Source organism: Python bivittatus, unplaced genomic scaffold (assembly GCF_059951505.1).
Source record: "Python bivittatus isolate LINGU-HERP-01145 unplaced genomic scaffold, Pbiv_v1 ctg000340_np1212, whole genome shotgun sequence".
Taxonomy (NCBI): Eukaryota; Metazoa; Chordata; class Lepidosauria; order Squamata; family Pythonidae; genus Python; species Python bivittatus.
Genome location: NW_028277056.1, coordinates 17134339 through 17422696, shown reverse-complemented (window position 1 = coordinate 17422696; position 288358 = coordinate 17134339). Strand labels below are relative to the sequence as shown.

The window sequence follows — 288358 nt, the reverse complement described above, 5'->3', positions numbered from 1 at the left end:
ATAGCTCAGACATCCTAATTCAGGAGATGTGGAAAGAAATTAAAAGAATCCTAATGGGAATCAGATTTCAATAGAACCTTTATAGTCTCAATCATGAAGGCCATGGGAAATGACTCTGATTCCTTTCCAAGGAATAATTACCGGCAATGGATAAACTCCTTCTAATTTAATGTCTGGGTTTGCAACTGATTGATTGATTGATTGATTGATTGATTGATTGATTATGTGCCATCAAGTTGTTTTTAACTCCTAGCGACCACATAGATAGATTTTCTCCGAGATGATCTATCCCTAACCTGGTCTTTCAGGGCTTCCAACGGTGCACCCATCGCCACTGTAACCGAATCCGTCCACTTTGCTGCTAGCTGGTCTCTTCTTCTCTTTCCTTCCACTTTTCCCAGCATTAGAGCCTTTTCCAGATAGCTGGATCTTCCCACGAAGTAGAAAATTTCAGCCTGGTCACTTGTGCCTCAAATGAGAACTCTGGGTTGATTTGTTCAATGATCCATCAGTTCAAAGGCATCAATATGCTTCCTATCCTGCTTCTTCAAACTCCAACTTTTGCTTCCATAAAGTGTCACAGGGAATACCATGGCTTGCATGATTCTGGTCTTTGTAGGTATAGACATATGCTTAATCAGGTTAGTGAAAGATCTAGCAGTTATATTTACACAACAGGCCAAGTTTGGTTAGCTTTAATCTTGGTAAATGTTTGTAGCTTAGTGCAAAGCTAGCCTGGGTTAGTTTATGGTTCAATGTATTATGCAACCTCCACCCCCACCCTGGGATGTTTCAATGTCCTATTAAACAAGTTGTGCAAACTGAGTTTCTGTGTAGGACTGAAATGGAAAATTTTGGATATTAAATTTGAGTGTAAGCCTGAGTCCATGAACTAAAGTAGTATTTCTCAACCTCGGCAACTTTAAGAAGTTTGGACTTAAACTCCCAGAATTCCCCAGCCAGCAAGTCCCTGGCTGAGAATTCTGGAAGTTGAAGTCCACACATCTTAAAGTTGCCAAATTTGAGAATCACTGAACTAGAGAAACCAATAAAGCATGAATAAATTAAGGAAGCAATTACATAAATGCCAGTGTGATAGCATTGCCATTGTAGCTAAATTAACTTCTCTTTTTAATGCATTTGAAAGGGCAAGAAGGCCCAAGGAATAATGAAAAAAGCATATGTAGTAATATGAGAGAAAGGGTACAGCCTGGCAGTACAATGCAGGCTCTCTGCCCACAAAATTTCCCTGGCTGAATTCCCAACATCTTCCAAGAGGGTTTATAAAACCTCAGAAAGTCTTTATCAGTCAAACAGAACTAGTTAAATAAATGGTTTGACTTGGAATATGGCAGTTTTGGCGTGTTCAGTTACCTTGTGCCTGAGGGCTTATAGCAACTACATATGGCTTTATGAAAGGTGATTCTGAAAGAATAAACTTGTATGAAGAAGATGTCTTAACTTGTTATTTAGAGAACTAGTCCCATCTAACACACCAACATTTCACTGTTATTATAGCACTGATTTCATTATTTCCCCTCTAAACAACCCAAACCATTCCTTGGAGAGGACTCACTGTTATGTCCTTTTAAGTAAAGAAAATGTCTTCTTCAAGTCAAGCTCAACTTCTTGGTAACTTCATGGATACATCCATGTAGTCTTCATGGCAACAATACAACAGTGCCTTCTTCTACACTGTTTTTAAACTTCGTAATTTAGCATACAGCCCTAAGGTTTCCAGTGGTCTGCCATTAAACTACTATATCTGACCTTTGTTTTTTTCTTTCAGGATCAGCCCAGGATTGCTAGGTGCTTCCACCTGCTGTAGAATGTATGCATTTTAGAACAGCAATATGCCCTTCCACTGACTCCAATATGTATTTATCCAAAAAAGCCCCAAACCTAAGAAATCATTTGGGTTTAGAAGATGCACTAAGGAAAAAACATATTTGCCTGACCACATTTCACAATCAGCTTCACCATCTGTAGCATGAGGAACAATATGTGCTTATAAACATGTGCATTAGAGATCTCATTCATCTTCCTTCCACTACTGCTCTGCTAGAGGCCATCAGAAAGCAACTGAAGCTTGCAAACAGGTCTAACGGTTCATGATAACGAAGCCCAGCACCAGCAGGCAGCACAGTTAGGAAAATGGCAAAATTCCAGCAGGGCCCAACATGGCATGCTAGTAATGAGATACCCTCGGTGCCAGTCAATCACTTTCTATTTAAGCAGAGAAATCAAAACAAATTATCTCTGTGGAATTGCAAAGACAGATGCTCAGCCCTCTGTTTTTGGCTTATTATGCTAATGGTCAGCATGAGAAGGTAATATCTGCCAATGGTACCCAGGTAATTTGTAACTTGTCTTCCAATCAGGTGGATCCAAGATCAGAATTAAACCTCATTTGTAGGATAGAATCAGCAAGTGATGCAAGAGGTGAGCTAACCTTTTCCTTATTCTTCCTGCTGATATTCTGCTAAAGAGGCCTCATGCAGAAGCTTTGCAAGACTGCAGAAAAGGTGTGTTTATCAGAGTAACATGTAGCTGTGTGCAGAGCCATGGAAACAGTTACTAATTTTCAGCCACACAGAGATTCTTCTTGGTTCTTATTAATGATTTCAATTAACTTTATTTCTTTATTCTCCCCAAAAGGGGAGGCCAGGATAATGCCCACAAAGAGTAGGTATGGTCATGGCTTTTTGTTGTTTGTTTTATTCAACTTAGTCACCACCCAATTCCAAGTGACTCTGGATGGTTCACAGCATAAATAGAAAAAAATATATGCAAAAAGCATATAACAATAAAACAAGATGGCAGAACCAGTCAACAAGACAAACACCATATACCTACAGGGGGATCCAACCACCCTAGTCCAATGTCTGGGAGAAGAGCCAGGTCTTTAAGGCCTTCTGATATGCCGTCAAGGTGGCAGCCACATAGATCTCAGGGGGATCTCTCTTCAGAGGGCAGATGCTGCAACAGAGAATGCATGCTTTCCAAGTGCTGATAGATACACTGTTTAATCAAAGGCACCCAGAGTGCAACGACCCCATCAGATTGAACTGACACCATGGGAGATAGGTGGTCCCTCAGATAACCAAGCTCTAGCCCATGTAGGGCGTTGTAGGTCATAACCAGCACCTTGAATCACACCCAGAAGTAAACTGGCAACCAGTGCAGCTTGTTGTCAGGCCCAGCCCAAGAACAATGGTGAAGCAGTCCAGTTGAGTTCAGTTCCTTTATTTGCTTGTACCCTATAGAGGGAATCTTGCCAGTCTAAATCTATACTACTGCAAGTAGTGGATATACCCTGGGAGATTCTAGGGAGTGGCAATCCTGATCCTCATATGCTTCCCACGCTCCCCCTGCAGACTGCGTTGTCTTTTGTCTCCTTTCCCTTCCTGGAATGCACCCCCTCCTTCCTGATAGCGTTGCTCACTGCTGCAGTCCACCACACTCGTGAAGCACAGGTGTTACATTGGCAGACCACTGCATTCTGGACCAGTTAGAGCTTTTGAATGCTTTTCAAGGGCAGCTCCATGTGGAGTGCGTTGTAGCAGTCAAGCTATGAGGTGACTAAGGCATGAGTAACTGTCTGAAGAGCCTCCCGATCTAGGAAAGGGTGTAACTTGCTACCAGAAGTTTTGCTTTCCTGTGAGTCTAGGAAGAGCCCCAAGTTGTGCATCACTTTTGCATGGAGAATTTCTACCCCATCCAAAGTTAAAGCTGGAATATTCCCAGGCTAGGTCGACCTAACATCCACAGCCATCTGGTCTTGGTAGAATATATATTATTCTTTGCTATAAAAGATGAAAAAAACTCATCATCTTTGTATTATACATGCATATTATACATTCTATAAAAGATGATAGACACTCAATAAAATCATATAAAATGCTTTACTTGGTAAATGCATTCACTGTTTTTGTCTTTTACTGTTTTCATCCTATGTCGGGTTTTGTCTTGATGCTAAAGCCAACCAACAGCAACATCGAGACCCCTGTCTGCAGCTTGCTCAGAGTTTTGATGGGCAGGCTAAAGCTCCTGATAAGCAACTGCTCCTGGCAAGTGAAGGGGGTAGGTACACAGGTCAACGTGGAACCTGGTTCCATCTACCTCTATGCTTGCTTTGCCTGCTGTTTTAAAAACTCCCTTGAAAATTAGTGCAGTTCTTCATTGCAAGAGGCTGCTAATCTTAAATCAAACAAAGAAAGGGAAGGGAGAGATTTAGGCACAGAAACCACAGCTCCAGGCCCAGGATCACTGACAGCCTTCCAGAGTGTTCAGAATCCATTCAAAATTTGATGATGGATTATAATTTTTAATGCAAAGGGGGAGGGATAATTAAATATTTATATTTATTTATTTATATTTATGTTTCAAATTTGGTCACCACCCATCTCACTAAGGAGTGACTCTGGAATGCTTACAGTAAAAACAAGAATAAATATTAATTAAAATACAATTAAAATACAACAAAAACCATATTCATACATAAATAATAATATCTTCCAAGATACGGATGGTATATAAGGTTATTAACCTACAGGAACATCTTCAAGGTGCTAGACACTCCCAGAGTTGGTTGCCCCTCTTCTTGCCCCACGTGAGTTGGCAGAGCCAGGTCTTCACCCCTTTTCAAGAGAGTAGGGGCCTGTCTCACTTCTGGGGGGAGGGTATTCCATAGGGCAGGGGCCACAGCAGAGAAGGCTCTCCTTCTGGGCCCCACCAATTGAGGGGATCCAAAGCATAGTATCTCTGCTTGACTGAGTGGGACAGCTTGATATAATGGGGGTAAGACAGTCCCATTTAAAGGTGATAACCAACATCTTGAATTGGACCTGGAAGCAGACTGGAACCCAATACAGCTCGCGCAGCAAAGGGCACCCAGTATTGCCCATGTGGCCACATTTGGAACCAGTTGTAGCTTTCAGATACTCTTCAGATACTCCCCATGTGGAGCACATTACAATAGTCTCTACAGGAGATGATTAGAGCAGGAGCGACTGACTGGAGGGCCTCTCGATCCAGGAAAGGGCATAACTGGCATACAACACAATAGTTGAGCAAATTTATTGGGAGCAATCTCGTGTTCTATATTAATTGATTTGGTATTGATGAACGATCCACTTCCTTGTCCCACTCTCTGGAGTGCAGCTCCCACATCTGTCAAAGGCCAAGTTCAGAAACTGTCCCATAGAAAGGTTGGGTGCCCGAAGAAAAGAGAAGAGGTGCAGTTCACAGGGTGTAAGTGTAACATCCAGGCTGCATTCAGCCAGCAGACTCAGCCGTGACATTGAATGGTCTGGTAGTTCTATTTGCACAACATGCTAAGCCTGTATCTAGTATTTATCTTGGTTAGGGGTTTTTATGACTCAGCATTCTGCATGAACTGAGTCTGTTTGCCTATTGTATGAATACCATTTAATTTAGTAAGTAGGTTAAGAAAGTTGTTTGAAAAAAGTGATAAGTCTGGAAATGAACTGGGTCAGAATGCAGTAAAATAAGTTGGTTTTAGTTATCATAACTAAATCCTGCCCCACAGATTTCAATGGATCTACTTAAAGTATGACTAAGCCTGAATTTAACCCAGATTGATGTGGACAACAAACACTATTTCATTAAAGTCAAGTCTCCTTTGAGTTACAGTTACATTGATACATCATATTGTACTTTGGGGTAGTAGTTCAGAAATGTCTCACCATTACTGTGAATCAGGAACATTTTTTTCAACTATTCAGTCTAATCTACTGGGCATTTCCTGGTGGTCTCCAATCTAAATACTAACCATGTCTGACCCTGATAAGCCTTTTCTGAGGTAAGCCAAGGTCTGAGGTCAACCAAGATCAGCCAAGCCTTTTCTGAGGTCAACCAAGCTTGGCAATAATGATAAATTTTTTAGAATAATAAGCTGCTGCCAAGAAAAAATTTACAAATTGTCTTGGTGCCATCTAAGGTATTGGGCCATGGACCATGCTGGATGGAAAATTTTGGAAATGCCATCTCAACCTATCTGGGAGGTTCAGTACCTAATTGGGGAACGTTGGTGTAGAGACATTTAAGATGTTCACAATTACTTGCTGGACACTATCCTATTGATTGGTGGTGGTCTATACATTTAAAACAGTTCTGGCTGAAAGTTTACAATCCCAAGGAATAAGAGACCCAGATTTTTCTGAAAACAGACAGTGCTCAATTCCAGAAGCTAAGATGTATTTTCAGAGTCTCACAGATTTTATTAGTTTAGCTTATTGTTTCAGTTCAAGCCAATATGGATTGTGTCTGCTACAAACTTTCACTTCAGTGATTTGAAATATTTTCTTGTTCTACAAGAGGGTATAGAAAGAATCAATTTTCAGCTGTAGAATGAAATTAAAACTAACTTTTGCAGGTGGGGCTGTTTGTTGAAGGTGAAGGGGAGAGAAACTTCATTAGAGAGACAAGAGCTCTGCATGGTTTTCATTCTCCTTCTCTTTTATTATAAAATCATTGCGGTTATTTATCTAAGTTATGTCCCTACTTTCCACACACAAGACTCATGGTGCCTAATAGCACACAAAAAATGCATAACAACCTTATTGAGATTTATGATGGAGTTTTAAATGAAAGTCTCATTAGAAAATGGATTGAAGTTATTCATTTTCAAGTAGACGCTGAATTGGTTTAAAAGTACTCTATAATTGAATCAACAATCCACTGGGGGGGAAAATATATTGATTTCGCTATACCACTCTTATCTTTTTCTGGCCTAGTACCCTCCAGATATGTCAGGACTACAATTCCCCAGATTCTCAATCAGGATGCTAGAATTCCAGGAATCATAGTTCTAAACTCATCTGGAAGGTACCAAGCCAGGTAAGGCTGGCAGCTGAAAAGCAAATATATACATTTGTTTATATATTCAATACAAAATAATAGCAAACAACTTCATAGTAAGAATAGAACCTAAATTATTTTACTAGAACAGGTAGATCCATCAATGGTACATGCTTAAAATAATGTTGGCTACTTTCCTGAAAAAAATCATCTTTATGTTACCATTATTCTTTTCATTGTATGGACTCACTGGTAGGTACCCTCTGTGAAGGATGAGGTACACTGAATGTTTGAAGAATGCTATTCTATACCAAAAATGCCCCAGTAAATTCACTGGGGGAACCGGTTTTTAAATAAGTCTCCATTTTATGGTCAAAGAAAATGGCTTGCAAAAAAAACCCAAACTCAAGATAAATAGTGGATCTGAGCCCAAGTTTGCCTTTAATCTCACTTGATCAATGTGTCCTTTGCATGAACATCTCTATGGCTTGTCCAAAGCTTTTTGAGACTTATTTAGTACATCGGATCGTTAGAGCTCGGTGAATGCACCAGAAGCATCATTTTCAAGCTGTTTGACTGTGATAACCAAATAAAAGGATTATTAATTAAATGCTTTGTTTTCGAAAGGGGATTTAATATTAAAGAGGGCAAATGAGCTGCTGTTGGGCATTCACACTACAAAGTTACGACTATTGAATTACTGCAACAAAGCTGTGGAATGCCCTGATGAATCAACATCTGTGTGACATGATTCAGTTAAGCGTTTTCTCAGTCCTTTCACAGTCACTGCCAGCACCAAATGCTTCAGAAGCTCTGAGAATACAAAGCACTCACAGAATCTTCTATCAATCCAAGAGAGCTCTCCACCAGCATTCCCTGCCCCCCCCCCCAAGAAAAGCCTGGGACAGAGGCACATACTCTGTACTGAACATGGCGTATTGAATAAATCACTATTGTCTGGATTTGCATAATGTTCTTAGCCAAGAGAAAACAAATTGTTCCATGGCCTAGTGAAATAGGTAAATAAAATGACTGTGTTTGCAGATTGCACAAAGTCACAGTTTGTTTAGTCATGTTTTACTGAATATCCCATAACTGACTTGTGTAATGTGCTAACTGGAATCCATGGTTTACCTGCCACGAAGGCTGAGTTCACGCAACTCACTAAGCCAAGGTAATACAAATCACATCGTGTGTCATGTGAAACCAGCCAATATGCAAGGCCTCCTCTTTGACACAGATGGGAAGATGACTTCACCTTTTCCTCCTCTGCCTCTCAGCATCATGCTCTACTGTTTGCTCATCCTTGATAATTTCTTTCAGGGAAGAAAGCTGCTTGACAGTGATAGGTGGTGGGGGTCTCAGGGCCTCATTCTGCTGAATGCATCATCCCCATCCGCCAAATTGTTTCCTTCATGATGCAGAACTGAGGAGAGGTCACCTGATCTCCTACTTTCAATCTCTGTTCTGCTACTGCTATGTACATCAAGGGCTCTCCCTTTGAGACTGCCCAAGCTAATTTCTCATAGTATTGTTTCCAGTAGCTCCGAAAAATTTGGTGCCATTGATTGACAGGTAATGGAGATCGTTGTTATTAACTCTCTGCTCTTTTAACTCTTGCTTGTTGTTGTTCACATCTCTCTCTCCCTGCTTTGCCCACTTTTCGTCCCATTTTTGCCAGTTAACTGTTTTTGATGTTTGCTAAATAAACATCAAGCTATGTTTTTGCTAACGGAACTAAGCGGTGTGCATGTTTGCTTGACCTGGATTTAAAGACTGACTGGAAGCGTGCAAACTAAACTGGAAATCACCCTTAGTAATTCCCCAATGCAGGAAGTGGGAGTTTTCTGCCTATTGGCAAAGAAGAGAGAAACAGTGATTTTCCAGGCTTCCTGGCACAGAGAGCTATGCAGAGCAGTGGATGAATCCATTTTAATCTTTTAATTTTTATAACACAGGCTTTGGCCCACCTCAACCCAGAGCTGAAGCACCTGCAGAGTCAAAACAGCAGCTTTGATTGCTTAACTGTGACCATCTTGACTTTTTTTTTAACTACCCTTCCCCACCCGCCCCAGTGATGACCCTGCTTGGGAGACACTGATCTGCCCCCTCACTTGGGGCTTCCAACCAAGGCCTGGAATAATTCTGTCCAGGGGCTCCTCCAGCCACTGAATTCCCTCCCCTGCCACTGGGTCCTAATGTTTGTTTTCCAACTTTTCATTTGCTGCTTCTAAACATTTAAGTGGAAAAGATGAAATCTCCCGCTGCTGACTCCCTCCTTCAGCTTTTGCAGGAATCACATCATTTTGGTTACAAGAGGACTGACTCAGAATATGAAGAACAAGCCTAGCAATGGTTGTCAACCTTGCCTCTTTTTCAGTGATTAGCAGTACATTAGCTGCTGACCAAGACTCATTGAATGCAAAGGGACTATCATTGCAGGGGTACCTGGACTTCCACATAGGCTACAGACAGTCTTGCAGGTGCTTGGTTTCTCCCCACTCAATGGCACAAGTCCTTTTGCACCAATAGGAATCTCAGGTATCATATCCTGCTCATGAACTCTCCATACGTATTAGAATACAGGTAGTCCTCATTTAGTGACTGCCTCGTTTAGCGATCATTTGCAGTTGTGATGGTGATGAAAAAGTAACTTTACAACCAACCCTCGCATTTATGACGTTTGTAGACCTGTAAAGCAAAGGAAAGCTGAAGTAAGATCATAAGCACAGTTGCAGTTTCACTAAGAGACCGCTTTGCTTAATGACCGAATTGCAGGTCCCAATTGTGATCGATAAATGAGGACTACCTGTACCATTCCCATAACCCAGGGCTGGCACTCCCCTGGCACCCATGAAGGTATGGCCTAACACTTTGTTTCCCAAACTGTAATCCAATGCAGAGTAACAAAACCACGCATCTTTAAAGAATAGATCAATCATGGCTGACTTTCCCCTCTAGCTGGAGTGCTGCAGCTGCAATCTCACCTTGTGTTTTGGTCAGAGGGGAAAAGAGGTGAACTTTCCTCTGAAACTGACAAACAAGGGGCTGGCAATTATATGGTGGCAGTCTGCCATTTGGGATTGGCATCAAGTGACCCCCTCCCCGCAAAAATGGTTGCAAAAAAAAAAAAGGTATTGAAAAAGCCAGTTCCCAGCTTTTTAAAGTTTGGGAAACTCTCTATATTATGAAAGAAGTGGGGGGAGAGGCGGCCTAATGATATTTCACAAGGAATAATGAATTGGCACACTGAATGTTAGACAACGAACCCTTCTATTTGCTTTTTAACCTTCCTGGGCTTATCTGCCCTCTCAGCTAGAGAGTGGAACAGTTCCAATAATTACAGTGAGAGACTGGATTTTGTTTCTTTACAGGGTGGAATAGAACAGAATGTCATATTACAAATCTGGGACACTGGTTTTCCATTAGCTTTTATTTTATCTTTGCAGTTATCTCAAGGCCAAATTATGGCAATTATTTTCTTTTTCTTTTCAATGAATACTGACCAACTGAGGAATGAAAGTTTGTTTCCCAAAGTTGCCAAACAGCACTGTACGCTGTTTTAAATGTCTGCAGAAATCGTCAGTGCAAAGTCCTTTGGAGGAAAGAAAGAGTGTCATAAGTGTCATATTTAAGATGGACATTTATATTTAATTTAATTTAATTTAATTTAATTTAATTTAATTTAATTTAATTTAATTTAATTTAATTTAATTTAAAAACTTGAACAGGCCTACCTGCATCGCATAAGTAGTTATAGTGAGACAGTTATGTATGCAGGATCTATAATACAGGTAGTCGTCAGTTAATGACTGTAATTGGGATTGGGAACTCTGTCGCTAAGTGATGCGGTCATAAAGCATGGCATCATGTGACCATGCTGACTTACGACAGCAGTTCTGGTTGCAGTCATTAAGCAAATCACGTGTGGTTGTTAAGCTCAATATCATGTGACCATGACCTGCAACTTCCTGCTGACTTCCCCATTGACTTTGCTTGTTGAAAGCTGGCTGGGAAGGTCACAAATGGCAGTCACATGATCATGTGATCACGGGACACTGTAACTGTTGTAATTGTGTGCTGGTTGCCAAATGCCTGAATGGTGATCATGTGACTGCTGCTTCATGGTGGTAAGTCTCCTCAATCAGCACCGTAGTAACTTCAAAGAGTTGCTGAATAAGTGGCCACTAAGCAAGGACTACCTATAACATTCTGTAGTGTAGAGGGCAGTATATCAGCCAGCTATGGCCTCATCCATGATCTTCCATTACATTTCTTTGGTCCTACCTCATAGTTTACCTCTCCAACCCAAAGGACCCTGTCAGGATTCTGGCATCACTGCATATGCTCAAAATTCACTGAGTGGTTTTGGTGGTTCTTATCTGTTTACAGGATTCTTTCTTTCCAAATGTTGGGAAGCTGTTTTGAAATAGAAATTAACAAAGGTGGCCTTCACTTTTAACTGGGTAAGGATACAGATAGTCCTTGACTAATGATCACAATTGGGACCAGAACTTCCATCACTCAGCGATACAGTCATTAAATGAGTTACACCCATTTTTACAACCTTTTTTGCCCTGGTTGTTAAGCGAATCATATGGTTGTTAAGCAAATCTGTCTTACCCCATTGAGTTTGTGGAAAGCCTCCTGGGAAGGTCACAAATGGTGATCACGTGACCCCCGGTCACTGTAAGCATCGTAAATACATGCCAGTTGTCAAGTACCCGAATTTTGATCATGTGACCGCAGGGATGCTGCGATGGTTGTAAGTGTGAGACTGGTCATAAGTCACTTTTCAGTGCCATCGTAACTTCAAACTGTCATTAAACAAATGGTTGTAAGTTGAGGACTACCTGTATATAGCAGCATTTAAAGCAACTAGCAAAGGAAGTTCAGTCTAAATGCTTTAAAGACCACATTGTGCATTTCAAGTGTAGTACGCTGTGCAATTTGGAAGGGAAGAAGCAACTTCCATAAGTGGGAAGACTGAATGTGCCATATCAGTGATGTGTACAGTGACCATATTTTCTTGGAAAAATTAAAGGTCAGGCCTGAAAAAGGGGCAAATCTGCAAGAGGATAAAGGATAAAAAATTGTAATTGTTTATAACTTTGGTTTACAAAGGAAAATGTAAGAGCAAAACCAAGAAAAACTTTACAAAAATGCATATCCCAATAAAAAATATCTAAAATCAAACTGTATATGTAAATTTACTTAAAAAAGACAATTCAATTCCCATATGAATTCCATGAACTAGGTGGTACCATTTGTACAGTAAAAGTTAAATGACCAAAATAAAGGCCAAAAGTGAGTTTTTGAAAAATAAATAAATCTAAAGGACAGCTTTCTGAAATAAAGGGCTGTCCTTTATAATAAAGGATGTATGGTCACTGTAGTGATGCATGTAAAAAAAAAGGGGTAGAGCTTTGATTGTGTAGTTTTGGCTACTCCCTTTACTTTTTTCACACATGTACACAACTCAGGGCACTCCTGTGCACAGTACAGGAGAGAAAATAGTGGGGTATGGCCAGATGGGAAAACATCTCTACCTATTGCTTCTCTAGTCCCAGTTGATCCTCCCAAAGGTCAGAATTAACTACTATGAAGTGGATGTATTATGTATGTGCATATCATGTACAGTAACAGTATAAATCATGCAGAATGAAGACTAGTGATGAAGAAGACTATGAAAATGTCAAATTATTTTTCAGGATCAGTAAAAAAAAATGTACGAGTTTTGCCAAAAGCTAACAAAATATCAAGCCAGGATCTTTAGGTTATTTGGTGAGATTATCAGGACATGTATCCTCTTATAGATCCATACAGCACTGTGCAGGATCATGTGCTAAATAAATATGGCCTTTTCTGCTGGGAATTAATCATTGCGGGCCAAATTAAGTTCTGTGTGTTTGGAATTCTCAATACCTGCACTATAATAATTATGATAAGCTCCCTCTACTACTTTCCAATAGCAAATTAAGTTTATCATAAAGATTAATTTATGTAATAAGCACTCAATCAATGGCTAATTATAACACATTCATTGGATTTTCCTAATGATGCTTGTTGAATATGGTTCAACAATGGTTAGTGCAATGGTTCCCCTCCCCATTGCACCAATCTTTTATATACAGTATAGTTCACAAAACCAAAATGGCTGGATTCACACAAACAAGGTGTGACAGCCTCTAAATTGACTCCATTCTTAGAGGCATAAATAAATGGAATTTACCTTTTGTTTCAAAAAAGCCTCTCCCATTTAATCTCGTTTATGCAACAGTGAAGCTAATAAAAACTAGACTGCTCCTTTATAATTCCACCAAGTTAATTAGGAAGGTTTAGCCTTTAGATAATTTCAAATTTTCTTGCTAGGCCAAAATGAAGAGGGAAAATTTTCTTTGACTGGTCAAACAACAGTTCCCCAAAAGGCCAGTTTTCACTTATCCTCCATATTCTCTAACATCGTATAGCACTTAAAAGAAAAGGATTGGCTGATTTCTATTTATTTAATGTTTGCATCCTGTAAGGTATAACAATATGCATTTATTGGTTATTTATCAGTTACACAATAAAAACAATCGATTAAGTGACATCAAGTCAATGTTAGCTCTTAGTGGCCACATAGATAGACTTTTTCTGGGATGACTTCTAGGTTTCTCAGTGGTACATGCATTGCTGTTGTAATTTAATCCATCCACCTCCCATCCTCCTCCTCTCTTTTCTTCCATTTTTCCCAGCATTCTCAAGGGAGCTGAGTCTCTGCATAATGGGTCCAAAATATGACAGTTTCATATTTCAGTGTTTTTACAGAAAGTTCCTTTCTGAGATTTTTGTCATTCTTGGCTTTGGCTTTTCTTCTCTTCTTGGCAATTTCCACAGTTTGTTCTCACATCCAGTTTGCCTTCTTTATTTTTGGCAGTCTGTTTTTACATTCATACTTAATGACTTCTTTAAGTTCATTCCATAATTCCCCTGGTTCTCTATCAGTGAGACTTAGGACTTCAAAACAATTCCTGATGTTCTCCTTAAAAATGGTGGGTATATGTTCAATATCATATCATGGAAGCTTTCTTCTTCTTCTTCAGCTTAGCTTCCAACTTGCACATGAGCAGTTTGTGATCTGTGCCAGAGTCAGCTCCTGGCCATGTCATTGATGCTATGATTGAGCTTCTCTACCTCCTTTTAGCCATAATATAGTCAATTTGCCCCTTCATGGATCACTGCCTTGTCGTGGTGAAGGGGCTTCCATAACTCAGTGAAGCCATGAGCTATACCGTGCAGGGCCACGCAAGACGGACAGGTCATGACAGAGAGTTCTGACAAAATGTGGTCCACTGGAGAAGGAAATGGCAACCCACTCCAATATCCTTGCCAAGAAAACCCCATGGACAATGTTAAAAGGCTAAAAGATATGACGCCGGAAGATGAGCCCCTCAGGTCGGAAGGTGTCCAATATGCTACTGGGGAAGAGCAGAGGGCAATTCCAAGTAGCTCCAGAAAGAGTGAAGTGGCTGGGCCAAAGCCGAAAGGACGTTCAGCTGTGGATGTATCTGGAAATGAAAAGAAGGTCCGATGCTGTAAAGAACAATATTGTATAGGTACCTGGAATGTAAGATCTATGAACCAAGGCAAGCTGGATGTGGTCAAACATGAGATGACAAGATTGAACATCGACATCTTGGGAATCAGCGAACTGAAATGGACGGGAATGGGTGAATTTAATTTGGGTGACCATTATATCTACTACTGTGGGCAAGAAACCCTTAGAAGAAATGGAGTTGCACTCATAGTCAATAAGAGAGTGGGAAAGGGGTACAAAGGGAGTAATGGGGTACAACCTCAAAAATGACCGAATGATCTCAGTGCGTATCCAAGACAAACCATTCAATATCACAGTCATCCAAGTCTATGCCCCAACCACTGATGCTGAAGAAGCTGAAGTTGACCGCTTCTATGAAGACCTACAACACCTTCTAGAACTAGCACCAAAAAAAGATGTCCTTTTCATCATAGGGGATTGGAATGCTAAAGTAGGAAGTCAAGGAGTAATCGGAATAACAGGCAAGTTTGGCCTTGGAGTACAAAATGAAGCAGGGCAAAGGCTAATAGAGTTCTGTCAAGAGAACAAGCTAGTCATAGCAAACACTCTTTTCCAACAACACAAGAGACGACTCTACACATGGACATCACCAGATGGTCAATACCGAAACCAGATTGATTATATACTTTGCAGCCAAAGATGGAGAAGCTCTATACAGACAGCAAAAACAAGACCAGGAGCTGACTGTGGCTCAGATCATGAGCCGCTTACTGCAAAATTTAGGCTTAAATTGAAGAATGTAGGGAAAACCACTAGACCACTCAGGTATGACTTAGATCATATTCCTTGTGAGTACACAGTGAAGGTGATGAATAGATTTAGAGGATTAGATTTGATAGACAGAGTGCCTGAAGAACTATGGATGGAGGTCCGTAACATTGTACAGGAGGCAGCAACTAAAACCATCCCAAAGAAAAAGAAATGCAAGAAAGCAAAATGGCTGTCTGATGAGGCTTTACAAATAGCTGTGGAAAGAAGGAATGCGAAAAGCAAGGGTGAAAGGGAAAGATATAAGCAACTGAATGCAGATTTCCAGAGAATAGCAAGGAGAGATAAGAAGGCCTTCTTAAATGAACAATGCAAAGAAATCGAGGAAAACAATAGAATGGGGAAGACTAGAGATCTCTACAAGAAAATTGGAGATATGAAAGGAACGTTTAGTGCAAAGATGGGCATGATAAAGGACAAAAAAGGCAGGGACCTAACAGAAGCAGAAGAGATTAAGAAGAGGTGGCAAGAATACACAGAAGAACTATACAAGAAAGATCTTAATGTCCCTGATGTCCACGCTGGTGTGATCACTGACCTTGAGCCAGACATCCTAGAGAGTGAAGTCAAGTGGGCCTTAGGAAGCATTGCTAACAACAAAGCTAGTGGAGATGACAGTATTCCAGCTGAGTTATTTAAAATACTAAAAGATGATGGTGTTAAAGTGCTGCACTCAATATGCCAGCAAATTTGGAAAACAAAACAGTGGCCACGGGATTGGAAAAGGTCAGTTTATGTTCCAAGGAAGGGCAATGCCAAAGAATGCTCAAACTATCGCACAGTTGCACTCATTTCACATGCTAGCAAGGTTATGCTCAAAATCCTACAAGCTAGGCTTCAGCAATACATGAACCGAGAACTACCAGATGTACAAGCTGGGTTTCGAAGAGGCAGAGGAACTAGAGATCAAATCGCCAACATTCGCTGGATCATGGAGAAAGCACGAGAGTTCCAGAAAAATATCTACTTCTGCTTCATTGACTATGCAAAAGCCTTTGATTGTGTGGATCACAACAAACTGTGGCAAATTCTTAAAGAGATGGGAGTACCAGACCACCTTACCTGTCTCCTGAGAAATCTGTATGCGGGCCAAGAAGCAACAGTTAGAACCGGCAATGGAACAACCAATTGGTTCAAAATAGGGAAAGGTGTACGACAAGGCTGTATACTGTCACCCTGCTTATTTAACCTATATGCAGAGTACATCATGAGAAATGCCAGGCTGGAAGAATCACAAGCCGGAATTAAGATCGCAGGGAGAATCATCAACAACCTCAGATATGCAGACGATACCACCCTAATGGCAGAAAGTGAAGAAGAACTAAAGAGCCTCTTGATGAGGGTGAAAGAGGAGAGTGCAAAAGCTGGCTTGAAACTCAACATTAAAAAAACTAAGATCATGGCATCTGGACCCATCAATTCCTGGCAAATAGAAGGGGTAGAAATGGAAGCAGTAACAGACTTCATTTATTTGGGCTCCAAGATCACTGCAGATGGAGACTGCAGCCATGAAATTAAAAGACGCTTGCTCCTTGGGAGGAAAGCTATGGCAAGCCTAGATAGCATATTAAAAAGCAGAGACGTCACCTTGCCGACAAAGATCCGCATAGTCAAAGCTATGGTTTTTCCAGTAGTAATGTATGGCTGTGAGAGCTGGACCATAAAGAAGGCTGAGCGCCGAAGAATTGATGCCTTTGAACTGTGGTGCTGGAGAAGACTCTTGAGAGTCCCCTGGACTGCTAGGAGGTCAAACCAGTCAATCTTAAAGGAAATCAACCCTGATTGCTCATTGGAAGGATCGATAATGAAGCTCAAGCTCAGATACTTTGGTCACCTAATGCAAAGAGAGGACTCTTTGGAAAAGACCCTGATGCTGGGAAAGATTGAAGGCAAAAGGAGAAGGGGACGGCAGAGGATGAGATGGTTAGATAGCATCACTGAAGCAATGAGCCTGAAACTGAGCAAACTCAGGGAGGCAGTGAAGGACAGGAAGGCCTGGCGCAATATGGTTCATGGGGTCACAAAGAGTCGGACACGACTTAACAACTAAACAACAACATAGTCAATTTGATTTATATATACCCATCTGGTGATGTCCATGTATAGAGTTGTCATTTTGGTCACTTGAACACAATTTAGCTATGAAGAAATCATTAGAGTGGCAGAAATTGATGTCAGTCTCCTGCTTCATTTCAGTTTCCTAAGCCATACAACCCAACTACAATTTCCTCTTCCATGTTTCCAACTTTGGCATTCCAGTCTCCAATAACAAGCAGCACATCTTGTTTGCATGTTCTGTCGATGTCAAATTGAACTTGATCATAAAACTCATCAACCTCCTCTTTTTCTGCATAGGTGGTAGGAGCATAAACTTGAATGATGATCATATTAAAGGGTGTCCACAAAGTCTAATCAATATTGTTTATTCATTGACTGCATTTTAGTCAAGTACTGCTCTTGTTATACCTTTCCTAACTATAAAAGCAACACTGTTCCTGCTTTGTTTTTCATGTCCTAAGTAATAAACAGTGTAATCTTCTGACTAAAAGTGTCCAATTCCCATCCATCTCAATTTGCTGATGCATAAGATGTCAATTTGTAGCTATTTCATTTCATCTTTTACCGTGTGGAGCTTTCCCTTGTTTATGTTTCTTACGTTCCATGTTCCTACTGTAATTCTGTCTTTGCATCTTCAGATTTTCTTTTCCTGCGTGGCAACATCAGCAACTAGACGTCCCAAAGGCTTTAATTTAGCCACATTATAAACACCATTAGTACTCCAAAAAATCCTGATTTCTTCCTTAGTAGTGTGTTGAGTGCCATCTGACCTGAAGGGCCCATCACTGGCACTATATTGTCAATCATGTTATATTTTCTTTCCATGTTGTTTTCTTGGTAAAAATACAGGAATGATTTACCATTCCCTTCTCCTGCACAGTATGAATTGATGCCTTTGCCATTGTCACGAAAGTGATCATCTGCCTCCGGCATTTTCCTATGTTGCTGCTGCTCAATATAGGTGTCTGCTTGCTTTAGCTGGGCAGCTGGGATGACCTTCACACCTTGGGTGAGCCTGCTGGGAATATATATTCTGGGCATACACTCCCAATATTCTTTGCTTCTCTCTCCCAGGAACACCACCATCGCCCCCACCACAATGAGGACTTAGCCTATCTCTTTTGGACTCAGAAGCTAAACTGTGCTTGACTTGGGTTGGATGGGTAACCATCAGGGTAGACTGAGAAACTGAAGCTGAAAAATATCCCAGAAGATGGTAATGGTAAATCAATTCCATTGTATTTACTAAGAAAATTGCATGGTTATATCCACTCATGAGACACTGGGCTACCTGATGCATCTTTGTCTCTATATTATCATTGATAACCCAGAATTAGCCTGACTGGCAAACCAGCATTGCTCACTGATTGAATGCAAGTTACCACATGGTTCTTCTTAATAGTTGAATTCACATTTAGTCACTTTAAAGATTATTTTGTTTAATATATAAAAAGCTAGCCTTTGGCTTAATGCAATGTGTAAATCTAGCAACTATCCAGTTTACATACCATGTCACAGAACCAGTCGTTCTGCTTTATTGAACAAGTCCAAGTTTAGCCCAATGTTCAAACAAGCCAGCTGCATATCTCAGCTCTGAATAAGCCCATGTAAAGTGGAGGATTATAATGAAATCCCATTGCCTTCTTATGAAGAAGACACAACTCCCAAGCTTGATACAGACACAGGTGACAGGTCTACAAAATTCTGTCTTATTCAACAAGTCTCATTCCTATATTGTAACATTTTCATAGATTGTCCTCCCCCTCCCCCATCTCTCCAATAGCATGCAGGCATGACAGAAGGACTGACAATTTAAAAAGCACAAACCTGGCAAGCATTTTTTTCTCTAAGGATCCCCAGATAGTTTTCTTCACGGTGTGCAGCATTTCTGCTGTTGATGGAATGCAAAAAGGCTTGCAATTACCTTTATCTACTCATTGTCTCTCAACTGAGCATACTAAAATGACAATGATATCAAATGCTAGTATTTCTGAGTTTTCTTTGGTCATATTCCAGGGAAGATGTGCATACACAGACTCTTTGAAACAAATGGCCAGATCAAGGCAGGATATTAGTTATATTTAGAGAAAGAGAAGATGAATCTGTTATCTACTGAGTGGAAGAAAATCCTTGTGATCTTTGGAGCATAGCCTGATGTTCTCTCTTCCTTTGAAAGACTGTTTATCTATCTATCTATCTATCTATCTATCTATCTATCTATCTATCTATCTATCTATCTATCTATCTATCTATCATCCATTCATGCAAATTAACAAATCAACAAATCAACATTGAGCTTTGGATATATACCTGGTAAGATCCTGACATATACAGAAACAAATGTACAGATTTAAAAGAAAAAGCTGGCATATTTCTTGTAACACCCTTGGATCCCTAAATCCAAGCTTTCATCCTCACTTTCTGAAGTCATAGTTAATCCTCAGGCTGTCCTGCCCTGAGACCAGGAACTTTCGGCAATAGATTTTGGATGCAATCAAAAAGTGACAAGATGTCATTTCTTATTATTTTTCTGTTAATATCCAGGGAGATTGCCCTCTCTATTCTCTGATTCATGTGTCAAAAATATATGAGGATAATTCTGCATATGAGCTAGTTTATAAAAAATGGTATCGACACTGACAACACTCAGTTTATTCATTAAAACAACTTTTCAATGTATTGGTGGCAAGCAGAACTTAGGGCAATAAATTCTGCTTCAAAATCATAAATCACTGATACTTTCATATTTATATGTAATAATGCTTCATGCACTATTTCATGTATTAAACTATATAATTTTGCAGGTAAATACCCTTAAAACTAGATCCTATACCTCTATATTGTGCCTTCAAGTCATTATTGACTCCTGGTGACTGCCTGGACATGTCCCTGTGGTTTTCTTGACAGGATTTTGGAAGTGGCTTGCCATTGCCTCCTACTTTCTAGGGCTGAGAGAGAGTGACTGGCCCAAGGTCATTCAGCTGGCTTCGTGCCTAAAGCAGAACTAGAACTCATGGTCTCTAGCCTGGTGCCTTAACCACTGTACCAAACTGGCTCTCTAACTTCCCATGTAGCATTAAAAAAAATCAGTGATGGAATTTAATGGGTGCCAAGGTAGGTGTTATGTTTGACATACCGGCACACATGTATGCTACTCAAGTTTAACACAAAGGATGAATTCAGCCCCTGCAATCCTGTGTCCACTGCTCAGAAAACATTTCAAAATATCAAATCAAAAACATTACAATATCTTTGTAGCAACGTTCAGGGTTGCAGGCAAAATAACTCACTGTCCAGGACTAGGAAAAGTCCCCTTGGAGTCTTATCCTGAGCAGTGGCTACTGGTAATCTGGGGTCTAAAGCAGTTCTCTCTACTTCAACTAAGCAGTCTCCATGTCATGCTTACATATTTTTACCATTCTGTTGATTCTAGTTGTGAGGGTCTTACTGGGGGAATGAGAGCAGAAGGAAAGTTTGTTCCTGAAAAGCATATAATGGAAATAATGAACTAGCTAGTGGGATGTCCCCTTATTTTTCTTGCCTTCCCATTTGGCTATGATTCTACTTTATTCCAAATCCAGCATTTTGTGAATGATCATTCCATCTGCAGAATGGGACAGGATGTTTGGAAGAAAGCTCTTCTTTTAAAATGTATATTTATTGAGGATTTTACATAAAGTAAAAGACAAATCTAAAGAAAAAGATAGAAAAGAAAGAAAAAAGAAGAAGGAAAGAAGTGCAATAAAAGAAAAAAAGAAAAAACCCCCCTAAAGTTATGAAATATAAAGTCTTCCAATCTTCTCTTCCACAGATATTAACAAACCTATTGTCTCCCCTCCCTCTTAACTCTTCCAGAAACTCTTTTCTTCAACCCCTTATTTATTCCCAACTGTTTCAGTCATTAAATCCATAAAGCATAATTTTACTTTGCCTGGAAGAAAGTTCTAATGCCAGTTAAATGTTGGCCAGAGGAAAACTCCAGTATTTCTCCCATTTCCAGAGCTAAGGTAAGGAACACATTTCTATACTAGTGCAGTAGGGATTTCAACCAACTCTTCTTTTGCTCCAGAGCCTGAAGGTAAGAGTTTGACTGAGACACATGGACACGTTCACTGTACCAGGAAATAGCATACCACTAGAGGGAACGCAAATCAGAAGAAATGTCACACTTCTCAAAGAAGAGCAGAGGCATTAAGACAAGTCAAATCCTTGGCTGCTTAAATTCCCTTTCCCCCATCAGAACAAGCAGCATTGGAGCAGAAAGTATAAAAAGGCCAGAGGACCTTCTGCATAACAGGAGCCTATGGAGAAATGGGAAAGAATGGGGTATCTCCAGCAAACCTAATCATCATTATTACTTTTAATAATGTACCTAGACAAAGTGGTAAATGTGACATGGGGAAATAAGTGATTCTATTGTAACATAAGTTTGTAGATATGTTTTTAAAAAAACAAAAACAAAAAACATCCACAGCAGCTAAAAAGTGGCACTGGTAAATATTTCAAGATTACAGTCTTTAATCCACTTTCTAAGAATTAAGTCTTATTGAGTCTGGTAGGGTTTATATACAAACACATTGTGAGTAGTGCATTAAAGAGGGAAAAAAGAACAAAAGGAAGTCCAAGGTACAGCTATCAGTTAAAAATATGCTGATGTTATGACTTGAAAATTCATTTTCTGGCCTGTAGTTGCCTGATCTAGTAAATTAAAATAAACCCCAGGTCCCTTCTCTGTCTGGTCCCATTTCTGATGATGAACAGATATCTATTAGAGCCGTGTTTCTCAAGCTTGGCAATTTTAAGGTGTGTGGACTTCAACTCCCAGAATAGCTGGCTGGGGAATTCTGGGAATTGAAGTCCACACATCTTAAAGTTGCCAAGTTTGAGAAACGCTACTTTAGAGGGATACTTTGTGAAAATGATGTCCAAATGATGCTAACCTGGTATTTTCACTGCTATTTTTTTTTAGACAGGAGACAAAATGCTCTTGTCCCTTTAATAGGGCTGGTTTTGACAGACTTAGAGGGTTTCTATCCATTTCCTTGTCATTTTGTTTCTTTTTATAATGTCCCACTGTGTTATTATGTTTATAGCTTTGCTTGGTAAAATGTGGATATAAATCGTTATGTTCTGGACAAAGTAAAAGAAGTGGAAAGAAAAGGAGAAAATAGAACCACTAGAAATGAGCCAACACTTAAAGCAAGCTCACCACTATTCCTGGGAGAGATATTTGGGATTACTCACAGCAAAAGCTCTTGAATATTGATATTCCAAATTAACATAATGAAGTTGGGAGAGAGGTTATTCACTGCATACCTCAGTAGCAGCTTGCCAAAGATATGCAGGGTTGAAGGGTTTCTTTTTCTTTTTGTTTAAATGGAATCTCAAAATCCACCAACTAGAAGCAAATTAAAGGCAAATATTTACAGTTGAAGAATTGTAAATTCAGGAGTTTGCTTTAAGAATGAGAACGAACAGAACTTATGGTCCTTCTGTACAAATATCTTCTCCTAGATGCTTAAGCATGCTCATTGCAACAGTATTATTTAGGGGAAGGACTTCATTTTGTTGTGCTATTGTTTAAGAACTGGAAATCTGAAAAACTTGCCCATTTAGTGCAAATTGGCCTGCCACAGTCAGGGCACACTGAAAGCAAGCAGCCAGTAATTAGATTAGAACTGCAAATAGGAATGCACAGAAGGAGTCCAGAACTGGGCCAAAATTCATACATGACATTCAACAATGAACACACAACTAAATTAGAATCCAAAAGGCAGCGCAAGGGCTAGGGATTCTTCCATACAGAGAGAGAAATCAGCAACATGGCTATTTCAGAAGCTGATAGTAGTAGGAACTGTTGATATATAAAATCAAAGTTCCTGGGATTCCCAGCCATTCCTGGTTTCTGAAGAACATCTTATTTACTGTATGAATAGGTTATCCCTCTTGTGGAGGAAACTGACTTTTCTTAAAATGCAGACTATGTCTTTGTCCCTGAGTGTGCAGAGTAAGAGAGTGCTCTAAGGACAGGAAAGATTTCACCCCTTTCTCAGATTCAGTTGAGGAATTTGGGATGGTCTTAGCATCTCTATTTTCTGATTTCCTGCAATCTGTTTCTATTGTGGCAGGGCTCATAACACATTCAGCTGATCATCCTTCACATCATGAGGGTTCCTTCAGCAAAGACTTGAAACACGTGTACCTCCAATGAAGTGGATCTTCTGCCTGACCTTCTAGTTTTGACTTTTTTCCTATAAATCAGAGATGACTAATCTTGAGGCCCCTGGGCTACGTATGGCCCTCTAGAGCTTTTGATGTGGCCCCCAGAGCTCTTTCAAATTACCAAATTAAACCTATGGGGAGTAATTCTGTTAACTGTATTTAATTAATTAAATTTAAGATTTAATTTGGTTTTTATTCTGGTGTGACCCTCAATGTGCTACTTAAAGGTAAAAAAAACCTGATTATATTTCAGAGCAACCATCACACTGATTCTACTCATAAAGCATGATTCACTTCAGCACAAAGTCTACCGATCTCTTACAAGTACCACTGAACTTTATGAGCATTGCAATCAAACATGTGATCAGACTTTTATGGAAGAAGCTGCCTGATGCAAACATTGCCATTTCAGTGTTCCTATTACATTAGGAGTTTGATGGGGAATTGAATGTGGAAATGGCCGCAGAGGGAATCTGAAACTACCAAAGGGATTCAGAAGTTCTACAGAAAACACACAAACACACAACAAGGTAAAGGGCAGGATTACAAAACCATAGAACCAAGAACCAAGAATCTTTAATTCTCAATGCATTTCAAAAGCCTACCTTTCTCAAGTGAACATTTGCTTAACAAATTAGGGCAATACCCGAATCACATTTTCCTTTGGATAATCCTGTGTGATACGCATCAGAGTTTTGCAGAGTTAGCATTACAGTATTGCATATCTCACCAAGGACTGTATCGCTAGGATATATTCCTGCAGAGACTTGTAACAGCTCAATCTTAAACATCAGGGGTGGGGGCTTTGTGATCTTGCAAACATTGCCAAACTAGCTCCCAGCAGACCCAGACAACTGGCCAGTGTGGGAATCTGATTTCCAACGACACATAGAGACCATGAGTTTTCCAATCTGGTAATAGATAGCATAACTACCAGAATACATAATGGAGGTTATTGTGGTGATGACTAGTTCAGGAAGCAATTTGTCTTTTGCTAAAGACTGATGTTCAGGATACATTCCAGGTATTTAAGCTTAGTGTGTTAAGGTGACCCCATCCTATGTGTTTAGTTTAGGTTCAGAGTGTTCTACAAGCCTCAACACTGAGTTAGTTTGTAATGCAAGTAGTGTCCTTGTGTGTGCTTCCAGTTCAAGATTCTTATTAGAAAAATCAGTCAAATAGTTTTAATTGCTTTGGAAAAATATTTATAGTAGAAGAACAGCAGTCTAATTTCAATTTATTGCTAACAGCCTAAGGGCAAAAGAAGCACGAGGATGAGCAATTTAGAGACCCAACTTGCTGCTGCTGCTAAATTTCAGCAGTAATGTCCAAAATCTTTTCCACCATGTCAGAATGGGAAACATATAAAAAAATGTATTGTAATCAATACACAGACTTGCTCAGTTTGCACAGGTTCATCCATGGTTCACTTTACCATGGTTTACTCAAATAATCCAATTTTTTTTTGGGGGGGGGGAATCACACAAGGAATAAACTGACTACAAAACATGGGTTCACACAACTTGCCAAGTTGCAATGTGATTGGCAAGTCTGAAGTTTAATGAATCATGAATCTAAACCCCTGAGGTTTAGTGAACACAATCACTGACTTAGAACTAGCCAATCCTATTTTAATTTGTGAATTGTTAAGCCCATGTGATTACTTTGAAGTACAATCAGTCATGAGAATCCAGACTATTGGCTAAATCTTAGCTAAAATGTAGTTTCAATTCAGTATGAGAACCCAGACAATGTGGTGAAGCTTGTAGTTTTTTGTGTTGGGCAAATCCAGGCAACTGAGTTAATTCAGTGAAAACTGTTTCAGTTAATCACGGGCAGCTACTCTTATGCAGTTATGCCCACTTTGCACAATTCCCTGTACTTGACCATATTTATCCCCTCAAAAATATTAAGTGTGGTCAGAAAAGTTGGCTGTAATGGGCTGTGAGAATAACCTTGGGAGACAGGAGGAAGAGCTGCAGATTAGACAATGATCAGATAAGAGAGATTTGAGTCCAAAGGAGGGATGGGGTTACAGAAAGTGACTCAGAAGGGAACTTCCCTAGTTCTCCAAAAGTAAAGGCAGGGGAGGGGACAAGTGCTTTCAGACTTGCAAGATTCTGTTACTGTAACCTTACAATGAAGATAGCATTAGTACTCATGGTTTTGGTTTCCTGTCTGGACTACCTCAAAGGGCTGGCACTATCTTTTTGTTTCAGGGAATAGTTGCATCCTACATTTTTTTCTCAGTGCCAAGTACCTTCTCCAGAAGAGTCATTTACTTCACTACGTTAGCAGGGAAGGGAAGAATAAACTCCCTTTATACCTGCTGCAACCCTTGATAATTATAGCTACACTAACCACCCCTTAGCAGATGCTCTTTTACAAATCTGTTCTTTAAATGCAAAGAAATATTTAATATCAAACATAGTTTGGCCTTGGACAAGAAGAATCACTCTTACTGATAGTAAAAATACAACAGTGGACTAAAAAAATGGACAAGTGGAACTTCAGCATCAGTAAGAGAGTGATAACTCATAGAAAGCAGGGCAAGATTGGCTAATAATATTTATTCTGCCTTTCTATTCATTTAATGAGTTGGAGATACAGACAAAATACAGCTGAAGAAAAAGGCTTCAGTGCATGACCAGTGAGTTACACATTTGCTATGTGTGCAGTGAAAGAGCGGGCGGGTGAACTGGCGGTTACATTCGATGCAATGGAGTTGATTCCCCTATACAAAGTCACTAGTCCTTGAAATGAAATGCATTTGTTCCACAGGTAAGGGGTCAGGGATGGGAGAAATGCATTCTTCTTAGCAAATGCCTTATTCTAAATGGTTTGTGCCATTTATATTTATATAACTTTATTAAAAATATTTATAAAGAAAGATAAAAACTAACAGAAACTAATATATAGAAGAAAGAAAGAAGAAAAGAAAGGAAAAAAGGGAACAAAGCCAAAAGTGCAGAAAAGAGAAAAATAAATACAGTATAAAGAAGTAGCTTCTGATTTTCTTTACAGAAGTTGTAAGTATAAATATCAATTTACCTCTTACTCTATGGTTACATAATTATTTTCATTTTTTTCTGTAATCTATTTCTTTTAATCATCAAAACCATAAGGCATAAGTTCATCTTTTTCTGTTTCATGCAAAAACACTATAAAGGATTTCAGTTAACTATAAACTTAGATAATATCTTTTCCCTAATTAAAGATGTCAATTTGGCCATTTCTATTTAGACTGCAATTGTATAATCATGTTTTCTAGGCTAAAGGAGACTCATAGACTTCATTGGGAGTTACTCCTAGGAAACTGTTCCCAGTAGAGGTCTATGGAATTACATTATGAGTAGTATACATTTAATTATCAATGTAATAAGTTTCCCTGGAACCTTCTGAGCAAGATTCATACTGGAGATACCTACCTGTAGATACCTACCTGCACACAATATTTATTGCCACTGACTCTGTAAGGTATCTTAGAGGTTTACAAATCTGAATGTAAAATCTATAAAAATAATTTAGAATCCAGAAATACACAATATATGGGAATATTCTGTGGGAATATAAATCACATAAATGAATTGGTCTTACTTGTTATAGTTCTGAACCACCCACACAAAGAAAGCTTCGGTGGGATATCTGAGTAAAGCTGGTTCTGTGAAGTAAACTCACAGTATTTGTACTATGGAACTTACTTGTAAGTAGACAAATATAGGACAGTATTGTTAGATTCTACTCCATCAGTAACCAACTTATATATGGATGGTATTTCTTCAAGAACACCTGCAAGGAATCGTATGACACCAATGATGGGGACAGAACTCAACTCCATTGCTAAAATTACATCTCTCAGATCTCAACTATCTTTTCCTTTAAGGACACAAATTAACAATTTTGTTTCCCTTTCACGAAACACCAAATCAATTGCCAAAAGAAGCCACCTCATTCTGCTTAATGTTAGGGCTGGTCCAGGTCCCCATGCATAAAGCAGAATAGGGTTTATGATTGCTGTCTGGTTATGAAACCAATGCTTACTTGCTGTTCTGTGATATACATACTCTGCTTGTTGATTATATTTTAAAGTCATGCTATAAAGTCCTCTGAGCAACATACCAATTAAAAACAATTATACATGTGTCGTTTTGCTTTTATTACATTGTAAGATTTAGTTCCTGACCTGACTTGCCCTGGACCACCCCTGGTGTGGAGAGCTTAGTCCTAACATCTTTATTCAGGTGGTGAATATCTTTAGGAAGACAGTAGATTTGCACTCAGTTGATGAATGTGTACTGCTTGCTGGCTGTTGAGCGTGCTTGTTAAAAAAGTATTCCTTGTTTGTCAGAGCACCAGAAGGCAGTCCATTATGCACTGCTCCCATGTGCCAATGCTCAACTGGACTGAGGATTAATGTGGAAGGTGTGCACAAGGAACAGTGAGGCACAAGGCTTCAGATAAATTAAAGGTGGTCAAGAGAAGGCCTCTAACCTCCATGCTCCTAGGTGAGGGGTGGCCTCAGCAGAAGGCTGTCCCTCAAGCAGTGCCAAATGGTCTTTCTAATTTCAGCCTTCCATCTCTCGCCCCAAAATACCGCTTTGAAAATATGCCATCATCTATAGTTTCATTGAAAGATTGAAGGCAAAAGGAGAAGGGGATGGCAGAGGATGAGATGGTTAGATAGAATCACTGAAGCAATGAGCATGAAACTGAGCAAACTCAGGGAGGCAGTGAAGGACAGGAAGGTCTGGCATGATATGGTTCATGGGGTCACAGAGAGTTGGACATGACTTAATGACTGAACAACAACAATTGTTTTATCTCCTTCCTGGATTGTAGTTTGTTTCGATAACAAGACTCTGGGCTAAAAATTTCTGCAGCATTTTCATCACTTTTCTTGTTCAGAGGAGAAGAATATTTGACATTTAAAGTTCATATTTTGAAGAGTGACAAACTGGGTTCTTGTACTAACCATAGTCAGAATTTGGCCAATAACAAAAGTAAGTCTCTTATTTCATACTGGAATAAATTTCCCAGCAGTCTGCACCTTCTTTGGTATCCCATATGTCAATTAGATCAGGGTTCCTCAACCTCAGCAACTTTAAGATGGGTGGACTTCAACTCCCAGAGTTCCCATGCTGGCTGGAGAATTCTGGGAGTTGAACTCCACTCATCTTAAAGTTGCTGAGGTTGAGGAACCCTGAATTAGATCTTGAGAGAAGGCAGCCAAGGGTTTCATGGGGCCATTTCAGATGGAGAAGCCAGGGCAACCAGAATGATGAAAAGCTTGAGGAACAAAAAGCAAGCCCCAAACCCCAATATCTTCTACTGCTTTGCAACAATAAAATAAACACATCTCATTTTTCTTTGAAATGTGGTGAAACCACTACTGAAATATATATATGCACACACCATGTTGAAAAAGGCAGTCCTTCATGAGTTGAAGCTGTTCTGAGCAGCAGTGCAAAAGCCATTTGTAGTTTTTTTTACCCATTAAAGCTTACAGCTGTCACTGCTGGAAGTGTTTCACAGTGCATGCTCACCTGCCTTCTGGTGTTTGCAGAGGGAGACACCAAGTGGATTGTCTGTGCAATTCCTGTTCCTTCAATAATGGTACTATGGTAGTATCTATGATCACAGAGTTGCACGTGTGAGGTTCCGGAAGCATTTCCCACAAATGAGACTGCCAGTGAGTTGCTTACACTAAGTTTTCAAAGACTTACCAAAGAAAGGCCAGGTCAGGGCCATCTAGATCTTGGGGGAACACTCTTCCGTAGGGCAAGCACGGTGATAGAGAAGCATGTTTCCTGGGTCCCATAAAGTGACATTGTTTAAGGGACAGAGTCCTGTCAGATTCTGTCCATCTGTCTATAAGATAACTCTCCAAAAATTGAATAAAATGTGACCAAAGGTGATGTGGGGGATGGAGCCAGCAAAAGCAAGACAGTTTGAAAATGAGTATATGCCGTGTTTATCACATATCTACATTACCCTTTAGAATAGGTGTAATAGGACTTAGAGTCCACAGGCAGTCTCATTTGTGAACCCAGCACCACATGGACATTTGGGAGTGAAATGACCAAACTTAGGTGGTATCACATTCTTGCTCCTATTCCTACGCTTAAATCTCACAAAACATCACAACTGCTGTTCTCTGGTTCAATCTGGGACAGACAGGCATTTACTGGGAATGGAATTGGAGGACTCTGGAAGGCAAACTTCTCTAATTCCTATCATTCAAATTTCCCAAAATGTTCCAAAAAAAAAAAAAGCAGTCCCAGATTGAACCAGAGAAACAGCAGTTGTGAGGTTTGTAAAAATATTCAGGCCTCCCCTTCATGATGTCACCAAATCATTGGATAGCTTTCTGTGCTCTTTGAAAGGGTAGGAGGATGAATTGTGGCCTCCAACTCTCAACTCTCAAATACTGCCAACTTCTGCTTTAAGTCAACACTTTAAAAAAATGGAACTAATGTAGCTGCTCTAGACACTACGTGCCACACAAGAAAGCAAGAATCACTGTAAGAAATGATATAGTCCAGAGGTTGGCATTGTGCCTGGAGGTGTCATATTGTTCGTAAGATCCTGTAAGGAACTTTGAAATTACACTTTAAAAATTGACAGAAGATGTCAATGTACTTGCCTTAAATCCAAAAAGATTTCAGGCAAGGACCTCAAAATCTTGCAGGACATCAGGTGAGAACCCCAAAATCTCATGAGCTTTGGACATGACAATGTCAAATTTTTTTCTGAGATTTCAGAGAAAAAACACAGATCTTGAAGATTTCAGCCACTTGAAATTATTATTTTGGGTGCTTGAACTGTTACACAAAATCACACAATAGCATTTGGCACTGGAAAAGGTTGCAGCTACTATTATAGCTTATACCATAATTAAGCGCTCAGAAATGAGACCAGATGGATCTACAGTAAGCACAACGTAGCCCATGTTAAGCACTATTTTTTCATCAGTTTCCTTAAGAAAATACGATGAAACTGTAATATATTCAACTTTGGCTTGATCATGTTTAATATTCATTAACTAGAGGGAATGAGAGTGAGTGAGTAGTTGATTGATGTGCTAAACAGCTAAGATAATGTTTAACTAATTTTGAATTGCAGCTTTGGACATCGTAAGTTTCTTTTTTTTTTTTGTCCACTAGGTTACTGAGACATCTCAGAAGTTAAACTCAGCAGATGTTTCAACTCTTTTCAGTCCACGTTCATTGTTCTGCACAGTTTCAACATGTGCATACCAAATGGTTTATGCATATTAATCTGCCCATCCAGGCATAAATCTCCACAGTCTTGTTTTTATTATGCAATGTGAATATTTTGGCAAGTTTCACTCATGGCAGCTTCCAAGACTCTTTTCCTTACTAGCTAGTCCATGTATCTAAATAAAGGACAGATCAAAATTTACATGGATCGATTTCTGACTCTTCTTTCCTTGATTATTTAATAAATGTACTGAATTGTAAATTGGAGCTGTCTTATTCATGTGCCAGACCACAAGATATGCATGATTATTTGATTCTTCAGATGATTAAATAACAACTCTGTGAAAAGGTATAGAGGTGCAACCCTTAAGTCTCAATTTTCATGTATTCGGACTGGGAAGTATTAACTTTTATCACTTGCAAGTGGAACATATTTTACTTTACAAGAGCACAAGGGATCTGGCAGTTTGCCCCTCTTTAAAGAACTGCAGAAACACGTGTGCTGGTTGCCATACAGACAGATGCCACACAACCAGGGCCATGTGCACATAATGAAACCAGGAGTGAAGAATGAAAAGTGGATGCTCATTGATTAAAGGAATCCACACAGTCTCAGCCATGGAGGCATAACAGAGTTTCATGGGAGAATGGGATAGAACCTGAAGGGAGATATGTAGATAGTGCATCTGGAATCCCATCTGTCACCTAGGATGAAAATCTTTGGAAGCAGAAAGGAAAGAAGCAACAATTTACATGAAGACTGGAGCACGGGGTTGTTTTTGAATGGTTTTCTATGTATTCCATTCATGTAATACACTACAACATCTGGGAAGGGATTATTATAAACTATTCTCCCTAATCGGTCATCTCAGTATATGTTGATTTTGCTATAACCTGACAAAAATGTGTCCTCTAAGGAGGCAGAGTTCAGATTTTTGCTCCAGCCACCTGTTATCTAATTTGGCATAACTTATATATATAATTTTTTTATTAAAGATTTTCATTACAGTAATAAAAACTAATACAAACTAAACCCAGAGAAAGAAAGTAACAATAAAATAAAAAGTGCAAAGAAAGAAAAATTTTAAAAAGAAGAAAGAAAAGAGGGAAGAGTGAAATAATGAAAAAGAAAAGAAATATATAAAGAAGTGACTTCCAATCTTCATCGCAGCAAGTATAAACACATTTGGTAGCTCTTCACCCTCTATAAGGTTATATACAGTTATCTCTTCTTCCCATAATCCATCCCTTATCTGTAAGCAAATCCATAAGACATCAATTTTTCAATACTGGTGTCAGCAAAAAATCTGTAAAGGTTGCCATAATTTCATAAAAACATGTCTTATCTGTTTTTATGAAACACCTTGATCAAATAAGCCAACTTTATTCACCTTGACCACTCTCCACCTTGATCAAATAAACCAACTTTATATTCCTTCCTTTTACCTCTGAAAACCTTAATCTTTAGTTCATTAAAATATTGTCGTGGGATTTGATTTCTCTTCAATTCATCTTTGTCCCATCACATAGGCCTCTGTAAATCCAATAAAAAGACATTATCCAGGTCATTCTCTTGGTTTATCATTTGCATTTCCCCTTTAATTTTTAAAACTTCAGCCAGCTTCTTTTGAATATCCCTTAAAGAGTCCTTAACCAGGTCATTCTCTTGGCCTGCCACTTGTATTTCCACTTTGAATACCTTCTCTATCTTGTAATCCATACTTCTTTTCTTATCCAATATTTCTGATTTCACTATTTCTGCATCAAGCAAGATTTCTTTCACATCGGTCATTCCTTCATTAACATCCTTTCGTCTATCTATAGAAGCAGACATCATTACTGATATTGAGGCTACTAATTTCTGGCCTCATTCTTTGAAGACCTCTTTAATATTTCAAATGTTATAGTGTTTTGTGCCATTTTGTAAATCCCAATCAAAACCAAAGGCTTTTTGTCTTTTTCCCTGGAATCATTAGTTCCCTCTAGTTCTTATAGTTAATTTTTCTTTTGTTCAGAAATGAAGATAGATTCACCAGGTAGCTCTTCAAACTTGCCATTCTGAATATCTCTAATAGCTTTAAGATGGTTAGATAAGCAATTTCCAAAAGTAATTAGAAGTGAGGTTAGTGAACTTAGTGTCCTTTAAAAAGTTCCACCAAGGCTGTGAGCTTGATGATTGATCCATTTGTCTTCTGGCACTTAAACCTGTAAGGGACCACTGTCCTGTGGTCTCGTCACAAGGAACAGCCATCTGGAGCACATGTGGGTAATTTCCTGTCCTCTCCTTGTCTAGAGAGGTTCTAAAGAGCCAGTCTACTCACTTGTTCCTTGGTCTTTGATGTGGTTGTTGTCTCTGCTTTCCATGGATACATGTTCAGTTTACCATGCCTCCACTGGAAGTCTCTAATATGGCATAACTTGAAGAATGGCTTGTATATGAAAGAAGCAACAAGCTGGGGTTCTTGATCACTGACACAGGAAGATTTTGTTCAGTCCATCTAAGAGATGGTTCTCAGACTAAGAAAGACTCAGGAGCCTCTTATGTAAACAGCTACCTGCATGCTTCTCCATTATTAGTGAAAAGGCCTACTTCCTTGGCAGATCACAAAAAGGCTCTTAGAAAGGAAATAAAAAAGCCCCCACCCTAATGTATATAAAAATAAGTTGGTTCTCAAAGGGAAATAGTTTCGTTGCTGGAATTCTTGTAACCCCATCCTTTTCTTCCCAATAACTCCTGCTAAAGAGACACGGTGAGAATTGTGCTTAGAAAGAATCACTTTCCATTTCTGGCAGCTGTCAAAAAGCCTGACAACTTCTAGATGTTTTTCTTTGGGCAAGAAACTACATCACCCAATTTTACTTGCAATGTATGATCAGCAAAGAATGAAAGTGAATACCACATCCATTTAGATGCTAGATACCTCTCTAAGCAGCAACAGCAGTTACAACTATCCTTCCTTGTACCCCCCACTCTCCATCATAACTATCACTCTGCTTTATTACTTACATTCATCTCGCTGAGTGTGGGATGAAAATGTGCCCTTGAGACTATAAACATGCACCGAAGTTTAACAGCCACCTGCTGACAGAACTATAGAGCTTTTGGTTGAGCTTTTCAAACAGGGCTTGCTTAATAAAGCATTTAACAGCTAGCTCATATCTACCATAGGCTTCCAGTTGAGCGTCACACTTTTACTGTGTTGCCAGGGAATTGCAGGCTGGCAATGTAGAATGGGTGTTAAAAATCAACATAAACAACCTCATAAATGTTAGCTGCCCTCTTGCAAATAACTTTTCCCAAGCAAAGATGGAAATTCTAAGGATGTCTACACAAGAACAAATCTAACTGACATGAAATCTATGAGATGTATACATCAATTAGGATCCCAAGGAGCTGTGCCGTATATTTGTGATATGGACAATGCATTGAATTTGAAATGTTTTGAGTTTGAAAAGCTCAGAATTGAATCCATCTCGGTTTGCAGGAACTCTTCTGACCTTACCAGAATGGCTACAGCACTTGTCCAACCATTCTGGAAGAGCATGAAAAGGTCTGCCTTGAGATGAACACACCTGTTTCAAACTCACAACTGGCTCTTGAAATGTTTCTGGAACAGTCAGGACAGTATTGGAACAGTTCCAATAAAGTTGAAACAACTGGTTTCAAACTTAAAACAATTTGTACAGACCCCTAATGGTTATGACTTCCTACTATGATATATGAGAAGCAGAAAGATCCGCCAACATTAATAAAGCCAGAAAAACTAGTTAAGAAGTAGGTTGGATGGAAAATATTTTTTCTCTGCTAAAATTTGGGCTGTGTCTAAGCTTCTAAAATTCCATTTTCTCACCAGATTGAAGCAAGCTATATCCATCTAAATCCCTGGTCAGTCATTCTCTTGCCACTCAACAGCCATCATCTTGACTTTTGTTGACCTCCTCCAGATACCGCCATCACTCAAGAAGGAAGAGAGAGAACTGCTCTGCAATAAAGATGGTTCGATTCTCTTTACTTGCTCATTTATTTACTTGAACGTGTTCATGTTCAAAAGGCATGAAAAGGCTTACAAATAAGGATTTAAGCTTGACACCTATATTCAAAAGCTGAATCACATAAGCAAACAGTGTTATAAAATATAGCATAAGAGAAATGCCTGCTAGAATAAAAAAACTTTAAGAACCCATTTAAAAACAAACAGAGAGAGGACTTCCTGCCACCATATATTGAACACTATTGTTGCATTGAACATATTTATCAGCTCATGCATGTCTCTCCTTGTGTTCCAGTTTCTTCATGTACTAAGCATGATTAGGGATTTATGTTAGCTGGCTACTTTTTCTCCCCACCCCTCCTGGCTGATCACTGACCTTCCCAAACAGGCCATCATTTTGGAGCATCAGAACAGAAATACCCATTTCAGAAATATCTTCTGATCTCCTTACATAATTTGTACCTGTGCATAGCAGATGGCAGACCTAACTGACCGTAGCTGATCTTAAAAAAGTTAATCAAGGTTGGAATAAGTTATACCTTTCACGACCAGAGATTAGACTGGAAATGTGAATAAAACATCCTCGAAAAGACCAAATGTCAAATAAGGTTTGCTTTGTTGTCATACTAACTTCATAGACTCACCAGGAATCAAGCTTGCCTGGAGGGAGTTTTTTTTTTTTTTTTAACTTAAATTTCTATATAATTATCAGTGTAGAGAAAAATGTCTTTCAAGAATGGAGTTTTGGTCCATTTTTCTTTGGACCAAATCTTGGATCTTCTTTGAACGATTTAGACAGAAAGTTCAGAAGCAGAAGCCCAGATCTCCAGAGATCTGGATGTTCCATAGCACTTCACTCCCATATTATTTGTGAAGGGTGGTGGCTTTGATGTCTACATTGAAACTCAATTTAAAATTCTGTCCAAACTTGTTCTTCTGCTGAAAGTATTCAACTGAAATGATATAGTTTTAATGATAAGAGTGGTGGAGATGGAATCTTGTTACCAACCTTTGGTGTCTAAACATTTAGAAGGGCTCCACAATTTATAGCTGCAATAATTTTCAGGAAATTATTTCCTGATTTTCAGATTTCCTATGATGGAGAAATAAAATTAGTTGCTTTATGGGGATCATTTAACATTCCTGGCAAAACTTCTTTTTCTAAAGGATTCCTCAGTAAAAGATAATTATGACAGGCTGCCTCCAGTCAAGCTGAAATTCCTGGTATCTCCTAGAACAGTGTTTCTCAATCTTGGCAACTTTATGATCTGTAGACTTCTTTTCCTACAATTCTCCAGCTAGCATGGGGAATTCTGGGAGCTGAAGTCCACACATCTTAAACTTGCTAAGGTTGAGAGACACTGACCTTCTGTCCAGCTTTAGCAAAATAGGAAGATGTTTTAGCCTTCCTGCCATACATACAGAATTTAACCTGATGCCAGTCCTGAAACACAAGGAGCAGCTGTGTATCTGTATTGCCTTGCAGATGGGGAAGTTTTCCATGTGAAAACCCATATGCAACCAATGATACCAATTGTATAGATGTATAAGGGAAATTACTGGGGAAAAAAGGATATGGAAAAACAGAGGAGGACCACAAAGGGCCAGACCTCATGACTGTTGCAATCCTAAAAGCACATGACTTATGTGAAGTAGGTTGAAGGTAGAGACAGGACTGCGGTGAGGCAGTAAAAAGCTCATTCTTCTCCTTCCAGCCATGGTCCTGGTGAACTAGGAATACAATGGTTCCCTGCTCCAGTTACAGCAATATTGCCTCCCTTCCTTGCAAAAACAAACAAATAGAATGGTGTTGCTTTGCAGTTCCCCCACTTTTTACACCTTTATATGGACTGGTTCCCTTTATTATCTGAAAGGAGGAAGAAATGCAATTATTTATTTGTTTGTTGTTATATCACACTCACATCCTGCCACAACTGGATGCAGATACTTGGTGGCTCACAAAACAAAAACCAGAAGTAACAATAAAAATTAAAAGCCAACAGTAAAACATGCACACACATACACTCCAGATGGCAGCTGGCATTGGCCCTCCAGAAGAGCTCAGTGTTAGAAGCTCAGAAGGCAGGGTCAAATGCACCACTCGCCAGAGGCCATTCCAGAGGACCAGCCCTGCAATAGAAAAACAATGGTCCTGGGCCTTGGCCCCCACCCACCTCTTGAAAATGGGGGACAAACAGCTGCTTCTCCTGGCATAATCAAAGTGGTCGGGCTGATTACAGTGGAGAGATATGGTCTTAAAGGTAACATTGCACCAATTAAATGAGGTGAGTCCATGAATGGTGTGCTGAAGGAGTGGTGACTGTTGTCACATAGAGAGGAAACAAGTCTAACGTTAAGGTAGAGATGGAGACTTCTGATATTCTTTAGTGGTAGGCAGCTCAGTCAGGTGACAATGGAGGACCAACTTCAGAAGACTGGGCACCTAGTTAGGTTCTAGAATACAAAGATTGAAAATGTTTGATACAGGTATCCCAAGCAGCCTCTCCATTCCATGGACATCCCTTGGTCCACCAAGTGCCATGAGTGAGTTGGCAACAGATGAACATCAAAGATGACTGGACATGGGTATGAGCTCAAGCCTAAAACTACCCTGTGATGTAAGGGGAGTGAAGTGCTAATACTTCTCTGTACTTATTGCATCTGCAGAACGTTATCACATGGCTTTATTTAATGTGCCTTATTTCCTTTTAGGGTCCTCTGGCTGGAAGATGCTCCTGTAAGCCAGTGTGACAATGTGAAAGATGTTTAGGATGCCAGATGGGCAGGATCTCATGAGATGACAGAGATAACATCTTGTAAGATCATCTGGGACTCTTCCAAGCTTGTGACACCTGAAGAAGTAGACTCTCCATGGATTGAAATCAGCTACCTGTAAATTAAAACTGTACCCCTTCTGGCTTGTATATGTGGCCTGAGAACGAGGGGCTGGATGCAGGAGCTGAAGTGGGCTAATCTATCTTAAACAGTAGCTCTGCTTTCCTAACCATAGATTCTGGGCATGTGCAAAGTGAAATGACATGGCTATTCTACTTCATTAAAAGACAAGCACTTTTATTGAAGCCTTGACAAAGCAAAGCACTCCTCTGAAGACCTGCAGAGCAATAATGAAGTGGAGGCGTCAAAGGATCTGACACATCTCTTTCAGTCCCTAATTAATAACCCACTCCTATGATCAGGAGTCTGAGTTATTCTCAGGCAGCAAACTGAGCTTTTCAAGGATTTCTCACCTCTCTAGAGAGCACATAGTTAACAGATATGCTTAACAGTTAATTTAATCGTTCTGTTGTAGGAGGCTCAGACCTAGGAAAACTTTGTAACATTTTAAGCCAGATATTTTATTTAGCAAGGTTCAACCTCTAAAAAAGCTTTAGGACATGTAAAAAGTAACCATCAACAAGCAATAAGCAAGAATAACTATAATCATGTTATTTTTTTAAATGTAGTCTAAAGCATGACCGGTACAGTCTTACAAGGAATACAGAAATACTTTATATGGCCTAAAATATTTTAGAACTCAGTCTGATGCACCATAAATTACATAAATTGGTCATTGTCACCTTTCCCCTTCTCCTTCAAAAGGAAATTCTGCCTGCTAAGAAAATGCCCCTCAGAGCATTAATTTGCAAGAGCTGTACTGATAAGAGAAGCATACTAAACAAAGGTCTCATTAGACAATTTTGCGTAAGCAATTTAGGCCAGCCAAGCTGGCTATTACAATAACAAATTTGATTAAGCTATTTTGCCTTTACATATGCAAATGAGTTTAGCTCAAGTAATTCCAGTTGCCCAGCATACTTAGGAAATCCTGTATGATCTTTAAAGGGCTTATGATTTTATGAAAGGGTGTTCCTATGTTAAGAAAATAATGCCTAACCTTTGTTCTGAAATGGTCTGTATTCATAAGACACAAGAATGAGAAATTGACTCTGACTCTAAAGTGACCACATTTTTCTAAGACTTTTGGTTGCATAGATAACCCACACAGCCTCTTGCATCCCACTCTTTTCTATGTTCTCAAGTTAACGTTTTGGTAAGGTTTTCACTTAACATCATTCCAAAATAACTCTTATATGTGTAGAAGATGTTTCAAGTGTTCCCTTCAGCATCTTCTTAAAAAAAAAAATTTTATAATTTGAGGTCCAGGATAATACGGTTACACATAACATATTTAATTATTGTATTTTATTTCTTGGTTATATCTTTCATTTTTTTTAAAAAATGAAGAAATTGGCATGCTGTAACTAAAGCTGTATACTGTAAAATGTTGAGTTTGAACTACTTTGAATGAGAAACTCCCCATTCGAGCTTGGAAAAGCTCAGTCAGCTTACTAGGAGTGCTCTGATGCTTTTCTTATCTTACAAGAAAAAAGCTGGTCTTGAACGAGTCCCATTTCAAGTGCAGAATGTTTCAAACTTGAAAGATTTTGAGTGTTGGAAGTGTAACTTCACAAGTAGTTGGGTGTAGATGGTTAGGGATTTACTTTGTTTTGCCCTTAAATCTTTCACACTGCCTGTTCTTTGTTACAAAACTGCTAATCTCAAGGTCTTTTTCTGCCTTTGATCTCATGTATTTTCTTAAATAAATCTGTTACTAAATGTGTTTCATCAATCCTTGCTCAGGTTACTCTTGGAAATGCTCTTGGTTACATATATTCTCATTCTCCAACATTGTCTTCTCCTTCTCCTTCTCCTTCTCCTTCTCCTTCTCCTTCTCCTTCTCCTTCTCCTTCTCCTTCTCCTTCTCCTTCTCCTTCTCCTTCTCCTTCTCCTTCTCCTTCTCCTTCTCCTTCTCCTTCAGGTCTGTTTTGACTTCCTGGACAAGTCCCTGCAGGTTTCTTGGCAACATTTTTGGAAGTGGCTTGCTCTTGCCTTCTTCCTAGGCCTGAGATAAGTGACTGGCCCAGTGCCACCAAGCTGGCTTCATGTCTAAGGCCAGACTATAACTTAGAGTCTCCTGGTTTCTGGCCCAGTGCTTTTAACCACTGCAACAGGCTGGCCCTCTGTATACCTCTACTGCAAAGCAAAGCAAGAGCCTGTACTTTTCTTCACTTCTAAGAATAGCTAAGGTTTCCAGCAGCCTTCCCAAATACTACTACTAACAACAACCACAATAACAGTAACAATAATGGACTTCCAGTGCTTTGTTTGGAAGGATGTTCACCTGGCCAGGAAAAGGATCTGTTTTTTATTTGTATTTATTTATTTATTTATTTATTTACTTATTTATTTATTTATTTATTTATTTATTTCATCATATTTATATAGCCACCCATCTCACAATCAAGTGACTCTGGGTGGCGCACAACAAAGTTAAAAACAAGCCATACAAATTAATATCACTATTAACATTAAAAACATTAAAATTATAAGAGGCACAAGGTGTCCTGAAACTGTACTAGCTTCTGGTAAGCTAAAAGGGTGGCAAATGATAGGTAAATATATGCTTTAAGACCCAAAGCTCCCCCAGGAATCCACTGTGTGAGAACACCCACAATATGCTCTCAAAATAAGCCCACCAGCTCAAAATGTTTAGGGGCCTTTTGTTGATTACCAGGACAAGAAAACTTGTATTTGTTTTAAATGCAAAAATGAACCTGTTCGGAGGATATCTTTTTTCAGTAGGGCTGGCTGGTAAACCTGTTTTTAAGCTTGTCTTTTCTAATACTGTATTACAGAACCTATAGTCTGGGATGTCATATCAATAGATCAATATCAATATCAATATCTATCTATCTATCTATCTATCTATCTATCTATCTATCTATCTATCTATCTATCTATCTATCTATCTAGGCCTCAGCCCCCTCCTTAGCTACTGACGGTTTTTAGCCAGCTAAAATTAATTTGGTGATTTGACCTCTCATGAGAAGGGAGAAAGTAAATGATTGGGGGATCTGTTTATGTAAAATTGTATTTATGGAAAGTATGGTTTTCTTTTAATCCTGGACAAATTATTGATTTTGCTCACTTTCCCTTTTGCCCAGTCCACAGGAATGATATAATGGATCCCACCTGCCAATGGGGTCTGAGCCAGGGAAGCTAAGCAGGGTCAGACCTGGTTAGGGCTGGATGCGATTCCAGCAGGGAATCCTAGGGTGATATAGGCTAGACAGAGCAGAAACATCCCAGAAGTAGACAGCAGCAAATCACTTCTATAATGCACACCAAAAATATATCTGGAATGTAGAAGCATCTGTAAAGAATGGAATGGACATATGGGGATGGGAGAGAAAATGGGTGCTAGCTATGTGTTTCATGGACATAGAGATTTAAAGTCATGCTCATCTTAGGTCCTAGCAGTAAAAGAATAAAACTATTATGGTATTCTCTTAGGACTCATCCACATAGTCCCTGAGGCTGTAAAAGTAGGTCAATGTGAAAATTGGTGCCCTCACATAAATTCTCTTACTGTGCCTCAAGTACAAGACTAATAGAGTTGCTTCCTCAGAAGGATGGACTTCAGTTTCCTGCTGCTGATGCTGTCTGGTGAGCAGCAAGCAAGGAAAGGATTCTCCTTATCTACTGCCTGTTTCTCCCCCAGCCCAGTGTGGCCCCTTTGCCTCTGCCTTTCCCTTTGTGGAATCTTCCTTTACCTTCATGCTTGAGATGGAGTTGGACATCCTTGCAGTGAGATGGAAGCTCCATTGGGAACCTCTGTAAAAGGTAAATGGTCTGTCTCAGAGCTGGAGCAAGGAGGCTGTAGGGATTATTCCTTAATCACAGTCTCATTAACAAGGCATTATACTCTAAGGCAGTGTTTCTCAACCTCAGCAACTTTAAGATGTGTTGACTTCAACTCCCAGAATTCCCTAGCCAACACAGGGAATTATGGGAGTTCAAGTCCACACATCTTAATATTGTTGAGGTTGAGAAACATTGCTCTAAGGTCCTCTATAGAAAAAAAAACATTTATTTGGTGATAGAAAGTTTGCAGCTACAAAACATGTGGCATGGACCGGGTATTCCTAAACTAGATTTTAGATTGTGAAGACCTTGGAGCCAATGTAGTTTTTATTTCCTATCAGTACACTGTTACATTTACTTCTTTTGAAGTAGATCATCTTGAGACTTAGGTAATCTTACATTTTTAATATTTTTCCTCTCAACATTTTATGCGTGTCCTCTCTAAGACAATAGATTCTATAAGTGCAAGATCTTTAGTGCCAAAATGATCTTGCCTATCAAAGAGATGCAAAGGAAAGGTATCTTCACATAGATTATAATATAGTAATATAAAATATATGTGAGCAGCAGTAAGATAGGCAATAATGCAGCATAACTGATACACCAACTGAATTGGTAATACAGGGGGTTCTGTCACCCAAGACCCTTGGGCCTTCTGTGATAACTGAAACTATGTCAATCCTTTCTGCACACAATGCAATCTCATTTAAAACATACATTTTCCCCAATTTCTGTACCTGGGAACTCCTGTCCGTAAGGTATCTTTTTGTCAAGTTCAATCTGTTTATTGGCTGTCATCCACCCCATCTATGCATCTGCCCATTAGTTCAGAATATGCAAAGTCTCTCCTGATTCAGGTGTTATGGAGAAGTAATGCTGAGGATTACCAGCATAGTGACGATATCTTGTCTCTAAGCTCCTGAGGGGCAGTTCAATCAGCTTCCCCAAAAATTTCTTAGACTGTGTAGAGAGTAAGAAAGATGACCTTGATGGGGATATGCAAACTCCATTAACAAAGCATTGAGGGATGAAACATATTTTAAGTCCACAACAGACTGATAGTGTTAGGAAGAACCTCAGACAGACACTTCACTAATTCACAGGAGTTTTATAGCCAATCTCAGTAAAAGGTTTTTTTAGCCTTCCTGTGGAGTTGATTTCCTATTCTGCTCTAGTACCTAGTAGGATTGACAGCCTGTCCCTGCAGGTAGGAGTGGAACCACTTTTTCTACAACCCCAAGTCACTGAGGCAGTCCAGGAGAATATAGTAATCAATTTATCAAAAACTGTTGAGTGATTGAGCAGGATCCCCCTGTCTGGCTTCCAAAGGACATCAACCATCAGCACAACTAAAACTGATTTGCTCCCCAATCATATTTAAATGCTGACTGAAAATGGTTTAGATAGTCACATTGACCAAGAACATCTATAGTTACACACAGTGACAGTAACTCATGTTTAAAAAATGGTGCAATTCTCTGCGAATTCAGAGGAATTCACAGTCCATTCAGATGGATTTCTGAGAACAGTATGAATTCATGTTCCAGAAAAATTCTGCAAGAAAAAAAGGCAAAATGGAAATGGAAACAGGACTGAAAGATCAAGATGTATGTTAGCTAGAAGTTTACACAGCAACTGTGAGACAATAGATCTGTGTGACAATTGTGATAGGAAAAGGAAAAGAAAGTTTTAACTAGATACCAGTGTTTGAAATAATTTTATTTGGAAAATTTAATTATAGTAAAGCATATAATTTCTCATGGTTGTTAATTATTGTTTTTGTTTATATGTTTATTTTGCTTATTTGTTTTTATGTGTTTATATAGTGATGTGTGGCCACTAGAAAGAAACCAATTCACATTGAGAAGATTTAGTAATCTCTTAGTATAACATATGAACCTCACCCCACCCCCCAATTCTGCTAGCGATATATGTGAACCATGCCACATTTATAACTAGGCCATTTTTTTAAAAAAAAAAATCTGTCTTAACATGATGTATGAATCCCATCAGTATGAAGATGCCAAACAGAAAAAGGCAGAGCCGAGCAGCTATAGTTAGGAACAGAATTAACCTTTACAACAGAAGCTAGCAACTACAGATGGAATCCACTGTGAAAGCAGCTGTTACTAGTGTCACAAAACTCACACTATGCTTCATAATTAACTCTGCGTTAGGTTTTTGTACATGGTTAACTGTAATATAGATTTTCAGTTCTTTGCTGATATGCTGTATTGCAATGTTGCTGAGTTTTAAATTATACGGTCATTGAAATTCCATCCTCTAATTAGATGCTTTTAATATCTTTAATTCATTTCAGAATGGGTGCCAATTCTCTCATCTTACTGAGCAATAGTTGCACTCAAACTCAAAAAGTTTGTTGGCTGCCAATCAGAATAGGCAATACTGACTCAAATGAGCCAAGACTCTGAATCAGTAGTAAGGCTCAAACACCAACTCTGATAAGAAATCTCCAAAAGTCCTTGCCCTTCCTGGCTTGTGAAAGCAGCCGGGGGGCGGGGGGTATCGTGTGGGTGGGTTCTAATGATGGTGAAGGAGGCTTTGTTTCACCCCCTCCTCAAGAAGCCATCACTGGACCCCATGATACTGGAGAATTTTCATCCAGTATCTAACTCCCCTTTTTGGGGAAGGTGAATCAAGCGATGCGGTGGATGTCCTATCTCAGTGTTTGGAGGCTGTGAGGATCTGGATAGAGATCAACAGGCCTCAGCTGAACCCTGGCAAGACTGAGTGGCTTTTGGTTTTGAGCCCCTCTGGTTCCTAGGACTTTGCCACCTTTGGTACTGGATGGGGTCACACTGCCCCAAACCTACCCTGTGTACAATCTGGGGGTTCCTCCTGCACTCATGATTCCTGCTCAAAGAGCAGGTGACAATCGTGGCTAGGAGGGCCTTTGCACAACTTCGTATTCTGCACCAGTTGTGTCCATCCCTACATCAGAGGGACCTACTCACAGTCACTCATGCCCTGGTCACCTCCCAGTTAGACTACTGCAATGTGCTTTACATAGGGCTGCCCTTGAAGAGCATCTGGAAACTTCAGGTGGCGCAAAATGCAGCAGCGTGAACAGTTATGTGTGTTTCTAATAGACCACATGTTACATCTCTGCTTCACGAGCTGCATTGGTTACCAGTTGTTTCCAGGTCCAATTCAAGGTGCTGATGGTGACCTTTAAAGACCTTCATGGCATGGGGCCAGGTTATCTGAGGGACCATTTCTGCCCGATTTCATCTGCCCATCCTACCAGATCCAGCAGAGACAGTATGTTACGGGTTATGTCACCTAGGGAGCTACATTTGGTGGGCCCTAGGCGGCAACCTTTTCTGCTGTCGCGCCTGCACTGTGGAATCTTCTCCCCCTGAGGTGAGACTGGCCTCGTCATTGTTGAGCTTCCAGAAGTGATGGGGGAATTAGTGAGGTGGCTCCCTTATTTTTAACCTCCTTTTATTCTTTGCCCTATTTTGTTTTTTATATTTTTCATGTATTTATTGATTGTTTTTAGCTTTGTGTAGGCCACTCAGAGTCACCTGTGGTGAGATGGGTGGCTATATAAATTGGTTTAATAAATAAATACTAAATTGCTAAGGTGCTACTGGAATTGAAAACACATTGGTGTATCATGGCTAGGTTTGTCTGGCCTAACTGTATTGTTACCAGAGTCTTTGTGGATTATTCACCTTTTTTTACTCCTGTCATTTGTCCTGAAAATAGTGTAAGTAATTCGTTGTCTTTATTCCTTTCCTTTTTTCCTTTTTTATTCCCTTTATTCCTGAAGTCCCATCCAAATGTGGGTGTTTGGGTGCTTGCAGATGGAAACTCAAGCTGGCATTCCAAGTCTTTGGGCAATTTAGGTTTACCAGTGTAATTGCCAAATGTTGTCAGGCTCCAGACATGTCATAGACTCTGCCTTATAGATTTCCATGCTAGGGAAAAATAAATCTGCTTTATTTGGGTCATGGTCTTACATCAGGGAAATCTATTGGCAGGCACCCTTCTGTTGTTTTGTCCATAGAATCTTTGGGGCTGATAATATAGCTGTAGATCGCAAAGCAGAAGGTGTCAAAATTTAACAGCAATCTTCTCTCAACCGAAATGCAGCTAAGGCAGCATTACAGCCAGTGCTACTAATAAATGCTCCTACAGTACAGTACTTCATGAAGACTTTCCAACAGCAACCTTATTTATTACTAGCAAAATGAGGCCGTTCATTGTAATGGCTGGACTTGGTCCTGAGAGAGATCTGGGATATTGAAGAAATAACCTAGCTTTCTCATGGAAGGGAGTTTGAAGGTCACCTGGTGCAACCTTCTGCTCATATTTATTTGTTAGATTTCTATCACACCTTCCCTCCAAGAGCTCAAGGAAGCTTACATGGAGATGTTTTTGTTTATTTATTTATTTTATCCTTATAACAATAATCTTGTGATAGGTTGGGCCAAGATAGCAAGTAACTGGCCCAAAGTCTCGCACTGAATTTCTATGGCTGAACTCATGTTTCCTCAGTCCCAGTCTAACACTTTTACTATACTACATGGGCTCTGTACAGTATAGGTATTATATTTATGTAATACAAGATGACCTAGAAGATATAGTAATTACAAAAGTGTAGGTTTATCCTAGGTGTCTAGATATACTCCAGTTTGTTGATGTGTTGCTTACAATGTACTGCTTGAAACAGACACAGTACTCCAACACATAATAGAGAGAGAAATTATTACTTTTCTGATCTGGACACTAGTCTTCTGTTAATGCAACCTAAGGTTGCACCAGCTTGTAAAAGCTGCAGAGCAATTTATGTTCAATTTATGATAAACTAAGATGCTGAGATTCTTTACATATGTTCTTTTGCTAATGGAGGCCTCACTTCTCTGGGCCTGTGCCACTTATTGTATTTGTACATGTTTTCAGGAGAAAAAAAGCAAACCAAAGGGAGGATAGAGGTGACGTATTATTTAAATACTATCTTTAATAATTATTTATTATGGCATATGACTCTCTAGGCTAGGCTATCAGATCTGGGCTGTGAACATCTGGATGATCACAATCACTAGGTCAAAAAAATGGAGATTTCTATAACTCCTTGCTGGCATCGGATGGTCACCTAGATGTTTGCAGCCCAGACCCATAGCTCTATCCTGGCAGGATCATTATGGAGAAACATGCACAGCCTTACTGGGACTAGAACAGCATGTTCCACAGAGTGGAGACAAAAAAAAAAAAGTTCATTGTACACATGGGACCTGGGTTCATTGGTAGCACAGCTCTCCTAGAAGCCCAAGAGATACACATGATGGATCTCACATATCAACAGCGGTGAACGCCAAAACAGAAACCCCTGTTCAAACCCATCTCTTCAACACACCTTGCTTAAAATCTTTGGTAGTGAATGCCTGCTGAATTATAATTTTATCTACTGCTATGTGTGGCTCTGTAAATTGAAGTTACAGGCTTCTCATGTCATGTAGTTAGTCCATAAATCATATGCTATACTTTAGGTTTGCTGCATGTTAGAGCACCCGATTTATTATGACACAAGTTCAAAGATTTTGGGGCTGCAATCACAGCTATCCTTGATTAAAAAGCAGTGCAGAGTGGAGGTGGGGGTAAAATGACACTGTATTTGCTCACTCCTGGATTTCTCTGTTACAAACATTTATATATTGACTTATCACTAGCCGCTAAGTGGACTCTAATCACAGATTGTAGATGAGCACACCCTGTAAACATACTGTAGCTACTGTGTTTAGCTTCAGCAACATATACTCATGATAAAGAGATATAGGCAAAGGAGAAGGGAAGGGATTCAGGGAAAGGGGTGATTTAATGGAGAAATTATCCCCTTTCTCTCTACCCCTGGAGATCAGGTTGCTCCAGCTATTAAGCTTTTTCCAGGCAACCAACAGATTCCTTCCCTTGTTTTCTTCTTCTATGAGAGCAGGACCTGTAAACAGCTTCAGCACTCCTATTGCCCCATGCAATACTCTTGGCAGGGATATTCAGAGAATGGCATGTAGGAAATGGATTAATGCAACATTATTAAGGGGATTGGAGAGCCAGCTTGGTGTAGTGGTTAAGGTACCAGGCTAGAAACCAGGAGACTGTGAGTTCTAGTCCCACTTTAGGCACGAAGCCAGCTGGGTGACCTTGGGCCAGTCCCTCTCTCTCAGCCCCAGGAAGCAGGCAATGGCAAACCACTTGTGAAATAATGTCAAGAAAATTGCATAGACCTGTCCAGGCAATCACCAGGAATCAAGTCTGACTTGAAGGAACCAAAAAGAAAAAAAAATTAAAAGTATTGAGAAGTCCATCTTCTATTGATTGCTGATAATGACTGTCGCAGACTTGAAGTGAACTAATCCTTCCTTCGTCAAGAAAATTTTGATTGTGCACGCGTGCATATACATGACCCATATCTAGTTAGTAGGATGTTATCCAAATAGCATTTTGCATTGTTTAGGAAAAATTAGCAGCACCAGAGACCAAAAAAACAGAAGAGTCAGGCTGTTTTTTTCAGAAACATCAAAGGTAGTTACTGAAATTGGTTGTACTAATAAGATAGTGCAGACGTGGCAAAAAGCTCCCTTAATTAGTCTCTCTCTCTCTTTTTTACAAATAATTTATTCCTATAAAGTAGGTCTCTGATGCTATAACGGATATGTCAGAAAGGACAGTTGGAAACTTTTGTATTATGGTTAAAAAAAAGCAGACAAGGCTATTGTTTTCACTGGAGAGACATGAACATGCAATTGCTTTGCTTTCAATCTCACAAGACTATTCCTCCAACAGAAATGAAAAATAGAGAAGCGATCTCAATGCATCTATTTAGATGTATTCTGAATTTAATCTACAGAAATTGAATTTATTTAACTTCCTTTTTTTACTTGAGGAATGACTTGTTCACTTAAAGTAGTTTATCTTTAAAACGTTTTGTGGATTGAAAATATTGAAATATTTTCTTCTGATTTCCAAATAGAAATTGGCCATTTAGGTAGGCTAGGAATCAGCCCCATAATACACAGAGCATCTTAAGCATGTTCTATGAAGAGGGGTGAACATCACAGACATTCGCCATTGACAAAAAGGAACATTTTTGTTAACAATGAAAAAAATATAGTTCATTAATTAATAAAAATATCATCCTTTTAATTTCTTTTGTCTACAATTCTTCTCCGGTTATCCAATAACTGAGAGCAGGAGGTAGCAATAAAGTTCCAAGGGCATATGGACCAGCAGTGAGACAATTTGGTATGAGAAGCATTGTTTAGTTTATATTTAGTATTGTATATTTATTTAGTATATTTAGTATATAACGACATATTTGGTACTGTTCTTTGAATCTTCTCAGTTCCTTTTTTAAAAGCACTATCACTTCAACACCAGCATTTTCCCCGATATAATGCATCTTCTTGTTCACTCACGTGTTCTGCAGTTTCCAGAAGCAATTTTTTAGCCCACAGTCTTCTCAGTCAATGACAATGAAAATTTTTCTAGTCTTAGTACATTTGGCCCCTTTGGCCATTTGTGAATTATCTTCTAGATTCTTCATGGTTTTTGCAATCCCTCCCAGTTCGCTAACAATGCCTTTGAAGCGTTTTGCCCAGAAATGAGCACAAATATCGTTTTGACAGCATCATACAGAAATATAATGTCTGAGGTTATCCTAATCAACTTCACAGATGATAAATTAGAAAATTAAAATGTCACAATACAGTCTACTGTGTAAAGCTCCCAGACTTGCCATTAGTAATTATGTTTCTAGTCTTGGGTAGTAGTTTTTTTGTATTCTAATCTACTTTATATTCCTAATACTACCTTATATACTTAATACAACTACAACAAAAATAATTATGAGGTTATAGCTTCTGAATCCAGAAAAACGTTTTAGTAGTTTGCCTAAGATAAATATAGAAAGTAATTCATGTTTTAAATTTACTTTTGTGAGGCTTTTATATGTTTGTTCTTGAAATACTTTCTTTGCTTAAGAGCCTGGTTATTACAAGATATTTGTTCTCAGTATTTATTCATGTCTGTGTTAAAAGCCAGTTTTCTACTGATTGGCATAAAGGTCTGAGCAACTGCTTCAAACTACATGAAAACAAACTGTTTGACCTTCTCATCGGGATTATTTTATTTCTTTAACTTTACTAATAGTGTGCTGGGGAAAGTATTTCATGCACTTTTTCATATCACAGGAAAACGGCTTTGATTTTCTCTATTATCTCTGGGCTGAATTAAAAAATACGAGTTTGGCAAATTACCTTCACTCGTAGTGTATGTGCAAGGCCATCCTTATGAACAGATAAAATAAAGTCTACCACAAGTGGCAGATGAAGGGGAAAAAATGGTAAATTATTTAAATTACAATTTAACATATTTATCCCAAAGGAAGTTGACCTTGAATTTAAGATATCTCCCTATGAAAAAGGGAAAATAGATAGAAAAAAATAAATTACAAACTCAGGCAAACAAGACTGTGCTATGACCAGCTTCTCCCCCCTTGTGCCTGACTCTAGTTTTAAACCAATCCTGGAAATTTCCTCCTTTGATAAATATGTACATGTGACATAGTTGTAAATACATAAATGTTTGCTTATATAACTGCTAGAAACAACCAAAATAAGAGGCGAGGATAAACAAATCACATTAACTGAATGAATATCCTCTGATTAAAATTAACTGATCTTAAAATAAATCCCCTTTATAAATTCATTGATTTTCCTCATCTGCATATTCTCTCTCACACCCAAACCATACTCCCAAACTATACTCACATATCGAAACACACGAATACGCACAGGGTCCTTCTTCCTGCCAGCATAAACCAACAGCAGTAGCAACAGCAAAAACAAAACCAGGATTAGATGGAATAAGACGCCAGGGAAAAACAAACTTGGAAAGGAAGGGAAGAGAAAGAGAGAAACACACTGGATGGTGATGGGGTGAGAGAAGATGTAAAGAAGAAGAGAAGAAGAAGAGAGAGAAGTTGTACAAAAGGGTTTCATTCATCTGACAAACAGGGTTGCCCAGCCAACATCTCATCTTCCAAGGCATCCATGCTTTGCTGCAGTGGTATCCATAGTCAGTCTGAATCTTTAGTTTTCAGTACCTTGTTCCAATCTTAATAGTGGAAGTAAAGGGATGGTCAGATCACAAACAATCAGGGAAAATATCTCTGGTTTTTCTATTGGTAAAAAATGGTCTTTTGATCAATGGCTTTTTAGTGCCCTCTACAGAAGCTACTGACATGGGCTACTGACTATCTCTTTATTATTATCCAAGTGGCCCTAGACACGATGCTGCTCTGCCCAGCAGCATCCACAGCAAACCATAATGATGCCATGTGTCATGATATCACCCCACAAATATCCCAGTGTGTGACCTGAATGTGTAAGTCGCAGCATTTGTATGATGGCATTGTCATGCACCTGTTGTCATTTGTGCCCCTTGTTCCCCACTCATGGATGGAGGGCACAGAATTCTAAGTCTACCCTATGAGCCTGTTTCTTCCTGCCTTTCTTTGCTTATGGTATTTGGATCCAGGTAGATGTATTTAGAGTTAATGTCAAGTAGGAGTTGGGAAATGGATTCAAGAGCTTGAAAATGATATTATGGTCCTGATCAACTTACAGCTTGAACAGAAAAGCCTTATGATCCTTCTCTTTAAGACAGAAATGGCCCTGTATGGCATCATTACAGTGCTTGAGAACTACAGTGCCAGAATAATTAGTGCCAATGGGAATTGACATTTAAAATGTCTGAAGCATCAGATTGCTAATCTGTCTTAAGAAAACCTAAGAGTAGTATGAGACTATCTTGAAAGAAGATATTCAGTTATCTGTTTGTTCTTTAGGAGAGTCTTAAAGACTTGGCTCTTCCCACAAGCACTGTGGGATTCTATGATCTTATGACTTGGATCCTTACCTGATCTCCAAAACTAAACAGAGTCAGGCTTAGTACAATCTGGAAATCCCAGGGCTGTAGACCACACTGGGAAGTAAAACCATGTTCTATCCATGGAATCACTAAGAATCAAGTTCAGCTTAAGAGAGTTTTTAACCTATACAGTTGACTCAGCAGGTAGCAGCATCTATCCAACCTTAGCTAATCTACTAATCAGGGTCAGTTCTGGTTAGAACTTGATGGGAGCTTGGATAAAATATGGCTGTAAAATAGACTAGGAAGTTAAAAAAGACATCTTTGAAGAAGGCAGTAGAAACCATCTCTCTATTATTTATTTATTTATTATTAAATTTATATGCCACCGATCTCCCCCAGAGGGTGACTTTGGGACACTTACAATTAAAATCCAAGACAATAAAAACAATAAAAATATAAATATCCCCAATTTAAAATCACAAGTAACAATTCTATGAAAGCCAGTATACAATTCAAGATGATGGGGGGAGCAGTATCAATCATCCCACCAGCCAGTTCCAGCAATGCAAGCCCCCATCAGGCCCCCAGGCCATGTGGCACAGCCATGTTTTTACACCTTTTTGGAAGTCCAGGAGAGTGGGGGCAGCCTACACCTCAGGTGGCAAGCTGTTCCACAGGGCAGGGACCACGGCAGAAAAGACCCTCTTCTAGACCCCACCAGCTGGAATTCCTTGACTGGTGAGGTCCACAACATGCCCCTTCTGCTGGACCAAGTGGGGTGGGTGGATATAACGAGGGCGAGACAGCTCCTCAGATAACCTGGTCCTGTGCCATGAAGGGCTTTAAAGGTGATAACCCACACCAAAAGAACTGCAGGGATTTGTCCATGAAAGTCATCACAAGTTAACTCAACTCAGTAGCCTCTTTACTTTTTACTTATACATGAATATTCATAATCAGACTAGATTCTGCATAAGTCAGTGGGACTTAGAATAATCATGACTAATTCACTGAGTCTGCTCTGGATCTAATCTTATGGATATGATCAGAAATGTGTTTCCTTAAGGCTGACATCACACTAAACTATGGATTTTTGAATAATGGTTTGTGGACAATGCCATTAATAGTTGAGTTCATACATTGTGTTAAGCTATACATTATAATTCATACACCTGGTGAAGCCCAAGCCAAATAAACTATATTTTAGCTTAACATAAAATGGGAAGCTGTAAAGATAGCAACTATGGTAGTAGTTCAGATATGTGTTTAGTATGTATAATGTGGAATAACTCTTTCTGATCTATGGGCAGAAGACGGAACTAGGAAGAAAACATAGTTTACTATGCATGCTTTAATAAATATTTTAAAATAAGACATTAGCTATAACCTGTATTTTAAAAGCCTAGTTTCCTAGCTCCTGCTGAGGAATTTTATAGTAGCAAGGCTTCTGAGATGTCCTGGAGAACTGCTACATGTAGCAATAGCATGAGTCATCATGAAACGCTATCATGGTGAAAAGGTTATTCCATAATCAGTCTTATATAAATAAAGAACAACTTGAAGTATAGCATGTTGATCTGAATCGAGCCTTATTGACTAAATCCACATACTGCACTAAGCAGTTGTTTCTTTACCCATGTTGGCTGAATATTTGTAATAGGCATGGTTCAGATTCATGCAAAGCTATATTCACATTCTAAGATCCTCAAGGCCACAGACCCTTTCCAAAACTTGCCATTTTTCAGATTTCCCTCCTTGGAGTCTGGAAACAGTTAATCAAAGGAAAAAGAATCCAAGCGCTTAATAATATTGATATAAAATAAGGCTACAACACAAGAATTCCAACAGGTACCCTGATTTCAAAAAAAAAAAAAAATACACACACACACACACACATGCAATCAAGGCAAGGAAACTCTTGTTCATTTCCTCTTGCTTTTTCTGTACAGAGGGCAGGAAGCTTGTCTGTTCTATGAAGGCTGGGCAATCTGCATCTGTCCCTTGTTTTATAACAGCCATTGCAATCAATCAGAGTGTGAAGAAACTCTCACACCACTGAACTGTAACTTGTTATTATCTAGAAAGGTAAAATTAAACTGAGCTGAAATGTAATGTAATTTACTTGTTCTCCAGGCTTACCTGCTTCTTCATCCTATCTCAATCTCCTCTTGGAGATGCAACCTCTGACACTCCATCCCAAAGTCCACGTGTCCTAAAGGATTTTGCACACTCCTGCCATAGACCACAGTGCCTGGCTAGACTTGACGCATTGTACAGCCCCCGAATCTCCCCTGGATCTATGCTGTTTCCTTTTTGGCCTATCTCCTTCCTCAGTTGAGGCTCGTGGAGAAACTCATCCTTGGAGAAACTCGACACAAAGCTTTTATGGAATGGAGCTCTGTAGACTGTTGAGTAGACTCTGTTCTGTAGACTTTACAGGTGCTGATGGACCACTGTTCTATCACATTTTGTTCCCCATCACAGCCCATTTTAGATGCCTCGGGCCAGTTCCAGGGACATTGCTCAGTGTGATGAAAGGCCTTCTTTATGCATTGTTGTGTATGCCACATGGTGGCAGAGAGCTTTATTTCCATTTGGCCCATTCCTTTCCTGGAAAAGCAAATAGGCTTATTTAAATGTGCCGTGCGGAACTATAGGATAACCGCTTTCTCCTTAATAGCAAGCATTCATCACAGCTTATCTCATTAGCAGCTTTGTTTAACTAGAGGATGGCTTTTTTCCCCCATTTCAATAAAAAAAAAAAGAATATAATGGCAAGAACAAACAGAATAGGGAGCTACAAAGGAAGAGGAAAACGCTGCCTCTGCCAGGTTCTACAAGAGAACTTTCATTATGATTCATGTGCAGCTTCTGGAATCTTCTTCATTTTTTTCAGCCGCTCCAGGCAAAATCTAGATCAATCTGCTTTAGGTGTCTGTTTCATTGCTGATGTTTGGCAGTCTGTCATCAATGCAAGGGCATCCGATTCTTGTGGAGGGGCAGCACACCAGCTGCTAGATGTGTAATTCAGTCTCAGTGGATGGTGACACTACTGATGAGGGAAACTAACAGAAGCAAAATATATTCCTTGATCTACTGCATACCATTAACTCGTTGCCAAGAGAAAGGATGGGAGTGGGGAAGGATATTCCAACTTGGGCTTAATTTTGATTTTAATGTTTGTTACTCACAACAGGGAGGAACGTTGGGAGAGAAGAGAGTGGAGATGAAATGTTTATTTTCTTCTCCTTCTTCTCCATATGCTTGAGAATGGAAATGGATTTTCTCACAGAGCTTGTGTAGTGGTATGTGGGAATGACCTTGAGAGACAGGGGGAAGAGCCACAGCCAGGGCAGTGGTCGGATAAGAGGCAGCTGAGCACACAGAAGGAATGGGAGCATGGCAAATGTCTCAGAAGGGATCCTCCCTAGGTTTTTGGGCTGCAAAGGTGACAGAACACAGATATACTGTATATTCAGACTTGCAAGATTCTGTTAATGTAAACTTACAGTAAAGTAGAACTAGTATTTCTGGGTGTGCTTCTTGTCTGGACTACCTTGCATGGCTGACATCAATCTTGCAAGTCTGAAAATACATTTTACCCCCATCACCTTTACAGCCCAAGAAACTAGGAAGGGTCCCTTTTAAGACATTTGCCATGCCCCCATTCCTGCTGTGGGCTAAGGTGCCTCTTACCTGACCATTCCCCTGGCTGTGGCTCTTCCCCTGTCTCCCAAGGTCATTCCCACATATCATTACAGTTTGCAAACATTCAGGACATTATTTCTGCCCCTCTTTCAACATACACAAATACACATACCTTATAAGCGGGTCCCAATCTGACTAGCTGCTCAGTAGAATGACTTTCTCCTATTCACAATGTGATTCTTGATTGGGTGGAGTCAACTTGTGCATCTAATTCAGAAGCAACAGTCTTGGGAAATTGTGGCACTGAACAATGTTGTGTGAATCCTCCTTTATCCTTGCATCCCAGTCCAAATAGGGGCACTATGCACTCACTTATCCCCCTTGATTTTTAAAGCCATAACTACCATTCTATCCTCCTCATATGAGATAAACAATTGCTCCTATTCACTCTTGCAGGAACATGAAAAAGCGATTCTGGCTACCAGTGAGGTTCTTACTTTTCTCATCAGGGGGAGTATGATAGACTAACTGTTTCTAACTGCCCTATGGTAAATGATGCTGCTGCCTGGTTGGAGGAGTTCTGGGCAAAAGAACCTTTAGTGAACTCTTGGATGTCCCAGTCTGATGGAATGTTGAACAGATCCTAGAAATAGGAAGGAGGGAACAAAGCCCTTACAGGAGGGACTTGGACCATTACAGAAAAGATTCCTGAGTTCAGGGGAGGGGGAAACATGAGAGACTAAGACTAAATCCTCCATAATTACACTAGATATAAATTGATCTGGAGAATTCATTCATTCATTCATTCATTCATTCATTCATTCATTCATTCATTCATTCAATTTGTATGCCCACACATCTCAGCAAGTGACCCTGAGCAGCAAACAGTCTTAATATGCTGTCTTTCTCTGTCCCCTTTCTTTCCCTTTCTCTGCCCAACCAGACATCAGGGTTCACTTTCATTCCTTCTCTTAATCTTTAAAAAAAACCCCAATCCGGTGTACTGCTTGCAGCTGTTTTGATTTCTGTAAAGTCCACAGGATGCCAAAATACAATTCAAGATTAAATTATTATTTTTAAGTGGCATCAATCTTGCAAAGTTGCCAAATCTCATAAGTTCTGTCAACAAGATTGCTGCAATATTGTGAAACTTGGTAATTTTAACTTTGGGGGAGTGAGATGGAAGGGGGGATAATGGTAGTGATGGCCAGGAGAAACTATGGTGGGAGACGGGGGGTGAGCTGTCCCAGAGGAAGAGAGATTGGAAATCTGTTGCCAATCCTGACATCAAGCCCACCAATCTGTCCTTGTGAGGCTGGCATCCATATTGCTGGGTGCCCCATCTCAGGCTGATACCACCAGTATCATCTGTCTGTAACAAATCTAATCTCATCTATGATGATATTATGGATAAGAGGACAGACCTGGCCTGTATCACCAAAACCTGCCTGAACAGGGAAGGGGAATATCCCTCAGTGAGACCTGTTCACCTGGGTTTTAAGTAGGGCAGGTGGCATGGAAATTGTATATTGGGAGACAGTTGCAAGGAGCAATGGTTACAAGTAGTACGGAATGAAGCTTTTTTTTTTTTTTTTTGAGGTTGGGCCACAGGAACAAGCTGGGGGTTCCACTAGTGTACTATCTTCTCAGCTGCACAACAGATCCCTTCCTGACCTATTTGATCTCATTGTGGGAGTTGTTATAGATTCACCCAGGCTGTTCATCTTGGATGATTTTAATCTCTTCTTCCAGGAGTTCCATGGGCCTCTCCCAAATCATCATGGCCCTGAAGTACATAGTGGCCGCACCTGGCATCTAGGAGCAAATGAGATATGATCTGACGCTGGGGGACATTTCCATCAGTCCCTTGTAATGGACAAATCACTTCCTTCTGACTATAGGGGGTAAATTGGTGTCACTAGCCTCTGAAGAGAGGATCAGCCTATTCTGGTAGCCTACCCCAACTCCCCAGTTTGACAAAGCGGCCATTTGTTGAGAAGCCTACTGATTCTTGGATTGTACCATTTTGGCTCTTAATGGAGCAGTGTTCCCCATGATCAGCAGGACCACAATTTGGGGGTCCTACTGGACTCACAACTCCTTCTGGAAAAGAGATGGCACCAGGTCAGGATTCTCCAGCTGCATCTGATATGTCAATTGGGCCTTACCAAAGAGGGCCATCCCCTGCCTGAATTACATCAATTCACTTGGGGCTGCCCTTGGAGTCCACCCAGAAACTGCAGTAAAATGAAGCAACCCTAAACAGCCTTGTAAACATTGTAAACAAACCTTCTTGTTTTTCATTGGCTTATGTCACTGCTGCTGTTGTATAGCACTTAGAGTCCTTTGAGACTGAAGCAGTTTATAAACCTCACAAATAAACACGTAATCTTGTGTGATTTGACCATTTTTCTAACTGTATCCTTGCCACCATATAAGACCACAGGATGGTGTTCTATCCCTACAAAGGTTCCCGAGAGTATACTCCAAAACTGGGCAGCAGGACAAGATTGCGGAATTAAAAACAACAGCATTAGGGTTGCCATATCTTTGCTACCATCTAGTGGTCATTTTGATTTTTACGGTCCAAAAATGATAGTCCTAAGCAAAATGGCACTGAATTTGGGAGCCTCTGGCACTGTAGAACGAACCTAGAATTATATGAAAGCTTACGAGCCAATTATTTTTATTTATTGTAAGTGTCTGTATTTTCCATTAATCTAATCTGTAATGAAGGTAAGTAGAAAAATTTTCTAGAAGATCTTTCCACAATGGGCATCCCAAGATCCTATGCAGGGATTCTGGAGAATGCCAATTTGTGGTGGGCAATGCAGGAGTTGACCTTACAACCTTGACAGCGTGTTTCCCCATCCCTTTCCCATTCCGGCTGCATTTTTAACATATACCTAATAGAACTGCATTCAAAAATACATTGCTGCTCATTATCCTGACTCATAAAATACAATCAGCTGTGGTGGCTTGAGGGGAAAGTTTGGATGTACCTTTAACAACAACCACCACGAGAAGAAGGCTAGTGAGAATTGAAAACTGTAGGGGTTTTGAGATTATATATCACGAATAAATTGAGATAGCAGAGTACCCAGTTCATAACTCAAATGGAGTGCTTTACAGGATGGATGCTGTGTATAACATATTGACTGCTGACAAAAGTAGTTCACGCCATACATCAAACTTTTTTTACCGTGCAACCTGGCTCTGCTTCCTACCTCCACTTTCCTATACACATCCGATATATTTTGTGGCTGCTTTATCTAGCACTGAAACAAAAAGTATTCCTGCAGCCTAAGAGTGTTCAGTCAGCAAAACAACCTTCTATCAGTCCTGGTTTATTTCTGCAGGGATTGTTCTTATTCATTGTGGCCATATTCCCACTTTGAGGAAGAGGCAGGCTGGACTCAATATTTCTCTGGCTGCCCTCTAAAGCAGAACCCCAGGGGCCCAGTCTGTCTCATACCAGGGACTATCAGTTTGTGGTCTGGTTTAAAGGAGGGATGAGCAATGGGGCTATGCAAAGCCTTTGAAGTGACACTTTACAAAGTGGGTTGGGTCTTCTCCTTGTAGCACTGTGGCAGCTCTGCTCTCTGGGTGGTTCAGTGTGGCTGCTTCAAACTCTTTCCTGGGTTGTCTCTTCCTGTGGCCCATGCAAAGCCACTTTACTGGCCATCACAGTGGAAGCGTCCATACATGCACGTGCAGACAACTTGGGAGAGCCACTGAAGAGTCTGCCAGGGAATATGTGGACTTTCGCACTTCAAGGAAGGGGATTTCATCTGCACCAAAGCCCTCCAAATGAATGTGCTATGCTTCAGATCTGGGCCTGGAACAGTGCTTTGAAATGGGTGTTGGTGTGTATGTTGCAACTATCAGTACCTCTTGAAAAAAGGTCTTTTTCTAGCATGCAAGATAGTGTGTGATCCCAGGAAAATTTCCATTTAAGTTAAGAGTGCCATCAGCTCATCCTTGCCTGCACCAGAGCCCCTTTTCAACTTCAGATCCCTAATGCTTTGTAAAAGGCCCATTCAAAGGGTTTGCAGAGCCTTGATGGGAAGCTTTTGATAGCTAAGGGCTGCATGTACATTTCCCGCCCTTGTTGAGGGTCACAGTGAGCAGGCAATGATACTAGCATCCCACAGCAAATGACAGTTTTATATTAATTTTAGGGGGAAATGGCACTAACTTGGATTGCATGATCAGAGGGAGCTCTGGCGAGGCCAGGTGGACCTCACAGGTTGCCCTCTCCTGCCTTAAAGGAATTTAGTAGTGCTGGAGTTGAGAGCATGAATGAACTTTGTGGCAGTGGCCAATAGGGAAGGAGGAGATCAGCCAGAAGGGTCTCTGCCTGCCACTGGATAGGGTTAGAGGAAAGCAAGGCTAGCAGAGAAGATGAGTAGAAGAGAAAGGAAAGCAGCATGAGAAGAGTGGGCAAGAACGAGAGGGGTTCATAGGACTTTTGGTTTGCTGGTTCTGTGTAAAGGACCTTGGAGACAGATACACCTCAGAAGTCTTCCTTGTGGGGCAGGATTCTGTTTACTACTTGGCACATCACAGAGTCTTAGGAATGTGGGGTTGAGCATGTTCAAGTTTAGCCCACTTTGTTTGTTAATGATTCACTGTATTGTGCAAATCCAGAAAATCTATTAATAATTCAGTTCAGTATATTGCACTTGGAATTTGTAGGCAAAAAGAAATAATTTCTTTTGGTCAAAAATTCCTTGCAAGCCCAAGTAAAGAGCAACTATGTACTGTACTAAGCCATAGGTTTGTTTAATTTTGGTTTAGCATGTTGTGGGAATTGAACCATTGCATTTTATAAACAATTATTTATGGCTTAGTGTGTTGGGTAAACTTAGACAATTGCAATAAATTATGGTGAAGCAAATAATGGCTTAGATGATGGATGAACCACGTCAGTGTCCACAGATTTCCTTTCATCCACTGGCATTCCCTAGGAGCTCTAAAGTTAAATGAGAAAGAATTTACCTCTGTAGAACCCATGTTGATTCTTCCTCAGGATTATTACATTTTTCTCCCAATTTTCTTTTAGTAGCTCAAGCAGAACATCTAGGAACCTCCTTCTCATTTTATCCTCAAAATAACTCTGGACAGTAGGCTGGTATAGATGATGCCAATCAGCCTGAAATCACACAGTAAATTACGGTAAAATGTGGACTTGAATTGGACCTTAAACCCAACATTGCCCCTCATTGATTTGATCATCTTAAACATAATATGACAATTTATATGCAAAGGCTTATAACTTCCAAAATAATATTTTGGGTTTGTTTGTTTTTAATAGGTAATAAGGGAAATAAAAATTTTTCCAGTACAGAAACTGATCCTTTCATATTTTTGTTGGAAAATCACAAATTTCATACAGTATTTGATGTCTTTAAAAACTATGGGGTAGATACCATTTGGATTAGATGATTTGTTTTCTGCTTCTTAATAAGCTCTAAAATTTGTCATTAGTATTTACTTTAGTTCCTGCCTGAAAATGTCAATTCTGGTGCTATCAGACCAAAATCTTCTGCAGTAGAGATGGACATCACAAATAGACCCGTCTCTGACACCTCCTTATCTTCCTTTCTCACTTCTTTGATCCCCTTATCACACAACAGTTGAAGTGTCCCCTTCCTTCATTTCCAGCTTCTGATGTAGTTAAATAATTTCTCTGTGTATTGGAGATAAATATAAACAGATAGGAACTATCTCTCACATGGTGTCCATTCTGGGTAATATTTTCCTTTAGAGATAAAGCATGCACCAACAGTATTTACTCATTTTTCCAGTGCATGCTGAAAAATTTTCTTTATTTTGGCATTTGATCCGTGACCAATAGCCACTGCTGTTATTGTCTATGATATATTAATCATAGATACTTCAATATCATCTACCCACCTGGAACTACACAGCACCACAGGTGGTGCATACATATACTGTAATAAACAAACAAGCATTTAAGAAATAAATCTCACTAAAATCAGTAGTAATTTCTTGTGAAAACTAGTCAGTAAAGTGCTGTCTTTGAATTCGCCACAACTATGGAAAATGGGAAGCACATAAAAACAACACTGCAGATAATTATAGAAAGCCTCTGTCAGCTTGAACTCAAGCTGCCAACATCGGTTGGATTACCTTTCCATTGTCATTAAAAGCAACTCTGCTTGCCCTGCAGCGTAAACTAGAATGCTGACTAGTGAGTATCTAAAACCTTCAAGGAAAAACACCCATGGTTTGTAGCCCATTTTATACATTAACTTGATTCAGTTATGGGAGGGTGACCTCAAAGACTAATAAAGTAGAAACATCAGGTCACTCTGCACTTTACTATAAAAAGAAAAAGAGACTCCATAAGTATGCTGCAAAAAGGTATATAAAAGAGCAATTACACCTTTTGGGATCGTACGGAGTGGAAAACTATTTTCTTTATAGTGATGGATTACAGAGAAAAATGGGTTACCATCTAAATGGATTTCATTTATAAAAACATATGGTTTAAGGCACAGACAAGATGACACATAAAATTAGACCATCTATTTTTTATTTCTGATCACATCTTCTTCTATATAGTGCTGAGTGTGTGTGTGTGTGTGTGTGTGTGTGTGTGTTAGCATGGAAAAAGAAGGCAGAGGGGGTTAGGATGGAAGGACGATTTGGAATGGCAGCAGGGAAATTCTTTTGCTCATCTTGTGTTTCTCAGATTGTCAGTATGAGGGACAGTTATAGGAAGCATAGTTTATGATTACTTTTCCCAGCCTGTTGATCTCTAAATCTCTGGAGATGACACCTTTCTTCCTGTTTGCCTTATCTCTGTTTAAATCATACATTAGTTTAACCACTCCATGAAATAAACTACCGTTCTCAAAAGCATATGCCTTGTAAATAGAATTAGTTAGCTTGAAAAGGTGCTACCAGACTTCTTCTGATTTTTGGCTACCATAGACCAACATGGTTGTCCTTTCCCAATCCCCCAATCAAACAGCTTTTTAAAATCTTGCAATAGATTTCCATATCTCTGAGTGAGAAGTTGAGGCTCTTGCAATAGGATGACTGAAATCTTGCAAGATTTGTCCTTCTCTTAATTTTAGAAGATTGCAAACTGCTGAAGTGGCCTTTGACCCATAGATGAACCAAAGGGGAAGAGTGTATGTTCCTCAGATGTGTTTTGTTTCTGGAACTTGCAAATCTGAGAACTATTGGAACATACTGCCACATTTCAAGCCAGAGAGCATAGGAGGGATAAAGCGTACCACTCCGTGTATCTCTATCAAACTTTTTTTTGAGAGAAGCAATTATGGTTCCTCTTCTGGAGCTGCTGCAGGAAGGATTGAGCAAACAAATCTGCCCCCTAAGCAACCTATTTACTCAAACACAAATACATTGATGCAGAATTGCTTCATGACAGCTTTTGTTCATTTTAAACTTTGGGCAGGCAAAATGAAACTCACACCTTCCCTGAAGGAAAAAAATGAGCAAGAAGGGACACCTTAGCTTCATTCAGCATTGAACCTTTTCTCTCTGTGCCTTCTCTCTCCATTGATTCTTTGAATCAGAACCCAGGAAACACCTGATCGAAATGGAAATGTCCTGAAGGAATTGCTTTCTGATTTAGTTTTTGATTTACTTTCTGATCCTTCCTGACACTCTCAGGTGCTCATAGCCACTCCATCAAAAAGAGGGAGAATGATTTATCTTCCATTTTCCCCTGGCCAAGGAGCTTCCTGTATCTGTTGGATGGAAATACTATTGACTTGAACAGCTGGAAATGCAGAGAAGTTATAAATACTTATTTGGGGTATCCTTCCAGAAGCTTAGGGAAAGTACTTGATAGGACCCAGTTTGCACATCTGAAGGCTTTCTAATATTACTTCATCTAACAGTGTAAAGTGGTTCAGATATGACTTCAAGAGCAGCTACAATTTTTTTCCTCTCATTTTTCCTTTAGCCAAAGTACTTGATGAAGCATTCTTGACATTTGAAAGCTTGCAATGATTTTGTAAAACTTCAGCTGGATAATACAACCTTTATGAATGTTGGATTTTTCCCCCTTATGATGCTACTGGTATTTTCCATGAAACAGGTTCGCTTGGGAAACAGTAATTTGTCCAAAGTGGCTATAAATTGATACCACCTCCATTGCCACCAAACCTGGCCTTTCATATAGTAGTACCAAGTATCAACATCTGGGGAATATTCATTTTTTTCAACACAATAAAACTCAGTCTGCAAGCACACTTTTATTCGTATATGATTGTAGTAATAGTAATTTTATTTATTGTATGCCTATAATTAGGCATAGTACAAAATAATAAAATGCAACTTCAAGAATTACTAAAGTAACTCACTACAATCTCATTTCAGATCACAACTAAAATACAGAACTTCAGTAACTTGAAAGGCCTGTAACCTCTAAAAGAGCCATGAAAATCCATATCTAAATAACAATATATTTCTGCATAAAGAATTAACACTTAAACCAGCTTCACAAAAACCTATAAAAGAGAAACATTTTAGTGCATTTTTCAATTCTGCTAGATTAAACTCTAAGTGTAATTGTGGTAGAATTTGAATCCAGAGGACTGGTGCAAGATGGAAAGAAGCTCTCAACCATGATGTGGCTATTTTAGCAGGAGGAGGTACCTCTCAATCCTGGCTTGATGGTCAGGTTGGTAATATAAGCACAAGCAGATCTTCCAAGTGACAAGACCCATGTGCAAGGCCTAATGAGTTAAAAGTGCAATTTAAACTGGCACTTTTCATCAATACCCAACCAACTGGGAATTGGTGATAGAGATACAGATAGTTTTGAAAAGGTCCCAAACTGTATGAACTCTGTTTGGCACTGTTCTGGTCCCAGATCAAGGAAAAGGGCGAGGTAACAGACTGCAATAATTCAGATGTGAGATGATCACATGATCAGGGCGTGAACCAGCTGCTCTGCCATCTCTGTGGTAAGGAACAAACATTCATTCAATGAAAGTTACGAGTTTTAAGATTTTTATTGATGAAGGGCTTTAAAAAATGTCCTCTCTGATTGTACTCCTATGATCCTCACCAGTGAGGAGGCCAGTAGCTGGCAACCCTGAAAACCAAAGGAGAAGGGGTGGGAGATGACCAGGATAGTACACAATGATCTCTGTGTTGTCCGTGTTCAATTCAAGACAGGGGAAACACATCCAATCCAAGATCCACCAAAGTATTTAGAAAGGGATACCTATGTATACCATACAATTCAGAATAGGGATAGAAGAATACATCTGATTGTTGTTGGAAGTGTTAACATGCCTACATAAGCATATATGTGATAATTAAACTCAGGGATGTCCACAGTAGGTGTCCAAAAAGTCAAGTTAGTGGCTGCTTCTATGCAATCAAAAACCTGCCCCTATTTTATATGTGTTGCATTCTGCCATCTTGACTTCTGTGACCTTCTCTGTGGAAGCCCCTAATTAAATGGATAAGGAAGAAAAAAAGAGACTCAAAGAAAGAGTATAAAAAATCTATCAAGTAAATGAAAAGGGACCCAACACTGAACTATGGGGCACACTAATTGATGAAGAAAAAGGCTGGGAAATAGAAGAATTCCACATACCAGAAAAAATGCAGTGAGATAAGCAGGATCAACATCATTGAAAAGTGACACCAAGGAAGTTAGATGGGACAATAATATCTGATGGATTCAAGTATCAAATGCAGCAGATAGACTTAATAATACTAGCACGGAAGACAAAAGATTTGCCTGGCCAAGAGAAGACCATTTGTAATGCAAACCAAATGCCAGTGTGGTGGAATGTTGTGCATGGAAACACAGTTGAAAGGAGCCTGCCAAATTATTGATGGGAACCAACACCCAAAAGGACTGAGGGATGGATTTTTTTTTTCCAACAGAGGACAAAGGTAGGAATATTTTCAGGGGTCTGGAAAATTATTGGTAGAAATTATTGATATGTTTGGCAGCCTAGTAAGAAAGGGCAGGAAGAAGGGGAGGAGGGCTTAATAAAGAAAGATGGAAACATTGGGCTTACTCTAAGTAGAGGGAGGCATAAAATCGCAAACCTAACTTGATTTAACTGGTTACATAAAATCAACAAATGCTGCATTTGATTAAGTAGTGTCTGATTGTTTTATTCATTGGGGCTCCAAATTAGAGGTTACAGTTATTTATGCCTTTTAAACATGACTTAATTAAATCAAGAATAAATGTATTTATTCTGTTTAGTATAATTTATGTACATTTTCAGGTGAGGTAACAGAATTAAAAACACTTTAAACACCACCAACCTCTGACGGCATAGATCTTATCATTTGAATACGGCACTCTGCTCTTTAAATATGAGCTTCTCAATTGCCTTCAAGGGCAGCTTTTCCTAGTGTGTTGTACAACACACTGCACACATAGGTACTAAGCTATGGATCTACCCCATGCTAAATCACCTTCATGTTGGGAATAGTTGTCCCAATTGACTTTTGCTAGTCCAGTTGCGTAAGATTTTTATTTATTTTTTAAAGCCCATTTTACAACATTAATGAGATATGAAGAATTGGAAATCTGAAACCGCCGAGTGACTGAGAAAGCCAAACTGAGAGATTCGTCTGTCAGTATGATGTCCAGGGACTACTAGAGACAAGTGGAGCAGTTCAGCTTTCCTGAACCTGCAGCCCTCCAGATATCCAGAACTTCAACTCCCAGAATTCCTTGCCAGTAAGGCCTTGGGGAGTCGGCTGTAGTGATTTTCTGTCCCAGCATGGAAAAATAAGTGGGGGAAAATGCAACATGAGAGAGAGATCATGGGAAGACTGTTCCAAGGCTTTGTGCCCTGTTAGCATAAGGCAGAAGCAGGCCTTGTTGGAGGTAGCTCACCATTTCTGGAATTCCTGTCCCCAGGGGGGTCCCTCTGGTGCCAAATTTGTTGTCTTTTCAGTGGTAGGCAAGATGTTTTTATTCTCCCAGACATCGTAATCCATGCCTTGATTGATAGCAGTTGCTGTTTAGAAACATTTCATTCCAGCAGCTGCTTTCATTATTTTAATGCTGTAGGTTTTAATTGCATATTTAAATTATTTTGTAATGTTGTACAATTTTACTTTGCTGTAAGCTCCCCTGGGAAAATAACATTTAAAAACGGGCAGATTATTTCCCACCCCCCTCCATATTTTCTGCCCATGCTGAGGTACTTTTTTTAACCCAGAATCTTCCTAAAATGATGCAGAGCATCCCATGCTTTCAGACTTTATTTTTATTCCAGCCATAAACAAAATGCTTCGTCTTTTCCACCCGCCACCTCTTTCCCGATCTTCCTCTGGCAACACTAATTAAAACATTATATTAGCCAAAGGCGTTTTTAGGCTGTGGGGGCTTTGATGGAATATGTGATGTTGTTAGCACAGCTTCTATGAACTGTCAAGTAGTTTGAAAAGGAAGGCGTGGGCGAAGTTGGAAAAAGAAAAGGTTTGAAGTTTTGGAAAGCTTGCCTTTCATTGTTTTTAAAAGTGTCATCCTTCTTCAAAGCATAACCCAGCTTTTCTGTTGTTGAAGGTAGCATTTCTGCCACACTGTCTGTTTATGGCCCTTTTCATCTCCCCTGCCTCCTTTCCTATAGTAACTCATCCTTGAGGAAGACATACTATATCCTGGGTGCCCTCTGTTCCTCTGACACTTACAACAAATATTTTAATTGTAAATGAGAGGTTGGTTTTGGTGTTTTTTTGTTAAAGTTTTTTTTTTAAGATACAGTTCAGATTTTTAAGTGATATTTAACAATGACGCCTTACTTAAGTAGCAATAACTTGCAAGGTTACTATATATTAAGAGGAAATGATTTCTATAGGAGTGGAGAAAGTAGAAAAACAGGTTCCTCTTGCTTCCAAAAAAAAAAAAAAAAAGGGAGCTGTCCAGCATTGTTTAGTTAAAGAGTGGCTGAGTAGCTCTACAGTTAAAATATGAGCTACATACAGTACTTCTTTAAAGAAATCCACCCCCCCCCCCGGACGGATTAATGCTGTAGTTTGTTGCTTTAATAAGCTTGTTTCACTCATTTTGCTTCTTCCTCTGTACATCATGACAATTAGAGAGAAAGCCTGTGGCAGAGACAGTCTGGCCTGTTTATTCTCTGGGAGCATTTTTGAACATTTCTGACACTTTATCAGTTATTATTATGGTGTGCAAAGCTTCAGAGGAGGCCTTTAGCTTTGGGAAAGATTTGTTGGAAGCACTCCTATGAAGCACCTTAACGAAGAGAAGCTTTTAAGCCACAAAGTGGCCGTGCTGATTCACTTTTCTAGAGGTGAGGAGAGAAGAAGGTTGGTCATCCTAGTCTATGCTCTGATTGAAGAGCATAGTGCTCTTGCTCTTTCCTCAAGGCAGAGTGCACTGTTTTGGTGGTGCAAAGCAAAGCACCTCTGCTTTGCACATGCCCAGTTAAGATGATTGTAATCATTGCTCATATGTATTAAATTCTGGGGCCAGGTGCCAACAGAACTGGAGTCAGAATGGATCCAGTGGGAACAGAGAAGGAATCAGCATTAGTCTTAGGAGGATATCTGAGATTTCCAGAGGCACCAACCAAACAAACAAAACTTAAGAGAGATCTCCCCCTTAAGAAGTGAAACAATCTAGGGATTCTGTGCTTGCACATCAGCTGTGGAATACTGAGTGCATTTGGAAAAGGAAAAGAAAAGAAATTAGAATATTACAAAGAGAAATATGGCTGCTCAGAACATTACACAAAGGTAACTAGAAGGTGAATGTACACTATAGCTCTCTTTCCCCCCTCCCCATTCCCACTTGTGGTAGTGCTTACATTTATTTTATATATTTGGCATATTTATATGGTTGCCCATCTCCCAAAGACATTCTGGGTGGCAAACATGATAAAAACAGAGCCCATTTCACAATCCATTAAAAAGATCCAGGTTGAGGATGGCCCCTAAAACAACCCTCAGTAATAGCTAACAAACACATCCATACCCACAACAGAGCTCCGTAAACATCCTGCACCCACTGCCTGGGGGAACAGTCAAGTCTTCATGGCCTTCCAGAAGACCAGCAGGGTCTGGGCAGTCCATACTGGTTTAGTGCTTGCAACGTGCTATATCAGGAATCCTTATATGTAATCCTGCAAAATAAGTCAGTCTGGCTATTTACACTTTGCAGATGTGATCAGGGGATGAAAGGAAGAGGGTTGAGGCAGAGAGGCTGCAGCTTGCTTAAAGCTATCTAGTGGACCTGTGGAGAAGGCGTGCAGTGAACTAGAAGATTTACGGTTCAACCCTCAGTCTCTTAGTCATGGCAGTATTCTTGCTCTGCTAATTAACTGACATTATTTCACTATAAATAGTAAGCAAATGTCTGCAGCCATTAGCAACGCGGCCTCCTGTGAAATTGATTATTTGATTATCACGTTGTATGAGCTACGTGGCTAAACCCCAAAACCATTCCATCGGCATTCTTTGGAAGGTAGTTGCAGAGGTTGGCGAATAGGCTGCCTCTGAGGAACGAAGAGATCACACACAGATACTTCTAGGTTAGTCTGGGGCATTATCAGACACATTCCGACAGGGGTGTCCATAAGGTATGGTACAAAATGTCAAGATGGCGACTGCAATGATGTGATTGAAGCATATTGTACACAAAAAGTAGGCAGAGCTTTTGATCACACTGTCATAGCTGCCATCTTGACTTTTGGGTCTATACCTTGTGGATATTCCAAGGATACAAGAGCCTTCCTGGATCAGATATGTGGTCTATCTGGTATCAAAGGGGCCAACCAGATGTTTCTGTAGTTCATATCCAAGAACTATTATTCAGAGATGTATTGTCTCTGAATAATAGCTGTTGGAGATGAACGACAGAAACATCTGGTTTTTTCTCTGATCTGAAGGATGCATAAACAGCAGTCATGTTAGCAGCCATAGATAGAGTGGACTTCCATGAATTTTGTTTTGTCCCCTTTGAAAGCCATCTGAGACTGTGACCATTTTGGGACACCATATTATCTAAATCATTCATGTCTCTTTCATGGGATGTCTAGAAATTCTAGGACTATGAGAGAAAGATAAACCGTCTTTTTTGTCCAATTTCTGTGTTCCATGGACCCTTTGCATAATTGTATATATCTTCAAGTCCTGCAGCCTCTAACACCATGTGCGAACCAACTCCATTGCCTAAGTTGGATTTTTTTCCCCCTTCATAGTGTGACAGCTTACTTGTGTGACTTGATGGGACTCTATCAAGCGTGCCCAATGTGAAATGATTTGGAGGAACATCATTCAGATGCGGACTGCATCCCTCATGAAGAGGAAGGATTGGGTAGCAGGTGATACGGAAAGATCTCAGCCCAGTCAGAGCAGACAATTTAGGACTCAGTTTTGTGCAAATCCAGACAGTATGTTTACTTTGTGATTGTGTTCTAGAACTCAAGCAATTTGGGCTGAGTAGATTATGGTTGAGTAAACGTGAGTTTGCTGTATGACAATATGGATTATCGTACAGAAGAGGATGCAAACTTATTCTCTGTTGCCTTAGGGGGCAGGACCATAACAAGTGGATTAAAATTATAAGAAAGAGGAGGACATCAGCAGGAACTTCCTAGCATTACAATCCATCAGGCCGTGGAACAGGCTGCCACATGAAATAATGAGTATTCATTTTCTTAAAGTTTTTAAACAGGGGCTGGAAGGTAATCTGTCAGAGGCAAGTTGGAGCGGCAAGGTGGAGAAAATCGCCTCTAAGGTGCCTTCCAGCTCTAGGATTAGCATCTTTGTGTCAACCACTGCGTAAAGTGCAATGCAAACACAACTTGTGCCGATTAGCATTTTGCAAGGTGCATGTTCTATAAACTAGATCACGATGATCCCAAAGCGACTAGCTTCCAGATCTTTTCTGAGCACAGATCAAGTGCTGGTTCTCCCATATAAAACCCCATTGCCAGATACGCAGTCAGAGGAAGTGCTATATACAATATCAAACAAATACTGTACATCATCTATTTCAAAGGCTATTTGAAATATCTGTTATCTATTATAAATATCCATTGAAATATCTGTCTATTTCCTGGATTCATGCCTACTTTCAGGTAAAGCCAGCATGATAGGAAAGATCATGAGAGGATCCCTTACACACCTTCTACAAGAGAGTAGTTGGTGCCTACATGTACCCTCCCCACTCTTTTTGTGCCTGGGGGCATGGAATAAAAGCACACTTGATCACAGTACAGCAGATGGCAATGCCTAGTTGGTTTGGGCTGATCTTGAGCAGCTGAGCCGAATCAGATGCAGCGCCGTTACGTTCCCTAGATCGAGCTGCCCCGCAGCCGAGAGCAGAGCAGCACACCGGCTTCGCCCTGCGCAGCCCAGTTCTTGCCAGGCTAGGCCTCGGGAGCCGGACGAGCGGCGCGGCTGGCGCTCCGCGGCTCTACGCTTCTCTTTTAAATTTGGCGACAGGCGAGGCGCACCTTCCCGCGGCGGGCACGTGATGCCCGCGGGGAGGCGGGGCAACCGACCCAGAGAGGCGGGCGGCGGCGGCGGCGGCGGCGGCGGCGGCGGCGGCAGCAGGGCCGGAGGAGGGAGAGGAAGGGAGCCAGCGCCGGGCAGAAGGAGGGCAGCGGACGGAGGCGTCGCCTTTAAATCCTCCCAGCCGGGCGGTGGCGCGAAGGCAGCGCGTGTGGAGCCTCCAGGCGAGGGAAAAAGAAAGCGCTCCGCTGCGTCCCGGACCATGAGCTGCCCAGCCGGCTCCGCAGCCCTGCGGGACTCCCCTGCCACTCAGCCGTCTCCCTGAAGCCCCTTTCCGTCTGATGCTTCCTCGCCGCCGCCGCCAGCACCGCCGCCAGCATGTCCCGGCGAAAGATCTCCTCGGAATCCTTCAGCTCGCTTGGCTCGGACTACTTGGAGACCAGCCCGGAGGAGGAGGGCGAGTGCCCCGTGGCCAGGCTTCTCTGGAACGGCAGCCGGAGCCCCGCTGCCCAGTCCGGGGCCACCACCCCCGTCGCTACCGCTCCCCCGCCGCTGGAGGCTTTGGCGGCGGCGGCGGGTGCCCCTGGCCCGGCCCCCACGGGCTCCCGGAGGGCTCCTCGCAGGAGACGGGTCAACCTGGACTCTCTGGGCGAGAGCATCAGCCGCCTCGCCGCCCCCACGGTAAATGCGCCGTTTCGGGCCGCCGCGATCGCGTGTGCGGGTAGCCAGGCAGGCGAGCCGGGTTGGCGGGATGCATAAGCACCCACCAGGGAGAGGAGGCTGATCCGGGGGGCAGGAGGAAAGGGGCGGCGGACCTCCACCTCGCGTGCTGTGTTGGCGCTGGACGCGGTGCACGCGGCTTGAGGGGGCTTTTTCATTTCCCCGGAAGGATCCTGTAATCTGGGCTCGCTGCGGAAGAGCAGCGCTCGACCCGCCATCGAAATTCCGCTAGCACCCCGCCCCCCCCGTCGCCCACTGTTTCCACGATCCGGGCTTCAAAAGCGCGGCCACAGGTTGTCCCTCGCGCAGGTGTCGCCTGGCCCGCTCCTTTCGCCACCCCTGCACCGCTGCTGACCCTCCTGAATTAGTTGAGGGGAGTTCCTCTGGTTCCAGGCGCTCGGGCATTATTCTTTCCTCAGATTCCCATCAAAGTGATCAGAAACATCAGGAATTCCCGGACATTTTGCCCTTCTAAGTGGCTTCATTCAGAATTTAGACTCATTTCAGAGGATTCCTTTCTCATTTAGCCTCTTGCCCTCTTTTATGGAACATTCCCTTCTGTAGCCCCATCTTTTCCCCTTGCATCTTCTTTGTTTCCCTCTAACTGCACACCCAGTTCTTTATGGGGGGGGGGGGAATAAATAAATAAATATGCAACCTCTTTTGACTGGCAGCAGTCAGTCCCTCCAGAAGACATGAAAGGTGAGGATTGCAGCGCTGCTTCTGCACTTATCCCCAAACATTTGATCCTTCTGCTGCTCCCTTCCCTTCCTAGTGGGGTTATTCTCCTGAGAAATCTCCCCCACAAACCCACAGAGACAGAAGGGAAAGAAATAAAAAGCCTGTAAGTTCAGACGGAGTTTGCTACTGAATACTTGTGGCACAGGAGTATTGCTGTTTCATGGCCAAAAAAAAAAAGAAAGAAAAAAGAAAGGGTACTGCCTGCAAGCTTTCCAGAGGCATCTAGATAATGAGAAGCAGAGTGCCTGTCTAGATAGGCCTCTTGGTCCAGTCTATCAGAGCTTTTCCTTGGCTTTCTTTTGCTATTTGTAAGACTCTCCCAATGGTCTGTGAATGATGGGCCAAACATACCATTCTCCAGTTCTGCCATGACACATATCATCTGACTCAGCCATTTTTGTTTACTGCCTTGCCATGCTGTAGTGTTCTTATAAGAATGCTGTGGGAACATGGTTTAGATGTTTATTTCCCATGAATCATCTTCCAATACAACACAGTCCTTCTCTTCTTTTTCTTTTTGCAAAGTTTATTTCACTTCTTTGATCTAGGCGCTTGTTGCTTCACACACTTCTCATCAAAGATAAGTGAAGAATTTTCTCTGCCCAACTTCACTCTTTATCCCATTGCTGGTTTCCTTCCAATCTTGGCTGCTGATCCTCTCATTTATTGATGCATCCCATTCCAACAGAGATCTTGGAAGTTCTCGACGTCTGCTTGACCCTTTCCAGCTGTGAAGTCTCATTAGGATGCACTGACTTCTACTCCTGAGTGGGATTATCCTTTTTTTTTTTCACCATTAAAAAAGTCTAAAGATGGAAAAAGAATTTGTTTCCCTTTCTGTCTCTTGACCATTCCATATTATTTCTGCCAAGCTGCTCTGAATTCTGAACTTGTTTGTTTCTCCTAGGGGAAGAAATGGTCAAGTACAGCTTGGATACATACTGTTTTGCTTTATGTAACACCATCAGTTTAGCCTGTGCTCTCTAGTGATGTTCATTAGTCTCCTCAGAAGAGTCCCATGCATAAGAAACTACACTTTGCTCTTTTAATTGCTGTAGATTAAACTTGTTCATTGCAACTCTTGTCATTTTGCTCAACAGTATCTGATGATTCCCACCATCTTAGCCCAGCTTTTGGTTATTCTTGTGGCTGGAAGAACATGTTATAAAGAGCCAATATGACGACTTTTAGAAGATGCTGCTAGGAACGTCATCAAGATAGCAAAGAACCATCAAGTTCATAAGTGAGGCATTATCTAGAATGCAAAAAAGGAAGAACCCAGCAAATTATCTTATTAGCTTTTCAGGAAGGAAAGAAGGAAGGTTCAGATTTTAGATCCCTAAAACATGGAACGCTTCGCTAGGACACTGGAAGGAATCATGATTTGGAATCATGTATATATTAATGCTGGCTACAACAAAATGCTGGACTAAAATGCCAGTCAGTTTTTTTCCCCCAGAATAATCTATTTAATTCCCTCCTTCTGCCTGTTTTCAATCCCTTCTACCAAAAGTTAGCTGGTTTTCTAAGTCTGCTGAATATGCTTTAATCCTCATTGGGTTGCTTTCGGGTTCTTCCTTGCTTTTTTCCTAAATACTCTTTGTATCTCTGTAAACTTTGGGGTTACCCCAAGGCTTTAGATATCTCCTTGTAGGTGGGTTGTGACAGGCCCATGTTGCTCTTTGTGTGTGTGCACGCGTGTGGATATGTATGTATGTATCTATCCATCCTTGTAGAATAAAAGCAGTTGGGTTGGGGGAGGGCAGTTTGAGAAGGGAATTGGGGAAGGGTTAGCACCCCTTTTCTGTAACATTTTCCCTAATAAATACTAAAATAAGAGCTAAAAATAAAATAGTTACAGTAATATGGCACCTATACATAGTTCCAAGAATCTGTTTTCAGTTATATAATTCAGCCCTGGGATATGCCATTGCCTTCTTAGTAAAAGCCATTCTATCACTATTGCAAAGAGGCAGAACAAATGATAAAGCTATGGGGATTAGCTTTATGCTGGATGCCTGTATCGTCTGAGCAGGGACCAGATTAGCCCCAATTTAATGTTTCTTTCCACCCCATAGCTGCCATTCCCTTTTATGGTATGTCTCCGAGAAATCCACCTTTAGTTGAGTAATGCTCAGCAGTTTCTTGATTTGATAGACATCTGAAACCAATTATATTAGAGCAATGGTATATATTTTTAGAGTCTTTTGATGCTCTGACAACTGAAAATAAAAACCTTTTTAGTTAACTGCATAGAAAGACTAGAGGACATAGTCATCTTTGGTAGCAATCCATAGTGCCTCCATCATCTTCCATTTTATTTTGTGAAGCTTATAATAATGTACAATATGTTAAAGGTGAAATTGGTACCCCTGAAACCTTCGAATCAATTTCAGTAGGGATTAGGTTTTTTAAAAAATAATCTGTGCAATGTTCCATACATATTGATCAGTTGTGTCCAGAAGTGCAGCTATGACTCTCCACTGCAGTGAATTGGGTTTTCACATTACTGAACAATGCATGTTCTTTTCATGACCAACAGATTTTATGTATTCACTTTTAGGGGAGCATTTATGTTTCATTCTGTTTTAGAATAGTTCATTTTGGAGGTAGTAAAATCCCTCAGGATTTAAAAATGTTCACTTTTAACTGTGGACAGAAGCCATTATATATGCTTGTATGGGTCAGAAGCCAACAGGAACAAGTTGGTATCTTCATTCTAATTTCTGATTTCAGGCAGAAGTACAGGAAATTAGATTACCTTTACTCCCTTCCCTTCAAATATAATGGCATTTACACTGAAGTTTATTTTTAATTCTGACTTTTGATGAAATATTTTTAGATGAGCTTAAAAAAAAACTAGGCCACCAAGAATTTTCATATTTTGAAATTAGGATAGTCCCATGTGGAGTGTGGTTTTGCAAAAAGCAAACTGCTAGATATTAGAAGTATTTTTCAGAAAAGGTGGGTGCAAAATGGATTCATGCATGCTATTTTTGCTGGAGCTGAGTAGTTCATTCAGTGACTGGGGATAGAGATTGCTGTATAAAACAGGCTATTTATTATGGCCCAGGTTATTGCCTGTAAGTGATAGGAATCAGTGTGTGATTTGTCAACTGTAACCAACCTCCTGATATTTTGAAAAGATTTGTATCTGAACTTGGTTGCATTGTTAGCCTATCAAAGGAAAGGTTCAGTTTTGCTTTTGACATTTTCTTTCTATTTACGATGACAAGTTGATATTCAATAGGGTATATCAGGAAAGATAAGGAGAATTACCAATGGGCTGAAGAGATAGATTATTCTCTTTATATGCCTACTGGATAGTTCAGTATAAATAGAATTTCATTAATTTGTTTTTCCTTTCATTGTTGGGGTTTTGTTTTTTGTTTTTTTGCTCTTTCTGCATAGGCAGACCCACAGCTGATGCTGTAACATTAGCTGAAGACAACCCAGCCAACCTTTGTCATATCTTTGAAAAATAATCAAATTGCTTAATAAAGCAATGGCATAATTTTAGTCATTCTTGAGCAGCATGTTTAAAGAGATCTGATAAAAATTATTGTATTATTTCAAGCTCTCTAGCACTTCCAAATTTAGCAATTATATTTTCACACTTTTGGTTAAGCTAACCGTAATGAAGATGATTTTAGAGGTAGGTGTAGATTTTCAGATTCTGGGGAATATTTATATTTTACTGGTAATCTGACAAAACAAACACAGATTAAGCGGAAAGAGCATTCCATTAATAGTTGTGGTCTCTTAGTCTTTTTCTTGTCCTACTTCTCAGATTATAAATTAATTTTTCACATAGAGGCTGAAGCCACAGACTTTTATAGCCTCTCTTTACAAGTCACTACTGTAAAGGATTAAATATTGCAACTCTCTGTCACTAGAAGGATTTTTTTGGTACAGTTTTTCCTTCCCTTCCTTTCCTAATAAAAATGGCACTTTTTAATAATAATGGTATTTTTTTAGTGCTTTCAAATCTTAAAACTGTTTTATATGCTTAATCTAGTTGTGAATGCATAAAGTAAGCCATTATTAATATTGTTTGCCTTCCAGCATTAAAATATAAAGGATAAAGGTACAGGTTGTGATCCACTTTAGAGTACAAGCATTAGCCTAGGTTGTATATTTTGGCAAATTATGGTTTGTGGCAAAGAGAAGGTGATAATTTTGGTCTATGTGAAATGATGGAGAAATAAGAAAAGGAAAGTTCAACATGAGATTGTTCATGGCTTGGTGCTATGTGGAAACTGAGTCAACAAGTTGTAACCGAGGTGTGATTTGAACTGAGCGCTTCCTAGTTAGTAACTGAATTGTTCAGTCAGTATGTAAGTTTTGTTGTCACAGGTAAGTGCAACATCCTGGCTGATTTATGCTATGCACTGGAACTTCCCCTTTGGGTCTACAAGCTCAACTCAGTGGAAATAACTTGTCAATGAAGGTACTGAGGATTACGTTTAACAGCTTTGGAAGTTCAATATTGGTTGAAGAAGACAGTTGAAGTTTGAACTGCCTCTTAAATATGTTGATTTAATATAAGCTCCAGTGTATTTAATGTAAGTTATTCCCAGATAAGCAAAAACAGAATCTCAACTAATTCTGTTTCTAAAAGGAAAATCTTTTAAATAAAGAAGACAGCATACGTACTATGAATTCCACTGAACACAATAGGATTTACTTTTGAGTACTTGTGGTTAGGACTGAGTTCAAAGCTGCCTCAAAGCAATATACTAACGGCAAATAGATATTTTCTGGCTCTGGAAAGCTTGGGGGTTAGATTATTTGATGGCCAATTCTAGAGAGTGGAACCATGGGAGAATTGTCCTGGACCCACAAATGAAGGGGATACATCCAAAGTATTTTTCAATATTTGAAGTGATCAGAGAGACACATTTCATTCAGAGCAGCAAAACTGCTTAACATATGATCCCCAAATTTTCAGTATTTTGGGTTTCCCATACCTCAGTAACTTCAGTGGTCAGGACACCAGTAGAAAAAAATCATACTAGGATGCGATAAGAAAAACAGGTGGACAGCTCCAACATTCTGTCCTTGGGTCTCCCAGAGCCTTAAAAACAACCCTGGATATTTGCCTGGTATAGTCACATAATGGGATAATGTATTGGTGTTATGATCTGTGCAAGCACCACATTGCTCAACAGTGGTGAGATCCAATAGTATAAGTGTGCACATTTGATGTGGAATATCCCAGTTTCTAGGAGGCTGTCCCAACTGGCCAGCAGCAGCAGCATGAACAGCAGTAGGTTATGTGAGTTGCAGGGCAGGAAGTAACTTCTGTTTACACTTCTCATTGTGCGTAAGGCTATTGTATTTAGGTTGGAAAAATCTAGATTACTGTTAGATGGCAATGAAGAGTTAATGATTTCCTTTGCAGCTCAGATATGATAATTCCAATTGTATCTATTGCCAGTATCTGAGGTTAAGGATGAACACAAATAAAAACATAAATAAACACAAATTAATATGTCCAGGTTTTGCTCTTATCTGACCACCTTCCCTACATTCCACCTCTCATTATCTTATATGTGAGCAACAGTTTTAAATTTGCTCCCAGAAAACAATGATTGGTTTTAGTCTGGATTTAAATTATTCATGTCTGGAATGTATATAGGCTACATTCAGTTGTGTTGAAGCTGAAAATGAATCTCTACAGTGGTCTTTTAAGACAAGATTTGTCGCACTGGGTTCTGATGGTCTGAGTCACATTTTAGCAGTGCAACATTATGTGTCAATTTGCTGTTGGACTTCTCAGTTAGACTTACGCATCATTCCAAACAGGAACATTTTCAAAGAAGTTGATTCCTGCTTTCAGTTGCAAAGCAAGTCATGAAAGATCAAGAGATGCATGGTGTGTTCCAAACTGGGGATCAGTGCTCAAGGAATAGACTCATTCATCCTGGCTGAATTTAAATTCTTTAGGTTTTTCCATCTGTCATTCTCCTTTAATTTGATGGAAAAGACAGAGCTTTAGAAATCCTTTTCACAGGAGAAGTTCTCATGAGTGGAACACAGGGTTCTTGTGGCTGATTTAAGGTCTCATATGGACTATCTTGGTTTGGTTATGCGATATCCGATGCAATTATTTGCATCCTCCTGGCTGTTCTCATGTTCTACATGTTCTCATTTTATTCAGTTTTGGGGTAAGGAATGTTATGGAAAGGGTAAAAAGAAATAGTGAGCCAACTTTTCTGATAACAGAGAAATAGACATAGCTAAATGTTGTTTACGTTTATATTTAAATATTGTAAATCCATTCACTGTACATTTCTATCCTGGCGAAGAGAACATGCTTCTACTGATTGTCTATTGTTCTGCAAATTTCCATGTTGCCTTTTGTTCTTTAAACTTTTCACTCTTTTATAGGATCTTATCAACTGCATCCAACCATGACTTTCTAGGTCTTTCTTTTCATCTCAACTCAGTCATTCTTCCTTCACATATTTGTTTTGTGATGCATTTCTCATTCATTCTCCCTCTGTGACCTAACCACCTCAGTGTACTTGTTTTGTATTGGCCACACACTTTTGTATTCAATCTACATTCATTTATTCCTTGTGACAGACTACCTACCGGTTATCCTCCTACCAGCGTTTCCCTGTATGAAAATATCTGCATCTGTTTCCCCTTCTCTAATAAACGTTCTATCACAAATTCATCTACTTTTGCTCTAGTTTCCCCCCATTTGTAAATCACCTGCAATCATCCAGTCCATTTTCTCTGTCAATCCAACCACACTTTAATACTGATCTATATTACTCATTGCATCATACTGCAGATTGCTCAGCTTCTTAGCCAAAAATGTAGTATTGTCTACATACAAAGGTACATACACATCTCCAACCTATGTGCTTATAACAAGATTACAAGTATTTCTTATGTATTTATACATAAATACTATACCAAGGGGGCAATACACCTCCTTGCATTTGCTCTCTGCTCAGTGTTCAACTATTACTTAAGCATTCCATTTATTCTCACACATGCTTTGCTTTCATCTTAAGCCACTCCTGACAGTTTTACCATCTTTCAACTCCATATTCATGTAAAACATTCAATAATTCAAGGCTATGCACTTTATTATATAGTTCTGGAAGTGAACAAAAATAAAATAGTGTTTATTTTGTCAAGTTCATGTGTTTTTCAGGTATTTTATTTGCACACCCTCAGTCCAGATTAAAGCTATACTGCACTATCTCAATTTTGCTGATTGTCACCTTTTGTACCTCTTTGATCAGAACCTGCCAAACACCTTCCTGGGCACATTTAAAAAACTGATTCCCCTTGTAGTTTTTGCAATCACTCTTACTAGCTTTCCCTTTCTACAGTATAAGGAAAAATAATGTCGTTTTTCTAATCCTCTGGCAAAGATACCATCTTCACACATACGTTAAACAAGTCACACAGCCACTCCATAAGGAAACCACTTCTGTATTTTAATATTTCTCCTGTTACCACTGTCTATGCTGGCAGTTTTATCATTTTCAACATGCTCAGAGCATTTATGACTTTTTTTCATTGATTTTTTTCTTGGACATCAACATTTGTAACATTTGGTTCAATCATACTCTTTGACATACCACTATTGACATATCTCTTCCAGCATTTCCTCATTTCCATGTCATCCCAAATCATTTCATCCCTTTTTTATTTTAATTCCATTAACTCAGCTAGAATTTCCTAGTTTAGCCCGAATTACTCACTTCCAAACATTTCTTTTAATTTCCATGAAAATTAAGCCCCATTTTCTCTGCCTCTTTTAATCTGAACTATTCCATGCTGTCTTTGACTACACTGTTTGCAACTGTGTCTATACACACTATGCAATACCTTTCTCTCATCTCTTTTTGCAGCAAACCTTTCCTTGTATTAAATTCTTCTCATTCACAGCCTCTTTCATTTCATCATTTTACCAAGCATCCTTTTCCGTACTTCCCACATACTTAAATGGCACTTTGTAACATAATTATTTTCATTCCGTTCCATCTCTACATCTCATTTTCATACATCCACACTCTATTCATTTTTAGGGAGATTAATCTATTTTCCAAGTCATTTTTTTCATAGTCATAGTACATTTCATTTATTTCATTTATTTCCTTTTCTTCCATGTCCATTTTTTCCAAGATCTGTTCTTGATACTTCCAAACAATGGTCTGTTCCACATTTAGAACCTCCCATCATCCTTCTATCATTCACTAATTTTTTCAGTCTTACATATTAAGTGTTCAAATAGTGAAGTTTTTAGATTTATATTCATTCCTTTCCCTTATCTTCCACAAGGGAAAGCGTGGTTCTTCCAGCCTTAAAAGAGGTGGCCATGTGCCCCCCACTCCTCAAGGGCTGTTGTTGAACCCAATAATCCTGGACAATTTTTGTCCAGTATCCAGCCTTCTTTTTTAGGGAAAGTTGTTGAGAAGATGGTTGGGCAGCAGCATCAAAAGATCTTGGAGGAAATGGATTATCTGGATCTGTTTCAGTTGGGATCCAAACCAAGGTAGAGTACAGGGACAACATTAATCACACTTGTTAATGACCTTTGGTGGAGCTAGGATGTGAGTGGTGTGTCTGTCCTGGTGCTCCTTGATCTCTCAGCAACTTTTGATATTGTTGATTGTGGTATCCTTCTGGACCGGTTACGAAGACTGGCAGCTGGTGGCACAGTGGTTCTCCTTCTTTTTCTGCAGTTGGTATCAGTGTTGACAGGGAGGGAGAGGTCAAGCCTGTGGCTCTTCACTTCTGGTGTACCTCAGGGCTTGATGATATCACCCTTCCTGCTTAACATCTACATGTCAGTTTGGGATTTGGTATTATCAGTATGCTGATGATTCCCAATTGTATATTGAACCTTGGACTGTCCAAGTGATGCTGATGATGTTCTATCCTGGTGTCTCAAAGCTGTGCAAGGCTGGATGGGGAAGAACAGACTCAGGCTCAGTCCTGACAAGACCAAGTGGCTGTGGTGATTTGGGGCTTTTGGTCCTGAAGACTTTCCATATCTAGTCTTGGATGGGGGAGCACCTCTGCGTTTGAGACTGGTGTGCAATCTGGGAGTCTTCTTGGAGTCACAGCTCCTGCTCAAAGAGCAGATAGCACTTGGGGGTTAAGAGGGCCTTTGCACCAAGTCTTTAGTCATTTGAGGCCTTCACATAATAATTTCATATAATTTCACATAGTAAGATAGAAAAAGTATAGACTAGGTTACCATCCTGAGCTCTTCCTCCACATGCAATATTCCCATGTAATAATAAAGACAATACTGATTGGTTTTGGTACATTTGCCTACCAACATCATAAAATCTCAATTTTATTCCAAACATATTTATGCTATTCAATGGCAACTAGAATCTCTGGCTTCATTGCAGCCAATATTCTGTTGCCTACACCCCATCAATTTGAAAATACATACGGTATACTAATAAAGGCTCAGAGTGCCCTGATTTCCAACACTTTCATTAAATCCCAAGCAAAGACATTATGAGGGAACTATTCCCCAGGGCTTTTTTAAAAAAAAAAATCAGAAGGTTGGGACAGTCAAGAGTGCTTGCAGAGGGATAAAGAGGTGTATAAGAAAAAGCAACAACAATCACATAGTTGCAAAAATCCCCCCTAAAGTAATTCTAAATTACTGAGTGATTGATGAAGAAAAACAGGTATCTCTTTCACAATGGAGGGAAGGGAGCTTACTGGAAATTAGAAGACATATTTCACATTGTATTACTTTTGAGCAGTGAAATTTGATATTGTCAGCATTTGCGGAAACCTGTAAATCACATGGTTAAGCAGAGAATTCTGCAAAGATGAGTATTAATTGGCAGTGAAAAATGGATTCCAAGGGCAAATATACCTTTATGATTACAAGCCCAAAATGGGTTGGAAGAATTCATCCCCAATAGTAAAAAACTGATTGATCATTTTTTAAAAATTGCACTGCATGGACATTTTTGATGCTCTTTAGGGATATTTGGAGTAAAACATTTATGTTCAAAATAAATGTAGCAACAGCATCTTCTCGTCTTGTGTATCTCAATTCTGAAGAGGCACGAATAGGTTTGTACTATAAACTTATATTATATATATCTTGAGATCTCTTGCAACACATAATTTGAATATCAACAAAATCTGTAAGAGAAACACGTAATTTGAATATAAAATAGAAACAATAATCAAAATGCAATTTAACATTAAAACCACAATAAAAAATGGCAAAGTGATTTTTGCACAACCAAAATGAACTTATTCTGTATTATGTAAGTATTGCTAAACCATAGGGATGAGGTACAGTTTTGTTTCATCCACATTTCTAAATGCTGTGACTTAATGTGATCAGATACGTGATTTGCAGTAGTACGTGATTCGCCACGTACATTTCTCCATGTACATGGCGACTCCATGTACATGGTGACTCAATTGCATACAAATATGCAGATTTTAGAGAAAAGTTGTATATAGAAATCTGTACGTTGGGCAAACTTGGGAATAAAACATTCTGGGAAGTACTGAGTATTTTTAAGTATGTGTGAGTGTGTGTATTTATTGCAGGAGTTTTTATTTTGGCAGATTGATGTGAGCATGAAAGAGAATAGATTTCTGCTTGAATATCTATGAAACTAAAACAGAGTGGAAATAAATGAAGTCATCAGTCTCTACTAATTCATTATAAGAGTCACTTTTAAAGATTTTTCTTTTGTGTGCAAAATAAATTTTGAGTTAAAAAAAGAAACCTCAGCTGTTTGAACTGAAGCTAAAGTTTGATCAGCTTGCATTAACATCTAATTAAATAACTGAGTCTTGCGTTATTCATGATGACTGGTCACTTCTGCACCCATTTCTGTGGTTCACATCACATAGAAAGCGGAAAATGTTTATGGTTACTGGGAGAGAAAATAGTGAGCTGAGCCTATTTAGTTTTGCAGTAAACATCATATGATCTGAACTGCACATGTCACAATATATTTATCTTCCTGTGAGTTTAGCTAGCTGTCAGGAAATTGTTTCCCTCCCAACAACTCATTTCTCTAATTTTATCTTTGTCCCTTTGGTTATATTAGCTAAATTTAATTAAATGTTTGATTCCAGCATAAATCATAATGACAGTTCACTGTTTTAAATCTATACAGACACCCCATAAATAGGCAAATTCTTGAAATAAAAAAGAAACCTGATGCCTGGAGTAGGGTGGAGTTCAAGGGGTGGAGCCCAGTGTTCGGCATCAGTGGGGCTGGGTAAATAATTTTTAATATGGAGCTCATAGTGGGAACAAATTACTGGCCTGATTTTTTAAAATTTTAACTACAGCATTTAGGACCTAGCCCTAAATGTGAACAGATCAACATACTAAACCTGCCAGATTTGTCCAGTATGATTCATTCAGCATGTTATGTTTATCTCTATTTGCGATATCAACAGCAAGCCTCTGATGTAGGACTTGTAGTAGCTTGAACAAGCCTACGTCAAAGGCTTGTAGTAGCTTGAACAAGCCTACATCAAAGGCTTGTTCAAGCCACAACAAGTCCTTTCAGAATGATTTCATTCATTAAGTCAAAACCTCTGTTCCACAAAAATTGCTTTTAGGGCTGAGACGTTGTGTTTGGAGTTGTGATCATACTGATTTTCTTTTAAAAAAGGTATTGCATCTATATGCTGCCTTGCCTTTCAAGACCTCAAGACAACGTTCAGAGTTCTCCCCTCTCCTTTTTACCTTCACAACTTTTCTAAGAAGTAAGTCAGGGTGGAAGAGAAATTTGTTAACTCAGCATTGATTGATTGATTGATTGATTGATCATATTTATATAGCTGCCTATCTTATGACTCTGGGCGATGTAGAACACTCAGTTAAAAACCCATAAATACATATTAAAAACAATAATTAAAACTATAAAAACAATAAAAAACACACAAAATAGGAGAGGATGATATTAACTGTAGTAAGGGAGCCATCGCAATATCTCCCTGGTCCCCTGGGAGTCCCAGGCCCAGTCACACAGCCAGGTCTTGAGGGACTTGCAGAATGTTAAGTGGGATGGGGCTTGACATATTAACATTTTTTTTTGGTATTTCTTTCACTGTTTTTTAAAGCACATTCTATGTTTTTTTCCCCTTTTCGATAATAAAAAAAGAGGGACGGGGCTAATCTTCCGGGGGGAGAAGATTCTACAAGGCAGGCACCACGGCAGAGAAGGCCCGCCTCCTGGGATCCGCCAAATGGAATTCCCTGGAAGGCGGGACCTGCAGCATACTTTCTCTGCCAGACCTTAATATAACATTAATAGCCAGATGGTGAAAAACCTAGTGGAGCATTAGCACACCTGACTAAGCTTGGTGAGGTCTCCATGATATTGTTACAGTATTGTGTGGCTTACAATATTGTGCAGACTCAGCTTATGCCTCATGTAAATCCAAAAAATGGATAAATTCAGTTGCCAGGTTAAGAAGATCATGCAACAGGCATTATGGCTTAATGCAGTTTTCAACCAGCATTTCCCTGGGTGGGAAGCAACATTCTAACCATTACTATATTGCGCTCCTATCCCTGATGGGTTCTGTTGTTGTTTTTTTTAGTTCTAAATTTTGTTATAGTCTTAATAAAAATATAAGGAAAATCATGCTCCATCCACTTATAGGGTTCTCTATGTTGCATCATAATGTAAATGCCTGGATGAGGACAGAAAGGTGTTTTGGCAGGAAAATGTCCAAGTTTTTTAAGTTTTAAAGAAATTTTTAACATGTTTCCAGACCTTGGGTGCAAATTGACTACGTTGGCAGCAATCTCATGATAGCTATTTTTTCTGCATAAAGTGAATGTTTAGTTGAAAATGATCAGATTCATAATAGTGAATTTACATAATCCAAATTCACATAAAGCATACTGCCTGTATATTATATATACAGTACATATTAATATTGGGCAATCATTTGGTAGAATGCTTTGCTGTTTTAGAACCAACTTGTCTGTTCAGCGCGATAACCAGCTGCTGTGAAAACTTGTTTTGATTAGCTATATTTTAATATTTAGATCCTGTCTTGTTTCCATTATGGAATTCAAGCGGATCTGCATGGAATTTCTCTTGCAGTCTTTCATTCAGACCTGGCCTATTTTATTTCAGCAGAAGGGTTCCTTCCTGCATCGTGAGAATGCATGGTTCTCTAGAATCTGAAGTCCAGATAGAGACAAACTATGTTCTCCAGATCTCTTGGTGTGGATAGCCACAGATATGACATTGGAGAAACTGTGGGGTGACAGTTACAAAAACATGTTTTAAGCCTGGGAAATGGAGAAAACTTTAGAAAGAAACTCCAATTGGCTCCACCTTAATTCCCTGCATTATGAGAGAGAAGGAAGGGGAAATTCTCTGCATTATAAGGGAAGGAAGTTTCAGATGATGTCACTTATAGCCTAAATCAATAAAGTAGAATTCCTGTCATTCTTGAGGACTCTGTTTCCTGGATTACAGCTACATTAGCATAGCTGGGCTGATGGGAATTGAATTCTTAGAACATTCCACATTTCTACTTCAATCAGCTCAAGCCAGCATAGCAAATAGTAAAACCAAAGACCAGTTTGCTTTTGCTCCTTTTAAAATTTCTTCTCTCTTAACTCCAGTGATGGCAGCAAAAAGTAACTTTTCTGGATGGCATTGCTAGGATCTTCAGTTCTTCAACAGCTGGGGTGCCTTAAATGCTCACCTGGAAGTCCCTAAAGTTCCAGCTGGGAAAAGAAGGAAGGACCGTTCTTGGTACATTTTAGGAATCCAAGTTCACTTTAGCCTAATGGTCATGTAATTTGGTGCATCAAACACACCCACATGTTTTTCCCAGTCTCAGGTCAGGCAAGAAAATGTCCAAGGCTAATTTATGTGGCTAGAAGGCTTTGTTTTACCTGTGTCCAGGATGAAACTGGCAAGGTGGGAAGAGAGAAGGCCATTTTGAAAACAATTTGCAGGTGGTCATAACAGAAAAGCCTGAGGAAAGAGTGGCTATCACTCTTTGTGACATAAAGGCAGGAGAGAGAAGCACAACATTGAGACATATCTATATAAAGTGCTAGATCTTTTGACCTTGTAGGCACTGATTTTCACCATTACTGGGGCCAACTGCATCTGCAATAAACTTTGCTATTCTATCTGTGGCTTGTCCTTGACTTTTTGTGAAAGCTGCAGATTGGGGGTTGGAACTCTTAGAGGGAAATTTATTGCAGGGGCTTGGGTGAATATCTGACTGCTTGGCGGATCACATTTGTAATTCTGTGCTAGGCCTGGGGTCTCCCATTCCTAAACAAAAGTTGACAGAAATGAAGAAGGATATGTAAGCTTAACTTTTTTTCAGCCTGGTCTCTCCAGTTTATTTTACTTAAATTCCTATAATCTCAGGCAGTGTGGTCAGACCTAACCTGGTGCCTCCTAGATGTCTTACGCTCCAATTTCGTAATGCTTATCAATCATAGACGTGCATTATGGGAACTAAAGACCAATGAATTGGGAAGGCAGCAAGTTAGGGAAGTCTGTGTTAACCAAACAGACAAAAGATGTGGATTGTTCCAAGAGGCATATTTATTTTTTATTTATTTTTATTTATTTATTAGTCAAATTTATATGGCCACCCATCTCACCAAAGGTGATTCTGAGTGGCGTATCTTAAATATCCTATAGAAATATAGAAATCAAGAACTCTCACTTCTGCCCATCATGGCCTTCTGCTTTATATAATTGCAAAGATCTCTGGGAATCTGAAAATGCAGAGAATCGAAAAGGTAGATTAAAGGAATTACAGTGGTGGAAAGCAGGTAAAACACAGCCAATGCTTAAGGAGAATTGTTTCTATTTTGTGTGGTTTAACTGAACATTGCTTTTAAATCTTTCATTGTGATGGTGCAGAACCTGGCAGCTGGTCAAACTGACCCTAGGTTTCAAGATGAAAGGCAGTTTAGTGGTGGTTTAAATTCTAGGGATGAACCTGGTGTTCTTTATCCATCCCTTTCTTCACAGTATGAATCAGTGTGTTGTGTTGCCACAAAACTGTCCTTTCTTTTAGCTGCATCTGAAGAGAATTTCTGCCCCATCAAGTCCTTTGGATTTAAACACCTGCCTCTCCAAACGGGAAGGTTTCCTTGTGTGTGGCCTCATTTGGATGGAGCTTTTGTTAATTTCTTTTGTGAGAGCACATTGGATTCTTTCTAAAGGTTTTCCTGAGACGGTAAATTTGGCTCCTGCTGAGAGCAGACGTAATTGCTTGATGCAGAATTTAAAAATGCTTTAAAAAGGCTTAAATCTATTTTCTCCCTTTATTTTCCAAGTGTAGCTAAGCTGTCCATCAAAATGCAGGTGAGTGGCTAACGTCCGCTCCTACTAATTGTGGACTCGGCTTAGGAATGATATCAGGAATCATATGGATTGTATGCTTTTACTCCTCTTGTGGCGAAGATAATTGTGATTGATCAATATTTTCATTGCATTGGCTTGGCACCATTGCCTTCCTTTCCATAGTTATTGGCAGCCCTGGAGAAAGATGACAATCAGTGCTTAAGATTTACAATGGTGCTGAAGGGTTGCCTATTAAAGTACACTAATTAAAAGCAATTTCATACTTGCCTCTGCATTTCTGAAATCATATAGGGATCACTGTTGCCAGTTTGAAAAATGCGTTGTTTTTTAAAGCCACATTGCCCAGAATTCAAGTAAGATGAGTTGTTATATGTCAATCTTTGTTTCTATAGAGTTGTGCTCATTTTAGGCCACATGTTTTGCAGACTGTGGAGCTCAAAAATGCAAATCAATATAATGTACAATATTTAACATACATAGGGTATGGTGGTGATGGTGGAGGAAATCTAAATACGGATGACTTTCTCAGGGCTGCAAGGAAAAAATAAAAGCAAAAAAACCATAGCAGTCCATCTTTGGAGAACTATCAGCCTTCAGCCTGTTGAATGGAGGCACTTTTTCAGCATACTGGAGGAATACTGTGACAGACAGATTATTCAGTGTCAGGAAACAGTCTGTTACTCTGGTGATGGTGGACACTTGGAAAGGCAGAAAGGACTGATCTAAGTGATAGTACCGCTCTACACTGCACTGGTGAGGCCACATTTGGAATACTGTGTCCAGTTCTGGCCACAATACAAAAAAGATGCCGAGGCCCTAGAAAGAGTGCAGAGAAGAGCCACAAAGATAATAAGGGGTCTGGAGGCTAAATGCTAAGAAGAACAGCTAAAGGAACTAGGTACGTTCAGCTTAACAAAGAAGACTGAGGGGAGACATGATAGCAGTCTTCCAGTACTTGAAGGGCTGCCACAGGGAAGAGGGTGTTGTCCTGAGGGTAGGACAAGAAGCAATGGGTGGAAGTTTCTCAGAGGGAGATCTGACCTGGAAATAAGGAGGAATTTCCTGACAGTGAGAACTATTAAGCAGTGGAACAGCTTGACTCCTGGAGTTATGGGTGCTCCATTGCTGGAGGTTTTCAAGAAAAGATTGGGCAACATTTGTCTAAGATAGTATGAAGATTCCTGCCTTGGGCAGCGGGTTGGACTAGAAGACCTCCAAGTCCCTTCCAACCCCATGATTCTATTATTCTAAGTTTGCTTTTTTGAAACTGGGTATATTTCTTGTTTACTCAAAACAGATACGGTCTCCAGGCACCAAGAAGGAAGGGAGCAATGCTTGCCTCTCCCAGTCAAGGAGTTGTTTTTCTTCTTCTAGTTTCCTTCTAAATGTGTATATTGTTTAGAAGAAATGGGCTGACATGCCTTCTGATTAGGGACTCATGCCCTTTCTTTTCACCCCACATTCAAATCTATAGGGGTTGAGGATTAACTTTTTGGGAGTAGAGTGATAATGCAAAATGGTGGGGTTGTGTCATGCAGGTAGACAGAGTTTGGATTTTTTTCTTCTTTTTTATAAAGCAATATTATGTCTGTTCTAGGATTTATACTACAGGATTTATACTACAGGTTTTGTGGGTTTGTTTCTCCAAAGCTATAATTTTCAGCAATTGTGATGGAAGGAGGCTCCATATGTCTCTGCAGTCCCTCATTAGGAAGCCTCTGATGTTGGAGGCCAGGTCATCTGTTGCTGGAAGAGAGGGTAGGTTTGCTTCATTGCGATAGTGCCTCAAGCACCAACACTATACAATTTTGCTAAAGAAATAAAGGTGGTTATTTACTATTAGGGAGAAAACAAAGGGTTGTATTCTATTGGCATGAAAAAATAACTTGCTTTTGTTGCCAGATTATCCCACTTGTCAAAGACTATTGAGATGGCCTCCAATTTGTGTCCTATGACATTATCTGGGAGCTTCTGTCTTACAAGGAGATCTAGCCATACTTAGTTGACCTCAGAAGAAAAGCTAAACAGGGTTGGAGCTGGTTAGAAATTGGATAGAGACCACCAGGAAAATTTTATAGCTACAGACTGGACTGGGAAGTTTAAAAAGTCACAAGGAGGCAGCGGCAAACCATTTTATTCTGTTGCCAAGAAAATTACATGGACTTATTTATGAAATCAGCAGGAATCAAGCTTGACTCGAGGGAGTCTTTTATCTTTTACACAGATAAAGGTTATCCTCTAAGAGCCACATCAAGTGTTGCATGCAGAAATTTGTCCTCTAGGTTCCTACACATTTTCTTTTGTTATGAAAGGGGCTTCCATTTCTGTTTCATTCTCAGGATGTTTTAGAATTTCTTTAGAATTCCTTTCTGGATGCAGGTTTTTGAGCATATGCACCTATAAGCAAAGAGTGCTGGAGTCTCCATCACTCTGCACACCCTTCCTCATTGCCTCTACTTCTGATCTGGATAGACTCTATCTATGATAGGAGTTCTCTTCTAATAGTATTAGGATTTAATGGAAGCAAGGGTAGGCATCCTTTCTGGGAAGATGGGCATATCTGGAATTATGAGAGGATGGTGTGGACATTCACACCAAATGGCCACCATTGCTGCCAGAGGCAAGGTCCTTACTTGCAACCCTCTCTACTCCTTCCCCGGATGCTCAATTTTATCCCACTGTTTTTTTTTTTTTTTTCAGGCAGGTTGGTGATGCCTACAAAGACAAGACTGAGCTCCACTCACCCTCTGTTTTTATTTTTGAGGTGGTTGATGCAGGGGCCCCAAAACAGTTTTATAAATGAAGACAATGGTCGATACACTTTTCATCACACTAGATCTCATTTCATTTACGTTTTAAACAAAATAATCTTTGAAAAAACAATTCAGGTGGGAGAGGGAAACTGGCAGGGTATTGTTGAGTTGATTTCCACTGTCACCATGTTGCCTACTTGTGAACTGAAATATGGGAAGGTGCTGATTGAACTGGTAAAAACAGGACAACTTTCCACCCTGGTAAAATAATGGAAGAACCAGGATAATCTCACTGAAAATAATGCGGAAGCAAATTTCAGTTGGTGAAATTTTCTGGGACTTTACTGAAAGTAGCCTTGAGAGACCAGTTGGGAGCATAAGTGTGGTGAGATGTATAAGCTTGGCCCCAAGTGACTAACATACTATTCTGTACACATCATGTCTTCCTTTTGCAGCTTTTTGTATTTAGTGGTGCTGGCGCTAAAGGAATCACTGCTGATTTAATGGAGGACTAAAATATCAGGAAGAGCCTTGAAATATTGATGTGTTTGTGGAACAAAAACAGCTTGCTACTTCTGGGCATCTTTCTTTCCATTTCTCTGGAGGAGACACAGCAGATGTGCGAGGGGAGGAAAGAAAATATGTAATTGGAAAAATATACATTAGATTAAGCAATAATATCAGTAGTCACCTCTATTCAGACACCATGCTGAGAGCTAGGCTGACTGACAAACTGCTGATAACATTTTTATTATTATTTCTTTGTTTATTCTGTAGCCGCAGACCATAAGGCAGACTCTCCAGAGGACACTACAGCATTATGAGCATCAAGTTATTGGGTAAGTAGAACCGATTTCTCCAAAATTCCAAAAGGAGTGTATAGATAGATCAGTGAGTGGGTGGCAATAAAAACTAACTGCTGATTGCTAAGATATTGCCTTATGCTAGCTTTCCCAGCCAGGTGCCCTTAAATTGAATTAGTAGGAATTCTGGGAATTGTAGTTCAGAAACATTGAATCATAATGAGCTTCTGGTTGGAGAAAGGTACAAATGGGCTGAATTCATACAATATACTTAAGAATCTACTGACTCCATATGCACGACTTCTCAAGCTTGGTTGATGATAACCTTGGTAAGTTTTTTGAGGCTTAACGAGAGATGCAAATCCATCCCATTTAGCCAGCTTATGGTTCAAATCATTTGCACACCCAAAATGGATTAATTCAGGAACCAAATTAAGTTTGTGATGCAAACACATTCGTGATGTCATAAGATGCAACACATGAGAAGCTTTATTGAAAATTGTGGATGCAAAAACAATAGTATGTTTATGTAGATTTTATTAATTTTAATAGGATGTAGGAAGTACATTTTTAATGTAGCATGGATCAAGACTTCACTGACAATTTTGGTAATACCTTTCTGCAGTATCAAATAGATCTGACATGCTGCTGTTTTGTACTCTATTTTATAATTTTGTAAGGAATTAGAGAAAATATCCTGACAATCGGACTATAATCAACAGTCAGAATCTTGATCTTTTCCCTTTGCTAGCTAGAGCAAAATAGATCTAGATGCAATAAATACTTAAGAGATTGCTCCTACAATATTCCACCTTCCTTTTTGGTTCTATTTTGTACTCCTTCGTAGTCCTTTTGTAAGCAGAGAACTCTGCACAAAGAAGTCATGCCAGATTTGTACCACTTGGATTCAAAATGTTTCAAGGAGGCTCATGCAATCCCCTTTAACTTTTAAATTCTTTTGTGGGTTAGATTTTATACATCTTTCTAATATTTCCTTTCAGTCTTACTGGAATTGTTGGGCAGCAGTGGGCAGCACAAAAATGAAGAAAGGAAAATGTCACCTACTTTTTCCTCTCTGGTTCCAGGCCACAAGCATTAGATGGAAATAATATTCACGTTGAAGTAACCCTTGAAGAAAATTATCTTTTCTGGGACCTATTTATAGTCTAGCTTAGGGAAAAGGATCACTGCCCCACCTACTTCCCTTCACAGTAGCTTGCCAGGATTCTTCAATAAATGAGCAACTGGATGGCAAGGCATTGAATTAAGAGTCTACAGAAAAGTGGACAATACATACATTAAATTAGTATTAGACTTATCAGGAATGTCTATTTGCATGACAGAATTAATCTTTTTATTTTTTAAAAGCCCAGTATTTTGAGTTCCTGATTTTTATTTGTTTTAGTACAGAGAAGGTTGAGCCCCATGATCTTAATCCAGAATGAAATGCATAATGGTTTATTTATGAATCAGTTATTTTTTTATTAAATGTAGCAGTGAATTCAGACCTTTCCATACTGTGCTAAATATGTAAGTATATTTCCTAGTTCCTATTAAAGAGAATGTGGAATATATATACACACACACACATACACACCAATGAATGCTTACATATATGAATAACATTATTTTGTCATAAAAACAAACTGGTTGAGGCAGGGAAACAAATGAAAGAATAATCTGATTTTAATAATTAGATTATTTGTAAGACACATTTTTGTGGAGATAGTGTGCCCCAAAATACAATATCCAAAGTTATAATGCCCTGCAATAATGCATTAATTATTCAATAATTACAATTTATTCAAAATGTATCAAAAGGTATCCATTTAAATCAGGGGTCCCCAAACTCTTAAGGTAATCAATCCCTTCATGAAGTTTCATATTGATCATCAACCATTTATTATATGAAAATAATTTAATAAATACTACTTTAATAGTACTATGAATAATAATAACATCAACCCCTTGGATAGTTCCATTCACTCTTGGGGGTCAATATTGACCACTTTGGGAAACTGTGATTTAAATAAATGTAAATACCAAGAGCTCCTTTAACAGTATCGAAGATCAATAATAAATTGGCTTGAAGCTGGACTTGCCATGGAAGAATCTACAGAAATCAGCAGTGTCCTATCATCTAGCATTCTTTTGAGACTGTGGAATCTGAAGAAGTAGACAGGGTCCTCTGTAGTATGAGATCAGCAGCATAGGTTGGACTCCCACCTCTCTGGATTATCTGAATTGCCCAGGAGGGAACAGATCTTTGGATTCAAGGGGTGGTGAATGCTTCTTTAGTTGAGGAGGTTGCACTTACATATCTTGAAGGATATGTGCTCCCTCTGAAGATATCCTCCCTTCATTTGGAGGTTCTAGAAAACTTCTGCCTGGTCTCCAACCTTCTGTTCTGCAGGAGGGCCATTGAGAAAGTGGTTGGGGTTCATCTACAGAAGAACCTGAAAGAAACAGATTAATTGGACTCCTTCCAGTTGAGTTTCAGGCTTGGCTGTGGGATTGAAGCACCATTAGTTGTTCTTGTAGATAACCTGCAGCAGGGTTTAAATGGAGGGACTGCAGCCCTTCTGTCTTGCTAGATTGCTCAGCAGCATTCAATACCATTGGATCCTGATCCAATTGTGAGGGTCGGGGATTGGAGGCAGACTGTCAGACTCAGATTAAATCTCAGGCAGATGGAATAACTGTTGTCCAGAGAGTGCCTAGATACAGCAAAAATCCATCTTTAGTTCTTGATAGGGTTGCACTACCCAGAAGGTTTTTTCCCCCATTGGACTTACAGCTTTTGCTGGAACAGCAGTTGGAGATAATAAAGAAAGAGAGCCTTCAGCTGGTGTGCCAGATGTGGCCATTTCTGGAAAGGATGTTTTGGGAACAGTCACTCATGCCCTCATTGTCTTTTGGCTGGTTGGCTCTGCTTTACTTGGAACTGCCTTCAAAGACTACCCAGAAACCACAGCTGGCCTAAAACACAAGTGCCCAATTGTTGACAGACTGTCCCAGTTCAGCAAAATCACACCTCTCATGCAGGAGCTGCATTGGCTACTAGAAGATTTCTGGATAGAATTCAAAATGAAGCACTTCTTGGCTAAGGTGCCCAGATTTTCAGGACCATCTCCTTAAGTAGAACCTTCCCATTCTACGTATGCTGTACAGCATGATCTGTTGGTGATCTTGTCTCCTAGATGGTCTGAAGGATGGCAGCACAGAGAGAAGCTTTCTCTGACCCTTTGGAATTCTGTTATGGAATTTTGTTATTTTCTGCTTCTGAAATGAGAATGGCACCCTCCTTGCTGCTGTTCCAGAAGCAGGTGAAGACCATCCTCTTTTGTTGACCATCTGGAGGATAGGTTAAAAGGAACATTGATTGCTATTTGTCCCCTGGAGGTGACAGTTTTATGCTTTTAGATCTTAAGTGACCACATGGTCTTATGGGCTTATGTCAATTTTATTGTCAAGAGATATTAATGAAGTTTTATTGATGTGGGGTGCCTAACATCTGGCAAAGCAGATGGCATACAAATAATGACAAATTAATAAATTATTATTAACTCAGTGCTTTGCAACTTTGTTTCTCCTGTATGTTTGGTATTGTGTTTCCTACATTTTTTTCTCTTGGCCATAGTGCTTGGGGCTATTACTTCCAACCTATCTGGGAGGCACCAGATAGAGGTAGGCTACTGAGTACTCTGAGCAGTTGCCTGATAAAGCATCAGGCGAATAGCTGAATGCCCCTAGTATTTATCTGTTCTCACTGGAAGCAACTTCCCAGCATTACAGATGTGGCTCTTTTTTCTTACTGGCTGCTATTTGATCTTAAATTAATTAGAAATATAAGAATTGAACTTTGAACTTTGTGCCCTGGAAGCCTTTGCTGTACTTCTGAGCTGTGTCTTCTTTTTGATTTACAAGCAAAACCCAAGCTAGCATGGCATGGTAGTTAAGGTGTTGGACTATGACTGGGGAGACCCAGCTTCAAGTCCCCTTAGCCATAGAAGCTCACTGGGTGACTTTGGACCAGTCCCTCTTTCTCAGCCCAAGCAAAACCATAAAAGGTTGATCACCCACACCAATATTTGGACAGTCTGTTTCAACTGAGTAGCAGGCAGCTTCAATTTATAATATGATCAAGCAACAGCTGCTTCACTAAACTAGTTGGCATCATCTCATTGCATCTATTCTCGTTTTCTCCATTCTGCAGTGACTGCCTATTATTTGTTACCCTCTTGCTACCCAACTGAAGGTGCATAATATTTAAAGCTAACCAAATTATTTTGCCACATGAGGCAAAAAATTTCAGAGCACCAACCCACATACCCTGCAGTATACACACAATAATAATAAATCCTCCTTTTGAAAGACAGCCAAACATCTGCAGCTGGAAATGACTATTTCACTGCTTAATGGTAGAATTGGACCCAATAGTTACTGCTGGCTCTCACTCACTGTTGTATGGATGAGGCACCTGCCAGAGCGGTATTGATTAAGCAGTAGAGCTATATCGATTAAGCAAATAATACTTGTTTCCAATTATGCAGGTACCCTTGATTCTTTGGCATACTCTTCACGTCAGGTTGGAAGCATGTGTTAAAATTCATCACAGGCTTCTGAGGTTCCCCGAGTTTTAGGGATTTATCCTTGTGGGCTTTTAGTCAAGCTGTCCTTTCAACTCTCCTTAGTTAACAATTCTGATACGTCAGGAGAGTACTTCAGGCTTTGCAAACTTGCTCATAGTTTGATGGCAGATACGGAACAGATATGGAAGAAAAGGAATAGAAATCTTGCAGCAAAAGGTCCATTCTTCTTTTGAAATCCACATTCCTAGACTTCAAGGGTTGAGATGATATGCGTGTGTATGTTCTGTTTAGTTTTTCTTCTCCCTTTTTACTTTCTTCAGAGTATTAGTGTATGTTATGAGCTTCCCTGTTAGATAACTTGCAAATGAGCACTTGGAAACTACAAAGCCAGTGCCTGTTTTAGGAAAGAGAGATACTGTATACATTGTGGACAAATAAGCATCTACGACTCCACTTTCTTGCTTGCTTCATCTAATTACTGGTTCATTCCCATAAAAAAGATGGATGTATTAGATCAGTGTTGTCCAAACTTGGCCACTTTAAGATGAGTGGACTTCAACAGCATGGCTGGCTGGGGAATTCTGGGAGTTGAAGTCCACTCATCTTAAAGTGGCCAAGTTTGGACAACACTGTATTAGATTATACATTTTCAAAAACATGATAATTCTTCTAAATGTTTAGTCATTTTACTGTAGGTACTTTCAGATGATCTTTGTTTTGCTGCCATACACCAGTTGTACATTTCTTTCTAGTTACAGGGATGCTGAAAAAAACTTCCACAATATTTCCAACCGATGCTCCTACGCAGACCATTCTGGCAGTGATGAAACTGATGATGTCTCAGGAATTCTCCAGCGTACAGCAAATATTCTTGGTACTGTATTATTCTTATCCATATCCCTTTTGTTAGTATGGAACGGTTTTTGAATTTCACTTCTTATTTTATTCATAAAGGCCTATTCTGCAGACTTTGACTTTGGAAATACAGTGGAACCTCGGTTTACGAACTTAATTCGTTCCGTGACTCTGGTTGCAACCCAAATTGGTCGGAACCCGAAGGAAATTTCCCCATAAGGTTCAATGTAATTACCTTTAATCCGTTCTGGCGTGGAGGACAGGGAGGCGGCTATTGCTTGGAGGGAGAGTCCCCCTCCCTACGACCACGTGTCAGGGGTGGAAAATGGCCACGGACCACGTGTCAGGGGTGGAAAAATGGCCGTGGACCATGTCACGGGAGGGAAAATGGCCGCGTATCCTGTTCGTACTCCGAGGCGGAGTTCGCAAACCGAAGCAAAATTTTGCGGCCGGAGCTGATCGTAACCCGAAAAGTTCGTTAACAGAAGCGTTCGTAACCTGAGGTTCCACTGTATCTATATAGCTTAGCACAAGGTTGTTTCAGTTTGGATTAGCAGGCAACTTAAGTATGAGAATTCTGATTAGCAGGCTACGTAAGTTTGGGTTGGATGGCATAGCAATTAGGTGGGTACATGGCTGGGTCCAAGACTGTACTTAAACAGTTCTCAACAAGTCCTCTTCAAAGCTAAAGACATCAATTCTGTGCTTGGTACTCTTCATTTTAATGACGACTTGGATGAGAAGATGGAGAGAAATACTTAATAAATTTGCAGATGACGCAAAAGTGGATAGCATCAATGAAAAGGATTTTGGATTTGTAATTAATGACAAACTGAATGTGAATCAGCCGTATGACATGGCTGCAAAAAACAAAAACAGAAACAAAAACAAACAAAAACAAAAACAAAAACAAAAACAACCCAAGCAAATTTAGGCTACGTTAACAAAAGTATAGTTTTTAAATATTCTGCATTCTTAGATCCACTTTAGATACTATGCTTAGTTCTGGGCACCATATTTTGAGAAAGATTCATAGAAATTGGAACAGGTTTAGAGAAGATCAACAAGAGTAACCTGGGAACTAGAAGCTAAATCATACAAGGAGAAATGTTAGTCTTGAGAAAAGTTGACTAGGAGGGGACCTGATGTGACTCTTCAATCAGTAGAATTCCATAATCTGTTCTTTATCATCCTAGAATTCAGGAAGTGAATGATTATTTTGAGTTTATAGGAAGGTAGATTCTGTTTGAGTTGTCAGAGAAACTTCCACCTGATTATAGCTGTTGAGAGTGAAAGCATTTACAAAAAAGATGGTGAGGTCTTCGCTATAAGCAGAGATAAGGCAGCTTAATAGGTTATGATCCTATTAATATGATTATTCTAGCTATCAGTGATAATAAACGTACCTCCACCCTGACCTAACTGGGACTGTACAGTAGCTCTAAATACTCAAAGATCATGTAGAAAAGAAAAGATCTTTTTTTAGCCAGACTTTTTCACCTTGATCAATCCTTACAGTAGCTATTTCTCTTAAGAGGGAGTTATTCCTTGCATGTTTTCTTAGTCCTGTGTGTTTTTCATAGTAACTGAACCTCTTCCTATAATCCTTTTTTCTCCCAATATGGCTTATTCCTCTGCTCTAGATTTCCTGTATTAGTATGAATGACGTTTCCTCCAGACTTGTTCCCATATAAAATGGCAAATGTATGAGGATGTCTATCACATGATTCTTTTTGACAGTGAAAACAATGAAACCAGAGCTTCACAAATGCTAATACTTTTGAAAGGCTTGATTTAAGTTCTCTAGGTTGTTCATTTCATGCTTTCCTAGAAATCTTCAAGTCACTAGAATATTAAAAAATAAATTGCTTTGTACTTTGTATACTTTATATTGTTTTGAAAGCTATCCAAGGAAATTCTCACTGTTTGCAAACGTTCTAGGAGCTCATTTGCCTCCTACATTTGCATTTTTAAGTGAGTGAATTTTTGATCAAATAAGCATTTTTCTCCCAGTAATGTTACAAAGAAAATTGAACATTTAAGTAATCAGCTCAGTTGCTTTAGCCTTGGGAGCTGCATGATCCCTGTTATAAGTCTGTGCATATGGGTAGAACTTTGATGCTGTGAATAGTTCCAGAGTTTGCTGAAAAAGATTAGATTAAGTGCATGTGTGTGATGATATTGGATAAATCTTTCAGAAGACACACACACACACTGAGGACTCTAGCAGTGTTTATAAATGTAGGACTCTAGCAGTGTTTATAAATGTATGAATCATTGTCTTAAAAGCTTACTTTGGGACTGTACAGTTCATATATAGGTCCTGAAATACAGTTATTTAAAGAAAGCTGTTTAATATGTTAAATAGTAAAATTAATAAACATTATGCTATTACCACTGGCCTGGTACACATATAAAACTTTTTATTTGTAAATGGAAGTTTGTAATTCAGGAGCTGACCCCATAAAGCTCAATGGAATTAACTATGGTTTAATATCATGCAGTTGCCAACATAAATTTTGTGGACATGCATAGATTCCTCTATTAATGTGACTTTAATATTACAATCAGACATAGTCTAAATTATACCTTGAAATATTTTTACTGGAATACTAGTACATGGGAAATCAATGGCATATGCTTTTTATCATTATTTTGATGGTAAGAAAACATAGACAATTGCTTACATTCCCCATTTTGAATGTCCAGAGAATTACTGTGTGCATTTGGGATTGGATGTTTTCCAGTACAGTCACCTCTAAGACCTCTAATTTGCAATTGCCAAATTCAGCTAACACTGCCTCTATTCATTATGTTAATAATTAATCTGTAAAAACATTTTTGTTTTTGTTTTAATGTTGATTTCTGCTTCCTGTCATTGACTATATCAAAGATAAGGCCTTTTAAGTTGCTGTGCGTGACTGTCCACACTTTTTGCTATTTCCCCCTTCACAAGCCATGTCTCAGAATCAACGGTTGGGTACCCCATCTTATTTATTCTGTGAGGCACCTGGTGCCGTCCAACTAAGCTATTTGGGGACTACAGGTCCTATAATCCCTAACCAATAGGCATACTGAGTGCTGATGAACCTTTTAGTATATTTGGAAGGGTGCTACATTTCCTACATGAGCTCTGTTTCTACCTCTACCTCTACCTACGCCTACACCTCTACCTCGTGAAGAAGCATCCATCTCCTGTCCCATCCATCCATCCATCCATCCATCCATCCATCCATCCATCCATCCATTTTAAATTTTGGAGGAAAAATCTAGTGGGTGTTGCCAACTATTTGTTTCTTCCTGTCCATGGAGATTTTTGTTAAGAGAAAGAAGATTGGCATTGGAGGAGAGTAGGCAGAAGGGTCTCCATGGAAACTGGGCCTTTGGGAAACCTTCCCAGCATTCCTTGCCCTGCTAGCAAGAGGCTGCTTTGTACACAGTTGGAAATGTCAAAGGTATTGCTGCAAATATATTAGGAGAAGCCAGCTTCCTGTATTGTTTTAGCTCTTGAAGCGATAGAAAAGTGCGTATGATGAGTACTCAATGCCGGATGGATTGTCCTCTATCACTTTTTAAGGTAGCAGTTCACCCGGGAGAGACAACATTTAGTGCAAGTTGTCATCCAGCAGTGTCTCAGTCAGCAGGATCGGGTTTTTGTATTAGAAGCTTTTTGTTAATGACAAAAAGAATCATTAATGATTTAATAATAATGGAAGAAATGAAGTAGCATAAGAGATATTGTTCTCTTTCTCACAACTAGTTTGCTAATATATATTTTAGGCTGACTATGTGCAAGCACAATGTGAAAGCCGATTTTTCTGAACATGTCTGGGTAAGGAAAATTCAGGCTGACCCTGACAGCATGGACCAGCTTTTCCTAGCCTAGTGGCCTTCAGGTATATTAAACTACATACAATTCATGGAATTCCAGTGGTCATGTTAGGTGGGAAGTCCATCTGTGGTAGCCCAATACCCCAGGGTATTGTGTACCACAGGGAAGGGAACCAGAGAAATGGTACCACAAGGAAGGGAAAACTGGATTTTGACCCTCATTTGGCCAGTCTGAGCCAACCTGTTTCCTGAGAGGAATTGCAAACACAGTAGTGAGGGAAAAATGTGAAAGAAGGCATATCCATGGGAACAGAGCATGTAGTTGGGTCTCTCTGTGGCTTCTTATTGTCTGTAATTTAATTTGCAAATCCTCCAAGATGCATGGTTCTCACTCAATTTAATTTCATTAGTGTTCTGTTCTTTGATAAGTTTCTATACAACTAGACTGTCCTCCCAAAGGTCTATCACTAGCTCACCAGATTGATGCCCCTTCCCAAACTTCTTTCTCCTAGGATCATTAGCACTATGATTTCTTACTGACATATCTCTATCCATTCCAGGTTTGAAGTTTGAAGAGCTACAAGAGAAATTTGGGGCTGAATTCTTCAACATCTGCTTCAATGAGAATGAGAGAGTTCTTCGAGCTGTGGGTGGCACCTTGCAAGATTTTTTTAATGGCTTTGATGCTTTGCTGGAGCACATAAAGACTTCGTTTGGGCGGCAGGTCACTTCAGAATCCCCTTCTTTCCTATGCAAAGAACTCCCTGAAGGCAACCTTATGCTTCACTACTTCCACCCCCATCAGATTGTTGGGTTTGCCATGATGGGTATGGTTAAGGCAGCAGCAAGGAAGATCTACCAACTGGATGTTGAAGTGGAACAGATTGTAAATGATAAACTATGTTCTGAGGACTTAAACCCAGGCAACTGCAACTGTCTCACTTTTATTATCAAAGAGCGCGAAAATGCAAATATCACAAAAGCGCTTCCTCTAGGGACTTCTCAGTCCCCTTCTGATCTGAGGATAAGCATTAATACCTTCTGCCGAGCTTTTCCTTTCCATCTGATGTTTGATCCCAGCATGCTGGTGCTGCAGCTGGGTGAAGGACTGAGAAAGCAACTCAAGTGTGAAGCTCATAAGACCCTGAAGTTCCAGGACTGCTTTGAAATTGTTTCTCCAAAGATTGCTGCCATGTTTGAACGAGTCCTTCTGAGACTGTCTACTCCTTTTGTGATCCGAACCAAACTTGAAGCATCTGGCTCTGAAAATAAAGACAAGGTAAGAATGCCATTTTCATCTTGGAAGAATACTGTTTTGGTAAATTACAAAAATGTCTAGGAAATTTAAAAATGAAAACACTGGAGTAAGAGCTACTGCTAAGATGAAGGATGAATGGGATCAGGCCACAGTGCAGAGGTAAAGGGTGAATAGATGTCCTTGTGCTGTCTTCTGTATGCAACGTTCATAGAGTTGCACATCCCAGGACATGCTAGTTTCTTCTTCAGAAAATATCTGCATATGTTATCTTATGGGACAAATATAAGCTATAAATAGAAAGTATAGATTGGGACACATAGTCACCCATTTCCTGCTTTCAAGACTGTTGATCTAACCTGATTTTTGCCTCTCTCAAGCTTGTTTTAGGTAAATATTAAGCCAAAACTATTTGTGGGACCTATTTTCTGACTTCTTGTGTAGTTTGATTCTTCATTACTAGATATTAGATAGTGAAATCTTAGTAGAGATGTTATTGCTAAGCTAGTCTTCAACCTGATGAGTGATTCCAGGAGTGTCAGACCTGAACTGAAAGTGATTCTTTCCAAGCATGAATCTCCTAAAATTCTCTTCAGCAAGCTTTATTAAGATTAAAGCAATACTAATATAAGAATTCCAGCAAGTGAACTATTTTCAGTTTAGAATCAGATATATTAGACCTTATATACCTCTGTGTATGTGAAGGGACAGACTTCCTAATTTCCCTTTTTCTCATAGCCTTGTAGTGTACAGGGGAGTCTGCAGTTGTAAATTCTTTACCCAGTAATTGCTTGAATTGTTAATAGGCCAAGGAAGAACTCTTTCAATGAGGTACCATGATCAGACAGATTAAAAGGTGCTGAAACATGAAGAAAATCAATAAGGCTGCATTTCCTCTCTTCTTCTTTCAGCATGATGAAGCAGTTTTGCTGCTAAAACCAGGGTAGGAACCAGGAGAGGATCCCAATGTTCAGAATCTGACATTATGGAGATCCAAGCTAACCATTTTTAGGAACAAGAAAGAAGAAGCAGAAAAACAGAAGGAAGGAAGGCTATCTCTAGGTGCAAGACAAGAAAATAATTGTTGTGCAGTCTTATAAAGAGTCTGTTTCACCATATCTTGTAGCCATTCTTCAACTGAGATATTTATGTTTTGTTTCTGTTTTATTCATGCTTTCTTTGCATGTATCTTTTCCAACTAGGGCAGGCTACACAGACAGAACTTCAGGGTTTTCATTTGTTTTCTTTTCTTTTTCTTTTTGCAGAAGGTCATGCCTCTTTCTACTCTACTAGCAAGGCCAGGTTATGGTGTAAGAAAGCAGGATTTGGCCCAGGATATTGTGTCAATGATCCCTGCTTTCTAATCGGGATGTTGGTAGGAATGCCATCTCCCCACTTTACTATAGATGTCTCTGTCTCTCCCTTCCCCAATATTTGAAATATGAACAAATCTTTTTACTGACTTTACTTCACTCAAGAGGTTTATTTTTTTATCAGTATTTTTTTTTTTGGATTAGGAAAGCCACAAGTGTGACTCTACCAATGTTTTAAATACATCACTTGATTTTTATTGGGGATTTTTTTTTTTTTTTTTGGCTGGGGTTTGTCTTTACTTCATTTCCTTTTAAAATTCAAGTGGAGTTAGTAAGGACAGGAGCAAAAAGTTGACATTCTGCTTCTTTTGTGATTGCAAGGGTGGAAAAATCCAAACAGAATCACATTTCCCATGTTGGTTCCATTCTTCTGTTAATATTCCTCACGTTTGCTTGTCAGAATGTGTTAGGCTCTAATGATTTTCAAAATGAATTACATCGGCTAATTTGACAGCTGCCAGTGGTTGTGAATGGAATAATGTAAAACAATAGATGACAATGTAGCTTAAAAATAAATCCTCTACCAACACTAATGACTATGCTTCACTGAAGTTTAAAACTTCTTGGATAGCCATATAACATTTTTAATTTAGGGATGTGCAAAGGCCTAATTTTAAATAGTATGTGCTTTCATCTCATAATGAAAGAATTTTCAAAATGGTTTGCAAATTAGCGTACATCCTTGCACAGTCACTTTTAACCTGGGTGCCCTCGAGATGGATGGACTTATTTTTCAGCAATTTCTGAGAATTTTATGAGATGGAGTCCATACATTTGGATGGCACACAGTTTGGGGAAATTTATCCTAGCATAAGATTTTTATTCTCTATACGGAGTATAGATTGGCATCTTTTGATTAATGTAATTCTGCCATCATATCAACAAGATTTCTCCAGGTTTTTATACCGACTATTATTCAACACCAAATTTCATGTAGTTGGAAAAATCTGTGAAATACTTAGTGCAAAGTCAACATATTTTTGGTATTGATCCAATAATAATCATACAAATAATATGAAATAATAATAATACAAAAAAAGTCTGGATAGTGGACATTGCAATACCTGGAGACAGCAGAATAGAAGAGAAAGAACTGGAGAAAATCACAAAATATAAAGACCTACTAATAGAAGTAGAACAACTGTGGCAGAAGAAAGCAAAGATAGTAGCAGTAGTTATAGGCGCGTTAGGTGCAATCCCAAAACATTTGGAGCACCATTTGAAGACCATTGGCATTGACAAAATCACCATCAGTCAGTTGCAAAAGGCAGCTTATATCCTTTGACGATACCTTTAACACCATTAAACAGCAACATCTGCCTATCTTAGGTCCTTGGGAAGGACTCGATAGGTGGATAAAAATGCCAAATCCAGTCTAAACATCTGGCTAACATTTCTGAAACCAAGAAATGAAGCACAAAGGATTGAAAGAAAAACCGTATTGCTGTTTGCTAAGAGATGAAAATATTTGCTTTACAAAAATTTTACTGGTCAACACAAGTTTATGCTAGATTTAGTAGCCAGCCAAAATATGTGGTTGCTACCAACCAATTGCAAAATGTTATCTGATGTCAAAGTTGCCTTTAGACAGGCTCGCTGTCCCTTCAATCTGTAGAGATACCATTTTTAAATCTTCCTCATCTGAAACAAACAAACAAAATCTTCCAAATGCAAAACTAGTATGACATCCAAGGAAAGATACTAGGACAGTCTTTTCCCAGATATGCTGTTTTCTGTTAACATATTTTTATATCTTCAAGAACATTATTAAAAAAATATGTTCTCCCCACCTGTAAAATCTGAAACAGCGCAGTCTCTGCCACTTCATGCAACCAGTCACTCTGTTCTGCATCGTGTGTGCTATCAATTCCAGCATGAACATTTTAAAATTGGGATTCTGTTCATTCATTCTCATGAATATGTCAGATGGTTCTTTGAGTGTGTTTCTGTGCTGGAAGGTGGTTGCCTGAGAGATTTGTGAGTTGCCCCTTCCACTTGCCTTCAAAACTGAGTTTTTGAAAGGAAAACATTTAAATCTCTATGTTTCAGGAACCTGTAAGAAAGGTCCTTCTTGGCAGATGTATTTCAGTTGCAGATTTACCTGGTAATAGCTCTCTCTATGAAGCCACTTTCTACTTAATTTTCCTGTCATGCTCTGGAGTAATACTCTGCTGGAGCTCAGAAGTTCTGGGAAATTTTAAATGGCAGAAGGCTTTCCAGTCCATGACTAACAATTGCCCAGAACCCCAAATAAGAAGACCTGGTTCTGTATTTTGGAGTTCTTGGTCAAGCTTCACCTTGAACAATTCTACCACCCCTTCTTACTTTTACTGTTATTGGCAATTCACATTACACCTATTCAGTCTAGCTTTCTTTAAAGGGTGTTTTAACAATAAACTTTGGGGAAGGGAACCATATTTGATATCTTAGAAAAAATGGATGGAAATAAAAGCAGAAAACAAATACAACTGGTGCTGCTGTTGAATGAGTATCCCTTAAACTCATTGGTGCTATAATTATATAGGTAGTCCTCACTTAACAATGGAATTTCTGTCGCTAAGTGACATGGTGATAAAGCACCGCTTAGCAATGGAAATTCCGGCAGTCCCCAGTTGCTGGCATTAAGCGAATTACTGCAGATTGTTAAGCAAGGATGTTATGTGGTCCCCATTTGCAACCTCCTGCTGGCTTCTCCATTGACTTTGCTTGTAGAAACCCGGCAAAGAAAGTCACAAATGGCAATCATGTGAGCACAGGATGCTGCGACCATCTTAAGTACAAGGACTGCTTGTAATTACTACTCATTCAGCACCATCATAAGTTCAAAGTGTCATTGATCGAGTGGTCCTTAAGTAAGGACCACCTGTACATAATATTAACACCCATAAAGAAAGCTTTATATCCTGCAACCATTTAAAAATCATTGAGGGGTGAGGAGGGGATATTTCTGCAAGGAGTTTTAGGAGAAAGAGTAAAGAAATGTAAAGCTGTGAAGTACATTTAGGAAAACAGTTTTTAAGTGCTTCTGAGTATTCTCAGAAAGTATTGTCGAAGGCTTTCAGGGCCGGCATACGATGGCTGGTGTGGGTCTTCCGGGCTGTGTGGCCGTGTTCTTGAAGTTCTGTTTCCTAACGTTTCGCCAGCACCTGTGACCGGCATCTTCAGAGTGCAGGAGCACAGACAGGAGCGGTTCTCTCTGTGCCCAGGGTGATGTGACCCTTTTGCGGGTATTTATAGAGATCTGAGGGGGGAGAAGGGGGGATTGGGGGTATGGGGGGGGTGTTGGGTTACTGAGTGGCTGCTTGTTTTGGTGTCAGCATCTGTGTGTATCTTCCTGGGGATTAGGCAGGGATGAGAAGAAAAAATCATGAAGAATTCAGTTCTTCAGTTTTGAGTCAATTTGCTATTCTCTTTTTTCAGTATGGAGTTTCTGGCATTCAACCCTGGGAATAGGGAGACAGAATAATACCTAATGCTTCAGTTCAACAATCCAATAAAATCCGAGGGTTTTCCATTTGGATCCAACAGTAGCAGCAACTAAGGACCCTATTTTATAGTTTTTGAGCCATTTTATGCATGAGATTAAATTGCAGAGGTCCTTGACTACATGAGAATATAACATTTTTTCAAAACTGTAAACCATTTTTTTTTAAAATAAGCATCATCTTTATTCTGGGGCTTTTCCTCCTTCTATATCAAACAGGCATGCCCTGATAATTAAGCAGGGGTGGGAGAATGGGGCTGGGAGGCAGTATCACTGTCTTTGGGCTAGGAGCTTACCCAGTTCTTGAAATTATTAATCATTTCAGGCCTGTGGGTTAAAAAAATGTATCAGCTAAATGCTTAGTTGAATATCATTCCACTCAACAAGAACGTTAGTGAGAGAGGTTGGAAGAAGATATTAACCAGTTGATAATCAAATACTGCCAACCATTGAAACCATTAACTTAGAGAGTGAAACTCTCAGTGAGGAGGATTGTTGGGACTTTCCCCCAAGCATTTGGTGTCTCTTCAGATGTTGATTTCATGAGCTCTATGATTTAGAAAAGAAATCTTCACCTCAGGGTTCATAGCTTTTAAGTAAGCATTGGGAAATCAAATGTAATTTGTAAAATCAAATCAAATGAGAGTCTAAGCTACTTGAGCAGGATATTTGAATGACTGCCTTTTCTCACCTAAGTCACCCATTTCGCTTGTTCAATGAGTTTGATTCATGTTTCCCATTTGCTGGGATTCAGGAAAGGACATCATTGTCCTTTGTGTAACCTGCATTTTACAGTTTCTGTTGGTTCATTCACTAACAGTAAATTAATGAGCACTTGTTTATTTCACTAATACATGGTGTAAAGTTTATCCAACTCTGTTTTTAGCTTCTTTGTACTGTTGATCCTAAATCCCGTTTTTTGCTATTAAAGCCAGACTAGAAGCATCTGCTAACTTACTTTATACCTGTATGTACTCAAAAGAAAGATCTTAAATTTAAGACAATTTTTCTCAACCCCTAGACATTCAGAGGAAAAAAACCCCTATCCGAATATAGTATTCTCATTAAATCTAAGACAATCTTCCCATCTTATTTGGAAGTATGTTTGGGAGAGAATGTAATCTTCCTTTACGGTAAATATTGTGTGTGCATATGCACATCTGTATATAAAACAGAGACTCTGTTGATGAAAATAGCAACTACTTTAGGAGTCAATACTACAGAGTCTGTGAGCAGTATATTGCTTAAGACATCTCCAGAAGGCATTTATTTATTTATTTGAATTTATTTGCTGCCAGATTCCCATGACATCCATGGGACCTCGAAATGAAAAAGAACATAATTTATCATTTATGAAAATCTCCTCTGAAGCTTTGCAAGATTTCAAAGGAGATATGAGCCATTCTAAAATGTATTTAGTGATTTTCAAGTTCTTGTACTATTGTACAAAATGGCGTGATGTTACTTTGCTTGGTTTGCAAAAATTGCTAACCCCTTGATTGAAGAACTAAAGTAAGAATATAATTTGGAATAATTTGCCAATCTGAGCTAGATCAGGGAAATTAAACTGAAAAAGTGCTAGATTAATTTCCATTTCTGGTTTTTGCTAGTGTTTAGTAAAGTATAATGTACTCAGTTATTACTACTTGGTATTTCATTTGTTCGTCATTCAATAAAAGCTTGGTCTATGAAAAGCACACACACACACACACCAATTTTTTTTTCCTGTGCTTATTTATTTTAGGCTTTTTTTTTTCCTGCAATGAGTTTTGTGTTAGGGAAATAGCCATAAAATTGCCATTCAATTAACAATAAACAGTGAATCCAATTTGCTGTTTTCTGTTGGTTAATCAACAGAAGCATGACAGGTAGGTAGTGTTTAACAGATAAGAGTATTTAGTTAAACACATGTTACTACACTGATAATTTAGTATTGACAGGCTAGTTTTCCCCATAGATGTGAAACAAACAAACATGGCTGTGATTAATACCATTTTCCAAAATTGATTGCGTGAATATATAACTAAAGCTGGGAGATTATGCCATGTAGATAGAAATAATTTTGAAGAAATTACTTAGGGATTTTTTTTTTTTAATGTCCGTATAATTTAGGTTCAGGATGTACATTCAGGTGAGAAAACAAATTTGAAGGGTAGATGCAAAGTAAAACAAAACAAAAAAGCCCAATAAGACCAGTATGAAAAAGATTAAATCTGGGGTTTCTTGCTTGCAAAATATAAACTGTACCACATAAATTATTATGATATAAAGTGAATTAGGGCAAAACCTAAGGTTCCCCTTCTCCCCAAAAAACAATAAAAGACTAAACTGTAGATCAGAGGATCTCATAGCTTTGCCACTGAAATGAAATTTAATGTGACAGAAAGGCAAGATACACAGTAAGTAATAATGCTAACTGTATTTAACTCACATCAAATTAAAGTTACATTAAACCAAAGCTTTTGTCTCTGCTGACTTGTTTGTGTCTTTGGTATGCCTTTCAAAGATAAGTTTAATCTTTGTAAGTGTGAACCTTAGCCTCAAAATGGCTATGGAGATGCTAAATGGAAGACCATTAGCATCTCTTCTTCATGGATCCTCCTCTGCAAAATCCTCTCCCCAAAAACAAAACAAACAGGAACATATCAAGCATCAGCAAGTCATTTGCTTCCCACCAGGTGTTCCCTGCTCCAAGTTTAGTGTTGTTTTAAAGTGTGGGGTTGGGAACCTCTCCAGGCCTAATAACATTAGTTCTGCCACAAGCCTTGTTGAGAGAATCAGCGCTGGAGTTTAGCTCTAGTAACTTAATTGTATTTGAGGTTGTTTTGTAATGAGGTGATTTATTGCTCATCAATGCTCGATGCTCCTAATGAGTTGTTTTAATGAGGAAATTTAAAAACATTGCCTACTGTCTCGTATTCTTGAGGTTATAAATTGTTGAGGTGAGATGCAGTCTAATGGAGATGAGGGTTACTTCACCACAGAAAACGTGCACAAGGGCTGAATAAAATTATGTGTAAATTAGGGGGAAGCAGTGTAGAGTACATCACAATTAATGGTGGTTCTGTGACCTGAAACCATGATCCCATCTGCCTTGTGTTCATAGAGGAGTAAAAAAAAAAATGATCTAACAATATCCAAAGACAGTTTTTGTATCTCTAGGTATGTTGAATTCTTATTGTCATCACTTGGGCCACCATTCCTGAAAGGATTATTTTTTTTTTAAATGTAGACATGGTAGCAAATCAGAGAGTTAGAGATGGGACTAATGTTATGAGGAAGACTTTGAAAAGTTAATAATATCTGCAATAGCTCAGTTAGAAGTGCAGCAAAGTTTTGACAACCAGGGACTGCTTTTAATTCTTTTGGAGGGGCTTAGAAACACAGATTAGGGCAAGGAGTCTGATAACAGATTAGACATTTCCTTTTTTCATGGCTTTCAGTTTACTATATAGGTGCATTTGTTTACAAATTCAAAATGAGAAAAAAATGAATAGGACAGGTGCAAAAGTTTGCATACTGTTCCAGTTCCTTTGCTGTTCCTTTTTTTTTTTTAAACTGTGAAGCTGTTAATAAGGTCCCAAAAGGTGATTGCTTTGTTAGGCCTACACATTAGCAAGGCCAAGGCAATCCACAGATGAAGAAATACTAAGACCCTTTTAACAACAAGTGCTGATTGATGTTCTGTTTACTTCCAACAAAGCTTCTGAATATTTGTAACTGAAGATTAGTCACTTTTAAAAAACAGGGGAAGGTTGGAAAAACATCCCTAAATCCTTCCTTTTCTCTGACGTCATCATAAAAGTCATTGTCATGTGCAGAAAAATCCCCACCCTTGAGTAGTCTGAAACATTTTGGAACAAAGCACTTTGGACTACTGAAACAAAAACTGAACACGACCACCCAATATACAATTGGGGAAAAAGGATAAAGCTTTTAAAGGAAAGAGCACCTTGCTCAGGTAAGCCTGAGGATGGCTCTATCATACTTTGGAGTTGTGTGACAGTCAGCAGCACAGGAAATATTGTACAGGCAGAAGGAAGAATGGATTCAGTAATACTGGCATATTCTAGAAGCTAATGTCGCACCATCAGTGAAAAAAATGGAAAATGAATATATGCTGGATATTTCAGCATGACAACAATCTGAACCATAACTCAGTTGGAGTGTTTTAAGAAAGATATAGGTTTTGGAATGGGCTTCAGGCTCTCCAGACTTATTGAAAATTTGTAGGAAGATCTGAAGTAGGCACTGTATGCAAAGAAATCTAAGAATATTTCTGAGTTAGCAGAGTTCAGCAAAGAAAAGTGGGAAACAATTCCAAAAGCAAGAATAGAAAGGTTCTTAGCTGGTTACAGGAAACATTTGGAAGCTGGTATTTTCTGTCGAGTAAGTGCTACAAAAGTTCCGTCTAGAAGTTTGTCCAAACTTTTGCACCTGCTATGTTCATTATTTTTTTATTTTGAATCTGTAAGTGTAACTGGTAAGTACACATTCCAATCTGCAGTGTTTAACTTTATACCATGTAGAGACTGTGTCAGCTTTTGTTTGTTTAGGAATTAACTGAAATAAACAATTTGACTGGGGGGCCTAATTTTTTGCATATAACCGTAGATATGTACATTCTCTGATCAATTATTCTAAACCTTCTGTAAATCTGACTTACTAGTGAACTATTTCTGTCAATACATGATGTCATTGAGGGAAATCAAGCTATTATTGATTTGGCCCACATATTCAGCATCTCTGACAAAAACAATATTGCCTGTATTTTGAGACAGAGTTGTTGGATAAATAAAAGACATGATCAAATATATTGTGGGAGAACACAAGCTTGGGCTTCAGTACAAGATAATTTTTTCATGGTCAAAGCCATAAATGGATGTTTCTCAGTAACAGTGGTCAGAGATTTTGTACCATATTGAAATCTGGTGAATGCCTTTGGAATGAAGTTTTGCTAGGATATCTTTTTCTGCAGAGAAGCTAAACAAATACATTTTATTTTTAAAAAGGCTAGAACGGAGTGCCTTAGTACAGCAACTGCAAATCAGGGGAAGCACTTGGCTGTTTGCATGGAAGGTAGGAGTTATAGTGTCATTGAGGGTCATTTATATCAACATTAATTTGCAAAGGGATATCTAGACATTGGAATGGGGAAGACTGACTGAGCCAGAAGAGGAGGGGAATGGCAGAATAAGAAACATTTGGAATATTTGTAAATCAGATGAAAATTGGTATTTTCAAAAGTTTAATGAGTATGGTCTCTCAATCCAAGAATGGGCACAGTTGGCACCTAAGATGGATTTCTGCAGGTCACGGCTCTCCCCTGCTCCTCAAAATGCGCACCAGTTCTCTCTAGAGAAGTATTACTCCATCCAGAACTAATAATGTAAAAACCCAGATCTGGGGATAGCTAAAACACAGGCAGACTTGCAAGATTCTGTCACTATAGCCAATCTTAATAAATGGTAGTTCTAATCTTCCTGTGGAGTCAGTTTTCTGATGTGGTCTTACTATGAAGGACTGACATAAATATTTCAAGTCTGCCTATGTTTTCTCTTCCCTCTCTTTTATACCCCAGGAGTCATAAGAGTCTGAATCTCTTTCCACTACTCTTCCACCTTCCGGATTTAAAACATGCTTTGGCACGTTGTTGTCTGTGTGGCTTCTGGATGGTTTCTCCAAGGTCATCTCTATGGCTCCCTACAAGATCCTTTTATTAAAGAGACAGCATTGACTGTGCTTGGCAGAGCCAGAAGGGTGGTAGTGCATCCATTGGATCTCTCAGCATTTTTTGATACCATCAGTTGTAGTATCTTTCTGGATGACTACAGTTTACCCCTGTAACAACATTTATCCAGTGGCTGCTTTTTGATTGCACAGGTCTAGAAGACCATTAGATGGTAACCAAAAGATAACCCCACCTTTTTGCTGCCTCCTAGTGTTAAATGGTCAGCTGACCATTCCACTGGTCAACTCAGTGTTGCAAAGAATTTTTTAAAAGTTCAGTTAGTTGATGTTTTTACAGGAAACAAACAAAAAATATCACATGCATTGAGGAACAAGACCATAGTGCATGCCAGTTGGATGAGGCTTTTCACGTGATAGATGACACTGTGAGGGGCTGAAATTTCAGCCAAGTAAACTACTAATCATGGCCCTTAAAATATTATGGGCTAAGCTGAAGGGTAGCATCACAACATGGACTTCTTGCTGTGTGTTAAAGACCTGTTATGGAGGTTGCAACATATAGGATGGCATGATTTCCTCCTGGCTCTGGGATGGAAAAGGAGCACAACAAAACAATTGTGTGGATATTTACTAAGTTGCTCACAATTCCCAAAGGGGGCACTGTGACTCATAGTCTGAAAACCACTGATTTAAAGTATTAGTCAATCCACCAAGCTTGGTGTCATCTGCAGATTTGATAAGCTTCCCTTCTATTCTATATTCTAGCATTAGGCACGGGGCACTTCATTTGAGTTCTCTGACCCCCATCCCAGTATGATACAAAAACCACTTTTTTAGTTTGTTATTCAACTAGTTGCGAACTCATAGTATCACAATCCCCAAGGATATCATGCTATTCTAAAATCAAATGCTGTACTAAGATCAAGATAAACTATAAGCACACATTCACTTGGGCTGCCAAAGTAGTCATTATATTATAAAAAGAGATAAGGTTGGTTTGGCAGGACTTGTTCTTGACATTCCTATGGTGGCTTCTAATAATGGTAGCATTCAAGGAAATGCCGTTTGACAATAGGTGCTTGTATCCTGCCAAGTACAGAAGTGATCAGTAATTCATCTGTAGTTTACGTGAATCCTCCCTTCCCCTTTTTGTACATTGGAACTATGTTTTTTCTCATTCAGTCTTCTAACATCCTGCCAGATCTCCAGCAGCTTTCAGAGATTACATTCATTTACCATGAGATCACTTCTGCCAGCTTTGCTATACCTTAGAATTCAGCTACCTTGGAGACTTTAAATCATTTAAGTTAGCAAGGACCATGCTTTCTGTGCCTTTATGAATTTGAAGATGGGTTCCCCCCTTTCCTTGGTAAGGCTCGCTCCCTTTTCAGAAAAGTGTTCAGCAGTATCATCTTCTCCCTTTTCTCCTTTACGATTTCCTCATCTTCCCTGCATCAGACCAGCAACCTTCTTGATATCTTTTTTGTAGATATTAAACAACTGCCACCGCCTTATAATATTTTAACATCCCTTGCCAGCTTCATCTCATAATAACTAGGATTCTTACGGGCTCATGCTCCCCCTTTGTTATCAGCACCTGCTTGCATTTCCTATATATCTTCTTTTTGCTTCTCAGCTTGTCCTTGAGTCTGCTATTCATGCACCAGCCTCTTAAAGCTTTTCCCGTTTTTATCTTCTCAGGGGGATTGATTCTGCCTGTGCTTCCAATATCTTTCTTTTCAGGTCTTCCCATACCTCTTTGACTTGCTTATTGGAAGACTGCCTGACCAAATTACTGTAAAACAGACTGGGGTGATGCAGCTGGTATTTGCTATGATCACCTTCTGTTGCAGCTACCACTTCCCCCCAACCAGGGTTAGAAGAGTAAGGCCAAAAAATGGAAAATGCCTCCCCCTTTCTGCTACTTGAGAAATGCAAGGGCACTGCAGTATCAGTGTATGCAAATCTGTACAGAGCTAGGCTTCCCAGGTTTGTTACCAGTTTACAGCCCCTTAAAACACATATTGGCAAAAAAACAAAACATCCCCCCTCCCCCGCGCTTAAAAGAGCTTTTACGGTTAAGAATGCATGACAACAAAAAAACATGAATGAATGTTTGGTTGAGAAAAATGGATGAAGCTTAAAAAGAGGTCAATCCAAGATGGAGTAAGCTTCAAAGAAAAATAGTTTTGAAGGAAACAAGCCATTTGCTTAAGCTCATGCAAAGTAAAATCAGATTCTGGTAATCACTACTCTTAGAAATGTATAGAATTTCCTTGGTCTTGGAAGATTTCATATCATAACCCACGGTGGGCTCAGATTCATTCTTTTTCTTCCCCTCAGCCAGCTGCTCCTTCTAGTTAGATTCAGAAGAACAAAAGTCTCCAGCAAACTCTTCCTTAATTATTTAGACTCAGGTGGAGGAGACTTGTGTTTGCTCAAGTATTTAAGCAGGCTAGGCTTTGTTGCTAGAGGTATGAGAATTAATTTACAGATCAGTTGTATGTCTGTTCTAATTTAATTCTGGAAGCTTGCATTGCTAGAGATATCCATTCTTTATGATTTCAAGCCATAATGTGCTGCCTGTCATTTGTCTAGGTTCATTATAGTTCAAGATACATCATTAACATCTCTCAGATTTTCTTTCCTAGTTATCTTAAACTCCAATATGAGATGGTTTCTTTCACTCAAGGTGCCTAATGTCTTCAGTCCATTGAGCAATTCCTATTAGTGCTGCAGGTCAGGGTTATGCCTGGGCTAGCTGAGTCCCTTGGTACTTCTTCTAGTATCTGCAAAATGAGATTGTTAGGAATAAATCTTTTCAATCTCCCACTTAAGTTTGTTTTCCAATAGTTATGAGAGTTGTTGAAGTTGCCCTCTTGAAAAGTTGGTGAGATCATTTAGAAAGTCACCATACACATCCTTTGCCTGTGTAGGTGGCCTGTATTAATCTTCAGGAGTGGTATCACTTTGCCTGATTACTTTGATCAAGTTGTTGATTATAGATTAACAAATGGACTGTTATTAAATTCAAAAGATACAAATCAAATTTCCTAATGGCTTGTAGGCAAAGGCATGCTTTTATGTTTTCGTAGTCTGGATATTTAGGCTGTGAACACTATTAACCTCCAAAATCCTGTCCTCTTCTGGCTCAGTGAGGTTCACATGGAATAATGAATTAGAAAGCTAGCAGAATTATATAACGGGAGCCAAAATGATACATTTTGAATCAGAATTTGAATTTTGTGTAACTGCTGAATTCAGAATTTGGAATTTATTAACTGTATTTATACCAGTTTTTTGTGTCTGCGCACTCAGTTGCATAGTTCTGAACAAAGTAGCTTTGGATGGGCCATGCAGAAGATTGAGAAAAAACAAGACATTATGGTGGGAATAAAATTCAGGTCAAAGTGCTTTCCATGTTTGGTTCTGGACTCTTACCATGCAGTTCCCAACAGATATCTTTGAGGAACGCAGGTTATCTATTTCTTTTATTTGTTAATAAACCAATTTATATAGCTGCACATCTCACCACAAGTAACTCTGGGCAGCATACAACAAAGCTAAAAACAGTCAATAAATATAGTAAAAATATATAAAAAAGCAAAATAAAACAGAGAATAAAAGGATGCTAATAATAAGAGAGCCACCTCACTAATTACCCTGTCCCTTGGGGTCCCAAGGCCTGCTGTCATAACCAGGTCTTGAGGGACCTCTGGAAGTTCAACAATGACGAGGCAAACTTTACCTCAGGTGGGAGAAGATTCCACAGTGTGGATGCCACAGCAGAAAAGGCCCGCGCCCTCTGGTCCACCAAATGTAGTTCCCTAGGTGACAGAATCTGTAATATGCCCTCTCTGCTGGATCTGGTAGGGTGGGCAGATGAAATCGGGGAGAGGCAGTCCCTCAGACAGCCCAGCCCCATGCTATGAAGGGCTTTAAAAGTCAACACCAGCACCTTGAATTGGACCTGGAAACAAACTGGTAACCAGTGCAGATCGCAAAGCAGAGGTGTAATGTGTGTTCTACTAGAAACGCACATAACTGCTCGCGCCACTGCATTTTGTACCAGCTGACGTTTCTGGATACTCTTCAAGGGCAGCCCCACGTAAAGCACATTGCAGTAATCTAACCAGGAAGGGGCATGAGTGACTATGAATAGGTCCCTCTGATCTAGGAATGGGTGCAACTGGTGCGCAATACAAAGTTGTGCAAAGGCCCTCCTAGCCACACTTCGAGCAGCAGTCATGAGTACAGGAGGACCCCCAGATTGTGCACAGGGTCTGTTTGGAGCAGTGCAACCCCACCCAGTACCAAAGATGGTAAAATCCTAGAACCAGAGGGGCTCAAAACCCAAAGTCACTCAGTCTTGTCAGGGTTCAGTTGAAGCCTGTTGTTCCGCATCGAGGTCCTCACAGACTCCAGACACATAGATAGGATGCCCACAGCATTGCTTAAGTCGCCAGGTGCGGAGATGTACAACTGAATATCATCAGCATACTGATAATACCTCACCCCATGGTGATGGATGAGTTCACCCAGTGGTGTCATGTAGATGTTAAATAGGAGAGGTGAGAGCACCAACCCCTGTGACACCCCACATAGCAGGGGGCGGGGGCGGGATCTCTCCTCCCCAATCACCACCGACTGGAACTGACCCTGGAGGAAGGAGGTGAACCGGCACAATACTGTGCCGTCCACCCCCAATTCTCTGAGTCTGTTTTCTTTAGATGATCTGTTCTACATTTTGTGTGACATTTTTTTCATGTACCTAGTGGCAGCAAGTGAATTAGGCTTGGAAACTAATCTTCATTTAGTGTTGTGTGTTGTGTAAGGTCTCAGAAGCTAAGCAGGGTCAGCTCTGGTTAGTGCATCTTTATTTATTGCATGGTGTAATGTACTGAAGGATAATATTGAAAAGAAAAAGGAACTGTGAGTAGCATTAAGAGGGCTTCGGAATATTTTCATACAGGTGAACTGTTTGGTTATTTGTTTTGCTTGCTACTATGAAGATCACCTTTCGATGCTTGAATTGGAAAGTTGTGTCCAATTGGAGTTCCAGTGTATATGTAGTGAGTATCATTATTATAGCTTCATTATAGAGATCTAGTTGTTGTTTGCATGAGTCACTTTCAGTTGTCCGTGTTTTTTTCTCTGGTATATACAGAACCACTATGGGATGTCTTTTTTTTTTTTTTAATCTGCACTCAGTCGTTACCGACTCTGCAGTGACTGCTTGGACGAGTCCTTGCAGTTTTCAAGGCAAGGTGTTTCGGAAGTGGTTTGCCAGAGCCTCCTTCCTAGAGCAGAGCCCAGCTGGCGAGCGCAGGAGGCAAAGTTTCCGTTGCTTTGCGCTCTTTTCGGGCGAGCGCGGTTTCGCGCTTACCGGCAACTGCTCCTGACTCCTTTTGCAAGGCGCCGCCAGCATTTTTCCTCCCACCAGAGTGAGAGTACCCATTTATCTACTCATGTGAGTTTTCGAACTGTTGGGTTGACAGGAACTGGGGAGGAAACAGGAGCTCACCCTGTTAACGCGAAGGCTGGACTCGAACCGCTAAAGCGTCGACCGTTTCTGGCCGGCAACTTTCAGCGTCATTAAGCTGCCGCACCACCACGTCCCCCATGGGATGTCTTTAGTCAACTCCAAATACATTTGTCCATTAAGCTACCAAGACATGAATATCTTCCTTCCTTCCTTCCTTCCTTCCTTCCTTCCTTCCTTCCTTCCTTCCTTCCTTCCTTCCTTCCTTCCTTCCTTCCTTCCTTCCTATTTATTTATTATTTACTTTAGGGAACTTGGGATGTAGTTTTAATTCTACGGCATAGGTATTGTATGCCCACAGATTTTTATTTTGCCACATATAAAATATCTGATACAAAGAACTTCTGAGCTAGGAAATCTTGTCTTAGCAACAAGCTGGCATTTGCAAAGTTGCTGTGCCTAAGATATGCTGTGTTAAGCAAGAAAAAAAAGCTTTAATATTCAAAAGCAACCAGGTAGCACAAAAGAGACAATGAAGTAGTCCTCGACTTACGACCATTAATTTAGCGATCATTTGAAGTTACAGCAGCACTGAACAAAGGGACTTACGACCGGTCCCCGAAGTTGTGGCCGTTGCAGTGCTCCCCCAGTCACGTGATCAAAATTCAGGCACTTGGAAGCCTGCCTGCACTTACAACTGCAGGGGCACTTCAACTTCCCCCACCCATCTATCTCCCCCCAGCTATGCCCTTTTTGCCCCCTGCCACCCTGGGCTCTGCTGCCCCAGCTGACCTTGGCTGTCTTCTTGCTCCTGCTGCTGATGAGATGTGCCCGGCCTGGCCCTTTGTGAGGTAGCTGCTGGCCACATTTCTTCCCCAGGTCATACATGGTTTCCTTGTGAGACCTGGGGAAGAAGGCCTCATGTTGGAGGCAGTTCCTTACCTTATTGAGGCCAGGGGTGAGAGGGACCAAGCCCATAATGGCTTGGATTGGGTTTGGTCCTCTGCTAACGACTGGCAAAATTTGTTTAACAACTGCAATGGGGAGTGCCAGGATTGCTGTTGCTAAGCGATGCTGTGACATGACATCTCGCTTTACAAGCACATTGCTTAGCAACAGAAATTCCAGCCCCAATTGTGGTTGTAAGCTGAGGACTACATAATATGTAACATAATGCAAATGTTTCCGATTTTGTCCTAAGAATTTTCAGCCACAGAACGTTGAGAAATGCCTTTTGCTGCTTGAGATTCTGGAGAAGAGTTGGGCTAGAAAACAGGCAAATAGTTCTGATCACAGCTAATGCAGTGCGATAGTTAAGATGCTGGACCTATTCAAGTTTAAGAAAAACCCAGTCAGCCATGGAGCTCACTGTGTGACTTTCAGTCAGTCACTTTTTTTTTTTTTTGAGTCCAACTCACTTGACAGGGTTGTTGTTTCAAGGATAAATTAAAGGAGGCTGCCTTTAGCTGTCATAGAAAATACAATAATAATAGTAATAATAATAATAATGCATTTTCTTAAGACTTATCTTAGTTTCAAAAGAAAATTTCATGCTGCAAAATGATTACCCTTTAAAGGTCTCAATTCAGCCAGATGTCTGTCTATTGCAGATTTTCATAAAGAGACTCTAACGTGATTCATTTTAATAAAATCTTAATAATACCAGTTCTCAGTGGAAGTTGCTTGCTTTTCTTTGAATTGATGTAGCACTGTAAATTGCTCACTGTGATTGTAAGATTTTTTCCCCAATAAATCAATAAACTGGGATAATGTAGGAGGCAGATATATGTATCAAATATATGATCTGGACCAATGACTCTTTCTTTTTTCATCTGACAGTAGTGCTGGCCTATTTTACAGTGTAGGGTTTGCTGAAATACTGAATATATAGCTGCTTGAATAATGGAAATGTGAATTGTTATTGATAATAGTCAAACTGATTTTCAAATTTTTGTTTAATATCTATAAACGTGTTTACAGGAACACTGTAAAAGTAATATCTGAACTGATTAAAAAGACAGTTTTGTGTTAACCTGTACCAAATTAACATGACTGGGAATTGTCATACACTTTAGGCCAATTGTCTGTAAGTTTAGTGAGCTCAGTTAACCAGTGTTGACATGTTTAAATCCTTTATGAGCTATGATTTCAGTACCAAATTGTCTTTAACGTCTTTCTTTGATCTAGTATTTTTCAGAGACTACCATAAATTGAATGATCTTCCTCAGACCCTGCTGTTTTGTTCCTTGTTTTCTATTTGCAGTTTTTTCTTCCCATCTCCCCTCTTCTCTCAAGCCCTTATAACATCTAGGTCAATCAATTCTTACAGTTTTCATCAAAAAATCTCCATGAGTACAGCTCCTTGGCCTGTTCCTACAGCTTTCCCTAAACTTGGTGGCTATTATTGTAAGATTTAATTTGCAAATCTGCTTTTCTTGAAAGTTAGACATTCTGTCAAGTGGAATTGACCCTTCTCCTGTGAGGATATAGAAGTCCTTAACTATCTTGAGCTTGGGGACACATTTTGAATTTTAAGATAATACTGTGAGTGGTCACTCAGTATGGTTGAAGAAACAGCCTACATCCCACAGTAGACCTCAAAACAAATACTGTATCATCCCAAACCAAAGAGGACACCCCTTCTGCATACATTCCAGTTGAACCTGACATCACACACTGTATAAAAATAAATCAGCTGTTAAAATCTACTTTCATATAGACACAGATACACTGCACCATCATAACAATAACATATTTCAGAGAAATCCCAGTTTCTGGACACTTCAAAGTAAATGCAGGGCTGGGATGATCTCATTTTTATTTCCTAAAAGAAAAAAGTCTGACTTATAAGACTTTCATTTTGTTTTTGTCATGAGACTTTTTGGTGCAGTAGACTCTACGAAAGATTGAATAGTCACTGTGATGGATAATCAAAATTTTCTGCTCACCAAAACAGTAATATTTTTGTTATGTATAAAAGAAGTCATCTTGAACTGTAATAGTGATTAATATGTTATAGGTGATCGAATTCCCTTCATTATTTTCTTTGTAACCCAACATATGTCTATTGAGGATCAGACCCTAGAATAATTCTGTTATCTAAAGAGAAAAACATAACTGAGCTCTCATAACTGGATTTGTGATGAGCACAAAGGCACTAATAGTTTTTTCTCTTGCAGCTTTTTGCAGGATGCAGAATGTGACAATATTTCAGTTCTTTCACTTATGCAAATATTCAGGGCAATACACACGTATATGATATGAAAACAGTCTTGTGTAGCAATTAAGACTTAGAAGTGGGATACGCACGATCTAGTCCTGCCTTAGGCATGGAAACCAGCCACATGACCTTGGGCTGTAACACTCTCTCAGCCCTAGACTGGGAAGTCAAAAAAACCACCAATCTATACTGGATAAGCATGGTAGATTATGGTCCATAATCTGCAGTAGATTGATTCAGGCTAATAGATGATGATGGTGATGATGATGATGATGATAGTAATAACAATAATAATGTTTGCGTGTATTTATTTAAATCATTAATTAATCTACTAGTAGTAATAACTGTGTGTGTGTGTGTGTGTGTGTAACACACACAAACTGCTAAAGCAAGATTGGTAAAGAACATTTGTTAAATGTATCATTAAAGAAAAAACTCAAGATGTTACTTAGATGTTTATTATTTCCATGTTTGATGAATGACCTGATTAGCTCTGGAAAGTTTGCGTTAAATTACAGGGGAAGAAAATCTCTTAGAAATTTTTTAGATTGTTATTAGCCCTCATGGAAAATTAGTAGGATAAAAATTATTAGGGTACTTTTAATTTAAATTATTTGTCAGCAGTATATCCCTAGAGAAGAGTTAGAGAAGAGATGGTGACATGTAGCTGTCCAGATGTTGTTAAACTCCAATCCCCATGAGCTTTAGCCAGTCAGTGGTGTTCTGCAATATCTGGAGGGTTGCAAGTTGTTCACCTCTGGAGTAGATGAGTATGAGTACTTCCTGCCAACCAGTGTTGTTCTGTAACTTTAACCTGTTCATGAATAGATTTATATTGTAAACTTTTGACAGTTTGTATATGGTCAGCAATCGGCATGATTGCTCAGTGCTCAGTGTTAGAGAGAAGTGGTCTTGTGCTTAGTGTTAGAGAGGTCTTCTAGCAGGAGTCATGGAAGTTTGGACTGATGCATTGTATATTATTTTTTGTCAGTGATTGTAATCAAATAAGGTTTCATTGGGTAGATGATTCCCGATGGATTTTGGTATTACAAAGAAGGAACACAATGCATTAGTGTTTGTGTGTGTGTGTGGAGGGGGAAGCAAGCAAGAAAACAGGTTGATTTTACTGTTTTTGGATGTGGCTATTAAATGTTTTATTTTATATCACCCCAGCTGTTGGTACTTAAATTAAGAAGTAAATAAATAAAGCCTGATTAAATCTTCCTAGCTTATACAGTGAGATGCCCAATTATGTTCCAAAGCAAAAAAATAACCAATAAGTAGGTCAAATCCTCGATGGTTGGAAATCCTAATTTCATTCTAGATGTTTTTCAAAAGATATTTTGGAAAAGAATGAGTACAGTTCAGCCAAAATTAGGCCACAGATTCAGAGATGCATTTTTATTTCCTGATTTTATTTAGTCTGTATTTCTATTCTAACATAATACAGTACTCAAAGGGCTCTTCAGGCGGTTTATAAAATAAAATAAAGTGCAACCCTTATAAGGCACAGAGATAAAAACATAGAATAATCCGACCTTAAGCCATTACCCTAAAATCAGGGATGAGGAGACTTCCACAGAAATCACTGTGTCTTAAAAATAGTTTTATCTATCTGTCTGTCTGTCTGTCTACCTACCTACCTACTCAGAACAGTAGTAAGATACAGTCCTTTCATACTAACCTATGAAAAATCTCCCACCAGACTCAAGACTTCATATACATCACAGTTTTTAAAAACTTCACCAATAGAACATGTAAACCTGAGTTTTACATCCCTACTTTCCCTAAAAAAGATATGAAAAGGATTATGTGTGGTCTATTCAATCAAAGGCTGCCTTACCCTTCCTCAATTTTTTTCGTTCTCTGCAAACAAGATCTTTTTCTCATTTACTTTCACTATGTTTGAGAATTTCTTTTGCATTTCTTTGGATGGTGTTTTTGAGCTTTCTTTATTGTTATAGATGGAAATGGGAGTAACTGTTATTGTTACAGTGTGTTTATATATCTTTCATCCCTCCAAATGAACGCTGCCCACACTTCTTAGTCTGAGAAAATCCAGACCGATTTAATGGAAATATGGGTGCAGACCGTATGGAGGTAACGGTACCAGAAAAGACAGGACTTTCACAGGCATCTCTTGGCCACTTTTTAACTACTTATGTGTGAGAACACCACATTCCACCCGTGAGAATTTCACTGAAATTCTTTTGTACTTTGAAATAAATTCAAAAACAAATTCTCTTTAATGAAGTTGAATGCGAACTGGTAGAAAAAACGGGTTGGATCATGTTATAGTGGTTTTAAACTTTAAAATAAATATAAAGTTATATTCATTTCATTGTCTGTAAACAAAACATAGTATTTTGCAATCACTTTAATTAGAACGGAGCTTACAAAGAACACGTTTTGGGAGGATTCCATCCTTTGTCATATATACAGAGATTAATAGACTTTCCATTTATAAGATCTGCTTTGAGAACAAAAGTTAGGAAAATGATTATTTTTAGAAATCATATATCACTCTATGTATTTAAAATGAAAACAAGACTAATCAATGGGAGCCTGGTGCAGCTATATTAATTAATGTTTCATATATTTTTTTCAATATCCAGACATCTCTGTAAGATGACATATATTTTCATTCGGTTATTCTCTGCAGGTTTACTCAGAGTAGTTTGTTAGTTCATTTATTTCCATTAATGAGAAAAACTTCACCTGTATCCGAGCGTGCGTGGCAAGCGGTATGGACAATGCTCAGCTAGATAGGTTCCTTTAATTTATTACATAGGACAGGTTGCTACTTACAGTAATGCAACTTGGCATGAAATTGGAAAGAACCTGCATAATAATTCTCTTTGTAGAAAGGAATTAATTGAGTGAAGAAGATCAATTCATTAGTAGTTTACCTTGCTTATTGATATTTGGGGTGGGGGGAAGTAGTTTAAATAGGTGTTTGTTCAGGACAAGCTGATAACCTGTTTAATTAAAGAAGTTTAATCAAAGCAAAATATTCAGAAAGTGGATGGCAATGATAGTGCCTGTAGAAGTAGCCTCCATTTTTTTCTCTTTTATGTTTCACAGCAAATGGAGATCAATCTATTACAGGAGTGCTTCCAAAATTCTCATCATATGTCTCATTCCTTGAATTTGCGCTTAGCTGATTTTGTTTTGAAGCAGCATCTGGGCCAAGCTAGACTGATCTCTCCTTAGGCATCAAGCTAATGCCTGATCTAAGCTGCCATTACAGTCATTCCAGCCAAATACTGAGCAAAATTGGGTCTCATTGGTTCATTTGTTTCCCATAATTCTTAGGGTCATTCAAAGAATATTTATTTATTTAAAAGATTTATATGTCTGCCCATCTTAAACAACTCTGGGCAGCTCACAACAGTAAAACTAGTAACTATAAAATAACCATAAAACAACAAAACAGTAAAATGATCAAACAAAAGCAAAAACCCCACACCTTAAGTATCCTCTTAGCATGCCTTGCAGCAAGCTCCAATTACGCTCATTCCTTTCTGCCTAGCCTAGCCTAGCCTAGCCTAGCCTAGCCTAGCCTAGCCCAGCCTAGCCTAGCCTATCCCACATGTTGGTAAAAATCCAGGTCTTGATGGCCTTCCAAAAGGCTAAAGGGGTGGGGGCCTGCCAAACATCTGGGGGGAGGGTGTTGCATAAGGTAGTAAAGGGGTGGGGGCCTGCCAAAATCTGGGGGGAGGTTGTTGCATGAGGTAGTAGCAGCCACGGAAGAGGCACACTTCTGAGGTCCCACTAGGTGGCAGGATTTCAGGGAAGGGATCTGAAGCATGCCTACCCTATCTGATCTAGTAGGACAGGCAGATATTCTTAGGGAGAGGTAGTCACGCAAATAACCAGGTCCTGTGCCATGTAGTTATTATTAAAGGTAATAACCCGCAACTTGAATTGCACCCGGAAGGAAACTGGGAGCCAGTGCAGCACATGCAATAGAGGTATAACATGGGCAAACCTACGAACACCCAATATTGTGCGTGCTGCTTGTAACTTCTGAGTGGTCTTCAAGGGTAGCCCCATGTAAAGGACATTGCAGTAATCCAAAGTGACTAAGGTCCAGGAAAGGGTGCACAAGATAGATCTGTGCAAAGGCCTCCCTAGCCACAGTTGCCACTGGCTCACCAAACAGGAGACGTGAACCAGGAGGACCCCTAATTTTTTTACCAGCTTGGTCCAGGGGAGTGCAACCCTATCCAGTCAAAGATGACAAGTCACCAGACCCTGGGGGTGGGGGGCAAAAACCCAGAGCAATTCCATCTTGCCAGGTTTGAACCAAAGTTGGTTCATCCCCACCCAGACCCTTACAACCTCCACGCAATTGAACAGCACCACAACAGCATCACCTGTCCAGCCAGGGGTAGAGATGTATAGCTGGGTATTATCAGTGTACTGATGATACCATACCCCATGCCATCAGATGACTTCAATTAGCAGTTTCATGTAGATGTTAAAGAGGAGAGGGGAGAGACCCACGTCCTGAGGCACCCCACACTACAGGGGTGTAGGGCTCAACCTCTCCTTGGCCACTGACATCAACTGGAACTGGCCATGGAAAAAGGAGAACTACTGCAAAATGGTGCCTCCTACTGCCAGCCCCTGGACTGTCCAGAAGGATACCATGGTTGCCAAAAGATCCAGCAGAGCCAGGACAGTTGAACCTGACCCCCCTGTCCTGAGTCCTCCAAAGGTCATCAGGAAGTGCAACTAATGCATTCTCAGTGCTATATCTTGGCCTGAACCCAGACTGAAAAGGCTCCAGATAACCTGCTTCATCCAGGGCCCATTGAAGCAGGGCCCACTGAAGGTTGGAGACTGGATGAAAGTTGTCTAACATGGTTGGGTCCAAGGATGGCCTCTTCAGAGAGGGATGCACCGCTACCTCTTTCAAGGCAGATAATACCAACCCCTCCTGCAAAGAGGCATTAACCACCCCTTGGACCCAGCCACAAGGCACCTCTTGGGAGGCCTTAACCAACCAGGAGGGGCATGGGTCCAGAACACAGATGGCCAAGTTCAAGATGAACCAGCTCAAACTCCTCCCGTGTAACAGGGCTCAGATGTGTTTCAGTCATTTCCAAAGGATCTGCCCAGCCAGAGTCTAACTCCGAGTAAAGTTGAGTGACTTTATCTGACAGATGCTGAGAATATTCCTCACAGTGGCCCTCTAGGAGTTGCCCAACTCCTCCTTACTCAGGAGGGACCTGGTCACCTGAAACAGGGCCACTGGATGGCTATCTGCAGATGTAATAAGGATGGAGAAATAAGTATGCTTTGCTGCCCTTATTGCCACAAGGTAAATTATAATGTAGGCTCTTACCTGTGCTTGGTCAGCTTCACTCTTTGTCTTCCTCCAGTGGCACTCTATGTAGGCATGTCTTGTGTCGCTTCATCTCTCAGAGCTGTAAACCAGTAAACCATGGCACTCTATGAGATCTGCATGCACAGAGAGTTGGTACAGGTGCAATTCGGTCCAGCACCCCCTTTGCCTTCTCATTCCAAGTAGCAATGAAGGCATCAGCCAAGCTTCATGCCAGAGCTTCGGGAAAAACCTCACATTCCCTCTAAAACTGCACTGGGTCCATTAGGTGCCTGGGGCAGGCTGATCTAATAGGTCCCACTTCCCTGTGGTGAGGGACAGCTGCTGAGAACTCTAGGGCCAACAGGGAGTGGTATGTCCATGGCAAAGAACTGATGTTAACGCCCCCCAAATCCAGATCGTGATGCCACTGCCCCGAGGCAAACACCAGATACAATGTGTGGCCCCCTGTATGAGTCGGGCCATGAATAAGTTGAACCAGGTCCATGGCTGCCATGGTGGCCATGAACCCGTTGCTGCCTCAGACCCCAGGCCCAGAGATTGCATGTTGAAATCCCCCAGAACCATAAGCCTGGGGAACTCTACCACCAGCTCAGACACAGAATCCAGGAGCACAGACAGGGATGCAGGGAGCACAGGGGTACACCGCAGGGAGGTAAGTGAGCAGAAATCCCCTCTGATCCCTATGGGACAAAGAGGGTCTCACATCCAGTGATGTCTGTTTCAGGGCCCCTAGAGGCTACCAGAGACTCTCAAATAATAACCACCACAGCCCCACCTCTGCTCTGGAGTCCTCGTGATGCCACACTCGAAACCCAGGAGGGCATTTCAGAAAGAAGAATCCCCCCTTCAGTGCCCAACCAGGTCTCGGTGATACAAGTCAGGTCAATCAGATTGTGGATAAGGTCAGCTGTATTGCAGGTTGATCTGGCATTAAGCAGCAGCAGCAGCTGGAGACCAGAGCCCTCAAAGCTATGGCAATCAGGTCCTGGGCCAAGCACAGGGGGCCAGAACACGGTACCAGTAATAAACCCTGTGCCACCTTCCCTGAGAGTGGCCTGCCCCCTGTCTCCCACCGTACCTCCCCATGCCTGTCACCATGGCAGTGCCTTCCCCTACCATCTCCCCTCTCTCCCTATCTGGCTCCTCTCCCCCCAGCCTCTCATCCTCAAGGCACTGAGGGCCATCCACATCCAATGTAAACAACATGCCTGACAGACAGGCTCCACTCAGGTTCCAGGGCTTCTGTAACACACTCAGTTCCTCCAAACCTTCCTTCACACAACTTTCCAGTACCTAAAACCAAACCTTCCTCTTTCGCCCCCCTGCCTCCCCCCTCCCCCGAGCAGTGGAGAAGTCATGCACCCCAAAAGGTACTGGGTGGCAGCACCCCTAGCCTACCCCCATCATTCACACAAGGGGAGCAAGAAGGTAACATTTTCATGTCATGGGTGCCTAATAGTAACGATGATAATAAATTAACTTTATTGTAATATATAATAAAATGTTTGATGCCCCCCCTTATTTGTTTCCATAATTAATAACTTTTGTATGTGCATGTCTGCACAATTATATACAAATCGTATGTGGCCAAAGTGTCCTGAGATGTTGTAGATCTTACCTAAAATCTCATGTGATCGTATTCAAGTCATGAAGTCTTGCAAAATTTGGAGATATTGTCAGATTTTGGGCACTTTTAATGGTGTTCTGTTGGGGACACTGTTAATGGGCTTTTGTAGGGATCATGTTTTTACCTCCTGAAAGCTAGAAAAAAAATGTACATTTTCATGATGTCTTCCCTTTTAAGATCCGTTGTCAGGAAGTCTAGATATTGTACAAGACCCTGGAAATATGGTCAGAGATGTTCTTTCTCCTGCTGTCTCATTCATACATATATTCTTGCATTCTGTATCTACACACACACAAGTTGTTAAGTGCGTGAATGCTGTCATGTCTCATTTGCCTCTTTCTTCATGGAAGAACTCCATCATCAACCTTTCATAAATATGAAATAGGGTAACCTAACAATAAAAACTTATGAATAGATCATTCATGCTCTGTTAACCGGAAGAGGAAAGGATTATAGGAATAAAGTTTATTTTTTTAGACAAGAGCAGTAAGACTTGTTAAATGTTCTCCAGATTCATATTCGTAGCAAATTAGATGACATCCCATTTGGGAGATCTCCTGTTTCAGGAGATGGCCAAAACACAGCATTAAATATTTTATGTAAATAATATCCTTTGAATATTCCACAACTGCCAGAGGAAGCAGAATTGCATTAGATGGAATAATGGCTCGATCCAAAACAAAACAGGTTGGTTCATAGGTTCATACAAACTTTAGTGCCTATAATTATTTTATTAGCACAAGCGGCACTTTCACCAGGCATTTTAGCTTATATAATGATAATCCTGCTCTGCTCCCATCCATATCAGTAAGTACTGATTTCAGGAGAGCAGTTGGATAGATGGATTAGAAGTCAACACAACCCTTTTACTAATAGAAGCAGTTGCAAGTGATGGATGCTGGTTTGAAACAGTTTTTCTGACATTATTTTGGTCTGTTATTATCTTTGAAAACTTAAACTTTTGATAGCAGCATGTTCAAGAATTATTCAGTAATTGCCTCATTTGGCACAAGATGGTAAATAGACATTTTGGGCATTTAACACTGCTGCATTTCATTGATGGCTTTATTATTCAGATTGCTAAAGCTTCCTATTTTTTAAAATGCTTTCTATTTTGAAATTGGTTTAGCATGATGCTTCAGAATCTACAAATGCTAGTAATTTAGTATTAGAATTAGGTTTTAAGAGTTAGGGATTGCAACCGAGCTTTTAAGCGTCCTGTTGTGTAAAGCCATAAAGAATTAGAATGTCTGTGGGCTAGCATGATTCTCACCACCCTACCGTCTGGTTTCTCTTCAGGCCATAAAAAAGAAAAGAAATACTTGACCCTATTGTGGTTTCTGGAATTAAAGCATCTAGTTATAACTGGGCTGTTCTTGCATATGTAAGGAGAAGTCCATGAGTAAAAATTATCACTAAGAACTTAAACCATGACTCACGGTTTCTTGTCTCCCCTCATCTGATGCAAAAATGAGAACAGAAGCATCTATTCCCAATTATCTATGGATTCTCCTTTCTCCTTTCTCCAAACAAGCCAGAATGGGAAGCCTCAGTTTGATCTTTGCTAGTTCAGACTAGTTTAAACAAATGTTGCGCAACTTATAATTTGTTCTGTATTTTTCTTTATTGTTTTCCTTTTCTTTAAATCCATATGTTTGTTTTTATTACTGTATAAAATTCTTTAATAAAAATTATATTAAAAAACCAAGAACAAAATATATGTTAAGTGTTTGGATAAATTTAGTGCATCTAAAACAGGGATTCTTAATCTGGGAGTCCAGTAAGTAGCTTCCCTAAACATGCACCTCTTCCAAGAACCATTCTGTGAAAAAGAAAAAAAAATCTTAGGAATTATTTGTTCACATGAAAATCTTGAGATACTTTGAGATACTTCTGTCATATGTTACTTTTAGTGTGCTGTGAGACAGCTTATGGAAAGAAGCCCATTAATGTTTCATTAGCTTCTTTAAAAACCCATCATATTTTTTTCTCTGTCACTCATTCTTTATCTTGTACAAAGACTAAATGTTTTGGCTGAGTTGTGTTTTTTGGTACTACTCCAAAGCAACAACCTTTTAAGGTTAACTTTTGTGCAATTTCTTATTTTCTAGTGTGGGAAGAGCATTGTTCTGTGTGGTTTAAAGAAGCATGTGCCAGTGACAGATATCTGCGGCACTCCAGTATGCATCCCTGATGAATAATGATGCCATTTTGAGTTGAAAGGGGAAAACAGTCTTTAATGAGTATTGTGGACAAAATTACTATTAAAGCTACACTGCATTTACTATTGCCAGCATTGTGCTAGGTGCTGCATAAAACAAATGATAAATGATGTTTGCTTGAAGGATTTTGCTCTTAGTGGTCAGCAGTTGCTGGCTCATAGTCCTGTTTCTGTCCTTCATTTGGCTCAGATCAACTAGGAGCTGAGTAGTAATTTGTGTAACTTTCTGATTCTTCTTTCCAGCTTGGTGGATAATAGGATTGCGTTCACTTAGGCTTGGCTTTTGGAGACCCAGTTGGGTACTTAAGAGTCTGCTTCCAGTAAAGGTCAATAGGTCTATCAATCAGAAACTGCCAACTGAATACTTAGTTCTCAAAAATCTTATTTTCTCTGATGCTTCCACTGATATTTCCAAGACTACTTCACTGGAGACCTAATTTACAAAGAAAGAGAAAAGATGAAAAGGGCAAAAGAAGAGAGGGATAAGGGATAAATCAGTGAATGACAAACTGATGCCAAGGAGCAAGGGAGAAATGGCGGAATGGCTGCACAATAAGGATTAGCTGCAAAGGGTCTAGTGGTTCTGGATATTGCTAGGAAATGGGAAGAGAAGGAGGACGTTTGTTAAACGGAAAGCAGGAGTTGCTTAGAAATAGAAAGCACCACTGTGGAAGGCAGGAAACCACTTTTAAGCTGCACTTTTGAGAAGTGCATGTTAAAAACTCTGATAGGAAATGCTTATTTTTATTTGAAGGCACTTTAATCTGAGCACCTCTATCTTTTACATTTATCCTCCTGGCTACTACATATTACTTTCACTAATTACTAGCACAAATGGGAGTTTGTCAGTACTGATCAGACCTAGTTTTGTTAGTGGACCCAGTGCTGCTGAAGGATGTGTCTCGCAAACATGCTGATAATCCTTCTTGCATGCTATGAGTTCGTTTTTAGCCTTAAAAGGGCTTTTAACTGAGATTCCTAAATGGAACATCTTACTAATTTTTTTTAAAAAATTCAGCTTTAATTATATTTCTTGGATCAACCCAAAAGCTAAGGTCTCATTCTGCCCATTAGACTAGACGCTGATATTTGCAATACATCTCTGTGTTCTGTGGATGACCTGCATTCAATGTTTCATGCTCAGAATAAAACTGATGGTGAGAGTGGTGTTCAAAGTTACCCATAAGTATTTTGCAGTGCTCCAAAACTATTTGGTGACTTGATTCAATGCTTTTTCCATAATCCTGGAGACATCTGCCTCTTCTCTTGGCTTAAAGCCAGTTTCTATTGCCTGCTGTCAAAAGAGGCGCCAAGAATCTGATAAATTTTATCTGTCCCTTCTAGAGGAATATAATATTCAATCCTTGTCTCTCCAGCTCTGTTTTAGAGGCCAAATACATGACAAATGTTTTAAAATACATGCTTTACAAATCAGCGTAGAACAATTCAGCATGTTAGACTAATGTTCCAAACTTAGCCAAATGTCTTATCACCCACTGAAATCCAATCTACCCTACAAAGCATTGCATTATTTCCAGAAGATATCAGGACTAATAAGTCCCCAGAGATAGAAAATTCCATGTCAGCCATAAAGGATACTCCGCTCCTCTGTATCCTACATTTTGTGAATGTGGTACACAACTGTGGCACCCAAAACTTGATCTTGCACACCATAAGCTTCTTCATTAAATGCATCCTTTAGGACATAAAATAATATGGCCCATTCAGGACATTATGATTAATCTAAATAGAGCTTACTAGAAAGTGATTTGGGACTTGTAGAAAAAACTCCAGGGGTTAGGAACTGGGAAATTTTAGCTCCTCATGTGTCTGCCTGGTTTGGAAATTCTCACAATGTCATCTTGAAACATGTTTTAGCATAAAAGTGCTGGCTGCTGATCTTATCCTTCGATTGGACCCTCCTGGAAAAAAAAAGCTATTATCTTATCTGAGCAGTAAGTTCTTCTTGGATCTAGGGTATCCTATGTTTCTTAACTTGGTCTGACTTAATTCCTGCTTCCTAATTTTTAGTTTATCTTTGACAGCTACTTATGCCTTTCCTTGAGAGCTGATGTGTACTTCCAAACTGGTGTTTGCTTGTGGTTCACTTTGGATGAATTAAGTTATTAAGAATGGGAAGAAATTATCTGCCAGATAAGATGGACATCTTGGCCAGAAATGGGCCATCAAGATGATTTATAACTTAACAGTTTTAAATAATGTAATACAGTAAATGAAGTGCAGGGGAAGAACAGTATTTTAATTAGAGCAATATTTTAATATCCTTTTGAAATTCTCCACCAAATCTGTGGACAGAAGAGTGGGTATATAACTTCTTTGTGTTTGTCCAGGGAAAGGAGAAATTCCTACACTCTCAAGGAAATAATTTTTTTCAGAGTAGTAATAGTAACTCTGAAAAAGGCCAGGGCGAGGCATTCCTTCATGATGTCTGTCATATGGATTTAATTGAACCATGGGAAATTTCAGACTGTGGGAAAAATGACTGTACAGTGAAAGACAGGCAATTCCCCCAAAAGTCTTTAAAGCCTGTCTAAAATTAGATAAATGAGGGACTAGTCTAACTGAATTTGGTAGACATTTCTACAATTTAGAGCCAGTACAAAGAAATTCATACTTCATGTTCCCATCCTTTGAACCTCTGTTGCTAATGGGATACTGTATAGAGAAGAACCTTGAAAACAGATTTATACTATGGGTATGATTGGGCCTCAAACTCTCTAGGACAGATTTTGACTTTTTTGCAAACTCAGAGGGTGTAGGGAATGGCCTTGAAGGACGGGAGGAAGAGCTGATAAAAGGAAATGGTCAGATAAGTGGGACTTGAGCCCGGGCCAAGAAAATAACTCGAGGAAATGTCTTAGACAAGCCCCTCCCTAGTTCACATGTTTTTTCTCTCTGCCCTAAATCTGTCAGAATCATAGCCAAATGGGGATTATAACCTGGATCTCCTCTGCCACTCTTTCCAAGATTCAGTGTTCACCCTAAACTAGCCATACAGATACCTTACTGAGATCTGTGTAGTTGTTACTTCATTGATCTTGTCCAGCTGCACGGGGTTGACATCAGTCTTGGAAACTGTAAGCGAAATTTCCCACCCTCATTTATAGAGAGTTAATTAAAGTGAAGTCTCTTTGAATGATTTGAAATGTTCCTTTCCAGTTGTTTCTTTTCCCCCCATCTGGGCTAAGTTGCCATTTATGAGATATGCTGTCAGCTGACTTACTCTCTATCTCTTGATTGTTTATTGCTACTTTTTCTTCCATTTCTTTCCCAGCCTCCCCGTGGTGGTATTCAAAACTGTAGTTGGGATCTGACTGACAAGGCCAAATTCCTTTAAGGATGAAACCTTGGGTTAAAAGAATCACTCACTTTTCTGACTCAGGGCACTTGGATGCCAATTTGTTTATCCTGTTATTTAAATAATGCTTTGCATCCTGAACCGAAAAACATTTTATTGAGATGTAATGAGTGCTGAGACTTCTGAATTTGCAGCCCTAATAAACACTCCTCAGAGGAGCACTGGGAACATTACATCTCTTTGTGGTATTTAATTCACAAATGCCAAGGTACCATTGCTCTACAAAAGATCCTGCAGCTAATTTGGTTATAAAATTGGAAATGCACAACATCTCTGTGCATGAATATAAAGACTTAAATGTGTAAAAATAGGCTTTGTCATTTTACTTATCTTTTTTAAACCCAATTATGCCTCAGAGTTGTCTGTCACAAGAGGCTATGGTAAATAACTATGACATATATCCCTTTTGCTATTTTGTTCTTCATTGCCCCTCTCTTTAATTCTAGTTAATTCCATGACTTATTCTTCCTATTTCATCTGCATCTGTACTCACAGTTTCCTCGTACTCTGCAGTGTTCTTCAGTCCTGTATTGCTTGAAGATCCTATCTCTTCTAAAGATCTGCCATATGCTTACCCCAATTTCAATAAGGCTCAAGTAGGATTCTTATTGTTTGTCATATCTGACTCTTTCTGATGCAGTGGACATCATTTTGCCAGGATTCTTTCTCAGTAACTGTTTCTTTGAGTTTCTCTAAGCTCATACTTGTGTCATCAGTGATACTATCTACTCTTCTTTCATTGCCCTCAGTTTTATCAAGTGTCTGAGTCTTCTCCAGTGGCTTGTTTTCACATTATTTCTCCAAAATATTTAAGCTTTAGCTTCACTGTAGTGCTACCAATGACCAGTCTGGCTTTATTTAATCTAGTAGTGAATGATTTATTCTTCTTGCATCCCAAGACATTCTCGACAGCTTTTTTCATCATCGCAATTCAAAGGGATCAAAATTTTCTCCGTTCAGTCTTTCTGATGATTCAGCTTTTGCAGCAATATATTAAAGCTGGCAAAATCATAGGCTCGACAATATGTACCTTTGTTGTCAGTGTGATATCTCTTCACTTTAATATTTTGTCTAGATCTCTCCTAGACTTTTTCCCAAATAGAAAATATCTTTTTATTTCACAGTTACAGTCGCTGTCCCAATGAATTTGTGAATCTGGAAAGATAAAGTCTGTTACAAGAAGGGAATTATAGGTCCCTATTTGGCATGCTACTGAGAATCCTTTTTTTGGTGCTCCTGGAGCCTCTTCCAATAACATAATTGAATGTTAGTGGCACAATTGCCAAATATTGAAGGAGTTTGGTGCCACATTATACAATGGAGCACACAGAGAAAGGTAAAGCTTGTATCCTGGTGGGTACATGAACATGTTCAGTGAGTTTTTCTTGACAATTTTCTGGGATATTTCTACAACTTTCCAGTCTTAACTGTAATCCAATGATTCTACGGGGTCTCTCTTCCAAGTACAAATCAACTCTGCTTAGCTTTTTGAGACCAACCAAGATCAGCTAGATGCTGCCACCTAGCTGGGCAAGAGCTTAAAATATAGTTTAAATCCTAGGCTTAATACAGTTTTAAGAATTGTATTTTTAAACTTAGAACTTCAAACAGAACTTTTTCAAGTTCAACTCTCCCCAGAAGCTCCTATACAAAATTTGGAAAATCTACTCTAAATAGCTCTCTTTTATCCAAAGAACATTAAGTGAGCCCTGATGTACTCATGGAGGTTCATACATCATACTAAGTAAAAAATGACATTCAGAGGCTTAGAGATATGTGTAAACTAGGCCATAGTGAATCTATCTAATCATATTGCTGTCATCATGTGGAAATGAATGTTCCATGCCACAGTGGTATTATTCAGTGCTATTTGTCATTGAATTATCAGCATAACATAATGAATTGAAAGCTAGCTCATCACATTCTGGCAACAATGCACAGCATGAGATGTGTTAAGAATTACAGCTATAGATAGAGAAGTTGCCACCTGAAAGTTGCTTCTGATAGCTTCCAGAGGATAGGATAAGTATGATAGTTGGTTTAGCTTTCGGACTTTAATAGTCACAGTTGTGCCATATATTCATGATGTTTCAGGGCATCTCTCACCCTTGAATGCTGGATCCTATATACCTGTTCTTGGGAATGAACACCATATGAAGTTCATGGATCTTACTTCTGAAAAAATATATAAAGAGAAGACTGCACTGTGAATGTCTTTTATTTGGCATATATAGAAAACCTAGCACCTGTAGATACACAGAAACCCTGCTATCTAGCCAGTTCTGCTGACATTCTCAATAGTAACTAAACCATCAACAGAATTGTCCATTTATTTATTAGATATTATAACAACTTTAAAAATGAAGTAGTAAAAAGCACAAGAAAATACAGTTACATAGTGCAGTGGTGTAAAAACAGTAGCAAAAATTATAAAAATGTCAGAATGATGCAGTAGGGTTGCAAAGAAATAATGCAGACAGTAGAAATAGGCTACAGCTGGAATCTTATATTTGCTTCCATTGATTGGACTGTCCTCTATGAACAGTCCCTTGAAGGTGGAAGAGGTAGATGATAATTTTTACTGATTTTATTCCTCCTTCTACAATCCTGTGTGACCCTCAAAATTTTAATCTGGAGGGTCAAGGAACAGATGTGTAGCTTCAGGTACATGAAGAATTGTTGAAAATTCTATCCTCTCTTGCCAGAAGTGGAATCTTCTGGATCCCATCCAGGATCCAAATGGACAAATGTTCTTTTATAAGCCTTATTAGCCCACAAATCATCCTCCATGCCCTCATTCCTTCCAAATTCTATTACAGAGTCTGGTGTACTTGGCAGTCAGATGAACTTAAGTTCCGACAACAGACCTGTATTTTCCATTTTATCTGAAGGGAGCAAGTTAAGTTAGAGAGTGAAGGGTACTTTATATGGTACACACAACTCTGTCCTCCAATACCTCACTACAGTTGGGGATTAGTTGACAAGAGGACTGAAGAGATACTAATCAGATGTGGAGATGACAGAAAGCTGGGGGGGAGGGGTTACTAACATTTCAGAAAACAGACTCAAGGTCCAAAAGGGTCTTGGGAGATTGGAATATTTGGCCCCAGAAAGAGGTGCAATTGGTATACCAGATGAATCTGACTAAAGAGCCTCCTGGGCATAGCTGGCACCTGCTCTTTGAGCTGGACATCAGTTTTGCCTGGGGAAGTGCAACTCCATTTAGATCTAAGATGAAAATCCATGGCACCAGAAAACCAGGAATACACAGCCTCTCAGGGTTGTCAGAGTTGAGTTTAACTCTGTTGCCCCCCCCCCCCATCTAGACCCTGATAGCCTTCAGGCACAGAGACATGAGTGGATGGAGGGCGGCAAATCGAAAGCCTATGTCTTTAGGCATAAAGACAGAAACAGTATTATCACTTTTAAAGTGAATCTTCATCCTCTACAAATTCCTGAATACTCTCTTCCTTTCCAAAAATTGTGTGAAATTTCTTTGTCTGCATACAGGATGGAGAATTTTCAGAGGCCATCTATACACGAGTATAGTCCTACCCCAGTCTTCATTGCTTTCAACAAGATTACTCATTTCCATGTCTTTCAAACGATGCTGAGGGACAACCTTAGCTAACCTAGAGTTCTCCAGATAAGTTGGGTGTACAGCTCTCACAATACCTAACCAACTGGCTGGTGGATACGTTGATTGGGAATTTTGGGAATTGTAGTTCCAACACATTTAGAGTACTGGGCAGGTCTATTGTAGAGCGTGAAATACTTTAAACTAGGGTTCCCTATTTTCAGCTGTCCACTCTACTCCCTTTTCCCCATGAGGGAATATTTTTCTCTCAGAGGAATATAGCTTTTTGTTCAATTTACAAAAGCTTCCCTTTTTGGTTGTCTGGGGATGCACTGACACTCAAAGACTGAATTACAATAAAAATAGGGCTACCACTGAAAATGACTGCTCCATTTTTCATGGGTACCTGATACTGAATGATGAAGAGAGGCAAGACTTGTGGCTAGCATGTGTTATAACGGGAAGCTGTTGTAATCCTCAGGCTTTAATTATTTTGAAGATTTCTTGTTAAATAATTCATAAGAAACTGGAAAACCTTTGATGCCAGCTGGGTCTGATTTAATCACGAGTAAAAATAGAATGGTTTGCTGGATCAAAATCACAGATCCAGCTTCTGCAAGTTGGGCGTGAATTTCTTTTACCAATGTACTTCTGACATTTATTGCCCCCCGCCAAAAAACAACCCCTTACAGGGTGCACATTAATCTTTAGTGAAATTGAGTTTAGAGACATAAGAGATGTTTATGCTTCCCTTGATGTAAATACTGATTATATATTATAGAGAAGATGGCAGGATATAGTCTCAGAAGCCTTTAAATGAAGTAGTCTGCCACATGCAAAACCTGCTAATTTAATAGCATGAAGCCACTTAGCATAATAACACTTTGTGTTTAGTAGATGGACAATTTATGGAACAGGAGATTTTCCCCATTTACTTCAACTCTCAAAGGCTTCAATAAGTGGATAGTGATTCCTGTCCATTTTATGAAAAGGGCTATGCCACCTCCTGAAATGAACAAAAACCTTTGAGACCCAATTTGGTCTAGTGGTGAAGGCCCCAGACTAGAAAGCAGGAGACTGGGAGTTCTAGTCCTGTCTTAGGCATGAATGCCGGCTGGGTGACTCTGGGTGAGTCACTCTCTCTCACCCCAACTCACCTCACAGGGTTGTCGTTGTGGGGAAAATAGGAGGAGGAAGGAGTATTAGGTTTGTTCGCCACCTTGAGTTATTTATAAAAAATAATAAAGGCGGGGTTAAAAAAAAACATCTGTCCACTTGCTGCATTTTCCATCATGAAATAGTTGTTGCTGAGGGTTGGGATTTGTGACCTCTCCTGACTTTATTTGTGCAACCTTCTGTGCCAGTGAATAAACCCAGTGTGCCTCCACAGCTCTGTGAGGCTGCTTTGTCTATCAATTTTCACTATCTCTTCACATCCCCTTCTTTCCATCCCCCCCGTTTTTTGGGTCCCTTCTATCCATCCCTGTGCATCCCTAACCTGAGGAAGAGCAGGCTGCTTGAGAAAGTTGCAGGCCTCTGGGCTGCCTCCTTTCCCTCCCATTTGAGCCTTTCCTCCAGCATCACTATGGAGAGTTGCTAACAAAGACGTGGGAGGAAAGGAGATAGGAGGAGACCCATGGTTTTGGAGCTTGGCAGCCACTAGTAAGTGGAGAAGCACAGCAGCCAAAAGAAAGAAGGTGTTTTTCCTTTGGAGGGAGTGGATGGTCCAAAGAAAAAAAGAAGTATGGAGGCCCAGCAAGGCAAAGCACAATGTGGAAAAGTGCAAGAGCTCTTACAAAGAAGAAAAAAAAGTAGAAGAAATCCCAGAGAGAGAAAAAAAGACAGAACAGGCTTTGTAAGAAGGAAACATTGCTATATAATAATAATAGTGATAGTAGTATAGAATAGAATAGAATAGAATAGAATAGAATAGAATAGAATAGAATAGAATAGAATAGAATAGAAGTAATAGCAATAAAGTAGAGAGACAATTGTAATAGTATAGAAGCAATAATAGTAGAATACAGTACAGAGATAATTGAAATTGTCATAGTAATAGTATAGGAATAATAGCAATAGAATAGACAGAATATAGGATAGAGGTAATAGGAAGCACTTACATATAGATGTCACACATCACTTGTATACCTTTGTCTTGCAAAATAAAAAGTCTCCCCATCCCTTATAGGGAGATATAAAGACACCACCTGGTCCAGGGCCATTGCTTTTGTGTCTCTCCTGAGTCTGGGTCAATCTAATTGGGCATGGTTTAAAAAAGAACCCGTAAGCCATTGTTCCAAGAGTGACATAGTTTGGGCCTGATGAGAATTGTGCATTCCCAATTCATAGGTTTATGCTTTAGAACTGAGGAACGTCTAAGATAAGGTAGTTAGAACAAGGACCATTGTTTGAAGTATATCAGACGTGAGGATGCAGAAAGCTTCCACATTCAACCACTGACTTCTCAGTTAACAAGAATCCAGGGGATGTGATGAAAAATGCCTCTGTCTGCTTGGTGAGGGTATACCAATAGACAGTTACCAAGATTGCTTTTTGTTCAGGATACCGTATATAAAAGGCTTATCTGAACTCTAGGGAAATGGGTCAATAGTAGAAAATCCACTATGGTTACAGAAAACTTTGAAGTGGTCAAAGTACAATTTTGAGTTTGGATTACCATTTGGGTGGTGACTATGTTTCAAAATTCATTGAAAACAAAAATTGCAGCTCGCCCTCTCTTTTTGGATTTTTCCTGGCTGCTTGTGATCCAGATGTCTAGAATAGGCAATTGGACAAGATTCACCATACTTGTTATTCTTTCAGTTATTTGAATCCCCACTGAATTCTATTGCAAGGGAGGGGTCAAATAGTCTTTGTGTAATAGTGCTAAACTTCAAAATAGGAAAACAATTCATCTGAAGCCTCTTGTTGGCCATGGAACCTTTTGGTAGCCAAGAACACCTTCCCAGGTGAACTACTTCGATCAGCTTCATTTGTGCAACACTTCTTTTCTTTGCCAGCAAATAACCACAGCACTTCTGAACATATAAAGCTGCTTTGTCTATCAGTTCCAAATACTGGCAACATTAATTTTCTAGGTCCCTTTTCCAAAGCTTAGAAAAACTGGCAGGTGGTTTTGCAAGATCTTTTTCTGACGCCCAATCCTTTTATCTCCTAATGCTGGAGATTGAAACTTGGACCATTTTTACAAAAAGTGTGTAGTCTATAATTTTGCTCTGTTCCTTCCCCTTTTTAAAGTCCTGTTTATTATTTCAGACATTCATCTTGTTTTGAAATGTGTATTTGGAAGCAAAGTTTTGTGACATCATTCACAAACTTGAGGCTTAAGGCTGATGTGATTGCAGGAAAAAAAAGGAATATAATATTTTATTGATTAGATTTTTAACTCATTTTGATTTTGTACAACTCAAAACAGTGCATATTATTATTATTTAAATTTATATACCACCTTTATTTTTGTGCAACTCCAAGTAGTGTACATAATGTTCCCACCTATTTTCCCCACAGCAATAACCCTTTGCAGTGAGTTGGCCTGAGAAAGAGTGAATGACCCAAAATCTCACAGCAGAGGGCACATTATAGATGACTTGATCAATGTGCTAATGATTGATAGCTGAATTTTAATTTTAATACTATTAGAATTTTGGCATTCTTTTTCTTGTTATAAAATCTTTACAACACAATGACCTGTAAATTAGTTAATCATGTTTATCCCTATATTTTAGATATAAAGAAACTTTTCTAACACAAGTAACTTCTAGGACTACCCACCTATAGAGTTCATGGTAGGGTAAGAATCAAATTACGGTTTTTAAAGTTTTGTTCTATTCTTAATATTTTTTATTTAACAGAAAGCTTTTAAAACAATATTTCTGCAGTCATGGACCACTAAATTATTTGGAAAGTGTAAGGATCACTCACTAAACAAATACCTGTCCCATCTCCCTTACATTTTTGTCCTTGATAGAATAGGAGTTCATGCTTTTTGGCAAATAAAATAATTATTATAGTTGCATTTGTATATGTCATTTTAAAAGTTGTATTAAACTAAATTTTGTATCAGATATATACTATATAGATATAGATATAGATATATATCTGTTCAATCATGTATGATTCTCGGAGACTGCCTAGACAGGTCCCTGCAGTTTTCTTGGCAAGGTTTTTCAGAAGTGGTTTTCCATTGCCTCCTTCTTGGGGCTGAGAGGGAGTGACTCTAAGACACCCAGCTGGTTTTGTGCCTAAGGCAGGACTAGAGCTCATGGCCTCCCAGTTTCTAGCCTGGTACCTTAACAACTACACCAAACTGGCTCTCTGTGTAAATAATTTTTTAAGATTCTATAGTTTATAATGCTGTAATACATTTTGTATTTTTGTTATTTTGCATTTTTTAAAAAATGTGTTAGCTGCCCATTTGTTAGAATGTTCATCTGAGTTGAAGGGTGGATTATTACTTTAACAAATGGATTAAAATAAAATTACTCTTCATGATATCAAACACTCACATGGAGCATTATCTATTAATAGCACACCAATTAAAACAACAGACTTGTTTGCACATGTGTAAGATAATTGCCTGTTCTTGCTTGCAAGAAGCAGCCTTATATTAAGTCAAGCTTTTGTGTTGTCTACATCTGCCTTGTACAGTCTGGGTCCTTCAGATATGTTGGACTAAAACTTCCAGAGTTCTCAGCCACCATGACCTGGGAATCCTGGAAGTTGCTATCCCATCTGAATGGCATCTGATTGGAGAAGCCTGAAGTATTCAGACCAGTAACAGTCTCCAGGGCTTTAGATGGCAACTCTGTTGAAAGATATCAGAAAATGAACTTGAAACCTTTTACACGTCAAACATATGTAGAGTCAGTATACAAGTGAACTCTCAATTTAATGGACTAGTGGGAGGAAGGGATGTCTATCAAAACAGAATGTCCATCAAATCCAAATGGAGGTATTATGTAAACACATATATAAAATGGGAATGGTATTTTACATGGGCATATTTTACACATGCATAAAATGGCAACAGGACTTTATGCATGTGGAGAAGCATGTAGTATGGACAGCTTTTTTTCCACTGCATCCTAAGTCTGCTAAAGTGGTATGAATAAAAGTAAAGGTTTACTGTTATGTAATAGAGAGCCAGTATAATGCAGTGGCTATGCTATTTAATCAGAAAGCCTCAGGTCTCCACTCGACCGCAGAGTTCACTGAGTGACTTTGAGTCTATCATTTTCTCTCAGACCAACCTACATCTTGGATATAAATGCAATAATAAATACATAAAATATATATTAATGCTGATTCACAAGCCTTCTGCAGAAGAAGAAGGAATATCTGCAAGACGTCTTTCTTCAGAAAGGAGAGGGCTTTAAAAGGCACAGCTATTTAAAATAATGCTTCTAGCTCAATATGAGGTATTGGCCCAATAGAATGAGACAGCAGGAACATCCAGGAACACAGGCGGTGTGTGGGTTAAACCACATGGAACATAAGCCACCCTGCATTCTTTTAAAAAATAAACTGCAAAAATTCCAGGAAGTGTAATTTTTCTGTTTCTATGGATGTCTATGGAGAAATTAATTGTCCTTAAATCAGCTGTAATCCTATAATGTTGGAATCGGGTGAGACATCCAGCTGTCCTTATAATCTAAGGCAGGGTTCCTCAACCTTGGCGGCTTGAAAATGTGTGGACTTCAACTCCCAGAATTCCCCAGCCAGCCATGCTGGCTGGGGAATTCTGGGAGTTGAAGTCCATGCATCTTCAAGTTGCCAAGGTTAAGGAACCCTGATCTAAGGACCAATATGTCTATATTAGCTTTCTGCCTAGGATTTTATGTTTACCATTTGTGTATCAGGAACAAAGTGTGAAAACACATCTGCACGGGATGTGCTATAAAAAAAGAGCAACAAAAGGCTAACGTAAGTTTATTTTTAAAAACTCACCCAACTTCTTGCATTTTTCCTTGCTTGCTACTACCGTTTCTCCCAGTGTGCTTATGTGGCAATTCTGGGAAATAGAAAGTTTCATATTACTATACCCTAAAAGAATGCTTGTGCATAACAGTGCTGATGCACGAGACCCATACTTTTTGTTTCAAAAGAAAAGTTCTTTCTGTACTCACTAGAATTCCTGCCAACCCCAAGTGTTGTTGAAACTTATTCACATACTCTGTGTCTCAGTACAAACATCTCTTGCCTAGCTGCGGTTGTTGCAGAAGATAGCACAGCCTGCTTCTTCCCCCTTTCCACTCCACAAAAGCTGTGATATGTCAAGGGCACCACCCTTCAGTTTTGCAACTGAAAGGAAAGAGCATAACAAACTACTGGCTGGTGTTGAAAGAAGACTGTGTAGCTTGCTTTATGCCTTTAATACAGAAAGTAATGTTGAAGTAGTGAGCCATGAATGGAAGAGGCAGAAATGAAGGGAGTTGTGGTTATACACCACTGCAAAACAGATGAGAAAGACCTACATCAATTCATACGTCAGCCTGTAAAGGGATGTAGAGCTGACCTTGGGGAAGGTATGAAAGAACCATTTAGTGTGGAGGAAAAGGAACAGGCCATCAAGAAGGGGCTTGGAGAAGAGTTAACACAGTTCAGTGATTAAAGTGAGCGTGAGAAAGACGCTCAAAATAACCCCACCTTGATTTTCTTTAGCATAAAATGGGAGAGAGAGACAGCTTTCAATATTACGTTATTATATCCTACAACAATGAACTAGCATTCCTGGAATTGCTGAAGTGTCTTTTCTGACCTGGTCTATCCTGAAGGATTGTTGTTGTTGTTGTTTAGTCGTTAAGTCGTGTCCGACTCTTCGTGACCCCATGAACCATATTGCGCCAGGCCTTCCTGTCCTTCACTGCCTCCCTGAGTTTGCTCAGTTTCATGCTCATTGCTTCAGTGATGCTATCTAACCATCTCATCCTCTGCCGTCCTCTTCTCCTTTTGCCTTCAATCTTTCCCAGCATCAGGGTCTTTTCCAAAGAGTCCTCTCTTTGCATTAGGTGACCAAAGTATCTGAGCTTGAGCTTCATTATCGATCCTTCCAATGAGCAATCAGGGTTGATTTCCTTTAAGATTGACTGGTTTGACCTCCTAGCAGTCCAGGGGACTCTCAAGAGTCTTCTCCAGCACCACAGTTCAAAAGCATCAATTCTTCGGCGCTCAGCCTTTTTTATGGTCCAGCTCTCACAGCCATACATTACTACTGGAAAAACCATAGCTTTGACTATGCGGATCTTTGTCGGCAAGGTGACATCTCTGCTTTTTAATATGCTATCTAGGCTTGCCATAGCTTTCCTCCCAAGGAGCAAGCGTCTTTTAATTTCATGGCTGCAGTCTCCATCTGCGGTGATCTTGGAGCCCAAATAAATGAAGTCTGTTACTGCTTCCATTTCTACCCCTTCTATTTGCCAGGAATTGATGGGTCCAGATGCCATGATCTTAGTTTTTTTAATGTTGAGTTTCAAGCCAGCTTTTGCACTCTCCTCTTTCACCCTCATCAAGAGGCTCTTTAGTTCTTCTTCACTTTCTGCCATTAGGGTGGTATCGTCCGCATATCTGAGGTTGTTGATGATTCTCCCTGCAATCTTAATTCCGGCTTGTGATTCTTCCAGCCTGGCATTTCTCATGATGTACTCTGCATATAGGTTAAATAAGCAGGGTGACAGTATACAGCCTTGTCGTACACCTTTCCCTATTTTGAACCAATCGGTTGTTCCATGACCGGTTCTAACTGTTGCTTCTTGGCCCACATACAGATTTCTCAGGAGACAGGTAAGGTGGTCTGGTACTCCCATCTCTTTAAGAATTTGCCACAGTTTGTTGTGATCCACACAATCAAAGGCTTTTGCATAGTCAATGAAGCAGAAGTAGATATTTTTCTGGAACTCTCGTGCTTTCTCCATGATCCAGCGAATGTTGGCGATTTGATCTCTAGTTCCTCTGCCTCTTCGAAACCCAGCTTGTACATCCGGTAGTTCTCGGTTCATGTATTGCTGAAGCCTAGTTTGTAGGATTTTGAGCATAACCTTGCTAGCATGTGAAATGAGTGCAATTGTGCGATAGTTTGAGCATTCTTTGGCGTTGCCCTTCTTTGGAATTGGAACGTAAACTGACCTTTTCCAATCCCGTGGCCACTGTTGCGTTTTCCAAACTTGCTGGCATATTGAGTGCAGCACTTTAACACCATCATCTTTTAGTATTTTAAATAACTCAGCTGGAATACTGTCATCTCCACTAGCTTTGTTGTTAGCAATGCTTCCTAAGGCCCACTTGACTTCACTCTCTAGGATGTCTGGCTCAAGGTCAGTGATCACACCAGCGTGGACATCAGGGACATTAAGATCTTTCTTGTATAGTTCTTCTGTGTGTTCTTGCCACCTCTTCTTAATCTCTTCTGCTTCTGTTAGGTCCCTGCCTTTTTTGTCCTTTATCATGCCCATCTTTGCACTAAACGTTCCTTTCATATCTCCAATTTTCTTGTAGAGATCTCTAGTCTTCCCCATTCTATTGTTTTCCTCAATTTCTTTGCATTGTTCATTTAAGAAGGCCTTCTTATCTCTCCTGGCTATTCTCTGGAAATCTGCATTCAGTTGCTTATATCTTTCCCTTTCACCCTTGCTTTTCGCATTCCTTCTTTCCACAGCTATTTGTAAAGCCTCATCAGACAGCCATTTTGCTTTCTTGCATTTCTTTTTCTTTGGGATGGTTTTAGTTGCTGCCTCCTGTACAATGTTACGGACCTCCGTCCATAGTTCTTCAGGCACTCTGTCTACCAAATCTAATCCTCTAAATCTATTCATCACCTTCACTGTGTACTCACAAGGAATATGATCTAAGTCATACCTGAGTGGTCTAGTGGTTTTCCCTACATTCTTCAATTTAAGCCTAAATTTTGCAGTAAGAAGCTCATGATCTGAGCCACAGTCAGCTCCTGGTCTTGTTTTTGCTGTCTGTATAGAGCTTCTCCATCTTTGGCTGCAAAGTATATAATCAATCTGGTTTCGGTATTGACCATCTGGTGATGTCCATGTGTAGAGTCGTCTCTTGTGTTGTTGGACCTGAAGGATTGACAGTGCCACAATTCCTCATATCTCTACCCCCACCCCCAACAACAGGAATCTAACAGGCTTTGGGAAATGACAACAGGCTTCTAAATAACATCTGAATTTACAAATGGTATCAGTGCAAAACAAAATGTTTTCTTGGTAGAAAGAATCGTGCTGAATGAAGTAGTAAGATCCTTAAATGGAAGGTATGACTTCCATTCAGAATGGGCTCATGCTTTCAAATATTAGATGCTCCTGTCAAAAAATCTACAAGTCTTTGCATGGAAACATAGTCCCACAAAGAAGGGATGGTGGATGGGTGGGTGGGTGGATGGACAGACAGACAGACAGATAGGTCTTTTCAAAAATGTATACCCACACTGTCACTCACCCAGGCAGCAACACCTCTTCTACTGTATTTCCACAGAAGCCAAGATGTGCAATATTGTTTTTAATTTATTATTAGATTTGGAGACTGCCTGAATCTCAGAAGATTCTGGGCAGCTTACAGTGCACACAAAAAGACAAACAATTAAAAAAAAGTGCTTGCAGAAGAGCAGAAGAAGCAAACATACCCAAACCCAACAAAAAGCTAATAAAGGCTCTGCATCCACCCTGATCCCAGGCCTGGGAGCAGAGCCAGAATTTTTAACATCTTTTGAAAAAGCTGTAGGATGGGAGCCATACAGATCTCTCAGGGGTGTGCGTGTGTGTCTGTAAAATTGTGAACACAAGAATAAGACTAATGCAAACTAAAATACAGTGACAAAAAGAAGAAAAGAAAAGAAAAAACTGAGGGTGCAAAAAGAAAAAGAGTAGCAGAAAAATAAAAAAGAAAGAAAAAATATAAAGAAGTGGCTTCCAATCTTCTTTATAAGTGCAATTATAAATTGACCTCTCTCTCTTTACAGTTACAGCATGACTCTCTTCTTTCTATGATCTATCTAATCATCAAAACCATAAATCATACATTCATTTTTTTTCTTTTTTATGCAAAAATTCCATAAGGGGTTTCCAGTCACCAATGAATGTAGTTTTGTCTTCTCTCTAATCAAACAAGCGAGTTTGGCCATTTCAGTGAGTTCTGTCATCTTCACCAACCATTCCTCAGTCATAGGTATTGCCAAATCTTTCCATCTTTGTGCGTACAATAATCTTGCTGCAATTATCATATATAAAAACAATGTTCCATGACTTTTTCCCAACTGTTTATCCATATCAGAAAGATTTAAAGAAGATAAAAGAATTTATGATTCGGAACCTTGTAAGACTGGTTTTGAAACAGAATTGTATACAAATAACGAACATGTGATTGCTAAAATATATAAACTTTTACTGAAATTTGAAACAGAAGAAGATTTATAATCTTAAAGAGAATTTTTATAAAATGATGTATCGTTTGTATACGACACCAGAAAAATTATCTAGAATATATAAAAGTACTTCAAATTTATGTTGGAAATGTGAACAACAAGAAGGGTCATTTTATCATGCTTGGTGGATGTGCAAAAAAGCTAGAAAGTTTTGAGCTCAAATATATACAGTGATTCAGAGGATTTTAGAGATTAATATTCATCTGAAATCAGAACTTTTTCTCTTGGGACTGATGGATAAACAGTTGGAAAAAAGTAACTTCTGCATTTCCAAAAGGCTGTTATTCATCCCAGAATTCTCACAAATGCCTTCTAGTTGCTACATCTTTTATTAAGTGCCTTATTCTGTGCTCTGAAAAATGACTAGAGTCCTATAGATTTTCAGCATCTTTATATAAAATCTGTTTTCAGAAAGGTTGTTTTGTGAGAATGTCACCCTTTTAGACCATTTGGACCCATAGCTTTTAAACGTGCTTGTCCTTTTATTTTCCACATTTACTTTCTTTTCACAGCAAATTGGCTGACATTTATTCATCCAAGAGACTTCCACCACCTCCCTTGATATGGTCCCTTGCCTTTCTGACATTTTTCTCCTGCAGCTTTTAAGGCATCACAAATCAATACAAAAAAGACTAAACTTGTTGTCTTGGGGTTTGGAGCTGTTGTACGTTATGTAATACCCTGGCATTGTCTATAAATAATCTGGATTGGTAACAGTAACTCTGATGCTGTGAAGAAGAATGTCTCTTGACAATTCATTCTGGGGGAAATTCAAGTATGGAAGCTTAGACAAAAAGGTGCATTGCATGGAGAAAGAGAGCTCTGAACCTATCCTTCTGCCCTATTTAAATTTTCCGTGCAATTCCCTCACAACGGCCAACAGCCTGGCTCTATTTTAGTGCACAAGTAATCATATGGAACGAGGTGAGAGGTTTTCTACTTAAACCTTATAATGCTATTTACAGTCTGAGTTTCTTTATAAAACTTTTTCAGTCTGAGACCACAGTTTGCCTTTGAATAATGTGCTGGAGGCCACCCTACAAAAACCAGGACAGAAAATATTTAATGCATTATTAAATGTAATATAATTCACTGAAGTTAACTCAATATGTTTAGTATTTCCATTCTGCCACACATAAAACTATAGTTCCATTAAAACTTTTGGGCAGACTTTGGAATTCACACAGAAAGGCTTTGAGATTTCACAAAGCCTTAGAGGCTCAGTTATACACCCTGGTCTTAAGGCATAATCATATTTCTAAAAGGATTGGTAAGTCTTCTGATGGAAACAGTGAAAGCCCTCTGAAATGAACTTGTCCCTTTCTCAAAGTTGTCAGCTTTGGAATTTATGTAATGGATCTGTTTCTGTCTTGGAAGCAATTTTGCAGTTTATCTTTCAAAACTCAGGAAAATTAGAAACAAAGGAGAAGCACTCATTCAGAGAAATGATCAATGTGCCATAAATAATTTGGAAAGTTGGGTGAGATAACTGATAGATAGTTCTCTCAAAAATCTGAAATCTTGTCTTAATGCTATTATCAGTAATTGAATTTAGATGGCACTTAGATATATAGCAATGGCAGCAGTTCAAATTAAATAAAAGGCTATGTACGGTTACATGATTATTAATAACTATTTATTAAAAGTATTTGTGAGTCACTTTCTATTCTTTAAAATCCCAAAGTGATTTGCAGTACTTATAAGGACAGAAAATAAAAACAGGATTCAAAAAACAGTAAAAGGAACCCATAAAAAAATAGGTATTGAGAAAATTAATGCTCAGTAAGACCAGCATTAAAAAATTATATTTTTAAAAGGCATCTAAAATGTGACACTATTGGGGACACCTTTTAGGAAAAGTCATTCCACAGAGTAGTTGTCATCACAGGGAAAGTTCTTTCTTTGTAGCCACCAAATGGTAGTCTACAAACCACATCATGCAGGGGATGTCAACAAGCCATAAGATAGTTGAGGTAATGAGTGACCCTCCAGAGATTTCTGAACTTTAACTTCCAGCACCTTGCAGCGTTAGCCCTCCTGGTTGAGCCTACTTGAAGATATACATCAGCAGCATTTTGAAGCCAAACTGTATCTGCTCTAAAGTGACAAACAAAGTTGTTCCTTCATAATTTGGAAAGAATAGTGTAATGGTATGTGGGAATGACTTTGGGAGACAGGAGGAAGAGCTGCAGACTAGGCAACAGATAAGAGGCCACTGAGCCCACAGAAGAAATGGGAGTGTGACAAACATCTCAGAAGGGACCCTCCCTAGTTTCTTTGATGGTAGAAGGGAGGTGGGGAGAGATGTCCTTTCAGACTTGCAAGATTCTGCTAATGTAACCTTACAATAAAGTACTCCTAATAGTCCTGGGTGTGCTTCTTGTCTCACAAGGCTGACAAACAGATTGATAGATGCCACTACTTTTAGAGTTGCATTCTCCTCTTATTTCCCCTTATTTTGGCCTCAGGGAAAGAAATGGGTAGCTATATCCAGATCCCAGCCCCAAATTTTTCACCCTCTTTTAGGAGTTCATTTGAATACTGTAATGTGGAGAACAAAAAAAATCCAAAAAGGAATAGACTATAATGTGAACCTACTGGCATAATTGGAAACAACAAGATCCTAAAAGTTTCAGAGCTTGATTTTGATTTGCTTTTCTGTTTGTGAATACACAAAGTGATTGCCCAGATTAAAAACAATGAAACTTTACAAAAAATAATTAGAAGCAATAATCGTAAAACAAAGAGTTTCCAAACAACGCCAGATGAAAACCAAATCCAAAGCAGCAGGTTAAAAACAGCAGGTTGAAAATTCAGACATTTACTAACAGCTCAAAAGTGAAAAACAAAATGCTGGCTATATAATATGTTCCTTGGTATTGCTTTTAGGAAAAAAAAACTGGAGGGTGTGCTTGTTCTGCTGTTGATTTTATAATGCATGGAATCATGCTGTTCTGGTACTTTTAATAGAAAAGCAGGACATTATTGTTATTATTACATGCTGGGTCTTTATCATTATACTTTCATTCCCTAGACTGTATTTCTCTTTTACTTTTGAATATTAAGCAAAGCTTGTGATCTAAGTTTGTGACACTATAAACATACTAATCTGTAATCATATATTATATTTATTTATTATTAAATTATTAAAACCCAGAGATGGTTATTTATCATGGTATCATATGTACTAAAAAAATTAGCAGCGTAGGTAATGAAAAGTCAGTGCGTATTTATTGTTTCATGCAGCATTACCTAGGAATCATTTTATTGGAAAGACTGAATTGGAAATTTGTTTAGCTTTGAGAAGGAGAGAACAGAGATGATAGTGTTCTTCAAACACCTAGGATGTCACATTGAAAGTAGTCAAAATCTGCTGTCTTTTTTGAATGCAGGACATAAAATAATAAATTTAAGTTATGGGAAGATTTTGTTTTTGTTGCAGTTTCATGGTTTTTGAAGCTTTACTATTGTTTTGTAAGCCACCCAGGTTTATAGCATATAAGGTGGGCGGCCATATAGATCTAATACATACATACATACATACATACATACATTCCAATTGTGTCTTAGAGGAAAGATTCTAGCAGTACAAGCATTTTGACAGTGTAATCAATTATCCCAAGGTGGTGGACTCTCCTTTGCTGGTTGTGTTCAAACGGACCAAGACAGCCATCTGTCAGAGAAGCTTTAATTTGGATTCTTGAACTGAGCAAGAATAGGAGTCAGTGGCCTAAATAGCACTTTCCAACTCTATGATGTTATGATGCTATGCAGTTCGATGACATCTGCAGTCCATCTTTGTAGAATGAGTCTTTTGATGGCTGAGCTTTGCAGTAGTATGTTACTTGTACATTTCTAAAAAAAATAACTGTAACAGTAGATTATGTATACTACACAGCAAAACTGATAGGGAGAGCCCCTGAAACTAAATAACAAATTTCTAGGCAAAAGCCTTTTATAAAAAGCTATCTTCTCTATAGGATTGGAATCATTTTTTTTTTTAATGTGTCCATGTACATTTGTTTTCTGTGAATGGGAAACAAACCATTTTCTTTACATATTAAATATGGAGCAGTATGCTTGTAAAAAATGAGCTGACCATTTTAAAATCATGCTGTACCTGCTACTGATAGGTTTAAGACCATTGCCTTCTTACATGGGGACAAACAGCCAGGGAGGCCTCTTATGTTCCTTTATAGCTATGATTTGAGGGAGGACAGCAGTAAACTAACCTTTGAGTATTGGAGTTAATTCTCTACACTGTAATCTTAATCAGCTTCATGGGGAATAACAGCAACAACAACAACACCTGCCTATCCCAGGTCCCAGGACTCGATAGGTGGATAAAAATGCCAAATCCTGTCTAAACATCTGGCTGACTGTGTGACCAATGTTAGCAATCATTAACTGTTGGTTATATTCACATATAAAGTGCTGACATTTTTCTAGGAATGGTGCAAGAAAAGAAAAGGAAGTGGTGGAAAAGCTGCATGTTCCCGGCCAAGCTTGTCTTTTTTATAATGTTCTTCTTGGGAAGGACAGAGGCAGACCCTCACTGTAACCCTTGGCTCTCTTTTTTCCTCATCTTGATCACTACTATGAGTTACTCTTAATTAACAGTAACTCTGGAATTTCCTGGCTTGCAACTTTTAAAAACAAACAAATGATAGCAGTTGGTATGTAACTGCCCTCCCTTTAAAATATGTATACATTTTAGAAAAGTTGTTGTAGAACTAAAAAATGATAATAAAAGGAGAGCTTTTGGTAAGCAAATGCTCTGTTATACCACCATCCCAATGTGTGTGGACTTCTTCATCCTAGAATGCTAAAATAGCATCCATACCTTCAATGTTCTAGTAACCAAGACATCAGCTTGGAGATCAAGGAATGTCACGTTGCTTAGAAATCATCCAATTTTCCCATGCTTTTGATAATACTGATATATTGAAATGTTAATTTTGCTGAGAAAATGCTGCTTGGATTGCATTTGAGCTCTGAGTTTTACTTTGCTGCATCATGAGTACTGGGTCTTCTTTGGGAAGGAACCTATTTTCTGATGGTTTGCCTAAATGTCAGACTATTTGTGCATTGTTAGGCAATGACATACAAATAAGTGCCTAAAAGTTTCTCCAAAGAAAAAGCAATCTTAAGAGAAAGGAGAATTTTACATGCATTATAAATTTGGACTTGGCTATATCAAATGTTACTCATGGACTCTTGGCATGATGTCTATTTTCACTCAAGGCTGTTCACTCATTATTATTGTAATACAAATACATGCATATTTAAGTCATTCTGTGTTGGTGTTGGTGAAGGAAGCAAAGGAACCACTGTTACAAATGAATATAGTTGGAAAAAACTTTAGGAATAGTTTGCCTTGGTTCCTCTTATGGCTGGAAAAAAAAAAACCCTACTTAGTTGAAACTCTGAGCTTTGTTTAACTTTCTTTATATTGCTGTAGATCACTTTATTCGGCAGCACATATTTTCTCTTAGCAGGCAAGGGCAGACACTGCCAGATTAAGTGATTTAAGCAAAATGAAGAGCTGCTGAGAAATTTTCTTCTTCTTAGCCCCTGAGCCAAGCCAGACATCAAATAGCTTAGGCCTGGCTTAGGCATGAAGCAGTCTGTGAAGCATCCAGGATCCCACTACTGTATCATCAATTAATTGACGGGCTTTGCTTGAGGGAGATGCCTGTTAGCCTTATACTACTTGATTTTTTCTGTAGGCATAGTTAATTTCTTATCTCCCATGGGTTTAGCGTTAGAAGATATTGGATAAACTTTTTATATAGTTTTCCAGAATGTATTTATCATGCAATTTATTTGTGCATTTTGTCGTTATTGGGCTTTGTGTATACTTTCCAGCATTACATAGCAGGGGGATTTATAAGTTGCCCAGAGCCAGTTTGGACTTGGGCAGAAATCAAATCAAAGATAAATAAATAAATATACAGTCCAAACAGAATGTATAATAAACAAGTTATTTGAACAGTCCAACTGATGTTCATATTAATGAAAGAAGATTTACTCAGAGAATACATGGAGAATAGTTTGTTAACCAATCGACTGCTGCTTTGATAGCTTTAAATGTTTGCCTTGAGATTCTACTTCTGCAGAATTGCTAAGACATTATTACATTTCTCTTCATGGCAGGTAATGGAAATCAAAGGACAAATGATCCATGTCCCAGAATCAAACTGTATTTTGTTTTTGGGCTCACCATGTGTGGACAAGCTGGATGAACTGATGGGTCGAGGCCTCCACCTTTCAGACATACCAATTCACGATGCTACCCGTGACGTCATCCTTGTCGGGGAGCAGGCTAAAGCCCAGGATGGCTTGAAGAAGAGGATGGACAAGCTTAAAGCAACATTAGAACGAACACACCAAGCTCTAGAAGAGGAGAAGAAGAAAACAGTGGATCTTCTGATCTCAATCTTCCCAGAAGAAGTGGCTCAGCAGCTCTGGCAAGGGCAGCAAGTTCAAGCCAGGAAGTTTGATGATGTTACCATGCTCTTTTCAGACATTGTTGGCTTCACTGCTGTCTGTGCCCAGTGTACTCCCATGCAAGTGATCAGTATGCTCAATGAGCTTTACACCAGATTTGACCACCAGTGTGGATTCCTAGATATCTATAAGGTAATATCTTTCACCCCTCAAGTTCTATAGAAGTATGATATTGCTAACATAATAATTTTTCTTACTAACAGTGTTCTATTTTCTTACTAAAAGGTTGATCTAAGTAAATGAAAGTTATGTGGTTGTTGCTGGAGGGTCAACTATGGGGAAAAAATGAGCACTGGGGTGAGCTGGTCTAGAAATGTGATAGACTAGGAGGGAGGAATCACATTCTTTCAAGCAATCCTATTTTTCTTCTCGCCGATATAAAATCAACAAATTAGAAGTGGGCTGAGTTGGAACCGTTCTTCTTGATGTGCCACATTCAAAATTGGCAGTCCTTTCACTCCCAGACTGAACTGGCACATTATATTTTAGCATCTCAGATTTCTCCTACATCATTCAATTGCATTTAGCTTCAAAGCTGAAGAATAAAATTATATTAGGTGAATAACTGGTACAAATGTGCCCCTCCCTCCACTTTCAGAAATCAACTTTGGGACCACTGTGTGTAAAAAGCAAAATCACATTAATTGGCCGATAGTCTACTTATGTATCTAAATTCTAGAACATTCTAAGAAAACACATGTCTGGTGCATGGTTTATCAACACACAGAAATGTCCAGTCTTCTTATTTCTTAGCTTTTGCTCTGGGGTTGATTGCTGATTTTGCTTAGCTGTTTATCAGAGAAGTATTGAATGATCTGTTGCTATCAAATGAGGTCTAGGTATCAGGTTTTCACCAAATAGTTGCTAGCCTTATTGACTGTGATGTCTTTCAGGCCCATAATGAACATTTGTGTGGGCTTTGTTTGGCTTTTCTTTGGGGTGCACAGTGATAGGGCAATGGCAAGGAGTTTCCTTCTGTGTCGATTTGTATGTTTCCATTGTCCTCAGACTTGATTCTCAAACTGAACATTTATGAATACGAGATGAACAGATCTCTTTGATAGTTTTAAATTCCAAAGGGTGGATGTTAAGAAAAGTATTAGGACAGTTTTTTTAGAATCTGTTTTCCTCTTTGGAAGAAACTGCACCAGAGATTCACAGAATCTTTTGGTAATAAGTTACCATATATGATGAGCAGATCATAATGTAGTTTAGAAGCAAGTGCGTAAGCACTGCTAATTTCACAATTATATCAGCTCAGCCGTCTTAGATATTTACGTAATTCCCAGCACAAGAAAATTAAATCGTTTTCTCCTTGCATTCTTCCTTTCTGCAAAAGAGCATTGTTAAAAACGTCCAGTCAGATCAGGCAGGTGTTTTGTAGCCTCTCAGATGATACTCCCTCCCCCTGTTCATATATTGTTTTTCACAGCTAGGGGCATCTGATTTCCTACTATAAATTATTATCCATCAACCTCCCAGTAAGTTCTAGTAAGAGGCAAGAAAACGCCCTTTACTAGGCATGATAAAAAAAAAAAATCTGATTAAATGGAAAAAGATGAGTCTGGCCATCCTTTACTATTCAAAAAGTGTACCAGGTCCTTCCATTGTCCAGCCCAATGAGAATATTTAAGTAGTGACAGTGACGATTTTCTGTGCTCTTAAAAAGGCAGTAAACCTTTTTCTTTCCAGCCTCAAAGACCACAAATTGAGCAACCACACTTAAAAAAAAAAAAATCAAACCCACATCTGTGCTCTGTGCAGAAGCTTAATTACATTCTGTTACATCTATGCTGTATGGTGTTTTGATTTCCCACAGCTGTAATTGACCCTCACTAATCCATATTCATCCAAGGAATTTCTTGAAAAAAGGACAAAGTTTTATGGTGTAATGACTGCGAACAGGGGAGTACCCTCTTCTTTGCATTTTTCTCTTTTTAAGGGATGGCTATATTTATTGACCCTAGCTAGACTAAACTGTTTGAAATATTCACTTACTCTATACATTGCTGTTTCTGGTCTCGCACACAGAACTATGCCATTCTCCTTCAGGTTCAGTTTCTTCCATTAGAATGTGCTTCATGTATAAACCTTAGAGCAAGGGAATACTTAAATAATCTTTCCTCACATGGTTCTGTTCAGATGTCTTTTACTGCAAGAACTCACTTGTAGATGCTGGAGAATGTTATAAAATTATTGCTTTCTCCGTGTTGTTACCTGAATTTCTGAATACTGGCCTGAGACGAATTTCCCATTCAGAATAGACTGTATGCAAGTAAAACTGTATGCAAGTAGAGATAGGATCATCATAAAGCCCATAAGGTTAAGGAATAAGTTCAATTAAAATTGAACTACAGATTTTCAGAGCAATATGTGCACCGATTATCTAAGTCTACAATAAAACCAAGATACTTTTCAGTTGTGCCACAGCAGAGAAATGTTTTTGTACACTGTGTTAAGAAAATGTGAGTCACTGAAAAAATAAGGCTAAGCTGTCATGCATGTATGTATGTGTGCCTAAGAGACATCTATATACTACTAAAACTCTTGTGTCTGTAACCTTCAACTGGGCGAAACGTCGTATCATAGGGCAACAATTTTTGAACCAAGGTACCTCAAATGGGCTAACTTACAGAATGCATCCAAAATCCGGGTCCCATAACTCCTGTGGGATTGAAATTTGGGAAAATTGTGGCTGCTTCAGCACTGCTGTACTGCTATGCCGCCACAGTCAGCCCAGGTCATGTGATCATCATGGGTGTATCCCCAACCTCTTTCCTGCTTCCCTCTGTCCCCTGTGCCCAATTGGCTAGTGGCAAGGCCCAACAGGTGAGCGGCAGTTGCCTGCTTTGGAAACGAGGCAGAAATTTTAAATCTCTTAATGGTGGTGGGCATTGAGGGAAGGATGAGGAAGTGATTTGGATGCCTGCTGGCAAGCTAGGACTGGCTGGGAGGTGCTGGTGGTCGACTGGTGAGCCCTCTTCCTTTCTCAAGGGAGGGGGCTCTCAGGGACATGCCAGAATGGGGAGCAGGGATGCAGTTTTCCTTGCGGTCTGCAGCTCCCTTTGTTCCACCTCCCCTCATCAGGCAGTTCCACAGGTCAGCTGAGGAGGAGGAGAAAGGGGCTTCACTGGGGCTGTCCTAAGGGTCATGAGGGGAGGGCAAACAGCACAAGCCTATATTATATATAGGAAGGAAGGAAGGAAGGAAGATTTGATCCTCCCTGCCGGCTTCCCACAAGGAAAGTCAATGGGGAAGCCGGCAGCAAGTCATAAGTTGCTCACACTCCTACTGCTTTTTTGCCCTTGGTCATTCTGTTTCTCTATTTAGCTAAGGAAATATCTCTGAAACGATGACCCAATGGGTCACGGGGCTGTTTAGTAAAAAATGAAAGCCTGAAAAGTTTAAAGAAGCAGACATGCTCAAATTCTGGTTTGTAGGTCTTAAAGCGGTAGCTGGCATGGAGGTGGCTTGCTTTTAGTTTCCTGCTGTTAAATTACACTTTAAAAGGCATCTAAAAATATACTTCTCTGATGCTACTTTTCTATGCAAATAATTCGTGTAGTTGCTATAGAGATATTAGATGATCACAAAGGAGACAGCTCTTGTGATACCAAAGAGGAGGAGAGATTGTGTGTCTTAATACACTTTTTTTAAAAAAAAACAAACAAACCAAAACCTCCCTCATATTAGTGTGCATATACTCACGCAGAGTGTTGTATACTTAAAATGCCATTGCCAAAGGACTTTGCAAATTACAATCCTAGTTCCACCAAGCAATTTTGGGACATTATACTAATTTGCCCAAGAACAAAGCTGAAATGGCTCTCATTTATTTTAACTAATGTTTTAGAAGTGAGAACAAGTCCTTTGGGTAGTTTTTCCAACATTTTGAAAATAACAATCCATATTTCTTTATAATATTTGAAATTGCACCCTTGGAGATAGTCTTGTACAACCACTGAAAGTTGTATTATCTTGTGTGCTGCTTATAAACTGGGTTAGCTCATATATGAAGCTAGATGGGAGAAGGAAGAAGCAGTAGTAATGAGCCAGGAGAGATATAGTGCAGAGAAGATACAAAGCCAAGGAAAGGAGGTTACCAAAGACGATTGTAAAAGGTGCATATTTGCCAACACATTTTTCAGAATAAATTCTACCCCATCAAAAAATATACATTATTACTGAAATCTAAAGACTCAGCTGCAGAGAAACAGGTTCAAAACCTCGCTCAGTCATGAAATCCACAGACTGATTCTGCTACTGATCTTTCAGCTCACCACAGAATTGTTTTGACAGCATATCATTTCTAGGCAGAGCAGCCTAAGAAACTTAGAGAAAGGGAAGTATACAAACCTTGTTAATAGACAGATTTGATAGTACTTTACATTACCTTATTTTATTTTCAGACTCTGATTTCAACAATGGTGTGACTAGCAGAAACATAACTGATACAACAGCCATGGAACTGCAATAATAAAAATGCTTTGTTTGTTGACAGCTTGCTTATCAGAGTAACACCAATATAATTTGCTATGGGGAAAAACTGGGAACATTTACCCTATTCTTTGTGATGTTTTAAAAGGATACCATGCATTAACAGTGATCTTTATTAACAATATTTTATAAAAGTTACTTGTATATACTCTGGGAAGTTTAAAGAAAAAACAACAACGTAAAACCAAAACATTCCCCAAATCGTATATAGGTATTTTATTTTCTATGATGTATGCTGTATTTGTATCCTGTTGCAAGTCTCACAACTGTGACAGTATAAAATGTTAAATAAATAATAACACCCACCCTCTCAAATCATCATTAAACTGAACCCTGCAACGGCTGCCCAATCACCACTGAATTAGTGATTTAATGTCCACTGAAATATAAGTGTCTTCAGCAGTTTTCAGAATGCGAGGAGATGGGGGGTCAGGCGCATCTCTGGGGGCATAATGTTGGGGCACCACCGAGTGTTGGAACATTTCTGTGGGCAATTTCCAGTTGTAGTTTCTCATCCAGCACACTCCCATTCATTTCTTGTTTCCCAGCCAGAGCAGTTTAAAGCAAGCACACACGCCAGTGAGTGCGGCTAGCAGAAATAGCTTGGTGTTTATTGTTAAAGATCAGCAAAACATCAAAAACAGTTAAGAGGGGAAATGGGACAAAAGACAAACAAAACAGAGTGTGGGAGAGGCACAAACTACAAGGGAAGAGAGAGAAGGGCATATAATTTAATAATAGCAATCTATGTTGTATAGAAACTGGGAGAATATGAGTTCTAGTTCTGCCTTAGGCACAAAGCCAACTGGGTGACCTTGGATCAGTCGTACTCTCTCAGCCCTAGGAAGGAGGCAATGGCAAACTTTGTTCCTTTGTATTCTGAAGCCTAGCAATAGTTAGGCTTCCCTCTAGGCTTGTCCACACCTTCCCTCTAGGCTTGTTCTGCAGTGCAGTATTCAACCACAGTAGATGACAGGGCTACTGTGTTTTGCTTCTTGCTGGAACAGGTGATGAGTGACCCCTCCTCCCAAAAACATATTTTCTGTAGTTCACCTCCTATCAGATTTATCTTCACCCCAATTCAAATCTATACCTCCAGTAAGTTTGGATCATTGGTTAGAGACTATTTTAAGTTAAAAGACCATAGTTCCTTTTAAGCATAGCCCCTAAGCTTTTTACTGGTGTCTGGTCTTCATGTGTTGGCTCACTGACATTTATACTCAGTAGTCTAACTTCACTGGCTATGCCAGATCTATCACAGTTGACCCTCACAGGCTGGCTGGGGAATTCTAGGAGTTGAAGTCCACCCATCTTAAGGTTGCCAAGGTTGAGGAACCCTGCTATACCGTACTGCTCATTACATGCCAACTGGCTTTGGTTTCTTCCTCTGTTCTCTTTTCCATCTTCCATGGGAGTACTTGACTTCTTTGCCTCACTATGACTTAGAAACTTGGTTAGGTCTGTTACCAGTTGGGTTTGACTGAGCAAGTACTTCCACTTTTATCCTTTTTTATTTCAGTTCTGAAATAGTGGCTAATATCCCCAAGAGGCTTTACTTTCTATTGCTTACTTGAATTATTCATTATCACCAGCCGGTCTTTTTTGTCCTCTGCACATGCAGTGAGATCATTGACATAACCCAGGATGTACATGCATCTTCCATTATTAACTCTTGTATATAAGCATGGCTCAGCATTTTCCTGTTCAAAGCTCATGTTGTGTAACATTTGATTTAGTTTATCAGACCATGCTTTGTTTGCTTCAGCCCATACATGGACTTTTTATTATTTATTTATTGTTATAACCCAATTTTTGATGCCGCCTGACTCCAACCAACTCTGAGTAGCTCACAAAGTTAAAAACAACATAGAAACAATAAGTAAATAAGGATGCAATAAAATTAATCCAGAAAGAATTACTAAATAGTTACAAGATGGCAATCCAGACTTTTGCAATTTACACACCAGTTTTTCTTTCCCCGATTCTTTAGTTCTGGGGATCGTTGCATGCAAATCTGGTTTTTCAAATCTCCCTACAGAGAGGTGTCTTAATATCTTAATGTTTCACATACACTTTTTAAAATGCTGCTCCACTTAGTAATATTCTGATGCTTGCATGTTTAAGTGCTGATGCCAAAACTTCAACATAATCCTTGCCATATTTTTATGTGTAGCTCTTTGGGACTAACCTAGCTTTAAGGCTTTGCACCTTTCCATGATCATCATGCTTTGTTTTGAAAACCCACCTACAGACTGTGGCTTTCTTGGCCTTTGGTAGTTCCGTTAGAATCCATGTTTTGTTTTTGTTTCCACTTCTTTCCATGAAGCACCCCACCATTTCTGTGTCTCAGCTGCTGGCAGAGATCTTTGAGATCTTCTTATTTCTAATTCTAACTCTGGATTAGGTTCCGACTGTGTCTCAGAAGCCACTTCTGAATCTGATGCAACTTCAGATTCGTCAGACTCATTTTCAGTAACCCCTTCTGAGTGTGCAATGTTGTTGTTATAACTATTACTCACCGATTGATTGATTATGTGCCATCAAGTCATTTTCGACTCCTAGTGACCCTATAGATAGATTTTCTCCATGATGATCTATCCCTAACCTGTTCTTTCAGGACCCCCAAGGGTACAGTTATCGCTACTGCAATGAGTCCATCCCCTTTGCTGCTGGTCGTCCTCTTCTCTTTCTTTCCATCTTTTCCAGCATTATAGCCATTTCCAGAGAGAGCTGGGTCTTCACATAATGTGTCTGAAGTAGGATAATTTGAACCTGGTCATTTGTGCCTTGAGTGAGAACTGGGTTGATTTGTTCGATGATCCGTCTATCTATCCATTTCACTATTACTACTTATTATTATTTGTTCCTTCCCTTTGTGAGCTTCCTGGGTACAAACAAGTATTGCTATTAAAATCAAATTTTGCAGCTCATCTGGAGTTATCATTTTTTCTTCAATAAAGCGAGCAATGCTGCATTGGATATATTTACTTTTCTAACTTTTAAATCTCAAATTTAGTAGCCTTTTGTTCTTACTTGATAGCCCAGCACTATTCCTAATTGGGTTCTGCAATTTAATTTGTTCCTTTTTTTCTTTAGAGACGTATACATAAGCTTTGCACCCAAATACCTTTAATTGTGATAGTTTGGGTTTACTCCCATTCCATAACTCATATGGGACTTTATCTTGCATATTTTGTTGGTAAACAATTTTGCAGATAAGTAACTTAAGTGCTTCTCCCCAGAGATCAGCTGACAAACTTGTATCAAGCAAAAGGCATCTTCTCATTTTATCAGGCTTCGTTTTTTTTCTTTCTGCAACCCCATTTTGCTCAGAGGTGTAGCTTAACATTTTTTCATGTTTTCCTCCTTTATTATTCAGATGGTTTTCAAATTCCTGGTTGTAATAATGTTCTTCCCTGTTATCAGACCTCAATCTCTTTATTTTTATATTGAACTTGTTTTCAATGTAAGCACAGTACACTTTGAATTTTTCAAACACTTTGCTCTTATGGGTTAAGAGATAGGTACATGATAGATACAAGTATCATTTTGGGGCAATCTATGAATGTTGCAAGTCATTTTTTTCACTCTTCATTTTTATTGGTATTTGACCACAAGTGTCTGGAAACACAAGTTCTGACAGCTGGCTGGCTGATTTGAATTTCTGCCTGGGAAAACTGTTTCTTTTATTCTTTGTCTTTAGTCAGCAACCACCTTTGTTTCTTGCAAGGACAAACATTCAGTCCAATTGCTAAGTCCTCATCCTTTATTTTCTTAATAACAGACTCATTAGGGTGACCAAATATTCCACAAGATTATTTTTGTGCATGCATCCTGTTAATTCTGTTTGCATTATGTTGCATAAACTCCAGCAAAGTAGCTTCACTGTGCTTTCCTTTTAAAACCACTTGACGGTTCTTTGTAAGAGTGCAAAATTGATTCTTAAGCACAGTTTCACAGCCCCATTGCATAAGATAGCAGAAGCAATTAGCATCCAAACATGCTTCTTGTATTATATTCCTGCTTTCTTTATAATTTATGAGACACTTCAGAATAATGCTGCCTTTTCCAGATACATCTGTCGACATTCCATTTGCTAAAATAACCTTTACCTTGGTAAGATTCATCAAGGCTTTTAAACACATTTTTATTTATTTTTAAGATTTATAAGGCTGCCCAACTCAGACTCAACTCAGGTGTGACATGGGGCACAAAACATAAAAAACAAACAAACCCCAAAGAAGAAGTAAAGCCACCATGTAGCAATAAACAAATGCAAAATATAAAATATAAGCATATAACAAAGTAACGAAAAGGGACCTCTCAGTTGGCCTCTAAGGTGTTAACAGCTTTCCTAAAGGGGAGACAAGTTGGGGCATGTTGTATTGGGGCGGGTGGGGGGGGAAATTTTTAGAAAATGGGCAACTTTCTGCCATCTGGGGAAAAGGCATGCTTCTTTGGTCCCATAAGATGACAGGGTTTAAAAGAAGGAACCTGGAGCATGGCCCTCCATGGGACTGTGTGGGGCAGACAGATGTGCTTGAGGGAGAAGGCACTCCCTCAAGTAATCCGGTCCCATGTCATGTAGGGCACCTAAATTGCACTTGGAAGCCAGTGCAGTTTGCAGAGTAGTAGTCTTATTGGGCATAATAAGATGTGCCTGTAACTACCCAGGCTGCTGCATTCTGGGCCAGCTGAAGCTTCTGGATGGTTTTCAAGGGCAACTTCATGCACAGCATGTTGCATTAGTCCAGTCAGGAGGTGACCACGGCATAAGTGACGACAAGCAGAGCTCCTGGTCCAGGAATGGGAACAACTCCCTGGCCAGAGCTGCCACCTGCTCTTGGATTAGGAGTTGTGAGTCCAGGAGAACCCCCAGAATCTGCACCAAGTCTGAATAGGGTAGTACCACCTCATCCAGAACCAAAGATGGAAACTCTGCAACTCCTGGATCTGGAGGACCCAAAACCCATTCACTCTTGGCAGGGTTGACCCGCAACTTGTTCTTCTCCAACCAGACCCTCACAGGGATGATGCTGGGAAACAACCTCAACAACTTCACTTGGATGGCCAGGGACAAAGATGTATAACTGGGTGTCATCTGCATATTGATGATCAGTAGGGCCATTGGCTGACACTTGGGGGATGCAATGAGGACAGAGGAATAAGGCTTTTTTGCCTCCCTTATTGCCACAAGTAGTCTCTAACAAAAGTTGTCATCTGGGTCCAGTCAGATTCGCTCCTAGTTTTCCACCAGTGATGCTCTAGGGGTCTTTTCTGTTGCTTCATCCCACTCAGGCCCTCTGAAAACCAGGGGGCATACTGGGTTAGCGCCCGTAGAGAGTCTGCATAGGTACAATCTGATGTAAGGCTGCTTCCACAGCCTCATTCCCAACAGCTGCCAAGGCCTCAGTCTAACCATGTATCAAAACCTCAGGAAAACCCCCAAGCTCCCTCTGAAACCCATTTGGTCTATTAGGTGCCTGGGGTGGGTGGATCAAATAGGCCCTGCCTCCCAGTAAGCTATGATAAGCTCCAGAGTCACCAGGTAATGATCTGTCCATGACAAGGGACAGATGGCAACATCCCCCAGTTCTAGATTGCATAGTTACTGCCCTGAAACAAAACCAAGATCCAGTGTGTGGTCCTGTGGGTCAGACCTGCAATAAGCTGGGTGAGGTTCATGGTTCTTATGGTGGCCATGGATTCCCATGCTGTCTCTGAGTCTGCCCTCAGGATGGCAGATTGAAATCCCCCTGAATCATAAGTTTGGGGTACTCCACCACCAGGCCAGAGAGGGCCTCGAGCAGAGCAGGCAGCAGACTGGTTCAGAAGCAGCACTGTAGCATTCATTGCAGATATATAGTCTTGATGCACCACAATCTAGCAAAAACTCTTTCCTTAGTTACGATATAACATTAAGTCCTAATGAGTAACTACCATGTGTGAGTTCTGAGTACTGGTTCAGGTGGATGATTAACCAAACACATGGAAATCAGTTGAGATGTTTTTGTTTATTTATTTGATTTAGCAGTGCCCAATTCCAGAATGACTCTGGGAACCTCACAATAAGGCGTACGTAATGAAAATGTACAAAATAAATAGAAGCAAGATAAGAAAGAACAAAAACTAACTAAAAAAAGGTGGGGGGAACAAGATGGCTAATCTGGTTGACAATACAAAAAACATGTTGTCATCTAGTGAGAGGCTCCAGCTGCCTTAACGCAAGGCCCTCTGGAACATCATCAGGATGGGACCTCAGAGGGAATCTCATTCTAGAGAGGAGGCATTGTGACAAAGAAGGCGCACTTCCTGGGCCTCAAAAGATAACACTGATTGAATTAATCCATCAATCTGTCATCTCTTATCAGCCAGGCAGACACCACAGGAGATAGCCAGTCCCTCAAATATTCAGCCCCTACGCCATGTAGGGCTTAATAGGTCATAACCAGCACCTTGAATCACACTCAGGAGCAAACTGGCTTTGCTGGTGGAGCAGAGGTGTCACATGGGCATACCGAGACAGGCTGATCACTGCCCATGTCGCTACATTCTGGACCAGCTGAAGCTTCCAAGAGATCTTCAAGGACAACCCCATGTGCAGCATATTGCAGTAGTGAAACCATGAGGTGACTAGGGCATGAGTGACTGCCTAAAGGGCCTTTTGATCCAGGAAAGGGCACAACTGGTGAACCAGATGAAGCTGTGCAAAGTCCTTCCTGGCCACAGATGCCAGCTGCTCATCGAGCAGGAAATACGAATCCAAGAAAACTCCTAGATTGTGCATCACCACTGAATGGGGAAATGGAACCCCATCTAAGGTTAAAGCTGGATTATGTTTGTAACTGGGGTGCTTTGGAGTGCTCTGGGATGCTCAGAATCTAGTTCTGGCTTGCTGCTAGATCCACAACGCTTTTGTTGTAACATTTTTGTGGGTAATTTCCAGTTTTAGCTTCCCATCCAACACATTCCCATTCAATCCCTGTGTCCAGATCAGAGCAAGCACATATGCCATTCAGTTCAGCTAGCAAAAATAGCTTTATGTTCATTGTTAAATATCAGCAAAACGTCAAAAACAATTAACAGGTAAAATGGAACAAAAGGCAAATGAGAGTGTAAGAGAGACATAAATTACAGGGGAAGAGGCAAAAGGGTGGTTAACTTAATAATAACAATCTACATTATATATTACAGAATTTTCCAGAGCCAAAGAGCCACTTGGGTTAAGGCTCCAGGCTAGAAACCTTGAGACTGTGAGTTGTAGTCCTGTGTTGGGCACAAAGCCAGCTGGGTGACCTGAGAGTCATTTTCTCAGCTCTAGGAAGGAGGCAATGGCAAACCACTTCTGAAAAACCATCTGCAGGGAGTTGCCCAGGTAGTCGCCAGGAGTCAACACTGACTGAAGGCAGGCACACACACCCACACACACCCACACTAGCATAGACAGTCTCCACAGGACTGGCCTTTGATTACTCCAGCTTTAACCCTTTGTGTACATAACAGAACCAAAATAGGGAAGGAAAGTAGGATACTAGGTGATCCTTTTTCTATTCTGCACTATGAGAGAAACCCATTGGTGGAAGGGTATGACGTATCCAACAGTGAGAAGGCCTACCTCCTGGGCCATGTTCTTCTCACCTTTGATGTAATGGGCTTCTCAGAGCCCGGGAAAGAGGATGGAAAGTTGAAAAATATTACAAGCTTAGAACCTCTGCACATTCTTTCTTCATCAGGAAAATGGGTGTCTACCTTTCCAATACATCAGTGGGTAGTTAGCAAGAGGATCAAGAAAGCTTTGTCTTAATGAACTTAGAGATAAATTTGGTGCTAAAGTACAGATATCCAGCTGTCAGGATTTCTGTAACCTAATTTCCTTTTCTGTGTCAGTAAATCTGATCAAAGAATATTGCTTTTTTGCTGCAAATGCTTGCTAAGGGTGTGATCCTTGAGAGGACAGGGCCATGAACAGGCCCTCTCTTGATGACCTCACAGGACAGGCACATATATCACCTATAGTTGATAAAACTGTAGTTCTGTTAAAGCCTACACTGGATTGCAGTCTAACAAATTAATCCTAGACACATCTACTCATACTACTACTATTATTATTAATAATAATAACAACACTCAGTGAACTGAATCCCTTAAAAGTGTATGGCATTATGATTTAAGGCTTCTGAATATCTGATATATGTGGATCTGCCCAGGCATATTAATGTTGAATATTATTGCCTTGTTTCTGTGTAAAGTTTCTTTTCATGTCTCCTGTGCACTTTGAAAAATGGCTCACCCCTTCTTTATATAGTCAATTACTTTAGATGATCAATGGGGTAAAATATTATTTTCCTTGGACAAAAAAATAAAATAAAAAATGGCAAAATGTCATTTAATATCAGTTAGAGAGACTACATGGTGAGAATTGATTGCTGCTTTCCATTCCCTTGAAAATAGCTGTCTGTGGTTCAGCACATTGTTCTTGTCAGAATTTCCCTTCATCCTTAGTTCTCAAAGGATTCCTGCCTTGACTACTAAACAGGTACTATAGAAAGAAGTTAGAAGGAGAGGTTTTCTAGGTTGCCAGGTGAGCTATCATTAAATCCTTGCTCTGTGTGTGTGTGTGTGTGTGTGTGTGTTTAAATGACCGTAGGCCTGATAACACCAATTGCTTCGTAATTAGACTCTTGGGAAGGAGAAGCAAGCTTTAGAAGTACACACTTTAAACAGACAGTGGGATTGCCACTTGGAACCGCTTTGCTCTCTCATTCCCTCTCACCCCAAAAGCAGGCTGTGCATTGCTCATCTGGGGTCATTGTCAAAAGCAAGCCGTGCAGCTGTGTGATTCTCTCAGAAAGAGGTTGAGGTGTGCGTAAGGAAGGAAAGGGCAAGCGAAGGAAGGAACAAGGAAGATTTTTTAAATTAGAAATCAGGAAAAGAAATGTAGAGCCTGTTTGAAGATTTTCTTTGTTTATTTCTTTGTATCTTGGTACTTTAACATGCAAAGAAGGGTTTATAACAAACAGTCCCAGTGAAATCCCTTCTCCTGCGTTGCTGTTGTTAGACTCAAGAGAGGAGCCTTCCATCGCTTCAAGATTCTACTGAAGATGGATTGCTTGTGACTTCGGTGAGGAAAAAGGTTGAATCTGTGTTTCTTTTTTACCATGATTTTGATGCCACCCAGTCACTCTCAGTAGCTATTTAAACTTAACCTACACACAGTGATTGTATCCTTTGTTCTGGTTCAGATATATAAAAATCTCCCATGTGAAACGGCTTCATCATCATAATGGCCTGGGAGAAAATAAGGCAGAAGCTACATCATCCATACAAATATCTAATCCTTGGAGAGAAATCACATATTTTTAAGTGATTGAATCCGCATATATTTGCATATCACTAACACAAGTTCTGCAGGAACTCAATTTTAGAAAATTCTCACATGGCCCTGCACACTCTAGCTGATTTATCAAAAGTGTTTTCCAACTTTTTAGCAGTAAAGGTGCCCAGAATCTTTTATAGATTGATTTTAAAAGAAAGATAATCACAGTCCCCAGATTTATATTCTAAAAGAGGGTTCCTCAACCTCAGCAACTTTAAGATGGGTGGACTTCCACTCCCAGAATTCCCTAGCCAGCATGGCTGGCTGGGGAATTCTGGGAGTGGAAGTCCACCCATCTTAAAGTTGCTGAGGTTGAGGAACCCTGCTCTAAAAGACACAACAGATGGAAAAAGATGAGGAAAGAAGAAAAGAAAAATCAGGCAACAATTCTTAGTGCTGTGTCCTTTTTCAAGAATATTCATTAAAAGTGCTTAAAAATCTAATTTTAAATTTTCTTTAGAAATTTTTAAAGACATTGTGTGTGCTGTGTTATCCTTGTGCTTGTTTAGTGAAAGCTGAAGGGACCATTCGCACATGTTTCTAAGCTTCCATTGTACTGTTATCTCAATGGTCTGCAGCTTTTCTGGCTTCTCACTCTTCAGTTAAGCCTCAAGGAACTCCATCCACTTTTTTCCCCCTTCAAATTGGCAAGTAAAATCAACTGAGAAGAAGACATGTTAACACAAACCTACAAAAATAACAATCTCTGCCCCTTCCAGCAATAAGGTAACCTGAAAAACAACAACAAAGAAAAAATTGGGGAAAAAAAGCTTTTGAGAAACTGCATACCAGATTTTGGAAAGCAGCAAATATTAATGTTATGTGGCTGTGATACCATTTTTAAAAAAAGGAATGTGAGGGAAAATCCAAGAAATTATAGGCTAGTCAGCTTAAAGTTGATCTTGGGCAAACTGATGGAAATGCTAATAAAAAGAAAAGAAAAGCTCATAGGAGAACAAATCTTGCTGAAAGAGGCTCAGCATGGAATCTGGAAAGATCCTGCATAACATTTTTTATTTGTGTGTGTTGTGTGTGCATGTCAACAAGTATGTGGATGTGGTGACCCTGCTGGCATCGTATACTTGGACTTTCAAAAAAACCTTGGCAAAATTCCTCCTCAAAGGCTCTTGAATAAACATAGTGATCATGGGAGAAGACTTGTCCTTGCTAACTGGTTAAAAATCAGAAAGTATAGAATGGAAAAGTGGACAATGTTCTCAATAGAGGGAAATAAGAGGAAATTCTCAAGGATCTCTGCTGCATCCAATGCTTTTAATTTGTTCATAAATATTCTTTATTTAGCTTCTAAGTAGTGATATAGCCACATTTTTGCATTAGACCAAACTATTCAGAACAGTGAAAACCAAAATAGGTTGGGAAGAGCCCAAGAAGGATCTCCTTAAACTGTGTCAACCAAATAGCAAATGGGATTCTGTTTAAACTAGGGTAAAATTATATATAAGGGTGAACCCCCCCCCCCCCATATACCCTGATGGAATCTGGAGAAACATCTTGAATATCTCAGCAAAGATGTGAGCCAAGTATAGGGTGGCTGTGAAAAAGGTGAATTCTAGTGATAATTAGGAATAGGTTGCAACTAAAACTGCTAACATTGGAATGTTCTTATACAGATCTGTGATGTATCTACACCTGATATATTTCATACAGTACTACTTGCCCAGGTATATATGGGGGGACAGGAATCCCTCCCCTCCAAGTCATAAAATAAGCAGTAACTGGAAGTGTCAGGCAGCTCCTCCTATACTGGAATTGTTTCTTCTAATCATATCTAAGAGGCATTCACTCCTTGTGTAAAAGAAATGGGGAATGGCTCTTAAAGTCATACCCACAAGAAGTTGTATTAAGAATAATTCATTTTAATCATTAATAAAATTAATAGCTACCTAATTTGATTAAATATAACAGCCCTTTTGTTTAATCAAAATATTTTAGTCTGCACGACTGAACGATGAATCCATTGAAAATTGCAGCCCTACTGCACAGAAATGATAAAGCAGAAACCACCAGGTGCAATTATTTATTATTTTTATGTTTGATTCCAGTAGTTATTACTACCTTGTGGTATTTGTTCTTTCCATTGTAGGAGAATATTTCATATAGGGATAGTTGCTTTTCTATAAAATATCCTTTATGCTCATTAACTTCTGATTTCTAAACACATATACCGTGACAGAGTACTCACTCTGTCGGCAATCCCATACATACTCGGAAAATTGTCTGCCATGTGTAAATCAGCTGAGTACAATTCAAACTCAGTGGCTTACACCTGTAAAATTGAATTAGATCCACCTTCCCCAACCTGCTACTGTTTTGGTAGGTCTGATTGCAACTTCTATCACCCCTTAACTAGCATGGCTGATGGTATGCTGCCTAGTCATAAAAAGAATCATGTTTGAAGATATCTGGAGGGAATAGCTGAATTAGATTCTAACCTTCCTAATCCACTAGAGATAGCCAAAGCCATTTGATACAGAATGTAATAATGAATTTCTGCACATTTGCAAGTGAACACTCATACAGCAGTGAGCTGTTGCCAGTCCTGGCTCCCTGATAAATGTTGCGGTATAATATAACATTCTAACATTGTAAGTGTGCAACATGGTTTGAAAAAGCCAGGGGAAATATGCCTGTTTGGTTATATGTACTATATTTTAACAATAGGAAATGAGGTTTTTTCCCCCTCCAAATAATTATGTGTAAGGTGTGTGTGTGTGTGTGTGGGGGATGCCTCTGAAGATTATAGACTGAAGGTTAGCAGTTGCTTGAGAGGGGCTATGTAGCTAGTGAATGTAATCTTTATGCCCAAATAGGGCTAATTTCTCTTCTGCCCTCCCAGTTACCTCTTCTCTTCATCTTCTCTACCACCAGGTTCTTCCATTCCTTCTTTTTCTCTTTCCTTCCTCTTGTAGCATCTCCCTCCTGCTTTTTTCCTATTTTTTTCTCCTGTGTCTTCTGAAGGAGGTAGGGGAGTGTACATGTAAGTGTGCATACTTGTATTGTCTATGAGAGTGGTTTATGCCTTTGTGATAGAGAATGATTGCTAATGGGGATCAGTTAATTGTGTAATGGGGCATTTTATTTAACAGGTAGGTAAGAATAACTCAAAGTTATCAGTTGAACTAATATGACCTGGCCCTGTCCTTATGGGGGGAAGTGTAGAGACAGATGTAAACACACCTGTATATGTGTGTATATACATCTTTATAGAGACAGATGTAAACACACATGTATATGTTCCTATGTGCTTGACATATGCATTTATTGGGTGTGTATGTTGCTAGGAGCAAAAGATCTGCAAGACTGATAGCAACTGGAGTTGGCAAGTCTAGGTGGACAGATTTGAGAAGTTGGGTACCTGCAGAATTTTTGTCTGTGTTTATCATTTTGTGGTTGGTTGTTTAGTTTACTCATCTATTCAGAGATGATTATCTTAAGTCCAGGGTTGTCTTCATTTTGAGGAAATACAATGTATAAATCTATGGCCAAATCCTGATCAATATTCGATTAAACATGCAGGAGGACAATGTATGTAGGTTTCTATTAGAGTAATTACATATGAGTATTCATATGCTTTTCTGGCTCTGCATATTATTAAAAGTATAAGTAACTCTGGCAGTGAATTTAATTAGAATGTCTGTGCCTACAAATATGAAATGTAATTGAGAATGAATGGCTATAATGGGAAATATAAGCTTTTAGTTTCTGTGCATTTAAGAAATTGTGACAGACTGGAAGAGTAAAGAGATAAACTGCTAAAATTATGTTCTTTTAATACGTCTTCTTGTTCACATACTTTAATACGTCTTCTACAACATACTTGCTGAAGCATTGTTCTGATATTATTTATCCTTTATATCCCACTAACCCTTTGGTCACATCAGTTTTATGCTGTTTTTAAACATTGCTGCAGCTTCTGTATGCAAGTATCTCAGAATATTGACTTTGTTGACCAGCCAAAACTTATGTTGGCCAGAGGGTCTCCTGAACCCTATAGGCACATATGGGTTAGATTCATGTACTGGGCTAAGCTGTGATTCATTTGAACTGTATTTTATTAAACACTCCATAGTGGCCCATTCATGTATAATGCTAAAGCATGAACCATGGTTTACAAAATACACTGCCTGCTTTTTCACACCACACTAAGCTGAAATCAAATCAGATAACTACATAGTATTCCCAGACAGTGTTAGGAAGCAGCAATGCTGGTTTGCCACATTATATAAATACACATCATTGTACATAAGAATAGGAGCATGGTACCTGTGCAAAGCATTATTTTAACAAAGGTGAATGGCTTTTACAGGGTCAGAAATTCATTTAAATGTATTCTCATCAATGTATTGTCGAAGGCTTTCATGGCCGGCATACGATGGCTGGTGTGGGTCTTCCGGGCTGTGTGGCCGTGTTCTTGAAGTTTTGTTTCCTAACGTTTCGCCAGCACCTGTGACCGGCATCTTCAGAGTGCAGGAGCACAGACAGGAGCAGTTCTCTCTGTGCCCAGCAGAGAGAACTGCTTCTGTCTGTGCTCCTGCACTCTGAAGATGCCGGTCACAGGTGCTGGCGAAACGTTAGGAAACAAAACTTCAAGAACATGGCCACACAGCCCGGAAGACCCACACCAGCCAACTATTCTCATCAAGTTGTCTTTCATTCTATCTTTTGACATGTCCCCCAAAACCACATTCTTTTCTGTTATTTATAAGCATCCTGGACCCTGAAGTTCCAGCCATATGGACTGTCAATTCACCTGACAACTTTTGTGGTTTGCAAGAATCAGGCCACATTCACATCTGCCACAATTTCAGGCAAACATCTGTGTGAATTTCATAATCCTGCCTCAGAACACATTACTGGATTCTGAGATACCATAGATGATGTTACAATGTTGGGGTTAGAACTCTCATAACTAGGCCTCTGTAAAGTTTCCAAAAGATGCTCCATTTCAACGATGCTTCAGATGGAGCCCTGCTTTAAAGCTGGTGTAATGGAGTAATTGAAGCCCATTCCTCCTTTCCGTAAAGCAAAACAAAGCTGGCATGTTGCTTTGCTTTGCATTGTGTTGCTTCTGAGGCCTCATCTAGCTAATTTCTACATTCTCATTGGACATGTTGGTAGAAATCTCAGAAGCATCGCAAGATGCTTTGATGAAGTGTATGGCTACACCTCAATGAGATGAATTGTACCACTTCTGCAGTGTGAAGCACTTTATCAGCCTCTTCACCCAAGTCTAGTATAACCTTCCTTATTATGGTTTGTCTTGATGGCTTTGGCTTTTATCCCATCTTCTTTCTGTCGTATTGATTTAGCTATAGATCAAGCATGTGGCATTGAAAATAAAGAGGTGGTACTCCTTCACCTTTGCCTTTATGGGAAAACAGGAGTGTTTTCAGTGCAGAAGGGTTGTGTTTTTCCTCCTTTTGATGGGGTGCTTGGCTGGACCTTTTTAAATGCAGATAGGGAGATTACTTAGAGCAAATCTAAAACTTCTGTGGCATGTGAAATATGACTCCTTACATTTATTTTGCTTATTTGTTTATCTGCTTAGTTTATTGATTCTTTTCTTTTGAACCTGTAGACTTTGCCTTTTGATAGCTGCCTTGGGCAAACCTATAAAACAAATCCTCATTTATTTATTCCCATTTATTACAGTCACAAGACTAGCACTAAACACACCATTATATATATAAAAAAAATCAATAGCAAATCAAATTAACTCCCTGCCCACACTAACTCTGACCAAGATAAACTAATCAATGTTTATTAATATTAGAACTATAGACAAAGCTAATATAAAAGTTGTTTAAGTTTTAGCTCTCTATCTCAAATGTACAAGTTATTTATATTTTTGTATCCCAGATTTGATTTGTTCAATTGGAAAATGAGAAAGCTTATTTTTAGTTGGAGCCATGTGCTAGTAATGGTGAGAGATGGAGATGGCCTATTCATGTCTTAAATGACCAAGGAAACACTTATCCTCCCACTACCAGTACATTATTAAATGTTTTTTTTTAAAAATCATAAGATGGTTTTAATTATATATTCTCAAATGTTTCAACCTGGACTCTTTAGTTTAAATTTACCACTGACAGTCATTTGAGCTTTAATTTGGCTGTCCCTGTATCTAATCTGTTTTAGGTAATTCCAGAGAGATTCTAAATTAGAAAAGGCTCCTCTTCTTCCTGGAATAGTTTATGTTATCTAATTGTTCTGTTAATTTGTTTCGGGATCTTCCTGAAAATACTTCCAGTTCTCACTATATCTTCATTTCCTTCCTTTTAAATGTTGATCTCATATTTAATTCATTAAGCATTTTTAGGGGTAAAGATAAAAATGGTAGATGTGGAAATGCATGTTGCAGTTGCCATCCATTTTAAGTAAAAGAAATAATTCAAAGGAGTATTGAAATGTCTGCTTAGAGATAAATCCTGTTTATTTAAGTGGAACTTCCTTCCAATTATATGAGTTTAAGATTATGTCCTCAACTAACTGATATGGAAAAATATCAGTCATCTTTATTCTTTGTAGCATTTTTCTATGATTTCAAGTTATCTCTGCTCTTCCTTGGTTTATAAAGAGCAGAACCTGCTAAGGATTAAGACAATAAGAGTAAAATAGAAAAAAAGAAAACAAGTGTTATTTTCAAAATCTATCACTTACTTCTCAAAATCATTCTAGATAAATATATCTAAATATATATTTTCCTTTTGTTCTGAGAGAACAAGCTTAACATGGAGGATATCAAATTGAGCAGACAAGGTTCTTTTCATCTTACCATTCCTTCACTGGTTGTAGCACCCCCAAAATTTCTTTTAGGGGAAGGAGCTGAAAAACTATTCATGCTTTTACAGTATTTAATTTGGACTTTAACAACCAGGGCTAAACACATTCATGTTTTGGGTTTAGTATTATTTGATTAAGGCATTATATTGGAGTTGAATCCTCCTAAGTAAATCTGTCAATGAAAATAAATTATGACAAAGGCTAATGAGGCAAACATCTGCCTATCATTAAAGGCATTTTATTTGCATGCCTATTGAGGATAGAATTAGATGAATTGGATTTAAAGTTAGCAGAAGAAAGAAAAAGAAGTTAAGGAACAAATAAAATAAATACTGTTGCTAGTGTCTATTGCCCACCTAACCAGGGAGAAGATGTAGATGATATTTTGCCAAAGCAAATTGTAGATCTTTGAGAGGCATGAAGTAATAGTGATGGGAAATTTAATTATTCCAACATCTGTTGGGAGACAGAATCTGCCAAGCAATTCCTGAACTGCCTTGGTGGCAACCTTTCCTTTTGGAAAGTGGACATAAAACCTGCCAGTACAGCAAACATGGGTGATGAAGGAGAAGTAGCAGAAACCTTGGACAAAAGTGACAATATAATGCTAGGATTCTTTATTTGAAGGGAAACTAAAATTGAGAGTAATCAAATGTATTATCTCTGACTTCAAGAAGATGGATTTTAATTAACTCAGAAGAACAATAAGTAGGATTCTAATGAGAAAAGTATGGGTACAAGATACTAAAACACAATTGCAAACAATTCCAGCAAGGACATAAACAAATCAGCAAAAGAAGTCAATGTTGTAGCACAAAAAACTTAATGAAGATTAAACAAAACAAAAGAAAAGATACATCTGCAAACTAGAGAGGACGTGTCACCGGGGAAGAGCAGAGATAACTTGAAATTATAGAAAAATGCCACAAGGGTCTGATAAACTGAAGTTGACGAAGAATGCTAAGAAGGGCAGAAAGGGTTTCTTCAAATCCAATGGATCAACAGATGTGTTCAGAATAAAAAGAAAGGGTCAGTGTACCAAGTGCTCAGTTAAGATTGCAACATACCAGCAGGCAACAAAGAAACGATGAAACTATTCAACTCTTACTTTGAGTTCAGCTTCTCCAGTAAGGAGGTATACAGTATGTTCCACTAGGCAAATGTGAAGAAAAAGATGGAGGGATAGGATGGAAGTTTCTGATTTATAAAATTATAACAAGATTTTAAAGATTTTAAATCTCATGAGTTCATTTTACTTGATTTCCACTTTTTCCAGTCTTAAATTCATTCTGTTCATTTCTGATTTGTTTAAAAATGGTTTCCATATGAATATCAACATAAAATTCAGCCTGGTGGAGAAGTATGAATTGGATGAATCTGCATTCCTCTTACCATCGAAATAGTCTAGCTAATGTTGCTGGTCAATCCAACTCAGATCCACCCTTTCTCAGTGATGTTTCTGGAGTTCCTTCATGTGCCTGTTTTTTCTTTTGTTTTTTTTGATACAGAGAATCACCACTGGCATGTTTTGTTTCCTTGGAGTGATTTTAATGTCTGCATACATTGGCAGGGAAAATGCCCTCTGTATTGCCTGACTGCCTTCAGCTCAAAGGTGTAGAGTGATCAATGCATCCATCTAAGTGACTTTATTTTTGAGATGTATTTCAGCTTCTCTTTGGCATACAGTGTTGAAAACACTAGGACAAACTCATCTCTGCCTGATCAGATGCTAACTATAGCCTTACCTCCACCTCACTGTGCATGAAGAAAAGTAGATGAGTGGCCTAGACTAAAAAATTAATTTCCCAAGGAGTGACTGATGGCTGCAGCAATGTAAGGCAAACATATCCCCTGTGTGCTTCAAGTCAATTCACCCTTCTCTCAACCCCTTTCACTTGCTCTTGAATGGAAATAAAGAAACACATGAAAAGAATACAGCAAAAGGAATGGAGGTGGGTAATTTTATTGGCAGTCTCCTACAAAGGCTAAAGAACATTCTGTCATCTTGACAGAGAGCATCTTATACTTTGATTGTCAGGAAAGGAGACATGTAGTAGCATCAAAGAATGGTAACCTCCATAAAGCCATCAGGGACCAACATTATCTTAAGATACAAGATCACAATATATAGGTATTTTTTCTGCAGAGATGTGTGATATTTTGTTCTTTTTTCTCCATACAAATAATTGTCTATATTGCCACCTGTTAAATGTTGCTGCCATTTCAATGTTATTCCTAAATTATCTCTTCAGTGTCTTTAACTTCTGCAAGATGCATGGTTTAGCATATTTGTTTTGCTCCATTTAAAAGATTAATTATGATCATAGTGACCATCCCAGTTATGGGCAATGCAGAAAACAAAGAACAGTTTAAAAAAGGAAATTTTCAGCTGATTGAGAGAAAAGAGGTCTAATTCAGGAAGGCAAACTGAAGCTCTTCAGTCAGCATTGCATGATGAACATGTGGTATTTGCATGGAGAGATGACAGACATGTTGGAGATCTTTAATGCCTCTCTGCACCATATAACATGGCAGCCCTGCCCCAGTATTTCCCCAATATTTCTTCAAAGCTAGGGAACCATTTTTTCAACATTACACAAACACACACACACATACACACTATATGCCACCTATTAGATGCCTCACTGTTTTTTTTAGTACTATCAACAATTGTATCCTTTTGGATTGTAAAAGCCAAAGGTTAAGAAAGAGAATAAAAAAAGTAACTTCACCAATCCAAAGGGTAAATGAGCTAATATCCCAAGCAGTCCAAGATTTGATTGGAAAATTAAGTGAACATAAATATCTGTGTTCATAACAAAGTACATGGATGTATGGGTACAGTTGGCACTAATAAACCCAAAGTATTAATTGTCCATACCAGTGTTTCTCAATCTCAGCAACTTTAAGATTGTAGACTTCAACTCATCATCCACACATCTTAAAGTTGCTGTGGTTGAGAAACATTGGTCTATACCAGTGTTTTCAACCTTGGCAGCTTGAAGATGTCTGGACTTCAATTTCCAGAATTCCCCAGCCAGCTATGCTGGGGAATAGTTGGCTAGGGAATTCTGGAAGTTGAGGTCCACACATCTTCAAGCTGCCGAGGTTGAGAAACACTGGTCTATACTATTGATTAGCTGAAAAGCAACCCATATATGCTAACCCATTGAGGCAACTCTAATGTTGACAGACCTCTTAGCAGTTTATGAACCTTCAGAAAAGTCTCTAGTCATGCAAAGCCTTTTTTCTAAGCAGGCACTGCATCTTTTAGGATACTACTTTTTTAAACACCCATGGAAGGTGGCTTGGACAGTTTATCCATACCAGCAGCTATATTCTCTGCAGTGTGGCTTGGACTGTCCCGCTCCTCTCCTGAATGCTGTAAATTTGCAGTGGCCTCCTGGGTCTGATCTTATGCTCCTGTTCCTTTCAAGGAGAGCCATGACAGGTGGACAGAAAATAGTCCCTTGGAGCTTACTGCTTGCTTCCTACCCTACCAACTACATATGGAATTTATCCAAATCATGTGCAACAATTCTCTTCCAGCACTGTGAACAGCTCCCAAGTACTAAGCAGTGAAATCTTTCCAAAGTGTGCATTAGCTGCCAACTCCTGCAACTGGATGAAAAAAAAAAAACCACAACAAAGCAAAATCATTTAACTACATATGTCTTCTTGCATAACTGTTATTTTAGGTGGTGGTGGAGAGAGGATGTTTCAGGTAGCCAAATAACACACTTACTACTACCAGCTTTTGGGTACATTGCTGATTCTTTTGTCTGGGTCTGTATATATGAATTGCATGAATCTGAATGACCACTACATTTCTCTGTGTCCCAAATGCTGCCACCTACTGTTCATCATGACTTTTGCAGTTCAGATCAGGTAACACTACTTCTGTCATCCACTTTGATCTGAAGTTGGTATAAGAAAAAATGACATATATGCATCTTAAAGAAGTATTTAAATTAAAATAAGTCAGGGTACACTGTAATGGGAAGAAGGAATAACCTTGAGGAACAGTAAGAAGAGCTGCTGCCAAGACAATGGTCAGACAAAAGAAATCTGAATCTGGGGCAGAACTGTAATCCGAGTAAGCATCTCAGACAAGTCCCTCCCTAATTCTCATGAAGATAAAAGGAGGGAGGGGCAAAATACATTCAGACTTGCAAGATTCTGTTACTATAATCTTGTAATAAAAGTAGTATTAGCATTCATGACTTTGGTTTCCTAGTCTGATCTACCTTGAAGGACTGATATACACATGGTTCTGTTTGTCTGCAGACATTTACTGGAGTTTAACTTAGTCAGCATCTGGCTCTCCCCTCACCAGTCTTGAAAATAAAAAGTGCAGCCTAGGAATAGTTATTACATGATAGCAATTTTTAATGTACATGTCACTTATAGCAATTGCAGTGTGGGAGGTTGCTATTAATTATAGTCCATACCAAAATGAGTTTTGGTTATTAAAAGTTTGGAAAACTTTGCTTTACAAATCAGTTAATGTTTAGACCAAGTCTTGGCATGTATACTCAGAAATAAAGCCCACTGAACATAATGGAGTTTCTTTCAAGTAAAAGTACAACCTGAGTACTCTTAATTAACTTTGATTAAGCTATGCTGTAAGTGACAATGTATGTTACAATATCAATAATATACCATTTAAGATTAGTTTACTGCATATATAGCCTTCAAGGAATACTCAGTGATTATAACATTATCCAGTTACCCCAAGGAATAGTAGAGCTGCAGTGTAGGATACATGTTGTGTTTTTCATACCTGGAGACAAAATTTCAGTTGGGTCACTCCTATTTATAGAGTGAATTCTTGTATGAAGGCCAATGTTGATCAGGATTAGCTTGAAATATTATTTCTATGTCATTATGGTTTCAGCTTTGCTGAAGCTCATTGCTAGAAGTAGGATTGATATGGTTGTAATATAAGCTCAGTTGTCAATATATTGGTTTATTGGGGGGGGGGTTAAAATACAGAAAAATACAGCTGAAATCTGAATAGTCTGTTAGGCTTTTACAGCAAGCTTGCTGTGTGGAGCAAGCTGCAATAGTAGCATTTCAGCCCTACTGTGCTTCTCTGATTCTTGCCAGTAAAGATTGCATAAGAGAAGTCAGAAGTGTCATTACACTTTTGATGCCTGTTTAGAGAAAAGAAAAATCTGAGTTCAAATGCAACTACTGTATTTCATACAAGACCACTCCATCAATAAAAACTTGAATAGTCCTTTACTCAGGACAAAATGTCTGGAACAGATTTCTTTGTCAAGTTTGTTGGTCCTCTTAGGAACAAATGATACTTTAGAATTAAAGTGAGAGTGTTATAACTGGCCATCTGTGCATAGGCAACCACATTAAGTAATTTGTGGTAGCAGTACGTCAGGGGCTGGGAGTTGGGTGGCATATACATTTAATTAACAAGAACAACAACACAGTCATGCACCTCAGTAGCTCAGTGACCTCAGAGTCATAGCTCTGAATGTTGCATTCAGAAGGTCTGAGGATTAATCCCAGATACAGCTACAAAACAATCATACATCAGGCTTTTAGTTGCTGTACTAGTCAGTGTTGATTATGTTGGTTAGATGGACAATAATTTGCCCAGCACAGAGCATAGGGCAGCTTCTTATGTTCCTAAGTACATATCTCAGACAGTTGGACTATCAGTTTTGGGCTGTAAAAATCACTAGATGTTACTAGATATGGCCAGGAATTCAATTCAGTTTCCCTTTTTCCCCTCTAGTGGCCATATGGATTTTTGCAGCCCCGCACCTGGTAGCCCTGAGCTAGTATTAAGACTTTCATCCTCTATTCTGATTAAAAACATGGGACTTCTAACAGTATTTTTAAAGCTGTATTTCCATGAACAAAGAGAGATACAGTATGACAGTTTGTCTGCAAAGTGTTTGCTCTGTTCCTCTGTGATTTAAAAGTGCAATTCAAAGCAGGAATCCTAATAAAAAAGAAAGAAAAATACTTTGGCTGGACTTGCATTGTTTCCTTCCTCCTGTGCCTTTCCTCTGATCTGCAAGCCTTCAGGTAGAATTATGATTGTGCACCAGTTTAAATACTAATGTTGCAAATTGCTAACCTGCGATGTAAGGGATTGAATACTAAAGAAGAAGAATCCAAATCAATTCAGCTTGGCATACTCCCCCCCCTTTTTTTTTAAATCTGGAATTTCTCCTTAAGAGAGGTAAGTTAATTGATTCTATCAGAGTCTGCTTTAAGTTTCTGTAAAGCAGAAGTTCAGATCCCCCCCCCAAAAAAACCCCAAACCACACCATATTCTAAACTTAAAATCTTAAAAGTGGTGGTCATCTTTCTGGAGTGCAGCTATCTCCATGCCATTTCCAAATCAACAGAAAATGTTTTAGTTATGGTTAGAAAAATTGTGGTGTCATCCTGGTCCTATAATGTGATACAGATAGTCCTTGCTTAATTGGGATTGGCAACTCTGTCACTAAGTGATATAGCTGTAAAGTGCAATGACAAGTGACCACACTGACTTTTGACAGCAGTTATGGCAGTTCCAGTTGCCATCGTTAAACAAATCCTGTGTGGTCGTTAAGTGTGATGTCACATGATTGACATTTGTGACCTCCGGTTGGCTTCCCCACTGACTTTGCTTGTTGGAAGCTGGCAGTGAAGGTCACAAATGGTGATCATGTGGCCGCAGGACACTGTGTCTGTCATAATTGTGAGCTGGTTGCCAAGCACCCAAATTGCTATCATGTGACTGGGGATGCTGCAAAGTACAAGGACTGGTTGTAGGTCTCCTCATTCAATGCTGTCATAACTTCAAATGGTTGCTGAATGAGTGGTCGTTAAGCAAGGACTACCTGTATTGTGGAATTATAGGGATTCTGTATTTTGTTGGTTGCTTTAATCTGAGTTGGGGAGGTGGTAATAGTATGGCTCTCAGAGCTGAATCTCATTGGAATGGTCTATAAGCCTTGTAACATAAATAAAAGAATAAATAAATACTGAGCATGGACCTCAATCTAAACAAAGTTGTGAACCGCTGTTGTGAAGCATACAGGCATTTTTTCACCGGTACTACATATCCAGTATTCCAAGTAATGATAAACAATCTACTTCCTTTTGGTATAAGCTCTTATAACTCACTTTGTAGTAGAAGTTGTCTTGGGTGTAATGGTTTTTTGTTCACTGTGGAAAGTAACTGTGCAGTAACTGTGCAGGATTTGATGGTGCCTGCTTACAAACTTGGAGGGTAATTATACTCCTTTGTCTAATAACTTCTCTTACTGATGTTGGGCTGACATGTTTTTAAACAGTATTTGGTGATCGTAAATACTGAATGGCGCTGATTCCCCACTCATTATCATAAGTTTGCATTTGATTTGTCTGATTGCTGCAGGTGGAAACAATAGGTGATGCCTACTGTGTGGCCGCAGGGCTCCACAGGCAGAACCTGAATCATGCAAAGCCAATTGCCCTGATGGCCCTGAAGATGATGGAGCTGTCAGAGGAGGTGCTCACACCAGATGGAAGACCAATTAAGGTAACTTCTTCTCTGTGTACTGGCAGCAATTTAATGAAGTGAAAGAGCAGCCTGTGCTTACTAACATAGCGAATAATGTGGTTAAAGTTAGAGTCTTGGTATAAGAGGTGAGCAGTAGCATAGGGGGATTGTCCAGGGACAATATCTCACTTAATTAATTAGTCAGGCATCCGTGAGGAGCTGGCAAGAGGTTGAGCGGGCTGTTATGCTTTGCTTGTGGGCTTCTGATTGGCTACCGTGGAAGTAGGGGTAGCTGGAGTCCATCGTACTGCCTCAACTTCCTACACGCATCATCCACAGTCAACATGTGGCTTCTTGGCTCTTTTTTGTTTGGTAACTGGAGCCCCCTGAGGACCTCAGGTATTTAGCAGCAAACTACCAGATAAACAGGAGCCTGATTTTCCCATTGTGTGTGCATTTGTGGAGAAGAGGCAAAATAATAAGTAAAATGGAAGATAAACCCTCCAGTGAACTTAATGCACATAGTTTACTTCAAATTCATCACACTTCAAAAATGGAAGAGAAATGGCCAAAGTTCTGGCTGGCTTTAGGTTTGATGTCTCTGGGTAAAGATCTGAAAACACAGATGCTTCATATGTAATGTTAGATGAGAAATGAGTACTTCAAAATTATGTTGGAAATGTGGACAACATGGAGGGTCATTTTATCATGCCTGGTGGACTTGTAAAAAAGCCAAAAATTTCTGGGTTCAAATACATATAGTGATACAAAGAATTTTAAAGATCAATATTCAACTGAAACCAGAACTTTTCTTGTTGGGATTAATAGACAGTCAATTAGAAAACAGCCGTGGAAAATTATCTTTATATATGATTACTGCTGCGAGACTGTTATATGTGCAAAAATGGAAGACTGTGAAATACCCACAATGAAAGAAGGGTTGGTGAAGATGACAGAACTAGCAGAGATGGCAAAAGTAACCTGTTTGATTAGAGAAAGATCAACAACTACATTTATTAGTGACTGAAAGCCCCTTATGGACTTTTTGCTGAAAAAAGAGAAAAATGAACTTGTGATTTATGGGTTTGAAGATTAGAAAGGGTAGCTTATGGAAAGAGGGAAATTATAATGAAAGGCAAAGTAAAAATGTATCTATAATCACTGTCAAGAAAGCTGCTGCTTTATATTCTTTCTTGCCTTTTCTGTTTCTGTTTCTTTTTCTATTTTCTTTTTTCACTATTTACTATTCTTCTTTATTAACATTATTTTCTCTTATGGTTTTTACTGTGTTAATTTTTTAAATAAAAATTATATTTTTATTAAAATATTTCTTTTATTAAAATATTACATCTAATAACAACTTATTGTTCCTGTACCATTTGGAGAATTTTATCTCCTTGCTTTCCTTAATGGGATAAACATATTCTCACGCAATACTTCACCGTTTAAAAAGAGTTGATACTGGATGTTACTGTGGCTAATTGTCTCTAACACTCAAGTTTGGGTTCATGAAGTTGGACTTAATTTGAAGAAGACTTTATTTTAAATTTACTCTGTACGCAGTTGTAAGTGTATATAAACAAGATGTTTTACTGTGAAGTTGTAAAGTGAAAGAATTTTCCCAAAAGGAAGATGGGGATGGACAAGAGAGGTAAGGCAATTATTAGCCCAACCTAAAACTCAAGGCTATAACAAGAGTCTAAGCCTATATAATCAGCGCTAAATTTTATGTATTTCTTAATAAACTGAGTAATAATATGTCATTTAATGGCAGGTTTTGCCATCAAGATCGTCTATAAGATACACTAAACTACAGATAATTAAAGTTTAAATTCATTAATGAACTTGCATCACACATAGTACAAATAATTCTTAGCTCTTCCTTTTAAAAATTTCATTAATACTACATTCAGTAAAAGAGGCTTAATAGCTTGATCTTGACATTAATGTAACCTTCATCCCCAGTAAAGAACAAAAGACAATGAATGAAGTGGGTGTATGGGCGGGAGCCATGTGGCCATGACTGCTATCTTGACTTTTTTGACACTCCCTAACAGGTTATTTATTTTATTCATTTTATTATGGCTGCCTACTCCAAAAGACTCTGGGCCCCTTACAGAGTTATAAAGAATGATGCTGCTGTAAAGTAGATTGAATTATATTTCCTTTTATTATCTCATTCCTTTAATTTCTTGGCATATTGATGTAATGGGCAGTGAGAATAACCTTGAGAGACCAGAGGAACAACTGCAACCAAGACGATGGTCAGATAAGAGAAATATTAAGTCCAAAGCAGGAATGGGGAGGGGGGGCGGGCGGAGAAAGCATATCAGACTTTATCCTCTCTAGTTCTCTGCAATGTAAGGGCAGGGAGGGGAGAGGTGCATTCAGACTTGCAAGATTCTGTTACTGTAACCTTACAATAAAAGTAGTATTAATGATTTTGGTTTCCTGGTCTGGACTACCCTAAAGGGATGACAATTGTTTTGTACATTCTTTCTGCACTTTGCATAATGTTGCTCACCCTGAAAGGAAATAGGATGTTGAATATATACGGTATCTTTCCAGAGAGACTATTCTGCAATATGGGGTCAGAATAAGAAATAGAGAAAGAGAGGATCAACTGATGATTGGCCACTGAGACACTTTCTGTGCTGGATTTCAAAATAGGAGACTAAATAAATAAATAGTTGAAAATTGGTTTATGGCACAATTTTTTTAGTTTAGAGTGTTTGATTTCAAAAGTGTTGGCAACTTTATCTTGCAGGAAATGTCTTTTTTAAAAATAATGTTTCTAAACACATGGAAAGATTTTCAAACATATAATTTCCTTCCCACATAAACAATGTTTCTTGCATTCTCCAAATGTAAGGAAAGGCTGCTGTTTAGTGTTCTTTCAAGTGCGTCTCCTAGAAAGATTTGTAAGAATGATGAACACTGAAAATGTAGATGTTTACCACTTTCCCCCAGGCTTTTGATCTTTTTGTTTTAGCAAAACCAGCAGAAAAGAAGATATAGAAATCCAATATACACACATTGCTTTAACAGTGTGTGATTATTGGTGCAAAACATCCTCATCCATATTTAGTTAACGTGATGACTCTCAGTATCAGTGAAACTATGCAGTCAGATTTATATCAGCATTGGCTGCACATGCACACAAGGTTACTTTTACACACGGATGATTTCCTTTGCTAGTTGTCTTTAGGGACCTAATTTTTCATAACTGTAAGCTGAAATGGCTTATCTGTGACACTTAGTAATGAACTTTTGTGTTCTGTGTTGTACTATAGAAGTAGTTTGACTGTTAAGATCACATCGTTGGCTGATTTTGTCAGAATTGACTGAAAAATTAAAATCTTTTGTCGTTCTTATCTATACACTAGCATAAATTATGCTAGTATTACTATTAGTTCAGGAGGGCTGGTAGTGTTATCTGAGAAGCTTTCAATAGCTGGACTTTATTTAATTAATATATTTTTAAATTCAATGTATATGTCCTTATGTCAGTCTAATGTTATGTTTTCAGTTGACATTAGATTTTCTTCAGCATTGCTCAACAATGCATCAAGATGCTGTTTGGGCTAAGCAAACCCTTAAAAGTCCCACTGATATCAGTAAGAAGGTTAAGGTAAATTTAAATGGGTAATATTACAAATGGTTACACTTTGGCTGGCTTCTTTTTATAAACTAAAGAAACATCTATTTTTTTCTTTGTCCTGTAGCAAAATATGGAATGCTGAAAGATAGAGTGAATGCTGCAGTAGGAATCCCCTAAACATGGACGTTCACAGTTCCATTTCATGTAATATTTTCCACAGGAGGTCTTTTGGGCTGCTGTTTTCTAGTGGACTTAAAAGATGGCCCCAAGCATAAATATTAGCACATGGCCTTCGTCCATGCAGAAGTTATTTTGTAATTTCCCCATGCCACTTACAGTGATGGTGTAGCAAAAGATATTTACACCTTCCGCCTACTTTGAGTTTCTGTGAACTGTACTTCAGATAGTGTTGAGGCTTGGGGCATTATGTGAGAAACCATCTGGAGAGTAGAAGCTGTCAATATGTACTGCTCTGCTGTTGCTATCAGTGTGGTGGAAATGTTATAAGAGAACTTAAGCATGTGCAGATGCAGTATCAGAATTGAGTGGGGGGGGGTTAATTCCAGAAATATTAAAGAAGAGGAGGAGGAGGGATCTTGGTGTTAGTTTAGGAAAGACAGCTCGATAGCCTGGAAATTTCCCAAGATGACGTTGAAACCAGACTTTCCCAATTCTACCTGCCCATTTTTTTTATATTGATTTTCTGGGGAAAAGTAGCTCCCTGAACAGCTTGCAAAAGCTTTCCCTTTTCAGTTGTCTAGAGAGGGAATTGGACATGAAGATAACCTCAGTTTATGATAAAACCAAGTCTAAAGGTGAAAAGATAACTCAATTTTTTAACATCTATAAGGTATTGTAGTGCAGAGAAAGAGTCAGTTTGATGTAGTGGTTGAGGCACCAGGCTAGAAACTGGGAGACTATGAGTTCTAGTCCCACCTTAGGCATGAAGCCAGTTGGGGGACCTTGGGCCAGTCACTCTCTCTCAGCCCTAGGAAGGAGGCAACAGCAAACCAAGAAGACTGCAGGGACTTGTCCAGGCAGTCACCAGGAGTCAACACTGACTTGAAGGCACAGACACAAAGTGCAAAGGAAGATAATCTTTGCATTAAGGTTTCTGAATATTCCAGTGGGCAGTATATGTCATAAATAAAGGCAGAGGTGGCCTTTTAGGTGTGTCATTCCAGTTTTCTGAAGGCTCTCTCAGTCTTTAGCTAGGACTCTCCAATGACTTATGAGGCATTACCTGCTTTCATCCGTAATGGCTCTTCTAAGTTATCTGCAAACCTTTTTGTTGGAGACTTGAGGATCAGACTTAGATTTTTGGCTTGGAGGGCATAAGCTGTGCTTCAAACTATGAGTCTTCCAATATAGCCAGTGAGAAACTTAATTGATAATTTGGGGAGAAATCGGTTTTCTTCCTTCTCTCACAATTTTGAAACTTGCAGTCATTCACTTAAATTAAATTAAGAGGATTCAGGAGTGGCAGATTTAAATAGCTTTTCACATGCCGCATAATAAAACTGAAGCATTCTTGCCAGCAGTTGCAGTAATGGTAGTCAATGTGAATGGCTTTCAAAGGAGACTCTGTTCACGGAGGATCAAATTTTCAGGGGCTACCAGTGCTAATGGCTGTTTACTAACTCCTGAATCATAGCCAGCATGCCTTATATATTGTTTACTGGGAAGTGACAGCAGAAAGGGACTGTCACCCTTCAGGCTGGGCTTGTGAGCTTCCCAAATCTATTCAGTGCCTAGTTGGATCTATGGCCTGATCCAACCTTGTGGCTCTTCTTATTATATAAACATATATTTCCAAACCACTTTCTATTGGTGATTCACATCTACTGAAGTGCTATAGCTCTCTCGACCCCAGATATGAGTGAATTCGCTGTACAGAGTGCCTTCCAAAGTTCTGACCTTAGCAGTTGCTATCATTCACGCTCCAAATCTTGGGCACTGTGTCAAAGTCTCTTGCTAATGTTGCTATGTGCTGATTAGGGAACACATAGACCAAATATCTAGCAGGACAAACAGTTTCTTTTGTCTCCTATTAACTTTCCATTATTCCAATGAAGGCAGAAGAGAAGGAGCTGTAGGATATCCAATGCATTTCTTTCCATGTTGGGAGTGGGTCTGGGAATACAGTTCCCAGCATCTGTGGACAGGAGAATGACATTGCACATACATTTCCCACCAAGGAAAGAGGTCCCCAGGAGAATCACACTCCGAGCATCATAACATGACACTCCAGTAAGAGTGCTATTTACATTTTAAGTTTACAGTTGGATAGTTATGGCTTTGCTCTGACCTTTGAATGTAAACAAATAAATGTCTGCTGAATTCAGTATATCCAGCCTAATATGGTCATCTGACATTCTGCTTATAAACAGACTCAGTGCTCACAACAGGGGTATAAAAATAATCTTGCATCAGAAGATAATCAAAAATTCTGATGCCATAAAAATTTGATACTGCAATCCTATATGCAGTTGAAAAGATAAAGAATCCCTTGCACAGAGCTCAACTCCTGGTGACTCTAAGGAGACATCATTTTTAGGACACATCCTTTTAATTTTGGGGGAAAGCATGCAAAAGTGGTTTGCTAATGCCTTCTTCCAGGATGTTCTCACTTTGCAGTCTAGTTTAGACCCTGGGCATTTCCTGGACAACTTCCATCTAATCAGGTGCAACCTTTCTAAGTTGCTCAAGGTCAACCAATATTGGTTAGGTGTTACTACCAGCATTGGATCTAAAAGTAAAATTTTCCTTACTTGAGAGTAAGTCTTACTGATTTCAGAGTGGTTTGCTTCTGAGTGGAACATGTAGGATAACTCTGTAAACCTGAAAAAGTACACTATATCTAATCAGAAATTCCAAACTCTAAGGTCCCCTTCCGGAAGTGAAACTAAGAGCAATATTTTGTTTCAAATATAGATTCTAATATTTAATGTTTCTATACTGCCTACTTCAAAGACTCATGTATCCATCCATTTTGAGAAACTTTTCAGGTGGCAGGCACCACTGCACATTTTCACATCTTATGTGAGACCTCAATATCCAGAATAATGGGTTTCGGGCATTTTCATTTTAGACAGACAGACATATTTTGGGTTTCCTTGAATATGATTAGTAGCTTTGTGGATGCTGTGAGACCCAGGGTTCTACTTTGCTGACCTTCCCCCACAGCTTTTCCTGAAAGTAATTCATTTATTTTGGTAGTTACTAAAAATGTGTGCCCATTAAGAATTAAAATGAAGTCTGCCCAGAATCAAGGTAGTGGAGAACCTTGATTTTTTACACCCACAGAATTGTGGCTTGCATCTCTCCTTCCCCTCAAAAAATACATAGTTTGGAAGGGAACTATTGACTTACAGTATGAGTTTGATAAGGTGGCTGAGAAATGCCTTTCTCTAGTTTTTTGTTTTTTTTGATAAGCATTTAAAAAGTATGGCAGAGATTCTTTTTAAAAAGTATTGGATTTTTTCCAAGTGTGCTGGAACTGCCTGTTGTGTTTCTTAGAGTTTTGGCAGGTTTTCTGATATCCTTTTGAATTTTACACTACGTAAAACTTTGGTGACAGCTGTCCCTAGTCTTATGTAAGCTTTGAATACCATAAATTGTTGTCTACTTATTTATATGTACAGCGTAAGATGTAAAATGAGAAGATACAGACTCATTTTTCACGTTAGAGCAATCTTTTTTTTTTTAATTTTTGTTATCCTGCTTTTATTATTTTTATAAATAACTCAAGGTGGCAAACATACCTAATACTCCTTCCTCCTCTATTTTCCCCACAACAACAGCTCTGTGAGGTGAATTGGGCTGAGAAAGACTGAGTGACCCAAGGTCACCCAGCTGGCTTTCAGCCCTAAGGCCGGACTAGAAGTCACAGTCTCCTGGGTTCTAGCCTGGAGCCTTAACCATTAGACCAGTGTTGTCCAAACCTGGCCACTTTAAGATGAGTGGACTTCAACTCCCAGAATTCTGGGAGTTGAAGTCCACTCATCTTAAAGTGGCCAAGTTTGGACAACACTGCATTAGACCAAACTGGTTTGGTTTCACAATTTCTTTGGTTTTTTCCTTTGGTTTTTTCCTTGGGTTTCACATGTTGGATGTTTGTTCCTGCTGGAGAAGTAGAAGCTTAAATCACTTGAGCTGTGTACCGTTTAACCAAACAAATTCTCCTCCAGAAATGCAGAGCTCATGCTTTCTGTTGATAATTCCTGCCCTGGTATTTGGAAATCTTTCTTGATAGCACCATCGTATCCTAGCAACTTCTGTCCCCCCCTTCTCTTTTCATTCTCTCTCCCATCCTTTCTAATATCTAAATTATTCCCTAAAAGCTACCAGAAAAAAAAGGTCCTATTTCAGAAAGGCTGGCTTAAAATGAAGAATTATTTGTCTTTTCATGGACTAACATTATTGCAAAAAAAAAAAGTATGCATTTGTTCAAAGAACACTATTTATGTTGTTAATGCCTAAATGGTGTAGTTATATAAGGGATTTTATTTATTTTTTTGCTCTTTTTTTCTGGATGTAACTGGATTGAATGGTGGTGTTCACCTCACAGAAACAGGGACCCAAAGTTGGCAAGAGGCATTTTTGTTCAGATCAATCACAGCTTAAATAGGCAAGAATGTTGATTACACAGAACTCTTCTGCAGACAAAGCAGTAGTTTAGTGCTCCTTTTCCCCCTTCCCACTTAACAGAATAAATCAGAATAATTTGGTTCTGATTGGTGTGATTTCTTTCTTTAGGAAACATTTTCCTTGTGACCTGCCTTTTGAAATACAAATAATTTTTTTTATGCCATTCTTCTTTTCATGTTGATGCTAAAGGAATATGAACAGAGGAGATCTAAAGCACCAACATCTCCCTGCCTGTTCCAAAAAGTGTGTTCCTTTCTGGGTCATGCTATTCAGATTCCAGTATGAGATGACCAACGTGTCTCACACATCTTGAGCCATTTCCTCTTCTTTGCTAGAGTAGGAAATAATTAATGGCATGTAAGAATTACAGGCAGCTGCCTGCCTGCTGGACTTTAAGGTAATTCTTCTAACCATGTAGTAGGCATCATTTACTAATAGGATCATCAGATTTGGGGAAATCTCAGATATATTTCCAAGCAATTTGGGATGGCGAAGAGCCTTTACTCAGCATTATCTTTTAACTGAAAATCTCTTGATAAGGAATTCTTGACAGAGAGTTCTGACAGAGAGTTCTGACCTTGTACTGTTTGAAAATCAGTAGATTAAACAAAGCAGTTTTACCAGTCCTGGGGGTGGCAACATGTTTTTTATTCTTTCTAGCAGAAGGTTGGAAAAAAATAATAAAAGGGCTTGGGACTTTCTCCATCTGTCTATCAGTACAGTAAACTCTCCAAAAAGTATACAGAACAAGATCAAATTGAGAGAGAGGAGGAGAAGGCATCCAAAGAAGATGATGGTTGCAAATGAGGCGGATCAGTTACAGATCTACAAGTAAAAAAAAAAAAAAAAAAATCCTGAAAAATTCTCTCATGCATCTGGAGAAGCCGTTGTGCAGCCTCTCAAAACATTGAGGACTTCTCAGTTTTAAGCTGCCCTACCTCCCAATCACGTGACCCAGAACACCCAGACATGCAAACACAGATGCAACATGAGGGAAAAACCAGGGAGTAAAAAGCACAGACACACACACGGACACAACACCTTACTTCTTTACACAGAAAAACACAAATGGCTGCTATTGCCACATCTGATAACGGAGTTGGAAAGAATTCCAAAAGCCACGCTCTGAACGCTTCCCCAGCTTGTTTATACAACAGCTGCCTTGTATTCCCACTACTGCAGAATCAGTGTTTGCCTTAAAGTTGTAGCTTGAAAGATTTGCTTGATGCCTTTGTCTTTTGATTTGGTTTTTATTTACAAAAGACCTTCTAAAGGCATCTCTTGAGTAGTGTTAGTATTGAAAGGAGAAACTCCCTGATTGTCTTCAGGATTTCATGAAAGAAAAAGGGCACAGAGAAAAATAAATAACAAAAATTCCATCTTTGCGATGGAAGCAAAGGCATTTATTTACTCAGGGTCAGAGGTGCTATTAAATCACAATATTGTGTGGGAGAAGGTCCAGTCCCTACAAAAGGACAAGATGATGTATTGGCTTTAAAGCCAAAAAGCACACTTTCTTCATCCTCCTTTAGTAATTGCAACACGCATTTGCTTCTGCATCTAGAGGTAGATGCCCTTTATTTGTATTTTATTTATTTATCAAATGTGTTTCTTAGCTGATTTTAGTGGTTGCAGTCTTCCCAAGAGAACTTAAAATAAACAACATCCATATCATAAACATCATGCATGTGCTAATTTAATAAGAGTGAGCAAATTAAAAAACAAACAAACTGAAAACTTAAAATAACCCAATAGCGTATGTGATTTTAAAAGTAGTCTGTTTTCAGTAGATTGTTTGGTTTAATATTTCTAGAAAGAATCTTGTCCTGTTTTTTGGGGGGAAGGAATTCCATAGAGCAGGGGTTGCCACTGAGAACTCTTTAGCATCTTACAATCTTATGGCCTCTGTTTATATGATCACAAGGCAGGTTCCTAAGGGGCAACATTTGTTGATTTGGGCCATGTTTTTAAAATTATTTTCAGTGTGGAAGGGCTGCTGAATGCTTGAGTGACTGTCAGATATCATTAGGCAAAGCAATAAATATTGACTCCTTAGAAACTCAATCCCATATTCAGTGACAGCAGAAGCTTCCCAGACTTGGCACAAGTAAATAAGTTCCCTTATTACACACAAGAAGTAATTCAAATATATGCAGAAGTTCTGCATACTGCAGAATATAGGAATCAACCCAGAGTTTTAATCCTAGGTCTTTTTTTCCTTCATTTTGAGTCAATGGATTTTTAGCAATTACTTTTCTGCCCTTCAGAGTCAGAGATAACTCTTCCATATTTACATAACAGTACTGCCTGGCTTGAGAATCACTGATTCGTGCCTTGCCAGCTTCTACTCTTACACCATCTCTCTCTCTATTTTCTCCTTACCCTCCCCCTTTGGACATGGCAGTACCAGATACATCTTCTCCCTCCCTCTGACCAGGGAGCCTCAGTAGCTTTGGACCCCTCCTTCCATTCATTAGCTGGAGATGACAAGGTCTCTCCCCACTTCAAACCTCCCTATCCCTCCCTTCTTCCTGGGGATCTCAGAGGCAGGGGGAAATTCCATTTCTTCTTTAGCTGAAGTTGGGGAGTTGTTCCACCATACAGGCTCTCTTACCTGCCATTATTCCTGACACCAAACAACAAGAAGTAGGGAGGGGAGTTTCTTCTATCTCTTCATCAGATAGTTCTATCACTGCAGAACTCTTCTTTGGTACTGGGTGGGGCAGCCTCTCCTCCATTAGTTATACCAATATCTCCCTCTCCTTCACCAAACCAATCCTCCCCTCCCAGAAGAATCAGAATTCTAGGCACCAGAGCCAGAACCATGACCAGTCGGTGGTCTGGTTTTGTGAGGGTATTACACATGGTTTCACTGAAGGAGGCAAGAGATTATACAGTATCTGCAGTTTGCCATGGTTGATCTGGGTAATCAGATATCCTACTCTGCTGCTTCTGAAACAGGAGTCCAAAATACATTCCACTTTGAAATCTTCCTCCTCCCACCACCCAGTTAAGGAAGGGAATCAGAGATCTACAAGGGATATGGAACTTTCTGGGTCTAGGAGGGAATGGTGGAAAATTTCATGCAGTTTTAGTGTGGCTAGAAGTTGCAGATGAAGTTTACAGTCTTCATCTCTGAAAATGTGGTAAATGATCCAAAAAAGCTTTTTTGATAGTCATGAGGAGGGGAGAAAAGTTATAGAAAGCCAAATGTGATCTTCCACAGTAATGAGGGGGAGCATTCTGGAAATTGCAGTCAGTAGACTGGTTTTTTTGAGGCCTTGGCATGATACTTGACAAGGTACTGAGAGGCTACAATTCCTGGAGAAAACAGGAGGCCTCCAGAAATGGGGGAAAGCTGGGAAGCATTTGGCAAGAGATTCGTATGTTAACCATAGGTAGCCTGAAATAACAACACTTGAATAGAAGATAGTTATATGTGTGATCATAAGCAAAGGGATCCTAGAGGAAACAGATGATCTGTACCCCTACCATGGTTGTGGCTCCAGTGAATGAGCTTCATCAAAACATGGATGAGGAGAATACATCTCTCTTGGTCCCATTAAAGGCAATTAATACCTTTGATCATAGCATCCTTCTGGACCACCTGCAAGGGTTGGGAATTGGGTGAGTCATTAGTTGAGTGGGGGGTTCCAATGAGGTATCTTTCAGAGCTTGGTGCTTCTATGTTGTTTAATATTTAAATTATACCACTGCGAGAATTTATCCTTCAGTTTGGAGCAAGATGTCACTAGTATTCTGAGAATGCTGAATTATATATTATCACCCCAGGTTAGGCTGCTTTGGAAGCTGCTTTGGAAGTCTTAAACTGATATATAGAGGCTGTGGAGATCTGGACAGGGCAATAGGAGCAGATTAAATCCTACTAAGACAGAGTGACCAGTCATCAACATCTGGGCAATCCATTGGTCCCAATGGTTACTGTGGATTGAGTCATGTTTCCTCAACATAATTAGCTCATGCTTTAGATTTTCTCCTGGACCTACTCAATTGTGGGCAGAAGCCATGGTCAGAAAGGCCTGTCCTGGTGGGCCAGTTATGGCCCCACCTGAACTGGGATGCCCTGATTCTGTGACTCTTGCCTTGATTACAACCCAGTTAAACTACTGCAATGAGCTCTATGTGGGGCTGCCTTTGGACACAAGCTAGAAATTGTAACTTACACAAATGTGGCTAGAATACTAGAAGATTGCTAGAGTTCTGATTAATAGTGTTTATTAGAAAGAAGGTAAAAGTTACCACTTAAAACTTCCAGTGAGTACTTTCAGATAAGACATTTTTGTAAAGGTAATTTTAGGGCAATAAACTCTTTCATGTTTTCTTCTGCTCAGTCTATGCAGAAGACCGGATACTTGCCTCTTTTTTGAAGAAGGGTTTGTTCACTGCTATAGTCTCAGTCAGCTCTCTTATCAGTATGAGAAATAACTCTCACAGTGATGGATCTCATAGTTGGAGGTCACTTGTTTAACTTCATTGAAGTTCACTCTTAGGGATGTCACAAAATTGGCATAGTTATCCAAGTCCAGGCTGTTCTGCTTCAGAAGGGTGATTGCCCGTTTTGCAGCTCCTTCTCTCATTAGGCCAATTACAAATCCTACATGGGATCAGTCTGTGGGAAAAACCTTGAGCTTAGGGTCATACATAATTCACCCAGAACTAGGAAGGGAAACCATTTGTCAGGATTTACAATGATATTTGTCAGGCAGCAATAGCCGCCAGATCTTAGACCAGGACAGTTATGACAACCCATGATAGTGACAAGATGCTGTCCTACTTGCTGGCTAGTTGGTTCATCTGTGTTTAATTGATCCCAGTGGATTGCAGCTTGGTTAAGATATTGGAGCAAGGCATGGCAACTTGATCCATAGTTAGTGAGACTGCAAGAGATCTGCATTGTTTAATCTTGGAGCTAGAGAGTAGGCTCTTCTCCCATAGTACTGAAAACAGACTGATTTTGCTGTCAGATTTGACCAAGCAATAGACATCAGCTCCCCCAAAATTCAACCCCACATTCAGTGACAGTAGAAGCTTCACAGGCTCGACACAACTAAATAAAAGTTGCTTTACTGCTGAAAAGAGATAGGTCAGTGCTTAATGCAGAAGAAAGTATTCAAGCAAAAACATTCCAGCAATATTCAGTCAATCCTAGGTGGTTTTCTCCCACCATTTTGAGTCAATTGACTTCTGATAATTCTCTTCCTGTCCATGAGAGTGGGAACCATCTGCTGGGTGCTTATATAAAGTTCTGTCTGGCCTGAGAATCACCCCTTGGGATGGGGCTGGATTTGGTATCTTTAAAAATGTTAAATGGGTGCCATAAGGATTTGGAATGATGGATTTGGTATCTTTAACAATGGGTGCCATAAGCCTCCCAGGGGCTTCATGTGCCTACTGTAAAACTTAAATAGGATTTTTTTAAAATTGTTATCTCACATCACCATTTTGTCACTGAATGGGAGAGGAATGGGACCTCTTGTTTGCCAACCTCTTATGTAGACAATCTTTCAAATAGCTGAAAGAACCTGAACCTGAACTATTTATGGCTCTAAATCAAAACAGTAATTTTGATGTGAACCCAGAAGAACACACCAATGATATGAACAACTGATAAAGAGTTGGTATAATATGATCTTACTCTCCAGCTCCAACAACAAAAAAAATTCTGCATCAGCTGAAGTTTCAAGTAATCAGGAGTGCTTTCAAGGGAAGATCCCTGTAGATTGCATTACAGATCTAGTACGTCAGCCTAATTCTGCTTTCCCTAGATAAGGTTGCAGTGATATATCAAGTGAAGTTAAGAAATGTGCCCCAGCAGATTGCATTACAGATCTATTACATCAGGCTAATTCTGCTTTCCCTAGATAAGGTTGCAGCTGATGTACCAAGTGAAGTTAAGAAATGCACTCCTGGCTATTTGTATCACCTGTATTTCCTCAGGTGCTATTGAGTGCTCCAACACTGTCTCAGTTCCTCTACTGAAATCAGCAAATTCTGCCACCACATAATTTCACTTTCCCTGGATTAAACTTCACCCTTATTCATTGTGAGAGTATGACTCAGAATTTAGTTTACAGTGTTATACAACCTTAGCTGATAATTCAGGGTTTTAGACTCTCTGAATCAGGATATTTTGCATGAAAACTTTCTTTCAGTTAAGGAGCTGTGACCCCTTCCCCATATCAGTCTTGTAAACCTATGATGCAGGTTGAATTGAGGCCCCCAGAAGCTGGTCTTCAGGGCTTTATTACATAAATTGATTTTATTAGTTTGATTTTGGTGGATATGTGAGCCAAAACAGTTTCAGTTTATTCTACTTTCATCATTGTTGATGTGCTTTTTAAAAAATGGTTTCTAGAATCCTTAGTCCTCTACCAAAAATAATATAGTGAGTGATCGTTACACTAAGAGAAAGAATACAGCAGGAGAATTAAATTTGCCCTTTTAAAATGCAGGTCAGCAAGTTCTTAGAATTAGCTGGCAGTTCAGCAGGGTTTGGTAGATGATGGTCCTTGGCCTTGACAGAATGAAAAACAACTGCTTCAGGATGATTTAGTAACCTGAAGTTGAATGTATTCCCCATTATAAATAAATGCATCGGCAGAATATTAAAATACTTCTGTATCCTTGGCAATGAAACTTGAAAGATTTTGGAGCAATAAAGAAACACGTACATTGACAAATATTTGTAGTGAAACAAGTAATTGTTGTATTGTGTTCAAATTTTCCTCTTAAAGAAGAGCAAAATAAATTTAATTAAGACAGTAACCCAGTGCACAGTTCAATTAATTTTAAATAGTAATGCTTGGCTGTAAGGTTCAAAAAAGACTTCAGGTTTAATTATTTTAAACTGGTTAAAAGGAAATGAGATACAATTGGGTAGATTTTTTTCATGTAATCATATGAATATGAATGTAAACACTGAAATTTTGTAGTTTTATTATGCTAAAACTGTTAAGACTTGCTATTTTTTTTCTAATCTCTATGACATTTGTAACCCCCCTGTTTGCTCATTCTTACCCTACTTTTTTTACCCCTTCCCTGTTTATATATATTCTCTAAAATGATTAATATATGATGAGTGTCAAAGCCACTGTCCTGAATGAAACCCGGAGCACCCAGAAGTACATCACTAAGATGGCACCCAAAGATGAGCTGCTGAGAGAATGCCTGAGGCAGCAGCAGACATGGGAGGAAGTTCAAGCAGAGGAAGTGCCATGGCAAGGCAAGTCCCTGCATGGGATGTACCATCGACAGATAGCTGAGATTGGGAAATTCTATCAATGGCTGGAAAGTGCTGGACTAAAAGACAGCCCTGAGGCACTGATCATAGCAACACCAGAACAGGCACTAAGATCTAAGCACCAGATCCATAAAAGCAGGGGTCTACCACACTAGACAGGACCCTAGGTGCAGATTGTGCAAAGAGGCCTCAGAGACAGTCCAACACATAGTGGCAGGGTGTAAGATGCAGGCAGGCACAGCATATACTGAACGGCACAACCAAGTAGCTGGCATTGTGTATAGGAACATCTGCACAGTGTATGGGCTAAACTCTCCCAAGCCCAGATGGAAGATTCCACAGAAGGTTGTGGAGAATAACAGGGCTAAGATCCTGTGGGACTTCCACATCCAGACAGGCAGGCAGGTACAGACATCGTGGTAGTAGACAAAGACCAGAAGACAGCGGTAGTGATAGATGTAGTGGTGCCAAGTGACAGCTACATCAGGAAGAAGGAGTATGAGAAGCTGGAGAAGTACCAAGGCCTGAACGAGGAACTAGAGAGGATCTGGAAAGGAAAGGCCAAAGTGGTCCCAGTGGTGGCAGGGGCTGTGACTCCTAAGCTGGGAGAGTGGCTCCAGCAGATCCCAGGAATGACATCAGAGCTCTCTGTCCAGAAGAGTGCAGTGCTAGGAACAGCTCAGATACTGCGCAGAACCCTCAAACTCCCAGGCCTCTGATAGAAGATCCGAGACTGAGGAAGACACATACCACCCATAGGGGTGCGAAGGGAATTAAATACACACACACACACACACAGAAACTTGCTATATTAGGATCTAAATAAATGGCTGCTTTTTGAAAAACTGCCAGGAGGAGGACTCTAAAGTGATGTTAAAAAAAAAAAAATCTGTCTTTGACTACTACATCCCATGCATTGTTTGTTCACTGAAAGCAATTTTTTCCTATCTTCAGCCCGAAAGCTTCCAAGGAGTGCTTATGGTATAATAAAATCCAAACTGTTCCTCCTGTCAGGTTTAGAATCTAAAGACTTTTTATCATCATTAATTGTTTATCTGAAATATTTATAGGATCTTGTGATGGGTCAAAATCCATAAAATAAACAAGAGAAAACAGTAAAATAACAGCTTAATTTAAAACTCACAGTAACACTAATAACAACACTTACAGAGGAACACTTTGAAGGACAAAAGCTAGTTAAACGGTAGACACTAAGTTCCAAATGTGAGAGTAAAACTTTATGTCACACAGAGAAACATGCTTCTGTGACCGACGTGTCCCAGAGATCTGTATAGTTCCCACCCTAAGGACTTTCAGGAAGCTATTAGAAACTTGATTGTGCTCCCAGGTCTTGAGTTAGGGTTATTGTGGAGTTCGTATGATTTTGGTTCTTTTGATACTGAGTTAGCTTTCTAATCAGTTGTGTTTTTTCTGTTATATGTTGTTTTCTTTTTTAATTGTAAGCCACCCAGAGTCATTATGCTTGCACCAGACTGATCTTCAAAGGAAGGGCATTCCAGAAGTTAGTTCAACAATGAAGAAGGTCTCTTATTGCCCATCTTATTACTAAGAGACTAGCCCACATTCAAAAGATGCATTTATGGTCCCAATTACTCAGTGGACTGGATACCTGGTTTTAATTGGGACCTATGAATCATATGTTTACTGATGTAGATTATGTCTGCATAATTACAGTGAAACATGGTAATCTTTTCTTGGAACTGTTCTGTAAAAAATTATATCAATATGGATGTGTATAAAAAGCCATTACATATATAATTGTTATTGTTGTATTCCTTTATTTCCTTTTCTTCTTTTTTCTTTCACTTTTTTTCTTCTGTTTTATTAAGTAAAATAAACTGCGTCCCCACACAATTTACCTCTCTTAACCATGGGACATTGAGCGTCATTGCCTCCCAAGATCTTAAAGTTTGGCAGATGCAACTTAGGAGTTGTGTGACCAGAAGAAAAAGGGGATAGGGCAGAGGTGTCCATGGAAGGGGAAAAGGAAGGACAATGTTGAAGAAAGAATATCATGCCATCACAATGCAAGTTTGCCCTATTTGTACGAGCATCGTGAGATCACATGCAGGTACAAAAGGGGCGGAGCTTGTATCATCACAGCGCAGTGCTCATTTATCATTTTGACCAAGACACTTCTGGGAATGAGGAGGGAAGAAGAAACCAATATGACTCTGCTTTTAGTATATGATTAATATGATAATGGATAGCTAGCTGTTGAGGGATGTAAATTGTTTGAAGATACCCTCCCCTGTAGATGGCACCCCACCCTTCCCAGAGAGTCATAATGGAGGGAGGAGCCTTCCCAGAGAGTCATAATGGAGGGAGGAGCCTTCCCAGAGAATCATAATGGAGGGAGGAGCCTTCAGCTTCACTAGTACTGTATCAGCAGTGAGGGGAGTGGCCGTTCCTGCTCTCTGCTGCTGTTTCTCCTCCTCACAGGATGGGTGATGTGCTTGGCCTCCTGGTCGCTCATGGGTTATCTTTATTCTTGTGTTAAAACATTTTTTTACCACTTCTTATGACAGAGAATCCCAAAGTGGTTGACAGCACTGTAAAAACATTTCAGAATAGAAACCATCAAAGGGAAAAACCCATCTGTTGAAAGTGAAATGTTACAGGGAGGTAGTACCTGGAGAAGACTAACATACGTAAGAAGGAGGTTTTTTAATAGATCCCTAAAAGACATAAGCCTTGGGGACTGGTATGCCATAGGATAAATGATTTTATACAGGTCAGTTGCTATCATGGAGATGTCTTGTTGCTGAGTCACCACCAGAATGCAATCCACAAGGTACAGCAGGGAGAGCAGGTTCTTCCAGTCTCAAGTTGTATAATACCCCAACCCCTTGATTCTGGCTTAAGAGCAGACTGAAGCCATTTTAGCATAGATGTAACATTATGTAGGACCAAATACATAAAGGACAATGTTTGTGTCATGACATTGAAGCGTATGTTTTGTCACATGCACACACACTCCACACCTATGACACCACCACTAAAAAAATAATAAACAATAAATCTAGTCCATTATTATAGTATTATGCCTATTGCAATGGGTGACATTGAATAAGTAGTTACCATCTATCCACAATTTTCCTAGAAGTTCTGTCTTTCATTTCTAATCATAGTTTGGATGTATACTAGCAAAAGCTAATACATCTTCTAAAGAAAACAGGAATTCTAGTCCATCCTTTGAAAGCTGGCTGGGTGACTTTGGGGCAGTTATTCTCTTTCAGCCCAATCCATCTGTCAGGGTTGTTGTGAGGAAAATAGTTAGAAGCATTATGTACGCCACCTTGAGTTGTACAAAAATAGAGGGGGAATATCATCATCATCATCATCATCATCATCATCATCATCATCATCATCATCATCCCCATAATGGATTTTGGATTAGTGTTTTGTGTGAATCAGTGGTTGATTTAGTAATAGCAGATCACTGATGTTAACAGTCTCAAAATGTATTGGATGAACGCAGCGATTCTGGTTTATTTAACAAACTGTTGTTAAAAGAAATCATTGCATAACATGACGTGTGCATCCAGTCAGTGAAACCATGAATCACATAGCTGTTTAGTGTTGTTGTTATAACACTTTATGTGTTAACATTAACAAGAAATAGGCTGATTCAAACCTATTGTGAATCTTAAGAATTGTTCTGCTCGATCAACCCAAAACCCGTCTTAGCATTTCATTTCTCACAGTGTCTGACCAGATGCTCCATGGTACTCATATGCACAAAACCGAAAAATACCTCTCTCACAGTATTATTACCCTGTAACTAGTATTTGGAAACATGTTGCCCCCAATCTGAAGATGGCACTGAATTTTCAAGACCAGTAGCCCTTGACAGGTATGTCCTCTATGACTTTATGCACTTTCCTTTTAAACACATTTGTCAGGCCTTTGAGGTAGGTCAGGTCAGGAATCTGATTCTACAAGGACTACTGGAACTCCATTTTATTATTTCAGGGTATAATAACAGAATCTTGAAAGTCTGAAAGGGTTTATTTGTTCCTCCTCTTATATCAAAGAGGATTGTGATGAGGCTTTCTCACCCACTCCTCTCTCTCAGGGCTAAGCTGATGTTAATATAATCACACTTGCATTCCTTCTTCAAGTTTATCTCTGTGCTCCTGCACACCATCCAAGTTAGAGGCTATTACCATACCTTCTGGAATGTATTCCACATATTAATTATGCACGTTGTTGAAGAAATGCTTCCTTTTGTCTGGTTTAAATCTTCCAGTCAGCCTTATTTGATGGTCCCAGGTCCTGCAGTTTTGGGAAAGGGAGAAAAAAAAATTCTTTGTCCATTTTCTCCCTCCCATGCATGATTTTATATACCTCAGTCATGTTCCTCCTTGAAAGAGGTCTTAAATAGCAACCAAATATAAATCAGTTCAGAACAACCAGTTTGCTGAAAGCTCCTTAAGGGGGTGGTGACATGGCCCTTGCTTAAGAACCCATCTCTGGACTTAATTTTTAACCTCTGTTAGCTGATGTCCAATTTAGGCAAGCTAAACGTAACATTTGAGTGTTTTTACTGTATTTTTGTAAGTGGCTTAAAGCCATTAAGAGAGTGGCAGATATATACATTTTCTAAATAAAATAAATACTGTTGAAAAAATATGAACAAAAGATGCTTTGCTTAATATTCTGCTACTGCTTGGAATAAAAAGTTAAGGCACAAACATGATTGATTGTGTTGGCTGTGTTAGCTTGACTTAATTCTTTGTTCAAATCCCAAGTAATAATTGCCACTCACAGAAAATTAAGCAAAGGAACAAATCTTTCCCCACAGATGAATTTTTTAAAATCCCTGGTTCCAATGGGCAAATTCAAATCTTGGAGGAAAAAGAAGTTACAGCTCTCAAAGCTTGCTAAAGTAAGATGTAATGAGCTTCTAAACCCAAGCAACCAGTAAGGCTTTGTTACTAGCTTAGATAACTCTCTCTTTTGCCTACGTTTTCATTATGCTTTTACCTTCCAGACAAAAAAATTACTTCCTTGATTTGATATATAATGTGAATTACAAGCTAATAAGATTGTAATCCAAATTAACCTAGTGTGGTGCTTTATGACCATTACTGAAATAGAACATTCTTTTCCCAAGATTTCACTGATTTTTTGAAAAACAAACTCAGTGGAAACTCACAATCACTAGCCATAAAGGCAAGCTCTCTAAAGAAATGCATGTGCATAGTTTAATTTAATTTCCTTGATAACTCTTAGTGGAGGTTCAGCTGAGTTCAAAGGCAAAACTCCCACTGTTTTTAATGGAATTAAAGTTCACTCTTCTAATCAGCAAGGACTTTCCTTTTGTTCAAAGATAGACAGACAGACATTTGGGTTGGGTACCTTCCAATCAGTATTAACTCCTGGTGACTGCCTGGACATGTCCCTGCAGTTTTCTTGGCAAGTTTTCAGAAATGGTTTGCTATTGCCTCCTTCCTAGGGCTGAGAGAGAGTGACTAGCCCAAGGTCACCCAGCTGGCTTTGTGCCCAAGACAAGTACTAGAACTCATGGTCTCCTGGTTTCTAGTCAGGTGCCTTAACCTCTACACCAAACTGGCTCAATTCAAATCTATTTGTTGCTAATTTATTTATAACCAAACAGACATTTCTACTATATATTCTACTACTATATGACACTTACTAACTTGTCGTATATAGAGGTGGTACAAAAATAACAAGATGAATGAAATGTGGCCCTGACTCCAGATATATTGTCAGAGAAATGATGGCTTCCACTATTACTGCTCTACAGCCACCTTTAGTGCCACTAATTGGGCAAAATGGATAGTTTAAAGGCCCATAAGTCTCATCTTCTACTTTGATGTGCTACCATGATTATTATCAACAGTTTTGCTTGGCTTGGCTTTTTGGGCTTGGTTTTGTTTGGAATACTACCTGGCAATTTTTTCTCCTTGGAGTCATTTTCTTCTCCTTCTCCTCCTCCTCCTTTCTTCTTCTATTCATATCAGTAGGGTAAAACTGGACTCAAAATGGGTATTTTAACCCAAGAGAAAAAAATGGGTCAGAATACTTTTGATTGTTGACATAAGAACAGGTGGGAATTGCACAGCCAACCACAAGTATACAACCTGTAGGAAAGATATGCAGTCACTTTTGTAGAGTTCTTAGTTATGGAATTATCTTCTATATCACTTTGCACCAAGCATTATAAACTGCCCAAGTTCAAGATGTATCTATTCAACCATGCCTGTGATTTACTGGTGGGTGTTTCTGTCTGGATGGCATTTTCTTACCATTACAGAATATTAAGAGATTTAGCATTTTAAATATATGTTTTAGATACGTTATTGTTTCATTTTTTTCTTACAATTATTCATTTTTATTTTTAATTAACTATAGTTAATTTTTTTTTATTTTAACTGAGTTGTATTCCCTCTTTATGATAATAAAAAATAAAAAAGGTGGTATATAGATTTTCTAAATAAATAAGTAAATCCTGAGTAGGTATATTCCAGTCTAACTTATCTACTTAATATGTAGGGGCATCTCATAACACCTTTGAGTTCCATTTGATACAATACTAGAAAAGTCCCTGAAGGAGCTGTTGCAAAAAACAGAATGACGTTGCTCCACTTATGTAGAAATTCTGGTGTGTGTTTGCTCCTCCAGCTTTAACACACGGTGCTCCTATGACCCAAAAATTTATGCTTTTTGAAATGAGTAGTGTTTTTTTTTAATGGCTATGGCAGTCACCTCTGAGAAGATCACTGAAGGAAGGCATGACAAGTTTTGTTTAACTATACCAATGAGTTACATATTGCTGTAGTTGTTGTCTCTATAAAATCAGACAATTTAAATGTAAGTGAATCTTGACTTAATTAAGGAGAAATGAGCATATGAGATTTTTGTTCAGGTTCCAGATGGCTGTCAGCAGAAACCTATGATTCTTGGGCAGCTTACAAAGAAGCAAAAAGAATGAGTAGCATCCAAGGATCATGTTATCCTTATCCAGATCAATATATGTCCTGTGCAGTTACCAGTTACCAGGTACAATGTTACCTGTGCAGCTGGAGCTTTGAGAATACACTGGGTTTTATTGCCTTTTGTAACTGTATACAGAAAAGCCACAATGACATACCAAAGCCCAGTGTAAGCATGCCTTGAAATCTAACTCAGGAGTGAACATTACAAACAAGTATATTTCACAGGAAGAGCATGCCCCTAAACTCCAAGCTGTAGGTTGAATCTCCTATGGTTTAACTCACCATTTAAAAGTAAAGCACCAGTTTTATACATATTAGGATTGTACTTTGGATTCAGATGAACCCTGGATCTCATGGCAAAGGGAACTAATTTAGAATGGTGTTTCATTTTCCTAGCATGAAACTGGTGGGCTTGAATTCATTCTAATTTTGGATCTCAGCAAAGCTCTGATTTCCATTTATTCTTCTGGAGTTCTTGGATGATGCAAAGGAGAGGTGCTATGGCACCAGCCCCCCCCCCCGCAAAAAAAGGCATTTTGTCATTTGCATACCATTGCCATTGGAGATTGAAAAGAGTATTGGATCCTATAACCAGCAAGTCTATCTTCAAATCAGAGTTAATTTGTTTGATCAGATGATCATTTGTTAACCCAAGCACAGCATTCTGGGAAGTGGAAAGATCTTGTTTCTTGAGAACCTTGGTGTTTACCGTTCATTCACTCTGTATGGCAGTGTTGTCCAAACTTGGCCACTTTAAGATGAGTGGACTTCAACTCCCAGAATTCTGGGAGTTGAAGTCCACTCATCTTAAAGTGGTCAAGTTTGGACAACACTGCTGTATGGTAATGTGTTGTTATCAGCAGTCTCTTGTCTTGAGCAGCTGAATAACAATATTCTTCTGACAAGCTACTTAATTTCATATATTTCTGCCTCAAATCCTGATATTGGCATCACTTATTCAGGAAAGGGCGTTGTAATTTCTATGTCACTAAATCTCTTTGGATCACAATGCTCTCAACCAACTCCATCTCTCGCTGGAGTTCAAGAAGTCCCTTTTTTAAAAAAAAAAAATTGTTACCCACCAAATATGGAATATAAGCTTTTAAAAACTGAAACATAAGAATAGAGCTCTTGGGAAAAAAATATTTTGAAATATAGCTATTATACAATGGATGTATATAATAGATGGATGCAATCATATATTCAAGAAGTCTTTATACCTGGAAGTCACTGGCATCTTTACTGTTAAGATTTCCAAAAATTCTATGATTCTAAATGCATCTCATTTGCCCCAAAAAGTTCTGAAAGCCTCTCCTTACAAAATATATAGACTGTTCTGGGAATGAGCATATGGCCCTCATTAATGCTCTGGGAAAGGGCATATGGCCTCTAGGTTGTCATGGAGACAACTCTGAGTAAGCCAGACCAATCAACAAAAATTTCTAAAAGAAAACAAATTCATTTTTTCTTAATATTGTGTTCTGTACAGAGCCAATCTTTTTCTCTCCTGCCCCATACAGTATTCTAACACTAGGACTCCAGTATGGTGTCCATGGGCACCAAAGTATTGCAGACTTGTCCTTTGGTGCCTATTATTTCTCATCTGATTTTAACTGCAAAGCAATATGTTATTTACAAAAATGCCTCCCCCAGCCTCCCTGGACGTTCTTAGAAAATGACAACGATGGGTCACTGCATCCTGGTGGTTTGTTTGCAGGTGTGCCTGTCTGTCCAGGAAAAAAAAAAAAAGACAGAAGTCATCTTGGGATCCCAGGTGTCTAGTGGGGATAATGAGAAAATTCCTGTTTTGGGACCAGCTGTGCCCCCAGTAGTAGCCATTTTAAGAACTCCTCTATGGCAATCATTTTCATGAGTCTTCATGTCATGCACTCCGAAAGTGCTTTTGAATTATAACATGCATTTTGAGGAATGCTCAAACATGAATAAGAAATATAAATGAGAAGCTTTTGCAGAATTCATTTGGACAGCTAGCTCAAATGGAACACATCCGATCGAGGACATTGAAATATTTGCCCTAAATAGTTTTCAAGAATACAAATAAGGAAACAATAATAATAATAACATCAGCAGTAAGCATCTCTTACATACTTTTGACCAGAATGTTCCTGTGGTTCTTCCAGGAGTTTGAAATCAATAATTATTCATGCAGCTGATATGTCTGCAACAAAGCCAAAAGCTAAAATGTCTGCTGCAGCACTAAAGGAAATAGAATTGCAGTAACAACAGAATCTTTTTCTGTTAAAGTTATGAGAAGTCCATTTAGTTTCATTTACCTTTCAGAAATTTGTCATTGCAACTTGACAGTATGGATAAGAATGTATCAGTCAAAGACGTGCATGCTCCTAATACTGTATCCCAGCTAAAAAGTAAATTGCATAATAAATGCACTACAAAAATGGCTTGTTAAAATGGAAGATAACACTAGAAGGCTTGTTCCAGCTTACAAGCTAGAAAATATAGTGTAGAAAATATATTGTGATACATGTGTTAGTGTTACACAGAATCTGTCTGTAGAATGTACACACCTTGAATATCAACTAGTCCAGTGAATGGGTTGTGTCCCTCTTGTAGGAATTTCCCCTTATAGCCGATGTGTGCTGGAACCTGTTCTTGGTCCTATTCTGTTTACTTTTTATACCCTTTTCTTGGGTGATTAGGGCTTTCAGTGTCATGTTACACACATGATGCTCACGTCTGTCAGTCCTTTGTGGCCTGTGATGATGATGTGCAGTCAGCCATGGCACAATGCCATATTAATGGTTCCTCTTGGATGTTCTCCCATTCCCTTATGGCAAATAGATAAGATAGATATCATGTTTCAGATGAATCCTCCTTCCCATCCTCTATTGTATCTTTCCCTTATTTGTCTCCAGGACTCCAAGATTGCCCCATCTTCCTTCATACACAGCTTTGGGGTCTCGACTAATCATCAGCTAACTTTATGCTGAATTACTGAGCTTTCAGTTTCATGTGATGATTTGATTTAGGATCTGGGGGGTTCCTGAGGGATAAATCTGCAGTGTTATTGGTATATACCTTGGTTGTTGCACACCTAGATTATACAACTCTTGTTTTCTGAAAGGGTTCTTTACTGGCTCCCTATTAAAACCAGAGACCAGTTTAGAGTCCCTAGTTACAACCTTCTCATATCTGCAGAGTTCTTGGTGCTCTCTGAGGTTGGTGCTCTCTTCCCATATCTTCCTGCCCTGATTTCTCCCTACAATCTTTATATTCCTCTGAGCACTGCCTTTTTTCTATTCCTTGCTGCAGAGTCACTGTCTCTAGGTTCTGAGCTTTCAGGGGTTTGGCCCTAAGACTTGGCAACCATCTCCCCACTCCTTTTTGTCTCTGCAAAAGTTTGAGGGCCATTAAAAGAAGCTTAAAGATCTTTTTATTTGGTTAGTGCATTAGTACAGGGCCTGATTATCCCATCCTATTCTCATTAAACTTGACAGTTTCTCAGTTAATACACTTTTTAATTTTAATTATGGTTGTATATGCACTTTATCATATCACAGGGCATTGTTTTAAATGTGCTGTTTGGTTTGTCTTAGTGTTAATATTTTTATTGGGCTTGACTCTTAGGTTGTGAATACATTTTATTGGGTAGAGCTACTGTGTTTTTCTGATTAGTATCACACATGCTTCACTTAAATGTGGGCTCAATTTTCTACTTTTTTGTATGAAAATAAGTCTCCACTATTGGGATTCTGAGTAATAGGTGGGAAATTTAGTTGTTATAAGTATAGAATCCACTTGAGCCATTAGGTGAGGAAGGCTTAACCCTTTTGACTGACAGGCAGCTGGAGGATTCTAGGAAAGTCAATCAGCTGATCAAGTGGAGGTGAAGTGAAGAGTCCCTTGGGTAGGGAGAAAAATGTTTAAAAGAGAAATATGAAAGTTTTCTGCTCAAGGAGAGTGAGCAATGGAGTTTGACTTTAAAGAAGTTTGACAAGTCTTAGGAAAGACTAAGACAGAAAAAGAAGTTCATCCCCCTGGAGTTTTAGGAGAGCTGATCTAATCTTGGAAGAAAAAGATTGAGAGAAAGCTTGAGTGACACAGAAATAAATGGGTATGATTATAGTAACATTGTAAAAAACCAAACAAAACCATAGCGTTAAAGAACCTAGAGTTCTGACTCATAAAGAAAACCAAGAAAGGCTTTTAAATGATACACAGTTATTACCATCTTATTTGTCTTCACTTCTATTATATTTAATAAATTGTGTTTGTTTTAGAAATCCTTTCTCATAGGATTCTGGTTAATAAGCTCACACTTACTTCTCTTGCTACTAGAAAAAATAATAACATCCAATAAGCTAAAGGGGATCTAGCCAACAAAGCTATAAAAGGTTCCTCAACCTCAGCAACTTTAAGACAGGTGGACTTCAACTCCCAGAATTCCCCAGCAAGGCTGGCTGGGGAATTCTGGGAGTTGAAGTCCACCTGTCTTAAAGTTGCTGAGGTTGAGGAACCCTGCTATAAACAGAGGTGGATAAACAGATCAACAGTGTTGCTGAGTGGTGCTTGTAGGAAGTGTCACTTCTGGTGAGATGGGTGGCTATATGAATTTGATAAATAAATAAATATGGTTGTGAGAGTGTAACTTTTAAAAAAAGGGGGGGGGAAATAACCTCATTTGACCTCTGCATTACCACATATACAATCCTCCCCAATGAAAAATGGGGAAAAAATCCAATCCCACCCCTCTGATAACATTGCTGTCACTTCCATGCCCCTGAAGCCCTTAGATAATACAGAGAATGATAAAGCACCCTATTGTAAATGAAGGGAAACAGTTATGAGTCTTGCACGTTTTCTGTTGGAAAAAATAGCACCATTTAAACAAGACCTTGGAAAGAAATGCTGTACCAAGCACGATCCCTTATCAAGAATGAATAAAGCTTTTAGATGGGCTTGTGAATATGTTTTGTATTCCAATATCTATTTGATTAATAATATCTCTCTCCTTATTCTATTTTGGCCAATGATGTTTCCTTAGGGGCTTTAACATTTCTACGAATGTCCTTATTCTCATTTTGGTTTGTGTGTGTTTTTACATGGGGGATAGTTATAACATAAATAGATAATGAATAATAACAAAAATATATTGTGCTTGACTTCTATATATGACATGCTCTATTGAAGGTGGCTGTAGCATTAAACAAGAAATTACTGTCTTGAATTCTACTGTGAAAAATTCAAGCGTTCTGTTAACTAAGGAGCATCTTTAGTAGTACCATGAGAATAATATTGTTTCCTGACAGGCACTCATTTAACCATTATCTGGAACAAAACCTGCTTTGGTGTGAATTGCAGCCAGCTTTGCAGTGCACTTTCTATTTTCACCTGATGTGATGCTCATGGAAGCCAGTAGGAATTTTTCAGTTTATTCAGGTCATTACGTTGGGCCCTGAAGTGAGGATGGAACTGAGAATTGTTCCTGAGACCTACATTTTCTTCCCTTCTTGAGAAATCAGTCAGAAAATATTGAATTGTTTGTACATAACATGTTGGATGTTACGGCAACCTTTTGCTCCTAACAAGTCTATTTAATACAACTCACTAGAGTGTTATCTGAAAGTGAAAAAAACCAAAACAAATACAAAGTTCTTATAAGAACCAGATAATCTTACTTATCTATACTGTATGAAGCCTTCTGCCTCTTAAGATTAGGATATCATTTTGGAGCAATGGGCATCTTTTGAATTTTGAGCATGTCCAATAGACAACTATCATCAAATGCTCCCAGCCATTCTTCTAGTCTTCCATCAGGAACAACTTTTCTACCCATCAAAATTTACTTTTATCTTCCAAAGAATCCCTAAGTAGGTCAGATTGGCTTAGAAGCATTCTTGGCCTGGGGATGTGGCACAACGTGGGCATCCACAGGGGTTGGTAAAGGAGGGCAAGCATTGAAACATGTATCATGTTGTCATGACATAAATATTGCAACGTATGTACTTGCATCAGATGCCAGGATGCAAGAATGGAAGGGTGAGATTTGCATTATGAAATCTTCATGTGTTGGCATTTTTGCATCATCATGGTTTGCAAAAGAAAGGTTGTGTATGCACAAGTTCTATGCAAGATAAGATATAATCAGCAGAGTCACATGCTGTACCTCTCTACATTTTGCAATTTCAGACTGCAAAGGACAGACTCTTATATTTGAATGCTCTGTGCTGAGCTAGAGACAAGGAGAGCATTGGATTTATCATCTATTTCTTAAAAAGACAGACTGCCTTGAAAGGTGAAATGATGCACCAGCACACGTGAAGAAAATTGGACCATGTGAATAAATCTAAATCACCAGTATTAAGAAACCAGTTTTATACCCATTGGGAAGAAAATGAACATGTTTCAGATTAAAATCTCTTTCCTGTTAGAGCAATTGATTGAATCATAAGTATTCTATTTAGTTGTGCTTTTTCTATAGAAGTAAGTTCTGTGGAGTCCTTGGGGTTCTCTGAGCTTGATTCTTTTCTTGCAAACGTTTCATTACCCGGCTAGGTAACATCTTCAGTGCTAAAATGCCAATCAAAGAACTACCAGAGGAGCAAAACAAAACCCCCACCCTCACCAGTACTGGCAAGGCATGCCACAGCACATAAATAGAGAGCAAACCCCATCCCATTTTAGCACTGAAGATGTTACCTAGCCAGATAATGAAATGTTTGCAAGAAAAGAATCAACTCAGAGAACCCCAAGGACTCCACAGTTGAACCCTGAGCTACACATATTCACCTCTATTGGAAGTAAGTTCTTTTCTGTAAATGATTAGATTTTATATTCAGCAGTTATTTTCACTTAAAACAAGGGGATGCTCTCTTAGTAAAGTAGAAGTATTTCACAGATTAAATTATAAATTTGGAACAAAATGTGGATAGCTGTTCTCTAACGAGTATGGGAGAGCAGATGTATTCATCTTTAAGCCTCATTTATGTGTTAGATCATTTTAAGGCAGTCACTGGGAGATGGCAGATTATTTGTGACTAACCAAAACTCTGTTCTGTACTTGGGAGCTAGGATTCATACTTCCCAGAAATTTTCCATACATTTCTATTCTCTCCTGAAAGCCATAGGATGTTTTCTTCTCATACGACTTCAGGTTTTTGTTTGTTTGTTTAGCACAGTGGTTTAAACCTATACTAAAAGGTCACCATAAAGATGACAAGCATTGTTTGCTTGTACTTTACGGATCACCATATTGTCTTGTTGCTGCTAGATGGGAGAATCTTTGAAAGCCAACCTCCTCAATCACCTCATTTGTCCCCTGTCTCCAGTCCAACAAAGCAGTACAGATAGTCCTCGGGTTTTGACGGTAATTGGGACCAGACTTTCTGTTGCTAAGTGATGCAATCGTAAAGCGACATCACGACAGCATCATTTAGCAACAGCAGTCCCCATTGCTATTGTTAAGCGAAGACTGTGGGTCATTTAAGCGAGGACTTCACGTGATCGCGACTTGCAACTTCCTGCCAGCTTCCAACAAACAAAGTCAATGGGGAAGCCAAGAGGAAGTCACAAGTCATGTGAAGTCCTTGTTTAAACGACCTGCAGTCCTTCTTAGGTGGCTTTCAAGCAGGCCAGCAGGTGAGAGCTACGGGCTGGTGGATGAGCGCTATGGAGTGTGGATGGGTGCAAATGCAGGTGAGCATTAATGTGGGCGGGCAGGTGGGTGCTATGAGTGAGTGTGGATGGGCAGGTACTACGGGTGGGTGCTATGGGTGGGAGTGAGTACAGATGGGCATGAGGGTGGGTGCTTTGGCTGGGCATGAGTGCAGGCAGGTGGGTGTGTGGGTGCTACAGGTGGGTGTGACTGCAGGTGAACAGTTGGTTGCTGTGGGTGGGTGGGTAGGCGTGAGTGCAGGTGGGTGCATGGGCGGGCAGGCAGGTGGGTGCTACAGGTGAGTGCAGACAAATGCATGGGTGGGTGCTGTGGGTGGGTGCAAGTACAGATGGCAGGCGGTCGCAAGTACAGGAGGGTGTGCAGATGAGTGCTATGGGTGGGCACAAATGCAGGTGGACAGATGGGTGCTGTGGGTGGGCAGGAGTCAGGTGGGCATGAGTACAGCAGTGCGCTCAGGTGTGTGCTACAGGTGGACAGGTGGGCATGAGTGCAGGTGGGCATGAGTGCAGGCAGGCACTATGGAGTATGAGATCCCCCTGCCACTGGGAGGCTCCTTGGGAGAAAAAGTGGCAGGAGCGGAGTGACTTGTGGGAGTGACTTGCAACCTCCTGCTGGTTTCCCCATCGGTTTTGCTTGAGGGAAGATGGCAGGGAAGGTTGCAAATGGTGATCATGTGACCATGAGACACTGTAACCGTTGTAAGTGCAAACCTGTTGCCAAGCACCCGAATCACAATCACATGACTGGGACACTGCAATGGCTGCAACTTCAAGGAGCAGTCATAGATCCCCCTTGTTTAATGCCACTGTAACTTTGAACGGTCGCTGAACAAATGGGCATAACCCGAGAACTACCTGTATCCATTTACAAGGGTGAATTGTACACAGATTTAATATTTCTGAAGAGCCAAGCTGTCTTTTCAGTTTAAATATTAATTGAAAAGGTCTTGAATTTTCTGTTTGTGGTCAGAAACTGAAATGAACCTTGAATACTTTACCCTCCTGATTTTCACTGCAATCTTAGGAATCATCACAAAGGGCTTCAGGGTCACAGTTTTATGTCCCAATAATATTGTTTGTATCTTATTTAATTGTATTTCCTTCCTTTCCTGTACTTATTAGAAGGGATCCTAGTCTCCTTGTTTTTCAGAGTGAAGCTACTTTCATCAGAAAAAGAGTTCTTCCTTTTTTTCTTGGTACAAAAATAACTCTCATGAGCTGGCAATTTCCAGCAATTAGCTGACTCACATCTGATGTGGAAACAAATTGATTAGCAAGTCTAACTGTTGGGGAATCCTTTAGTAATGCTGGAACACAACATATGTACAGCCACAGCTGCTTAGCCTGAGTATGCAGATGATTTAATTAAATATTTAAAAGGTTGGCTACTTTTCTTATCTTTGGTAATGATGCAAAGATGATTGTCATTATCTCTGGTAATGATGCAAGTTTTGCAAAGAATTTTTATTAGGCTTGCTTTTGCTAAAATGGATTCAACATGTTTCACTTCAACCCAGAGGTACTTTTAAATTGTAGGTTTACAGTGGAATGCTGGAGGTGAATAAGCTTGCCACAGTCCAGTGCCTGTTCTCTACAATGCTATTGCAAAATACAGTTTACAAATTGCAAATTGGCCAATTGTGGGCATGCCCTTTTCCTTGTTTAGTACTACGTTTAATAGTGATCTTTGTTAATTCTGCCTTCATCTGAAGGTGCTTGATGGAGGAAGTCTGGTAAACCTAAGCAAGTCCTAGTCTGGTCGGCACATGGACAAGAAGTTACCTGACAATCTTATCTAACACCATTTTGACCTACATTGAAGCAAGCATATGTGTTGTGTGTGTGTGTGTGTGGTGTGAATGATGTGCAACTATGTTTTTCAGGGAGCAAATTTTACTTCTGCCCAAGACATTGTTGTTTTTTAACTGAACTACATGGTAAAACAAAGGTGACCATTAGCACATTTCTAACTATGTACAGTATGTCATAATTTTCATTTCCTGATTTAAAAGAAATTGCCCTGTGAATCTCAGGCAGAAATCAATGTGAGACTTGCCTTACTGTACTGCCCTGGGTCTAACTCTGATTCAGTGGGATATCATTTCATCCTCCTCCTGCTTTAATAAAATAATTTAAAACATTGCCATCTTGTTTTTTTGGGGGGGGGGGTTAGAGCTATTGCGCTACAAGTAATGACCAGGCTCAAATTATCCTACTTCGGACACTTATGTGAAGACCTGGCTCTCTGAAAAAGGCTCTAAGGCTGGGATGGGTGGAAGGAAAGAGAAGAAGAGGATGACCAGCAGCAAGGGGGATGGACTGAGTTACCCTTGGAAGCCCTGAAAGGACAGGTTAGGGATAGATCATCATGGAGAAAAATTTATCTTTATGGTCACTAGGAGTCGAAAACGAATTGATGGCACATAATCAGTCAATCGTGCTATAGTAATATGAATTTGATTCTTGGTGTAGTGATTCATATTTTTGTGATGCCATCTTAGACTTCTGTATCATGTCCTGTAGTAATTGTTCAAGGAGGGCTGAGTTTGCACTTCTTACAAGGGATTCTCCATCCATTTTACTAGAAAGGCTCCTCCGGGCATTTTGGAGCAGGTAGGGCCAGCTGGAAGTAAAAGGCTGCTGTAGTGAACCTCTTTTCTGCAATTACCAATAATTTTTAAAATCTTTTTTAAAAAGGAAATAAGTATGTATAAGCCTGGCCAAGTTAGCACTAGCAACCTTTCACTTCAATTTGGCTATTTTAAACAACTTTCTTGGTTATGTTGCACACATTTAAGAATGCAGAATGTTTTATTACTCATGTATTCATTCTCTTAAATGGCAAAAAAAGAAAAGAATTTCCTGTCCCAAGTCTAATGGATTTTTTTAAATTAATCAGGGCTCTGTATTATGTCTTTTACATCTTATTAACATTTCCAGTCTCACTCTTCCCCATTTGGTGTGGGTTTTCTCAAAATAAACAATATGTCCACTTTATTGGAATGAAAACACATTAATTGATTGCAACATAAATAATTTTTACAGTTTTTATTACTACATTAGAATTTCAGCTTTTTTCAGTCTCATTAAAATGCTACTGTTTAAAAAGGAGATAATCTGGAATAGGATTTTTTTTTCCAACTTTGTTCATACCATTTCCAAACTGTTCTTATCATCTAAAGTAAAATCAACATCAGTGTATTTATTATTAAAATTTATGTTCTTTTCTACCACTGGCTATTATATTCTACTTTTCTCCAGTAATTAACAATACTGTAAATATAATAAAAATAAGCATTTATGAAAGACAGCAAGCTGTTGTTTTTTTTAAAAAAACCCTAAAAATTAAATTGTGAAAAAATAAGCCATAAAATAGTAGACAGATGATCCTTGTCTGAATATAAATGCCTTTGCTTGGTAATGAAAGGATGTTAAAATAATGGCAAAGCAAATCAAGGGAGGAACTTTAGGTTCTTTTTCAGGTTCACTCCAAATATGCTTCATAAACTGGTGAAATTGAGAAAAGAGTGTCTTTTGTTTTTATATATATATAACTCTATTAAAATTTTAAAGAAGAAAGATAAAAAATAACAAAAATTCATATTTGGAGCAAAGATAAGAAAAAAGGAAAAAAGACAAAGCCAAAAGTGCAGAAAAAAGAGAGAAAATAAAAGAAAATAAAAGAAATGACTTCCAATTTTCTTTTACAGCAGTTATAAATATAAATGTAAATTAACCTCTTACTTTATGGTTATGTCATGACTTACATTTTTTCTTTAATCTATTTTTTTCTAATCATCAAAACCATATATCATAATGTCATTTTTTTCCTCTTCCAAGCAAAAAGTCAATAAGGGGTTTCTAATCGGCATTAAACTTAAACAATGTCTTTTTCTTAATCAGAGCTGTCAAATGGGCCATCTCAGCAAGTTCCATCGTGTTCTCCATTCATTCCTCCATTGTGGGTAACGTCAAATCTTTCCACCTTTGTGCATACAATAGTATTGCTGTAGTTATCATATATAAAAAAGTTCCATGGTTTCTTTCCAACTGTTTGTCCATCAGTCCCAAAAGGAAAATCTCTGGCTTCAGTTGTATGTTAGTCTTTAAAAACTTCTGTATTAATGTATGTAATTGAATCCAACATTTTCTACCTTTTTTGAACATCCACCAAACATGATAAAATGCCCCCTCTTGTTTACATTTCCAACATAAGTTTGATGTACCTTCATATATTCTAGACAATTTTTCTGGTGATATTTACCAACGATACATCATTTTATAAAAATTCTGTTCAAGATTATAACATAATATAAATTTCAGTCTTTTCAACCACATATTCTCCCACTGTTCCATTTGTATATTGTAATCAAAAAGATTTTAGCCCATTTTATCATCATTCTTTCACTTGTTCTTCTGTTTCAAATTTCAATCAAAGTTTATACATTTTAGCAATAACAAGTTCATCATTTGTACACAATTTTATTTCAAACTCAGTCTTACGGTGTTCAAAACCAAAGGTTCTTTCATCTACTTCAAATCTTTCTAATAATTGTACATAAGAAAGCCAAGTGTATCCTTCTGCCACCAGCTTTTTTCTGATTTTATTTTGCATTCTCCTTGATCAAATTCTAATACATCAGAATAAGTTAATCACTTATGTTTATTTATCATTTCTCTTCTATAAAATGCCTCTTGTGCTGAGAGCCACAAAGGTATTTTTGGGACAACCTGGGCTTATATTTGTTCCATATTCTTAATATGACACATCTAACATAATGATTTGTAAAATCTTCATTAACCTTAGCTTGGTCACACCATAAATATCCATGCCACAGAAAAGAATGTTTTTTGGAATATTTGTCTCTGAGAAGACTTACATGGTATATCCCAAGCTAGGTGGCATCACCAAGTAAAGCTCATCTGATTTTCAGAAGCTAAACAGAATTGGACTTAACTAGCACTTGGACTGGAAATCCCAGGACCAAAGATTACATTGGAAGACTGAAAAAAAGCAACCTGGAAGAGACTGGTGGGACTGGTGTAATTTGTTCCAAGCAAATTACATGGATGTGTCCATAAAATCACCCAAAGTTGAACTTGATTTAAAAGAGATTTTATATCTGAGATATGTTACGTGACTTTTTAAGGTAATTTTGTCCTAACTTATTTAAAGTTGTACAGCCAACATTTTGAGTTGGGTCTAAAAATGAAACCAGTTATAATCAGCCACCACCAGCAGCTGTACATTTTGGTTAATGCTCTCCTAAATTTGGGAATAGTTACTGTATCTGATTTAGATAACTTGCTGGTCTACATGTCTCTGTGTGTATATTCAGTATGTGTGTGTAAGATGTGTGTGCATCTCCTTGGAAAGAAACAAAAGGGGGCCAATGACAAAATGTATGTGACTATATCATCATGGAAATGCCATGAATATATATTTGCATGAGATGTCAGATCATGTTGAATGTAGAAAGACAGATTTGTCGGCTCTTCCTAGAAAATTGTTTTTGAGTACTGTATCTCTTTATTTTAGACTAGCAAGTTATCTAAATCAGATACAGTAACTATTCCCAAATTTAGGAGAGCATTAACCAAAGCTCATTTTAATGCATTGCCAACAGCTGATAGAAAATTTAGGAAAATCCCCTCTTCTTCCAGACTTTGTCCTTGTGGTAAAGGGGTGAGGGAAGATATGACACATATATTTTTTTTCCTTTTTTGTTCATTCTATAATGTTGTACAGTTATGCTTTATAATCCCTTTACTGATTACATCTCATGAAATAAATCTGATACAGATTTATTTTATGTTCAGTCATTATTAGCTGACCAGTATGATTCAGTTTCTTTTAATATGGCCAAATTTTGTTTTATTGTCTGTAAAATTCATCACCATCAATTATATTAATCATTTAGACATGGCTGTTTGTTATTTTATTTTTACCAAATTTTATTCTATAATATTTTGTTTTCTTTCATCTGGTATGTTGTAACCTTTATGCTTTTCTAAATGGAATACTGGTAATTGACTCTAATTAAAGATTGACTGATGTCACTCTGTACATGTCTTCTTTTTGGCATCATAGTTTCATAGAATCATAGAACTGTTGACTTTTTGCAGATACCACAGTGTAGATAGCTAGTCTTTTTTAAAAATTAGTATATCAGGGTATAAAGCTCTGTTTATTTCTGTAACCTTTTCTTTTAAAGTCGCATTATTGGAATATAAGGGTAAACATTAAAAAGTAAAAATAATTTTAGAAGACATACTGCTCACTGCTACTTTACTGTAATATGAATTAAAAACCATAATATAGTTTCATTTACTTGGTATCTATATTGCTATTTAAAAGGTAAAATAAATGAATTATAAGACTGGTATTTGTTGTAAAGACTGTGCTGAGCTCTGATAGTTAATTTGCCCAATAGGGCATCCATTGCTGTAGATACTTTTACTACTTTTCTTCCATCGTCTTTTAAAAATCAGTGCTATAGAAATTGTGGAAGATTTCCATAGTTTTGTTTTCTTGAAAAAAGATATATTCTCTCCTGATGGAAAAAAATGGAAGCAATATGGATAAAGTAGGAGTTCCTGTAAATTTTAAATTATCTGTGGCTATTCTGTTATAAATGTTTGACTGAAAACAGCTCAGAAACCAGTTGACCACAGTCTTCACCCAGAGATACAAAAACTGTCATGTTCATTCTACCTGAGTAGCAGTCTAATAATAAAGGCCTACTGCTGAATTCTGGCTTCAGACTGGAGATTAAACAGACCTTTTGTTTAGAGTTGATCTGATTTGGTTACTGATTTTAACTTAATTGGCTTAGATACTTATTTGGTTTAAGCGATATGGTCCTTAATGCTGATGCTGTTAATACTACTTTGCTAAGAAATGTTGTGCTAAAAGACATTTGGTTCAAGATGCACTAAATGTTTCTATGACTGGTTTGAGGTAGAGCTGAAATAGTGTTCTGTTGAGTGTGAGAAGGGAGGGAGGGAGGGAGGGAGGGAGGAAGTCAGCCACTGAACATTCACCCAGCTGTTGAATCTAAGTCCAGAATGCCGCCTTGCACTTTGTAAGGCATAGAGAATTAGTTTGAACTCCTTGCCCTATGTAATAACTTCTGAGCCATGTTTATTTACTGATCCGATCTACAGTAGTTTTGTTTTGGTTCAATGCAGATTGTTTCTGTCTGATCCCAGTGAATTAGAATTTACACAGGAGATAAATGTTGGGTAGATAATATCTTTCTGTGCAACACATTTTATCAATACAGTTGTGTTGGCAAGAATTACTTTGATTTCTTAACTCGTTTTTCTTTCATTATTAAACAACTGATCTACTTTAACATTGACATTAACTTGGTAAATTTACATACATTTTGTTCCAGTTGTTCCATTTTTCCATTTTCCAGTTTTTCCAGTTTTAAATTGTTGTAGCTGATTCTTTTTTTGTTTATTTTCCTGGAATGACTCAATCATGAAATGGACTATTCTCTTTTATATTAAGCTCCTCTCCCCTGTTTTCAGAAAGTTTCCAGTTGTGAAATTTCAGCCTTCTGGCAAAGATATAGTTGTGAGCATGGCCAAAATGCTCAAAATTTGCTAAGTACTGTAGATGAAAACGTTTTAGCAAGTGAGACAAATGATTGCTCTCAAAGTCAGAAGTAGTTTAAGCAAGGAAGAGATTTCCTATTCCTGAAGACTATTTCCTATGCAAATAATCTATGATTGTTGAAACATATCTAAAATATAATTCCTCTTTATGCTGAAAAGGTTCTGATGCTGTTCCAGTTTTTACAGTGCATGTAATACACTTTTATGCCTGACAGTTACAAGATGCTCCAGGGTTCTTGTTTCAGGAGAAGCTGCAAAAAGCATAGCAATGTGAATAGTTCCTCTTTAAATGAGAATGAAATGGAGAAAAAAAAAATAGCTCTTCCAGTTTGATGATTTCTGAGTCGCAATGCAGCGTTGATGATGTGATATCCCAGTGGTAATTCAAGAAAATTAGATTTTTCAAAAAGGGTCCCAGTCTTGCTACCATCCAGATTGACCATGTTTCAGATTGAATCAATAATGTGAATTACAATATGATGCATTCTCTCTCATTTGTTATATCATTTTCATACTATTGCATCCTCACATTTATGCAGCTGCAGCCCTTGAAATCAGCTGGCTGATGGGCTGAAGTTCCTTTTTAAAATCTGCCCGTTGTGAGTTTATGTGAAAATATCAATGTTCTTTCGGATTGCTGGGTTCAAAAGATTTCAAAAGCTTTCTTAAGGCAAGGGGTTTTCTCTACTATTGTTGTCCCTACTACTCACATAGACTGAGGAGGTTTACTCAATGATTTAGTAATTATGTACCTAAAAATCTCAGACCACTGTTCCTGAATTCTGTTTGTGAACAAACGAACAAATATCTGAATAAACAAATACCTGAATGATTCAGCTGAGTTTATAAATAATAGCTGGTGAATCAAATATTCTAAATTTGTCCACCAAATTTCTCGCAATTGTATTGTTTTGAAACATAGCAAAATGGGAGATTCAGAAATCTACCAAACTATTCACCACAGTGGAACATACCTTTCTGTAGGCACTTGGGAACCCATAAACTTTCTCTAAACTACCCTGAAGTTGTTCTGGAAGTCTTTAAAAACCTGGTTGATCTCCTAGGTGGGGAAGGGGTGGCTCCTGTTGGCTGTGTTTTCTGTATATATAGAACTTGTCTAGACATATATCGTTTCCTCTGTTTATTATTACTTTTTACTCTTTTAAAATATAAGCACCCAGAATTGTTCTGGAGTCAGGCAACCTTTAAATCTAGGTAACTAAATAAATTTTCCATCAATTACAATTCAGTAAGTTTTCTTTAACATGTGGCTATTGATCTGGTTTTAAATTAACTTTCTGTTGGATTACCCTGAGTATTGTATTAGCTAAGAGTAGTATGAGTACCAGCGAAGGTGTTAGATTTGAATTGGGAAGCCCAATTCCACATTTAACCATGAAACTTACTCATCTGAATGTGTGTCCATTACTTTCTGTCAGCCTGCAGGATTTTTATTGTCAGGATAAAATGAAGGGTGATCTTCAAGAGAAAAGATGGAAAATAAATGCAGAAGTAAGTGAGTCAATAACGTAAGTAAAAGAAGATACTGATTAACAGGGTTTATTTTATTATTTCTTTGTTTCTTAACAGATGAGAATAGGGATTCACTCAGGATCTGTTCTGGCTGGAGTTGTTGGGGTGAGAATGCCTAGATATTGTCTCTTTGGCAACAATGTCACCCTAGCAAGCAAATTTGAGTCAGGAAGCCATCCACGCCGCATCAACGTCAGCCCAACGACCTATCAGTAAGTGCTCTTCAGACTTTTTTTGATACTTCTTAAAGTTTTGGTACATATTACTTCTGATCATAAAACAAAATGATATATCCCCCCAAAGTGTTGTACATTTCCAATATAAAGTCAATCAAAGTACATAAGGCAATTTGCATTTAAGTAAGGTTTTAACTAGATCAAGAATATACTATCTATCAATTAATCAGTCAATCAATATATGTCTGTAAGTTTGGGACATACATAGGTAGGGCCTGATTTCAGAATAATAGTTATGCATTCAGCAAGAATTATTGGAACTTGTGCTTTCTTAACTTTCCCCACATTTTTAGTTGGATGCTTTAGCACAATGTGAACTTGTACCTAACATTCATATAATTATCTCCCTTTGATGTGACCCAAGCAGCAAATATGCAATGTACAAGTCCAAAAATCCATCATAAACACTTTCACATTTTTTCCAAAATTCAGAATTTCAAAACTTTAGATATTCTAGTTATTCTAAGTATTAGTATTTTTGCAAAATACCAATTGAGGCCATTTTAGTCATCTCTTTTGCTTGTGCTTTGAGTTGTATCAGATAGGGCTCAATAAAATATAGCATGGAACTTTTGAAATGTGTAGGAAGAACTGGAAATCATGTAAACTGCAGCCCCCAAAGAGAATATTATTGTGAGATACGCATCCCTTGAGTTAGATGTGCCCCCAAATGATCCCCTATTTTAATAATTTTCAAAGCCATGTTTAGAGCCTAAAAGTGATCTGGATTTCTGAACATGTCCTAAGCATATGATTCGTTCTGATTAATTTGACTGCTTTGGAATTAGCCTTTATGAACTCACTTTGTAGTTAGAAGACTGGCATTTTCTTCTCTATTTTTCCTCCAGTAATTTTGGGGTATGTAGTTTTCTTCCTGTGCTTTTGGCATTGTTTGCCTGCTTGTATGCTTTCTCTTTTTAATAATCTCAAGGGTCTCTCTGTTTGTGTTTCCTTGTAAGCCTCTATGTAAATGAAAGCTTATTTAATTGTCTTCACCCAGGATGTTCAGGGACTCACACATTAGAATATAAAATAGCTAGAGATTTGAAGTTTTAAAAGTAATTAAAACTATCACCCAAAATGAAGACTATAGATAAAAGACTATAGATTAAAAAGTACTACAGATAAAAATCAGGTAACTGCAGAACCAGTTCATATGCTTCAACAAAAATCAGACAGGTTGAGCAGAATTCTGATGGCAAAATAGGCAGGGATAGAGTGTGATGGATGGATGATGGATGAAGAGGGGCAGAGCAAGAACGTGGGAATACAAAGTAATTTGGGAAGTGGTTGACATAAGATAAATTCTTTTGTCCCAAATCAACCTAGTAACAAACAGTTATTACAATTTCAGAGATTAGATATTTGAAATAGAAGAATCAGAGTCTAATTTCCCTCTGCAATTCTGTTAGATTGTTTTGTTCTGATTTTTAATTCTTTTCTAGGGATGCTCAAACTCCCCATGCAAATAGATAGTCCTCAGCAAATCCCCCAGAAATCAAAATCTGATTCATACTTGGAATGTGAATGTTTACACAATTAAAATAATTATTTGCACCATTTAATCTAAAACTACCTGAGATCTTTTGATTGTGAATTGCAGGGATCAGATCTGCAGTATTGTTCATAAATGTTGTATGTTCTGCTATCAAGCTATAATTCCTGTCTCCTGAAGCTCCACAGCCCCCCTATCTTACTCCAGCGATAGAGCAGGAATATTCTGACCAATAAGCAAAATCAACAAGCAAGACCAACAGACAGCAAATTGTGCTCAGAAGTTTTGTGCAAAATCCATTGCTCCTGTGTCATATGCCATCTGACCTGTTCCCTTTTACATTCTGAAAAACTGGATGTTTGGGCAAACTGAGCTTTTGACTCAGTTCTATAGCTGTTTTTGGTGTAATCAGTGAAAATCTGAATCTGACCACGTTCTGTACCATGAAGCCACCAGGAATTGAGCTGTATTCAAAGAAGGCTACTACTTTATGCATCATAAGATAGATAAACTGATTCTCTTCCTTTAAAGTTTATAGTGACATTTTAATTTTTTTAATGCTTTAAAATATTATTTAAATAGTTGTCTGAAACAATACAGTTTTACAGTTTCTCTGTAAAGAAAACCTGCCATTGTTCTTCAAATTTGAAAGCTGCTAAATGAGTGTAATTTGTGTATTAGATCTGACATTCCCTCCCAGAGAAGCAGCAATATGAAGTCATAATACTCTCTTCCTTCACACTTCCCCTCAAAATCCCTTTTTCCTGATTATCCTGCTTCTTAATCCCAAATTTCCCAACCACAATGGGCCTTTCCACATGCTTGCCACCCTGTGTGTTTTGTCTATGGATGAACTGGTGAAGGGAATCACACTTGTTGCTTCCTCCAGTCCAGTATCACGTGACCCACCTCCAATGTCAACTGGAAGCTATTTCTGCAGAAATCCGGGATTTCAGGACTGGCGGTCCGTATCTCATGCTAAGTATTTGTGCTAATGTACTGTACCTGGGTCCCAACATGAACAAGATAGTCCTTCCTAAGTTCCTACTAGGATGAGAATCTCACAAAGCTCATTCTGCTTTGCTGAAACAGAAAATACTGTTCTGATTATAGCAATGTGATTGTACTGAGTCAAAATGCACGGGTCGGCTGTTCAGTATATAATAACGTTAACGTATGCCCAAAATGTATTTCAAAGCAAAGCAAAGACCAAACCACTGTCAGCAGTTACAGATCTGCTTTCAAAAGGTTGTTTCCCTGGAATATATATGATGCATTCGCTTACATAGACAATTCCACCTCATTGGTTTATGGCCAGTGGCTCTAATCATACACGGTAGGAGCAGCAGGCGACACGTGTCTCATATTGCACACGAGGGATTTTCACTCCATCTTTTCTGGGAAGTGAACAGATTTGTCCTGCTAATAGCGCTGAAACCCTTCAAAAGGTGTGCACCTTTCCTTGTTTAATCTGTTCCACAGGCAGAGTTTGTTTCTGTGCTTGGATTATTCCTGTTAAATCAAATAACAATTTAAGTGCCTGTTTCACGGAAAACAAGGTGAACCAGGCCTTTCATTTGCAGTTCATTATAAAACAAAGGGAGCAGAATTTTGTTAATTTGGGTGGGTAGAAGACTTACTTGTGACATGCCAGCTCTTTGCTAAAATATGTAGCGTGTGTGGGTAATTCTGTGGTTATTTTGTAAACAGCCCACTCCTCTTCATTTCCCCCCGTCTTTTTTTTTTTTTTTTGTCTGCGCTCAGTCATTACTGACCCTGCAGTGACTGCTTGGACGAGTCCTTGCAGTTTTCAAGGCAATTGTTTCGGAAGTGGTTTGCCAGAGCCTCCTTCCTAGAGCAGAGCCCAGCTGGTGCGCGCAGGAGGCGGGGTTTCCGTTGCTTCGCCCCCTTTTCGGGCGTGCGCGGTTTTTCGCGCTTACCGGCAACTGCTCCCAACTCCTTTTTTGCAAGGCGCCACCAGCATTTTTCCTCCCACCAGAGTGAGAGTCCCCATTTATCTACTCACGTGAGTTTTCGACCTGTTGGGTTGACAGGAACTGGGGAGGAAACAGGAGCTCACCCTGCTAACGCGAAGGCTGGACTCGAACCGCTGAAGCGTCGACCATTTCTGGCCGGCAACTTTCAGCGTCATTAAGCCGCTGTGCCACCGCGTCCCCCTCTTCTTTTTAAAGGAGAGATATAATACGTTATATCTAAACATCTAACCAATATACTGTGATTTTTTAAAATTTTAGTTACATTTTCACTGATTTTTGAAAAATATTAAAGTAATAAATCTGATATAGATTAAAGGCTTTAATCCATTCAGTACCCATAGTGATTGTTGGAGGGGGCGATGTGGTGGAGAGAGGGACATAATGCTTAATTGCCATGACATGAAAGCTCAGTAGAAATCTCTTCTGTTTTCTAGTTTGGGAATCTTCAGATTGTTTGAGGAGCTTTGCTTCCCTGTTAGTTGTAAGATTTCTGTTTCCTGTTTCCTTCCAATTAATTTAGAATAGCGTTAACATTTCACCCTAAGCTTGTGAAGTTGATTAGGGGGTGAGAGAACTAGTTCACAGGTCCATGTGCATCATCTGATCTTCTATCAGGTGATTTCAGACAAACAATTGATTGTACTGAAAAGTGTTAGATTGACATTTGGTGTCATTAGAGTTTTGTTAGGACTCTTTGTTCACATAAAGGAAGAATGATTCTGAATCATATTAACTGCTTCACCAATATACTCCATAAATGAATTAAATTTATTAAAATTACAACATACCTTTTCTCTCAAGAGCTTCTCTCCTCTACCTTTTACTCACAACAGCCTCCTGAGATGGATTAGACTGTTAGATTGTGATCAGCTGAAGGCCAAGTTGCATGGTTATGTGAAGATTTGGAATTGGGTCTCCCTAGCCCAACAACAAAAGTGATATGTAATTGAGGCAACTGCTGTCTCAGTTATAATCCAAATACTTCTGATTATAGTTTTGTTATACATTTTAGATGGCTCATAAAGGCAGATAGATCAGTTAGTACTGACTAGATCATCATCACTGGATTACTCAGTGCTTGATGGTGACTCAAGAACTGAATGTTTTATAATCTCCGCTGATTAAAAAAAAACAGAAAAATAATCTTGATTGAGAAAGCATTGGATCTGGAGATGATGGAAATCAACATTGATTTAGAGTTCAGTGTGTTAAAAAAAGGCAGGAACAGAAACCACCCCTTGAATATCTAAGAAAAGTTGATGGTGCTAAAAAGATGACTGTTGTGGAAGGGAGGGATGTTGGAAATGCCCATAAGCCTCTTACCCTGTATCTTTAAGACCCTTGCCCTTAAGGGAAACTTCGGACTGGCTCTTCAAAAAGGAACTTGGGTGCTCCTGATATTCATGGTGCTGTAGAATGAAGAAAGAAAACAGGTCATAGAGGAAGAGAAGAAGACAGAAAACTAAAGACTGCAAGAGAAGCCAAGAGGGGTGCAAGGAGCTAAACGATTTAGTGACAGCTGGACAGCCCAGCACAATATGTTGATAGTGATGAAGCTCCATAACTGACATCAGCTGATATCCTCTGCATGGCCTGAGTGCTGATAAACTGAAGGGGGCCTAGTGTCAACAGCAATGATGGGAGAAGTGGCAGACTGAAGGAGAGGCAATCATGAAACACAGAAGAATGGTGGAGGAGGCCTTGTAATGCCCAAGACAGGGGCAGTAGCAGTTTAGTAGTGGTGAGCCAGTCCACTCTATCAAAACAGGAAGTAGCCAGCCAAAACCCACAATAGTCAACAGCAACTTTTATCAAGCAGCCTAGACACTGGCAAAGCACACCCCAGGGAGCTCAAGTTAAACTATGTCCCAGAAAGCTGACAAGAGAGCAAGACCAGGAGCACTGGAAACAGCTATGGAGCTGCCACCATTCCCAGAGATCAACTGCAATAAGCAGCAGGACAAACTAACCAGTGATTGCAGAGGTGGCAATGAAATCCACGAGTGCCAACTCCCTCTCCACAATAGACAAGGGACTCCTATGAGACAAGACACTAATATGGTTAATAGTTTTGGATCTTGTGCAAATAGCAGGATTAACTGTCACCACTATTCCAGGTCACTGATTGGCCTATAGCACTACTGAGCATGTATGGTCCATGAATGTCCATGGGTAATTGGCAAAGGTGCAACTTAAGGTCAAGAGGTGGAGAAAATGGAAAAGATAATGTTCTTATTCACATAACACTAGAACTCAAGACTCAAGTGACTGTAATTGATTGATGTAACTCCAATTTTTCATCACCAAGAAATAATAGCCATTAATTTCCATGACTTTGAAAGGGGCTTAGATGAATTCATGGATAAATCTATGATGACTATATTTAATTTCCAGATTTATAGAAGCAATGCCATTAAATATCAATTGTTAGTGAACAACTGTGGCCTGCTACAGTGGGAAAACTGGTTACTGGAAGAAAAAAAACAGGACACTGGAATAGACCAACCTTTATTCTGATACATTAAAGCTCTTCTGATGCTTTTTAATGGCATTGTTATGCAACTCCAAGAAAATAATCCCATACTTCATGCTGGTTTGGTATTTTTCTGTCCTACCTGGAATCACTTAGGTTAAGTAAACGCATGGCAGTTTATTTCTCAGCATAGCCATTTTTCAAATAATAGATGTTACTGTACAGATAGATAAGGACACATTCTGGAACAAGAACTTGTCTTACAATACAGTAAAACCTTGAGGTTACAGACAGGGCCTATTTACACTTGCTTCTTTTTCACCTTTGATTATGGGATCTTTGGGTTTCCTTAAGATGTTTTGGAGAGATTCTGTTTGTTTGTGTGCTACAGTGATGCCAAGAGATTGTGCATTCTGTTGGGTAATTGGAGATTTTTTGATACATGGGAGTTTTCCTAGGTTGTGATGGTTGTGTTGCAATAGGTCGTGTGAGTCTTGTTACATTGGAAGATGTTGCACAGGTTGTCTGTTTCCTCTTTTTGGAAGTCTGGGTTACTGACATGTTTTTTTGTTCCTTTGAATAATGTTGTTATGCAATTCCTCTTGTGGACAGCTGCGTTCTTGCTTTGGTAATGAAGTACTTGGTTATTGTGGGTTGTTTTTCAGATAAACTTTTTTTTTTTTTTGCCATTGTTTCCTCTGCTGATGAGGACATCCAGGAAGGTTGGGCTTTTTTTTTGTTTTGGTTATTTTTTTTCATCTCTCTTCCTTTTTTATTATGACAAATGTATTGTCTACATACTGCATCCATATTTTGGGCTGAAAGTAGACTCTCTGCTTTGAATCCTGAGATGGGTAAATCCATAGCTGTTCCTCCGATTTGTATGTATATTTGTCCATTGACCTGGAGGTAAGTGGTGGGCAAAGGTCAGTAAGTTGCATGAGTCAACTTTCACATATTCTGTTAGGTTTGGTGTGTTGTGTTGCTGCCATAAATAAGCTCCTCACCAAGGCTGCCTCCAGGATGCCCTAGCATATCTAGTGCACTTCATCTATTGTGACTGGGGGCATTGTGGTTAGTTGCAAAATCAACGCTGTGATCTTCAGATTGCAAATTGACCAGCCTTGGTGCTGTGAAAAAAAAAAAGAGAGAGAGAGTCTTCTGTTTGAAATGTTTGAAATGGTCTGAGATGTTTGCCACATTTTACCAAATAGCAGGGTCAGCCCTGGAGCATACCTGTTTTCTTCTAGAATCTGAAGTCAACTAGCCACAGCCAAGGAGAGAAAAATAGTAGGAGACAGATAAATGCAAAATGTTGTGAGAATATACATAGCGGATCTTATCATTCATACACTGCAATGCTATGGCTTTCATTTTTGGACATAATCTTCATTTCGTAAATCCAATTTGGTAAATTGGCATGAAGGACCAATTTACCTATGACTTCACCTTTGTCAAAACTCATATCATCTCACACATAGGCTTTTCAGTGGATTTCGTAAGTGCAGATTTCATAAGTGCAGTCATTAAGCATACATGCTGTCAGTTTACAGCAGATTAAATTTAATTAAGAAAATTCTTAAAATAAGGAGTGCAGTGCTTTAAATCAAAGTAAGCCACTTAGTTTCGTTTTGTCTTCTCTTGTTTTAGCAGCTATAAATGTTCAGATCTTGGATAAATTGCTCAGGGCCACAGAGGTTAAGCTCCAGAAAGGCTGTAGCAACAGCACAACTGAATCAGTGAGACTTATCTTCTGTCCCTTAAGAATCACGTTGGGTCACAGGACTGTTTGTAAAATATGTCAGCTTTCTTGTCCTCTTAAACTATATCTTATCTTAGACTATACAAAATGCTAAATGGTCCCAAGGAGAAGAGCTGTGGGAACATAGAATGCATTTGGTCTTGCAGAGAAATCAAGTCAGGTTTTTGTTCAAATACAGGCAATTAACAGCTAGCTATGATATCTATATTTTAACAAACCAGTCAGTAATTGCTTTATCATATTGCATTTTATATTCAACATTTATGCATTATTCAGGGGCAGTAGTGCATGAATTGTTCAGTTGCCTGAGAAATATAATGAGAGATAAAACTTAAAAAATACATGAGCAATCATAATGGGTAGTTTATTACCATACTAATAACTTTTGCTGGTTTAGTTCGCTATGACTTCCTATGTGAATCTAACTTTTGATCTGAAATTATCTGCATAACAATAATGAGCATAACAAGTTTGGCTTGCCACAAAATGCAGTGTTTTGGTCAATTAATACTACTAAAATAGAGTGTGAGTATATGCTGGTCTTGGTAGATAACTAACTTTCAGCCATTCTAAACACTGTATGAGAGAAAAGGCAGATTGCATCAATGTCTGGCAATGAAATGTCACTTTTTGCACACATGGGAGAGATGGAGGGGGACTTTTATTTGTTTGCAAACATTAAGACCTCTTAATCCAACTAATTTAGAGAAAAAATACACTGTTTTTAGTGCATGCTTAGAGGTGATTCTAAGTGCTGTTTCTGGCCAGGTGTGTCCTCTAGGCTTCTGGAAAATTGGAAGTGGCATGTAGCAAGAATTTGGATCTGTCAAGATCTCATGTGATTAAGAAGACCTTTCTTCTTACTGCACAGGTACAGTCTACTCAGATATCTCAACAAGTATGAGGTCAAATTAGTATTACCAACAGACACTAGTGACCTCATTATCATATATGTTTTTGGTTTTTTTGGTTTGATTGCCTGTATATATTGTTTGTGTCCTTTGGTTGGGAGCTGCCCAGAGTTTGGTTTAAGATGGGCAGCCATATAAATGTTTTAAATAGATAAATAAATAATCACAGATTGTCATGTAGAAACCTCTTCAGAAGTCTAGTGAGGAACAAGGTGAGTTCAAGTAGGCTCAGTTTATTTTACTGATACTTCTCAATTCTAATAGTATACTGGAGACTCAGTAACTTTTCACAGTGATCTAAATGGTGTAATTTAAATCATCCTGCAGCACCACATTGGGAAAGGCTGCCTGATAACAATAGTATTCCTGCTTTGGGATTGTTTTATCAATGAAAAGAGATTAGCAATTGTATAAGTAAGCTTCATATGGTTTATTTACCCTACTCTAAATCAGATAAATGTTCCAACTAGTTCTGTTAACTGGCAACAGCTCTCTAATATTTCAGCCAGAAATATATTTACGATTATGAGACATAGCCTCCCCCAACTCAAGCCTGATTTGTATATGGACATGTAATTCTGCTGGACTTTTTTCTGGGATAATTATTCAACTTCCCAGGCTAGTCTATAGCTGTGGAATTCCCTGGTGCTCTTCTACCCAAGTACCAAACCTAGATAGGTCTCTTGAGTTTACATATAAAGTCAACTGGCTGATGATTATATACTAATATACTAATATACGTTACTAGAAAAGACACATTTCTTTTCATGAAGGATATGTTTTTCTTTAGTGATTAGCCCTAAAACTAGAGTTATTAGTGATGAACTGAATTAAAAATTTAAAGTGACAGTATTGATTAAAAGTGATTTAGGTTTTCTATTATTACGTTGATTTTACCCAATTTTCTAAACAGTAAATAATCTGAGAAATATCTAAACTATATGTAGAATATTTTGGGAGGAACTGAGTCATGCAAAAGTCATACAAACTGAGTCATACAAATTAATAATGATAAGATAAATAAGTGCAATAAGTAGTGCAAAACATTTATCAAAAATCTTCCTTTCTTTTCTGATGATCATCCATAATTTAGTTGAAAGTTATGGTAGATTTTTTAAAAAATTAATGTCTAAAATATTTCCCATTTCAGAAGATCTTTACATATTGCAGAGATTTGATCCCCAACTAGCTGAATGAGTTTTCCCACTAATTCTGCCATAATTTATAATATTCAGATTGCCTCCCCCAAAAATATTTGTTTTTTGTTTGTTTGTTTTGCTCAGGAAGGCAACAACAGCATCCTGTTACAAATACAGGAGCAAAAGAGTCCTTACTGTTATAAGATTTGTTTTTTTGAAAACAGAAAGAAAAAAGAGAAGAAAATGGATTTGATTAGTATGAGACTATTTGATAAAAGCTTCACTATTTTGCTCAGTTGTGTATCATCATCTGAAGTTATATGACTTATACAGAACACACTGAGGGATTAAAAGGCCTTTATGCATAGATGCAATAAGTTTCACATAATTTCGATAGCTACAAGATACGGTTTTGCCAACAAGCTGGTAGGCCCATTCATTTTGTTCTGACACAGAATCATGTCCTCAGTTTTGCCATGAGCCTAGCAGAGACTACTAGTTCCAAAATATCTAATTCCCAAGTGAGTACATACTTGCTCATTTATCCCACGCTGCTCTTTCTTAATACGGTATGTGAATTTCTATTTTTGGCACAGTGTTTACATTAGTCTTGTTTAAATGGTCTGTCCAGCCATTATCTGGATAGACTTTATGTGTAAAGAAATCCTCTACTGCACCCAATAGTCTAATACAGTGTTTCTCAACCTTGGCAACTTTAAGATGTGTGGACTTCAACTCCCAGAATTCCCGAGCCAGAATTCCCCTACCCATGCTGGCTGAACTTCTGGGAGTTGAAGTCCACACATCTTAAAGTTGCCAAGGTTGAGAAACACTGGTCTAATAGAACTAACACCTGTGGAAGATTATTATTTTGAACAAAATAGTGTTTTGCCAATATCACGGTGGCAAAACAGATTACTTAATAGAAAAGTGTGTTGAAATTCAGGTTTATTTTTCCCACCAGCATGGTTCAAATAGTCATGGGCTTATTTATCATCTCTTTCTCTCCAACAAACCAAATATGAATTTTTCTGGACATCATTGAAACAAGGTATAGTATGACTTAATGCATTGTTTTTCAATCTCAGCAACTTTAAGATATGTGCACTTCAACTCCCAGAAGTCCACACATCTTAAAGTTGCTGAGATTGAAAAACAATGACTTAGTGTAATGTATCAGCCCCATCAGCTGTTATGGGGGAAATGGTTCTGTACTATAGGAAGATTTTTATTTGTTTTAATGAATTAGATTTATATCCGGTCTTTCTTCTGAAGGTGATGCATTTTCCTCATTACAGCCTCCCCTCATTATATAACACAAGCTCTGTGTGGAAGTTTCAGTAAGTAAAATTGGCTTCTGTCCTTCAGTATGGCATATTGGTTCACTTCATGATCCTATTCAGCAAGTGAATAGTATGCCATACCGAATGACAGAAACCAAGACAATACTTGTTTCCTTTCTCGTATCTGTGAATACCTTTCATATTCAACCTGATCAACAGTTGAATCACATCACAAAACAGGCAATGGGAAAGTATCCTTCACCGCACTGGAGGCCACTTAGTGACCAAACCACGTGGCCCATGAACCTCCCCATTGTACCTCCAACATCTGAGTAGACTACCTCACTCTGCCTAATATGATGAGCAATCATTTTCAGTTCATATGAATTCAACAGAGCTAATGACCAAATGTTTTAAACCAAAAACAAGAAATGTCAGATTAAAAGAAGCAGGCATGGAATGTATTTAGGCTCATTTATTTCTTCCTGTTTCTCCTCCTCCTCCTTCTATATTCAGAAGAGATTAAAAACTTCTGATGTTCATCTGCTTTTTCAGTGAGCACCCTAGATTCTATCTTTCCCAGCTGCAGAAATGGCTCTATCATATCTCTCACTTAGGTGGTCTCAGGGATTTTACATTATAGCAGTTATCTACCCATAGAAATACGCATTTGTGAGTTACAATTGACTTCCACTTTATATCACTTTAGCCTGACAGTGTTGTGTATCACTTGGATTTGTGCCATTCTCTGCATTTACACATTTTAAAAATCCGACTATCATCACTGAAGCACAGGTGTTAACACCTCCCCATATCTATAACTTATGGTGGTTTCTTATTTTACTTGAGGAAAGAATTAGAGGGAATCATTTAATTCCAATGTGATGCTTGAGAGTGAGGTAGATATTAATGGGAAGAGGAGAGGAGGAAAGGAGAAGCTTGATTTGAGGGAAGTTCTATAAGTACATTGAGATATGTGAGAAAAGAGAAAGAAAAGAGATCAGAAGCCTAACCACCAAGCTAGCTGTGCAGGCAGGCTCAGAGGTACAAACACGATTCATAGAACCGTGGAGTCAGAAGGACAAAAGGATCATCATCCTGCTGCAAAATGCAGGGAAATCAATTGAGCTATCCTCAGAAAGTGGCTGTATGAAATTTCTTAAAAATCTCCCAAGATAGAGAAACCACAGCCTCCATCGGTAGACATACGCAATAGTAATAGTATATAGGGAGGGTTAGAAGAGAAGGGTCAAAGGAGAAACAACTCTTCTTCGCTTGCCACTTCAATAGAGTTACTTTAACTACAATGTCCATTCATCTGTCAGACATACATGAAGGAAATATTGAAAGTACAGGTGGTCCGCATTTAACAATCACTCATTCAGTGACTGTTCAAACTTACAACAGCTCTGAACAAGTAGTAGTTACAACTGGTCATGTCGTGATCACACTTTCTGATGTTCCCTGCTGGCTTCCCACAAGCAAAGTCAACGGGGAAGCCAGCAGGAAGTTGGAAGTTGAGGTCCTGTGAGGTCCTACTTAAAGTCCTGCATAGTCCTTGCTTAACAGCGGCAACTGGGGCTGCCGGAACTGCTGTCGCTAAGTGGCACTAAGCTACGTGATGTTGCGCTTTACGACCATGTAGCTTAGTGATGGCAATTCCGGTCCCAATTGCTATCGTAAACTGAGGACTACCTGTATTCCATAGAGTTTGAAAGGATTGCTAAGCTTCCATGTAGCCCTAAGTTATTTGTGTTATTAAGACTCGTAGGACCTTTCTAAAAAATTTTTAAGGAAACAGATTCATTATTTAGTATTGGTATGTTCCACCAGTGTTGCTTCTTGCATGACTTTAAAACATCCTTGACGTTCTTGTACAGCCATGTACGGTAATCAATCCTCTAAGAATTTTTACACAGTATTTCAAGAATGTACTGTGTGTACTCAGATATAACAGGTAGAAAATGCAGTTTAGCAATTGATGGACAAATTGTCCTGAGTGAACTGTAGCCTCTGCTATTAAAAGTTTTCTTTGACATTACTTTCATTTCAATGTCCACTTTGTTTGCTTCATTTCATTCACTCTGTGTTGATTGATATAACTTTGACAGATGAATCACAGAAAGAAGGGGGTGGATAGGTAGGCAAGTCATACATTATGCAAGTCTTGGTCCTTGTCATTCAGCTGGTAGCAAGACAACCATTTATTATGGAGGAACAAGCAAATCTAAAGTTGCAGTCCCTTGAAATAGCCAAACTTATAAGTTCTTATGGGCTCACTTTTGTTGGTGGAAACCAGGCAGTGATGATGACAAAGTTGATTCATCAACTCTGATTTTATCTGGTTGCAGCTGATCTTGCTTCAGTTAGTCATGCTCTGGTTATATCAAAGTTAGCCTACTGCAGTGAGCTTCCATGTTGACATGGGTAAAACATTCAGACCATATTAGATGAGTTCAGACATGTTACATCATTGGCGGTCTATTTGTTTCTGAACTCAGCTTCAAATTTTATGTTGATCTGTTGCTCCCTTAATATATAGAAAACAAATTACTAAAAAAGACAGCCTAAACAGGATCAGGAACCATGATAATTGTGGATATTTCTGTTGGTGCTTGCTGTTATCTCTACCCCCCCCCCCCGTACACACACGCACACACAATGAATTGGGAAGCTGCAGGCTGCAGCATGCGTGCGCGTGCACACACACGCACACACACACAATCTTTAACACCATCATTATTTACACGAATTCTTATAGGCCCATAGGCATTGTTAAAAAATAAAAATAGTGATTTGATCAGAAGTTTGCATAATCTTCCCACCACCACCACCAAAAGCCCCTATAAAAAGTAACCTTGTGTATTGCAAAGCATACTATAGAATATAGAATATAGAATATACTAGCATGAGTGGCATGGAGCAGCACCCTCAATTTGCCCTCTGATAAATCAGTGTTATCTATTTTGTCAGAAGTTGCAGAAGTTGCTCTCAAAATTCTATACCTAACCCTTGGCCTAAAAACATTCCCTCTTTCTGGCCTACGCCTAAAGAAATCCATCCGAACATTAAAACAAGCTATGAAAGGCTTTCTCATATGCCCTGCAGGAAAGAGAAGAAGAGTTAGATTAACAGCTCAGATACTTTGGTCACCTAATGCGAAGAGAGGACTCTTTGGAAAAGACCCTGATGCTGGGAAAGATGGAAGGCAAAAGGAGAAGAGGACGGCAGAGGATGAGATGGTTAGATAGCATCACTGAAGCAATGAGCATGAAACTGAGCAAACTCAGGGAGGCAGTGAAGGACAGGAAGGGCTGGCGCAATATGGTTCATGGGGTCACGGAGTCGGACATGACTTAACGACTGAACAACAACAACAATTTGCTGAGCAGTCTCCCATTTTGTTTTGTTTTTGTTTTTAAGGAGGGCCCTAAAAATGTTTTGATTTCAAAATTCAAAGTGCAATTTTTTCTGCCCAAGTTTGATTTAGTGGAAGAAAGGGGGAAAAAAACACAAGATAACAAATGAATTGAAAAATCAGATAGCATGAATCCAGATATCTGCCAGCAGAGGAATGTGAAAAGAAGCTGATTCTTCAGCTCCCCTCTCCCTTTGTAACAGTCCGGAGCTGTTCCAAATGGTGTCTAGATTTGTAACACGTAGAGTAGAAAGAGATGAGGAGGAAGGAGGAAGTTGTAGAACATTGAATGAGAACTCTTTCTGCTTCATTCCCCAGAAGGTGTCCCCCCACCCCAATTTCCTGCAACGTCTTTCATAGCCATTTGGGCAAATCATTCACCAGGATACGTTCTTTGGTAGCCAAAAGAGGAAAACCAACTTCTACTTCTTTTCAGTTAGGAGCTTTATAGATATATTTAGTGACAGATTTATTTGATTGATGTGTTTATTGCCATTGCAGCCAAGCCAAAGAAAAAATTGTATTGTAAGGTTCACGGCTACCCAGAAAACATGAAATCAATCAGCAGCACAGAATAAAAGACTTCAAGCAGGGACTTCTCTAAGCAGCGTTTTATTTGGCCAAGCAAAAGTCTGGGTGCCCACACCATGCACCAAGAGAGAGCAGGGTGGCACACCCTTGGAGACAAAACCACAGCCTTTTATAGTATTTTTAAAAGGCAGATCTTAGTACCATTATAATGAAGATGAGTTTTACAGCCAGTCAAAGAAACTTTAGCAGAATACATTATTCCCCACCCTTGTTTGCTTACATTAACTCTATTCCCTGCCCTTGTTTGCCTACATTAATTTAAAGGAGTTGCCCCTAACTCGTATACCTTGTCAGTCCCTGCAGACCCTTGTGCTGGGTCCTCCCTCCTTATCAGGCCTCAGACTTAGTCTCTTCTGGAGGAGTTTTCCCTATTATCTGAGCTAGCTCATCTGTGGTTAGTTGCGTCCTCTTGCAATTTCGCTAAGTGCTGTTAGTATTGAAGCTTGGCTATAGAGAACTCTGCGCATACTCTAAAGCTATGAAGTTAACATTGCCAATTTAGATATTGCCAGTTTAGTTTTTGATCCCTTCAGTATTATATTTAGTGTTTTAAATTTCTTTTTGGGCTGCCTTATGCATTTTTACTAAATGAAAATGCAGCTATGTTTTTAAATAAATAAATGTCAAATGGGAAACACATTTTTGCATCAGTCTTATCAATTAAATTGCTAGCTTAACAGAACGCTTGTTTACCATCTCAAAAGCACCATTGTATGCATGGTCCACAAGAGAACAGCTGTCTAATAATCCGTTTCAATTTATATATAAACAAATAAATGGATAATTAAAAGTCAAGAAACCATAGAATCATTGTTAGCATGATCTCTTGTTTCATTTTTGATCCACTGATCCATAAATGCATTTCTCAACAATGACAAAAACCTCCAGAGTTAAAAAATAGATATGACATGTTGCCATTTTCAAATACTTTTTATCTAAAATGGTTCAAGATTCTGATCCTTTTGGTATTTTTTTAATCAGATGACTCAAAACATTTGTAATCTGTATGCAGATATCTCTAGTACGTCTTGTAACAAAGATTCAAGAAATATACATTTCCCTCTGCCGTACAGATGATTGTAACTTTGCACAAATTTCAATCCACTAAGCCAAACATCAGCCTTTAAAGTCAGGTGCTGGCAATCCTCCAACAATTTATATGAAGTCTTAAATAAATTTTCAACATTATTGAGAACATAATTTGAATAGCCAAAAGGTAGCATCCTGAAAAATTCAAATACTACAACTAAGTTGTAAAAGAAGAACAAATGAATGTTTGAACTAAAATAATTGAAGTAGAAGATCAATGGAATGAAAGTTGAGCAAAGACAGCATGACGCAAGACCTCTGTGGAACCAACTCAAAATATGTATGTATGTAGGTATGTAATCTATCAATTTATATGGCCACTCAAACTCACAAATTGGGTAGCTAACATAGGATTGCAACCAATACAAAAAGAATATAGCAGACAAAAATGGCAAGGAATGTCTCCTTCTGAGGATGGCTGCCTGAGCAGGAATTAAAAATTAAAAATCTAACAAGAATTAGCCGGTCACTGTACAATAACAAATAGTAAGGGCTGAAAATCTATGGGAGGAAAATGAAAACTCTTCTAAATTCAAAGGCCAATATAACACATAGCACAAAGCAAGGACAGTTATAACGACTAGTACTAATAGAATATGATTGGTATGGTGGGTTACCATGTGTGAAGTTTTTCTACAGGAACATTGCTTAACGGAAAAAATCTAAAGACCTTAACTTTTGAGAAGTTATTATGCACTGGTTCATATAACAAAAACTATAATTATTCATTTTTTCATGGGGTATTTCTTCAAGAAATTCACTTAAAAGAGTTTTACCCTACTGTATATCTAGACTTAAGTTAAAATGTCTATCTATTGGCACATTTGTATGAAACCTTGTATGATGTCAGCTTTGGTTAGTAAATTTGTTTTTTTCTCTCAACATATCCTACTCTATTTACTACGACCCATATTTATTTTCAGTAATACTAAATTGGATGTTCTGCTGTGAGAATAAAGGAATAGTGCAACATATTTCCCCAAGCAATAGCATGCTTGATCTGTCTTTTATTTCTATTGAGGTAGCTGGCATTCTGACAATATTCAGAGTATTAAAAAATAAATTTCTTGACCACAAACAGCACTCAACTGATGTTGTTCAAAGAAAGCAATGATTTCTGGCAGGAGGCCAGACTAACGTACTTAAGCATGTTGAGTCTTGATTCTCTGTGGCTTTGGTCAGAAGCTAGCTTCCTTCCCAGTTTGAAAGTGTCTTCAGATAAGTTAGCGGGTGGAGGCAAATATCCATCTCTGATATCAAAATGGTCAGGAGGTCATCCATAAACAAATAATAAGCCTGTGCATTGTGCACAGAGATTCAGTGTATAACTCATCTCAGTTTTGCAAAATCTACGTCACCTTTGCAAGAACCACCCAACATAATATTAGGTATTCAGTTGGGTCATGTGTATATGTGGTACATATATGTACATATCGGTGGGCAGCATTTATTCCATTTTTAGTGTTTCCAAGGAAGCAAACCCAAGCTGGACCTATGTGGCCAAACAAATAGCAAAATCATTTTTCCAGATGAGAATCTTTCAGATGAGAATCAGTGAAGTCTTTTGGTAGAAGGAACTCGCCCAGTGCTGTCCTTTTCACTTTTTCTCATGTTATGCAATATAATCTAGAAGGCAAAATACTGTCCCTAGGGATTCCCTTGCAACAAGAGCAAAGCCTGTCCTCCGTCCTTGATTGAGGTTGGCCTGGCTCTTACAGACAAGCAAAGCAGGAAGCTACAATCCTTCAGGTGTGAATCTTTTCCTTCAAATGCACTTATTAGTCATAATGATGAACGCATGGATGGAAACAGTAGTAAAAATGATCCACCGTTACTGGTTTCCCTTAGTGATTGTCCAGCCAGTGCAAGAGAACAGGGGAAGGCTTTATTGGATTATTTTAGCCCAGCAGATTGTGATTTTCTTTTCTCTTACCCATACCTTCAAGTGGCTATAGCTAAAGGGCACAATGATTGGGTTTTCAGATGAGTTGCAGATGCAAAGCTGTTCCTGGAAACTCCTTTTTTGGCCTGCTGCCACCAGTATTGCCACCAGTATTGATGGTAAGAGATTCATTGAGTAGTCCATGAAAGTGACATTTACCAGCAGAGCTTCTTTCAACCTGTGCAAGAGCCACAGAACTGTGGCTTCAAATTGATCTGTTTGGCTCAGTGACTATATTTATTTAAGAATAAAGACAATGGTTTGCCTGACCAGTCAACCTCAATTACTATTGTTTGGCTGACCACCAGCATATCATGGCTGAATCTCCAATCTTATCTGTCTTCATAAACAACCTAAGGATGGTGTACATTGCCATTTGATAACTATTATTCAAAGTTGTCTCATTCTTGTCTTTTCCCTTATCTTCAGGCTTCTGAAAAAGGAAGAAAATTTTATCTTCATTCCTCGGTCCCGTGAAGAGCTTCCAGAAAACTTTCCAAAGGAAATTCCTGGGATTTGTTATTTCCTGGAGGTCAGAACTGGGCAGAAGCAGCCAAAGTCCTCTGTCACATCTGCCAGAGTGAGAAAGATATCCTACAACATTGGCACCATGTTCCTTCGGGAAACGAGCCTATGAGGCCTGTTGCAGATCAAAGACTCATCAAAAAAGCACAAGCCCAGAACTGGGTCATGACAGGAGAGAGGAGATTCTTTCTTTTTCACTGCATAGTTCCAAGAAAGCAGTAAAAGCTCTATGAAATGTCAGGCAATAATTCTTTTTAAAGGTGGGTGACTGCTGTCGGTAAACAAACTGGAAAGTGGCAAACAAGGGAGCAGGGATTTTTTTTCTTTTTTTAACAAAAATCAAATTAAACAAAATATTTCTCTGTTGCCAGAGATTCTACTGGTGATAAATGTCAGAATGGTGGGGTTTGTTTTAAAAAAAGGAATCTAAATTATGCAGTTGTTGATGGGGAGACATTCCTCTAAGTCGGAGGTAGCTTGTAGCTCCCTAGTTATCATTGGATGCTAACTCCTATCAATTAGCATGGCCAGGGATGATGAGAGTTGTACCATAATAACATTAAGAGGGACCCAGGTTGCTAACCATAACATCCATTAAAATAGAATACTTTGTGGATTGTACTGCTTTCTTCTGAAATGGGCCATTGTTTTATGCTCAAGTAGGATCCTTGCCACTGTTCTGAACATCCTCTTTTTATGTCAATAGAATCAGGGTACTCCTGATTCTTTTGGTCATGTGCGCCTAAACTATTTATATAAGAGTCATAAACAGTGGTAGTCAGTGGATTACACTCCAAAATTCAACCAGAGACTGCTCAGATTATGATACATTCCTACATTTGAGGGAATTATTGCTGAGGGTAAGAATGCTTCTGGTTTATTGCTGTTCTTTAAACACTTCGTACAGGTACTGTAAAGATTATTTATAACCTTTTTAGCAGGAGAAATTTTAATTTGGGATATAATATATTAAGGATTTTACCCTTTTTTAAAACTACATTTCACTTTTAGGGCAATATTCTATAAAAATTTGAAGCTGGCCAGCTTGTTTATATTTGATATGTATCCAATTTCTGAAGTTTGTTGCAGTCTTCAAAGAATGATATTTTAGTGATTTTCATTTTCTGCCATATGTCTTATCCATCTAGACCCATGTTCACATTACTTATGCTAATAATATATATCCAATATCAGGATATTATAAGAAAAACCATGCTGATCATGTTCAGTAACTGGAAGTAGAGTGTCCCAAAACTGAATCCTCAGTTACCCTTGGTAAAGTTTTAACCATTTAATGAACCAGATCAGGATGGTTCTCAAATATGCTTGTGATTTGAACTTAACTCTGATTAACACTATTTCTTCCATTAGTAGGAAATGAAACACACCTAAAAGTCTGCGGTTCAACCTTATTAGTACTTTATCCCCTGAACTTCTCCCACGCTGTCATGGTATGTTATAAGCTTTGTAGTGTGCCTCACTTAATCTACTGTTCCCTGTCCCAGTTGTTAGCATGGATTAGAACCTCCAGCTATGAATATCGATGGATTTAGAGAGAGCTTGGGGCCGGGGGGAAAGTAATACATCTACAATTACTTTCATGCCTAATCATAATGAAATATAATATTTTAGAAATATCCTATAAAAATAAAATTCCATCTATGAAACTTCAAATTCTTGATATCAGTTGTAAAAAACGTGAATGATCTTTAGTGTCTTAGAAAGCTTGATCCCATGTCTCTCTTTTATTATACTTTCACCACCCTGATTATAAGTATTGCTTTGTGGCTGTTAGAGAATAATCAAGATTAAATAATTTTGAGTATTTGCATGTAGGCTGCTAATGTAAAATGACACCCTACATTAGAGAATTCTGATATCTTGATAGGACTACTTCAGAGTAAATCATTCAGGAGTGTCCACAGTGATGATCACTAGCTCAAAATGGTAGGCACAACTTAAGCAATTGAAGCCCTGCCCCTTTGTTATTCCATACAATGCATACAGTACACATTAAAAAGGGGTGGGTCTGCCCAGCTGCACCCACCATTTTGAGGTCAGTAACTGTTGCTGCAGACACCGTATTTGAAATCATTTGAGTACTATAGTTTGATAAATAATAAAACTTCATTTGGATATTTAGATCACTTCATATCCATTTTTCATGCAGAATATTGCAGAGATGTTTTCATTTTAAAATTTCTAATATTTGTACCCTATATCATGTAGATAAGTATGCTGTAGAATTTTATATTCTTCTATATCTGTATCAACCACATGTCATATTGTGCACTCAAGCCAAATCACTATGCTTGAAAGTGTATCAAGCAATATATGGCTAATAGTTAAATTATATGGCCATTCAGATCTCAAGTATGGTAAAGAATCAAAGCTTTATGGAGTGACAAGGCTAATAAATTTGTTGAGGCATCAGTTTTTATGGACTACAGCCTATTTTATCACATGCATGCAGTATTTCCTCTGATGAACGTGAGTACACAGGGTATACTTAATAAATATAGACAGAAATGAATGAGAAGAGAGAACTTGTAAGGGATAGTATAAATTTTAAAATAATTTTGTGTTGAGTTCGAGATATTCAGGATAAGAACAGTAATTTTTGTTTGGGCTCTGCATAGATTTGCATTTCATGTTCTTTTGAGACAGTATTTATGCTTTTTTTCCTCTGTCAATGCACACACGTCTCTCCCAGAAGATTATAACACTTCATCCAACAAAGTGGTCTCTAATCCACAAAAGTCAGTGCCACAATAAATCATGTTAGCTCTTAAAGATGCTGCAGGATTCTTAGCCACCTTGTGTGGCATAATTCAACACAATTTCTGTAGAACCTTGATGATTTATACTTGTATGATTCTTGATGTCTGAAGGTGAAGCATGGGAGCATATTATATTTCTCTGTATTTTGTCCCTAGAGCTTTCTCAACAGTTAAGATATGGCTGGCAAATCACTTCTGCAGTGGTACCTACAATTGAATGGTAATTTGAAACTCAGCCTGTCTATGAGTTACAGATGAGCACTCAAGTTCATATTTGTACAGCAGTTTTGATGTTAAAAGCCAAACAAGGATTTAAGAAGACAGATGCTGGGTGCCTTTCACTGTAAAGGTTGATTCCCTCTTGATTCAGAAAGAGATCACATGGGTTTCCAAGTAGGAAAAGAGGATAGTTCTCAAAAAATCACAACTTTTTTCAAAATACCCCAAAGCACAGTAGTCCAAATGATATTGTGCTTTGATTAGTCCAAAAGGTACTGTACTAGTCCATTTTTTTCAGCAATTTGAATCATTCTAGCATAATGATCAAGATTGCAAGAAATCAATGAAACTCTTAAAACATATTTTGCTGTTAGTGCTAAGTAGAAACGTTTGGGAAAAGTTAAGTGAACAATCAAGATGAATAAATTTGGCAAAGCTATAGAGACCATCTGGGTTAAAATAAATGGTAGAACAAATAAAAGCAATACTGTTGTTGGTGTGTACAATCACCCACCTAACCAAAGAAAAGATGTAGATGATGCCTTATAAAAGCAAACTGCAGATCTTTCAAAAAGTCATAAAATCATAATGGGAGACTTTAATAACCTTGAATCTGCTGGGAAACAAACTATACCAAGCAGTTTTCTCAAGAGAATTCTGACTTGTCTTGTTGACAAGAGGGTGAAGAAAGGTTACAAGAGGATCATCTGTCCTTGGACTTGATATTAATCAATAGAGAAGATGCAGTTGGGGAAGTAGAAGTTGCAGGAACATACTGTATGTAAGTGACAATGTAATACTGGCATTCTTGATTTTAAGGAAAAGCAACACTGCGCATGGTCAAACAAATTTTGGACTTCCAAAAAAAAAAACATGTTAACTTAGAGCAGTGATAAGTAGGAATCTGTTATAAGAAAAGTTAATGGAAAGAGAAGCTCATGGCAGGTGAGGATTCCTGAAGACAACTGTGAACCATTTCAGTGAGAAGAAAAAATAGAGGACAGTTGAATAAGCCATATGGTTACACCAAATGCTTAGTGAAAACAAAAACAGGTGATGTATAGGGCATGGAAAGACAGCTTTCACAAAGAAAGAGTACAAAGAGAACTAGCCCAGAATGGGGGTGGGGGGAAAAAAAGCTAAGAATGAGCTATGGTAATAAAATGAAAAAGAAAAGGGCAAAATGCCAACAGGTAATGAAGAAAAGACCAAGGTACTCAACTTTGGTTCAGTCTTCTCCAACAAAAATTAATATACAGTCCATCAGGAAATTGTGAAGAACAATTTGAAGGGTCAGGATTGAAGCTTGAGATTGATAGAAGCAAATATCTCTCTCTTTTTTTTTTTTATCTGCGGTCAGTCGTTACCGACTCTGCAGTGACTGCTTGGACGAGTCCTTGCAGTTTTCAAGGCAATTGTTTCGGAAGTGGTTTGCCAGAGCCTCCTTCCTAGAGCAGAGCCCAGCTGGCGAGCGCAGGAGGCGGAGTTTCCGTTGCTTCGCGCCCTTTTCGGGCGCACGGGGTTTTTCGCGCTTACCAGCAACTGCTCCCGACTCCTTTTTTGCAAGGTGCCGCCAGCATTTTTCCTCCCACCGGAGTGAGAGTCCCTATTTATCTACTCACGTGAGTTTTCGAACTGTTGGGTTTACAGGAACTGGGGAGGAAACAGCAGCTCACCCTGCTAACGCGAAGGCTGGACTCGAACCGCTGAAGCGTCGACCATTTCTGGCCGGCAACTTTCAGCGTCATTAAGCCGCTGCGCCACCGCGTCCCCAAATATCTCTTTACTTTGAATGAATTTAAATCTCCAGGACCAGATGAATTGTATCCAATTGTATAATAAAGGAGCTTGCTAATTGTTTCTCTGAACCCTTATGTGTTATCTTTAAGAAATCCTGCAGATCTAATGAAGTGCCAGTTGACTAGAGAATAGCAAATGTTGTTCCTATTGTGGGGCAGGGTGGGGTAGAAAGGAAGATCTAGCAAACTACAGATTAGCTTGACAGCAATACCTGGGGAGATTGTTTTGTTTTGTTTTGTTTTTGGGTGCCTTTGAGTCAGTTTTGACTCCTGGCAACTGCCTGGACAAGTTCCTGCAGTTTTCATGGCATAATTTCAGAAGTAGCATAGTAATGCCTTCTTCCTAGGGCTGAATGAGAGTGACTGGCCCAAGGTCACTCAACTGGCTTTGTGCCTAAGGTAGGACTAGAACTCACAGTCTTCCGGGTTCTAGCCTGGTGCCTTCACCACTACACCAAATTGGCTCACAAGATTGTAAAACAGATCAAAAGGAGATCTATTTGTAAGCTCTTTGAAAGCAATTTTAGCAATTAGCAGAAGTCAGCATGGATTTATCAACAGTATAATATTGTTATACTGTTTTAATTGTTAGTTGCCCAGAATCATGTACTTGAGGTGGACAGCCATGTACATTAAATAAATAAATAATAGCAAATTTGCCAGACTAACATTACTTTATTTTCTGATCAGAATTGTTTCTTAGTAGATTGTGGGAATGCTATAAACATAACATATCATAATTTTAACCAAGCATTTGACAAAGTATACCTTGGCAATTCTGATTAGCAAGCTAATTAAGTCTGGGTTGGGTGGCAGAACAAAATTTTGGAGTACAGCGGCAGTACTGTAATTCATCCATCCAAACATACCTGACTTGAAAATAAATACTTCAAGACAGCCTATCAGTAAACATTTCACAAACAAAAATCAAATACACAAGTATACGATGGGGATTCCCAGTTTGGTAATAGTACTTGTAAAAAGTAGTTTTGGAACAGTAATTGATTATAAACTGAATATGAGCCAGCAGGGTGGTGATGTAGGCTGCATCAACTAAAATATAATATCCAAATCATAGGAAGTAATCATTCCACTTTATTCTTCTTTGGTCACAGTCCAACTGAAGTATTGCATCTGGTTCTGGGCATCCCATTTTAAGGATTTATGAAAAGGTTCAGAAAATGGCAAAGTAATGAAAATGAAGTCCTATGGAGCAAGATTGAAGAAGCTTGATATATTTAGCCTTGAGAAAAGACAACTGTGGATACAATAGTATTCTTCAAATATCTGAAAGGATGCCACACAGAAGAAGGTCAAGATCTATTCACTCTCATTCCAGGGTGCAGGACACAATGGAATAGATTTAAATACAGGAATGCAAATTCTTGTTAAACGTAGCAGGGGTGGGTGGGGAAACTAGCAGTAAGAGAAATTTGACAGCAGAAGCAATTATCCAGAGAGGTGGTGGGCTCTTCTTCAGTAAGTGTGTTCAAGCAGAGGATATATATATATATAAAAAATCCCCTCTCCTATGGGTGGTCTGTGTCTTCCTCAGTCTTGGGTCCTCTACCAGAGGTCTGGGACTTTGAGGGTTCTGCGTAGTGTCTTAGCTATACCTAGCACTGCACTCTTCTGGACAGAGAGCTCTGATGTTGTTCCTGGGATCTGCTGGAGCCACTCTCCCAGCTTAGGAGTCACAGCCCCGACTGCTCCTGCCACCATTGGGACCACTTTGGCCTTTCCTTTCCACATCCTCTCTAGTTCCTCCTTCAGGCCTTGGTACTTCTCCAGCTTTTCATACTCCTTCCTGATATTGCTGTCACATGGCACTGCTACATCTGTCACCACAGCTGTCTTCTGGTATACACATACACACATGTACACACACACATGCACACATACATACATAAAGGATAGAAGATCCCTGCCCCCCCCCCCCATTTATGTGGGCATCTTGTACAACAATTGAATCAGAGTTGTCATGGAAACAAATTAGCAGGCACATTATATCATTTAGATTTTAATTTTGAATGTGTTTCTCAGAATCTAACTTTTGTCCTCCTAACACCAGCACACACTCACACACACACACACACACACAGACACATGCGCAGCATCCCAATATCAAAGCCCATTATGATTATGGAAATCACTGGGGCTGTAGCACCAAAATCCCAGTTACAGTTAAGGAAAGCATTAATGCTCTACAACCTTCACCATGGAAGCATTTGCATGGATCTTTTGCTTAATCCCAGGGAAAATTAGAAGATGTTGCATGGCAACATTGCTTGGTAAATTGTTCCCATTGTTTCCAGACAAGTGAGAAGACTAGGAATACTAATTTATTTGAATAATAGTGTCCAAAAGGAAAATATGATGGTGTTGAGTGAAAATGTTGAACCACCATTTAGAAGTCATTTCAAACAGCTAATTTATAGCAAGAAATGAATTCATAATCACAGAGATCACTGCAGAACCTAAACAATTGTTTTCCGCATCTCCATGGAGAAAATGACTATATTTGCAAATAAATCAACTCTCTCTCGAAAGAAAGAATTGCTTCCCATGAAGAACCTACAGATTGGGGTTTTAAAGAAACGTGTTCAGAGATAGCACATCCCGAACGTTATTTTCATATTCTTTCGTATTATGACAGCTAGCATTCCTTTTGGCCGTATTTGTCTAGTTACTGCAGAAGGAAAGCCTGGATATATCATTAGTGTGAGTGTGTGTTTTAGCCTGCCATAATTGCAGATTATTTCATGTCTTGGAAAGAAAAGCATAGTTGCTTTCCATTAAATCAAGCATGGGTCCTTTCTTTCTCTCTATTTTTCTTTTGCTAAGCAAAATACTGGGAGGGAACCCTAATAGATCAATTATCCATCCTTGAAAAGTTTGAGATATCATAGACATGTAGTTTCTAAGTACTGAAAGACTGGGTAGGTTGAAAGATATGAGTAGAGAGTGCATTTGCAACCTAATTGAGAAAAAGCAAGGGGATTTAAATTGTCAGCTATGAAGAAATGCAGGATGACTCTCCAAATGAGAGAGATTGAGAACGTATTTTGCTTGCTGGAACAATTTTCAGTGGCAGGCTACCTATGCTCTGAATTATAAACTCATTGGTTTTTCCTTGAGGGGCATTGGCTGGGTATGCAAAATAAGACCAGCGTTTGGTAAAACAACATCTTCAAAATTGATGCATAATGATATGACAAATTCCTCCTATCAGACAATATAAAATAATAGTATTGTGGTATTTTCTTGTTATTATAAATAGAATGGGTTCAGTTCTATAACATGCTACAGAGAATAGGATAAATGCCCATTATCTTGATACAGGTGGTGTGTCATAGAATTTGATAAACTCCTCAGTGGAAGCCACTGAATTATAATTTATCAAGAAATAAAATTCTATCACTTTTCACCCCATGAGATATTATTTAGCTTACCAATGTGAGGATGTTTTCATTATCATCAATCCTGCTTTGTGAAATATCACAATGCTTGTTTTATATTTAGTTAAGCTTTAATATAATTGTCATAGCCAATATTATTGTATTTCATTTGCCTTGGACATTTCTGCCAACAGTTACCTTTGATGCACCTCCACAATCTTGTGTATCTGTAGCGGCCAGTTTAGGAAATACTTCATGCATCTGATGAAGTGGACTTTTGTCTGTGAAAACTTAGGTCAAAATAATTTTGTTTGTCTTTAATGCGCCACAGGAGTCTGTTTAATTGCAAATATGGGCACAAAAACCATATTTCTGAATTTGGTCTTAGCAAACAAATATGACTAAAGCTCCTGTCATCTACTTTTAAGAAAGAACCACTAAACTCAGTGGGATTGTCAATTGATATAAACATGCATTGGAATATGCTGTAAGTCTCATGGGTATCTTTGACCTTTAAATTGATCCCATTCCATTGCTTTGGAAGCTTAGACGTGTCTAATTTTTGACAGCTGGTCTCTCTGAACTTCCTGCATCTTCTGAACAAATGAGCCATAGCCTTTCTTTGATGTCGCTGAACCTTCTAAAACTTCTCGAGTTTTTCTTTCATGCTGCATCTACATGTTGCATTGAGATTGATCTGTATTTCATCTCCACTTCTATGTGAAAAAAAGAGTTCACCTAAAATATCACTATATTGCTGCTGTGATATTTATTTATTTAGCATAAAAATGGATAAGCTGCCAACTCATCTGACTCTAAAAGACTACCACTGGAGTCATGGAGACCAATGGAGACCTAATAACCCTATAAAATCCAAGTTAAAATGTTCCACACTGAGAATGTGAAAAATTATATATAGGTAAGGCCCCAGTTATTCCACTCTAGCTCATTACAGCTTTAGGATAGTTTTGAAATGGACCTTCTGCTTTTCTAAGGAACAGTATTTTTTTCAGAACTGTTAGCAACCAAAGCATTTCAAGGAGAGACACACACCTAGTTTTTGCATATATAACAGGCAAACTACATGATGTCCTTCCTTGGAACTCTTAAACAGCTCATTAAACAAGTGTAGTTTCTGTGTTTATAAATAAGGTAGTTTGACTTAAGCATGGGATACTAATAACATCTACTACATAACTTCCATCTTTAATCTTTTCTATGTCATATTTTAATTACATCTCTGATTTTATAAAGGACAGTAGGGCTTAGGGGTTAGTTTCATTCCTTTCTGTCCATTAATTAAGACATCTCAAGAATGACCCATGGGGAACATCTTTTCCAGCAGCTATCAAGATTACCATCTTAAATTTGTTGCAGGTTAAAAGAATCATACACTCCCATCTTTCCAATTCCAGCATTTCTAGGGTACTGTTCATTCTTTAGCTTTTCAGTTAATAAGTTTTTCGTCTACCATGTACTCAGTGATACAGAAAATTTGCCTAGAAAATATGGATTTTGTTGTCCCTTGCAATTATTTTCTCCATGAAGCAAGCATATTCAGTTATTTATCTAAAACATTTTATACTGCTACTCAAGCACTGCATCTTAAATAATTTCAATTTAATTATAATATATTATTTGTGTGTGTGTGTGTGTGTGTAAACTTGTTCCCCCTTGCTTTTCCATTAACAAAAGCAACATTGAGCCATTCATCTAACATTCAAGGAAGTATGGGTAATATCCATACACTATATGCAATGGCATTATGTCTCAGAAACAACTGAAACGTAAATAAAATGAGGCAGTGAATAAACAGAGGTCAACAAATCAATCTGGTTTGCAGCATTTTGAAGCTCTGAACCCTTCCAATGAAAGATAAAAAACCAGAAATACAGTTACTACAGTAGCTCTGTGAGGCTCAGCTCTAGGCAGAAGGCGTGAGTATTCTCTGGAACTAGTAGCTGCTGCAGGCAGGAAATGTAACAGCAGCCATGAATGGGGGGGGGGGGGAAGGTGGTTGAGGGAAATAACAGCTTCTGCTTTGGCACAGATAATAAGCAATAAGTACCACCTCAAGCAAACTGGGAGATGTCTGACAATACTCCTTACCCGTTTTCACCCTCTGCTTTGTAGAATCCTAAGAACGAGACCAGACTACCAGTTGTCCGTACCTGTTGTAGAAGGGGATGCGCTATTTGTATATAAGAAACAGTTCCATAAACAAGATAGTGGTCTGCTTTGGAAGGCTTAAGGTGGGAAGATGACGGGGCATGGAGAAGAACCTGGGGAGGACCATTAGGCATGATAACTAAATGGAACATGCTTGCACAATAACGAAAGTTGTTGCATTCGTGTCCTACTTCTTAGGGGCTTCCGCATGCCATAACTGCCAAATGTGTGGAACGGGATTTTGGAAGAGACAGACCCTGGAATTTATACATTATGAAACTGCTGTCTTGGTTGCAGGGCTACAGCAACCAGACATAGTTGATATCCACATTATTAACTCAGGCCCAATTCAGATTTTAGGCAACCAATTCAAATGTTTGCTGGATATCATCTTTGCCTTTTTATTACTTAATCATATCACATGAGGCTTAATGAAGTGTGTAAACTCAAAAAAGTGAAGAGATCTTTTGCTAGGAGCAAGCTGCAAATTGAATTTTCTGGCACTTACCCACTGGAAGCTTATATTCTGTTTGCTCAGTGTTTCACCATGAATTGTGCATGTGTGCTTGGAACAGTGACTTCCTAGCAATAATTTACAATTATGAAGCAATAAAAAAAAAGCCATGATCACACTGGTATGTGTAGCTACATGTACCGCATTCTTTGTCCTTCTGGCAACTTGCTGGTTGTAATTGAAAAACAGATATTAAACTGTATATAAGCAATAAAGCAGCAAGTTCAGAATCTAAAAATAGCCTCTTTAGCATACAGAGCAATAAGGGGTTTCTGTGATGGGGCAATGGCTATAGAAAAACGCAAGAACATTTAATATATTTTGGTATCCATTCTGTGCCAATCTGAGTAAGTCATAATCTCTTTCTCTCCCAATGTATTCCACTTTAAGGTCTGATTTTCTAAGATGCATTGGCTGTAATATTGTGAGAAATGATGTGTGACTATAGGAGAAACAAATGTGTCACATTAGCTCTTGCTCGAAAGCTTAAGACCACTTAGAATAAAAAGAGAAGTAGTTTCTGATTTCGCTCAGATGTATGATTGTCCAGTGGCTTAAGTTCTCCTATTGGAACTTCTTTTATTTGACAAGGAAGGATATTCTAATCGTTTATTTATTTCTCAGGTGTCCTGCACAGTGCTCCTGAAAAAGTACAGATGTTGGGTTGAGTTCAGATGCAGACATGTTTACAGTAGACCCATTAATCAGTGCTGTGACTAATTCATCCTAGAGGCAGACCCTATTTAAAAAAAATGGATTGGTCAACTGGTCATCCTAGAGAATACAAAGCATTGAAATTGACTAGACCTAGCCTAGCTTAATGGATGTAATTGAAAGTGTAATTGAAAGGAGTCAGCTCTTGTTCTTTTGCATGGTTGGGGATTCCCTTCCCAGCAGCCACTGCTCCCAGGGAACCCCTGGCTCTTTATTTACTGTTCTTACATCTTCTTATCAGCTCCTAAACTGATAAATCATTTTCTCAAACTTGAGCTCTTCAGCACTACTTATCTGCTGACTGCATCTTGGCTACACAAATCTGAGTGACCGCTGGATGGCAGCTAAGGAATTTTTCAAAAATAAAATCCTCATTGCTGCTATCTAGTGATCCATCCATCAAACAGGCAGCTCACAGTTTCAAGGATTTTGTTTTGTTTACAGATAAATCAGTCAATGGGATAACAAGGCAGAACAAAATGGGGGAAGTGCAGTGCGTGGAGTAACCAGAGCAATGGAGGGGGGTTTTCATGTGCCAGAAGGCATTGGGAAGAGCTGTAATTTAGCTGAGGGACTGACCAATTACAGTCCTTAGAATGTGGTGGATAAAGACTAGATGGTCAGCAGCACAACACAGACCCATTTCAAGTGCACAGTAAGAGCATGCTGTTAAACAGCAAGATTTAGGATAGCATGACTTCCTGCCCGTTTCAGGTTGGGAAAAGAGCCCAGCAAAACAACTGTGTAGATGTGGCCCAAGGCTGCAATCCTAGGAATAAGGATCTTTAAACTCAGTGCAACTGTGCATGTCATAAGATCCGCACTGGAAATCTGCATCTCATCCATTGTCACGTAGGATTAAAGAGGTCCAAATTATCTATCTCAAAAGAATAGGAACTGTTTTAAGCCACTAGATCGTTTTTGCAGTATAATGAAAGTGTGGCCACTCCTTTTGTGGCCCTAAAGGGCAGAATAAATTGGGATTATTCTCGATTAAAGAAAAATTTAAATGAAAAGTAAATGAAGCTATGTGACAGACTCACCTCTCTCTGAGTATTCATGAAGAAAGCCCAGAACAGTCATAAACTATTCTGGAAGAAGATGGAAACATACCAATTTTTTTTTATCATTCCTTACACAAAGGTGACTCATCTGTATTATCTGTATATGGAATGCATCCATATTCCTCATTGATTTAGAAATAAAGCTACATTCCTCAGTCCATATTTATTCCACTGTCAAGTAGTCTCACAGTAATCAGTGAGACTACTGGAAAGTAGTCCAATTAAGTTTCTGTATTAATCTTATTTGAATCTGCTTCATTGGCCATTTTCAATCACATAAAAATTGATTTTTTAATGTACAGCACATTGTAAATAATGCGCAAAAATGCAATGTTTTGACAAGAAACAGTTTGTTGTCATTAGGAAAGTACGAATAACGGCCAGTTAACTGTCAGCAGATAATGTGATTGTTTCTTCACTAAGATGTCTCATGATCGGGGGGGTTTTTGTTTGTTCGGTTTTTTTGAAGCATCTCAAGAATTCCACACTCTACACACTCTACACCCTTCCAAGCTCAATGCTTTTTTCTCCAAAAATTTTGGGCTGTCAATTTCCATGTTAATTGCTTTTCAGATTTTTTTTTTCATAATTATTGGCTTCAAATGCTATGATTTTCATGTTTTCCTAGGGTGGTCTTTAGCAGCATTTTATTCAATGTCTAGTGATTCCACTTTGGTTTTCAGTACAATCCTATGTTCTGTTAATCTGATTTTCAATGCCCACCCTGTTTCTTCTATGTTGTTCTAACATCTGAACAAAGTAGAGCCCAAAAGGTTGAGATAACTGCAGTAAGGTGCCATTTATTGCATTCTCATGTCATTCTGCAAGACAATATATATAGAAGCTGGGTGACTGTTGAAGATTTTTTATTTATTTTAATAGTTTATATAATTTATAGACCACTTGACTTCCAACGACTCTGGGCCGCTTACAGTTAAAAGTTAAAAACAGTACAAAACATAAAAAGAATCATGAACAGCTGCCAGAAACAGCACAAAACCTAAGAAGGCCCATTCCAACAGGAGCTCAACCTTCACTCTGTCCCAGAGCCTGGAAGTAGAATTGGGTCTTTAATAGCTTCCTCAGTGTCATCCAGGTGGGAGCCAACCAGCTGTCTGGGGGAATATCATTCCAGAGGGCAGGCATCATGACAGAGAAGGCATGCTTCTTAGGCCCCACAAGATGACACCATGCTTAAACTATGGGACCTGGAGCATACCCATTCTGCCTGATTGTACCAGAAGGGCAGAAACAACTAGAGATCTCTGAAATAATAGGCCCTGTGCCATTTATAGGACTCCAGATGATAACCAGCACCTTGAATTGTACCCAGAAGCCAACAGGTAACCAATGCAGCTCATGGAGCAGTGGGGCCACACAGGCATAATGAGGCATGCCCAACACTGCCCACACTGCTACATTTTGGACCAGCTGTATCTTTTGAGTGGTCTTCAGGACGAACCCCATATAGAGTGCATTAGTTTTCCATTCTTGAGGTGACTAGGGTCTCAAGGTTCAGGAAGGGCCTGGTTCAGGAAAGGATGCAACTAGGTGTACCTGTGCCAAGGCCATCTTGGCCACAGCTGCTACCTGCTTGGGAAGACAATACACTGAATGTATTGAAAAACCAAAGTAGAATCTCTGAACATTGAATAAAAATTCTGCTGCAGGAAATCATAGCCTTTGTAGCCAATAAATATGATAGGAAGATCTGTGAAGCAGACAAAATGGAAATTGTCAGCCTCCCCCCCCCCCCCCCCCGCCAAAAAAAAGGAAAGCATTGACCTTGGAAGGATGTGGAATTCTTCAGACAATTTTTTTTTTAAAAAAAATCATGTGATACTGAAGGACTAGAAATCTTGCAATTTTGTACATTATTTGCAATTGTGTTGTACATTAAAAATAAAATTTTATGAGGCTGAAAATGGCCAATAAAGCAGATTCAAATAAGATTACCAACAATCACAAGCATTCCAGTCATTATTAGGATTCTGTATGTTGCATATGAGCTTCATGTTTGTGTTATAATATACATCAAGTGCCATCTGGTTTTGTGATGATAATCATGTAGATTTGTATTCCCACTTCTTATGGAAGGAATCCAGTATTTCATTCCTTGACTGTAAATCTGAAACTTTGGATTAAGGACAATAGTATTTGAAAATGAGCCCTAAACACAGAAGGGGTTGAGTACATAAAAATCAACAATGCCATTTTGAAATCTGTCCAAGCAGTCTGTAGCTACCAATATTCTAGGTTGTCAGGATTCTTCTGGAACATTGATCCTTAACCAATGACCCTCATGAATCGTAAGAGACACGAGAATCATGCCTGCACCTCAGTTTATTGTTTAAAGGAAGAACAAATAGAAAGATGACAAAGGAAAAGGGAGATGGGTAGGGTAATAGAATTAATTCAAGTAGGATTTGAGAGATGAGGAGGATTAAATAGAAACCCTTTGCCATGGAACTGTCTAGGTTCTCATAGAATTAATTTCATGAATTATGGAAAAAGAAATTTCATATTTTGATTTTTAAAAAGGTGGGGGATAACACTTAAAATAGAAGAGAATAAATGTCACTCAGGATTGAACTGTGGAGCTTTTGATGCTCTCTGAGCTTGGTTGTTTGCTTGCAGATGTTTTATTACCCAATTAGGTAACATCATCAGTGTGAGTGTGGGGTTTGCTGCAAGTGTGGTAATGAAACATCTGCAAGCAAACAACCAAGCTCAGAGAGCACCAAGGACTCCACAGTTAACACTCTTCAAGCTTCCCTAAATTTACAGCTTGTTATTTATATTTCATCCACAATCCCTATATTTACTCTTGTCTTCTGTTTTGGCCTTTTCCTTTTATCCCTGTCATATCTGCCTCCCAGACTGTCCTTCTTTGCACTTATTAGCTTTTTGCAATATGAGACCACCCGGTGTCTCTGACACAATGGACTACATTACATGTAACACAAGTCTCGGCAGATTGAACAGCATACAACTGTATGTAACAAATGCAATAAACGTGATTTATTTGCTTTTGACTTAATGCAATATAATGCAATATCTTACCCATTATGATTTAATGCTTTGTGTAAAGATGGCCACTGTAATTTTTAAGCATTGTTGACAATGCATCCGTTTGATTAATCTCAAGATAGGATGGAAACATTATAAGCTTAAAGATATCAGGGTCCAAAAACAGAGATAATGGTGGCATTGGACTGAAACTAAATGTTTCAAGCATCCTGCTTCTCTGGCATGTTCACTGCAATCGTATACCTGCAAATGTCATGAGGATCATGCTATGGTAAACATGCACAGAATTGCAGCTTCCCAGACTCAGAAAGTTGATTCTTACTGGTTTGGCTAGGAAACAGGAGTTTCCCTTGAATTGTGTGCCATATTATTTCTCTTTGAAATATCTTCTCAAGACTAATCTTTTTTATTAAGCCTTTGGCATAACCCCCCAGTGCCAATCCCATACCTAAGTACAGTTAGTTGAAATAAATGCATTTATTTTCCACCTACTCCAATCTCCTCTCTCTTTTATACATCTCATTTGTAACATGTCTTTTGGGAACAAGGTATTCAACTGAGAACAAATGGCTGAGGTGCATAATAAAGGGAGAACTCTGTCCTAACCATTGTTCCTGTTTGTGGGCGGGAAAGAAGAATCAAATTCCCCACATTTTATGGTCATTGCATTGCATATTTCTAGGTTGCATCTATGCCTGCAATAGTTGTTCACCAGGTAGTTAGAGTAATTAAGAAATGAGGCTACATAACATTCTCAGCCCCTTCCCTTCCCTTCCCTTCCCTTCCCTTCCCTTCCCTTCCCTTCCCTTCCCTTCCCTTCCCTTCCCTTCCCTTCCCTTCCCTTCCTGCTCCTAGTCATCTCTAATTGTGGTACCGAATGTTAGTACTTGACTAAAATAGATTGGCACCATTTGTCTCTATTTGAGGCAGGAAACATTAATTTTTTTTTCAATTAATATGTCCCACCTCTAAAACTTGGGGAGAAATATGAAGACCCCTATCCGTGTTTATGAAACAAACTTGCTCACTGTGCATTCATAACGCAGCCCCTATGGCCCTCCTGCCCTCCCAATCATGAAATCCTGTCCCTGGCCACCAAAAACTTGCCCATCTCTATGTTAAGATATGCTGTTGACATCCTTCTAGCTTCCTATATTGCCTGTGCAGAGCAGTATGCTTTCAAGGAGGGGAGGAAGAAGGAGGCAAAGAAAATGAAGGCTGTGTTTTAAAAAGGGAATCAGATGTGCCCACTTGTAAGAGAGGCCAGTGAATCCTGTGCATAAGATGATGTTGTAGGGCTCAAGACTCATAACCATGTCAGTTGGGTTTCCATATCAAATAAATTTAGGCTGAATAATAAGTAAAGCAGTTTTTATATTATTGGCTAAAGGAGAGATTTTGACTGGTTCTATTCAACATTTGACAGCTAAAATTTGGCTTCTCATTTCAAGAAAATATTGTACTTGGGTATGATTAAAATATCTTTAATAAATATATGTATTGCATTTCATGAGAGCATGTGTTAAAAATAGATTGTGTAAACAATAAAAGCATTAGCACAGGGATTATTGCATACATTCATCAACTGATGCTACACTTCAGAAAGTTTATTGGATAAGGTGTAGGAGTGGTAAATCATTAAAAAATGTATTTTATAACAAACTATAGGAGCTTAGCAATTACACTGTATTGTCTTTTGTTTTCCTAGTAGTGAAGGTATTCAGTATTTCTAAGAGATATAGAGCAAAATTAAGATGATAATCTGAAAACTATTTAAAATGAAATAAATTCCATGTTTCTCAGCTGGATTTATGTTTGAGAAAATGACAGTATTTGCAGATTGAATTTTATATCAAAATTTATATATCAAAATTTATATCAAATTTATATCAAAAATTTGATAATTTATAGATTTGGGATCCCAGGGATTTTTTTTCTTCCAAACCAAGATGAAAACATGGAGATTCAAAGTTTTCCAACTAACTAATAAAATTGAAGTCTTGATTCTCACCCTAGAAGTTGTTCCCTTGTTCCAACACCTGCTAAAGTATAATATGATTGATTTGAGTCTAGCATGTTGTGAGAATCTAGTCACTGTGATTTATTCAACAAACTATGGCATATAATTTGCATGTTCTAGTTTAAAAAATCCTATCCCATGATGTCACTACAGGCACAAATTACTGAAAGGAACACTTCATTAAATTTTTTGCCTCAATTTTAATGTGTAATACCCAAGTCACCAGATTTCACTAATGTAATATTTTGTTCCTTTAAATAAGAATACTATGTGGTTGGGCCGAAGGACATTAACATTCACATTAAAGAGAAAAAATCCTGTTCAGAAGTTGATAATTTTAATGTATTGGTATTTTTAAAATGGAAGCCCATATGCAACCTAATTCAAAACTTTGTTATTGAGAAGGTTAGATTTAAATTAATATAATCCTCTGGATTTGATTGAGTCAGATTCTACTGAACTCAGCAATGAAAAAATAAAAATAAAAGTAATCTCAACTCAAAAGAGAGTTACTCAGCCACAATTCAAGGAACAAGATTGCTTCTGCATAAAGGCTAGCAACTATAGAAATTATTCCTCTTTTTTAAAAAATGGTGGGAAATTTTCTGGTGGCTGATCTGATACAGCAGCAGAAAGCAAAAATTAGTGCAGGATGGGCTTGCATGAAGCACTAATACTTACCTGAATTGAAAGACAGATTTTAGACAGTTTCTATAAATTATATTTACTTTACAATGACATGCTTAAGTTAAGAATAAATTAGGAATTATGTGTTTATCTCCTGGAGTAATTGAATTTACATCTAACCAAAGATTAACACCTGGACCAAATTCTGATCAAATTCAGGGCATGCTCCAACCAAAAATAAGCCTACTTAAATTCCCGTAACTTGTTCATTACTGAGGCAGGGATTTAAAATATTCCCAGTAAAGCCACTGAGATTTCAAAGTTCATAATTTGAGCTGAGGCATGATATTTAATCTTTACGATTATCATATACAAATAATAAGAATGGATAAATTTACATTGATCAGAAATTACTTTAAGTCAACCACACTGGACGAGCATAGGACAAACTCTTCATTACACTTTTGTGTGGATTATTTGAGTCTACATAATTATTTAATGGCCACATATATATGCCACCAAATTAAAATGTGAAGTACTCTCCAGGATAGCTTAATGTATTTTTCATACCAATGACCCTCTGAGTTTCTGCAAACACAAAACTTTATGCTAAAGTTTCTACTTAGTTTTATTTCTGTCATTGGGAGTCCTTGTTCCCAATATAATGTTTTTGATATGTTTTTATGGCTTGCATTGATATGCTTAATATTGTGGAAAAGCCCAATGGCACATATGGCAAGAAGAGGACCTCTGTCTTTGATTCATCTGGCTGCATACTATCCACTCGGTCTAAAAGGAATTCTCCAAGGACTTGGTTCCAGATCTTTCCTATTTGACATTCTAAGGACTGAACCTGGGGTCATTTGTACATAGAGCACGGCCATTTTATTACAGAACAATATTCCTTCTGCAGGATACACATTTATTCCATTTGTGATATGGAGCAATGCTGATGCTTCATCTTTGAGGGCGTAGCTTTTTCAAAACTCTTGTGACATTTCTGACGTTGATTTTCTCTTTTTTCTCTTTTGAAAGCAGTCCTCCTGTCTTGCCTTAGAGACGAGCAGTAAATGCAGGCAAGCACCAAGGTATGGATAAAATGAGTGGGGAAATAACTCAAAAGATGTTAGGAAATACTTTATTTTATCGACATTTTATAACCTAGTTTTCTCCTACTTGGTGCCTTCCTGGGGTATTAGACTATGACTTTCATCATTCCCATTGTCTGTGATCACTGGACATGATGCTAGATTGTAGTGGAATACCTTGGGTAGCCCATAGTTTCTGAAAGGTTAACAATTTCAACTCACAGCAGGGACCTTTGAGAGCAGAAGGCAGTGAGAGAGAGAAAGAGAGAGAGAGCATTTCACCCTAAATACGTCAGGCGGTAGCTTTCTTTCCTAGGATTTGCTGACTTGAACAGCATTCTCATTTGCTGTGATAAAGAAAGCAAGCTTTTTTATCTGAAATACAAAGGGTGAACTGAGAAATAGCTGAGATGGGCATAAGAGGTCCTGGATGTAAATGGTGCTTGCAGAGGTATGGACTTGTAGAACATTATACATGTTTCATATGGTCCTTTTGGATTGGTTATGTTTATGTAAACTTGGATTAAACTTGGATATCAGATGGTTATTAAATGCACCTCCCATCAATACAATCATCACTGTGCTCCATATTGCTTATGATCCCATTAATACTGCAGAAGGTGATAAAGTTCTTGCGCACTGTTCACAATCCATACCACCACAGGTACATTACAGCATTAAACTTCTTCAGTGGTGTTGGACTTCCATAAATCCAACCAGCATGAGGAAGGCGGACATGGGGAGCTTGTGTGGTTTGGAATAGGAAATATGTCCCAATGCAAGCACCCTGCTGCAAAACCTAAACGTGGTGGTAGCAACCATTTTTATTTTCACCCACTCACAGACATGCACACACACACAAACATGGCAGTACATCGTCTAGGGAATATGAGTCAGCTGACATGCCAAATCGAAACTGGTATTCAGTTTTAGCTCAGTAACCACTGTGCTGCTTTCAGATCCAGGCAATTTTTTTTTTAAATGGCAAGGCAGATGATAGGTTTATAAAAACCAAAAAGGCACCATGTGTGAAAGAAAGGGGAAAGCCAACTGCCATGTCACAGCAGTTAAATGTGCTGTGAAGTCGAGAAAAAATTAACCTTGTCCCACTGGCCAAGAAAGGCCCTGCTCTTCCTGGTTTGCCATGCAAATGAGAATTATAATTTGATTTCTAAATGTAAGACACTTTTGAGCTTGAAATAATTCATCTGGTTTATATTGTGACTCCTAATCTGCCTTCCATAGTGAAACTTCTAATTCAATACTGTATGTGCGTGCGTGTGTCTGTTTATAATACTGTGTTTTTCCTTTGTTCTGAAAAATCCTATTTGTTTGTTTGTTGCCATACTAGAAACCTAAGGTACACTATAAAAAGCAATATATACTCTGCATCTTCTCCATTGAAGACTTCTTAGCCGTAATCTACTTATTACTATAAATGTTTATAACCAGAATGCAGATTTTTAATATTACTTACTGGACCAAGTGGAATTAATTTGCTTTCTCCAAATATTATTAATACTACAACAACAGTTTCAGCATTTACTTCTGCAGCCATTTTTTCTAATCCTTGACCCACCTGTCGCATTTTATAACCACACTGACAAAAGGGTTTTTAAAGAGAAAAGACAATTAATGAGCTCTTTCGTATCTGATGTTGACACAGTACCTGATTCATAAAACAATAACAACCCAACAGCATTTCAATTCAGTACCTTGCTAGCGCTATTCAAACTGCTGAAGCTGTAACTTTACTTACATAAGGACTCAGGGATAGGGGCACTGATTTAAGATTTTGTCAGATTCTTGAGTCATGATTTTCTGCATTTGTCTCAATCCCACTTCTGGAGGGAGGAGAAAATACAAAGATCCATTTAAGTCAGATTTCAAGAAAGTGATAGAGGTTCACCGTCTTTCACCCTCCTGTCCGCCAACCACTGGATAGGCTAAATTGGGTATATGACCCACAGCTCTGGTTATTGCACAATCAACCCACTTTGTCAGAAGTGCATACAGATATATTTCAGCCATATTGCTACTGAAAGTGAGTTTTCCATCCAAAGAGAGTGATATGCATTGCAGGTCAAGCATTACAATTGATTGACCAATTACTCTTGTGTAATCAGATTGATTTCATTCAATCTTCATTGAGACAATGGCCTTTAGAGTGATTTCAATGGAGGTCAATGAAGGACACAGGGTTTAGAAGATTTCCATTGCAAAGGAACTTTAATAATTTGATTTAAAAGTTCAAAAAGAGATGTGGGTTCAACCTTTCCCCTTCCATTTGTTGTGGAGTGCCATTTCTCAAAAAAAAAAAAAAAAAAGGTTTTGACTTATTATTTCACTTATGATTGTGATTGCATTTGGTTCTCTTTGCCTGAACATAATTTGTAGAATCTTTTCATCTAAAGATTGTATTCATCCATCATGTGCTGAGAATGTGAAAGGAGAAGCCCACATGGTCACGAGCTCCAAAACCACACAGAGAGCTTTGGCTTGGGCCATGTATTGGCAACAATCACATTCTTTCACTTTGTATAGCAGCGCTAAGCTTTTTCTCACAGTGCTATGCATTTAGCAAAACACTGTGATATATAATTTAAAAAATATTATTTTGTTTTAGTCCAAAGCACCATGAGCTGCTACACACATGATGCAAGAACATCCAATGTTATGTATTTTAATTTAAAAGTCCTAGTTAGTTCATTGAGATTGATTAGAATTGGAGTCTTTATTTCCATTGGTCTCAGTGGATGAGTCAATCATATCATATGCCAAGTCCTTCATTATAAGGGCTGTTAGCAAAAAGGTTTAAATCGACCTTCATTAAAGAATTTAGCCTGAACAAGAGTTGCCATATCACGTTTAGCTATAGAGGAACTCTCATCTGGAAATTCCTGTTAAAGTGGATGGGCAGTTCCTTTTCACACATTTTATCAGAACCCATAGTGAGCTTCTTGAATATGTAGCCTTAGATTCTGCTTGGGCAAACTAATTCCGAAGTGTCAGAATTTCTGACAGAATAGATAACTCTATTTTAAAACATCTGCGGTAAATTATTCATTGGGGAAAATAATCCATATGTTTCTTTTCTGTTCAATTTTATACATGTTCATATACTATATATAAAATATATTTAAATAAATATATATTATATACATATACATATGCATATATTTTATGAATCAGGTCTGTGATTTTTACTCTCTTGAGCAATTTGATGCATTTTCATAGGATCATTATCTCTTACTTAGTTAGCAATGTAAATACTACTGTACATCTGCTATTTTACTATTATACAATCTGCCATGTGTATTGTTTATTTTGAAACTTATAGAAAAATCACACAGGAACTGTAATGCTATTGTTCCACATTGCTTCTCTGTATAAATGTATCTATAAGGGCATGTGTTTCAATAATTTAAATTATGATTTACATAACAGAAATATTTTATTTTCATTTTTTTCAATGAAATACACTCTTTGTACAGTTCCAAATATTGTTTTTTCTTTGGTAACCTGCTTAATGGGTTTTTGTCTGTGTTTTCATGGGGATGTGGGGAGAACAGACAATTTCCCTTTCCCTTTGCATCCAGACAACCAATATTTTCTGTCAAAAGTGGATAAAATTTGAAGTGCAATCGTAGTAGCAATTATGGCTACCTGAACGGGGCTACAAAATCCAGATGACCATAAAGTATCAGCAAAGACCTACAAACTCTTAATTCTTCTAGTGGTTGTTCAGACTTTTCCACTCTGGATCTGGTAGCCATAATAGGAAGGCCTAATTGGAATATCTGTATAAATCTGCAATCACATATTACACTGGGACAATGCCCAACAAGCATTGCTACTTATTTGCCTGGACTTTTGACAGCTAACAGCAAGAAATAGTTCCTCTAATCTAGCAAGAATAATCCTTATGCCAAAATGGCTTCCTTTCTCCTTGAGATTGGTCCTTGCAAATGGAAAAGGCTGATTCATTTAATCCCAGGAAAACTAGCAACAGCTCAATATTTAGATTTCTGTAGCTAGTATCCCTTACAGAATAGCTGAACTCCTGTCTACTGAATGTATGGCCAGCTCCATCTTCTCTTAGCAGAACCAAATATTGTAGTGTGACGCATAACACGGCGTCACAAATAAAGTATCGCTTACCACACAAGTGCTGTCAAATCAGAAGAGGCATCCACGAACAAACATATACACTGAGAAGCCTTATGTCCAGGACTGAATAATGTCCTGGAGCTGACTGAAAGGATCAGAATAGCTTATGGGTAGCAAATGTGCAAAGACATCTTCTGGTTACTAGAAGATGAAGACTTGGAGCAAAGCAAAGCAAGATGGCCATTTCAATTTAACAAGTGAGAACATTGTGCTTCACATGAAGCACTGTGGAAGTGCCTAATAAAAATGCCTTCAAGGCATTGCAGAGCCCTAATAAAGAATTACTAGGGCTCCACAATGCTTCAGATTTGATTCTGAAGGGGTACTTCAGAGCATGCTAGAGTACAAATGCAGCACTTGCCAGCAGTTCATTGGTCTGTTCTGAAGACGTCATCATATCTTGCCTATCTCTGTTCTTACTTCATCAAATGGACAGCTAGTTGCAGGACTGAGGAGGTGCACAGTGTAATGTTCTCAAGACATGGGGTAATGGTCCTATGTATCTTTGAAGGGGAAAGAAGTTCAACAATGGAAGGCCATTTTCACAGCAGCCACTATGTGATTGTATTTCTATCCTACTGGCCAGACAAGATATTAAGTATTGTTAATATTTAGAAGCTGATTGCTGTGATACCCAAGATGACTGTTTTTTTAAAAAATGTAGTGATTTGGAAAATCCTGAAAAACCATTCATGGGTAACATGAGCTCCCTGGCCTCAGCTATTGATGTGTCTGTGGTTGTTGCAACCACAGATCTTCATGATGAACAAACAGAGAATACTGGCTACTAACAAGCCACTATAGCTAAATAGCACCAGCTTGTTTGATGCCTGGGTCCAGGGCACCTCTTCCTTATTGTCGATGTCTTCACTCATCCCAATAGCAACAGAGTTTGATGAAGACTCAAGGGAGGGAGAATATAATGGAAAAGTCCCTCCCCAGCCTTAATATTGCTAACAATTATCTGTGACTCGAGATGATGATGATGATGATGATGACGACGACAACAACAACTAAGTGGCAGGAAATGGGGTTGGGATAGTGGGCATTTTCCCAATGACTGCTTACGACCCCAAGAATCTGCTAATGATCTTGTTAGGAAAATATATGCTTACTCAGTTTTCAGATGCTAGGTAGGGTGGTGGTGATATGTTGGGAGACCTACATTGGAGAGCAACTCAACATGTATTTCAGTGTTGTTTCTCCTACCAATGTCTGTTTTCAAACATGAACATTCAAACTATCTTCCTTCCTTCTCTTTCCATCTAAGCACAATGTTTTGGCCGTCAGCATGACTCCTCTTCGAGATCTGAAAGGACAAATTCCCCATCAAAAGAAATCAGTGTTCTGTGAATGTCTCAGCCTTTACTCTTGATTTATCAGACCTATTGGATTGGATGGTGGATGCAAAGCACTTGTGCTTGACAGGTTGTGACCCTAATCAAATCATAGAATTATCTTCCATGCTTTTCCACCCAGTAAAAGCCTTTTAATTGCTTTTGTATATTTTTGTGTGTGCCCTATGCGTGTAAAATAGCATGTTTCATTATGCAAAACTTTCTAGATCACTCAATTCAGAACAAACTGAATTTGTATATGAAGAAAATCAAATCATTGACAGTAAATCCAGATGGTTTTAAAAAACATATAAAGTGATTATGACTGTTGTGTGTTCTTCTACTTATACTGTCCATATCCCAGTTTTATGTTTTAAGGGGGAAAATGCATTTTCTTTGCCCTTGAATGTCTAATTGATTATTTAACCTATATTTCCATCAATAAACCTTATGCCAAACAAGAATACATGAAATGGTTGTTCTTTCATATTTTTAAATGGTGTTCCCAATTAAAGAAATGTGACATTTAAGATAGCAAGAAAAATGGAAACAACATATACATATTTCTATGACTGTAGAGCAGTGTTTCTCAACCTTAGCAACTTTAGGACATGTGGACTTCAACTCCCAGAATTCCCCAGCCAGCAAGGCTGGCTGGGGAATTCTGGGAGTTGAAGTCCACATGTCTTCAAGTCGCCAAGGTTGAGAAACACTGCTGTAGACTCTTCCTATTTCCTAACAAGACAAGTAGGGAAATTTTCTCAGCCTGGAGTTGCATTTAAAACAATAGCTAAACCCAAAGGGACAGGATTGTTTGGTGAGTGACCCTGAACATTTTTAACTCCCTCCCCCCCCCCCCCCCGCATTCTATGGAAATGAACTTGGGAGGGAGAGGTTGGAGGAGAGTAAATACACTTTGCTTTGCCAAAGCTTAACCCATCCTTTTCCCTTTTACTAAAGCAATGAAAACATTGTGTCAGCGAAAAGGGATTACGTTCTTTTTGAATGTTGGTAACTGACTGCAAAATGGGAATGAAGGGCCTTTGACCATGGACCATGAGCAGCTTATCTTTAGAAGAGACTATGTGTAGCTCAGGGTTGAACTGTGGAGTCCTTGGGGTTCTCTGAGCTTGGTTGTTTTCTTGCAGACGTTTCGTTACCCTAGCCGGGTAACGAAATGTTTGCAAGAAAACAACCAAGCTCAGAGAACCTCAAGGACTCCACAGCTTACCTTTCCCACATGGAAAAGGCAGTTTTTCTTACCAATAAAAAAGTACTATTATGTATAGCAACACCTGCTTTGCACAATGCAGAAATACATGTTTCATGACATCTAGTTGATCCTCAAAGATGGTGAATTGCCTTGTGTCAATTTTTCAAAATGTGCAGCCACTGGAAAGTGTTCCACCCTGGAGCAGGTAAGAAGGAAGCATAACCATCAGACACAATCTAGTTTTCTTACTGATACACGATGGATTTTTGCTGTGAATCTTCTATTGTTATTTTAAAATGACGTAATCTTATTTCCCCCCTCTTTTTTATTTTATAGAGATGCCTACTTTAGGACTGAGTTTAGCATCATTACAGTAATAGCCATTGGTTGCTTATTTGTATCTGATCACCCTTAAGGTGGTGTGATCTATCTGCAGAAGACTGAAGTAACCAGACAGTGCTATTTGGGGGGGGAAAGCTGCTGGATTTAAAAGAGGACATGATGTAAATCATTCATTGTGCTACTTTTCACATTATTCACTTATTTGTTAAATTGCTGGAGTTTAGCAACAGAATCTAGCAGCCCCCAAAAGATTGGACAAATACATTATGGTAAGCCATAATATAGTTGGTTTGTTGTGAGGTTAGCACTGTATGCAAACAGAGTCAGCAAATAAAACAGGGTTTGTTTTTTTTCAGGCAGGAAACAACCAACTTTAGTCATGAAAGAACTAATGAAACAACCTTGGCTTAGCATAACATTCAAAATGCGGTGGTGGGATAGAGTAGGAAGAAATATAAGGAGGAGGAGAGTGAAATACAATGACTGAGAGCTTTGCCCAAAAATCAGAAGGATAAATGTATCAAATGGCTGCCCTAATCACAATGTTTGGGGAATTAGATGGAAAACAAAGGTGTCCTCAGAACAGGACACATGAAACAAAACAGCTTCACGTTAACATTCCATCAGAGTATTCTGAATGGCTTTTTTTTAAGGACAAAATTAAAAAATACCTTCAGGTTTTGTTCCAATCTTACACAAAACTCTCAGAATGCATGTGTTTTGTTTTAGGCTGGAAACTCTCAAACAGCAATTTTGAATCTGAAACGGTCAGTTTGAAGTTGTTTCTCATGACCAGAACTCCTGGAATACACAGTTCAAAATATCTAAGATCCAAGTTGGAACAAGGTGGGATATTTTGCTCTGACCATGAAACAAAACTCTTAGAGCATCCATTTGATTTGCACTTAGAATGTCCAGAATGGCCATTCCAAGTATTCAACATTTCACATACCTCTAATGAAGATTTATTGGAGGTTGAAATATATTATTAGCTTATCCTTGTTATCACCATTCTTAAACTTATAGACATGCTACATCTAAGAAGAGTATAAAATACAACAGCTTTCCATTCTTAATTTTCAAAAGGTAAATTTGGGTGAGATCGGCAACTTTGAGTATTTTTTTAACAGACTGACAAGCTAGTATTCAAATAAAATTTCAACACCTATCTGTTCAACAGGTTAACAAAGTACTAGATTTTACACTCATTCCAATTTACTATAAGACGATGGAAAATATACAATTCATTTAAAGAGAAAGAAAAGATCTTACTCAAAACATTCTTAATTATTAACTTAGTTAATATGTAATTAATTCATTTGGGGATGTATTGCTTGCAACTGCTAGAAGTAATGACTAATATTAGAAAGGAACCAGAATAAATAAATAAATGAAATTGTTTTGTTTCACAAAATGTTCTCAGACCTTGCAAATATCCTTGAGATTAATATTCAAGTGAAACTTTTCTTGCTGGGACTAACAGATAGACAACTAGAAAAGACTTACGGAATATTGTTTTTATATGTGGTAGCTGTAGAGAGATTATTATGTACACAAAGATGGAAAGATTCTGTCCTTTTTTATTGAAAGTTTTAAAAACAAGAGTAAAAATACAACTAAATACAACTAAAGAGTAAATACAAGCTAAAATAGAGTAAGAAGGAAAAATAAAAAGGAAGAAATAAGAGAGAAAGCTAAAGGGCAAAAAGAAAAAAAAGAAAAAAGGTAGAAGAAAAATAGAAAAGAAAGAAAAAAGATTTAAAGAAGTGGCTTCCAATCTTCTTTACAGCAGTTATAAGTACAATTGTAAATTTACCTCTTTCTCTAAAGCTACATCGTGACTTGCTTCTTTCTATAATCTATCCTATCTGTCAAAACCATAAATCATAAGTTAATTTTTTTCGGTTTTAAAGTCCATAAGGGGTTTCCAGTCAGCAATAAGTGTAGATATTATCTTTTTTCTAATCAGACAGGTCAATTTGACCATATCAGCAAGTTCTATCATCTTCACCAACTATTCCTCTGTTGCAGGTATTGCCAAATGTTTCCATCTTTGTGCATACAACAATCTTGCTGCAGTTATATATAAAAACAAAGTTCCATGACATTTTCCCAACTGTTTATCCATCTGTCCCAAGAGGGAAAGTTCTGGTTTCAATTGTATATTAATACAATTGTAGCGTATTTTAATTAATTAATTAATTAACATGCATTTATTTGAATTAATATTTATTCTGTTTTTACTGTAAACTGCCCAGAGTCACCCTGTAGTGAGGTGGGTGGTGACAAATTTGAAATATAAAAAATAAATAATCTTTAAAATCATCTGAATCAGTGTATATATTTGAATCCAAAATCTAGCTTTTTTACATGTCCACCAAGCATGATAAAATGACCCTTCTTGCTGTTCACATTTCCAACATAGATTTGAAATACCTTTATACATTCTAGATAATTTTTATGGTGTCATATACCAACAGTAAACCATTTTATAAAAGTTCTTTTTAAGATTATAACATAGTGAAATTTCAATACTTTCAACCACATATTTTTCCATCGCTTCATCTGTATATTATAACCAAAACTTTTAGCCCACTTTATCATACGTTCTTTCACTTGTTCTTCTTCTATCACTTGTTCTACTTCTATCAAATTTCAATAAAAGTTTATACATTATAGCAATCAGATGTTCATCACTTGTACACAATTCCATTTCAAAGTGAGTCTTACAATATTCAGTACCATACATTCTTTTGTCTACTTTGAATCTTTAAATAGGAAAATCATTGACAACTACGTTCCTCTGCCACCAGTTGTTCTCTTGATTTTATTTTGTATTTCCCTTGGCAGAATTCTAGTATCTCATGGTATGTTAACCATTTGTGTTTCCCTATTATTTATTGTCTATAAAATGCTTCTTGGGCTGACAGCCACAAAGGTCTTTTTGGGCACAACCTGGATTTGTATCATCTATTCCATATTCTCAATATGGCATATCTAACATAGTGATTTTTAATATCTACATTAACCTTGACTTTATTATATCACAAATTCCCATGCCACCCCAATCTCAGGTCATGTTCTTCTAACTAAAAGTCTTCTATATCTCAGCAACACCCACTCTTTCATCCAAACCAAACAGCAAGCTGCAAAATACAATTTCAAATCAGGTAAACCCAATCTTCCTCTTTCCTTTGCATCTTGTAACATCTTATATTTAACTTGTGGTTTTTCCCTTGCCATACAAACTTAGATATATCCTTTTGCCATTGTTTAAACGGTGCATCAGTTGTCAAAACTGGTGTTGTTTGAAACAAAAACATCATTCTAGGCAAAACATTTATTTTTTATCTCAGAAATTCTTCCCAACAATGACAAGTGTAATTTCTCTGATCTTAACATGCCTTTTTCAACTTCATTCCATGTCTTAACATAAGTATTTTGAAATAACATACAATTCATATTTGTCATGGTGATACCCAGATATTTTACTTTTTTCTCAATCTTAAGACCCGTTTTCTTCATCAATTGTTTGATCCTCTAATTTCATGGTTTTATTAATAACTTTATCTTCTGTTTGTTAATCATTCAACCTGCTAATATAACAAATTCTTTTAATTTTCCCATTAAAGTTACAATTGCCTTAAAGGATCCTCCAAAGCCAACACCAAATCGTCTCCAAATGCCCTTAACTTAAAAGTTTCTTTTTTAATCTTTAGTCCCATAATCCTCTCATCTTGTTTTATACCCCAATTTAACATTTCAAGAACCAAAGTAAACAAGAGAGGAGACAGTGGGCATCCCTGTCTTGTTCCTTTTTGTATCTCACAGGGTTTTGTTAGATCCCCATTAACAATTATTTGTGCTTTCTGTGATGTATAAATCGATCTTACCCATTTAATAATATTCCCTCCGAAGTTCATATCTTCCAAAACTTTGAACGGGAAGGCTCAGTTCAAATTGTCAAAGGCCTTCTCTATGTCTAAGAAAATCAATAAGGCTTGTTTTTCATTATGTTGCTCCAAATATACCAAAATGTCCAACACATTTCTAATATTGTCTTTTACTGACTTTTAGGCAAAACCCACATTGATCCTCATGTATAAATTCTTTTTATACATTTTAAATTATTTTCAACCTCTCAGCCAAAATTGTTGTAAACAAGTTATAGTCATTATTCAATAATAACATCAACCGATAGTTTCTTGTTAAAGTCAAACCTTGTCCCTCTTTAGGTATTAATGCTACTGTATATTAGCCTTTCCAGCTCTATGGTATCTTTCCTCTCTGTAAAATAGAGTTCATTGTATTTTGTAAAGGTTCTGAAAGTTCATCCTCAGAATATTTATAATACGATCCTGGTAATCCATCTGGTCCAGGCACCTTTCCTGTTTTAATCTTTTTTATAGTTTCAGAAACTTCCCTTATTGTTCTAGATACATTCATAATCTATTTCTGTTCCTGTGTAATCCTCCTGTTTCTTTAAGTATTCATCTATTTTCTCCAGAGAAATGTCTTGTCCTTTATGTAATTTGGAATAATATTGATGAAATGCTTTTTCCATAGCCACATTATCTGTTAATACTGTATCTCCCACTTGTAATTCCAATATCATTTTCTTTTCTTTTTCTTTTTGTAGTTTATATGCCAGCCCTTCCCCTAGTTTGTTTGCAACCTCAAAGTTTTTTTGCTTTGCATAGTTCATTTTTATTTCCATTTCTCTTACCGTTAACATAGATAATTGTTGCTGTAGATGCTTAATCTGTTGAGAAATATTTATCTTCCCTGGAAGTTTCTTTCATTCTTCTTTTCTTTTTGTATCATCCAAAATAGCTTGAGTTTTCTCTTGTCTCTTCTTTTTGAGCTCACTGTTATGTTGTATGAAATAAAACCTCTAATGAAAGCTTTACTTGTGTCCCAAACCATTCTTACATCACTACCTTTATCTAAATTATTTTCAAAGAACTCTTTTAATTTCTTTTTACAATCCTCCATTATGGCTTTTTTCTGTAACAGCATTTCATTTAACTTCCATCTGAAAGAAACAGGTTTTCTTTTATAAACCAAACTTACTGGATTATGATCTGAAAAAGTCTTTGGTAATATCTCTACTTTATGAACCTTGGTACTCAAATTCTTTGAAATCCAAATATACTTGGAAACGAGATGCGTCTATCAGAAAAATGCATATACTCTCTTGAATTGCCATTTTTATGTCTCCATACATCAACAAGCCCTAAATTGCCCATCAAGTCAAAAAAATACTTTTGGTAATTTGCCTTGTATAATTTTAATTTTTTTTTTCTGAAGTTCTGTCTATTTGTGGGGAAATCACTCCATTCCAATCCCCCATTAAACACCAATTTTCATAAGAAAAGCCCATTAGTCTAATAGTTCTTTATAAAGCAAACTTTGTCCTCATTTGGGGCATAAACTCCCAATAGCCCCATGTAGATTAACTTCCATCTCAACATATTTACCATGCTCATCAGTCAATATAAGCTCTGATTGTAGTTGGGGGTTTATATACAAATCAACTCCATTTCTTTTTTTAGTTCCTGCTGAAATAAATTCTTCACCCAATTTTTTATAAGTGAAATATTTTATGACCTGTTTTCTAATATGTGTTTCTTATAGGCAAATTATGTCTTGTTTTAATTTTTTCAAATAATGATTTTTTTTTCTTTTTTGAGCATTTGCTTCATTTACAGTATATTCCACGTTAAGCACCTGTAATCCATAATCAAGCCAACATTTAGAAAAATCAATACCTGTAGTGCCTAATTCAGGAGCATCCCTATTACCTTCCTGTTGTACCTGCCAAGGTTTTTGTGTCACCTCCATTTGTATCTCCTCCAACTCTTAAAATTTTTCAAGAAATCTCTCACCTTCTGGACAGAATTCAGTCAAAACCTCTGCTGTTTAAAAGTAAAAATCACTCCTTCCAATTTGCCCCATCAAAATAGAATCTTTTTTGTTTAAGTCTGTCAGTCAGAAAGAAGTCTCTTTTCTCTTACGCAATACTCTAATCAGAATTTCTTTAACCACAATTATATCTGTGTTATCAGTCTTCAATCTTGTATTAAAATCCTGCTGCAAAACATGATCTCTTGTCTTCTTCCTAACTAAATACACTAGGACATCCCTTGGGATGTTTCTTATTCTTGCAAATATTGTATTTATTCTACAAATTTATCAGCTTCTGTCTTCTGTATCCCCCTTCATACCATTTCAAAAAGTTGATAAAGCTTTAGTTACCTTTTCTCTAACATCTTCACCAGAATCCTCTGGAATCACTTTGCATCTCAAGCAAAATTCCTTCTTACTCAACTCTATTAATGGCAGATTATCTAAATCTCTTTCCATCTCTCTGTTTATAACTTCTGTCTTACTTCCAAAATTTCCACTTTGTCATTAATTTGTTTTACATCTCCAGTCACTTGTTTTACAGAATCTTCCATCTTCTTAGCTATTTCTTTCATTTCCTCTTTCATCTTTACAAGTCTTTTGTCCATTTTCTCTTCAAAAGCTATCAATTTAGTATTAAGCGATTCAGACAACTTTTTGCCTAATTTCTCAAACAGTAATTCGGTGTGATTCCTCTTTCTGCAGGTTGCCCTAATGATCTTTTCCTCCCTTCTCCTGTTTTTGCTGCTTTTCTGGTAATTGCCATTCTAATATTGTAATCCAAAAGGGAAGGTGACTCAATCAAGAGGGAAAATAAAAGGAAGGCATTCCTTTTTTCCCCCTCTTTTGACTTTCTGTGTCCTTAATACTTTTGTCTCAAAGGACACTCCATAGTCACAGTCACTGTCACAAGCTGGCTCATATTACCTTTAACTTTATTTTGTAAAATCCATCAATTGTCTGTGCTCTTTAATAATAAACAAATAACATTCCCACGAAGGTCAGGTCCATTTGTCTGTATAATTCCAATATTTTCAAAAGCACTTTCACCAGAATTTAATCTTTCAAAATTACTGTCCCTTTTATCCATTTTAAACTTTCTTATATCCAATTCTTGTTAAGCTTTTTGCTGAAAATTTAAAGCCTTTAAAGCCTTTCCCCCCCTCCTTTTTTAATCCAGAAAGAATGTTGACTCCCAAGTGAATTTATTTTACTCTGCCACTCAGAAAATCTCTCTTTAACTGTAAATTAATCAAATTTTAAAAATTGGATTTTTAAATCCAATAGTGATTTAAAAAGTGCAGCTTTTGTGAACCTTGTGTCCCTATAGGCTGCACTACGACTGTGAGCTTGATTGAAATCCCTTGACTCCCCTCAGCTCATGAGTCGACTGCTAAAACTTCAGCTCCTGCAGTCTCCTCATAAGGAACAGCTGTCCAGAGTGCAAGTGGGCAATCTCACCATCTCTGCTTATCCAGAGAGACTGCACTGGTCCAAATTCACCGTCTGGCCACTGATCTCCACCGCAATGCCATCTCTGCTTCTTCAGGAATAGAACCTCACCCAGAAGCCAAAGATGGAAAGATTCTGAAATACCCACAATTGAGGAATGGTTGGTGAAGACGACAGAGATGGCAAAATTGACTTGATTGATAGGGAAAAGACAATAACTACATTTGTTACCAACTGGAAACCCTTTATGGACTTTTTGCTGAAAACAGAAAAAAATGAACTTGTGATTTATGGGTTTGATGATTAGAAAGGGTAGACTATGGAAAGAAGGGAGCCATGATGTAACCTTAGAGAGAGAGGATAAACTATAAATACATTTATATCTGCTGTAAAGAAGATCGGAAGCCACACCTTTATATCTCTCTTTTTCTTTTCTTTCTCTCCCTTTTCTGTCTTTTTTCTTTTATTTCTTGTTTATTTACTTCTCACTTTTCTTTTACTTTTCTTTACTATGACTTTCCTTTTTTTAATTTGTATTGTTTTTATTCTATAAAACATTTCTTTAATAAAAATTAATTTAAAAAAAAGACCTTACACATATACTTGTCTAGAATTAAGGGATTCAGTGTAATATTGGAAGATTTTTTTGCAACTTTACACATATTCAAATGATTTTAACTGCCATGTCATGGTTTTCTAGATAACAACTAAAAGACAAAAGAACTTAATGCAATTATGTGTCATTCAGTTTAAGGAAGGGTGGTCAAGGGTCACCTTTACTCTTGTAACAAAGAGACTGCCTAAGAAATGTCGAAGTCACGAAATTCAGTGGACCATTTTGTGCAGCAATTATCCTTCAGGTGTTTTTTCTCAGGATCACTGAGAGGGGAAATCCAATAATTCAAGCTACAGTTACGTTTCTCAAGAATTTTAATTGTTTAGGAAAAAACTGTCCACATATATAACAAGCCATATACAGTATTTCTCAACTTCAGTGCGAAGCCAGCCCTTGACATAATCCATTCTTTGACAGTCAGGACACTTAATACCCTACTCATCAGAGGAAAATATCTTTACAGGAGACAAACTTTTTTAATGTGTAATAATATTGCACATGAAATCTAAACATAAATTATAAAAAAACATTTTTAAATTAGATGTAAAAGGTAGATGTGAGTTCCTTTCAAGATACTTAAGGTAGTTAATACACAAATAAGAAATCATTTCACAGCCAAGCTAAAACTATTCAGTTTCTGGAAAACTAACAAAATAATATCATGGAACAGATACTCAGAAATATATTTGGAAACTTGATTTCACAGAGGCTTTATCTTCATTGTAGTGATTATGCATTATTTCTATTTGGAAGGAGGGGCGTGGACTTATTTCAAGGTCTTAGAGCTAAAGCTAACAAATACTGAACTGTCTTAATATTGAATTCAGCAGAGGAGGCATTCTCTGAGAACTTTAGCAGCACACACAGAAGAGGTGGACCTTCCGTATAATGGCACATAGATTATGAATTGCATTCCCCAGAAAGCTCTACCACACTCAGTTTGTGCTTGTATTTCATTTAATCCTTTTGTTTGTTTGTTTAGTCAAGTTCCAGAAGGGTTCTCATCTGTGATGGTTTATGCTCTATACTTTTACAAAATACACATTTATACAGAGTTCTTGAAACAAACCAACACATTAGAAACTTTTGCCATTTGTTAATTCCCACTTCCTCTCTTATGTCTAAAACAATATTCAATATTGTTTTAGACATAACAACAATATTTGTATGGTGGAAAAGCTGAGTTGCTCTATGGTCTTAAAGTCATCATCTTTATTTCCAAAGCTGAGGGATGAGTGACAATCCTGTTGTAGCCAAATGAAGAGCAGAATCTGTATAGAAGCACACCTTTTAACCATCTTCCCAAACATGGGTTCCTTCCAGATGTGTGAACTTCAACTCCCAGAATTCCCCAACTAACCTAACCATTCCTGACTATAATGACATCTGGAGGGGTAATCAGAAATGTCAGGACAGCAGCTATGGGCAGTGTAATTGAAGCTCCACCCTTTTGTATGTGCCTGCAAAGTCAACACATCTATAAAAGGGGATGGGCTTTGATTTCCATTGCCACTATTGCCATCCTGACTTTTTTAACCTGAAGATGCTGCTAGCTGAGTACTGTATGGGTTAATTCTTCTTCACTTCTAGGTTGAGCAAAGCTCTGTTAGATCACAAAATGTTTGGGATGATCCCAGGGCAAAGCTTCCGTTTCTTAGTTCTTCCATGATTCCATGACTTCCATAACCTAGTTCTTCCATAACCTAGACAAAATGGTTGCTCTGTTAGATCACAAAATGGTTGGGATGATCCCAGTGCAAAGCTTCCATTTCTTAGTTCTTCCATGACTCAAAATCTTGCTTCTGACTGATGCTTATAAGTTTCTAATAAACTACTGCAGAAGCTCTATGAGAAGCCTAAAATGTTGCATAAACAGCAGCCAAGTCTCATTAGCAATACTGTCATATCTAGGATAAAGGTGCCCAAGATCACATTGTCTGCTGCCAGGATCAACATTTCAGCTAATTATTGTAAATCCATAGTAGTCCTTTTGACATTAGGGCTTGGGATTTGCAAATCTAATAAAATATGACAATGCACCAGACTCCCATGGGATCATTTCCAAATGGCTGATGGAATCAGATTTTCTTTCTCATTTTTCCCTGTTCAGTACATATCGTGGATCGTGCCAAGGCCAACTCTTTCCCTTCTAGCACAGCTGGGAATGCTTCTCTACACAATCGAATTTAAGTTATAAAACAGGGCTCCAAGCTTGAATCAGTTCCATGAGTAAATTAATCTACCAAAACATTAGATAGTTAATTACAGAGATAAAAAAAAATTTAATTCAGAGTTGAGAGCACAGAGACTCATTTGCAGAATCTATCTGAGTTCTGGTCTGTGGCAAAAAAAAAAAAAAAAAAGGATAATTTGGTGGTGATATTTGTTTTCAGAGGTTTTTTGCCTGGGCAAATGTTGCTTTCACAATAAATTTAGACCCTTTTTCTTGTGTATGATTTAAAAAAAAATTATCTGCCTGCTACTTTTATTGTTTGAACATGATTTTTTTTAAAAAAAACCCTGTCTTTAGATATTTAAAGATTTATTTGTCTACTTAGCAGGTTGGTATCATTCCTTTCAATAGCACGATACTCCCAATGGTTTACAATGAATTGCAGTAATAACACACAGACGCAGACACACTATTCAGCAGTGGCCAGAGTATGTTTCTTGCAGCCCTGCAATTTCACAGCAACTGTCAGAACAAAGTGTTGCTGTTGTTTGCTGCCAGAAGGGATGAAAGTAAATTCTTTCTGTGTTGATGAGTCCCAGTTATCTCTTCCTTGTCATCATGATGTCAATTTTAAACAAATTATTAACAAACTATGAGCTACTAATATAATAATCAGCTAATAATTTATCCATAGAGCTAACAGTCCAACATGAAATTTAAGCATTGAAACAGGTTTAAGAATAATTAGAGTTATTTTTAGTCCAACTCAAGAAGTCTGGTTGAAGAGGAAGGTCTTAACTCTTTTCCTTGAATGGAAAAAAGGGGGCTAGAGGATGAGGTTAAATGTAATTCTAACATTTGGAAGAACATAGGAAAAGACCCTTTCCTGTACATATGGGCTTTCCACTTGCAGATGAGCTTCTGAAAGTAAGAACATTTTCTACTAACCTGGAAGTCTTGTGAGGTCTATATTGAGACAGGAGGTCTCTCATAAAACATAAATGGCTACCCTGAGATTTTCAAAACAGTGAGAGCTCAGCTAAACTAATCAATCAACAATTGATTGAAAGCGAGATGGTTACCCAACAGGACATTTGTTCAACAGGAGATAATGCTAATATAAACGTAAGAACCTTGATTCTGAAAAGGAAAGCATGCACAGCTACTGAAGAAAAGCATTAGAAGAAAGGGGTGGTTCTCATTGCAGTTGATGGGGATTATGACCAGCAGACCAGCTGGTATTCAGGGCACAGTTAGCAAACATAGCAACCTTCCCTTACAACTGTTTCCTATTTACACACACACAAGCAGAACATTGTAGGAAGAAGATGGGAATATGGCTGAGGGTTTTTCATCTTGTTTATTGCATGCATGTCATTTATTGCTGTTGGGTGATGATGAACTGGTAGCTCTAAGGTCGCATGCAATCCCCAAACTTTTGTGCCCTCCAGAGCCTCATCTGATTATGCTGCCAAAGACATTTCTGATATATTTCTTGCCAGTTTGAAACAGCCACCTACTGCCTGTTTCCTAAAAACAGCTTAGCATTATTTTAAAAGGAACAAAGAATCGTGAAGTCCTTGGTGCTCTCTGAGCTTGGTTGTTTGCTTGCAGACTTTTCATTACCCAACTAGGTAACATCATCAGTGCTAGTGAATGTGGGGTTTGCTCCCTGTTCATATACAGCAGCTTGCCTGCTGATGTTGGTGGGGTGTGGTTTTCTCCTTGGTAGTTCTTTGATTAGGGTATTGTTTTCTGCTTGATTGTTTGTCTGATGTTGATCCCTGCTTATCTGCGTATTAAGCCTAAGAGTCTTTCAGATGAGTCGATTTGTCCAGAATTTCCAACATGGCCATGTTGTCAGGAGAATTCTGAGAGTTGAAGCCTACATTTGGAGGCACTCAGGTTTGGGAACACTGTAAAGGTTGTGGCACGATTATTTTCTCTTTAAAATGTCCCAACATTTTAAAATATATATTCTGAGAGTGAACACGCATTGAGATATTTAACAATACAAATGCATATTAAAATAGACATTAAATATGTATTTTGAGACTTTTTTTAAAAAACCATTAACCCAAAATAGAATTATATTATGAGATAAAACATGAGAAGAATGACACGGGGACAGATATACTATCCATCCTTAGCTGCAGATCTTAAACTTTAAACAACTTAGCTTCAAGAATGCATACCAATAATATACCAGATATAGGCCTCCTTCCCAGTAGAAACTAATTGTTTAGCTCCTACAGTCTCATTTGTAAGACTGATTTATTGATTATGTGCCCATCAAGTGGATGTCAACTCTTAGCGACCACACAGATTTTCTCCACAATTATCTGTCCCGAACCTGGTCCTTCAAGTCTTCTAACAGTGTACTCATCCACCTTGCTGCTGGTCATCTTCTTCTTATATTTCCTTCCACCTTTCCTAGCACCAGAACCTTCTCCAGAGGGCTGGATCTTTGCATAATGTGTCCAAAGTATAATAATTTTACCTTGGTTATTCTGCCTTGAGTGAGAACTTTGGGTTGATTTGTTTGATGATCCATTGGTTTGCTTTCTTGGCTGTCCATGGAATTACAGAAGACTTCTCCAACACCAAAGTTCAAAAAAGACTCTGTAGAACCTCCCAAATATTAAGATGAAATACAAGAAGGTATTGCCCTGTTTCTCCCAAGAACAATGGGAGAATATGGTTCTAGGATTTAAACTAGAGTTTTGGAGTTAGCCCACGTCCAGATTTAATTATGTGTTACTGAATTTGATTTAGTGTTCAAATCTGTGAAAATGAATTTTTTCTTAGCCTACAGGATAGGAGAAACACAATGTTAATACTTACAACTTCTTTTGTTTTCTGATGAATGAGGGGAAATTGTCCCTTTTATGAAATCAGACCTTAGCAATCCAAGCATAAATTGGGCGCAGGACTTTTCAAATTATATTCTTTTGAACAAATCTGTTTTTCTTTACCTAGTCCCTTACTTGTTATTTTGGGACAAAATGTGATGACACCTGCAGGGATAGTAGCTCCTATGCTAGAAAACTCCTGAGCCAAATTTCAGAGACAAAGCAAAAAAAAAAAAAAAAAAGGGATTAAAATTGTAGAGGAAAGCAAAATAGTTCTCAGCCAGTAAAATGGAATGTGGACATAGAATCATAGGAAGGGAAGGGAGGTTTGGAGGTCTTCTAGCCCAAATCCCTGCCCAGGGCAGAAATCCTCATACCATGTCAGACTTTGTCCAGACTTTGCTTGAAAACTTCCAGTTATGGAGCACCCACAATTCCAGGAGGCAGATCCTTTCACTGCTTAATAACTTTCACAGTCTAAAACTTCAACCATTGGTTCTTGTCCTGTCTGTGGGTCTTATGGAAAACAAATCCACACCTTCTTCCCTTGACAGTCCTTCAAGAATGGGAAGACTGCTATGATGTCTTCCCTTAGCCTTCTCTTCTTTAAACATACCCAGTTCTTTTAACTGCTCTTCACAGGATTTAGCCTTCAAGTCCCTCAGCAACTTTGTTGCTCTTTTCTGCACTCCTTCCAGTCTCTCAGCATCCTTATTGTATAGTGGCAACCAGTATCACTTCACATGAACTTGACATTATTTTTGTTGATGCAACCCAAGATCGCATTACCTGTTTTGGCAGTTGCAGCACACTGCTCACTCATGCTTAATCAGTCATGTATCACATATCCAGATCCTTCTCACAAGTTCTGTTGTTGAACCAGGTGCCACCTATCTTGTACTTATGTAACTGTTTTTTATGGCTGAAATGCATAACCTTACAATTCTTGCCATTAAACTACATTATTGGATAGGACCCAATGCTCAAATCTATTAAGATCCTTTTGATCCTTGCCTGTCTTCTGAGGTATTAGTAATTCTTTCAACTTTGTATAATCTATAAATTTGATGGGCATCCCTTCTATCTCTTCATCTAAGTTATTTATTAAAATATTTAAAAGTGGTGCACTCAGGACAGAAACCTGAGAAATCCCACTGCATACCTCCCCTCCATGTAGTCACATGTAGGACCACATATTGGGTATGATTATTCAACCAACTGCAAATCCCTTTAATGGTGGGACTATGCATCCCATTTTGTTGCATTTCACTAAAAAGGAGGCAACTTTATCAAATGCCTAACTGAAGTCTAAGCATACTACATCCACAACATTCCCTTGATCTACTAATTAGTCACTTTGTCAAAAAAAAAAAGCAACCTTTCTCTGGCACAACTATTTTAACAAGCCTATGCTGGCTTCTACTAATGACATTTTTTCTTTCTAAGTGCTTGCAAACCCACTGCTTGCTTATCTTTTCTAGAATTTTCCCAGATATTGATCTCAAGATAATTGGTCTATACTTTCCAAGGTCTGCTTCCCTGCCCTCCCCCCATCTTTTACAAGATGGGAATAACATTAACTCTTCTCCATTCTTCTGGCATTTCCCCTGTACTCCATGAGTTTTCAAAGAGTATAGACAGTGGTTTTCAGATCACATCCACAGTTTCTTCCTTTTTACCACTTCCTTCCTGATCTGAGGTTTACTGCCTTTGGGCTTAAGCCTTGAATGTAGTTGTGGGTATTAGTTTCCATCCCCCTCCAGATTTAGTTCAAAGCTTGCCAGATGACTTGGGCAAGACATTTTCCAAACACATTCTTCCCAGTTTTTCCGAGGTGCAGCTAATTTCATGCCAGTTTTTTCTGTAGGTAGTTTGGACCATGGTCCAGTGAAATCCATTTTTTTCTTAGCAACCCTATCCCTTAGGCCAATGAGTTCACCTCCAGAATTCTCGTTTCCCATTTGGGGCCATGATATTCAATTGGAAGTAAGGATGAAAACACCACCTAAGCCCAGACTCTTTTGCCTTCATGCCTAGTATCTCATAATCCTTTGATACTTTTTCCAGTCTCTCTCTGGCAGTGTCAACATTCCAACATGAAGTAGAAGAAAGGCACTGTAGTCAGTACTAAGTGAGCTGAAAAATATTCTTATGACTGTATAGTCATTAGTGCACCAATAGCAAAATAAGGAAATTTTGCTGAAAAGAAGGAACCCAGATGGTATTCTGCTGAGTATGAATTAGCAGTCATACATATCTAGTCATAATGAAAGCAAACACATCCCAGTTCTCATGATGCTGGGGTTTACTTGGCCATGCTCATCTGACCACTAGGGGTTCTTTGAATGGAATTGTAATCCTGAAATGCGATACTCTCCATTACTCCCCCAATTCCATGAATCTGTCTGAGAAGATGGCATTTCTAAGAATATTTTGTTGCATCTGAAGCTTCAAAGTCAAATATGAACCAGATCTATGTATAAGGTCAGACAGGGAATGAAGATAGATTCAGTTAGCACATTTCATAACTGAGAGCCAAAAAGTCTTATTGTCTTTGGCCACTGATTGCAGGATTCATCCAGATCCAACACACGTTTACTCTTTAGCTTCCTTGATTCTATAAGATAATTACCTCAGCCCTTAGATCAAGGGAAGGCAGAACATTACTTCTTATTTGAAATAAGCAAGATTCTCTCAATTGTCATGGTGCCCATGATTATTCAAAACAGAAACACCTTATTTTCAACTTCCTAATTCAAAGCTTGCACTATTCATACACTGGTGTAATATACATGCAATATAAGGATACAAAGGAGGACCAAAGTTCCAAATGCATGTAAGTATTCACAAGGAGAATTAAGTTACAAAAAACAATTATTAACTGGCTATAATACATAGGCTTTGACAAGGCAGATAGCAAGGACTGAGTCCTTGCCAGAGCAAATAATGGCTGATATCATCTTCCTAGCTTGTATGTTATTGCTTGTTTCCGTATTAAGTCCTTCTTTTCTTCTGAAGATCTCATAGCAGGTTACAAGGAATCACCCATCCTATTATCTGGTCTACAATTATCTGAGATAGATTGGGCTCAGAAAAATGGATGGGCCCAAAGTAATCACAAACAGCCATGATAGAGTGGGGACTTGAACCTGGGTCTTCACAGTCCAAGACTCTAACCACCTCTCCACACCACTCCACACAAGAGCTGTAGTATACTAATCTAAAGTGAAATGGATTTCGGCCCGCTACATGACTGAACTGGAACCTTGAGGCAACATTAAAAAAAATCCCTTATTGGAATTTTAGATAGGGAAGCAGGGAGATCAATCTCCACCTTTCCAATAGGTCCAGCCCACTGTTGCAGAACCACAAGAATTGGACGGATTGAACTTGGCAGATTTGCTGAAGGGATTTCAGATTTGAGAGTCATAGCTTGAAGAAATTTCATTTGGTACTCTGAGTACCTTTAATAATGAAAGAGAATTGATAAAATGTCTTATCTTTTGGCAAACACTTACATGCTTTGTAAGAAATATATATATTGTTATCCTGATTTATTGGGAAGATACAAAACCAATATGCTGGGAAAGCAGATCAGTGAAGAGGAGAAGAATATGACCCAATTGTCAAAGGCGTAGAATATGAAGTGATCATGAGATCAACCTGTTGCATAACTAAGTAAAGGGCACTGAAAGCAGACGGAAGAAACTAGAATGTATAATGCCTCTGGTATAGAAAATGTGGGCTGAGCATTTATAGAAGTATCCAGGAAATTTTACTGAGGTCTTGCCAGGGAGCCTGACAGTTGTACTGGAATAAAATTGCTCTGCAATTAAATTTAGAAATTGTAGGTATGAGAATCATATACACAAAATCAGGTATAGAAATGACTAGCCTGCCCACAAATATTTAGAAATAATTGAAATATTTTATTTTTAAAATTGTATACTGCTCTGATATAAGCAGTCCTCTAGGAATTTTCCAACGGATATTTCCAAAATAATACCCCAATCCACCAACATATCTTTTGGGCCTCAACAGGTGTCCTATGCAATCTAAATAAACATCTTTTTTTTTAATTACACAAATTTTAATTACACAAAAATAAGATCATCTTATTTGGTCACTTCAGCCTTTGATGTTCTTGCTTAAATGCCCAGGGAAATCAGAGGCTGCTATAAGCTGAAAGGTTGTTCTCTCCAAATAATTCAGTGATAACTCTTTGATTAACATCCTATTGACTTTTCTAAGACATTTGCAAGAATGCCAAACACCACCAAGGTTGTTTCACTTATTTTTTGTTGCCAGGAATTCCCATCTCCCTCAAATCATCAAGAGATACCAACCCCAAACAGAAAAGTACCTCAACTTGCAATGTGTGCCCATTTCTTTTTATCAGCTGGAACAATGAACACTTCTGATTTATCCACTCCTGGGCAGTCCTATAATCTTACAATCAAAGACCAAGAAATACAGCTTCTAAGTCAATATGTTTGTACACCATCCATGCATGCTTGGTTACATTTCATCCCTACAACACAGTATGAAAGCTGAGATATCGCTGACAGTTTTGTTACCAGACTGCTCCCAATCATACCAAACTGAGATCTAAGATAATAAGGTTACCAGGCTCCTCTCCTTGCCATCTGCAGTGTTGTGACCTCATCAAAATCAGCGTCTTGCTGCTCTCTTGTGTGCTTAGCCTGTGTTTCAATTGACACAAAGGGGGAGATATCAGAAAAAGAAAGAAGACGATGAAACAGAGAACAATAATGTCACCTCCAAAATTAGTGGAAATGACAATGGAAATGGGTCACTTACTGCCTGCACAGGGACTTACAAGTGTAGTTATTGTCGTTACAAACTTTAGCTATCTAGAAGCATCAAGGTTTTTTCTTTTCCCTACAGCTAACACTTGTTCAATTACATTATGTGCTGAGGGATTCATACTGCAAATCTTTTCATCACTGCAAAAATTGTCTGGCAATGGAATGTTGCATTGACTCCAATAGCTATAGCAACCTTCGTCTTGCTAGCTGGTAATTCTGGGAGTTGTAGTCCTAACACATTTAAAGCTCATGAAGTTGAGGGAGGCTGAATAGAAGAATGGCTGACAAAGACTGCATGATGGTGGATCAAGCTACTGTAAATTCCTTTCCAGTATAGCATTCTGCAATTCCTGTATTAGCCAATCAAATACCAATGGGAAACTCAAGGCATGAACAGAATAGTTGGTTATTTTGCTTGATATAGAACTGGATTTCACTTCAAAAATTGATGGGAATAATTTAAAAAAAAATCATTCTTATCTGTCGCTTCATTTCAGAAAATATGATTCCCTGAGTCACAAACTTGCATTCCAGAAATGTGAAGCAACCCCCCGCAAAAAAACTTTATTTTAACATAAAGCAACATTTTTCAATTTTGTAGTCATAGAAAAATAGATCTTGCATTTATTTGTTTGTTGCTTTTGTTTTATTACTTAGTATCAGAAGAGACACGTCTATAAGCGACTGATCTTCAGACTCAAACAACTTAAGCAATGTTACGTTGTATTATCTACTCAGGATGCCCATAAAAATTAGGTCTATAAATCACCAATATTTAAAGTGTTCTTCTGAACTTATAGTCCAGTTCTTTATCAACAGCACATGAGAAAAAAATATTTTCCTCTATTTTTCATTTCATTTCATTTTTCTTTTACAGCATGTGTGATTACCAAAAATACTACTGGACCAGTTCACTAACTTCAGGATATATAAAGAACTTTATTCCAATAAATCCTTAAACTTTAGTTTTAGTTTAGATAAGAATATATACCTATTTTCTTGATAAACATGGATAATAAGGTTTTAACAGTTGGTTTGGCTCAAAGTTTATGGCTTTGTCTTCTGACTTATGCTTCCAGCTCAGGCTGGATTTGTACGATACTGTCAAGATTCTGACAGTATTAGATTTTTAATTGGTGTTACTGCAACTCAAAGTAGACAGAATCCAGAACTGGGGTGGGAGGTAGGGTGGAGTGCTGAGAAAGCTCTTGATGTCGCTTCTTGGAAATACCTGATGTAGGTTTTGACTTATTTTTTTGTTTCCCCAAAGTTGAGACATTGGATTAATAGTGTGCTCTGGCCTTGGTTAAAATTTCAGAGGCATCTGGGGGAGGGGGGAAGTCTGTATGTGGGGATGGGGGGGCTCAAAAAACAAAATCAACAGCTTGCTATTATGACATAAGCTCTGCATCTTTTGTGCAGGTGTTGTGATGTCACATGCCCATATGAAATGGACAGAGCTTTTATCAAAACAGCACAACGCTGTTTTTGCATTTTGACAAAAAACAGTGATTCTACAGATACTTCTGTGCACCTTTCCATTAAAAAAATATCTGGCTTTAGAACCTCTGGCTCATATTAGAAATGTATTTATTTATTAAATTTGTTACCCACCACAATTAAATGACTCTTGAAAGCTTATAATTATAAAAATTAGAGCAGGAAGGAACAGAATGTGAAATTCTACTACATGCAGACGGTGTATATTATAGAAAAGTGAGACATTTTTAATTCTTAATTTCATGGATACATGTTTGGTACCCCAACATGGTTACTTTAATCAAGTTTAAATTTAATTAAGATTAATCAGACCTGTTGCCACTAGGCCATGGCAAGAATTCTGACAAGAATATAGATTGGGATTTTAGGTTGTGTTCTGATTCCTTCCTTTTTCTTTATTTAAGGATTCCTAGGAGCTTTTTCAACTAGTAAATTTGAATTCACTCCCTGTTTTGATATAAATGGGGAAAAAATTAAGATACATGAGATTCTGATGGAGTCAGCTACAGTTCAGCTGAACATTACAGTGAAAGGTACGGTTAATTCTGAGGTTGAAAGGTCTTCTTATTTTTAATTCTATCCATTAAGTTATTGAATAACTGTCATTGGCAGGGACATCATGCAGCACTTTCACTGCACAAATTACAGTTATCTGTTGAATTTCCTTTTCCATACTTTCAGGCTTATTCATTTTGGTGTTGGTCACTGGGTGAAATAAGCAACTTCAGCCCATCTTTGAGAATTATTTTAACCCACTGAAATTCTGGCAATTTTGGGATCCTTGTTTATATAGAATTCAATTTCAATACCTCCTCAAGGTTCAGGTTGCATTGACCCTTTTTTACCTTATTTCACTTCTAGCTGATCAGAGTGATGTACTCTCTTATGATGGTGCCAGATTCTGTTTGATGGCTGGCAAGATCCATTAGGTCCTTGCCAGGAACAGCTTGATTTGATTATATTTTAAAATTTATCTTTATTTACTCTTAGCCCTATTTTATCTCATTAATCATATTTTATGAATCTTAATCTTCTGGGTCACTCCAGTCTGGTGAATGACTAAAATAAAGGACTTTGAATTTCAGTACCTACATTTGGGCCACAGATAATAATGCTGACCCTTTTATCCATGAAAAAGCTTACATTATGGAAAAGTCTTATTTTATAAGAAGCAGGTAAACCCATTTTCCAGGTAAACTGGGCCTTTCATAATATGATTACTTCAATAATATTAATTTTGAGGAAGTTATTTTTGTTTTTTATAGAATTAAAAACTGAATTTGGGTTACCTCAGAATGCTACTTGGCAATTTATTTAGACTTGATCCTAAGGCCACAGCAATTTCATAGTGATTCAAGATATTGAATCTGAAGATATTTGATAAAATTGACACTATTTATGCGACCTCTGGAATAATTTTAAATATCTTCTTTTAATAAACCAATGGTTTAAAATAGGTTTAAAGAATTTGAAATTGGTTCTTTGATTTTAAAATTAGGTTACAAAACAACAGAAGTTGTTTTTATTGAAAGAAGGTTACAATCACACTGCTGTTGCTACAATTACAATTCAAGAGCTGGAATATTAATTCACACAATTTGGACTTAACCTACTGCAATCACATTTTGAACTGACATCAACAGGATTGTTCATTGAACTCTTTGATTCATAAGTTCTCCCTGCTTAAATTCACAGTACTGGAATTTATTAAGTTGTAGAATTTGGGGGCAATGGGATTGGTCAAAATAATTGTTCTAGTCTTCCAGGGAAGATATGGCGGACTGAAGACATCTCCATGAAAAGCAGCGCAGACAACTATGGTGGAATGAAGAGCCGGCAAGTAGACCTGCTTTTCGATAATTCCTCTCCAGACATTGAATGGACTTGAGATCACCCACAAGTGCTCCAGACCATTGCTCCTCACAAAGAGACTGCAAGACAGTGGTCTCCAGTAGCTTTAGAGCTCTGTGACACAAGGGAATAGCCACATTGCTCAAACTGTGGTCAGCACCTTTGAAAGAACACTGGGTTCACATACTTTTCTAATCACTTTTGGAAATTACTTGTTAACTGCTTTTCAGCTATTAGGAATCTTTGGATCAACAAGTTTTATAGCACCAGGTGACTTTCCTTCAATGATTAGTGAAAGAAGTTTTAAATACAAGTTTAAGGACTTAAAAAAAATTTTTTTTTGGAATAAACAGCAAAAGGGTGATTAAAATTTTGATTTTAACCTCTATAGGGGATCCAGGAGCTTGCAGCTATAGCAGAATATCACTGATATCTTTGTGCAATGACCAGTTCTCCTTCATTGCACTGGTAGGTCTGAATCAAGAACCAAACTGCCCATCATTTCCATTTTCTTGTTTTCTCTGGATTTTTGGTCTGCTGATCTGCTGTCTTTTTTTTTAACTGCAGTGGAAATGATAGAGAAAACACTGCATTCCTAAAAAAGGCAGATTTCCTTGTATAGTTGCATATTTCTGTGTGCACTAAGCTTCCACAGCCCTATTTGTTTTTATTTTAAAC

The 288358-nt window shown here is 38.6% G+C and overlaps 1 protein-coding gene across 1 annotated transcript; it reads left to right on the top strand.

The window, feature by feature from the left end:
* The first annotated feature begins 70350 nt into the window (after positions 1–70350).
* Positions 70351–259249, top strand: GUCY1A2 (guanylate cyclase 1 soluble subunit alpha 2). The gene is made up of 8 exons (XM_007430538.3): positions 70351–71084; positions 90742–90803; positions 96112–96233; positions 100606–101324; positions 153314–153799; positions 181741–181884; positions 221213–221367; positions 239921–259249. Exons 1-8 carry the CDS (start codon positions 70782–70784, stop codon positions 240126–240128), a joined length of 2199 nt encoding a protein of 732 aa, XP_007430600.2. The 5' UTR covers positions 70351–70781; the 3' UTR covers positions 240129–259249.
* Positions 259250–288358: the final 29109 nt, after the last annotated feature.

Bases quoted from the DNA above. Each gene is read 5' to 3' on its own strand.
- GUCY1A2 (XM_007430538.3), top strand. From the start codon at position 70,782: ATGTCCCGGCGAAAGATCTCCTCGGAATCCTTCAGCTCGCTTGGCTCG. The intron at 101,325-153,313 runs GTAAGAATGCCA...TCTTCATGGCAG, and splicing joins GCTCTGAAAATAAAGACAAG to GTAATGGAAATCAAAGGACA. The intron at 221,368-239,920 runs GTAAGTGCTCTT...CCTTATCTTCAG, and splicing joins GTCAGCCCAACGACCTATCA to GCTTCTGAAAAAGGAAGAAA.